This window comes from Heteronotia binoei, chromosome 2 (assembly GCF_032191835.1).
Source record: "Heteronotia binoei isolate CCM8104 ecotype False Entrance Well chromosome 2, APGP_CSIRO_Hbin_v1, whole genome shotgun sequence".
NCBI lineage: Eukaryota > Metazoa > Chordata > Lepidosauria > Squamata > Gekkonidae > Heteronotia > Heteronotia binoei.
This window is the reverse complement of record NC_083224.1, coordinates 23,610,849-23,899,206: the sequence shown is the minus strand read 5'-3', so window position 1 is coordinate 23,899,206 and position 288,358 is coordinate 23,610,849. Positions and strand designations below refer to the sequence as shown.

Sequence of the window (288,358 nt, the reverse complement as noted above, 5' to 3'; positions counted from 1 at the left end):
GAGGAGTGGGGAATCAAACCCAGTTCTCCCAGATAAGAGTCCGCGCACTCAGCCACTACACCAAACTGGCTCTCACTTGATAACTGAAATTTCAAGAATGTAACTGATCAACCAAAAAGGAGACAGCAAATAAAAATCAGAAGGAGACTGAGAATAGGAAAGGCAGCCGTGAAGGAGCTAGAAAAGATTTTTAAGCATCAGGATGTGTTGCTGGCAAATGTGAAGTCAATTCATGCCACAGTATTCCCCGTTACCAGTTTGGTGTAGTGGTTAAGTGTGTGGATTCTTACCTGGGAGAACCGGGTTTGATTCCCCACTCCTCCACTTGCAGCTGCTGGAATGGCCTTGGGTCAGCCATAGCTATCACAGGAGTTGTCCTTGAAAGGGCAGCTGCCGTGAGAGCCCTCTCAGCCCCACCTACCTCACAAGGTGTCTGTTGTTGGGGAGAAGACATAGGAGATTGTAAGTCGCTCTGAGTCTCTGATTTAGGGAGAAGGGCGGGGTATAAATCTGCAATTCTTCTTCTACTGTGTATGGGTTGTGAAAGGTGGACAATGGAAAAAAACTTATGGGAAGAAAGTTAATTCATTTGAAACTGTGGTGTTGGAGGAGAGTTTTACAGATACCATCAGGGCTGGCTCTGCCACTAGGCAAACTAGGTGATTGCCTAGGATGCCAGTCTTCTGGGAGCGCCAGATTGGGCACCCCCAGGTGATGGTGACATTATTGGTATGGGGGGGTCTAGAAGTTGGTGATTTGCCTAGGGTGGCAGGGAAAGAAGTCTAGGGCCAGCCCTGGATACCGTGGGCTGTCAAAAAAAAGGACAAAGAACTGGGTTTTAGAGCAAATCATACCTGAACTCTCTCCTACAATCAAACTGAGGCTGTTGTACTTTGGTCACATTATGAGAAGTCAGAAGTCACTGGAAAAGACGGTCATGCTAGGAAAAACTGAAGACAGCAGGAACAGAGAAAGTGCCAGCATGAGATGGACAGATTCCGTCAAGGAAGCCATGGCCCTTAAGTCTGCCAGCTGTTAACGAGAGGACATTTTGGAGGTTGTTAATTCACAGTTTGTCATAAGTCAGAGGGGACTTGATGTCTCTGCACCAAACCCCTGACTACTCAGACCAGCAGCCACTCTTCAGGGTGTCAGGCAGAAGTCTTTCACATTTTGTACCATAGAGTTTTCCCTCTGAAAATGCTAGAGTATTCATTTAGTAGTATTCATTTGGAATACTGTGTGCAATTCTGGTCACCGCACCTCAAAAAGGATATTATAGCATTGGAAAAAGTGCAGAAAAGGGCAACTAGAATGATTAAAGGTTTGGAACACTTTCCCTATGAAGAAAGGTTAAAACGCTTGGGAATCTTTAGCTTGGAAAAATGTCGACTGCGGGGTGACATGATAGAGGTTTACAAGATTATGCATGGGATGGAGAAAGTAGAGAAAGAAGTCCTTTTCTCCCTTTCTCACAATACAAGAACTCGTGGGCATTCAATGAAAGCTGCCCTGAGTCCACTTGCGAAGAGCGTGGGATAAAAGTCTAATGTAAATAAATAAATAAATAAATAAAATTGCTGAGCAGTCAGGTCAAAACGGATAGAAGGAAGTACTTCTTTACCCAAAGGGTGATTAACATGTGGAATTCACTGCCACGGGAGGTGGCGGCGGCTACAAGCATAGCCAGCTTCAAGAAGGGGTTAGATAACAATATGGAGCAGAGGTCCATCAGTGGATATTAGCCACAGTGTGCGTGTGTGTGTGTGTGTATATATATTTGGCCACTGTGTGACACAGAGTATTGGACTGGGTGGGCCATTGGCCTGATCCAATATGGCTTCTCTTATGTTCTTATGAAAACCATAGAGTTTTCCCAAATAGCCTAGAGTGGCTGGCATGTGATGTCACTCGCAGATGACGTCATTGTGCCGGTGACATCAAGGGTGGTTCCTCCCACTGGCCCAATATGAGACAGTGGGTTGGGAAGCTCCCAGGCGGGAGAACCCCTGCTTGGCTTGGGGGCTTTACAGCCTACAACAGATGCAAGTAGAGGAGTGGGGAATCAAACCTGGTTCTCCCAAATAAGAGTCCACACACTTAACCACTGCACCAAATGGTCTCTCTGAGCCACAGGCCCTACCCGTAGATCAGACTGGCTGAGCTGGCTTTGGCTACCATAGCTGTAGCAACTTCCTGTTAGAGCATCGCCCCCCCCCCTCCCCACAAGGATTATGTTAGCCTGGAAGCACTATTTTCTTCAGGTTGCTTTGAATCTCACATCTCAGAAATAGTAAATTTTTTTGTTTTGCCCTTAAGGTTTTCTACCAATCACCAACTTAGTCATGCACATATTTAAAATGCTCAAACCATCTCCATGAACCTTTAGGGTATTTGTGTATCGGGCAGTCACTCTCTTTGAACGGCACTTCAAAATGCAATCGTGTTGCTTCTGGTGTTTTTTTAAAAAATGGAGGAAAGATGGCTAGGTTTTTTCATTGGTAAGAAAACAGAGATAGGATCTGACCTCCAGCGCTGTCTTGAAGAGTGGCTTTCTCCCAGCTTTGCTTCTCAGGCGCCTCAGGTTGCATCCGATGGTGCAAATATTATTTCTCAGATAGTTTCTATGTTGAATGACAGCAGTCTTCCACCACAGCCCAAACAATACAGTGAAAAGCGACCTCTTGCTTTGAGCCGTGGGTGAAAGATGAACACATTGTATTTTTCTTCCCGAGAAACAGTTTGGCTTCTATCCGAAGGCAAGAATTGTTTTCTTTTGGCTGGCAAAAAAATAAAATACCCCTCAAGTTCAATTGCAGACTTCCATGCATTGAAAAGACCGTATTGTCCTGAATCTCCAATAGACCCAGGCGGTCGAGTCTATGATAGTTTTACGCACCCAGGAAACAGCGGCATCGTGCATTTAAGCTACAAATAATTGGGTACTTAACTTTGAATAAAGCCCCCCCCTCCCCTCAGTTTTCTAAGTGGGCGAGGTATATTATTTGCATGGAACTTCGTAACATATTTCAGTTTTTAAAAAAACCAAAACTTCCATCAGATCTTCTAGAGATTTAATTACTATGAAATCTTAAGGCCTTAACTGCATGATCTCGCTATGTGCCCTGAAATGTATTTTTTTTTTCTTTGTGTGATCTTCCCACAAGTCCCTCCCCACCCTTCCTTTATTCGTTCCTTAGAGCAGAGAATAAAAACAGTGGGTGGTAGAATATATGGCTTCGATGCTTTGTCAGTTTCACTCAAGGAAAGGAGTGAAACTAATAATGCTTTCTCTATCCCCCTCCATTTACATTCACTTAAAGAAGTTTGCTACTTTATAAAACCTGTTAAGACACGGGGGAGATTTGTTTAAAAGATGACTTGCACATTCCTGAATGTATCACAACTGCTTGTGAAGGACACACGTCTGTCTCGCTGCAATGCTTGCAGTTCCTCCCGGTATCTCGTCGCCAGTGTTAAATGCATGAGGAGGCATGTTGCATAGTGATCGAAGTTCTTTATTAGTGATACAGCATGTTACTGGTAAAACTATGACCGATTTCCCATTAGCCTTATGCCGCTCTCACTCTGCTCTTCTCCATGGGGCTTCCATAGGATTTCACACTATATGCTCTAAGGCTGCAACTCGCTCCGCCTCATTCACACAGCAAACAAGATCCTCTAAAGATCCAGTTTTTCTGTTTGCCCTGCGAAAAAGGTGAAGCTAGTTGCAGCCCCAGGGCAGATACTGTGAAATCCGATGGAAGCACCGGAAGCACTGTGGAGAAGAGGAGTGTGACAGAGGCGTAAGGCTAGTGGGGAATCGGTTTGAGTCTAGGTAACTGGGCCAATGGAGCTGACTATATACAGTTCAAGTTCCCACACTTCAACACCATTGGATCGTTTGAACCAGGAGGGGGCTAAGCAATTGGTCTAGGGCAGGGGTGGCCAAACTTCCTTAATTTGAGCCACATAGGCTGATTACAGACCAGCATTTTGTGTTGACTCAGACGCCTCTAAAGTCGACCCAAAAAAATCATCCAGATGGCAACATCTGCCGCCCGCCGCTGTCCCACACTTACCCTGTCCTCAAGGATGCTTCAACCACCTTAAAAAGGCACCACTTGGAAAGTGGTCCCTTTTCGCTGGGGCGACTCTGAGGTGGCGCCCGGTCATCTGGAAGACAGGAAGGCACCTTATGAGTGCCCAGGGAGCCACAAGCGGGACGCGTGAGCGTTCCAGACACTCCCCGGCCACCCAAGGCCCACCCCTTCTTCCAGTACCGTACAGAAGCTCCGGAGCGCTCTACTTCCAGCCGGCTTGCAGCTGTCTGGTTTCAGCCATAGAATCCAACATCAAATGTTTGAGAGCCACAAGACGCAAATATCAGAAGTTTGAGAGCTGCGAGATAAAGGAAGGAAGGAAGGAAGGAAGGAAGGAAGGAAGGAAGGAAGGAAGGAAGGAAGGAAGGAAGGAAGGAAGGAAGGAAGGAAGGAAGGAAGGCAAATAGATGGAGGAGGGCGAGACAGGTGGAAAGAAAGTAACTAACAAATGCATTTTCCAAGCTGCTGGCTGGCTTGGCTTGGAGAAGTGATTTAAAGAGAGAAATGCCTTCTCCAAGCTGGCTGATGGAGTGGTGGGGGCTTCAAGAGCCATACAACATGTGTGAAAGAGCCACATGTGGTTTCCAAGCCACAGCTTGGCCACCCCGGGTCTAGGGAAACAAGGTTTTGGATCCTGCTTCCCATTGTCTCTGTCCCTCCAAGCCCAGTTCTAATAGCTCCAATGAGCTAGGCAGGAACTTCACACAACATGCCCAGGCATGCCTTCACATACCTAACACTCTAGACTCTCTCCTCTTCTCATGTGCAAAATGTGATTGACAACTACATTCAAGCTCCAGTTTGCCATGACATGGAAGAAATGCAGGCACCTGGGGAGATGGGTTTCTTCTCCACGGCCTATGAATCTAAACTGGGGTTCCTGACAACCTGGAAAAAACATGTCCTGTCACTTTAACAGAGACATATTGTGTGGAAATGGACAGCTGAAGGTTTTCATGGCATAGAGGTCAATAACATCATCTGGTAAATAGCATCTCATTCAGCCTTTATTAAAGGGACAGAGCATTTGTTTCTCCAGGCTGTTTGGCAACAGCCTTTAAACTGGGATTAAACTGTGTTTTGGAGTCCCATTTTGGGGGGAAGAACATAAGAGAAGCCATGTTGGATCAGGCCAATGACCCATCCAGTCCAACTCTCTATGTCACACAGTGGCCAAAAAAACAGGTGCCATCAGGAGGTCCACTAGTGGGGCCAGAACAGTAAAAACCATCCCACTGTTTCTCCCCCATCACCAAGAATACAGAGCATCACTGCCCCAGACAAGAGAGTTCCATCAATACAGTGTGGCTAATACATGGCAGCACACACACACACACATACACACAATAAAGAAAAAAAAAGTTTTGAAGGCTTTTCTGTAGCCAGAGGAGCTGAGCGGAGAAGATGGGGGAGATAGTCTTAGCGGTAGTATGTGCGAAAAGGATCTAGGGGTCTTAGTGGACCATACGCTGAATATGAGTCAGCAGTGTGATGTGGTGGCTAAAAAGGCAAATGCAATTTTGGGCTGTATCAACAGAAGTATAGCGTCCAGATCACATGAAGTGATGGTATCGCTTTATTCTGCTCTGATAAGACCTCACCTGGAGTATTGTGTTCAGTGGAACAGGAGGTGGTGAGCTCTCCTTCCTTGGAGGTTTTTAAACAGAGGCTAGATGGCCACCTGACAGCAATGAAGATCCTGTGAATATAGGAGGAGGTATTTGTGAGTTTCCTGCATTGTGCAGGGGGTTGGACTAGATGACCCTGGAGCTCCCTTCCAACTCTCTGTTTCTATGATTCTAGGGTTTCTGTTGTGGGGGGGGGGGAGGTAAAGGAGAATGTGACTGCTTTGAGACTCTGAGATTTAGAGTATAGGGCGGGATATAAATCCAATATCTTCTTCTTCTGTATTCTGGTTTTGTTCTGTACAAGCACAAGAATCAGAGCCGAAAGCCATTTACTGCATCAAATTATCTCTCTTGAATTTCACCTATTGATCCTGAACTGATGAAGTAGCTTGATTTTTTTAAACATGGTATTTATAAGGGTCCTTTTCTGTCTTGGCTAAAGAACACAGTGAGGAAGAGGGCAGCATTTCATGCGGGGGGAAAAGAACGGTTCGGCCTCCCCCTGCTCTGTCCCCTTTTCTCCACTAATCCACCTCCTGACTTGAGAAATTGTTTGGAGATCCGGAAATGAGCACGATGCCTGTCACTAGCGCTGCCTGAGATGCCGTGTGCCACAATTTCATTAGGCTTTGTAGAATTATATTGATGGTGTCTGCTTCAATTTAACTGTCACTGGAAAATTCCACCAGTAAACGCAGAGGACAGGCCTTCGAAGGCGCACAACTGCGTTCGGGCTTGAGTGGCCAGGAATTTTCAGGGGTGAAACCGTTGTACAATTTAGGACTTCATTGTTTAACATCTTTGTTTTTACTTAAAAGTCACCTTGGAGGCCCAAACAGGAACTGAGCAGCTCATAATTAATTGCTTCCCCTGTCTAGGTTTGCTGGCTTCTAGGTAGGGCCTGGAGATCACCTGCTATTACCGCTGACAGTAAGAGATTAATTCCCCTGGAGAAAATGGCTGCTTTGGAGGGGCACTGTACTAGGGTTGCCGAGTCCAATTCAATAAATATCTGGGGACTTTGGGGGTGGAGCCAGGAGACATTAGGGGCGGAGCCAGGACCAAGGGTGTGACAAGCATAAATGAACTCCAAGGGAGTTCTGGCCATCACATTTAAAGGGACGGCACACCTTTTCAATTCCTTCCTTCCATAGGAAATAATGAAGGATAGGGGCACATTCTTTTCGGGCTCATAGAATTGGACCCCCTGGTCCAATCTTTTTGAAACTTGGGGGGTACTTTGGGGAGAGGCACTAGATGCTATACTGAAAATTTGGTGCCTCTATCCCAAAAAACAGCCCCCACAGAGCCCCAGATACCCTCGGATCAATTCTCCATGATTTTCTATGGGAATAAATCTCCATAGGGAATAATAGAGTTCCCAGCAGACATTTCCCTCCCCTCCCTCCACTTTCTGACGACCCTGAAGCAGGGGGAGGGTCTCCACCTGGGGATTGGCAACCCTACGCTGTACCCTTCTGAGGACCAGGCCTCAGATTCAGCAGGAGCTCACAGGAGCACAGTTCCTGAACCTTTCTGATGGCTCCTCCCCTCTTCCTCACCACCTACCTTCTCCATTGAACAATAGGTGCAGCTGCATAACAATCCCTGGATTAGGAGAGCAGGCAGCCAGCCAGCCACCAGGGACTTTGCTACGCCCCCAGCAGCCCTTATTAACCCCTGGAGAAGCCCATGCTACCCTTTCTCCACTTCTCATGTGATTTTGGGTGGCAGGTAGCTTGCTAGCCTTTTGAATGGGAGGGGAGCAGCCCAGGAGAGCGAGGCCTACTTGGACTGGCTGGATCTCTAGCCAGCCCAAGCAGGCCTCGCTCGCCTGGGGCTCCCCTTTCTTGCATCAGGTTGCTTTTAGCTGGGAGGGGGGGTGGCATTTGCTAATGAGTTATGCTAATGAGCCTCACCATCTATTTTGTATAAAACAATCCCAGCTGAGGATCTTTCCCCAAAACCTACCCTCCTCTCAGGCTCCCCCCCTCCCCCCAAAAAAAAAATCTTCAGGGATTTCCCAACCCAGCAAATATAACAAAACAAACCACTTGGCTTTCTGTGAACAGGATAATAATTATTGCTTGTGAATAAGCCCTGTTGAATGAACTGACATCGAACTCTCTTCAATATTTTTTCTAACCCCCTCTCCCCTAATCATACTCACAACAATGTGATGCTTAACAGGGGAAGGAAAATGGGGGAGAGGTGAGAAGTTAATTTCATTTTACAGGGAGATGGAGTTGCCAAGTCCAGTTCAAGAAATATCTGGGGACTCCGGGGGGTGGGGGGCGGTAGAGCCAGGAGATTTTGGGGGTGGAGCCAGGAGACATTGGGGGTGAAGCCAGGAGCAAGGCTGTGACAAGCATAATTGAACTCCAAAGGCAGTTCAGACCATCACATTTAAAGGGACCACACACCTTTTAAATGTCTTCTCTCCATTGGAAATAATGAAGGATAAAGGCAACTTCTGTTGGAGCTCATAGAATTTGACCCCCTGGTCCAATCTTTGAAACTTGGAGGGTATTTTGGGGAGAGGTGCTGGATGAAAGTTTGGGGCCTCTATCTCAAAAAACCAGTCCCTCTAGAGCCCCAGCTACCCATGGATCAATTTTCCATTATACCAATTGGTCTCCATAGGGAATAATAGAGTGCCGAGCAGACATTTCCCTCACACACTTTCTGATGACCCTGAAGTGGGGGGAGGGCCTCCAAACCAGAGGATCCCATGCCCCCACCTGGGGATTAAGAATCCAAACAAAAGAGACAGCTGTGCATACAGATGCAACCAACTCAACCCCAAAAGGCACACAGCCATTGATGCTGCAAATAACTTATGCAAAATGCTTGGTATATTCATAAATACATAGCTTACACATGCTGATTTGCAATCTTAATTGCAAATACATAGATAAATACATAGCTCACACTTGACACATTGCATATAAAGCTCTCATTTCATCTCATGCAAACCCTTAAAGATACTTGAACAATGAGTTCTGGAGATAATTATCACTGGCTTCGTAGCGTTACCAGTGACTGATTCAGAGTCCAATAGTCCTGTTTGGTGGAAGTCTTGCGCGACAGGACACTGGTAAGACTCCATTTCCCAGAATTGCTTCCTCAGGTGCATTCGTGCTCCAAACTACCTGTTCCAAGGGACTGAAATCATAAACATACTTTCAAAATCCATTACAGTACATTAACAATTTTGAGTGGAATTTTATCCCACTCACAATGTTCTTACCTAATATTGCCATTAATTTTAGCACATCGCTTGGTTTGAGCTCAGCACGGATCGCTGGCGAACCTAACGCTCAAGCAGAGCATTCTGATGCTCACAGTCTTATAGCAATTTACAACATGCCAAACCAGGGGAGTCGTATACTTCCTGGTCTGCGAGTGCCCCAAGATTTACATAGGGAGCACCACTAGGCCTTTAAGAACCCAAGTCCAGGAACACAAATCAGGAATTTGTCTATCTGTCCCAGAACCGCCTCTTTTCAATCACTTTTCACAGGTCCATCATGGCCCTGGGGATTTTAAATTTGCAACAATATACAAAATACCCATTTTTTTGGAGGGTCAAGCTGTGAGTCAGAAATTACTCAGAGAGGAATTTTTTTGGACCTTCAAGTTGGGTGCTTAATTCAGGTCTGGAATTTTTGCTTTTTATAGATATCATATTCAGATTTTTCAGTCTTGGAGGGGTCTTTTATTAATAAGATAGGTATGGCTGCAGTTTTTTTTTTAAAGCATTATTTGCGGGCATAAAATCACATCTGATCAAGATTTAAAATGAATTTTAGACAAAGAACATAGTATGAATATTAATTTCATTTTAAAGAGAATTCATTCAATAAAAAAATAAAATTAATTCTATTTCATAGAGAATTCATTCAAGGTTGCATTTTTAAAATAAGCATGTTTGAACAAAGTGGTCTGCATACAGTTCATATAAAAAATAAAAACCGGGTACTTTAAAAATAGGAATTAAGGGCAGAATACAGCTGCAAGTAATTAACACTATAAGATTGTGAGCATCAGAATGCTCTGCCTGAGCGTTAGGTTTGCCAGCGGTCCATGCTGAGCTCAAACCGAGCGATGTGCTAAAATTAATGGCAATATTAGGTAAGAACATTGTGAGTGGGATAAAATTCCACTCAATGGATTTTGAAAGTATGTTTATGATTTCAGTCCCTTGGAACAGGTAGTTTGGAGCACAAATGCACCTGAGGAAGCAATTCTGGGAAATGGGGTCTTACCGGTGTCCTGTCTCACAAGACCTCCACCAAACGGGACTCTGGATCCTTCTTGAACTCTGAATCAATCACTGGTAACTCTACGGAGCCAGTGATAATTATCTCCAGAACTCATTGTTCATGTATCTTTAAGGGTTTGCATGGGATGAAATGAGAGCTTTATATGCAAAGTGTCAAGTGTTTTCAACAAATCAGCACGTGTGAGCTATGTATTTATGAATATACCAAGCATTTTGCATAAGTGTTTGAGTGCATAAGTTATTTGCAGCATCAACAGCTATGTGCCTTTTGGGGTAGTGTTGGTCCCACCTGGGGATTGACAACCCTACAGGGAGAAGACGCAGGCGAGCCAGGTCTTGCATCTACACTAATTCCAAAAAGTGATTCCTTGGATGCTGAAATCCGACTAATTCTAGCCCTCTCATCTGTCCCATCCCACCCCCTCCTCCCTTCCTGCTGTTGCCTTCTTAAAGAGGAGAGAAAACAAGGCAGGAGACCATAGGCAGACTGGGCAACTGAAATGACCCCAGAGATAATTTTCCAGAGTGGCCCAATCCATGCTCCTGGTCAGGCTTAAAGTAGATCAAAAGGTACATAATTGATTAGACCTTTTGGGAGTAATCCTAAACAGGTATCCTTAGAAATAAATCCCATTTTATTCAATGAGACTTATCCCCCGTTTTCTTTTTTCCTTATATATGAGTGTTTTAAAATTTTAGAGCCCCGCGGCGCAGAGTGGTAAAGCTGCAGTACTGCAGTCGGAGCCTTCAGCTCACGACCTGAGTTCGATCCCAGCAGAAGCTGGTGCAGGTAGCCGGCTCCAGGTTGACTCAGCCTTCCATCCTTCCGAGATCAGTAAAATGAGTCCCCAGCTTGCTGGGGGGAAAGTGTAGAGGACTCGGGAAGGCAATGGCAAACCACCCCGTAAAAAGTCTGCTGTGAAAACTTTGTGAAAGAAACGTCACCCCAGAGTCGAAAACAACTGGTGCTTTTTTAAAAAAAAAAAAAATTAACATCATATTAATGATAAGCTATCACAACTGCATAGCATGCATTTTAATAGGAATTACAACTGCTTTTCTTCCTTACTTAACAAACATTTCCCCCACGTGCATAGCAGTACCTGCAGACTGAGAATTTGCTTCACACATCTGGCGAAATAGATTCTAGCCATGAAAGCTGGAACTAAAATACATGTTATTGTTTATGCTGGCACAAGATGCCACAACAGGCTAACATGGCTATCCCCCTAGAATTTGGCTTTCATAATTACTTAGTCTGTGCAAAGATCTTGCCGAAGAGTTTGCTTTCAGCACGGTGTGAGTTTCGGAAGAAAAATTCTTCTGGGCATGCAACATTTTTTTTAAAAAAACAAACAAACCCCAAAACACTGTTGTCTCCTTTCTTCCCACACACTTTAATCATTCAGTTGCATACTTAAAGATGCAGAGAAAACAGTGGGACCACTGAATACTATTTTTAAACCGCTGTAAAAATGAGGATAAGATAACTACATGGATCTGTACCTTTCATAAGAATAAAGTAAGAGGTTTGTTGGATCACATCAGAATTTTCTCTAGTCCAATGTCCTATTTCCCATACTAACTACCCAGCCAGATGCTTCTGGGAATCCCATCAGTAGAAAATAAAGGCAACAGCCACCCCAAAAAGTTGCCCTCCCTAAACTGGCATCCAGGACTATAGTGCCCCAGAACATGAAAGTTCTATTTAGTCATCATCATAGCTAATAGCCGCTTATGGACCTTTCCACCTCCATAAATTTGTTTAATTCCTTTTCAAAGTCCTCTAAAACCACGGATGTCACCTCATAGTAGTTTATTCACTGAATTAATTATGCATTTTAATATAAACTGAAACGATGGCCAACTAAGGAATCCACTATTCCACATTTATAACCCCTAACACTAATATGGAGCAGAGGTCCATCAGTGGCTATTAGCCACAGTATATATATATATATATATATATATATATATATATATATATATATATATATATATATATATATATATATATATATATGTGTGTGTGTGTGTGTGTGTGTGTGTGTGTGTGTGTATACACACACACACACATATTGGCCACTGTGTGACACAGAGTGTTGGACTGGATGGGCCATTGGCCTGATCCAACATGGCTTCTCTTATGTTCTTATGATTAACACAGACCACAATGCTTATAAAGTGTGCGTGGAGGGGGATCATGGTTTGGCTACTTTGATTGATCCTTGGGAAATATTAATTTGACTCAGAGGTTTTCTGTTCTACTACTAAGTATGTTTTAACTCCCCCGCCAAGGTAGGAATGAGAAGGAAAGAGGCTGGAAAAGGAAGGAGAGACAAACACAGAATTAGATGGTGGGCTGAGAGAGAAATGAAGTCATACCAGGTCAGTTGATTAATTTAGGAACAACTCATGATAGGGAAATATTTTCCTCAGCCTCATAGTTTAAATAGTTTGCAGCCATGGAGAGCTTTCTGATATATAAAAAAACTGCTGCTAAAAAAGTGCAGCAAAGCGCTTCTTTCCATTTGCCCAGTTTAGCCTTACCTATGCCCCTAGTGGCGGATGTGCAGAACTGCATTTAAAAAACCACCTCTGGATGGCATAGATTGAATGCAGGTTGATTCCAAGGTCATTGAGCCCTAAAGCTGACTTGGGCCCCGGGAATTTTGGACCCTCACCCTCCAGTGGTTCTGACTAGCTGAAGACAGAGAGGGAGGTAATTTTACCTGATTCTCTCTCATTGCTGCAGCACTCCATCCTATGGTGCATACTGTTTGTGGTGGTCTCCTAGAGAATTCTGGGCAAACAGCAAACTGCTAGGGGAGGTTAGGGAAGGATCCACACACCAACTCCTTAAGCAATGTTTTTGCTGGATCAGACTGTGGCAGCTTCCACCTGAGTGGGATTGGTAGACTGTCTTCAAGCTCAAAAAGGTGTGTCATCCTACTGGATTTCTACCCAAATTCTTTCCCCTTTTTTTTTTGCATTAAAACACTTCTTGATTGTCTTAGACAGCGCTCTGTAACTTACTCAACATGATAATTTATCCAGCCCTTTACTCTTCCCCTTTGCTGACATTATGTGGATTGTACGTCATTGAAATGCCCTCCAAAAGTTCAGCATTCTGGCAGATTTCATTACTGGTTCAAGGACTGCTTGCCAAAAAGATTGCCAAGTGTGCTGCATTCCCTGAGAGAAAAGGAAGACAGAAGGCTAAAAGATCTGTTCTGATTTTTTCCCCTTTCTATCCTGAGGAGAAAACACAAAATTCTGCCACCTGAGGCTTCTCATGTTCTCTCTGGTAAAAATAACAAACAAAAAAAAAAAAACAGGGGAAAGAGGATTTATAATAAATCTTATAGACTAGAGCACAACTCAGGGTAAACAGAAGACTCTACTAGCTAGGGCTTTTTTTGTAGTGGGAACTCCTTTGCAAATTAGGCCACACACTCCTGATGTAGCCAATCCTCCAAGAGCTTACAGGGCTCTTCTTACAGGGCTTACTGTACGCTCCAGGAGGATTGGCTACATCAGGAGTGTGTGGCCTAATATGCAAAGGAGTTTCTGCTACAAAAAAAAAAAACCCTGAGTCTAGGTCCGGACAATCCTCCTAACCCCCTCCCCAAATTAAATTTCAAAAATCCCAGCATTTTTATCTGAACTCTTTCCAGTAGTCTAATTTCATAAAGAAGTCAGGTGATGGGAGGGAGTGAAGAGCACAGAAGGAGGAATAATAAGGATGGCAGAAAGCTACCATCAGCTGAGATCCTCCTGGTCTGACTCCCCCCCCCTCTTCAGGGCTTTTTTTGTAGCTGGAACTCCTTTGCATATTAGGCCACGCACCCCTGATGTAGCCAATCCTCCAAGAGCTTAAAGAGCTCTTAGTACAGGGCCTTCTGTAAATTGTTGTGGGATTAGCTACATCAGGGGTGTGTCACCTAATATGCAAAAGAGTTCCAGCTACAAAAAAAAGCCCTACCCTCCTCTTCCTGCAAGTATTTTAGCTTGGGCTTTTCAGCATGCAAAGCAAATGCTCTGCTCTACTGAGCCCTGGCCTCTCCCAAGAGAGGAAAGAACAGAAAATCTGAACAAAAAGGCGAAGACTTGACTATGGGATGGGGGGGGGGGGAGGAAACTTTAGGAAAAGACGATACCTGGATGTATAAACCCAATCTTGTCAGATCTTGAATGCTAAGCAGGGTTGATACGTGGATGGGAAACCATCAAAGAAGATTCTGTCTTGTAAAGCAATGGCCGGGCACCTCTGCCTTTCCCTTGCCTCGAAAGCCCTTTGCTGAGGTCAGTATACGTTGGCTGTAACTTGATGGCACATACATATGCATTACGGTGGTCTGCCTGGACCCTCATAAAGCCTAATTTGTCCCATGCTTGGTGGAAAGTCGCCTTCTTGGTATTGCCCAGCTAACAAAACATATAGGTTGCTTGACCATGAAGTAGGGATAGTGTGAATTTCACATGAACATGCTTGACTGTTCAATTTATTGTCCTCCAAAATGTCCTACTACCATTCATAGCCTTGCTCAGATTTTGCAGACTGAGGGCCCGGGTTTCCTTGATGGAGTCCACCCATCTCATGTTGGACCTTCTCAAGCCTCATTTTGGGCAGGAGCTCACAGGAGCAGGACTCCATAACCTCTAAATTTTATTGTGCTCTTTCTTTCTTATCCCCCCCCCCCCTCAAATACTTGCTTCTGGGCTCCATAGTTCAAACCCCCTGTGAGAATTTTGCTGAAGTCTAAGATCTGGCAAACTTTCTAATATCCCCCCCCCCTCCACAAAAAAAGGGAAAATAACCAAAACATAGAAAGCAGACAGATGGAAATCTTCATCATGCCACGGTGGCCACACAGGCGAAAGTAATTTAAGAAGTATGATGGGAGTAAGGCTTTATGATGACAATTATTGAAGGTAGATACTGAGCTGATATAATTTAGTCCACCTTCCAGTGATGTCAGTGCTGTGTGGTTTATGCAAATGAGTTGCACTAATGAGCTCTAGAGCCTCTTTTTCTATAAAATGACCCCTGGGCCATCTTCTTTTCCTGCTGCCTTTAACTTTTCCTAGCATTATTGTCTTTCCCAGTGACTCATCATCTCACAATGTAACCAAAGTCTGATAGCCACCGTTTAGTCATTTTACCTCCTAGGGAGAATCCCGACTCTATTAAACAATGATAAACTGAGTTCTGTAAAAGATTTCTCCCTGTCTTTCGTATTTCCAGATATTGTCCCAAACATACGCTTGTGTATACACAGACTTAGAATCCCAAAACAGGGTTGGGAGTTACACATGTAAAAGCCACACATGGACCTCCTCCTTACGTACCCGGTAACTGCTCGCTCAGGCGCTCTCAGCCTAAACTACCTCGCAGGATTGTTGTGAGGACAAACTGCAGAAAGGGAAAGCTATGTGTATAGCCAGTATCAGAGATGTCAAACTCATCTGTTATGAGGGAGGGATCTGACATAAAGGAGTCCTTGTCAGGTTGGGCCATGTGTCACTGTCGTAATTCAGAAGCTGGGACCAAGTGCGCAGGATCCAGCCCACGCACTGGTGATAAGAGAAATATTTACACCAAAAGAAAAACACACACATGCACACAAGGAGGCGCCTGGAAAAAGTTATCTAGTGTTGCGCAAATCAGTCAGAAGCTTCTTCATAACTCAAAAACTCTTTATTATCTTCTTGGTACATTCTTAGTTCCTACAAAAAGCCCTACAAAAGACAAAAGACGCTACAAAAGGACCAAAAGGGACCCCTCCCAATACCGAGGGCTGCCTTTTATATCTTTCATGACTTCATAACATGCCACCTGTACCAGCCAATTAATTACACTGTGTATTCTGCCCAGAGACAGTAGCTCACACATGCGTATATGAAAGAAACAATAAGTTTTCTCTAACAGCAAAATCAAGGTTATATGAAAAAGCACTGTCCACATTCTTTATCTCTCTCTGTTCCTCAAGCCTGCATTCCAACACGTCTTCTCTGTATTAAACTGAATGAATCCCCACATGTCACAAAATGTGATGCCGGCTAACAGGGATATCAACTTTATAAAGGACACAGACAAACATAATTAAAGGGTTTTTTTAAAAACAAAAACAAAACTTAAAACATACTGAAAATTTTAGCACCCCTGCAATATTTTATTTATCTCCAATAATTGACACCTTCTGCTGTGAATTCTTCTGTCAAAATCTGGAGACATGTCTGTTCCTCAGCAATCTTGAGGGTGCTGTTCAGGTGTGTCTCTGGAACTGCAAACCTACTCTTGATTTACTGACATTCATTCCAGAAATCTCATGGTCAATACTTTGAGCCTAAGACCCAGCGGAAAATATGAAATGGCTGGGCATTGTGATCGTACACGCTTCATGTGCTGGTCAGCAAATGGAGAAAATAGAGGCTTTGCTCTAAAGCTTGATTGAGCAAGCCAGGCAAAGCAAGCTGTGATGCAGAAGGAAGCAAGAGAGGGAGAAGGAAGCAGACAACAGCGAGTTATTTGTGGGCCTGATAGGAGCCCTCTGGGGGTCTGATCCATCCCACGGGCCACATATTTGACACCCCTGTCCTAGGAGGAAGAGTGGGATAAAAATTCAATAGATCTGTAGACTTTTTTTTTTTTTTTTAAAGCTTCTTTTTCTACCAAAAATACTAAAGACACAAATTTAAGAAAATATCTTTATTGAGTTTCTTGTGGGTGGAGAGCATGGCAAGGGGAAGCATATACTCAACAGTGGACCAACAGGCATGGCAGTAGATCTCCGCAGTTATTACAGTGCTTTTAAAAGGCATATTTTTGGTAACCCATATGCAATTATTTGTTAGGCTGACCTCATTACCAGTGCCAAACATTGCACGCGTACACGAGACGAGACATGGGCATAATACGGCGGTAGGCATATTTATCTAACCAGCAAAGGTCGCCGGGTTACCTCGATTATAATAATTTGCCTTTCGTTTCGAGCAAACACTCAGCAAACATCGTTATTTTTGTGGCAACAAAACAAAGCCATGGCAGATTTTTTTATTTTGTTGTTGTACAAAGGAGGCAAAGTGTTTGAGAGCGAGAGTGCTCCTCGACACATAGATATGCGCCTACAATTATCCAACGAATGAACTCTTAATTCCTTCTTGCAGGCAGTTAATTGACTGCTGTTCGGATCTGGGAACAGGCAGTCCTCGATATTATTAATCTGTAACAAAAGAGCATTCGAGGTGCAGCTAGCTGTATTTACAAGCATGCCGGAGAAATGACCAAGCACCCCGTCTTCTTCCAAAATGCATCATCCAGGTGTCCTTTTCAACAGGCAGCACCAAATCAAGAATACTTCCGGGTGGGATTTCTCCCAAAGGCTCAAATCCACTTATTCCATCCACCCAAAACCTGCTGGTCACCCATACATGGCTCAGCCCCCCTGCATCACAATATGTGGGCAACTACAGCATCTTCATATTGGTGCATTAAAGCCCAAATATGAAGTATAGGAAGTTTCAGAGTGATCACACCCTAAAATAAATGAACAAACAAGGATTCAGATAACATTTTGATAGCTCAAGATGGGTAGCTGTATTAGCTGGTTTATTTAATCTTTGATATTGTTTATGTATGATGTGATAATGTAGAATCCTTGCTTAATCCCAGCTCATTCATGGGCACCATCCTTGGCGCAATGTGTGCCAGGATACCCACTGGAACTCTCTAGGGGAGGGCAGGGGGAAAAAAATGACCCCAGAATTGTTGAGGTAAATCAGGATTTGAATGATGGTCTATGATAACATCAACCCTGACTGTCCCCTGGAAGGTCAGATGCTGAAGCTCAAATACTTTGGCCACCAAATGAGAAGGGAGCCCTCACTGGAGAAGATCCTGATGCTTGGAAAGAAAGAAGACAAAGGAAGAAGGGGACGGCAAAAGAGGAGATGGCTGGACAGAGTTACTAATATAACTAGCAATTTGAGCAAACTTCGAAGGATGGTGGAAGAGAGGAGGGCCTGGCGTGGCTTGGTCCATGGGGTCTCAAAGAGTCGGACTCAACTGTGCAACTGAACAACAGGAACTATGATAACATTTTGATACATCAAGATGGGTAACTGTGTTTGTCTGTAGTAGTAGAAAAGACTAACACCGATTTCGCACTCACCTTATGCCGCTCCCACATTCGTCTTCTCAGCAGGGCTTCCTTCTGATTTCACACTATCTGCCCCGGGGCTGCAGCAAGCGTCAGCATTTTTAACAGTTTCTGTTTGCTGCACAAAAATGCCAACGCTTGCTGCAGCCCCGGGGCAGATAGTGTGAAATCAGAAGGAAGCCCCGCTGAGAAGACGAATGTGAGAGCGGCGTAAGGTGAGTGCAAAATTGGCATCTAAGTCCAGTAGCAGGTTAAAGACTAACAACATTTGTGGCAGGGTAGGAGCTTTCAAGAGTCACTCAAGAAAGCTCATACTCTGACCCAAATTTGTTAGTCTTTAAGGCGCTACTGGACTCTTGCTCTTTTCGACTAAACATTTTATGTTGCCTCGAAACACAATGAGTTGGCATCTCCTAGTGATGAAAATTAAAGGGACTAAGGGAGAGAGGGCTGCATGGTATAGCTCCATCTTGTCAAATCTCAGAAGCTAGGCCTGGTCAGTACTGGAGACCACCAAGGAAGGCTCTGCAGAGGAAAGCAATGGCCAACCCCCCTCTGCTTCTCGTTTGCCTTGAAAGCCCCTGGCTGGGTCACTGTAAGTCACTGGCAACTTGACAGCCTTTACATATTTATTTTGTTACCTAGAGTGGTCCAAGGAGTGCTGGACTCTGCGGCCGACACTGGTTAGATAAGTAGGGCTGCCAAAATCCCAGGCCGGGTGGGGATTCCCCACCCCAGAGGTTCCCAACCCACTGGCCTGCATTGGGCTGGCGGGGGCGGGATCCTCCCCCAACATCACTGGTGCAATGATGTCACTCACAGTGATGTCATCGCACTAGCGACGTCATGTGCTGGCCGCTCTAGGAAAGGAAACCTCTATTGTTTTTCCGGATGCTCTAGCAATTTGGAGGGAAAGCTATATGATACCTTTTGTACAGACAAGTCATAGTTAAAATAAACCATAATAATAATAACAATAATCTTTAATTTGTATTAAAGATTGTATTTAAACCTTGAGTTCACATGATGTCTGAAACCAAGCCACTGAGTTGTGATGTGTGGGTTACAGGTAGGGGTGCCTGCTCTGGAATTGGAAACACCTGAGGATTTGAGGACTGGAGCCGGGGGAGGCTTAGGATTGGAGAGGGGAAGGATCTCGACAGGGTATAATGCCATAGAGTCCGCCTTCCAAAGCAGCCATTTTTTTCTCCCGGAGAACTGATCTCTGAAATCTAGAGATGATTTGTAATAACAGGAGATTTCCAGGTGCCACCTGGAGGTTGGCAACTCTAGCTGGTGGGTTGTGCCTGCAGTCACGTGACTGCTTTCAGTGGTACAGTGAGGTTATTTTAGAGTTTGGACTCAGTGGTCTTAATGCTCCCCTTTCAAGGGGCAGCTTGAACATTCAACAGTGCCCACGTGACCTGGAAGTGATGTCATTACAACAAGGAAGTTGGGGTGATGCTCTTGTACTTGGGGAAACTCTGTGGTAGAAGCCGAATTTAACTCTCTAAAGGTGCAGGGTAGCTGGTGCAGATGCCGGAGCATCAGCCTGGCAGATAGGATTGCCAGCCTCCTGGTGGGGGGCTGGAGATCTCCCAGAATTACAACTGTTCTTCTTCTTCATCTCCTGGCACTTCTCAGGCTCTACTTCCAAATTTCCAGGAATTTTCCAGCCTGGAGTTGGCAGCCCTCATTAGCAGCGGCCAACTCCCCTCTATTTCTCAAGATCAGATTGTCCTGAACAGCTGAACAGCAACAGGAAATTTTTACCCCCGGAAATTTATAAGCCTCAGTCACCTTCCTTGTTTGATGTTTGCTTCTTTTTTTTACATGTCAAGAACAATTTTTTGTTCACACAAGAAATACATTCTATATCTTTTAAAAAAATCAGTTATGAAAAGTGCTTCTCTTTCTAAAGTGCCTTTCTGTTTTTAAAGCTCTCTGTAATGGAATCCAAAGCCGGCCTCTGTGGCTGATCAAAACAGACTAGCTGATGGGGGCCAAAATTAGAGGTTGAAGAAACCTTTATTAATGTTGACAAACGAGAAATGTTTTGGCATCTCCCCGCCCAGATAGTGAGGCAATGAGTCTGAAATTCTTGCTCTTTTCCCATAAATATATAATAAACCAGCTAGGCAATGAGAATCTTATACTCACATCAAAAAAGTAATAAGTCCCTCCAGTTCTTCTTATCTCTTGATCGCAACACACTTTGCAAAGAAAATTGCTTTCTGAGCTGGTTCTTCAAATAAGTATCGTAATACCCCTGGGTCCCTGGGTTCAAATCTTGCCTCTGCCATAAGGTTGCCAGCCTCCAGGTGATGGCTGGAGATCTCCTGGGATTACAACTGATCTCCAGGTGACCAAGATCAATTCACCTAGAGAAAACGGCTGCTTTGGAAGGTGGATTGTATGACAGCATACTCCATTGAAGTCCTTCCCCTCCCTAAACCACACATTCCTCTGCCCCACCCCCAAAATCTCCAGGTATTCCCCCAACCAGAACTGTCAACCTTACTCTTCCTGAAGATCCTGTGTTACAGGCCCCTTTCCCTCCCTTTGGAAACAGGGATAAGGAGGCTGGCCAGCAGTGCAGTGTCAGACTGGAATACACCTGATATCTTCTTGTCCCCACTGCCCCTGAGAGCCAGTTTGGTGTAGTGGTTAAGTATGCAGACTCTTATCTGGGAGAACCGGGTTTGATTCCCCACTCCTCCTCTTGCACCTGCTGGAATGGCCTTGGGTCAGCCATAGCTCTTATAGGGGTTGTTCTTGAAAGGGCAGCTGCTGTGAGAGCTCTCTCAGCCCCACCCACCTCACAGGGTGTCTGTTGCGGGGGAGGAAGACTGTGATCGTGAACCACTCTGGGATTCTGAGATTCAGAGTGGAGGACAGGATATCAATCCAATAATTTCTTTTTCATTTTTTTCATTATCATCTCTCTCTGCCAGCTTAACACATCTGATGAGTAGAAAAGGAGCCAGAGTCCAGCAGCACATTAAAGGCTAACAAAGTTTCTGGCAGGTGATGAGCTTTTGTGAGTCATTTCTCACTTCTTCAGATATCTGCAACAACTTGAGTGAGAAAGCCTAACTCTTTGTTCAACCCAGAGGGGGGGGGGGTGTTATATGGGATTTTGACCGCAGAGTTTTAAAAAGGATGCATACAGAGGATCCAGTCACTGACCCTGAAGAAGTGGACTCGTCCACAAAACCTTGCTATTTTTTTTTAGTCTCTGTGGTACCACGTGACTCCAATTGATTTTTAAAAATGTCTTTCTGTGATATTCTTACTAAAGGGCACCTTGCATGGGGCTTTTTTTTCTGTAGCAGGAACTCCTTTACATATTAGGTCACACACCCCTGATTAGGGTTGCCAAGTCCAATTCAAGAAATATCTGGGGACTTTGGGGGTGGAGCCAGGAGATTTTTTGGGGGGTGGAGCCAGGAGACATTGTGGGTGGAGCCAGGAGCAAGGTTGTGACAAGCATAATTGAACTCCAAAGGGAGTTCTGGCCATCACATTTAAAGGGACTGCACACTTTTTAAAAATGCCTTCCCACCTTGGAAATAATGAAGGATAGGGGCACTTCTTTGGAAGCTCACAGAATTGGACCCTGCAGTCCAAACTTTTTGAAACTTGGAGGGTGCTTTGAGGAGAGGTATCGGATGCTATGCTGCAAATTTGGTGCCTCTACCTCAAAAAACAGCCTCTACCTCAACAGAGCCCCAGATACGTGCCAGTCAATTCTCCATTATTCCCTATGGGAATCGGTCTCCGTAGGGAATAATGAGTGCCTAGCAGACATTTCCCTCTCCCCCTGCTTTCTGATGACCCTTAAGCAGGGGGAGGGCCTCCAAACCAGGGGATCCCCTGCCCCCACCTGGGGAGTGACAACCCTACCCCTGACGTAGCCAATCCCCCAAGAGCTTACAGGGCTCTTCCTACAAGGCCTACTGTAGGCTCCAGGAGGATTGGCTACATCAAAAGTGTGTGGCCTAATATGCAAAGGAGTGCCTACTACAAAAAAAACCTTGACCGTGCACAATCACTCGGTCACTAGGGTTGCCAAATCCTTCCCAGAAACGGGGGGGAGGGGGGCATGGTAGCTTATCACCAGCAGAGAGAGGCCTATGACAGTGATGCAGCAACCTCGCCTACTGATGCAGTGACATTACTTCTGGGATGTCAGAATATAGTTGGTAACACCAGGTGCTTTGGCTTGGGGGTGAACATTCCAAGTGTGTCTCTCCAGCCTAGACCTCCCCACCACGGTTGGTAAGTCCCTTCCTCTGACCAGCTGATTGGCAGCAGGGGCCGTGGACTGGGGGCAAGGAATTCCATTCCCCTGGTGAGGGGTTGGCAGCCCTATAGGTGGGCATCATGGAAAGTTTTTTAAGAGGAGAAGATATTGGATTTATATCCCACCCTCCACTCTGAATCTCAAAGTCTCAGAGCGGCTCACAATCTCCTTTACCTTCCTCCCCCACAACAGACACCCTGTGAGGTAGGTGGGGCTGAGAGAGCTCTCACAGAAGCTGCCCTTTCAAAGACAACAACTGTGATAGCTATGGCTAACCCAAGGCCATTCCAGCAGCTGCAAGCGGAGGAGTGGGGAATCAAGCTCGGTTCTCCCAGATAAGAGTCCGTGCACTTAACCACTACACCAAACTGGCTCTCTAAAGGAGGAGATTGGATTTATACCCTGCCCTTCACCCAGGAGTCTCACAGCAACTTACTGTCTCCTTCCTTTCCACCTCCCCACAACAGACACTATGTGAGGTAGGTAGAGCTGAGAGAGCTCTTTCCAGAACTGCTCTTGAGAGAGCATCTCTGAGAGAAGGTCACCCAGCTGGCTGCATCTGGAGGAGTGGGGATTCAAACCTGGTTCTCCCAGATTAGAGTCTGTGCACTTAACCACTACACTAAACTGTCTTGTCCATAAATTCCCCCATCTAAAAAAGGAAATCCACAGCAATTTCCCTAACAGGTTCAGTGTTGAATCACGTATGTGTAGGGTTGCCAACTCCGGGTTGGGAAAGACCTGGAGATTTGGGAGGTGGAGCTTGAGTAGGGTGAGGTTTAGAGGGGAGAGGGACTTCAGTGTAGTATAGTGCCATAGAGTCCACCTTCCAAAGCGGCTATATTGTCCAAGTGAAGAGATCTTTGTCTCCTGGAAATCAGGTGTAATCCCAGAAGACCTCCAGACAGTACCTGGAGATTGGCAACCCTGTTATGTGGCACGTAGCATATCCCCAGTTCTATCTGCTTAATGAATCTTGAGGAGCGGGGCTAAGGCTGACCTCTCTGCAACATCTTGGCGAGCGATTCCATCAATAAGAGATTCTCTTCCTTTCATTTGCCCCCCCTGCTAAGCATCAAGACCAGTTGAGCTGCAAATGGCAGAGCACTTTTCATGTGTACAAATGTGGAGATCACAGCTCAAAACAGCATGCCTGCCTGGACCCTTTGATCATCATGCTTGTGTCTGTCCGGCACCAGCCTCCCACTATAAGCACCTGGCCCCCTCTTGAAGCTTCTCTCACGCTCCAGACTTACAAAATGGATCTTTTCAAGTTACTTCCAGCATTTTTGGAAAGAAGTGTGGGGCTGAATCTTTAGTTTCTTAGGGCATAGGAGTTTCACGAAAGCCCTCCGGAAACTGTAGTGACACAGCGGGTACAGGACCGGGTTGATGGCAGAGTTGATCCACAAGAGCCAGAAGGAAGTCTCGTACCAATATTCAGGGATACAATGGCCGTGGCAAGCCGCCCGGATGATCATGAGGAGCGTGTACGGTGCCCAACAGAGGCCAAAAATGCCCACAATAACTGCTAGTGATTTGGCCACCTTCTTGTCGCGGCTGAGCCTGAAACGTTGCGTGATGTTCTGGGAGACCACCTTCATCCTTTTCTCTAAGGAGAGAGTAGAGGCAGAATGCTTATAGCTCCTTTTGGGAGCGGGTTTCAGTTTGTTGCTCGGAGGCCCCGAACTCTCTGTGCTGGACGCCTGGGATTGTTTTATTTCTGCATCCTCATGGCCATTCTCCTTTGGCAGGTCCCATTTGGGCACCTCCAAGGTTTCCGCTGGGTTACTCTGTTCCCACTTACAGCATTTCAGAGAGACCTTTGTTTCCGGGTTCATTTCCATCTCCTCCATGAAGTTCTGGCTCTGGTTTTCGTGGAGCACGTCCAATCGGATTTTGGTGCGTTTGTGAATGTTCAGGTAGATGCTCAGGTTGAAGAACATCACACTGAGGAAAGGGGTGAAGAACTCGATGGTGGAGGCTGTGATGAGGAAATACCAGTTGTAGAAAAACTCCGCATAGCATTCCCCCTCGGGGATGATGCTTCCACCGGAGATGTATTCCCAGCTGATAATGGCAGGTCCGTAGAGGAGGAAGGCCAGGAACCAAACCATCATCATCTTGAACACGGCTTGCTTGGTGTCCCCTTGCTGAGCTCTGTAGGAGACCTGAAATGGAGGAGAAAAGAAATACTTCCATCAGTTATGGGCCTACGGCTGCCATCTCTGGTTTGGGAAATTCCTGGAGACTTGAGGGTGGAACATGGGGAGGGGAGATGGGGGAGGGTTTATAAAATGGCTTTTTTATAGCAGGAACTCCTTTGCATATTAGGCTACACACCCAGATGCAGCCAATCCTCCAAGAGTTTACAGGGCTCTTCTTCCAGGGCTTACTGTAAACTCCAGGAGGATTAGCTACATTGGGGGGTGAGGGTGGCCTAATATGCAAAGGAGTTCCTGCTACAAAAAAGCCCTGGTTTATAGCATTGACAGCCTCCAGGTGGTGGCTGGAGATCTGGGATTACAGCTGATCATCAGGATATCAGTTCACCTGGAGCAAATGATCACTTTGGCTCTGTAGCAGGGGTGGCCAAACTTGCTTAACATAAGAACCGCATAGAATAAATATCAGATTATTGAGAGAAGGAAGGAAGGAAGGAAGGAAGGAAGGAAGGAAGGAAGGAAGGAAGGAAGGAAGGAAGGAAGGAAGGAAGGAAGGAAGGAAGGAAGGAAGGAAGGAAGGAAGGAAGGAAGGAAGGAAGGAAGGAAAATGGGGAGGAGGGAGATGTGGAAAGAAAGCAACTTTAAATGCATTCTCCAAGCTGCTGGCTGGCTCAGCTTGGATAAGTGATTTAAAGAAACAAATGCCTTCTCCAAGATGACTGACAGGATGGTGGGGACTTAAAGAGCCACACAATATGTGGCTCCTGAGCCACAGTTTGGCCACCCCTGTTCTGTAGCATTGAAGTCCCTCCCCTCCCCCAAACCCGCTCTTCTCAGGTTCTACCCCTCCTCCCAAATCTCCAGATATTTCCCAACCTGGAGCTGGAAACACTACACAGAGACCACCCTCCAAAGCAGCCATTTTCTCCACGGGAACTGATCTCTGTAGTCTGGAAATCAGTCATAATTCTGGGAGATCTCCAGGCCCCACTTGGAGGCTGGCAACCCTATTAAGGTTGCTGTTTATTTATTAAAACATTTCTCCCCTTTCCTTTCCTTGTGTTTCCAGGTGGTTTACAATAAGAGATTAAAAAAACATGTCCAGTTCAAACCAGAACGAAATAGCAAACCTCAGATTTCTCCCTCCCTTCTCGCCTTTAAAGACACCTGCCATTCAAAGACATTCAAAAGCCCTGGGACACAGTCAGGCTTCATAGCGCTTCCTGAAGATCTCTGAGGACAAGGCGTCTCCCACCTCTTGAGGAAGCCTGCTCTATAAAGCAGGAGCTGAGATGGGAAAAATCTGAGATCTGGCCAACACCAGATGGACCGCCCTGGGTGATGGGATGGACAACAGACACACAGACAGGGCTTTTTCCGTAGCAGGAACTTCTTTGCATATTAGGCCATACACCCCTGGTGTAGCCAATGCTCCAAGAGCTTACAGGGCTTTTCTTACAGGGCCTACTGTAAGCTCCAGGAGGATTGGTTATCTCAGGGAGGTGTGGCCTAATATGCAAAGCAGTTAACATAAGAGAAGCCATGTTCGATCAGGCCAATGGCCCATCCAGTCCAACACTCTGTGTCACACAGTGGCCAAAAAAAAAAATTATATATATATATATACACACACACACACTGTGGCTAATAGCCACTGATGGGCCTCTGCTCCATATTTTTATCTAACCCCCTCTTGAAGGTGGCTATGCTTGTGGCCGCCACCACCTCCTGTGGCAGTGAATTCCACATGTTAATCACCCTTTGGGTGAAGAAGTACTTCCTTTTATCCGTTTTAACCTGTCTGCTCAGCAATTTTTTGTAGTTCCTGCTACAAAAAAAAGCCCTGCATGTAGAGATACAAAAACCAGTAGATGAAGATGAGATTATTTAGCCAAGTGCCCTCCTCATTGCTGGGCTTCCCTGTGTTAGATGTTCTCTTGCCCCAAACCAGAAAGCTATTTAATTTGTTTATTCTTAATTTCCTTTTCAATTATGGATACAACCAAAACCCAAGCAAATCCATAAACAATAAATACTTAAGATCAGGCCTTGAATTCAACAGGGGCTCATGGCAGCACAGCTCCTGAACTTTTCCGACGGCCCCCCCCCTCCTCCTCACCTATCTTGTCCATTGAGTAGTAGGTGCAGCTGCATAACAATCCCTGGATTAGGAGAGTGGGCAGCCAGCCAGCCACCAGGGGCTTTGCCACACCTCCAGCAGCCCTCATTAACTCCTGGAGAAGCCCACACTACCCTTTCTCCACTACTTCTGTGATTTTGGGCGGTGGGTGGCTTGCTGGCCTTTTGACTGGGGGGGGTGGAGCCAAAAAGAGCCCCAGGTGAGCGAGGCCTGCTTGGGCTGGTTGGATCTCTAGCCAGCCCAAGCAGGTCTCGTTCTCCCAGGGCTCCTTCCTTCTCGCTTCGGGTTGTTTTTGGCTGGTGGTGGGGGGGTGGCATATGCTAATGTGTTATGCTAATGAGCTCCGCCACCTATTTTTCTACAAAACGACCCCTGCTTAAGATCACTTAAAAATGCACACCAGAAATCTAGCAACAGCTTCCACCCAGCCCACATCATTTGAAACCAACAGTTTCAAAATAATATAATTACTAAAAGCACTGAACGTCAGAGTTGACAAGAGATCCCGATTCATCTCGCCTAGCTTCAATAAACAAAGGGCAGCATAACAGCACATGGGAAATGGTCTCTGTTGCTCTGGATGCACAAGAACCTTTTCTTTCAGTCCAGGGAATATCCTTTAAGCCTTCCTGTGTATTCAGCTGTCGGGGGTGAATTGCATCTTGCCAAAAGAATTAAACATCTGAGTTTGGGATTCTCGATAGTAGCCAAATAATTAGCAACTGTAAAGGAAGTTGCAGGGATATCGCCATAATACAAAGGAGAACACTTCCTGTATGCATCAGTGATCTTGCTTGCCACCTTTCTGTGTGCTGCTGAGCTGCTTAGGAAACAATGCTCTGCCCTGACCCTGCCGCCTGGTCCCTTGTTGCTAGTAGTTTTCTTTCTTTGTTTTTATTCAATTTGTTTTTTAATTAATACCTTTCTCCCAAATGGGAACCCAAAGTGGCTTACATCCTCTTCCTTGCCTCCATTTTATCTTCACAGCAACCCTGTGAGGTAGGTTGGGCTGGGAGAGCGTGACTGGTCCAAGCTCTCCCAGCAACCCTCCATGGCACCATTGGGGATTCAAACCCGGGTCTCCCAGAGACTAGGCCAGCAGTCTGGTGTAGTGGTTAAGTTCACGGACTCTTATCATGGAGAACCAGGCTTGATTCCCCACTCCTCCACTTGCAGCTGCTGGAATGGCCTTGGGTCAGCCATAGCTCTTGCAGACCTGTCCTTGAAAGGGCAGCTCCTGGGAGAGCTCTCTCAGCCCCACCTGCCTCACGGGGTGTCTGTTGTGGGGCGAGAAAGTAAAGGCGATTGTAAGCTGCTCTGAGATTCAGAGTGTAAGGCAGGGTATAAATTCAATTTCTTCTTCTTCTGACTGGCTCAGCATCATGGGTGTATGGCCTAATACGCAAATGAGTTCCTGCTGGGCTTTTTCTACAAAAAAGGCCCTGTGTGAAACAATGGTGTGTCAGAGGGTGTGGCCTGATATGCAAACGAGTTCATTATTTGTTTATTTCATTTATACCCTCACTTTTGTCCCCAAACCCAGATGGGTTTACAACATGCTCCTCTACTCCGTTCTAGCCACACAACAACCCTGTGAGGTAGGGTAGGCTGAGAGCGTGTATGACTGGGTCTCCCAGACCCTAGCCTAATACTCTGACCACTTTAACACCCTCACCCTGGCTGTCACGTGACCAACTGTAATACATACTGGGATCTTGAGCCACCAACAGTGGACAGTAGCAACAAAATGAATGCCTTACAAGCTGAGCCGTTTGCATTTTTGCATTGCACGAATGCTGAAAATTCGGGAGCCTGAAAACTACTCTAAGGACGCCTGTGCTCTGTGCTCAGCTTATCCCCACGATGCATTTGCATAAAAGCAATATTAATTCCATCACTGATGTAAAAAAGGCTTTTAGCCTCCTCTGCATCTATCGTGCACCATTTGAGTGGGATTTTTTGTTGCTTTCTCAATTAGTTCATTAGTTCCTGTATTGAAATGGAGGATATTAAATACAAAATATTACAGGAGCCCTAAAAAGCCTGCTTTGATCATGAAAGCGCCATTGTGTAAGAGGCAGTTTCTAGAAGTGCCAACTGGCCTGGAGAAAAAAATGTCGCACTCCTTCGATGTACGTTAGTGGCATCAAGTTGCAACTGACTCCTGGCCATCCCTGCAAGCGGTTCTCAAGGTGAGTGATGAAGCCAAAGTGGTTGGCCATTGCCTTCTTCTGCAGTGTCTCCCTTGGTGGGCTCCCACCCAGTACCAGCACTGCCCCAACAAGATCGATATGAGCCCACCATCCCTCCCACATTCCTCTGTGCAAGCACCAGTCGTTTCCGACTCCGGGGTGACTTCGCATCACGACATTTTCATGGCTGACTTTTTACGGCGTGGTTTGCCATTGTCTTTCCCAATCCTCTAAACTTTCCCCCCAGCATGCTGGATACTCATTTTACCGACCTCGGAAGGACGGAAGGATGAGTCAACCTTGAGCCAGCTACCTGAACCCAGCATCCACCGGGATCAAACTCAGGTCATGAGCAGAGGGCATGGACTGCAGTACTGCAGCTTTACCACTCTGCACCACAGAGGCTAAATAGGATGTTGTGTACTCTCACATCATGGAAAGCTTCAGCTGCTCTTTTCCACACAGTTTGGTGTAGTGGTTAGATGCACGGACTCTTATCTGGGAGAACCAGATTTGATTCCCCACTCCTCCACTTGCACCTTCTGGAATGGCCTTGGGTCAGCCATAGCTCTCGCAGAGCTTGTCCTCTTTCTACTTCTGCTTCTTCTACTTCTTCTGTTTCTTCTTTTACTTCTGCTTCTTTTTCTACTGCTGCTTCCAGCCTACCTCACAGGTCTGAATCTCTGCTCCGTCACAGAAGCTTGCTGAGTGACCTTGGGCAAGTCCTATGCTCTCAGCCAAACCTACCTTCCAATGTTGTTACAAGGATAAAATGGAGGCAAGGAGAATTCTGTAAATCCCTTTGGGACTCCATTGAAAGCCAGTTTGGTGTAGTGGTTAAATGTGCAGACTCTTAACTGGGAGAACAAGGTTTGATTCCCCACTCCTCCGCTTGCACCTGCTGGAATGGCCTTGGGTCAGCCATAGCTCTCACAGAGCTGTTCTTGAAAGGGAAACTTCTGTAAGAGCTCTCTCAACCCCACCCACCTCACAGGGTACCTTTTATGGAGGAGGAAGGTAAAGGATATTGTGAGCTGCTCTGAGACTCTGATTCAGAGAGAAGGGCTGGTCATAAAGCTACATTCTTTTTCTTCCTTTTCTAAAACTCTGTTAAAGGGACAGGGCATTTTTTCTGGGGCAGTTGGCATCCTGAGCAGCTCCTTCTGCTTTCCTCCCTTCCTTCTTGGTTCCTTTATTGGATGTGTTTACATTTTGCAGTACCATGTGGCCCAATATTTTCTAGGCTGTCCCGCTACAGGCTGCAGATGAGTACGGCATATTTGAAGATGGCCAAGCAGGAACTCATTTGCATAGGCCACACCCCCTGATGGCACCATTGTTTCACACAGGGCTTTTTCAGCAGGAATTCATTTACTTATTAGGCCACAGCTAACGCTCTCTCTAAGCTGTGGAGTCTTGCGAGCAAAAATTCTACTTCATGAGCGCTAAAGTTGTGAGTTACTGCATATATCAGTTTGCTCAGGGGCCATTTTTCCTGAGCTAAGACAAAAATGTGTGAGCCAGAGGCTAAAAAACTGTGAGCTAGCTCACACTAACTCCGCTTAGAGGGAATACTGGGCCACACCTCTTGACACTAAGCCAGCTAGAACTGTGCTTTCCTGCTAAAAAAAAAAGCCCTGTTTTTGAATATCTCCCTCCCCCCAAATTAAATTCTCTGCATGCAGAAAGCTATCCTTCCAAGAAGGAGGGTTCAACCTAAGTGTTTTCCTGGCCTTCAAAAACAGGTTGGGGAGGAATGGTGGCTCAGTGGTAGAGCATCTGCTTGGAAAGCAGAAGGCCCCAGGTTCAATCCCCGGCATCTCCAACTAAAAAGGGTCCAGGCAAATTGGTGTGAAAAACCTCAGCTTCTATTTCTCTCTATGCAGGGAGGCAGGCAACCATCCTGTTGCTTGAGTTCCCAGGAGTCCCCTTTGGTGAGAGGAAGGCTTCAAATGTTGCTGGCAAGATACCTGCCCATGTTTTTGTTGTTGTGGGGAAGCAGGGCTTTATTTTGTAGCAGGAACTCCTTTGCATATTAGGCCACACACCCCTGAGGTAGCCAATCCTGGAGTTTACAGTAGGCCCTGTACGAAGAGCCTGGCAAGCTCCAGGAGGATTGGCAAAATCAGAGAAGTGTGGCCTAATATGCAAAGGAGTTCCTGCTACAAAAAAAGCCCTGTGGGGAAGCATTCCAAGAGGCAGCTTACTCACCTGCAGCTCATAATGATGCAGTCGAGGGAAAGCATTGGCCACAGCTGTCTCTTGTGTGTATGAAATAGAAAGATAGCTGGCAATAGAGCCTTCCAGAGGGTCGCCATGCTGGTCTGCAGTAGTGGAGCTGGATTCGAGTCCAGCAACACCTTAGACATGAACAAGATTTGCAGGTGAGGAGTTAAAGCTCCTTTTGATGTGGTGTCTCACGAAGGAAACTTTGACTCTTGAAAGCTCATCTGCCCCAAAAAAGCCTTCCCTCCCTTTTGGTCTCTAAGGCCCTCCTGGATTTCCATTCTGTACGGCTAAATGCTGTGTTGTTTGTCCGATGTGGAGGGTGGAAAGGCAACGCTGGCATCTGATGGCATAAATCACATTAGAGCAGGGGTGGCCAAACTTGCTTAACATAGGAACCACATAGAATAAATGTTAGATGTTTGAGAGCTGCAAGACATGAATGTAGGAAGAAGGAAGGAAGATGGGAGGGAGGGAGAGGTGAAAGGAAGCAACTTTACACGCATTCTTCAAGCTGCCAGCTGGCTTGGCTTGGAGAAGTGATTTAAAGAGACAAATGCCTTCTCTAAGCTGGCCAACAGGGCAGTGGGGTTTTTGAGAGCCACACGATATGTGTGAAAGAGCCACATGTGACTCCCAAGCCACAGTTTGGCCACCACTGTATTAGAGGATGAGCAGGAGTAGGGACCAGAGATGGGATGGCCGATGTTGCTGGGTCCACTGATGGTGTTGCTAGGATCTATATGAGAGCAAAGTTGGCATCTTGGTTTGTTGCAGACCAGTCACTTTGACAAAAAAATTAATGGGCATAAGTCTGGCATCAGAAACCACAACATTCAAAAACCAGTGGGGGACATTTTAACCTTCCAGGACATTCAGTAGCTGACCTAAAAGTAGCAGTTATTTTATGAAAGAATTTCAAAGGGCGATAAGAAAGAGAGACTGCTGAATTGGAACTGATAATGAAGCTCAAGACAATTCAACCCCCTGGACTGAATCAAGACCTAGGTTTCCTGTCATCTTGCCAATATTGATTTCTGCGTGCCTTCTATCTCTCTGCATATCACACCTAATCCAATCGCACCTGCTATTGTCATTTGCCTACTAATTTCATTTGGCATCTGAAATCACTCCACTCTCCAAGATATAAGGGCAGATGGACTCACATCCTAGCAGCGACTGAAGAAGTGAGCAGTGACTCATGAAAGCTCATGCCCTGCTACAAATCTTGTTAGACTTTAAGGTGCTACTGGACTCTTACACTTTTCTACTGTTAATTGCCAGGCATTACACAATGCAATTCTATATCTGATTCTCCTGTAATTATCACATCAAGCAAATTCACCATGAAATAATTTCATTGTTTGACTTTTGCAGTGTGAATATTTCACCTCCAGGCAAGCTAGGCAAGTACAAGCCTTCGCGTAGTTCTCGTTCCCAATATTCACTCATGAGTGGAGTGCTTGCATGGTATATCTCAGATCTTGAAAAAGTGAATTCAAATTTAATAATATCCTTTATCACAAGCTAGGGCATAAAAGCTACCTTCTAGCAATTTTGACATTTCTAAATGCTGTCCGAGCATTGGATCCCAAGGACAATAAAAGAATGAGGAGTCCCAAGAACCTGAAGCGTTGATCCTAAATCAGGGGTGTCAAACATGTGGCCTGGGGGCCAAATCAGGCCCTTGGAGGGCTCCTATCAGGCCCAAGAGCAACTGGCTGTCATCTGCTTCCTTCTCCCTCTCTCTTGCTTCCTTCTGCATTACAGCTTGCTTTGCAAGGCTTGCTCACTTGCACAGGAGCTACAGAGCAAAGCCTCTGTTTTCTCCATTGGCTGAGGCTTCTCCGTTGGCAAGGAAGGGAGAAGGAATAGCTTGCTTTGCCAGGCTCTCTCAATCACACAGCAGAGCTACTGAGCCAAGCCTCTCTTCCTTCTTTTGGCTGAGGCTCCTCCCCCTCCTGGTCCCCGGGGAAGGAAGGAAAGAGCCAGAGCTTCCTTTGCTCAGTTACCTGGATCCCATGGGAGAGATACAAAGAAAACACCTTTAAGACCAAGTGCTAATGTTTTACAGATTTTTAAAGTTTTTTTTTTAAAAAAAAATCCTTCATAAAGTTTATATCTCTGCTACCTAATCTTAAATAGGATATGGCCCAGCCTGACATGACTCAGCCCAACAAGGTCTCATTTATGTCAGATCCGGCCCTCATAACAAATGAGTTCAGCACCCCTGCCCTAAATAATAAAGGGTTAGAGAACATGCTTGTTAATCAAGGCTGGGAACTTCATCTGTGCATTCGCGGGATTAAAACAAGAGGCGTATCCAAGCCTGGCCAAGCCTTTTCGCCTTTCTTGTTAAGTCTATGAGGTTTCCCACAGCTCTTCTCTTCCAGGTTGCAAGATAAATTGGGAAAGTACAGAAGTCCCTGGGAGATTAAATGCAATGGACAGAAATCCTAATCTAGCTCTGGATTAATCCACTTTGTGAATAATTGTCTAAGATTTGTCAATTTCCAAAACATACACAGTAATACATCTGGAGAGTTACCAGCCTTGCAGGACAAATTTATTTTGAGCATACATCCCCCCCTTTAGAAAAGGAACATTATGCATAACCTATTGCAAGAAAAGGAATATGGCTGAGATAGTGAACAAATGGTACAGTTGTGTCTCTCTCTATACGGGGATGTTTAAGATCATGGCTGAAGAATATTGGCTGATGGTTGAGAAGAGAAATTCAGCATAGATACCCCTTAAAATGAACACACCTGAAGCTGCCAGGAGGCAACATCAAGGAAAGGCCTTGGCCTCTGTTCCTGTTGTTGGCTGTCCAAAGGAACTGGTTGACCACTGTGTGAGACAGAATGTGGACTAGATGGTCCACTGGTCTGATCCAGCAGGGCACTTCTTATCTTCTTATGAAGGCCTTGGCCTCTATGCCCTGTTGTTGGCCCTTCAGGGGAACTATTTGGTCCCTGTGTGAGACAGGATGCTGGACTAGATGGACCACTGGTCTGATCCAGCAGGGCTCTTCTTATCTTCTTATGAAGGCCTTGGCCTCTGTGCCCTGTTGTTGACCCTCCAGAGGAACTGGTTGGCCACTACGTGAGACTGAATGCTGGACAAGATGGACCACTGGTCTGATCCAACAGGGCTCTTCTTGTGTTTTTATATTCTTATGCCTTATACCAAATTAGACCCTTGGTCCATCAAAATCAGCATTGTCTACTCAGTCTGGCAGCAGTTCTCCAGTGTTTCAGGCAGAGGTCTCTCACATGACCTACTGGAGGTTTGGGGGACTGAACCACGATCACCAAGGAAGTCCAGGGTTGCTATGCAGAGGCAGGCAATGGCAAACCATCTCTGTTAGTCTCTCGCTGTGAAAATCCTACGGGGTCACTGTCTCTCTCTCTCTCGGCTTGACTTCGCGAACAAAGATTTAAGAAAGGTGCAGTAGTCCACGTCTGCTGCAGGCTCGTTGGTGGCTGACAAGACCAATGCAGGCCTGAACCGCCTACATGCAGGATCGGGACTGCGGCTTCCAGTGGCATCTTCCACCTGCCGTTTCGCCCCTTGCCCATCGCTGCAGGACTTGGTATGTTGTGGGATGTGGATACCCTTCAGGCCTGCGCAGAGGAATTTTTAGGTGAAGCACAGTGTGCGCAGTACTTGCTCCACCCTTTCACCATGGGGTCATCTGCCATGGCCTAGTAAGCCAGGACACCGGCAGCGAGTCCTCCAGGTGGTAGATGTTCTCTCTCGGGGGTCACTGTAAGTCAATGGAAACTTGACAGTCCTTTCCAGGGCTTTTTTTTTGTAGAAAAAGCCCAGCAGGAGCTCATTTGCATATTAGGCCACACCCCATGACTCCAAGCCAGCCGGGACTACGTCCCTGTGCATTCCTGCTCAAAAAAAGCCCTGCTCTTTTCCACCTACAGAGGGAGGTGATAACCTGGACTTCCTTCCCACCATGTGTCCCTTGGAAGGAAAGACTATGTTTGTGTCAGCAACATTTGTGAAATGGCCCTTCCTGTGTGTGATACAGAGACAACTGTCAAATTTAAATATGGATAGATCCAGGTAGGCAGCCATGTTGGTCTGAAGCAGTAGAACAAAGTAGGAGTCAAGTAGCACGTTTAAGACCAACAAAGTTTTATTCAGAATGTAAGTTTTTATGTGCAGGCACACTTCTTCAGACGAGGAATCAGGTACATACAGAGAAGGAATATTTGAAGCTGTGTATGATGCTTTTTGGGTAGGTCAGTTTTCTCACTCTACCTGGTCTCACAAAGTTGTGTTAAGACTCATATTCCTAGAACACTTTGTTACAAAGTCCTTGGGGAAAGGGCAGGGTAAATGAATAAAACCTAGCTTAAACCAAGCATCTGATTAGATAATAGATCTTTCTGCGGTAAATTGCTCCCATTTTTATACGGCTTTAAATATCTCTGCTTATCTCCTGGTGAGATAATTGAGTTTTTAAGACGTACACAATAATCCATTAAAAATAGTGTATTTGCAATTTCAAATCTTTGCTCGTCTTTCTCTGTTACATGACTTTGAACTGCTGTTAAAAGTTTCAAACAAGCCCTTTTCCCATTCTTTTGGGGGGTTGGTTAATCTTGATTTTCACAGACATCATTAACATAACTAGGATTTAGTCGATCCTTCCTTCCTTCCTTCCTTCCTTCCTTCCTTCCTTCCTTCCTTCCTTCCTTCCTTCCTTCCTTCCTTCCTTCCTTCCTTCCCTCCCTCTCTCTCTCTCTCTTTTTCTTTCTTTCTTTCTTTCTTTCTTTCTTTCTTTCTTTCTTTCTTTCTTTCTTTCTTTCTTTCTTTCTTTAGCAAAAGCATGAAAACTGGATTCTGGCACAAAACCAAAGACTTCCTGTTCCATAATGTCAGCTTTTTAAGAGTTTTAGGGTTATTTTCTTGCCATATTATATAGAAAAGTTTTAAACTGAGTGGATAGTCTGCCCAAGGCTCTGAAACTGAAGCCAATGGTGGGGGTGGGGATGTCTGCAATCAGCAATTATCTCCAGAGCCTCAGTCTTTCTCTCTTTTTATTCCAACAATGTTAAAGTCAAAGATTTCAGGTTTTCACGGCTGATAACATCATTAGGGTTTGTAGAATCTTTTGGGCTCAAGTGCCGTGTTCTACTGGCAGTAGTGCAGTGTTCTACTGGCACTTGAGCCCGAAAGATTCTACAAACCCTAATGTTAAAGTCCAGTGGCACCTTTAAGACCAACTAAGTTTTATTCAAGGTATGATTTTGTTGATCTTAAAGGTGCCACTAGACTCTAACGTTGTTCTACAGCTTCAGGCCAACATGGCTGCCCACCTGGATCTTTTTATTCCTGTTAACTTTGAATACTTTTTCACTCTGTCTTTACAAAAAAGATCTGAAACCCCTAGCCCTGAAAAGACCAAATTTTACAATCATGTAGAGTAAAACATACCAATTAAATAGTGTTGCAAGTTTGGCTTTTGATCTTTGTGGATCCACATATCTTACTCATCAAAGGGAAGGATTAAGTCTCTAACAATGCTAAATTTCCCCTAATTAATGTCAAATGTCAGGAGATTGTTTCGTTCAAGTATCCATCAGGGCTTGGAAAAGCTCTGTGTTCTGGGAGATTTGGGAACAGTGCATGGGGAGGGTGGCATTTCACAGAAATGTAACATCACTTTTACGTGACACTCCAGAAATCCCCCAATCTTTATTATCTTTACCATAGAGATTGGGGAAACCCCTAGACCAGCGTGGAAGATATGATATGACTTCTGGGTGGAGGAGAAATGGACATGACATCACTTCTGGATGACACTCTAGGGATCCCCCAATCTTTATGAGCTTTATCACTGAGACTGGGGAAAATTCCTAGAGTATCATCATCAATGCCAACCCCCCCCCCCCCATTTTTTCTTCTGCTCTTTGAATTATCAAGGGCCAGGGACTGAGAACGGGGAGACAGAAGATTGCTCACGGCCACCAGAGAAATGGTAAAGCTAGGAAGAAGTGGACTTCCCACCAAGCTGGAAAGAAGTATATGTATATGTAAACGAAAGTATAAGTTTAGGTAATGGAGAGTTGGAAGAAAACAACTATCAGAGGTCAGAGTTGGCTGAAGTCCCCTGAGGTGCAGGATCCTCTCTACTTGGGGAACTAACATGGGGAGAAGACCAGCTGACTTGTAGGGATGCCTCTTCGCCTTCATCTCTAACCTGACTTATACTTGCAAATAAAGCAAAGCCAAGATAAAAAGATAAAGGTAAACCTGTGTAAGCACCAGTCGTTTCTGACTCTGGCGTGACGTTGCATCACGACGTTTTCACGGCAGATTTTTTATGGGGTGGTTTGCCATTGCCTTCCCCAGTCATCTACACTTTGCCCCCAGCAAGCTGGGTACTCATTTTACCGACCTCAGAAGGCTGGAAGGCTGAGTCAACCTTGAGCCGGCTACTGAACTTAGCTTCTGCTGGGATTGAACTCAAGTTGTGACTGTGAGCAGAGAGTTCAGACTGCAGTACTGCAGCTTTACCACTGTGTCCCACGGGGCTGCTAAAGGCAAGATAGGCTCAAACAAAACAACAACAGAACACTTTCCTTGTAGGTCATGTACAGTTCTCAGCTCAAACCAGTTCAATGCATCATTAATTGCCTACAACCAGTGTTCCCTCTAAGCTGAATTAGTGTGAGATAGCTCACAGATTTTTAGCCACCAGCTCACACATTTTTGTCAACTCAGGAAGGACGACCCCAGAGCACACTAATTTATGCAGTAGCTCACATTTTTAATGCCAGTAGCTCACAAAGTAGAATTTTTGCTCACAAGACTCTGCATCTTAGAGGGAACATTGCCTACAATACCTATACTGGACAATGATATTCCTCTCTCACAGACTTTGGGAAGCAAAGCTTTTCTTGCCTACAGGCAGCTTCCTAACCTTAAACAATTTCTCACCCACAGCAATACCCATCCTAACATGAAGAAGAAGACGAACAACAAGAAGAAGAAATTGGATTTATATCCCGCCCTTCACTCTGAGAATCTCAGAGTGGTCACAATCTCCTTTAACTTCCTGCCCCACAACAGACACCCTGTGAGGTAGGTGGGACTGAGAGAGCTCTCCCAGAAGCTGCCCTTTCAAGGACATCTCTGCAAGAGCCATGGCTGGCCCAAGGCCATTCCAGCAGGTGCAAGTGGAGGAGTAGGGAATCAAACCTGGTTCTCCCAGATAAGAGTCTGCACACTTAACCACTACACCAAACATGGACATGGACTCTGGGACCAGGGTCTGCAACAAACCAAGATGGCAGCTGTGTCCCCATATTCACTCTGACAGCACCCTCATGGGACCTAACAACACCAGCCAGGCCATGTCAGGGTGATTCACTTGTTCATCTTCCAGTGTTATGTATGCCATAAAATTTCAGTTATGCCCTTCCATTCTCTACATGAGACAAAGGGTTTAGTCCCTACGCAAAAGAATAAATTGACATAAATCTGACATTAAAAATTGCAACACTCAAAAATCAGTGGGAGAACATTTTAAGCTTCCAGGTCATTCCATAGTTGACTTAAAAGTAGCAGTTCTCAAACAAGGAAACTTGTCTGTCTGTCTGTCTGTCCATCCACCTAACTATCTATCCATCTATCCATCCACCTATCCACCTATCCATCTATCCATCCATCCATCCATCCACCTACCCATCCATCCATCGACCCATCATCTATCCATCATCCATCCATACATCCATACATCCACCCACCCACCTACCTATCTATCATCCACCCATCCACCTATCCATCTATCATCTATCTTTTGCTATCATCTATCTGCCTTTTTGCATCATCTGTTCAGAGAACAAAATTTCCAACATGTTTATGGATTAAGAATTCTGCCACTATTGAGTACCCAGTATGACATTAAGATCAGTCTTGAATGTGTCGGTTTCTCTATTATCACCTGAAAAACAATCTTTTTGCTTGGATCTAGAAGACCCAGGCTTTTATCTGACAAGTTACCCTCCCAGAAGGGAAAGTCTTGGCCTGGAAAATAAAAAAGTATTTAAATAATCTGTACACTTTATTGTGGGAAGAAGGACTTTATTGTGGGAAGAAAGATCCAGTTGGGCAGCCGTGTTGGTCTGAAGCAATAGAATAACATTTGAGCCCAGTGGCACTTTTAAGACCAACAAAGTTTAATTTTGGACTGGAAAGAAGAAGGAGAAGATGATGATATTGGATTTATATCCTGCCCTCCACTCTGTATCTCAGAATCTCAGAGCGGCTCACAGTCTCCTTTATCTTCCTTCCCCACTACAGATACCCTGTGAGGTGGGTGGGACTGAGAGGGCTCTCCCAGCAGCTGCCCTTTCAAGGACAACTCCTACGAAAACTATGGCTGATCCAAGGCCATTCCAGCAGGTGCAAGTGAAGGAGTGGGGAATCAAACCCGGTTATCCCAGATAAGAGTCCACACACTTAACCACTACACCAAGCAGACTCTCACACTGATGGGGAACAAAATGTAAATAAGCTAAATAAACCAGAAGGAGGTTGAACTGTTCTTAGTTCAGCTCTCCTTGCAAGATCTCTCTTGGTTTCTTTTTATGTTGATCTAGCTGTCAACGTTTGCAAACCAGGTCTAGACATTTGCTTGACCTATAGCTTTGTATCAACAATTGCAGCTTTCCTGGACCTGATTTCCATTCCACACTTCCAGCACGTTGGACAGAGCATCTGGCTCCTGACCTGGTTTCCCCTTGACTCTGCCGTTAAATTGTTTTCTTGTCAGCAACCTTAGCTGCTCCTGACTTCACTTCCTGTTCTTCTCTATAATCGTCAACCTGGCTGAACGGCTTAGCCAGGTCTTGGTAATGGTTTGCAGGTACATTTGCCTTTGTAAGGCCCAAAACATCAACTCTGAAGAACCAAACGAAGCATAAAGGGAGGGGACAGACTTTATAAGTGGTTGTGGGACTGGTCTGGTTTTCATCCCACCAGCAATGCATACCTGAGCTAATTATAAGGCCAATTAACAGCTGGACTGGAGAGGGAGGAGACAGTCTGTCAACAGGTTTTCCCCCTGTGGATAAGAGTAAGCTGGCGAAGGAAGAGGAGGAATGTGCTCGCCTTCTGGGTGGGATACTTTCCTACCTTTGAAGTTGCAATAACTTTTGCCTGATTTTATTTGATCTATTGTGGCTGCCAGGCCCCCAGAAGCTGTTTAATTCTTTTTTACCTGAGCAGTTACTGTTATTGGAGGTTACCTCACCTATCTGTAATAATAAAGAAATTTTTGGCTTACCTGCTGGACTGGAGTGTGCACTGTGGAGCCTAGGATCTCAGATGTGGTTTTAAAGCCTGGAACCCTACAGCCTTTTTTTTTTGCTTCTCATCTTACCTGTCTCTGATCCCTCTACTGCAGGGAGTTGAACTTCACTCTCTGCATGCTTGGCTTTCTCAAGTACTAATGCTGACAATGAGCCTGATTACCCTATGTGCTGTCAAATTGAAACCCACTTATGGTGACCACAGTGTGGGGCTCACAAGGTGTCATGGGTCAGCCAGGGCTCAGTGAAGTCTCCTCAAGAGAAAAGGAGCCATGTGTAGGCAGCTCTGAGTCAGCAGAAGCCAGCAAGCAGGAAGAGGAACTACAGGCTGGTCAGGATTCATAGCCAACAGGTGGTGCAGAGCCACCTACAGTCTCCAGTCCTGAGTCAACAAGTAAAACTAAGTTGATTGTTCCCAGCCCTTTGAATGCCATGAACAGAAGCTATGAGCAGCACTACAGGAGGGACAGCAGAGTGCTTGCCTCCTGGCCCAATGCCAGCTGCTTGAGTAGCGGCAGAATTACTCCTGAGCAGCTTGCTGCAAATTTGACCCTTAGGCACATGATTATAAAAACCAGCCAAGGGACGCTGTTAGGTGTGGAGGCAACAATTCATTCTACCAGTGATTCTGTGACCACAGCCTTGACTCCCATCTTGCTCATGTGACTCTTGGACCAGCTTCTGATTATGGCTTTTGCTCTCCTAGATTTCTGCTTGTGAGTAACCCTTGGACTGCTTGACTACACGTCTTTGGAAAATCTCTTGGTAATGGCTTGCTTGGCTCTGACCTCTTGGACTGGGCTCCTAACTTGGTTTCTTTTGCTTGGACTTTGGCTGCCTCCCAGGAATCCACCCTCGGCTTTTCCTGAACCACAACACAAGGCAAGTGAGAAGCAGAGTTGATTTGCCACTGCCTTCCTCAGCAGAGTCTCCCATGATAGTCCCTCATGCAAGAATCAACCCTACTTAACTACCAAGGTCTGATGAAATTAGACTATACAAAGCTGCCTTCCTCACCCCTCACCCCAGCATAGTAGGAAACATAATTTCCTCATCATTTCATGCAAGATTCAAAGAACATCAGTAAGAGATGATAGCTCAAGTCAGATCTGAGGCCATTGATAGGTGAATGATAACAGACTACCAGATCTAATAGTTTGTTGTTTCTTTGCCACTTGGGACTCACCGCTCTTGTCACGGAGAGGAATCGGTCGTAGCTGATCAGCACAATGTTGAAGACAGATGTGGTGCACAGCAGGTAATCCATCACCAGCCAGAGCTTGCAAAAGCTTCGCCCGAGGGTCCATTTCCCGGTTAGGACATAGGGTACATACAACGGAATACAAAAGGCACCTGAAACCAGAGAAGTCAGTTTAGGTTTTCAAGCATTCTCTGCTACATCCAGCATAGACTGAGCATAGTGCAAGGTATGCACATGAAATTGCCTTATACTAAATCTTGTGTTTTACCAATTTATTGATAGCATATGGTTACAGAACTTAATTTCCCTTCGTTGCTTCAATACTAACCCATATGACTTTTCAATCCCCCTCCCTCCAATATAGACTTCCCCGAGGTTATAGATTCTAATTCAAAACTAAAGATACATCTGACTAATCAAAATTATATATATATTTCCCCCCCCCCCTTCTTGCTTCTTCGTTTTTTTTTCCCCCCAATATTACTAAAAAATTGTCCAATGTCTTCTTACATTCGACTCTTTCTCTATGTATTCTTTAAACTTCCTCCACTCTTTTTTAAATATCTCCAAATCATAGTCTCTTAATGTTCTAGTTAATTTATCCATTTCACTCCACGATAGAACTTGCATAGTCCAATCCCATTTATCCGGTATTTTTTCTTGCTTCCAAAGCTGCGCATACAATGTCCTAGCAGCTGATAGCAGGTACCAAATTAGAGTCCTATCTTCCTTTGGATATTTTTCTAATTGTAATCCAAGCAAAAATGTCTCTGCAATTTTCTTAAAGTCGTAACCCAATATTTTGGAGATTTCTTGTTGTATCATCTTCCAATACTCTTTCGCTTTTTCACATGTCCACCACATATGGAAGAAAGAACCATCATGTTTTTTACACTTCCAACATCTATCCAACATTTTCTTGCTCATCTTAGCCAATTTTTTCGGGGTCATATACCACCTGTACATCATCTTAAAACAATTTTCTTTTATGCTCTGACAAGTTGATATCTTCATTGATTTCATCCAAAGGTATTCCCATGCATCCATTTGTATTTCTCTATTCACATTGATTGCCCATTTGACCATTTGAGATTTTACTACTTCTTCTTCTGTAGACCATTTCAATAATAACTTATATACTTTTGATATCAATTTTTCATTATCACCAAGCAGGACCCTTTCCAATTCTGTTTGTTCTCGTCTAATTCCTTCCGATTTTATATCATTTTCCAACAAGCTTTTAATTTGTTGCATTTGAAACCAATCATATTTATTGTCTAGCTCTTCCAAAGATTTTAATTCAATTTTATCTCCTCGAATCTTGAGCAGTTGGTTAGATGACATTTCTCTTTTATCGTCGGATTCAGCTGTTATTTTTATTACTTCTGCTGGCACTATCCACAGCGGTTTTCTCTCATCCCCATATTTCTTATATTTTATCCAAGTACTAACAAAAGTGTTTCCATTTTATTCTTCCCATAATACATATACGCGTGCCAGCCGAATTTATTTCCGTGAGCTTCTAACCATAAAGGTTTTTTATCTAACAGCATTATCCAATCTTTAATCCATGTCAAACAAACTGCATCATGATACAATCTTAGATCAGGGAGTTGAAAACCTCCTCTCTCTTTAGCATCTGTTAAGATCTTCATCTTTATTCTTGGTTTCTTTCCGGCCCATATAAAGTCGGAGATTTTCCTTTGCCATTTGTTAAATTGTTTTGCATCTTTTACAATCGGGATGGTTTGAAATAAATACATTATTCTTGGCAAAATATTCATTTTGATTGCAGCTATCCTACCCAATAAGGACAAATTAAGCCTATACTAAATCTTGATCTATCAAGGTCAGTATCAGGGCTGGTGTCAGTATACCTTGAGATGGGGTAGCATGCCATCACCTATGCTCCTTGCTGTCAGGCAGTGCCCAAGGTTTGCAGGTAGAGCAGGGCCTTTTTTTTTAAAGAAGACCGTAGATTTATATCCCACCCTTCTCTCTGGATCAGAATCTCAGAGCAGCTTACAGTCTCCTTTTATCTTCTTTCTCCACAACAGACACCCTGTGAGGTGGGTGGGGCTGAGAGAGCTTTCACAGAAGCTGCCCTATCAAGCACAACCTTTGCGAGAGCTATGCCTGACCCAAGGCCATTCCAGCAGCTGCAAGTGGAGGAGTGGGGAATCAAGCCCCGTTCTCCCACTTAACCACTCCACCAAACTGGCTCTCATTTGTAGCAGGAACTCCTTTGCATATTAGGCTACACCTCCCTGTAAGAAGAGCCCTGTAAGCTCTTGGAGGATTGGCCACATCACGGGTGTGTGGCCTAATATGCAAAAGAGTTCCTGCTACAAAAAAAAGCCCTGAGGCAGAACATTGGCAATGAGAATGCTTGTGACCAGACAGAGGAAGGATGCACAAGGTGGTGGGAAGTACACAGGTGAGTCAGAGAGAAGGAAGGCATGAATGCCAGCTGTGGGCAGAGGGGCCTTGGTGGGAACTATCTGACCCAGGGTCCTAAAATCTAGAACCAGCCCTGCTGACTATTGTCCACTCTAACTGGCAACAGCTCTCCAGGATCTCAGATTGAAGTCTTTCACATCACCTACAATCTGATCCTTTTGACTAGAGATGCACAGAACTTGAACCTGGGACCTTCAGAGGAGGAGATTGTTGTTAATTGATGCTTTCAAGTCCCAGCTGACTTATGGCCACCCCCTAGGATTTTCAAGGCAAGAGACATTCAGAGGTGGTTTGCCATTGCTTGCCTCTGTGTCATGATCCTGTAATTCCTTGGAGGTCTCCCACCCAAATACTAACCTGGGCCAACACCTGCTTAGCTTCCAAGATCTGACAAAATTAAGCTAGCCTGGAGTATCCAGGATAGGGCAGGTGCTCTTCCCCTATTCATACCTTAGAGGGTGCTATAAATTGGGTGCCATGAATTGCTGGGATATCACCACCTGGAAATGAGCAATCTAGTTGCTGAAGAACACAAGAACTCATGGACATTCAATGAAATTGCTGAGCAGTCGGGTTAGAATGAATAAAAGGAAGTACTTCTTCACCCAAAGGGTGATTAACATATGGAATTCACTGCCACAGGAGGTGGCAGCGGCTGCAAGCTTGAGAGCTTCAAGAGGGGATTGGATAAACATATGGAACAGAGGTCTATCAGTGGGTATTAGCCACAGCGTATTCTTGGAACTCTATCTAGGGGCATTGATGCTCTGTATTCTTGGTGCTGGGGGGGGGGGCACAGTGGGAGGGCTTCTAGTGTCCTGGCCCCACTGATGGACCTCCTGATGGCACTTGGGTTTTTTGGCCACTGTGTGACACCGAGTGTTGGACTGGATGGACCATTGGCCTGATCCAACATGGCTTCTCTTATGTTCTTATGTTAAGAAGGCAGGGGACAGTCAGGCACTTCTGTTCTACCACGGAGGTGAGGAATTTATCCCGCTAGACCGGATCCCAAGGAGGAGATCATTTCACTATGTTATGCCACTTCCTCTTCATAGAAGTAAGACCCTGTCACCAGGAGCTTGTTCCCCAAGATCATTTTTTCTGTAAATGAAGGGCAGTTTGTAAATAAGAGCCAGTTTGGCATAGTGATTAAATGCGCAGACTCTTATCTCTACTTATCTTCCCCATTCCTCCACTTGCAGCTGCTGGAATGGCCTTGGGTCATAGCTCTCATAGGAGTTGTCCTTGAAACAGCAGCTTCTGGGAGAGCTCTCTCAGCCCCACCTACCTCACTGGGTGTTTGTTGTGGGGGAGGAAGTTAAAGGAGATTGTGAGCCACTCTGAGTTTCAGAGCGGAGGGAGGGATACAAATCCAATATCATCTTCCCTCTCAAAATGCTCCTCTCTCCAAATGCTAGAACTCAAGGGCATCCAGTGAAACGGATGGGCAGTAAATTCAGGACAGGAAACACTCCTTACATAGATAGCGAATCAAATGTGGAGTTTGCTGCCAGAGGATGTTGTGATGGTCACGGGAATAAAAACTTTAAAAGGGGGATTAGATAGATTCCTGGAGGAGGATGTCTCTCGGTGGCTACCAGCCATGGTGTCTGAGGGGAACCTCCACATTCAGAGGCACTAAGCCTCTGAATCCCAGGAGGCAACATCAGGGGAAGGCCTCAGCCTCTATGCCCTGCTATTGGCCTTCCGGAGGAAGTGGTTGACTGATGTGTGAGACAGGATGGTGCATTAGATGGACTACTAGTCTGTCCTAGCAGGGCTCTTCTGATCTTCTTATGAAGGCCTTGACCTCTCTGTTCTGTTGTTGGACCTCTGTTGTCGGCCGCTCTGTTGTTGGCCGCTTTGTGAGGCAGAATGCTGGACTAGATGGACTCTCACTGGTCTGATCCAGCAGGGCTTATATGACCTTATGAAAGTCTCAGCCTCTATGCCTGGTTGTTGGCCCTCCAGTGGAACTGGTTGGCCACTGTGTGAGGCAGGATGCTGGACTAGAGGGATCACTAGTCTGATCCAGCAGGGCTCTTCTGATGTTCTTATAAAGGCCTCAGCCTCTCTGCCCTGTGGTTGGCCCTCCAGAGGAACTGGATGGCCACTGTGTGAGACAGGATGCTGGACTGGATGGACCACTGGTCTGATCTAGCAGGGCTCTTCTGATGTTCTCACGAAGGCCTCAGCCTTTCTGCCCTGCGGTTGGCCCTCCAGAGGAACTGGTTGGCCAGTGTGCGAAGCAGGATGCTGGACTAGATGGACCACTGGTCTAATCCAGCAGGGCTCTTCTGATGTTGTTATGAAGGTCTCAGCCTTTATGCCCTGTTGTTGGTCCTCCAGAGGAACTGGTTGACCACTGTGTGAGGCAGGATGCTGGACTAGAGGGACCACTAGTCTGATCCAGCAGGGCTCTTCTGATGCTCTTCTGAGGGGAAGGCCTCAGCCTTTATGCCCTGTTGTTGGCTCTCCAGAGCAACTGGTTGGCCACTGTGTGTGACAGGATGCTGGACTACAATAGATGGATCATGGGTCTGATGGATGGATCAGGGGGCTCCTCTGGTGTTCTTATGTTCTGAAGAGCAAAAGCCTCACTTCAGCAGCAATGAATCAGGACTTCCTCCTGATTAGACATCCCTAGGATTTTGCTGCGTATCTCCTCCCTTTGATGTCTTTAAAAGCTCTGCTTCAGATAAAGAACCCCGGACTTTCTCTGCCTTCCTGCATCCATCTATTATGCATTTATTTATTACAGTATGCTCTGACCACAGGAGCACATTTTCAAAGTCTAACATAATTCATATTCAGGCAGGCGTTTCCCCACTTTCTCTTTGTATGCTGCAAAGCACTGGGCGTAAGTTTAGACTTTTATGTGCTTGCAAAAGTGACAAACTGACACACCAATTTTGAAACAGGAACAATGAATATATAACTTATACACAAAACCACTGATTACAAAAACACTGTGTCAAGCTAGAAACACGTGAGCAAAGGATCAGTGAAAGAACAGCCCCCTTTTCCTAGATCTAAACTTAGGTACTTTTTAAAGAGAAAGGAGAAATAATAGTCTTTTTGTTCTGGATTTATCTTGGGCACCTCCTCTTGGGGAAAAAGACCGTCCCTTCCACTCCTTCCACTCCAAGTCTCAGGTGATGCTTTTCTGGAATTTTCTGAACCCCAAAAATGCACATGAAAGGCTCACTCCTGGTTTCAAATTCTGGTTTCCTGGTTCCAGAAGATATTGGTGAACTCGCTGTCCACCGTGATCTTTGGTCTTATTTGTTTTTCAGTACACGTACATCAAGATGCCTTATCCATTTAGTCCAGCATCTTGCCTCACACAGTGGCCAACCAATTTTATGTGCTATCCAATAACAACAAAGGCATGACTGTCCAAGAATACTGACAGCCAGCACTGGGTGGCTGTTAGGAGCAGCCCTCACTTTAATTCCATGAACATTTATCAGGCAGTCTAGCCGCAAATGAAATTAGCTAAATCTGTCTCTTTTTTGTCCTGCTGTTCTTCCAAAGCAGAAGACAGCAAACATGGTTCTCTCCAATGTTCCCTCTAAGCTGCAGAGTCTTGTGAGCAAAAATTCTACTTTGTGAGCTACTGGCGTTAAAGTTGTGAGCTACTGCATAAATTAGTGTGCTCTGGGGCTATTTTTTCTGAGCTAAGACAAAAATGTGTAAGCTGGAGGCTAAAATTCTGTGAGCTAGCTCATGCTAACTCAGCTTAGAGGGAACACTGGTTCTCTTCTCCTTTATTTTACCCTCACAACAACCTTGCAAGGTAGTTTAGGCTGAGAGAGAGACAGAGACAAACAGAGAGACAGAGAGAATGTCAGCTCTTGGTCTAAGATCACTCAACAAGCTTCACGGCTGAGTGGAGATTCAAACCCAGGACTTCAGGTCCTAATCTGACCCTGTATCCACCACACCATTGGCTTTTCACATGCCCTCCATCTCTGTTTCTTGTGTCTTCGTCACTCAAGGGTGTAAGACCATCTAACAGAGGAAAAAGAAAAAGACCACAGATTTATACTCCACCCTTCTCTCTGAATCAGAGTCTCAGAGTGGTTTACAATCTCCTTTATCTCCTTCCCCCACAACAGACACCCTTTGAGGCAGGTGGGGCTGAGAGGGCTCTCCCACCAGCTGCCCTTTCAAGGACAACCTCTGCCAGAGTTTTGGCTGACCCAAGGCCTCCAGCAGGTGCAAGTGGAGGAGTGGGGAATCAAACCCAGTTCTCCCAGATAAGAGTCCACACACTTAACCACTACACCAAAATGCTTCCCCCAAGGATGAAGTAAACATAACTCACAAGTTACTGTGTTTTTCACAGTTTGAGAACTAACAAGCCCAAAAGTCACCGGACATCGATTGCATTAATGTCAGAAGTAGGCAGGCTGACGAATATCCATTACAATGTGCTCATTCAGATGCATTCAGTACATAATTCTGTGCATGAAATCAGGCCAGCCCAGGTGCAGCGGCTGCGTAAAAATGTCTCTGTTAAGAGGTATACTAATGAAGAGATCATTATGCATCAATTAATTCAATAATGGATCGGTCCAGCCTGGTGTGACCCTGATGATGCATCAAGAATGGAACCTGTTTTCTGGAAAATTATCCACCTTCCTTTTGTTCAGCAGAGCCAAACAGGGGTGTGTTGAGCTCTTTGTTTTAAATTGAACTTGGATTACATGGCTGATAATTTTGTGGCTGATAATTCTTGTCTCTCTTAGATAAATGTCTCTACCCTTCCATTATTGCTGAATGCTGTTAATATGCTCTTAGTTTCATGGATCCCAGCAGGCATTGAACTGTTATTGCCTGGTGTTAATGAATACTGTAACCTTATGGAACCCCCAGTTCACTTTAAGGTACTCTGACTGTTCTGCTATCCATGGGACTTAACTAGTTCTTTCAAAGCTGTTCTGCTCAAGAGCAGTTTCTGTCAGAGCTCTCTCAGATCCACCTATCTCACAGGGTGTGTGTTGTGGGGAGGGGGAGGGAAAGGAGATTGTAAGCCACTCTGAGACTTCTTTGGGTAGTGAAGGGTGAGGTATAAATTCAATCTCCTCCTCCTCTTCTTCTTCTTCTTCTTCTTCTTCTTCTTCTTCTTCTTCTTCTTCTTCTTCTTCTTCTTCTTCTTCTTCTTCTTCTTCTTCTTCTTCTTCTTCTTCTTCCCTTTGTTGAACTGTGAGCACAATATTAACCAATCTAATAATAGATATGAATAGAAACCAGATGGAAACATGATCACAGAACAAGTAGATTCAAGTCCTGTAGCACATTATAGACCAACAAGATTTGTAGGGGGGGGAGGGGGGGAGGAGGTAATAAAGTCAAGAAAATTGGAGAAATCAAAGGAACGTTTCATGAAAAGATGGCCACGATAAAGGACAAAAACAGTAGGGACCTAACAGAAGCAGAAGAGATTAGTAAGAGGTGGCAAGAATACACAGAAGAATTATACAAGAAGGATCTCAATGTCCTTGGGCCCTCCTGTCTTCCACCATCCTCCGAAGTCTGCTCAAATTCATGTTAGTTACATCAGGAACGCTGTCAAACCATCTCATCTTTTGCCATCCCCTTCTTCTTTTGCCTTCTGTCTTTCCCAGCATCAGGGTCTTCTCCAGGGAGTGCTCCCTTCTCATTTGGTGGCCAAAGATTTGAGCTTCAGCTTCAGCATCTGACCTTCCAGGGAACAGTCTGGGTTGATTTCCCTTAGGACTGACTGATTTGATCTTCCTGCAGTCCAAGGGACTCTCAAGATTCTTCTCCAGCATCACAGCTCAAACAACAACAAAATAAATTTTTAGGAAAAGCTGAAAAGCTTATACCCTCAAAATCTTGTTGGTCTCTAAGGTGCTTGAATCTATTACTACCAGTTTGGTGTAGTGGTTAAGAGCAGATGACTCTAATCTGGGATAACCAGGTTTGATTCCCCACTCTTCCACATGCAGCTTCTTGTGTGACCTTGGGTCAGCCACAGTTCTCCCTATGCTGTTCTCTCAAGAGCAGTACTCTCAGAGCTCTCTCAGCCCCACCTACCTCATGGGTGTCTATTATGGAGAGAGGAAGGGAAGGAGATTGTAAGCCACTTTGAGATTCTTTCAGGTAGTGAAGGCGGGGAATAAATCTAGCTCTTCATCACAGGCCTGAATTCAATACTGGGAAAGTTGGTAGAAAGCATTTTCAAGGACAAAATGAGTAGGCACATTGATGAACACAAGTTATTGAGGAAGACTCAGCATGGGTTCTGTAAGGGAAGATCTTGCCTCACTAACCTGTTACAGTTCTTTGAGGGGGTGAACAAACATGTGGACAAAGGGGACCCAATAGATGTTGTTTACCTTGACTTTCAGAAAGCTTTTGATAAAGTTCCTCATCAAAGGCTCCTTAGTAAGCTTGAGAGTCATAGAGTAAAAGGACAGGTCCTCTTGTGGATCAAAAACTGGCTAATTAATAGGAAGCAGAGAGTGAGTATAAATGGGCAGTCTTCGCAGTGGAAGACAGTAAGCAGTGGGGTGCCGCAGGGCTCAGTACTGGGTCCCATGCTCTTTAACTTGTTCATTAATGATCTGGAGTTGGGAGTAAGCAGTGAAGTGGGCAAGTTTGCAGATGACACTAAATTGTTCAGGGTGGTGAGAACCAGAGAGGATTGTGAGGCACTCCAAAGGGATCTGTTGAGGCTGGGTGAGTGGGTGTCAACGTGGCAGATGAGGTTCAGTGTGGCCAAGTGCAAAGTAATGCACATTGGGGCCAAGAATCCCAGCTACAAATAGAAGCTGATGGATTATGAACTGGCAGAGGCTGACCAAGAGTGAGATCTTGGGGTCGTGGTAGATAACCCACTGAAAATGTCAAGACAGTGTGCGATTGTAATAAAAAAGGCTAACACCATGCTGGGAATGATTAGGAAGGGAATTGAAAACAAATCAGCCAGTATCATAATGCCCCTGTATAAATCAATGGTGCGGTCTCGTTTGGAATACTGTGTACAATTCTGGTCACCACACCTCAAAAAGGATATTCTAACATTGGAAAAAGTCCAGAAAAGGGCCTAGAATGATTAAAGGTTTGGAACACTTTCCCTATGAAGAAAGGTTAAAACGCTTGGGGCTCTTGAGCTTGGAGAAACATCGACTGCGGGGTGACATGATAGAGGTTTACAAGATTATTCATGGGATGGAGAAAGTAGAGAAAGAAGTACTTTTCTCCCTTTCTCACAATACAAGAACTTGTGGGCATTCAATGAAATTGCTGAGCAGTCAGGTTAAAACGGATAAAAGGAAGTACTTCTTCACCCAAAGGGTGATTAATATGTGGAATTCACTGCCACAGGAGGTGGTGGCGGCTACAAGCATAGCCAGCTTTAAGAAGGGATTGGATAAAAATATGGAGCAGAGGTCCATCAGTGGCTATTAGCCACAGTATGTGTGTATATATATATATATATATATATATATATATATATATATATATATATATATATATATATGTGTGTGTGTGTGTGTGTGTGTGTATACACACACACACATATATTGGCCACTGTGTGACACAGAGTGTTGGACTGGATGGGCCAATGGCCTGATCCAACATGGCTTCTCTTATGTTCTTCACTTCTGCAGCCACCATGGCTACCCTCTGAAACTATAATCACAGAAGTTTCTAGCTTTTCTTAGTAGGAATCTTTTCTTTGTCCCCCAGCTCTAGGAAGTGGCATGCACACCAATCCTTTAGTTAACAAGATTGAACTGGCAGCTGTAGGAGTTAATACATTCACTAATCAATATGGTGTCAAGTTAGTGTCTCCAACCGTTATAGTCTTTTTAAGGCAAAGGTAGATAGATTGTGTTGTGGAGCTGTGGTTGAGAGGAATGAATGGTCAAGAACGGTCCTAATTTCTTTCTCAAGAAATTATTGGCTTTTCTTAAGTATGACGTAATTTAGTTTTGCTGTTAGCTAACTTCTTTTTCGAGGAATTATTGGCTGTTCCAAGTGGGATCTTCCTTGAGTTGTGTTGTTTATGTTTTCTTTATAAAAGATTTGTATCTGGCACCTGGTGGGGGGGAGGTTTGGCCACTGTATGACACAGAGTGTTGGACTGGATGGGTCATTGGCCTGATCCAACATGGCTTCTCTTATGTTCTTATGTGACACAGAGTGTTGGACTGGATGGGCCATTGGCCTGATCCAACATGGCTTCTCTTATGTTCTTATGTGACACAGAATGTTGGACTGGATGGGTCATTGGCCTGATCCAACATGGCTTCTCTTATGTTCTTATGTGACACAGAGTGTTGGACTGGATGGGCCATTGGCCTGATCCAACAGGGCTTCTCTTATGTTCTTATGTGACACAGAATGTTGGACTGGATGGGTCATTGGCCTGATCCAACATGGCTTCTCTTATGTTCTTATGTGACACAGAGTGTTGGACTGGATGGGCCATTGGCCTGATCCAACAGGGCTTCTCTTATGTTCTCATCTCATATTATGGCCAGCCTTAATCTGAAGGGCCCAGTTTAGCTTGATTTCATCAGATCTCGGAAGCTAAGCAGAAAATGGAATTGTATATTCTCAGAACTTCCGGTTCCCTTTGTTACCCCTTTCCCCCCTGCTTGTTAGCTTTTCCCTTTATGTCTGTTTTATGGTCTTGAAATCAATAAAAATTCAAATTGTGGAAGCTAAGCAGAGTTGGCCCTGAGTAGTATTTGAATGGAAGACCACCAAAGAAATCCAAGGTTGCCATGCAGAGGCAGTTAACAGCGCCTCTGAACATCTCTTGCCTTGAAAACCCTACAGGGGTCACCATAAGTCACCTGAGACTTTTTTCATATTTTTATTGAATATTAGATATTTATTGGATATTAATAAGTATACAATAGCAAATCAGTAGAAAGAGAAAAATTACACTTGGGAAGATAGACGTGTATATAAACATATGCATATAGGAGTCAGTCAAACAACTCAAACAAATATAACATCTTAATAAATAGTGTTAATAACTTTCAACACATTGCTATATTCTTCTTTAGATGCTAAATATTCTGTAACTGGAGACCAGACTGTCGCAGATTTAGACTCCACCAGGGGTGGAATTCTAGCAGGAGCTCCTTTGGATATTAGGCCACACACCCCTGATGTAGCCAAACCTCCAAGAGCTTACAAGGTTCTTTTTTGTAAGCTCTTGGAGGATTGGCTACATCAGGGGTGTGTGGCCTAATATGCAAAGGAGCTCCTGCTAGAATCCCACCCCTGGAATCAACTATATCTCCTTGTTGGGTAGGAGAATCTGAGATTTTCTCTAAAATACAAAATTCCAGAACCTTTTGAAGCCAGTCCCCAGTTGTGGTTCAAGTCATCTGAGACTTGACGGTTGGGGGGTGGTGGTGGTGGAAAGAACATATTTGTCCATTAGAAACACAGCGACAATTGACAGTGATCAAAGGAAAGCTAACAGAAAAAATAAAATACGGTTTACTTAAGAAAAGCCAATAACCCCATCAGATAACATGGCACTAAGCAGTGAAGAGAAAACAATTTCTGCACACATGACTCAATCCCCACTTCCACCCACCTGCTCCAGTCAATGAAAATGATAGACTTAACAAAAAGCCCAAACGAACACAAGAGTTTCCATCTGACGTCTCCAGCTAGATAGGGTAGGTGCCAGGTGGACAGCTGCGGGGTTCCAAAGTCAACACGGAATGGAAGAAAAACATTTTTCTGGTAGCTTCCCCTCCTCACCTCTGAAGGTGACCATGGGGCTTCTGCAAAAGCTCTTGGCTGCTGGGCAGTTTCTCTAATGAGAACAGATGCTGGCTTGTTTCCATCAGCAAAGAAGAAGGGATTATCCATGAACACTTGAGGACACTGATTTTATTCAAGAGATGTGGCATGGTGGGGGGGGGGAGGGGGGGAGAACAGGGATCTGGGAAAACAAAATTCAGTAGGAGAGCCCTTTCTATAAAAGTAATAGTGGTGACATTTTAATTGCCTGTGAAAATTTTATGCTGTTTTCTTTTTTCTTTTTCCATCTTCAAACTACATATTTTATCAGATATATTATACCAGGGGTGTCAAATGTGCAGTCTGGGGGCTGGATCAGGACCCCAGAGGGTTCCTATCAGGTCCACAAGCAAGTCTACTTCCTTCTCCCTCTCTCTTGCTTCGTTTTGTGTTGCAGCTTGTTTTGCCGGGCTTGCTCAATCGCCCAGGAACTGTTTTCTCCATTGGCTGGGCTCTTCCATTGGAAAAGAAGGGGAGGAGAAAGAGCTTGCTTTGCCAGGCTCTCTCAATCACACAGCAGAGCTACAGAGCCAAGCCTCTTTTCCTTCTACTGACCGAGGCTCTGCCCCTTCCTCATTCCCCGGGGAGGGAGGGAAAAAGCCAGAGCTTCCTTTGCCTGGTTCCCTCAATCACATGGGAGAGATACAAAATTTTTAATTCTTTTGTTTGTGTCCTTTATAAAGTTTATATCTCTGCTACCTGGCATTACATTTTATGACACACATGGCCTGGACTGACAGGGTCTCATTTACGTCAAATCTGGCCCTCATAACAAATGAGTTTGACCCCTGTATTATACTGCCTTTATCTAACTGTGAAATATATGAAGCTGACTTGTACTGAATTAGACCTTTGGTTCATCAAGGTCAATATTGTCTGCTCAGACTGGCAGCAGCTTTCCAGGGTCTCAGGCGGGGGTCTTTCACATCTACTACTACCTGGTCCTTTCGACTGGAGATGCTAGGGATTGAACCTGGGATCTTCTGCATGCCAAGCAGATGCTCTGCCACTGAGCCATGGCCCCTCAGAACTCCAATCTATTGGAGCCTGCAATCTGAGAAATCTAGGTTACTGGAGGTATTATTATTATTTTTTACTTCATTGATTTTGAATTAGATAAGCCAGTTATATGGAATTGCTCCCTGGATATAGCATACGTTCTTTGCTGTATTATTCTTGCATGTATTAACTGCTGTCAAGATGCTTCCAATTTATGGCGTGTAACTTGTATGGGGTTTTCATTTGTAAACATTATATCATCAGCAAAAGCTCTGTATTTGTAAGTAAATCCTTTTATTCTTAATCCTTCTATATCTTTTTCTTCTTGTATCTGCATCAATAATATTTCAAGAGTCATTATAAACAACAATGGTGAAAGTGGACAACCTTGTCTAGTACCTTTGCTGATTTTCATATCTTCTGTAAGATCTGCATTTATACATAACCTTGCGCTTTGTTCAGAATATATTGCTTTTATCATTCTTATAAAGCTTTCTCCAAGCTCCATTTTTTCCATTACTGCAAACATAACGTCCCAGTTTAAATTGTCAAATGCTTTCTCTGCATCGGTAAAGAATAATGCTACTTCTTTTTCTGGATGTCTTTCATAATATTCTACAATATTTACAACAGTTCTAATATTGTCTCTTATTTGCCTTTTGGGAAGAAAACCTGCTTGATCTTCCTTTATAAAATTTATCAAATGCTGTTTAAGCCGTTCTGCCAGGATTCTTGTATAAATTTTATAGTCATTATTTAATAGCGAAATTGGTCTATAATTTTTTACATTCGTGACATCTCTATCTTCCTTAGGTATCTACGAAATAACAGCTTCCTTCCATGTGTTTGGTATTTTCCCTTTCATTCTTATCGTATTCATCAACTTCTGCAACTTTGGTATTAATTCCTCTTTGAAGATTGTAAAAAATTTAGTTGTATATCCATCTGGCCCAGGTGCTTTTCCATTTTTCATTGCGTTGATTGCTGCTTCAATTTCTATTTTTTCAATTGGATCATTCAAAACTTTTTGCATATTTTCAGTTAAGGGCTCTATTTTTACCTTTTGTAAATATTCATCCATCTTCTCCTTCTTTATTTTAACACCTTTAAATAATTTGGCATAATACTTTAAAAATTCTCTTTTTATTCCTTCTTGGATAACCACTTCTCTTCCATCTACCACAATTTTATTAATAATTTTACTTTCCCTCTTTTTTTTCAATTGCCAAGCCAAATACTTTCCCAGTTTATTTGCTCCCTCAAAGGTTTTCTGCTGCAGTCTTTTCAAACTCCATTCCACTTCTTTATTTAACAAATGTCTTATTTGAGTTTGTGATATTGTAATTTCCCTTATAATTTTCTTTTTCCCTGGCCTTTTTCTCAATTCCCCTTCTTTTTTCTTTATCTCATTTTGAATGTCCAACATCTGTTTCTCTTTTACTGTTTTGTCCTTATAATTCAGAGTAATCAACATTCCTCTCATTACTGCTTTATAAGCATCCCAGACCATCTGGAAATCTATGTCCTCTCTGTCATTCATTTGGAAAAAGGCTTTAGTTTCATTTTCTAGGTATGTCACTGTTTCTTTATTCTGTAGCAAATCTTCATTCAATCTCCATCTTCTCAACTTCTTGGACAATTTTGTAATCCACATTATTGGGTTATGATCAGCCCCAATCTTAGGTAAAATCTCTATTTTCCTTGTTATAAGACCTAAATCTTTAGTTCCCCACAACATGTCAATTCTAGAAAAAGTTTTATGTCTTGCTGAAAAAAAAGTATAGTCCCGAACTTCAGGGTTAAATTTCCTCCATATGTCTTCTAGATTTTTTTGTTTAACCAATTCAAAAAAAGACTTTGGCAGTTTTCCTTCTTTACTGTTGTTTTTTTTCCCCTCCAGACCTGCCCAATGAGTTCTTAACTGTTCCATTAAAATCTCCCATTATCAAAACTTGATCATAGGTCAGTTCATCAAGCTGTTGTATAATGTCTTTAAAAAAGCATCCTTTGCACCATTAGGCGCATACAGTCCCAATAGCAACGTTTTCTTTCCATTTAATATTGTTTCTACTGCTACAAATCTCCCATCTTTATCTTTAAACACTAAGTTTGGCTCCAATTCTTGTTTAATATAAAAAATCACTCCCCTTTTCTTCTGTTCAGCCAATGAAAAAAATTCTAGTCCCAATTGTTTATTCCATAAAAATTTGTAATCCTTTTGTTTAATATGCACTTCTTGTAAACAAATTATATTACAGTTTTGTTTCTTAATCCAATGAAATGTTGCCCTTCTTTTTTGTGGTGAATTTAGTCCATTTACATTCCAAGACAATAATTTGTAATCCATCATGATGCAAATTCTTTATTTTCTGTGCATTTGTAATAGTGATTCTTTTTCCCTGAAGTTCAAAGCTCAGACCTTCAGGTATTATCCACCTAAATCTTATTCCATTATCTCTTAATTTTTCTGTCAATTTTTATATTTTCTTCTATCATTTTTCACTTGCCTTGGCAACTCCTTCATAATTCTTACTCTACTGCCTCCCACTATCAATGTCTTTTCAAAGTTTTTATTCATGATCCTTCCCACCATTTCCTTTGTCATAAATCTTATAACAACATCTCTTGGTAAGTTATTTTTCTTGGCATAAAGTGAGTTCACTTTATACATATAGTCATACATATTTTTAGTCTCTTCAGGATCTTCCTCTAAAAATTCTGCAATTATTTTTATTATATATTCTTTTAGATCACCATCTTCCTTTTCGGGTACTCCTCTCAGACCTATCTGAGTCTCCATCAGTTTGCAGTCATGGATTGTCACTTTTTCTTGCATTTTCAACAAGGTGGAATCATATACTTTCATTCTGCCTTCTACCTCCTGAACTTTCTTAGATGTTTCCTCAGTTTCCTTTCTGAGATCCTCCATATCTTTTTTAATCTCTTCAATAATTTCTTTTTTCGATTCAGTTATCATCTCTATCATACCTCTCATCATTCTGGCCTCCATTGCTTCTAATTGGTCCTGCATTTTTTCTAATGAAGTAGCCCTTGTACGGGGTTGCTTGTGTTCTGACAGCAAAATTTAGACCTCACCAAATTCAAATTCAACTATCAGATTCAAAAGAATAGGACTTGCCTTTTATAATAAGCCTGATTTCACCATCCTCCAAGCTCCCAAAATCAAGATATTTATTTTTAAAGTCTTTAAATGTTTCAAAATGGTGGACGCAACTTTTTGGTGCTCCTCACAATTTTTTTCCCTTTTAAAAACTTCTAAAGTCCACACACATAATATGTCCAATAATACTTATCTTCTTGTCCTCTTCAGAGTTAATTCCAACAATTTTTAATGTCCCGAACACTTTAAAAACCTTATCTTATTTTTGACCTCCAAGCAATTGCTGCCGCTATTTCTCAATGGTGTTATATTCCTAGAGTAGGTTTTCCATCCACTACTTCCTGGTTTACTTGCCATGAAGTCTCATTCACACTAGTAAGGGGATCTCACGATACTTGACGTACTTCCTGTTTTGCTTGAATATGCTGCACGTCTGTGATGATGGTGCTCTTTTTTCAAAACCGCAAGTAGATCAAACAATAAATTCCTTTCCACTTTTTAGCACTGTCCTTTATATTTACAAAGTCCAAAATTCACCTCTTTTTCCCTTCTTCTTCCAAGCTTTCTAGATTTTCATTTCCCACCTTTTAAATTTACTCCATTAAATTGTAAATAGTCCCGGAGTGAAATATAGTAATCTGTACCTTCTCTTCCAGTTATCCAAGTTCCCACCGGTCTTGCGTAGCTTTAGATGTTTAGCAATGCCCAAGAAGCTTAGGATTCTGTCGAGCTTATGTCAAATAAATGACTCTGAAAACTTCTGCAGATGATGAAAATGCAACTGTTCCTGGAGACCCCTCAAAGGAGCCCCCCCCCCCGGGACTCCCTTTTAGCCAAGGTAAATCTCCTCAAAGTTTCCTGTGCATATCTTGGACTAATCTCTGACTGAGAAAAGTAGGCAGTAGGCATTAATTACCCTTCCACTACCCCGAACAGACGTTCCAGCCTGCTCCCGTTATGAGAAGCAGCTCAGCTCGACATTTTCTTCCCCCGGAAGTGAATAAAGAAAATAGCACATATTTATAGAATGCAGGCCTTACTCTAATTGTTAACCCAAAACTCAAATGACAATAGAGCTCTCTATTTCCAAAGAAGAAGACTGCAGATTTATACCCTGCCCTTCTCTCTGAATCAGAGACTCAGAGTGGCTTACAATCTTCTATATCTTCTCCCCCCACACACACCCTGGGAAGTGGGTGGGGCTGAGAGGACTCTCACAGCGGCTGTCCTTTCAAGGACAACTCCTGCGATAGCTATGGCTGACCCAAAGTCATTCCAGCAGGTGCAAGTGGAGGAGTGGGGAATCAAACCTGGTTCTCTCAGATAAGAGTCCACACACTTAGCCACTACATCAAACTGGAACCTTCCTTCCTTCCTTCCTTCCTTCCTTCCTTCCTTCCTTCCTTCCTTCCTTCCTTTCTTTCTTTCTTTCTTTCTTTCTTTCTTTCTTTCTTTCTTTCTTTCTTTCTTTCTTTCTTTCTTTCTTTCTTTCTTTCTTTCTTTCTTTCTTTCTTTCTGCCAGATGAAACGTAGGGCCAGTGGAATCTAACTTTTGAGATTGTACAGCAGTGCTTGCAAACTGAGCATATGAACACACAAAACTGCCTTCTATTGAGTCCAACTATTCGTCTATTGAGGTCAAGATTTTCTACTCCAACTGCCAGCAGCTCTCAAGTGGAGGCCTTTTATGTCACCTACTACTGACGTTTCCATGAATAAAACCTGGGACCTTCCACACAAAAAACTGATAGATCTGCTCAGGAACATTTTGCCTTGAAATGTTTTTTTAAAGTTCCATGCATCCTGTATCAAGAACACTTCAAGCAGGAAGAAGAGGACATAGGGATTCATGCAGATGGAGGCGTTCCCTAACGTATACACAAAGCAAACTGACTTACAGTGACCTCAATAAGGGGCTTCAAAACAAGTGAGAAACAGAGGTGGCTGGCCATTACCTTCCTCTGCAGAACTAGATTTGAGTCCAGTAGCACCTTAGAGACCGACAAGATTTTTTTTGGGGGGGGGACTCCTTGAAGTTTATACTTCCAAAATTGCATTGGTCTCTAAGGTGCTACTGGATTCAAATTTAGCTGTCCTGCTGCAGACCAATGCCACCACCCTCTGACACTATGTTCCTCTACAGAGTCTTCCTTGGTGGTTTCCCCGTCCAAGTATTGACCCTGCTTAGCTTCTCAAATCTGATGTGATCCGGCTATATCGTGCCACCTTCCCTCCCACAATGTGTGTGTAGGTAAAGTTCCACCAAGTTGCAGCCAACTTACGGCTACTGCAGCAAGGGGCTTTCAAGGCACATGAGAAGCAGAAGTGGTTTGCCATTACCTTCCTCTGCAGAGTCTTCCTTTGTGGATCCTCAGGCCTTGTGCCAGCCCTGATTGGCTTCCATGACAAGGGCCGGCTCTGCATTAGGCAAACTAGGTGACTGCCTAGGGTGCTGGTCTTCTGGTGTCACAAATTGGTGATGTTATCAGTGCGGGGGGGGGGGCAAAAGTTAGCTTTGCTTAGAGTGCCAGACGTTTTAGGGCTGGCTCTGCCCATGATCTGATGAAATTGGGCCAGATCGTGCCATCTTCCTTCCAGTGTGGTGTAGTGGTTAAGAGCAATGTTCCCTCTAAGCTGCAGAGTCTTGTGAACAAAAATTCAACTTTGTAAGCACTGATATTACAGTTGTGGGCTACTGGCATTAAAGTTGTGAACTACTGCATAAATGACTGTGTTCTGGGGCCATTTTTCCTGAGCTAAGACAAAAATGTGTGAGCTGGAGGCTAAAAATCTATGAACTGGCTCATGTTAACTCAGCTTAGAGGGAACACTGGTTAAGAGTTAAGACTCTAATCTGAATAATCGGGTCTGATTCCCCACTTCTCCTCCATATGACACTAGCTGTGTGACCTTGGGTCAGTAATAGTTCTCTCAGCCCCACCTACTTCACAGGGTGTCTGTTGTGGGGAGAGGAAGGGAAAGCAATTGTAAGCTGCTCTGAGACTCCTTTGGGTAGAGAAAAGTGGGGTATAAAATCAGTTCCTCCTCCTCCTCCTCTTCTTTTTCTTCTTCCCACAGTCCCAAAATACCCCAGCATAAAATCAACAAAAGACCCCCAGAATTCTAACCCAGCTAAACCTACAGCAACAATTTAAATTACACAGTACTTTTAAAAACCAGACAAGACAGGCAAAAATAAAAGCAATCAGTAAGGTGAATAACCACCAAACAAATTCATTAAAAGCAGATGAGATGATTTAAAAGTCCTGAATCGACCTTGATGTTGTTCAGTGATTGGCAGCAGGTAGAGGGAGAGAACATTTTTAAAGCTCAGAGGGGGGGGGGGTTAGCTATGGAGAAAGCCCTATCCTTTGTGACTACTGCACCCTATCTCTGAAAAGGGAGGAACATGGAAAGGACCTGAGATGCTGTATGTAGTTCTGGACCAGGACCAGAAAGTGGTCCTCCAAGTTTCCTGGTCCTTAGTGAAGCAGGCAGCTTGAATCAGGACAGAAATGAACAGATAGCCAATGGAGATCTTGAAGCACAGACATATGTTACCTGTAGACCAACACAGTTATCAACCTTGTCGCTGCCAGGGCCGGATTAACAATTAGGCCAAGTAGGCACGGGCCTATGGGCCTCCATGCCTTTAGGAACACCAGGCCAGCTTCCCTCACACCTGTTTCCCCGCTGCTTGCAGCCCTCCCAGTCTGCTCACACAGCCAGCAACGGAGCCACACTTTGCCCAACTTGCTTGGTACGGCTGCTGCTGGCATTATTGCTAAGTTTGCCTCTCTCCGCCTCTCCCCTGCAGTTTTGTCAAAGGGGCTTTTGAGAGAAGGTACCTGCACGCTGCAGCAGGGGCCACAGGTGGCGAGGTGGGCACTCCGACTCTGAGATAATTTGCAAGGAGCACCCTGGGATTTCGATTGCCTAGGGGCCTCCACTGGGTTTAATCCAGCACTGGTCGCTGCATTCTGTATCTGAAGACATGAACAGTGATTCATGACAGCTCATCCCCTGCCACAAATTTTGTTATTCTTTAAGGTGCTACTGGACTCTTGGCTCTTTTCTACCGCTGCTCATTGAAATGCTGCTCTCATTGGCGCTTTTCTACCGCTGCTCATTGAAATGCTGAATTGAGCATTTCCATAGATCTAAAAACAATAGCGTCAAGAATACAATTTGACAAATTTTACAAAAATCTATATATTGTAAAATTTGTCTAATTGTATTCTTGACACAATTGTTTTTAGATCTCTGTTTATATTGTGTTGCCATTGTTTTTTCTGAACTGCCTTCCATGGCAGTCCCTTGAATTTGTTTTGACTTTGCACAAGACCTTTGGTCAGAGGAATGGAAGAAGAAGGAGGAAGAGGAGATTGGATTTATACCCTGCCCTTCACTACCCAAAGGAGTCTCAGAGTGGTTAAGAACATAAGAGAAGCCATGTTGGATCAGGCCAATGGCCCATCCAGTCCAACACTGTATCACACAGTGGCCAATATATATATATATATATATACACATACACACACACACACACACACACACAAACACTGTGGCTAATAGCCACTAATGGACCTCTGTTCCATATTTTTATCTAACCCCCTCTTGAAGCTGGCTATGCTTGTAGCCGCCACCACCTCCTGTGGCAATAAATTCCACATGTTAATCATGTTACAATCTTCTTCTGTGTATTCTTGCCACTTCTTCCTAAACTCTTCTGCTGGGTCCCTACCGTTTTGTCCTTTATCATAGCCATTTTTGCATGAAACGTTCCCTTGATTTCTCCAATTTTCTTGAATTTATTTAAACTTAATATCCTCCACCACCCCCCAAAAAAATCTTGTTGGTTTATAATGTGCTACAGGACTTGAATCTACTTATTCTGTGATCATGTTTCTGTCTGGTTTCTACTCATATCTACTATTGGATTGGTTAATATTATGGCCACAGTTCAGCAAAGGGAAGAAGAAGGAGGAGGAGGAGGAGGAGATTGGATTTATACCCTACCCAAAGGAGTCTCAGAGTGGCTTACAATCTCCTTTCCCTTCCCCGCCTCACAACAGAGACCCTGTGTGAGGTAGGTGGAGCTGAGAGAGCTCTGACGAAAACTGCTCTTGAGAGGAACAGCTCTGTGAGAACTTGTGACTGACTCAAGGTCACATCAGCAGTGTATGTGGAGGAGTGGGGAGTTAAACCTCGTTCTCCTAGATTAGAATCCACATACTTAACCACTACACCAAACTGGAAAGGGCAGCCCCACAAAGACTGTATTACAGTAATCTAACCCAGGGGAGAGAAGAGCATGGATCCCTGTATGGCCAGATCATACTTGTCAAGGAAGGATCATCATAGCTGGCATACCAGCTACATACGATAGGTGAAATCTAGGTTCAGAGGATAGCCATGTTGGTCTACAACAGAACAAACCTATGGATCAGAGGTCCATCTGTGGCTATTAGCCACAGTGTATTGTTGGAACTCTCTGTCTGGGGCAGTGATGCTTTGTATATTTGGTGTTTGGGGGGCCCCACAGTGGGAGGGCTTCTAGTGTCCTGGCCCAGCCAATGGACCTCCTGATGGCATCTGGTTTTTTTGGCCTCTGTGTGACTGTATTGAACTGGAAGGTCCATTGGCCTGATCCAACATGGCTTCTCTTATATTCAAATGGCTAGATTCAAGGCCAGTAGCACCTTAGAGACCAATATGATTTTGGGGATATTAGCTTCTGAGAATCAAGGCTCCCTTTGTCAGGTGAACTATAGGGATTTGATCATAGATCCAGCACTCCAAGCCTGGGGTCATTTCATAGAAAAAGAGGTGCCAGAACTCATTAGCACAACTCATTTGCATACACCACACACCCCTGACATCATCAGACGGTGGACTGAATCACATCAGCTCAGCATCTACCTTAAATTGCTTCTTGAATTAGAATTGTCATCATAAAACCTTACTCCCGTCATACTTCTTAAATTACTTTCTCCTGTGTGGCCCACACAGATGAAGATTTCCATCTGTCTGCTTTACACGTTTTGGTTATTTTTCCATTGTTTGTGGGGGGGAATATTAGAAAGTTTGTCAAATCTTAGAGTTCAGCAAAATTCTCACAGGGGTTTGAACAATGGAGCCCAGAAGCAAGAGGGAAGGGGGTAAGAAAGAAAGCCCACAATAAAATTTAGAGCAGAGGGTGTCAAACATGCAGCCCATGGCTGGATCAGGCCCTGGAGGGCTGCTATCAGGCCCACGAGCAACTCACTGTCATCTACTTCCTTCTCTCTTTCTTGCTTCCTTCTGTATCACAGCTTGCTTTGCCAGGCTTGTTCAGTCGCACAGGAGCTACAGAGCAAAGTCTCAGTTTTTTTCCATTGGCTGGCCAGCACATTAAACAAATTAGGTACAAAAGCTTGCAATGCCCAGCCATTTCATTTTTCCCCTGGGTCCTTTAGGCTCAAGCATTGACCATGAGATTTCTGTAATGAATGTCAGAAGTAGGTTTGCAACTTACAGATACACACCTGAACAGCATATTCAAGATTGCTACACAGAGACACAGTCTCCAGATTTTTATGCAATAATTCAGAGCAAGAGATGTCCAGTTATCAGAAACTGTTAAAGAAAATATTGCAAAAGTTCTAATCTTTTAAGCATCTTTTAAGTTTTTTTTTTAAAAAATCTTTGATTGTGTTTGTCTGCTTCCTTTATAAAGTTTATAGCTCTGCTGCCTGGCATTGCGTTTTATGATGCACATGGCCCAGACTGGACAAGGTCTCATTTATGTCCCCTCATAACAAATGAGATCCGGCCCTCATAACAAATGAGTTCAACACCCCTGATTTAGAGGTTCCGGAGCTCCACTCCTGTGAGCTTCTGCCCCAAATGAGGCCTGCTCCAAACTATGAAACTGCTCCTCCAGGAGAACAACCCTATCCTAGGTAGAATGTCCACAATCATCACCATGACCAACCTACAGAATCCAAGACTTATCTAGGCTCATCTACAGTTTATCTGCTCCCATTCGACCCATCTCTGCATCCAGACGCTGATTCAAAAATCAGCAGCCTTGCTTGATTCCGATGGAATGGAGAGACAGCAGTGCGCGTCACCTGCGTCTACATGACATTTAACTCCAAAGCTCTCCCTGCAGATTCAAATAGATGTTTAAAAAACCTCCCCTGGAGCAGTGTCTTTTGGAGGGAGGTAGACTCACAGGGTATTTTTAAACCCCCCCCCCCCACACGATGCAATTTGCAGATTGTGTTTTTTTTTAAAAAAAAAAATCCAAATAGAATATAAATAGTCTTCTGGGGTTGTTTTGTTTCCCAGGCACCCTTTTATTTACAGCATGAAACCTGTAGGTGGGAAGTGACAGTAGTTTTGCAGCATAATTTACTAATGTGCAGCTGACAATGCCCTAACCGGACAATGTTGGAGAGACAAAAAAAAAGTGCACTTAGGGTTGAAATTGAACCCCAGCATTGATGGCAAAGTTGTTAGAGGCACAGGATAGAGAAATCAGCCTTGTGAAACTAGGACATGACTTGTAGAATCTTTCGGGCTCAAGTGCCGAGTTCTACTGGAGAAAGTTTTTCTTCCAGACGTTTCATTCTCAGCTGGCGAGAACATCCTCAATGGCGTTGCAGCCGGGGCAGGCGCTCTGACCTTCTTGGCTGCTGTGCATTGAGTGGGCCAGGGCTGCTGGAGAGCTGCTATTTCTAGGCTGGAGGGGGTGCGGTGAAAGGGCAATTGGTTTGTGGATGTGCCATTGTTTGGTGGGGCCCTGGCCCCACTCAATGCACAGCAGCCAAGAAGGTCAGAGAGCCTGCTCCGGCTGCAACGCCACTGAGGATGTTCTCCGCAGCTGAGAATGAAACGTCTGGAAGAAAAACTTTCTCCAGTAGACACGGCACTTCACCCCGAAAGATTCTACAAACCCTAATGATGTTACTAGCCGTGAAAACCTGAAATCTTTGATAGGACATGACTGTTGGGGGGGAGGGAGGGAGGTTGAACAACCTTCTCCAACCAGTCCTACAGTTGGAAACAATTAGAAAAGCAGGAATGAAACTACCAGAAAGCAGGGTTCTGATACCCATCCTGGCTAAAGTTTCCAGAAAGATCCCATGCTTAGTGGTGTTAGACACTGCTGGAACAGTGCGTGAGTCACTGCTGGTGGTGTTAGCCACCGCTGGAATAGCAGCACAAGGAACATGGGTACAAGTCATCCATCAGTACGACCAAAGCAATTTCGGTTTCAAAGCTGGGCCCAAAACCCATCTGAAATTAGTCTAGATCACATGAATACACATGAAGCTGCCTTATAATGGATCAGAACATCGATCCATCAATGAGCCAGTTTGGTGTAGTGGTTAAGTGCATCATGGACTCTTATGTGGGAGAACCAGCTCTGATTTCCCACTTCTCCTCTTGGAATGGCCTTGGGTTAGCCATAGGTCTTGCAGAGTTGTCCTTGAAAGGGCAGCTTCTGGAAGAGCTCTTTTAGCCCCATCCACCTCACAGGGAGTTTGTTGTGGGGAAGGAAGGTAAAGGAGATTGTGAGCTGCTCTGAGACTCTGACATTCAGAGTGTGGAGGAAAGAATATAAATCCAATATCTTCTTCTTCTTCTTCCATCAAGGTCTACCCAGACTGGCAGCAGCTTTCTACAGCCTCAGGTAGAACTCTTACATTGCCTACTACCTGTTTCCTTTTTTAAACTGCTGGTTCTGGGGATTGAACCTGGGGCCTTCTGTATGCCAAGCAGATGCTTTTCCCCTGATATTACAATGGGTGATGCATTTCATCGATGGGTTCATAGCTGATGGGATTCATCCAAATCTTCTCGGAGTTGAGCAGCCATCACGTTGCTACTGAAAACAGCTTCTGAACCGTCTTCAAAGAAACCTCAGCAAAGAGTGTACTGTAGATACATAGGTGCCATCAAGTCACCACTGATCTATGGTAACTCCAGCAAGGGTCTTTCAAGGCAAGTGAGAAGCAGATGTCGTTGGCCATTGCCTTCCTCTGCAGAGCCTTCCTTGGTGGTCTTGCATCCCAGTACCAACCCTGCTTAGCTTCCAAGATCTGATGAGATGGGGCTATACCATACCATTCCACACCCCCACAGTTTAGACTGTGTGCATACAGTATTGTCAGTTCCAGGTTTTGGGAGCCCCTGTGCAGACAGCACCAAGGAGCACCTATCTGCCCACCATCAGGGCACTGATCATGCCTTCCTTCCAGCCCGACACACATATGCCCCCACCTGCCTGACTATTCTTCTGCTAGCAACCCATCCCACTGCCCATGCTTGCGCTACCTGTATGCCCTTTCCTGGACAGCACTGGACAGTGTATGCAGATGGGAGCAAGGCTGCATTGCCACCATAGTGCACCACCCATGAGCTTTCCTTCATGATGCTGGGCAGTTGGGAACACAGGCAGGGGAGATGATGGAGTGGAAGTGGGCCCCACCAGAAGTCCTGGTTGGCCGCTGTGTGAGGCAGGATGTTGAATAAGGTGGACTATTGATCTGTTCCACCCGGGCTCTTCTGATGTTCTTATGAAGACCTTGGCCTCTATGCTCTGTTGTTGGCCATCCAGAGGAACTGATTGGTCATTGTATGAGAGAGAGGAAGGTGAACTAGATGGACTATTGGTATGATTTCGCACAGTGCTTCTTATGTTCTTATGAAGGCCTCAGCCTCTGTGCCTTGCTTGGTGTAGTGGTTAAGTGTGCAGACTCTTACCTGGGAGAACCAGGTTTGATTCCCCACTCCTCCACTTGCAGCTGCTGGAATGGCCTTGGGTCAGCCATAGTTCTCGTAGGAATTGTCCTTGACAGGGCAGCTTCTGGGAGAGCTCTCTCAGCCCCACCTACCTCACAGGGTTTCTGTTGTGGGGGAGGAAGGTAAAGGAGATTGTGAGCCACTCTGAGACTGTGAGATTCAGAGTGAAGGGCAGGATATAAATCCAATATCTTCCTGTTGTTGTTGTTGTTGTTGTTGTCGTTGGCCCTCCAGAGGACCACAGTGTGAGACAAGATGCTGGACTATTGGTCTGATCCTGCAGGGCTCTTCTTATGTCCTTGTGGCAACTATCCCACCTCACAGTACACTGACACCAGCCCTGATTGCTACCTAAGTTCCCAGCAGCAGTGTCCAATCCAGAAGCACTCTTAGGTTGAGAGCTGGTAACTGTGGATAGGGGAAAGCAGAAGTGTGGAAAAGGGAACAGAGACGGCATTCAGCTGAGGCTATGGAATTAGAACAGGTTCTCCAGGCTTCCAACTTTGATCCTTCCAATAAAATAAAATGGGCTTGATATTTTCACTAGGGAGGAGAGGTACACATAGTAGGGATGTTTTAGAAAGCTAGGAGTTCATCTCTGTATAAGAGAAGTAAACACAGGAAAGTACAGCAATCTCTGCCCAGTTATGGTTCTTGAATCCCACCAGATTGGGGGGGGGGGACATCTCGGCCCCCTCTACCCCAGAGTTTCAGAGGACACAATAATTCAGAGCATCTTCCCAGATCATTAGTTCTACTAACTATGCAACTGCATTCCACATAGACAAGTCAAAAGCACAAATACCTTGGTTTGGTTTTGTTTTTTAAAAGAGAGTTGCCTGTTGCTATAGTTATTGTGATGTTGTTTTTTTAAAAAAAAATCATAGGAACTGTTCTTAAAATACATTGCCTTTTGGTATTCAAGAGAAGAGTTCTAAACTCTGGGTAGTGTCTTCCAAGACAATCCTATGAAGAATGACTCCAGTTAAAACCCATTTGAGTCAATGGACTTACATGGAGACAGCTCTGCACAGGATTGTACCATCAGACTCACACCCACCCTACGCCGTGTGGCTGAAACTGGAGACAGTTCCTGTTCAATCCTGTTCAATCCTATGAGTCTGGAGGATTGTTTGTTTATTGATTGGCTTCATTTCTGCTCTGCCTTTCTCCCTAGTGCAGACCCAAAGGTGTTTACAGAGTTCTTCGTGCCTCCATTTTATCCTTGTAACAGCACTGGAAGGTACGTTCAGCTGAGAGCATAGGACTGGCCCAGGGTCACTCAGCAGCTTCTGTGGCAGAGGAAAGATACAGACCTGTGAGGCAGGTCAGAAGCAGCAGCAGCAGAAGGAGGAGAAGGAGAAATAGAAAAAGAAGAGGAGGAGGAGAGGGAGGAGGAGGAGGAAGAAGGAGGAGGGGGGAGGAGGACAAAGAGGAAGGAGGAGGAAGAGGGAGGAGGAAGAAGAAGGAGAAGGAAGAAGAAGAAGAAGATATTGGATTTATATCCCGCCCTCCACTCCAAAGAGTCTCAGAGCGGCTCACAATCGCCTTTACCTTCCTCCCCCACAACAGACGCCCTGTGAGGTGGGTGGGGCTGAGAGGACTCTCACAGCAGCTGCCCTTTCAAGGACAACTTCTGCCAGAGCTATGGCTGACCCAAGGCCATGCTAGCAGGGGCAAGTGGAGGAGTGGGGAATCAAACCCGGTTCTCCCAGATAAGAGTCCGCACACTTAACCACTACACCAGGAAGAAGAGGAAGAAGGAGGAGAGGAGGAAGAAGAAGAGGAAAAAGGAGGAGAGGAGGAAGAAGGAGAGGAGGAGGAAGAAGGAGAGGAGGAGAAAGAAGGAGAGGGAGGAGGAGGAAGAGGAAGAAGGAGGGGGGGGAGGACAAAGAGGAAGGAGGAGGAAGAGGGAGGAAGAAGAAGGAGAAGGAGAAGAGGAGGAAAAGGGAGGAGGAGGAAGAGGAAGGAGAAGGAAGAAGAAGAAGATATTGGATTTATATCCCGCCCTCCACTCCAAAGAGTCTCAGAGCGGCTCACAATCTCCCTTACCTTCCTCCCCCACAACAGACACCCTGTGAGGTGGGTGGGGCTGAGAGGACTCTCACAGCAGCTGCCCTTTCAAGGACAACTTCTGCCAGAGCTATGGCTGACCCAAGGCCATGCTAGCAGGGGCAAGTGGAGGAGTGAGGAATCAAACCCGGTTCTCCCAGATAAGAGTCCGCACACTTAACCACTACACCAGGAAGAAGAGGAAGAAGGAGGAGAGGAGGAAGAAGAAGAGGAAAAAGGAGGAGAGGAGGAAGAAGGAGAGGAGGAGGAAGAAGGAGAGGAGGAGAAAGAAGGAGAGGGAGGAGGAGGAGGAAGAAGGAGGGGAGGAGGAGGACAAAGAGGAAGGAGGAGGAAGAGGGAGGAAGAAGAAGGAGAAGGAGAAGAGGAGGAAAAGGGAGGAGGAGGAAGAGGAAGGAGAAGGAGAGGAGGAGGAAGGAAAGGAGGAGGAGGAGAGGAGGAAGGAGAAGAGGAAAAGGAGGAGGAAGAAGAAGAAGAAGAAGAAGAAGAAGAAGAAGAAGAAGAAGAAGAGGGAGGAGGAGGAGGAGGTGGAAGAATTGATTTTATACCCTGCCCTTCACTACCTGAAGGAGTCTCGGAGTGGCTTACAATCACCTTCCCTTCCTCTCCCCGCAACAGACACGCTGTGACACAAGTGGGACTAACAGAGCTTTGAGAGAACTGAGACGGCCCAAGGACACCCAGCAGGCTTCATGTGGAGGACTGGGGCATCAAACTGGACCTCCAGATTAGAGTCCACCACCCAACCACTTCACCAAACTGCCTCTCTTAGGCCGAGGTGAGATTCGGTTAGGCTGAGAGCATATAATCCAGCAAGGTCACCCAGCTAGCTTCCATAGCCGAGTGGAGATTCGAACCTGGATCTCTGAGATCCTATCCTGACACTCTAACCACAGCACTACCCTGGCTCTCTGTGTAGCCTGCTTGTGCCACAGGGACTGCAGCAACAAAGACCCATGGCTTGTTTTTAAATCAGTCTCTAAGTACTGCATTACGTGCTACGTGTTTGCAGAAGCAAGAAGTGCCGTGTGGGAAATAAAAGGATGTGATTGAGTGATACCTATCTCCGGCTCTCAGAAAGACCTATGGAATGTGAAATGCTTTGGAGTTCTGAAGTATGTAGGCCTCTCAGGGAGTAATGCTGTTCGTAGGACAGGGAACCCACTATAACAGCCCCCTGTTGGGAGGCCGGGGGTTGAGTTTTCCCCTGGGGAATAAGGAAGGGGGAGTCCCCTCCCATGTTCCCTCTAAGCGGCAGAGTCTTGTGAGCAAGAATTTGTGAGCTACTGTTATTAAAATTGTGAGCTACTGGCATTAAAGTGGTGAGCTACTGCATATGATGAGCTCTGGGGTTGTCCTGCCTGAGCTAAGACAAAAATGTGTGAGCTGGAGGCTAAAAATCTGTGAGCTAGCTCATACTAACTCAGCTTACAGGGAACACTGAGAGGACCACCAAAGAAGGTTATGTTGGGGATCATGGGACCTACCCAGACGAAAGCTGTGTGGGATGGCGGGGGAATGAACAGAGGAGAGGGATGGAGTGAGATGGAGTGGAAAAAACATCTGGATCCAACCCCTCCAGTAGCCCAACCCAAACACCCTTCAACACCTATTCAAAGGCTGGTACTCTGTTTAAGAATGCATGGCAAACAGTGTTGCTAATCTGCACAAAATGTAATTTGGCTTTCTGTTCTTGCATTCTCCCCCTTTGCTGATAACATTCTTCAATGTGATTTAAAAAAAAAAAAAAAAACGCCCGATTCTTTCCTTAAGGTTATTATTCATGGGGGATCATCTCAGGGTTTTTATTAAGCTCCTAAACGACTTGGCAAGGAGCTAGTCCACCTTCTTCCCCTTTCCCATTAGCCTTTAATCCGCCTTGGCATGTCATCCATCTGGTTTGGCATCGGTGGGGAAATCTGCACTGACAACCACTTTGTGTGATCCCCGTTCCCCTCGGCTGCGTGGCACGACCATCAATCTGGGTGTCTGAGGCTTTGTGTTCAGGGACTGACTTTTTGCCATGTGGAACTTTGCCTTATGGCATAGGAAGGCTCCCTTTTTGGATTTCGCTATCCTAAGGTGAAATGCTGGCTTCCAAAAAAGCTACTGGTCAATCTGGAGGAGGACGGGGGGTGGTCTCAGGAATCAGTAGAAGGAGATTTAACTCCTTGCCAGCAAAAGCAAAGGAGGAGAGATGGTCTGTGCTCTGTCCAGACAGTAATACCGGAAGCCACCCCAAGAGCGAGTCATGATGATAGGACTGTGGTTGTGAATTTCTGCACACGTCCATCACTGGTTATTAGCCTTGTTTCCAGAATGTTCACTTTCATCAGGTTCCCATATGACGGGGGTAGCCAAACTTGCTTAATGTAAGAGCCACATAGAATAAATGTCAGATGTTTGAGAGCCGCAAGACATGAATGTCAAATGTTTAAGGGAGGAAGGCAAATAGAGGGGGAAAGAAAGCAACTTAAACTTGAAATGTATTCTCCAAGCTGCCGGCCTGCTTGGCTTGGAGAAGTGGTTTAAAGAGAGAAATGCCTTCTCCAAGCTGGTCAATGAAGTGGTGGGGGCTTCAAGAGCCACACGATATGTGTGAAAGAGCCACATGTGGCTCCCAAGCCTCAGTTTGGCCACCCCTGCCATATGATGACTTCTCCCCCCTGGCATCTACCCTCCCCCAAAGTCGGCACCCCGCTTTCCCCAAACAAAAATCTCTGCCAAGATTTTCTTCTTTCACAACACCATTTCAGAACCAGCGTATCTCTGACACGGGTCCACTTTTAGGAGAATGCTGGCAACAATGAATCAACCACCATTAAGTAAATGGTCGCTCGTACTCTTGGGAAAGCCTAGCATTACTTTGTACATCAGTTCCCATATAGGAATACCCTATCCTAAATAGGGAAAGAAGAGGGTAGAGTTCTTTTTTTTTTTATGGGAGAGACATCTTACAGAAAAATAGCAGGGGTGCTCCTGTTCATACATCCACCCCCCCTCCCTCCCACCCATCCACAAACACACACGCACACCACTTGGAGCCAAGCATGCAGATGTATCCTACCCCGATGCCTCCGTTAGAATTAAGAAGCACACAGAAGCGCATAAAAGCTAATTCTCATGCTTGGAGTTCAACAGGCTTAATGGAAACAAGCCACCTAGGAATGCAAAAGGGACCAGGTTTCGGAAGATGCACTTCCTTTGATGTGCATCTCTCCAGTCCAGTTTCTGCCCCCCTCCCCCCATATCTTTCCATAGTGTGGGGAATTATTCTTCATGACAGAAATGAAGTCAAAATGAGGGAAGCCCTGCAAACTCAGTCTACATCTCTGATTCATTTAGAGGCAGTTTAACCCCCTTCCGGAGGAGATATTATTGCCTTGAGTATCTTGATGGGAGAAAGATTTGTATGTAAGGAGGGGGAAATCCTATATTGGGGGTAATTACTTATCAAGTTTAAAAGAGGACTAAGGCAGCAACCCATCTGTACCTATCTGTAGGTATTTTTAATGGTCCAGAGTGTAGCTGCTTTGATCTCCAATGGAGCAACTAGATTTGAGTCAGTAGCATCATAAAGACCACAACATTGGGGGGGGGGGGGGGGTTATGAACTTCTACGAGTCTAAAACGCTCTCTTTCTGACAAAGGGAACTTTGCTTCTCAAAAACGTATGCTCCTGAAGATCTTGTTGGAATCTAAGGTGTTACTAGATTCAGATCTATGGTGTATGTTGTGTTTGTATACACAAGCCAGTGCATGCACACATTCTGGTGACAGGAAGGCTGGCTTGCAACGGTTCATCAAAACTTCCTGGATAACAGCCAGTTTAGGCTATATTCCTTGTCTGAAATGGAGCCTTTTTGATATCAATGGGGGATTATTCCTAAGTTACTTTTCAGGCTTTTGTTCTGAAACCAAGGTAGCCATTAAATGTAAGCAGTAAAGCTGAAACCCGGTGGTGAAACGGACCACAAATGGGTTTTACCCGCCATGCCATGGTTACAGGGTGCAAAGAGAATGCCCAGTTATATAAGCCAAGTTTTATAGCCATAGCAGATAGAAATACCACCCAGCCAACCCTCTTTGTGACAACCTTCTCCTCTTGCTTAAAGTCCATTCCCCACCACCACCATGCTGAAAGCCACCAGCAGAAGTGCCGACTTTCCTAAACACAATGGGGGGGGGAATCATTTTGGATGTATCCTAGGGTGGTGGTGGGGAGACGGGGCAACCCTCTAATTCCTTCTAATTCCTCTTCAGAAGTCATCAACAGAACAATGCTGAATTGCCTTCTGCTGAACTTGCCTCGCTGTGTTTGGGACTCACATTCTAGCCCACGGGTGGCCAAACGAAGCCCCCACTGCCCTGTTAACTGGCTTGGAAAAGGCATTTTGCTCTTGAAATCACTTCTCCAAGCCAGCCAGTGGCTTGGAGAATAAAGTTAAAGTTGCTTTCTTTCTACCTCTCCCTCCATCATCAGTCTTCCTGCCTTCCTTGCAGCTCCCAAACATCTAACGTTCATGTCTTGCAGCTCTCACGCACCTGACGTTTATCCTGCGTGGCTCTTACATTGAGCAAGTTTGGCCACCCCTGTTCTAGCTGCTACCTGAAGAAGCAAGCAGTGACTCACGAAAGCTCATCCCCTGCCACAATTCTGTTGGTCTTTAAGGTGCTACTGGACTCTTTTATACCACTACAGGCAGACTAACACAGCTTCCCATCTTGATCTAACTGAGGGTGTGTGTGCGTATTTGGCTCTGACCAGTGATCCCTCTAAGCTGAGGTGGCGTGAGCTAGGTCACAAATTTTTTACCCTCCAGCTCACACATTTTTGTCATAGCTCAGGAAAGACGACCCCCGGAGCACCCTCGTTTATGCAGCAGCTCATAACTTTAATGCCGGGAGCTCCCCCAGTCGAATTTTTGCTCACAAGGCATTGCAGCTTAGAGGGAACATTGGCTCCGACCCGCATGAAGGTCTAGGAGTGGAAGAAGAGAGGCGAAGCCGAGGCTTGGGGTACTTTACCTACTAGGAAATCGGAGATGGCCAGGTTGAGCAGGAAGTAGTTGTTCTGGGTCCGCAGGCTGGAGTCCACCACGAACGCCAGCATGACCAGCGCGTTGCCCACCACCGTGGCCACGATCAGCAGCGCCATCAGCACGGCCAAGGCGACGGTCCAGAGGGTGGAGAAGCGGCCGGCCAGCTGCTCCCCGGCGCCCGCCGCCTTCTCCTGGCTGCCGGAGCCGTTCAGCGGCCAGGCGCCCGAGGAGCTGTCCATTTCAGCACCACGGCGCGTCTCAGCGGCTCCAGCGGGCGGCCCCCGAGCGCACCATGGCCAGCAGCAGCCTCAGCAGTGCCTCGCCGGGGCTCGAGTCCTGGCGGGCAGTCAGAGGAGCGACCCCTTCTGCATCGCCGTCGCAAGTCTCCCCAAAAGTCGTCCTCCGGGCAAGCGGCGGCCAGGCGGTGCCTTCCTTCTCACTTGGCGAGAGAGCCCTTCATCTGAGCACAGGAAGCTGCCTTATGCTGGATCACACCCTCCTCGGTCCATCCGAGTCAGTGCTGTCGACTCAGACTGGCAGCGGCTCTCCAGCTGAGGTTTCCCACGCCTCCTTGCCTGGATCCCGTTTGAGTTGGAGATGCCAGGTCTTGAACCTGGGACCTTCTGCTCTACCACGGAGCCACCGTCCCTCCCTCTCTTGGCTTGAGCCTCTCCTTGTCTCCGCGTCTTTCTGCCTCTGCGGAGCCCGCCTCTGGCTTGTCCCCCTCCTCTCAGCTTTTCCCTTGTTTGTTTTCTTTTTTTAAAAAAAGAGGGGAGGACGAAGAGGAAGAAGGAAGGAAGAGCCGTGGGCGGGGGGGGGGGGACAACTCTGCTCAGGTGAGACCGTCGATCCTCCTGCAGCTTTGCAAGTGAGCGAGCAGCCCACAGGCAAAACACACACACACACACAACCACTCCCAAACCCCAAGTCTGCTTCCAAAAGGTGGAGCCAGGCTTCTTCTCACCCAAAGAGAGCTCTCCGCGCCGCTGAGCTGCGAGGAGAGAGCGCGTCAGAGCCGGACAAGCGCTTGAGGGCAGCTCCGAGCTGAGCTCCCGGTTCTTCTCCCCCACCACCACCACCACCCCACCCCCGTTTCAACCAACCCGCATCTGATCTTTTTTCTTTCAACCCTGCCTTTCAGATGCTGCCCGGTCAACTTCACTCGGGGTGCAAACGCTGCGCGATCGGGGTTTGGGGACAATTACAACTGATTGCATGAATAATCAGTGAGGCTAAGCTGGGAGGAAAATTGCTAGGAAATAAGGGATCCCTACCTCTGTGTGTGTGTGTGTGTGTGTGTGTGTGTGTGTGTGAGAGAGAGAGAGAGAGAGAGAGAGAGAGAGAGAGAGAGAGAGAGAGAGAGACTCTCATGTGGAAACAATATGACTTTTCCTCCAACTCCAGGAAATAGTGCCTAATGATTCAGGTATGTGTCGTCTTTCTGATTAATATTTGCACTGCATTTTTTTTTTAAAATCAGTGAGGTTCATTGCAGTCTCTATTGCGTCTCTTGTCTTTATCAATCCCTGTGACCGGTGTTCCCTCTAAGCTGAGTTAGCGTGAGCTAGCTCGCAGATTTTGAGCCTCCAGCTCACCCCTTTTTGTCTTTGCCCAGGGAAAATGACTCTAGAGCACACTAATTGATGCAGTAGCTCACAGCTTTAAGGCCAGTTGCTCACAAGGCAGAATTTTTCCTCACAAGACTCTGCAGCTTAGAGAGAACATTGCCCGTGATGTGTGTGCTTTTGTTTGGTGTTAATTGTTTTCATGATGATATGTACGGATTTTGTGGTATTTTACTTGTGAATAAAATATATCGCTATAATAATAATTATTAATATCATCATCATCGTTAAGATGGAGAGTCATCTGAAAACTAGGGGCTTGCTGCTCAGCCACAGCAGAACTGGAATCTGAATCCCATCTCTTTCACGTTTTTTAGAATTTCACTTTTACCCCATCCTTCTTTCAGGACATAACTCCCATGACTTTCATGTTTGTTTATTCGTTCGTTCGTTTTATCCCATCCACACTCCAAAGCAGGGGTCTCCAACCCCCAGGCTGTGGACCAGTACCGGTCTGTGACCTGTTAGCAACCAGGCTGTGAGTTGTATAATTATTTCATTAAATATTACAATGTAATAGTAATAATAATAAAACAACAACATTGGATTTATATCCTGCCCTCCGCTCTGAATCTCAGAGGGGCTCACAATCTCCTTTACCTTCCTCCCCCACAACAGACACCCCATGAGGTGGGTGGGGCTGGGAAGGCTCTCACAGCAGCTGCCCTTTCAAGGACAACTCCTGCGATAACTATGGCTGACCCAAGGCCATTCCAGCAGCTGCAAGTGGAGGAGTGGGGAATCAAACCCAGTTCTCCCAGATAAGAGTCCACACACTTAACCACCACACCAAAATAAAGTGCACAATTGTATCATCCCAAAACCATCACACACCACCACCCCCCCCCCGGCCAGTCCGTGGAAAAATTGTCTTCCACAAAACCGGTCCCTGGTGTCAAAAAGGTTGGGGACCACTGCTCCAAAGAACTCAGGGAAGCTTACAGGGTTCTCTGCTCCTCTATTGTATCCCCACAACCACCCTGTGAGGTAGGTGAAGGCTGAAGGAGAGAATGACGGGCTCAAGGTCAGTCGGAATAACCTTCCCAGCCGTCCAGATCCAGCGCCGGATCACACCCTGTGGAGGCCCCTAGGCAGCTGAAATCTCGGGGCCCTCTTGCAAATTATCCCCACTGCCTGTGTTCCCCACTGCAACCTGCAGGCACCTTTGCAAAAGCCCCTTTGACAAAGCTGCAGGGGAGAGGCAGAGAGAGGCAAACTTGGCGATGATGCCAGCAGCAGCTGCACCAGGCAAGTTGGGCGAAGAGTAGCTCAGTTGCTGGCTGTGTGTGCAGACTGGGAAGGCTGCAAACAGGGGGGGAAACAAGGGGGGAATCTGACCCAGGGCCCCTAAAGGTGTGGGGCCCCATAGGCCAGTGCCTACATGGCCTAATTGTTAATCCAGCCCTGTCCATATCTTCACCCAACTCTCTGATCTCTACACCACGCTGACATTGGATACAGGTATGATTGCCTGGACATCAGTTTGGACCAATGTTCCCTCTAAGCTGCAGAGTCTTGTGAGCAAAAATTCTACTTTGTGAATTACTGGTCTTGTGAGCTATTGAGCTTGTGAGCTATTAAAAAGTTGTGAGCTATTGGCATTAAAATTGCATAAATTAGATTGCTCTGGGGTCATCCTTCCTAAACTAAGACAAAAATGTGTGAGCTGGAAGCTAAAAATGTGTGAGCTAGCTCACGCTAACTCAGTTTAGAGGGAACACTGGTTTGGACATCAATAAACATAAGAGATTTATTGAGATTCCTGCTTGAGACCTATTTCAAGCAGGAATCTCAATAAATCTCTTATGTTTACCACCATCCTCCCAGTAGTGCTTTATTAGATTAACAGTGGATGAATGTAATTTCCTGGAAGCACAGAATTCTTCTCCAGGTGGGAAAGGAGAAAATCTGTTCCATCTAGGACTGATGTCTACAGGGCTATAGAAATCTTCAAGTGGCTGGGGAAAAGAGAATGTCTCACAAGCAGGAATAATAGTCTAGACATGCACCAGAATACTAGTCAAGCACCAAGATGGTAGAATGGACTGCAGCACTTAAAACGGCAGAGGAGGAATTACGTACATAATTTTGAAGTTCCCATGCAAGTGGAAAGATAACACAGCATGCAAAGAACTAAGCCAGAAGTTCTCAATTCAGGTGCTAATTTTTCACATACAGGAATTTTACATTTGGGTAGAACAGTAACATTGTGACTCTTCCCACATAGTGTCCAAAGTGGTACAACCCCATTTTACCACCTTTCTTGCCACATGTGAAGGCTCAAGAACAATATTTCCTTCCTTCCTTCCTTCCTTCCTTCCTTCCTTCCTTCCTTCCTTCCTTCCTTCCTTCCTTCCTTCCTTCCTTCCTTGCTTCCTTCCTTGCTTCCTTGCTTCCTTCCTTCCTCCCTCCCTCCCTCCCCTCCTCCCCATACCACTTTCCCCCCTAGAGGTCTTGAAGTAGCTTACAGTATTCCCCCACTCCTCTGTTTTTTCCTCACAACAACCCTGGGAGGTGGCCCAAGGTCACTCAGTGAGCTTCTGTGGCACAATGAAGATTCAAACCCGGGTCTCCCAGATCCTCATCCAGTACTCTAAGCACTACATCACACTGGTACTCTCAATGAATCAATGGATGCCAAGGTCGTGAGGTGGACCCCCAAAAAGGAAAGGCCATAACTGAAACATCTGGACACCAAAGAGACAGAGTTGACAAAAAGCTGCAGTGACTCAGGGATATTATGTAGCTTTCCGAAGTGCTGGGATCAAGGCAATAAGTCATTCAATGGATAATCCAGGCTTAGACAAGAAGGAGATGGAAGAAGACGCTGATGAATGTGTCACTGAAGAAGAGGATGTCTAACCCAGCTTTGCCTAACTTCACATATCACTCTGAGGAAGGAAGAAGAAGAGAACAGCTCAGAGAGAACTTGTGGCTGAGTCTGTGCTCTTAACCACTACACCAAACCAGTGCTCAGTGACTGATAGGCAGGCAGAGAGAGAGAGAGAGAGAGAGAGAGAGGCAAGCAGGTAGGTAAGTAGAGGGAGGGAGGGACTAGCAGACAGGGAAATTGATTGAGGGAGGGAGAGATGAGCAGCCAGGCAGACAGGTGGGTGGACAAACAGACAGAGATTGGAATGAACAGACATGCAGGTAGGTAGGTAGGTGGGTGGGTGGGTGGGTAGGATGGAAGATACTGTTTCCTTTTGATCATGTCAGCCAATGCTGTCTCAGTCCCACACTGTGCTTTGCGGTCTTGGTTTGCATGCAACCCTTTCGAGATCTGGAAGATTGAATCTCCAAGAAATTGGTGCTTGTGATGTTGAAGTTCTGAGATATATTGGCATTGGGGGCTCTTCTCAAACCCCCTTTGAAAAAGACCATTTTGAAACAGGGTTATTAAGGCTGGCATCTCTGTTGGAGGACGCTTTGAGAAGTTCCTCACCCTTTATGGACACATGAGCACTAAAAGCACTTTCTGGCTTTCAAGTTTGGAGATGTAAATATCATAAGCATCTTTTTCCATGAGCACCTTGGAATTGTCAAGGTTGGACCATTGTTGTGGACTTTAATGAAAAGCTCATGGGCTTTGGCAATGAACTGAGAAATTTCTTGTTGCACCTTTGTATAAGTTTACTTATGAGACATTATAAGAGCTTTGTTTAATGACATCTGTGGCATTTGTTGATCAGTCATGATGTTATATTGTTGCTCCGTGGTCATTTTATGGAATCTTTTCAAAAACTTTTTTCTCCCCTTCAGAGACTAACATAAGAACACAGGGGAGGGACAGTGGCTCAGTGGTAGAGCATCTGTTTGGTAAGCAGAAGGTCCCAGGTTCAATCCTTGGCATCTCCAACTAAAAAGAGTCCAGGCAAGTAGGCATGAAAAACCTCAGCTTGAGACCCTGGAGAGCTGCTGTCAGTCTGAGTAGACAATACTGACTTTGATGGACCCAGGTCTGATTCAGTATAAGGCAACTTCCTATGTTCACATGTTCACAGGAGAAGCCCTGTTGGATCAGGCCAGTGGCCCATCCAGTCCAACCATCTGTCACACGGGGGTTAAAAAAAACAAACAGTTGCCATCAGGAGGTCCACCAGTGGGGCCATGACACTAGAAGCCCTCCCACTGTTGCCCCTCCCCATCCCCCAATTAACAAGAATACAGAGCATCACTTGCCCCAGACAGAGAGTTCCATCTGTACCTTGCGGCTAACAGCCACTGATGGACCTCTGTTCCAGATGTTTATCCAATCCCCTCTCGAAGCCATCTATGCTTGTAGCTGCTTGTATGGCCTCTCCCATAGCCTGAGAACTGGGCATTTCCCAGTGAAACAGTCATATTAGTCTAGTTAAGTAGATCCCATTTCCCACCATTCCTAAGGGTCAGTAAGCTAACATCTAGAAGAAAATGGGAGTGAACAAGAGAGAGAACAATGATCAGCTAATATGCTGGTATTTTTAATTTTCCTCTTAGAGAACTGGTGCTTAGGACATGGAGGTGTCTTCATGATTAGGTTTTTTTAAAAAGAAAAAGGAGACATACAGAAGGAAAAAAAGGGAAATGGAAAAGTATAAATTCATCAGTAATTTTACAGTTTTATGAGTAGTTGCCTACAACAAGTAAAATCTGGTTAACTATTTAATAAAAATGCATAATTCCAGGGCTTTTTTGTAGCAGGAACTCCTTTGCATATTAGGACACACTCCCTTGATGTAGCCAATCCTCCAAGAGCTTACAGGGCCTACTGTAAGCTCTTGGAGGTCTGGCTACATCAGGGGTGTGTGGCCTAATATGCAAAGGAGTTCTTGCTACAAAAAAAGCCCTGCATAATTCACATGTGAGAGCAAATAATGAAACATCCTTATTTCAGTATTTTGAAGTGAGTGCTCTTTTTAAGAGATATCTTATACCAAATCGGATCCTTGGACCATCAAAGTCAGTATTGCCTACTTAGATTGGCAGCAGCTCTCCAGGGTCTCAGGCAGAGTCCTTGAACAACACCGATTACTTGATTCTTTCAACTGGAGACACCAGGGACTGAACCTGTGACCTTATGCATGCCAAGCAGAGGCTCTACTCCTGAGCTACAGCCCCTACCTTTTGGCCTCTAATTCACATAGGAAGGTTTGGAGCAAACTCCTGAGACAACTGAAGTCAGCTGTCAAAGTGACTGCTACTGAGCTAGATGGCCCAATGACCTGACTTAGTATAAGGCAGCATGCGTGTGACTGTCAAGACCCCAGCAGTTCAAAGATCACAGACAGTCCATTCCAAGCATAGCTATTTATTGATACATGACAGGTCAGAGCAAGATGGTCCTTGTGGAAAGTGGCTTTGGCGGGCTTTTGCCCTTCTCTTACAGCTCTGGTCCAAACTGTTACAGATTCAAAGGAAAGCGGGAAGCAAGCAGTTCCTCCCCCCAAGATTCTTCCCAGGCCCCTCACAGGTGTGTACATAATCAGGCATGAGCGATCTTGGTAACTCTTGAGACTAGGCAGAAAGGAATGTTTCAACTGTTACACAGAGATAGCAGCAAAGCAAAGCAGAGATAGTGGAAAGCGAATGTGTCTTGATATAATAATGGCAAGAGTCTTCTTGACAGTGACTTTGGACACCTTCCTTATTCTGCTCAGCAGCCTGAATAGCCTAGCTGTGCCCAAGCTCATTGGAGCCTGGGAGCTAAGCAGAGTTGGCCATGGTCAGTCCCTGGGTGGAAGACCACCAAGGAAGATGGGGGCTGCTACACAGAAGAATGCAATGACAAATCACCTCTACTCGTCTCCAGTGTTCCCTCTAAGCTGAGTTAGCATGAGCTAGCTCACAGATTTTTAGCGTCCAGCTCACACATTTTTGTGTTAGCTCAGGAAGGATGACCCCAGAGCACACTCATTTATCCAGTAGCTCAGTATTTTAATGCCAGTAGCTCACAAAGTAGAATTTTTGCTCACAAGGCTCTGCAGCTTAGAGGGAGCATTGTTCATCTCTTGTCTGGAACATCCACAGGTGGGGTCATCATGAGTCACTTTTGCAACTCAGCAGCATATTCTTCTTATTTTATATAGCTATCAGTTTTGCTATGAACGTCTCAAAGCAATGTACAGGTTGCCTGGAGTGCCAACGTTGGCGGGGGGGGAGGGATCTGTCTAAACTGTCCACTCAACAGCTGAATCCACGAGTCTGAACCAAAGGGCCGGGGTGAATATTCTAAGGCCGTTGCCTGCTGTAACACTATTAAATTTAAGCATTACTTTTTTTCTGATGTTAATACGTTAATTTTGATGTTAGCACCTTCTTAAAATTAAAAATCCTCTCAAAGCAGAAACAGATTTGTCCTTTGCTTATACATGGCATGGAATACATAGCTAATACTGATTTTAATGTACAAATTTACCATTTTATATGGCAGGGATATATCATACATGGCAATGGTGCATCACAGATGTAAAATGAGCTATGAAAGCAATAAAGTTATTCAAAAGCTGCACAAACGCGAGAATTCTGCTGAAGGTTTTCCTTATTAGAAACATCATTTGGAGGAGGAGGAGGAGGAGGAGAAGAAGACTGTAAATTTATACCCCACCCTTTTCTCTGAATCAGAGTCTCAGAGTGGCTCACAATCTCCTTTATCTTCCTCCCCCACAACAGACACCTGTGAGGCGGGTGGGGCCGAGAGAGCTCTCCCAGAAGCTGCCCTTTCAAGGACAGCTCCTACATGAACTATGGCTAACCCAAGGCCATTCCAGCAGCTGCAAGTGGAGGAGTAGGGAATCAAACCCAGTTCTCCCAGATAAGAGTCTGCACCCTTAACCACTGCACCAAACTGGTAATGCCCACCCTGTGGCATTATCAGTGATGCAATACTCCAGGCGTAACTCTTTGCTTTAAATAAAAATCAGAATCTTGCCTACTTGGGATCCCACCGAATGTGTCATTCTAAAGTTTTGGAGAAAAGTATTGCTAAGAGCAACACCGATTGATCCCCCTGGAGCTGTGATCCCCCTGTTTCCCCCTCCCACAAAAGGAGACAGACAGTGATGAATTTTTCAACTCTATTTTGTCCCCTGCACTCGAGCCTGCATTCTCAGGAGTGACAGAGATGGATTCTTGGTTGTCTGTTTTCCTCCCACAACAAACTGACGGCTGTAATTCCAATTGGAGGCAAAAAGTGGAGAACAGAGGGGAAGAAGAGAGAGTGAGAGGATCGGAGAAGGGGAGACGGAGGAGGCGGAAACAGAGGAAGATAATGAAGGCTGTGTGTGATAGACATTCTGCCTGCAAAACGTTGGGCACCGCTATAAGAAGAGAGTGATGAAGAAACTGGCAAAGGAGGAGATGGAAGAAGAGGATTCAGAAGTACCTGGTGACCCCTTTTCTCTCTGTGCGGATCATCAGTCTTCTCAGCAAACTGAGGATTTAAGACTTTATCTTTCCTTTTATTTCTGTTTCGGCTCACATTACCACTCGGGGAGGGATGGTAGCTCCATGGTAGAGGATCTGCTTGGTAAGCAGGTCTCAGGTTCAAACCCTAGCATCTCCAACTAAAAAGGGTCCAGGCAAATAGGCGTGAAAAACCTCAGCTTGAGACCCTGGAGAGCCGCTGCCAGTCTGAGTAGACAATACTGACTTTGATGGGCCGAGGGTCTGATTGTATAAGGCAGCTTCATATGTTCATATGTTCCAGCAAAGGATCCTTGGCTTTCTCTCAGTAATATTTCTGAAATCCATCCAACTAAAACTCTTATTCAGGCTCACATTCCATCCAGCGCATGTTGACTAGTGTACTCTTTTGTGTATCAATCTTTCTGCCTCTCAGCTCAGTCCTATTATCTCTGTTCTCAGGTTCCCTCCAATGCTTAATTTTTCCTTTCTCTTTATTTCCATGTCACATCTCCATCGCATTCTCTTCTGTGGCTTCCTCTATTGTTTCATCGTCAGTTGAAACCTCTTCATCTGATGTTCAAGAGTCTTCATGGGCTTGTCCCGTCTCAATTATCTTTGTTGCTGTCTTTCGCCTCTTCTCCGCAGCCCCTTCATTCATCAAACGCTAATCTCTTTACTAATCCTCTGTTCTTTGGAGCTGCTTTTCTGCGGCAACTCCTGATGCATGCAACTCTCTCCCTTTAGATAGTTGGCTGGGAGCCGTCTTCTTTTATCCCACATGCAGTAAAGATGAATGGCTACTTCTTCCACTTTTTTCCTCCTTTTGGGGGGTGTTTTTTGTATTTATATGTGGATGTGTGTGTGTGTGTACATGTGTGAGTGTGTGTGTGTGTGTGCATGCATCTCAGAGCTTTTTTTTTTGTAGCAGGAACTCTTTTGCATATTAGGTCACACACCCCTGATGTAGCTAATCCTCCAAGAGCTTACTGGGCTCTTCTTACAGTGCCTACTGTAAGCTCTTGGAGGACTGGCTACATCAGGGGTGTGTGGCCTAATATACAAAGGAGTTCCTGCTACAAAAAAAGCCCTGGATATATTGATATTGTGGATGGGTGGCCTGAGGACCAGGGCTCACATGAGTTCATAGTGGGAGTGAGAATGGCCTTCCTGACTCATAGCCTGATCTCTAAGCCACTTTGCTGTATCAACTGCCATCTCCTCTGCTTAGTGGCTTGTATGTGTGAATGAGCACTTCAGACTCCACTGGGGGGAAAAATAAAATCTAAATCATCTTTATTCTAGTGTTTTGCAAAGGAGTCATTTCATCCAGCTGCCGGTCTCAAGAAGAGAGCAATAAAATGAAGAGGAACGAGATGTGTGTGAACGTGTGTAGCTCCCCACACCAGCCCGTGTTTTGGAAGCCCCCTGGAAAGTCAGTAAACAAAACAGCCTCAGCATTCACAAGGGTAGAACATTCTGTTCCAGTGCCTGCATCTTTCTGGGGCTTTTGGTAGCAAAAGGAAGCTTTTTTCTACTAATGTGTTGTTGAAAAGCCAAGAAGCTCCGAGGGCTGAAACGGAAGAGCAACCAACAGCTGGCTGAAGCTTCAGAAGGAATGACACTATCAATTCCTGGGGCCAAGCTCCCAGCCCTTTCTCCTGTCCCAATTTGCAACATTTCTCAAACAGGTAAGCCATCTGACAGACATCTGCCAATCACTTCGGTAGATTCTGTTTGGAAGGAAGAAGCAAACTAATTAATTATCATATGGCATTGTGACTAGGGTTGCCAAGTCCCTGTGTTCTCCGGCGGAGGGACCTATTGTACCATAGAGTTTTCCCTCCCAAATGGCCTAGAGCATCCGGGAAGACCATAGAGTTTTCCCCAGAAATGCCTAGAGTGGTTGTCACGCACTGGGGTGATGACGTCACTTCCAGGTGATGTCATCATGCCGATGACATTGGGGGAGATTCCCACCACCGGCCCAATGTGGGCTGGTGGGTTGGGAACCTCCCATGCAGGGGAACCCCTGCCTGGACCGGGGGCTTGGCAGCCCTAATTGTGACCAATTTCCCACTAGCCTTACCTCACTCTCCCTCTCCTCTTCTCAGTAGGGCTTTGGTGGGATTTCACACTATCTGCCCCGATGCTGCAACTAGCTCCACCTCTTTTGCGCAGCAAACAAGATCCTCTAAAAACCAGTTTCTGTTTGCCATGCGGGAAAGGCAAAAGGCAAAGCCGGCTGCAGCCCCGGGGCAGATAGTGTGAAATCCAAAGGAAGCCCCGCAGAGGTGAGTGAGAGCGAGGTGAGGCTAGTGGGAAATCGGTGTGTGTGTATAGAATAACCAGGGGATCCTAAGATCGTCTGACAGCCAGAAGTTCTAGTTCAGGGGTATCGAACTCATTTGTTATAAGGGACGGATCTGACATAATTGAGACCTTGGAGGGACATAAGAACATAAGAGAAGCCATGTTGGATCAGGCCAACGGCCCATCAAGTCCAACACTCTGTGTCACACAGTGGCAAAAAATGTTATATACACACATACACTGTGGCTAATGTGGCTAATGAAATCCAAAGGAAGCCCCGCAGAGGTGAGTGAGAGCGAGGTGAGGCTAGTGGGAAATCGGTGTTTGTATAGAATAACCAGGGGATCCTAAGATCGTCTGAAAGCCAGAAGTTCTAGTTCAGGGGTATCGAACTCATTTGTTATAAGGGACGGATCTGACATAATTGAGACCTTGGAGGGACGGGATGGGCCGTGTTGGGACGGGCCATGTGCGTACCTATTTAAGGTTCAGTAGCAGAGATATAAACTTTTAAAAAGACACAGACAAACATGACTAAAGATTTTTTTTTTTTTTTAAACACCCTTAAAATAAACATGCTTAAAACATTAGCACTTGTTAGTCTTAAAGGTGCTTTCTTTGTATTTCTCTCATGGGATCCAGGGAACCGGGTAAAGGAAGTTTTGGCTCTTTCCCTCCCTCCCCAGGGGACCAGGAAGGGGAGGAGCTTCTGCCAATGGAGAAAATCAAGATTTTGCTCTGTAGCTCCTGTGCGATTGAGCGAGCCTCGCAAAACAAGCTGAGATGCAGAAGGAAGCAAGAGAGAGGGAGAAGGAAGCAGACAAGAGGCAGTTGCTTGGGGGCCTGATAGGAGCCCTCCGGGGGCCTGATTTGGCCCTGGGACTTATATCTGATACCCCTGTTCTAGCTCTTTTAGTGCTATGTACCACTAGGTGATAAGCTAGATTTCTAAGGCAAGAGCTGTTTCAGAGATGGTTTGCCAATGCCTGTCTCTGTGTCCCAACCCTGGTATTCCTTGGTCACCCATCTAAATACTAGCCGAGGCCAACCTTGCTTAGCTGAAGAGATCTGACGAGGTCAGGCTAGCCTGGGCTATCCATTGTGGTGGTGGTGAGGGGCCAGTAGGTCAGTGGTAAAGCATCTGCGTGGCATGCAAAAGGTCCCAGGTTCAATCCCTGGCATCTCTGATTAAAAAGACCAGGCAGGAGGTGGTCTGAAAGGCCTCTGCCAGAAAACCCTGGAGAGCCACTGCCAGATTGAGTAGATGAGACTGACCTTGATGGGCCAAGGTTCTTTTTTATTTCATTAAAAACACACATATCATCAGGGGGTGGAGAACGGGTGAAAGAAAGAAAGGACAAAACTTACATAGCAAAGGGAACTGGGCAAAGGAAGCTCTGTCGTTCCTGTGCGATTGAGCAAGCCTTGCAAAGCAAGCTGTGATGCAGAAGGAAGCAAGAGAGGGAGAAGGAAGCAGATGACAGCCAGTTGCTCAGGGGCCTGATAGCCCTCTGGGGGCCTGATTCAGTCCCTGGGCCACATACCCCTGCTTTAGATTATCAGCGATTTTCCCCGTCACGTATTGTGTCCATAGTTTATCAAACCATAATTCTAAAGTTGGTGTTGGGTCAGTGTTCTGATTCAGCATAGGCAGCTCCATGTAGCCATGTGACGCTTTGGAGAGGGTTTTTTTTTTTTTAATCTCCTACATTTTGGCTACAATCCAATGTAGAGCTTAAATAGGGCCGGCCCTAAACTGACACCCTAGGCAAGGCTAACTTCTGGCACCGCCCCCTCCCACCACACACACTGATAACATCACTGAGTCACACGGGGAGGCACCCAATGTTGTGCCCCCAGAAGGCTGGTGCCCTAGACAATTGCCCAGTTTGCCTAGTGGCAGGGACGACCCTGAGCTTAAAGCACCATTGACTTCAGTGGAGAACGACCACGTCTCAACAGCAGAGCACTTACTTTGCAAGCAGAAAAGCCCCAGCTTAACTCCCCCCTGGTGTCTCCACATGAACATATCAAGCAGGAGGGAATGCGAAAGGCCTCTCTGCAGGAGACCCTGGAGAGCAGCGGTCGGTCTGAGTAGACAATACTGACTTGGATAGACCAGTGCTCTGACTCAGTAGAAGGCAGATTCACATCTTCGGTATGCAAAGATGTGCTTAACCTTCAGTTGGCTCGCAGTAGAAGAAGACTGCAGATTTATACCCTGCCCTTCTCTCTGCATCAGAGTCTCAGAGCAGGCTTACAATCTCCTGTATCTCCTTCCTCCACGACAGACACCCTGTGAGGTGGGTGGGGCTGAGAGGGCTCTCACAGCAGCTGCCCTTTCAAGGACAACTCTTGTGATAGCTATAGCTAACCCAAGGCCATTCCAGCAGCTGTAAGTGGAGGAGTGGGGAATCAAACCCAGTTCTCCCAGATAAGAGTCCGCACACTTACCCACCACACCAAACTGGCTCTCGTTGTTGTCGGGGTGGGGAACGGGGTTTCTTGAAACACAGAGGAAGGGGCAGAGGCAGCCAGTTTAGTGCCAGAGTGATCCCTGAACCAACAGCATGGCTCAGGGCTCACAGGGGAAAAGTTCCAAGTTCCAGCCTTCCATGGTCATGTTACAGCTTGGACAGTGGGTATCAATGTCTGTTATGGAACCACAACTGCTTAAGGCGATAAGCTAATTAAAACAAGACGGAGACTGTAAATAAATGGAAATAAGTTTGTGCAGGCCTTGAATTCAGCAGGAGCTTACAGGACAGCAGGTCCTGAACTTTTCTGATGCCCCCCTCCTCCCCCACAGCTACCTACCTTGTCCATTAAATAGCAGCTGCATAACAAGCAGACAGACAGCCAGCCACCAGGGGCTTTACCACACACCCAGCAGATCTCAGTAACCCCTGGAGAAGCCCACGCCACCCTTTCTCCACTTATGTGATTTTGGATGGTGGGTGGCTTGCTGGCCTTTTGACTGTGGGGGCAGTGGCCAAGGAGAGCCCCAGGTGAGTTAGGCCTGCTTGGGCTGGCTGGATCTCTAGTCAGCCCAAGCAAGCCTTGCTTGCCTGGGGCTCTCTTTTCTTGCATCGGGTTGCTTTTGGCTGGGGGGGGGGGGGCGGCAGTCAAGGAGAGCTCCAGGTGAGCAAGGCCTGCTTGGGATGACTGGATCTCTAGCCAGCCCGAGCAGGCCTCACTCTCCTGTAGGCTTCCCAATCCCCAGGTCCCAGCGGGGGATCCCCTGGTTTTACAGGCTTCCCCCCTCCCCCAGCCAGCTGGCCGGTGGGGGAAGCCCCACCCCCACAGCTTTTATGTACCTCCATGAACAATTCCCATAGGGAATGATGGGGAATTGATCTGCGGGTATCAGGGGCTCTGGGGGAGCTGTTTTTGGAGGTAGAGGCACCAAATTTTCAGTATAGCATCAAGTGCCTCTCCCCAAAATACCCCCCAAGTTTCAAAAGGATTGGACCAGGGGGTCCAATTCTATGAGCCCCAAAAGAAGGTGCCCCTATCTTTCATTATTTTCTATGGAAGGAAGGCATTGCAAAAGGTGTGCTGTCCCTTTAAATGTGATGGCCAGAACTCCGTTGAAGTTCAATTTTGCTTATCACACCCTTGCTCCTGGCTCTGCCACCAATGTCTCCTGGCTCCATCCCCAAAGTCTCCTGGCTCCACCCCCAAAGTCCCCAGATATTTCTTGAATTGGACTTGGCAACCCTACTCTCCTGGGGCTCTCCTTTCTTGTGTTGGGTTGCTTTTGGCTGGTGGGGGAGAGGTGGCACATGCTAATGAGTTAAGCTAATGAGCTCCGCCACCTATTTTTCTACAAAACGACCCCTGAGTGTGTGATACAAACCATTTAGTAAGTCAGCCCACTGCTGATGGCCCATCTGTTTTCCTTTTGCCCCTTCTTGCCTCCTTTCTTCCATATCCCATCCATTCTACCCAGGGTTTTCTGAATCACAACTGAAAGAACTTCCAAATTGCCAAGCAGAGTTAGCACAAATTTTTTATGTTAGAGTTCTGCTGAGTTTCCGCTGCCTTCCTTGCAGCTCCTCATTCTTACAGGAGCCAATTTTAGGGTTTTATTTGTCCAGATAATACTTTTCTAAGCACAACTTGCTTTTAATGGTCCCTTCTGTGACTCATACACACACATATTTATCTGCCGGGCCCTGCAAGCTCACCGAAGCTTCTCACCACTTAATAAGATTTCTGTTTACAAAACAGAAGTTTGGCTGAAGGCTCATATCTCCGTCTCCCCAAGGCCTGTCCTGGCAAGATGGAAGTGGCTCATCCTTCTAGGTAGAAGATACTTCTCTATATTTTTTGCTTACCTTTCTTTGAGAGAGAGTAAGATGCAAATTTATTTACTCCCCCCTCCCCCCTCCATTTACTTTATCGCCTCTTTTTCCTTCAGAGACAAATAGCTCATTGCAGAGTCTGATGGTAGGAAGTGTCATTGCCTCCCTTTTCTGGTAAGAAATTAACTCTTACCTTAATTTCATATTTATTGTCTACTGCTAGACAGGGCGTAGCCACAAAATGAAGAGACAAAGAACCTCCAACAATGGCAACATAAACTCTGGGAATCTTTTGTGCATGGTAAGATCTCAAATAACGTCTTAAGGCCAGATCTAGCAACTTATCAGCAGAAATTTCAAGCTCTTTGGTACCCCGTGGTGTACCTGACAAATCATAATGTCATTCCAAAAAATGCTTACTATCGAGATTTAAGAGCCCCGTGGCGCAGAGTGCAGCAGTCCTAAATTCTGCTCACAACCTGAGTGGAAGCTGGGTTCAGGTAGCCATCTCGAGGTTGACTCAGCCTTCGCACACACACCCCAGGTCGGTAAAATGAGTACCCAGCTTGCTGGGAGGAAAGTGTAGATGACTGGGGAAGGCAATGGCAAACCACCCCATAAAAAGTCTGCTGTGAAAACATTGTGAAAGCAACGTCACCCCAGAGTCAGAAACAACTGGTGCTTGCACAGGGGACCACCTTTACCTTTTTATCGAGATTTGCTTTATTTCTAATGTTTTGGCAAGCGCCTTTGTATTTATGTTAGCATACCAGATATTTCCGTTCATTTTTATGTATTACTGTAATGAAGATATTCTGATGTATATGGTTGTTTATTTTTCTTATTGATATGACTTCTCCATTTGGATACCCCTTTTGCTGTAACCCCTATTTATCTCAATAAAGTTTGATTTGGTTTTTTTTTAAATTAACAGCTGATTTAAGGCGACCCCTGTGGGGTTTTCAAGGCAAGAGACGTTCAGAGGTGGCTTTGCCATTGCCTGCCTCTGCATAGCAACCCTGAGCTTACTCGGTGGTCTCCTATTAAAATACTAACCAGGGCTGACTCTACTTAGCTCCCAAAGTCAGACGAGACTCTCTCAGCCCCACCTTCCTCACAAGGTGCCTATTGTGGGGAGAGGAAGGGAAAGTATCATAGAATCATAGAGTTGGAAGGGACCTCCAGGGTCATCTAGTCCAACCCCCTGCACAATGCAGGAAACTCACAAACACCTCCCCCTAAATTCACAGGATCTTCATTGCTGTCAGATGGCCATCTAGCCTCTGTTTTAAAACCTCCAAAGAAGGAGAGCCCACCACCTCCCAAGGAAGCCTGTTCCACTGAGGAATCACTCTGACAGTCAGGAAGTTCTTCTTAATGTTGAGCCAGAAACTCTCTTGATTTAATTTCAACCCGTTGGTTCTGGTCCTACCTTCTGGGGCCACAGAAAACAATTCCACACCAACCTCTATATGACAGCCCTTCAAGTACTTGAAGATGGTGATCTTATCACCTCTCAGCCGCCTCCTCTCCAGGCTAAACATCCCCAGCTCCTTCAACCTTTCCTCATAGGACTTGGTCTCCAGACCCCTCACCATCTTTGTCGCCCTCCTCTGGACCCGTTCCAGCTTGTCTATATTCTTCTTCAAATGTGGTGCCCAAAACTGAACACAATACTCCAGGTGAGGTCTTACCAGAGCAGAGTAAAGCAATACCATCACATTGCGTGATCTGGACACTATACTTCTGTTGATACAGCCCAAAACTGCATTTGCCTTTTTAGCCACCGCATCACATTGTTGACTCATAGTCAGCGTATTATCCGCTAAGACCCCTAGATCCTTTTTGCACATACTACTGCTAAGACAAGTCTCCCCCATCCTATAATCATGCATTGGATTTTTCCTACCTAAATGCAGAACTTTACATTTATCCCTGTTAAAATTCATTTTATTGATTTTGAATTTTAATAATTCAAATTATTATTATTATTATTATTATTATTATTATTATTATTGATGATGACGCTGATGATGATAATAATAATAGAGAGATCTTTCACATCACCTACTGTCCAGTCCTTTTCATTGGAGATGCTGGGGATTGAACCTGGGACCTTCTGCATGCCAAGCAGATGCTTTGCCAGTGAACCACAGTCCTTCCCCCTTTAAAAATGTGAATCCAGCCCTGCTCACAGGGCTGTTGTAAAAACAAAATGATGTAAACAATGAAAGCTGCCATAGGCCCCATGGGGAAGAAAGGCAGGGCACATATAAAGTCAATAAAGATATAAATAATCTCTTTTCTTCTTGTGAGGTCTGTGATATGATGGATGGGCACATTTTCTATCGCAGGGGTGTCAAACTCATTTTGTTATGAGAAGAAGAAGAAGAATTGCAGATTTATATCCCGCCCTTCTCCCTGAATCAGAGACTCAGAGCGGCTTACAATCTCCTATGTCTTCTCCCCTCACAACAGACACCCTGTGAGGTGGGTGGGGCTGGAGAGGGCTCTCACAGCAGCTGCTCTTTCAAGGACAACCTCTGCCAGAGCTATGGCTGACCCAAGGCCATGCCAGCAGCTGCAAGTGGAGGAGTGGGGAATCAAACCTGGTTCTCCCAGATAAGAGTCCGCACACTTAACCACTACAACAAACTGGCTCTGAGGGCTGAATCTGACATAAATGAGACTTTGTCAGGCCGGGCCTTGTGTGTACCTATTTAAGATTAGGTAACAGAGATATAAATTTTATAAAGGACACAAACAAATACAATTAAAGGTTTTTTTTAAAAATAAAAATAAAACATGCTTAAAATATTAGCATATGTTGGTCTTAAATGTATTTCTTTGTATTTCTCCCATGGGATCCAGGGAACTGGGCAAAGGAAGCTCTGACTCTTTCCTCCCTTTCCCAGGGGACTAGGAGGGGGCAGGGCCGGATCTAGGAGGGCGCAGAGGGGGGTACTTGTACCGAGAGCTGATGGAGGGGGTGCGCCAAATTGGGTATGGAGTCCATTATATTCTATGGGCCCATAAAATAGAATGACCCATAACGGGGCATCATTTTTTAATCCCCCCCCCTCAGAAAACATGTCGATTTGGTCCTGGGAGGGGGAGGAGCCTCAGCCAATAGAAGGAACAGAGGCTTGGCTCAGTACCTCTGCTGTGCGATTGAGAGAGCCTGGCAAAGCAAACTCTGTCTCCCCCCTCACTTCCTCCCCGAGGGAGGAGCCTCAGTCAACAGAGAAAATAGAGGTTAGCTCCTGTGCAATTGAGCAAGCCTTGCAAAGCAAGCTGTAATGCAAAAGGAAGCAAGAGAGAAGGAGACGGAAGCAGTTGACAGCCAGTCACTTGGGGGCCTGATAGGAGCCCTCCATAAACTCCTTTCTATGTATATCTTCCAGGTTCTGTGGAAATTTTTTTCTCATCCACCTAGGGGCTTCTGGGTTGATGCCTCTCGCAGAACTTCATCGTTTCAGCTAAATGCTGATGGCTTTCTTTCATCTTTATTGTGTTGTACTGTTTTCACTGGAACTTAACAGCTGTTTTATGATGTTACTGTTGCCATCCTATTGAATTCTCCTCAGCACATTTCTAAATCAATAAATAATTGTTGGGGAGAAGGAAAACAACTATTACACCACAACAAACAACTATTACACCACAATTACAACCTCGAGCAAGTTTTGACACTGGTTTCATCACAAGTTTTAGAAAATGGGATTCTGAAACCAAAAAGGTTAAATTCCTCAAGTTTATTGTGAACTGTGAATGACCTGATAATACTGACAGATCTTCAAACATATTGTATGGCAATTGAATCCCCCACCACCCTATCGGCTGGCTTGGAGAACGCATTTGTCTCTTTAAGTTACTTCTTCAAACAAAGCCAGCTGCTGGCTTAGAGAATAAATAGTTAAAGTTGCTTTCTTTCTACCTCTCCCCCATATATTTTCCTTCCCTCCCTCCCTCCCTTAAGCAGCTGAGGTTCATGTCTTGCAGCTCTCAAACATCTGATGTTTATTCTATGTGGCTCTTATGTTTAGCAAGTTTGACCACCCCTGTTTTACAGAATGAACTTCAGCTATGACCTGATTACAAGTCAAAGGCCCATCTGAGAGAAGAGTGCCCATATAGCTCAGTTGGTAGAACATCCACAATAGGCACGTTGTGAGAGTTCTGACAGTACTGTAACATGCCCAAGGTCACCCAGCAGGCTTCCTGTGGAGGAGGTGTGGTGATTCAAACCCCATTCTCCAGATGACAGTCCACCGCTTTTAACGACTACACTACACTGGCTCCAGAAATATATATGCATTGGATGTTACCAACACTCCCCTGAAAAAATCTTCCATTTCCCTCCTTCTTGGAAGCAAATTGTATTGATTTTTACTGTCATCTAAAGTCAGAGCGAGGTGGCAGAAACATGTTCCACATAGCAGCCCTTCATCCTTCACCAGACACTGAGCCGTTGCCCAGTGCCTCTCCCCATGAATCTCATCCCACCAGTTTGGTCCGGTTTAGATCTTAAAGCTGCTTTGACCGATCTGCTCTTTCTGCACAGCTGTACACCAGCAGAGTCCGTTTTGGCACACCATTCTCTGAGGCCGTCAGAAAAAAGTCCTCTGCTAATGAGTGGCAGAGCAGCTGTGTGACTGGAATCGGTCCAGCCACTTTGCAAACGGCGGGAAAACAAAAAGAGTGGAAAGGAGGCTGACGCAAGCTCTGGTGGTTATTACTGAGCTGAAGAAAAGGAGGCTTGGGCTCTGAAGTAAGATTAGTTAGGGCTGTCAGTCCCCAGTTGGGGGCGGGGGATCCCTCAGTTTGGAGGCCCTCCCCCCGTTTCAGGTCATCAGAAAGTGGGGGGAGGGAAATGTCTGCTGGGTGCTCCATTATACCCTATGGAGACCAATTCCCATAGGGTATAATGGAGACTTGATCTGTGGGTATCTGGGGCTCTGGGGGGGACTGTTTTTTGAGATAGAGGCATCAAGTTTCCAGCATAGCATCCAAAGCTTTTCCTCAAAACACCCTCCAGGTTTCAAAAGGATTGGACCAGGGGGTCCAATTCTATGAGCCCCAAAAGAAGGTGCCCCTATCCTTCATTATTTCCAATGGAGGGAAGGCATTGAAAAGGTGTGCCATCTCTTTAAATGTGATGGCCAGAACTCCCTTTGGAGTTCAATGATGCTTGTCACAACCTTGCTCCTGGCTCCACCCACAAAGTCCCCAGATATTTCTTGAATTGGGCTTGGCAACCTGAAGATTAGTACATTACCTAGTGAAAGGCCCAATTGAGTGGGAGGAACAGGAGTCATTTGGTAAAGATAAAACCACAGAGATGGAAAAATCATATTACATATTACATACTTTCCTGCTATTGACACTTCTAGCACTCACATTTGCAACAACCATAGCCCAAACTTTGTTTCTGCCTGGGAATTAAGATAACAGGGAGGGTTCCTCATGACTGTCCCCTCATTCAAAGAAATTTGTTTGGTGGCTCCATGAGACAGGGCCTTTTCAGTGGCAGCCCCATGGTTATGGAGCAGCCTTCGTGGGAAGGTGCACCTGGCCCGCTCACTTTTGATCTTTAGGAGGCAGCTGATGACGGTTTTATTCAGGACTGCATTTGGTCAAGTTTATTAGCAGTTCCTAGTTTGTCATTTTTAATTTTTGTTTTTTAAAGATTTTAATATGCCTTTATTAAATATGTTTTAATAATATAATAAAAGATATTATAGCCTTGGGAAAAGTCCAGAAAAGGGCAAATAAAATGATTAAAGGGTTGGAACACTTTCTCTATGAAGAAAGGTTAAAACGCTTGGGGCTCTTTAGTTTGGAGAAACATCGACTGCGGGGTGACATGATAGAGGTTTACAAGATTATGCATGGGATGGAGAAAGTAGAGAAAGAAGTACCTACTTTTCTCCCTTTCTCACAATACAAGAACTTGTGGGCATTCGATGAAATTGCTGAGCAGTCGGGTTAAAACGGATAAAAGGAAGTACTTCTTCACCCAAAGGGTGATTAACATGTGGAATTCACTGCCACAGGAGGTGGTGGTGGCTACAAGTATAGCCAGCTTCAAGAGGGGGTTAGATAAAAATATGGAGCAGAGGTCCATCATATACAGTGCGTGTATATATGTGTGTGTGTGTATATGTATATATATAATTTTTTTGGCCTCTGTGTGACACAGAGTGTTGGACTTGATGGGCCATTGGCCTGATCCAACATGGCTTCTCTTATGTTCGTAATATGTTTTAATAAAGACATATTACCCTGCCCTGATCTTGCATGCAGGGGAGCGGGGGGGGGGGGGACAAAAATTTGCACAAATAAATAAATAATACGCATGCACGTGTGGAACATGGCCAGTTGCATTTCCATGAACTGTCCTGTTTAAATACACAAAAAAGTATCCTGACAAAGAGGCTCAAAATACATATTTTGTGTTTCATCTGTGAGGTAAGTCACCTTGAGCTCTGTCAGGATAAAAAAAGGCAGTTAATGAACATTTTACTTTTAAAGCATCTTATAACATTGTTCTCGCCTCACATTTTATCCACCCCCCCCCCTTTAATGCTCATAGTGCAAATGATTCACACTTGTGAGAGAAAGCATTTTTTATTTACTACAGGGTCAATAAACTAACTCAAGAATAACAACAAAGATTCCCACACATGCCGTTCTCAGCAACGGGTCAGCCCTGTGCATCTGGATGCCACTCCTACGTCTTTCTTCTTTCTTTCCTCCCCTCTTTACAAACACAAAACTCATTTATTGAAACTAACTCATTAAACAATTAAGTCCAACTGGCACCGGTTTATGCTGGGAAACCTAGAAGCATATCCATCACTGGCTGAAGCAAACATAACTCTAGACTCAGGCAGAGCCAGTTTGGTGTAGTAGTTAAGCGAACGGACTGAAATCTGGGAGAACCAGGTTTGATTCCCCACTCCTCCACTTGCACCTGCTGGAATGGCCTTGGGTCAGCTATAGCTCTTGAAGAAGTTGTCCTTGAATGGGAAGCTGCTGCAACAGCTCTCTCAGCCCCATCTACCTCATAGGGTGTCTGTTGTGTGTGTGTGTGGGGGGAAGGTAAAGGAAATAGTGACCACTCTTGAGAGTCTGAGATTCAGAGTGTAGAGCAGGCTACAAATTCAATCTCTTCTTAACTCTTTACAGTTTGGTGCTGGCATATGGAAACACACACAGGTCAGAATGAGTGAATCACCATTTCTATCTCCTCGCTATACAGAGGTCTTCTGCATTTCCCCAGTTTTCATTTATTCAGGGCTTTTTTGTAGCAGGAACACCTTTGCATATTAAGCCACACCCCCTAATGTAGCCAATCCTCCAAGAGCTGACAGGGCTATTATTACAGGGTCTACTGTAAGCTCCAGGAGGACTGGCTACATCAGGGGTGTGTGGCCTAACATGCAAAGGAGTTCCTGCTACAATCCCCCCCCCCGCATTTGTTTATTTAATTTCAAACATTTATGAGGTGCCCTTTTTCCCTTGCAGAATTTTCTCCCATGTGGAAGATTTTATCGTCATTCTGTCTTCCTATCAACAACCTTGTGAACTGGAGTAGACTGAGAGAGAGTGAATTGACTCAGGTCATTTGGCAGACTTCAACAGCAGCATGAGGATTTGACACCGGCTTCCCCAAATCGTAGCCTGACACATTAACCCCAACACCATGCTGACTGCCTATTTGTATAGGGCTAGGCCACAAGAGAGGGCATTTACAGTTGAGTGAGAATTTGAATGCAGATCACCCTGGTTGTTGGCTGATAACTCTAACCACAACACCACACTGGCTGGCCCTCAAATCTCAAAGTCCGTTGATTGGCAGATATGGAGAACCCAATGATTCTGTTTTAGCTCTGAACTTTGAGTTTGTGTAAGAAATTATTGAAATCAGGATCCATTTTAACAGCCTGATTAACTGAAGAAGACCAGTATTGAAACGTCTTGAAATCTAGAGGAGACATCTTATGAAGGCTGCAAGGATTTCCTGGCCCCTCTGCTTGAAAGAATTTCACAAGAAGTTATGGACTGCATTATGAACTTTGTTTACTGGAGGGAGGATTTGGAAAGTATTGGAACGAATTGTTGTTTGTTAATAATTTGTAAAAAAAAAATTCCGGAGGGAAGCAATTAGAAATTGGTGCTGACGTTTGTATACACTGGTTTAAAGTTGCATATAGGATAAATCATATATAAGGATTGAAGAATACTCATTGTTTTTCAGTGGCATTCTATCTGCTTTGCCAACACGTGATGGAACCAATTGCCAGAGGAGGTGCGGGCCTTGAGGAGCCTTGCCCAGCTAGCCTTTACTCAAGAAGGGATCTACTGCAGAAGGAATACTGTTGCCACGGAAAAACTGTAAGATGCGTAACATCAAGATTTTAGCACCAAATTAACTTAGATTTTTAATGTATGATTTATAATATACGATTTATAATGTATAATTTACAATATGTATGTATGGTTTATAATATGCATTGTTTTAATTGTTGAAGTTTTTGTGTTGTGAGCTGCCCTGAGCCTGCTTCAGCGGGGAGGGCGGGATATAAATTAAATAGTAGTAGTAGTAGTAGTATAGCTGTGATCACACACACTAAATTACACTTTTGATCCGCTTTCAATGCACTTTCCAACTGGATTTTGCCAGTTCACACAGTAAAATCGAGTTGGAAAGTGCGTTGTTTAGTGTGCGTGATTTGAAAGAAAGCCCGGTTGCCTCTATCAGAGATGCAAGTTTGCTTGAGCAGAGGCAAGGAATGCCGATTTTGATAGACAGAGAATGAAAAAGATGAAAATGAAGTGATTATGTCACTTAATCTGTCCAGTTCTGCTGTTCAATCATTGGTGGAGACCAAGAGGCATCTGCTATTGGATTACAATGCGGAAACTTAATGCGTGTACCCATATTGCCTTCCACGCTTCACTGCAAGAAACATCTCCTCTGCACCAGGCCTGGTTCAACTTGAGCTTGTTGGTCATTAAGATGATAAAAGAGCTGTGTTTGGACTCAGACATAAACACAGATGAGAACTCATATTATTTCTATTTGCAATGTAAGTGAGGCGCCTTCTTTTCCATTTCCACCAAACCTGTGACATGCGAGATGCTTTTTCATAAAATAATAATTTTGGAAGATGTTACTGAAGGAGATGGAAGATCAGCCAGGGCTCAAGTGTGGTGGTCGAAAGCAGCATCAAGTCACGGCCAGCTTATGATGACCCCATAGGATTTTTGAGGTGAAAGATGCTCAGAGATGGTAGGCCATTGCCTGCCTCTGCATAGCAACCCTAGACTTCCTTGGTGGTTTACCATCCAAATACTAACTGGGATCAACCCTGCTGAGCTTCCGAGATCTGGAGAGATCAGGGTAGCCTGGGCCATCCAGGTCAGGGTAAGGGATAAATACCCCAGCTAGAATCAAGGGAGTGAAAACTATCATGGTCCCAACTGAACTGACTCTGGACTCCACATCAGAAGAGGAGACTGAGGAGCCAGAAACATGGCCTACGGGAGAGCAGGGAACTCTGGGAGATCCTGGCAGAGAAGATGTCCCTGGCCTATCTGTTCAAGAGGCTGCCCCTGAGGAACCTAGAGTTGTAGCTCCTCCACCAGTATGTCCCTCTATCCTCCCAGGCTCTGGGGCCGCTAAGCACCAGCCTGGCCCATGAACCCACCATGACCTGCCTCTATCCAGCAGAAGCGGCAAAGGCATTGAGCTCATACAGAGATAATCCAGTGGAAACACAGGACCAGGCTGGCAACCCAGGCTCCACCGCATGGGCCAGACTATGTTTCCAGTGCATACAAAACTTTACAGAATTCTGGCCCCAGTTAAGTCTTGATGACTCCCAGGTGTGCTTCTGGACCATAACAGCATAAGAGAAGCCATATTGGATCAGGCCAATGGCCCATCCTGTCCAACACTTTGTAACGTCATGGCCAAAACCCATATGGATCTGTTTCTCTATCAGGTTGTTGAAGATTTGCATTAGCATAGCAAGAATCAAAAGGCCAGCAAAGAGCAACCTACACAGAGCTTGGTGTAGTGGTTAGAGTGCTGGACTAGACACTGAGTGACTTAGATTCAAATTCTCACTTTGCCATGGTAGCTTAACATAAGAGAAGCCATGTTGGATCAGGCCAACGGCCCATCAAGTCCAACACTCTGTGTCACACAGTGGCAAAAAATGTTATATACACACATACACTGTGGCTAATAGCCACTGATGGACCTGTGCTCCATATTTTTATCTAAACCCCTCTTGAAGGGTGGGTTTTTTATCTAAACCCCTCTTGAAGGGTGGCTTGCTGGGTGACATTGGGCCAGCCTCGTTCTTGTAGCCTAATCTACCTTACAGAGTTGTTGTGAAGGTAAAATGGACAAATGTGTGTGTGTATGTATGTATAACAAAGTAGGAGTCAAGTTTCACCTTTAAGACCAATGAGGTTTCGTGTGTGCATCACACTTCTTCAGACAAGGAATCAGGTACAGTGAGCAGAGCTACATATAACTGGTAAGCAGTGGTTTAGATTACAAAATGGTACAAATTTAAAATCCAATGACGGAATAGTAAAATTAAAAAATTGAGCAAACCTTTGATCTGGATACCATTTTGCATTCTAAACCACTGCCTACCAGCTATATGTAGCTCTGCTCACTGTACCTGATTCCTCGTCTGAAGAAGTGTGCATGAACACACAAACACCTGTTGTTGTTCAGTCGCACAGTCGAGTCTGACTCCTTGCGACCCCACGGACAAAGTCACGCCAGGCCCTCCTGTCTTCCACCATCCTCCGAAGTCTGCTCAAATTCGTGTTTGTTACATCAGTAACACCATCCAGCCATCTCATCTTTTGCTGTCTCCTTCTTCTTTTGCCATCTGTCTTTCCTAGCATCAGGATCTTCTCCAGGGAGTGCTCTCTTCTCATTTGGTGGCCAAAGTATTTGAGCTTCAGCATCTGACCTTTCAGGGGACAGTCTGAGTTGATTTCCCTTAGGACTGACTGATTTGATCTTCTTGCAGTCCAAGGGACTCTCAAGATTACATTCTGAATAAAGCTTACATTCTGAATAAAACTTCATTGGTCTTAAAGGTGCACCTTGACTCCTACTTTGTTCTACTGCTTCAGATCAACACGGCTGCCCACTTTGATCTGTGTGTATGTATGTATGTCACAGAAGAAGCATGTAGTTTCCTCCCAGTGATGCCACAAAGCAAGTTTTCAAACAAAGACTCTGTCTCTTTAAATCTCAAGTAGCGCTCAGCTAAAGAATAGTGATTGGTCTCTCAACCCAGGCTTGCTTCCCTATTAAGGTGGTTCAGTTGAGCTCCAACCCTTGTCAAGGTAACTTCTGACTTGTCTGGGAGCTCTCCCAGGTACTGAAGAGACTTCTCCATTTAGCTCCATTTTCTAAGTTGTGGAAGCTATCCCCCTCTTGCCTGCTTGGCAAACAGCACATCTCTTTGCTATTCGTACCAAAGTTTCTACTCAAGAGACCATTTTCTCTTCTTTTGGATACAGATCTGCCCTCCATATTTGGGATGGAAAGAAGATTTGGGACATAAATTGTCATCCCTGACCTGCATGGCCCAGGATAGCCTGATCTTATCAGGTTTCCAAAGCTAAGTAGGATTGGCCCTGGATAGAAATTGGGTGGGAGACCACCAAGGGTCTCTGGGCAGAGGCAGGCAATGGTAAACCACCTCTGTTCATCTCTTGCCTTGAAAACCCTACAGCCGCAGTGACCAAACTGCATCTCGGGAGCCAAATGTGGCTTTTTCACACATATTAGTGTGGCTGTCGAAGCCCCACTGCCCCATTGGCTGGCTTGGAGAAGGTATTTGTCTCTTTAATTCACTTCTCTAAGCCAAGCCAGCTGGCGGCTTGGAGAATGCATTTAAAGTTGAAGTTGCGTTTTTCCACCTCTCCTTCCTTCCTTCCTTCCTTCCTTCCTTCCTTCCTTCCTTCCTTCCTTCCTTCCTTCCTTCCTTCCTTCCTTCCTTCCTTCCTTCCTTCCTTCCTTCCTTCCTCCCTCCCTCCCTCCCTTCTTTCCTTTCCTTCCTTCCTTCCTTCCTTCCTTCCTTCCTCCTTCCTTCCTTCCTTCCTTCCTTCCTTCCTTCCTTCCTCCCTCCCTCCCTCCCTCCCTCCCTCCCTCCTTTCCTTCCGTCTTGCAACTCTCAAACATCTGACATTCATGTCTTGTGGCTCTCATGTGTATGATGTTTATTCTATGTGGCTCTTACATTAAACAAGTTTGGCCACCCCTGCCCTACAGGGTCGACATAAGTCGACTGCAACTTGATGGCACTTGATGGCACTTAACACATGCAATATCTCCTGAGTGCAGCTGGACAACTCCAGCTAAGCACCATTTAAGCTCCCAGTAAGCTCTCAGGTCATCCAGAGCAGCACAGTTTGTGAGCCCTTCAGGGATGTCTGCCCAGCCACAGTTGGAGGCAGAGTCCTGGACTGAATGGATCATTGGTTGGATCTAGTCAGGTAGTTCTTTTTTGTTCTCCTGGACCCAGGGGTAGAATTCCAGCAAGAGCTCCTTTGCATATTAGGTCACACAGCCCTGATGTAGCCAATCCTCCAAGAGCTTTCCAAAAAGAGCCTTGTAAGCTCTTGGAACATTGGCTACATCAGGAGTGTGTGGCCACAAACTGGTCGCCAAGTATCCCTGAGCTGAGAAGCCTACTCTATTTCCAGGGTAACAACCTTCCTCAGCGAACAGTGGAGCTCTGCTCTTTAATAACCAAACAGCAAATGAAAATGTTAGATGCATTATTTTAAATTCTCTTGATTTGAAAGTAGTCTTGATATTCAAATGCGTATGGATTTGGTTCCTGAAAAGCAGAATTTAAGTGGCCGTTGATTTGTCAGGATCAAGAGGGCAGGAAGAAGAGGGAGGGGTGTAGATCAAGATTGCCAGAGACTTCGGTTACATGCAGATGCACATTTTCTTGTACATTTGAGCATTTATGTGAGTGGCATATGTACATGCATATGAACGGGTTTTTCTGAACAGGTAGTCCCCTGTGCAACCACCAGTCATTTCCGGCTCTGGGGTGACATCGCATCACTACGTTTTCATGGCAGACTTTATACGGGGTGGTTTGCCATTGCTTTCCCCAGTCATCTACACTTTCCCCCCAGCAAGCTCAGTACTTATTTTACCAACCTTGGAAGGATGGAAGGCTGAGTCAACCTTGAGCTGGCTACTTGAACCCAGCTTCCACCAGAATCAAACTCAGGTCGTGAGCAGAACTTAGGACCACAGTACTGCAGCTTTACTACTCTGCATCACGGGGCTGCTCTTGAAAGCTTGTTGTTGTTCAGTCACACAGTCGAGTCCGACTCTTTGAGACCCCATGAACAAAGTCATGCCAGGCCCTACTGTCTTCCACCATCCTCCGAAGTCAGGGTTGATTTCCCTTAGGACTGACTGATTGGATCTTCTTGCAGTCCAAGGGACTCTCAAGGTTCTCCAGCACCACAGCTCAAAAGCATCTATTCTTCTGTGCTCGGCCTTCTTTACAGTCCAACTCTAACAGCCATACATTACTACTGGGAATACCATTGCTTTGACTATACGGACTTTTGTTGGCAGGGTGATGTCTCTACTTTTTATTATACTGCCCAGGTTCGCCATAGCTGTCCTCCCAAAGAGCAAACATCTTTTAATTTCATGGCTACATGAAAGCTTACATCCTCCAAAATCTTGTCGGTTTCTAAGGCGCCGCTGGACTTAATTCTAGCTATCTTTTCGTCATCAATTTAAAACTTTACACAAAAATCCGTAAAAGCCGTCTTCTTGTGGTGGTCGCTGACAAGTTACCTGATGTACCCCACAGATAATAAGGAGCAGAAAGAACCCATGGGAGTCCTACTGTAAAGGTCATCCCCCCAACCTCCTCCAGGTTTACATTACCCCAGGAATCCCAGGAAAACGTCACTGGCGTCTTTATAAAATATTTAAAAGACTTCCTGAACTAATTAAGCAAATGATTTTTTTTCTATAGCATCTCATCTATATCGTCTGCATATCAAAATTTAATTGTAAGTCGTTTACGGCTGTCACTCAGAACCGTGGGCCAAGTTCACAGTACCGCCATCCAAGTCCCATGAAATTAAATTTGATGTGTATCAGAGAAGATTTTTTTTTTCCCTGGAATAAATGAGAAAATAATCTAATTTGAGGATTAACACTTTGCCCTCTGATAAATTAAAATAAATATAATTAAGTCGCCCAGCTGGAACATTGTTACCAGTGTTTAATAATCATAAGCAATAACTCCATTAGTGAGGGAAGAATAACAGCCAATCCAACCCACTCACCTGCCTCCAAAGGAGTTCTCTGCAAGCCAATTAACCTGAGCTTTGGAAGCTAATTAGTCCCCAGTTTTAGTCCCCAGTTTTGCAGCGCAGTTCAGCTTTCAGATCTGCTCTCCGAGAGATGGAGTGTGGGATGATCTGCTTTCCTTAAACGAGCAAGCTCAGCCCTTCGACAGTTTTATTTGTTGTAGCGTCTACATTGCTCAGATCTAAAACCCTGCCTGAAAAAGTAGTACAAAGTGGTACAAAACAAAAAGAGGAACCAAGACTTACATTTTCTAGATGGTAATGGAATCAAGACCTTAAAGTTAAGAATATAAGAGAACATAAGAACATAAGAAAAGCCATGTTGGATCAGGACGATGGCCCATCCAGTCCAACACTCTGTGTCACACAGTGGCCAAAAACCCAGCCTGCCATCAAGAGGTCCATCAGTGGGGCCAGGACACTAGAAGCCCTCCCACTGCTGCCCACCCCCAAGCACCAAGAATACAGAGCATCACTGCCCCAGACAGAGAGTTCCATCAATATGCTGTGGCTAATAGCTACTGATGGACCTCTGCTCCATATGCGTATCCATCCCCCTCTTGAAGCTGGCTATGCTTGTAGCTGCCACCACCTCCTGTGGCAATGAATTCCATGTGTTAATCACCCTTTGGGTGAAGAAGTACTTTTTTTTATCCATTTTAACCCAACTGCTCAGTCATTTCATTGAGTGCCCACAAGTTCAATAAGGGGAGGGGAAGGGAAGGGGATTGTAAGCTGCTCTGAGACCCTGAGTGAAGGGCATGGTATAAATCCAATCTCTTCTCTCCTTCTTTTGTGAGTCTGCTGATCCCCAGGGAACAAATGCTTGGACCCACTTACTACATTTTGCACATATTTCACTCTGACTGCAGCACTGCTAAGTGCCAACTCCAGCTTGGAAAATTCCTGGAGATTTGGGGGCAGCGCCTGGAGAAGGATGAGTCTGGGCAAGGGCAGCAGAGTTGTGATGCCCTCCAAAGCTGCCATTTCACCATTTCCTCCAGGGCAGGGGTGGAATTCTAGCAGGAGCTCCTTTGCATATTAGGCCACACACCCCTGATGTAGCCAATCATTCAAGAACTTTACAGTAGGCCCTGTCAGGAAGAGCCCTATAATATCTTGGAGGATTGGCTGCATCAGGGGTGTGTGGCCTAATATGCAAAGGAGCTCCTGCTAGAATTCCACCCCTACTCTCTCGGGAGATTGGTGTTAATTCCCAGATAACTCCAGGCCCCCACCTGGGGGTTTAGCAACAAAAGTGAGAATCACAGAGAAGGATCAAGGAGGGAAAAAGGCATAGCTCCCATTATAAGTAGTCCTATAGCTCATAGTTAAAGATTCAATCACACTGCAAACATATGAAACACCGAATTTCTAGTGTTCATTCCTATAGAGACATTCAGATAAATTTATGACAATAATCCACAGAACAACCACAAGGAGGAACAGGTAATATATCAGAAAGTCCTTAATAACAGTTCATAAATGAACCCAAAGTTGCTTTTCTCTATCTTCAGAAAGACACGTTCCTGTTCCAGCACTGAAGAAGAGGATTCCGCTCTGGAAAAAATTCACAGTCCAGTTTCTGAATCTGCTTGGAACTTTGAAGAGTGAAGCGGTATTGGATCAGTGAGAAGTTTCTCTTTAAAGAGCAAGTCTCCTTTTGGGCAGGAGCTCACAGGAGCAGAGCTCCAGAACCTCTAAATTTTATTATGCTTTCTTTCTTTCTTACTCCCCCCACCCCTCAGAAAAAACACCCCTTGCTTCTGTGCTCCATTGTCCAAACCCCCTGTGAGAATTTGCTGAACTCTAAGATTTGACAAACTTTCTAATATCTCCCCCCCCACACACAAAAAAAAGTGGGAAAATAACCAAAACATATAAAGCAAGCAGATAAAATCTTCATCATGCCACTGTGGCCACATAGGAGAAAGTAATTTTAAAAGTATGATGGAAGTAAGGTTTTATTATGGCAATTATAATTTTAAGGTAGATCCTGAGCTGATATAATTTAGTACACCTTCTAGGTATGTCAGGGGTGTGTGGCATATGAAAATGAGTTGTGCCAATGAGCTCCAGCACCTCTTTTTTCTACAAAATGACCCCTGTTAAAGAGTATAGCTTGGATAAAACCTTTTGCAAAAACAGGATCCTAGATATTCTGGAAATACTTGTTAAGCAGTATGGCCGTATGCCTGGAGTATAAATTTTGTCTGGAATGGAATCATTGTAAATCACTTCTGTCCCATCTGATAGCAGTAGAAGAAGATAGTTATACCTCTCTCTCCCATCCTATGGCTGAGATCCAAATTGCATCTCCCGCACAGAAATTAAAGACCTGAACCAGTTTGGTGTGGTTAAGTGCACGGACTCTTATCTGGGAGAACCGGGTTTGATTCCCCACTCCTCCACTTGCATCTGCTGGAATGGCCTTGGGGTCAGCCATAACTCTTGCAGAGTTGTCCTTGAAAGGGCAGCTTCTGGGAGAGCTCTCTCAGCCCCACCTACCTCACAAGGTGTCTGTTGTGGAAGAGGAAGGTAAAGGAGATTGTAAGCCACTCTGAGACTCTGAGATTCAGAGTGTAGGGCAGGGTATAAATCCAGTATCATTGTCTTCATCATCATCTCTGTCTCCTTGAATTAATATTAATGGTGGACTGTCTATTATCCCTCTCTGATGAAGACATCGAGGGTGTATTAGGATGTCTTACCATATTTTGGATATTATGGACTCATCATAGAGCATCATAGAGATTTTTTGCACAAGCACTTCATTGTTAGGGTTTGTAGAATCTTTCGGGATCATTGTTGTTGTGAGAGCCATTTGTGAGCTTATAGCCACTTGTAAATTCTATTTCTTGCTTACATAACCTGGTCATTTTTCATATGCTTATATATTTACATAAAGACTTCTATAAATTGTTTGAAACTAGTATCTAATTTGTGTTTGCTTGTTTTTTGCAGATGTTTCCTTGTTCTACCTGGAAGTTGGCAGCCCTAATTCTACTCCTTGGATGCAGCCTCAAGGCCAGTGAGATGCCTAATATCATTCTGCCTGCCCTACTGCTCCCACTATGCTTCTCTGAGCAAATGTCTATCTAGCATTTCCCCTACTGTAACTGGGTGTTGGGGGGGGGGGGGAGGTATTTGTGAATTTCCCGCATTGTGCAGAGGGTTGGACTAGATGCCCCTGGAGGTTCCTTCCAACTCTATGATTCTATGATAACCCAAGACCTGTGGAAGAAGGAAACACAAGCCCTGAATATTCAAACACTTCCCAATTCCATTGAGCCTCTCATCCCCCTTTACCAAAAAGGAAATCAGATTCTGAACCTTTTGGACTCAGCTGCAATGAGAGCCAGTTTGGCGTAGTGGTTAAGTGCGTGGACTCTTTTCTGGGAGAACTGGGTTTGATTCCCTACTCCTCCACTTGTACCTGCTGGAATGGCCTTGGGTCAGCCATAGCTCTCGCAGGAGGTGTCCTCGAAAGGGCAGCTGCTGTGAGAGTCCTCTCAGCCCCACCCACCTCACAGGGTATCTGTGGTGGGGGGAGAAGATATAGGAGATTGTAAGCCGCTCTGAGTCTCTGATTCAGAGAGAAGGATGGGGTATAAATCTGCAGTCGTCTTCTTCTTCGTGTAGCTGCAAGCACTGGGAAAGAGGAGGAAATGTAGATCTGAACCTTAACCTTCATTAAAATGTTTATGTGGAGATCACAGCTCATTCCTCACCTTCCACACTGTGCAGACGTAAGCCAGCGACGCTCTTCACTGGTCATCTGTGTCTCTCTAGCACAAAACAAAGGCTGCTCCTCTCATAGGGCTTTTCCTGTCTCCTGATTTGCCTAATGAAGTCCCTTTGAACGTGGCTTTCTCTGCCAGCTAATGACAACATCAACCTTGGCCTTAGATCCCTCTCTTTAATTAAAAGAAGGGGAAATAATTTTTTTTTTTTTTTTTGCCCTGAGCCCTCGATGCTTTGGATAATGCCAGGTCGGGTTTTTTTCCCCTCCCCAACCCCTATTAGCTCTAGCTTCAGGTTGTGATCTCGGATTCCTCATGTATGCAGATTCCTCTTTGATGTCTGGTACATACTGGGTGAAGGCGGAAAAAGAAGAGAGAGAAAGAGGGCAGAGAGCAGACTGTGTGGCTAGCCACGGAAATGAGCCAACGAGGAAAGGGAGTAACTCTAACAACGGAAGATCTCAAGCCGAATCCAGAATACATTTATTAAGAGGTGGTTTTGATTGTTCTTCCTCTGCAGTTCCTAGATAGTTTCCTTCGACAAGCAAAGAGCCATTAAAGCTCTATTTTTGGTTAGGCTGGACACAGCAAAAGAGAAGTTGCCTTTTATTCCTCTGTCTGCCGGTATGGGGCGCTCTTGTCAAGAACAGCCAGATGATGCCGTCGCAATAGCCTCTTCCCAGACTGTCATAAGGGCATACCGCGAAGGCACAGCTCCCAAGAAGCGCATCTGAGAGTAAAGCAGAGGCGTGTCCGCATGATGAAGTTTATTTTTAGCGCTTCCTTCTGAGTTGCTCTTGCCTGTCAACTCTCCGGTTTAAAAAAAAGAAAAAATCCATCAGTTTGTTGGGAAGTCTGTGGAAAACCGCCTACAATGTACTTAAAAAAAAAATTATTTCTCTGCTAACAGATTCTGCATTTATATCTCCAAACAAAACCCAAGAGGGGTTTAAAATGTAGCTTGATGGTTCTGGGGTGTGTGAGCCTACGTTGTGCATTTTCTGTTTGGCACTGCGGTTTGTGCGTGTCTGTTTTGTTATTGCACTACCTGGCTGTAGAAGAAGAAGAAGAAAAAGAAGACGAAGAAGAAGAATTGCAGATTTATGCCTCGCCCTTCTCCCTGAATCAGAGACTCAGAGCGGCTTACAATCTCCCATATCTTCTCCCCCCACAACAGACACCCTGTGACGTGGGTCGGGCTGAGAGGGCTCTCACAGCAGCTGCCCTTTCAAGGACAACCTCTGCCAGAGCTGTGGCTAACCCAAGGCCTCCCCCACAACAGACACCCTGTGAGGTGGGTGGGGCTGGAGAGGGCTCTCACAGCAGCTGCCCTTTCAAGGACAACTCCTGTGAGAGCTATGGCTGACCCAAGGCCATTCCAGTAGGTGCAAGTGGAGGAGTGAGGAATCAAACCCAGTTCTTCCAGATAAGAGTCCACGCACTTAACCACTACACCAAACTGGAAGGGCTGTAGCTCAGTGCTAGAAACCGGTTTGCATCCGGTTTAAGTCTCAGGAGGAACCTTTACCAGCCAGAGTCAATAGTCGTAGAAGAAGAAGACTGCAGATTTATACCCTACCCTTGTCTCTGAATCAGAGACTCAGAATGGCTTGCAAACTCCTATATCTTCTCTCCCCACAACAGACACCCTGTGAGGTGGGTGGGGCTGAGAGGGCTCTCATGGCAGCTGCCCTTTCAAGGACAACCTCTGCCAGAGCTGTGGCTAACCCAAGGCCATTTCAGCAGCTGCAAGTGGAGCAGTGGGGAATCAAACTCAGTTCTCCCAGATAAGAGTCCGCACACTTAACCATTACACCAAACTGGAAGGGCTGCAGCTCAGTGGTAGAAACCAGTTTGCATCCGGTTTAAGTCTCTAGTTAAAAGATCTCAGGAGGAACCTTTACCAGCCAGAGTCAATAGTCGTAGAAGAAGAAGACTGCAGATTTATACCCCGCCCTTGTCTCTGAATCAGAGACTCAGTGCGGCTTACAATCTCCTGTATCTTCTCCCCCCACAACAGACACCCTGTGAGGTGGGTGGGGCTGAGAGGGTTCTCACAGCAGCTGCCCTTTCAAGGACAACCTCTGCCAGAGCTATGGCTGACCCAAGGCCATTCCAGCAGGTACAAGTGGAGGAGTGGGGAATCAAACCTGGTTCTCCCAGATAAGAGTCCTCACGCTTAACCACTACACCAAACTGGGTCTCAAATGGGATTGGATTGCTTCTCAGCAATTTGTGGTTTGGGCACGGGCAGGGTTCATTTTGTAGACAATGAGGTGCCGGAGCTCATTGGCACAACTCATTTGCATTTGCCACACACCCTTGACATCACTGGAAGGTGCACTCAATTATATCAGCTCAGCATCTACCTTAAAATGCTTCTTGAATTAGAATAGTCATCGTAAAACCTTACACCCATCATACTTTTCCAATTACTTTTTCCTATGTGGCCGCAGTGGCATGATGAACATTCCCATCTGTTTACTTTATGCGTTTTGGTTATTTCCCCATTTTTTGTGGGGGGGGGAACATTAAGAGTTCAACAAAATTCTCACAGGAGGTTTGAACAATGGAGCCCAGAAGCAAGTATTTGGCCGGGTGGGGGTGGGGGAGGAGAAAGAAAGAGCACAATAAAATGTAGAGGTTCTGGAGCTCCCATCCTGTGAGCTCCTGCCCAAAATGAGGCCTGAGTCACACAGGTGCCTGCTGCATTGTGTTGTGTGAGAGATATAAAGTGTGTGTGTGTAGGCAGAAAGGGCAGAGTGTGCCTGAGTGGAGTTTTGCAGTATGCTGAGACACACACACTCTTCAGTTAGAATGTCCATAAACATTCCATGACCGCCACCAAATTCAGCAGCGTATTACAGTGTACATTTCTTGGAATTGGTCAACATGAAAGGAAGATTACCGAGATTGTTATCCATACCAGCCCTGGTTGGCAGAGAAATGCAATACCTTAAACCACCGTCCTCTGCAGGGCATAACAGGAGATAGTGGGCTGGACTGCCTAATTCAAACTCCACTTATTTTGTCATTTCCCTTATGTCTCACTTCAATCAGCACTACAGAACATTGCCTATTAGATGTGAATGGTGCTGCCGGATATAATCCTCTTCTTGTCTCTTTTGTTCTCCTTTCTTTTTCTTACCCAGGACATATGAGACGGGGAATGCTTGGAATTAATATGAGAAGGATACAAAAAAAACTCCAGTACACAATTTTTGGGGACTGCATGAACAAATGAAAAACAGACAGGTATCGCAGAAGAGATGCTTAGTAATTCACTTGAGGCAATGGAACAAAATAACTAGCATTTTCTAACCTTGAAATGAATAAGTGGAATAACTGAATGAAGACCTGGCTTCTTGATTTAATTCCCCCATTCTAAGAGTGGAGCATCATATTCCCAGGTCAAAAACCAAACATTTGCTGGAGGCAGTTAAGGGAAAGACATTTTTTTCTCCCCCCTTAGGACCCAGTAAAAGTCTTGAGGCAGGAGCTAGGGCATTTCTAAGGAAGATGGGAAGCTAATGTACCCTGCAGGTAGTTTTGAAGTGAATGTGGGCTAATACACTGAAGCACCCCCTGAAATTGTCATTCCATCCCATCCCATAGCTGTCACAGAGCTGTCCTTGAAAGGGCAACTTCTGTGAGAGCATTCTCAGCCCCACCCACCTCACAGGGTGTTTGTTGTGAGGGAGGAAGGCAAAGGAGATTGTAAGCCACTCTGAGACTTTGAGATTCAGCGTGAAGGGTGGGATATAAATCCAATGTTTTCTTTTTCTTCTTCTTCTAACATAAGAACATAAGAGAAGCCATGTCGGATCAGGCCAATGGCCCATCCAGTCCAACACTTTGTGTCACACAGTGGCCAAAAAAACCAAGTGCCATCAGGAGGTCCACCAGGAGGTCCATACAGGTTGCCAACAGACCAGGAGCAAAGTGTCCTCTCCCTTTAATAGAGGTTTAACGAGTGGAAGCCAACAGCTGAAGCTTTTAATGCAACAGAGTTAAATAACATCACGTGGTGATTGCTTGCAAGTCCAAGTGATTATTAAAGGGGCTGCTAGAAAGACCAGTTAACTGTTGGCACCTCAGTGGGAAACTGAGCTACTGGGCAAGTGATGTTTTGCAAAATGGAACACTGGTGTTGAAAGGTTTTGTAAAATTTCCCCTGCTGCTGGATTGGGCTTTTGATTATTATTTTATTCATTTGTATCCTACCTTTCTTTCCATTGGAGACCCCAAGCGGCTTGCATCGTTCTCTTCTCCTCTGTTTTATCCTTACAACAACCTTGTGAGGTAGGTTAGGCTGAGAGATTGGGACTGGCCCAAAGTCACCCGGTGAGCTTCCAGGGCACATGTGGGGATTCAAACCTGAGTCTCCCAGATACTAGACTGACACTCTTAACCAATGCTCCCTCTGTGGAGTCTTGTGAGCAGCGGTCGTTTTGTAGAAAAATAGATAGTGGAGCTCACCCAGGGATTGTTATGCAGCTGCACCTACTATTCAATGGACAAGGAGCTGGAACTCTCAGAAGGAGAAGGTGGAACTCTCAGAAAGGTTCAGGAGCTGTGCTCCTGTGAGCTTCCACTGAATCTGAGGCTTGCTTGTGAGCAAAAATTCTACTTTGTGAGCTACTGCCATTAAAGTTGTGAGCTGCTGTATTAAGTTTGCTCTGGGGCCATTTTTCCTGAGCCAAGGCAAAAAACTGGGTGAGCTAAAGGCTAAAAAACTGTGTACTAGCTCACACTAACTCAGCTTAGAGGGAACACTGCTCTTAACTACTATGCCACACTGGACCCATTTTGTTCAGTGTTTTAGTCTCCAGCAGCGGACCACCGTTTCTCCCAGAAAGCACACAAGCAAGGTAAGAGAGAATTAATTTCCCCCTTTCCGTAAGAGCCCCGTGGTGGCACAGAGTGTTAAAGCTGCAGTACTGCAGTCCTAAACTCTGCTCACGACTTGAGTTCGATCCCCGGTGGAAGCTGGGTTTTCAAGTAGCCAGCTCGAGGTTAACTCAGCCTTCTATCCTTCCGAGGTCGGTCAAATTAGTACCCAGCTTGCTGGGGGGGGGGGAATGTAGATGACTGGGGAAGGCAATGGCAAACCACCCCATAAAAAGTCTGCCGTGAAAACATTGTGAAAGCAACGTCACCCCATAGTCGGAAACGACTGGTGCTTGCACAGGGGACCTTTCCTTCATTTGGCCACAGTTATCTGGTATACTGTCTCTGAAGACAGAGGTTTCATTTGGGGTTGTGTTCTATACTTTGCTGATATTATTTTTCTACATTTCTTCCATTTCATTTTCCTTTTAGTCCATTCACATGTAGAAGCTGAGCCTCGCGGGCAAAAGGGTTAACAAAACTCTTGGTGAATGAGTAACTGGTGTTAGTTTATTGACTGGTTTTTCTAATCCTTTGTCCCAAGAAGAGGAAGTCAACGGCAACCTTTGCTTATGCTTCTTCATTTGCTTCCTGCCATAAAGTTCCATCTTATCGTATGCTGCACTTTCTCTGATCTTCTCTCCAGATAGAAAGGTCTGATGATAAAAATTTATTGCCAGGATTTGAAGAGTTCTGTGTGCAAAGGGGTTTTGTTGATTTTTCCTTCAGATGGTACCTCCTTGTACCTGCAGTGGAAGGTACCCTCACTTTTTCTTATGGTTTCTGCATAGTGGAGCCAGAACAGCCTCGGGATTCTGGCCTAACCCGAATTATTTAAGAGGGCTTTTCTGCACAGGAAACAGGCTAGCACTGTACAAAAGGTTTCACAAAGTTACTTCTGTTATAGCTTGGTGTTGTATGTTGGATCCTATTTTAGATCCTGTGGGCACTTTTTGGAATTCTGACCCAGGGCAGTTAACACAATAACAAAATGGCTGCCGCAGGAGTCGGGGCTAACCACAAAATGTTAGGGAGCGAGGTTACACTCACAATTGGAATGTTAGAATTTATTTCATTAATTTTTGTTTTATTACATTTATATTTTATTTTATTACATTTATACCATGAATTGAAGGGTACAATTTGTTTAAAAGGAACAGACAAAAAATGAAGGGGGAGGAGTTGCATTATATGTCAAGGATATTTATAATGAGGAATTCTGAGCGAGGAAGGTCAGTTGAGAGTCTCTGGGTAAAAAGAGACTCTTTTTTGTAGCAGGAACTCCTTTGCATATTAGGCCACACACCCCTGATGTAACCAATCCTCCAAGAGCTTACAGGGCTCTTCTTACAGACCTACTATATGCTCTTGGAGGACTGGCTACATCAGGGGTGTGTGGCCTAATATGCAAAGGAGTTCCTGCTACAAAGAAAAGCCCTGGTAATAACAGTGATATTGCAGTGAGAGTTTGGTGTAGACTGCCATGATGGGCAGAGGACTTATATGAAGAAGAAGAGAGTGGAGGAGGAGAAGAGATTGGATTTATACCCTGCCCTTCACTTGGAATCTAAGAGGGCGTTACAATTTCCTTCCTTTCCACTCCCCACAACAGATATCCTGTGAGCTAGATGGGGCTGAAAGAGCTGTATGATCCAAGGTCACACATCTGGCTTCATGTGGAAGTGTGAGGAATCAAACCCAGTTCTCCAGATTCAAGTCCACTGCTCTTAACCACTACACCAAACTGGCACTCCTTGGCCAGATTACAAAGTTTTCAAGGAGACAGGACATAGTAGTCATGGGATATTTCAATTACCTGGATATCTGCTGGAAGTCAAACTTAACTAAAAATAAAAGGTCTAATAAATTCCTGACATGTCTTGCTGATTACTTCATTTTCCAGAAGATGGCGAAGGAAACAAGGTGATCTGCTATCTTGGACTTGATCCTCACCAATAGGGAAGAACTGATTGATTAGGAGAAAGCAGTAGGCACCCTGGGTAATAGTGGCCATGTACTTTCGGAATTTAAGATTTTGGGGAAGAGAAAAGCTGTACGTAATCAGACATACAGGTTGGCCTTCAGAAAAGCTAATATAGAAAACTTAATGTTATGCTGGGTGAATCCCATAGTTGGAAATACTTAAGGTGAAGGGAGTTCAAAGGGTAGGAGTTTCTTAAAAGTGGGATATTGAAGGCACAATCACAAATTATTCCAATGAGAAGTAAAAATGGGAGGAAACTAAAGAAGCCAGGGTGGCTCCATAAACAACTCTCTAAAGATCTGAGAATTTAAAAAGACTCATTTAGGAACTAGAAGGACCGCATAAGCAAGGACAAATATAAACTAACAGCCAGCACTTATAGGGAGAATGTTAGAAAAGCTAAAGCTCAGTATGAGCTTAGGCTAGCAAGAGATGCAAAACCAAGTTACTGGCATTAAAGTTGTGAGCTACTGCATAAATTAGTGTGCTCTGGGGTCATCCTTCCTAAACTAAGACAAAAATGTGCGAGCTGGAGGCTAAAAATCTGTGAGCTAGCTCACACTGACTCAGTTTAGAGGGAACCCCGACACCAAATTACATTTGGGATCCATTTGTTAGACTGGGGGGGGGGGGTCATTTTGCTGCCCTTCATTCAAGTTTGCCACTCTCCTTCTCAAGAACCTTGCCAATTTATTGCAAGGTTCTCAACTTTTTAGACCTGAAACCTTCCAGATCTGGCGAAAAACCTTGCAAAATTCCCAATCTCATTTGTAAACATAACAATATACCTCTCTGGTCTCCCCTCTGCCTTGGAACCATTTCGCTCAATAATGCATTTCCTGTGTATTACACCGTGGTGCCGTAAAGGGGCAAAGAGGAGGAGATGCGCAGCATTGAAACCAATAAATTACTGCTGGGTTCCAGTGCAAGCTGCCTTGTCAAATTGAAATTGCAAAGCTGTTACTTTGCAAACTGCCTGCTGTACTGTGTTCATTTCATCCCTGTACCTATGACTCCATCTATGGAGAATGAATTATGCAAGGGGCTATGTCACACTAGCAAGGCAGGAGACCGGGAATTCTAGCCTTCTAGGCTTCACCTGGCATACAGGCACATAAATGGAGAACACAGCCAACTGATAGCAATCTCACAAGCAATCTGGGAGTTCTGATGTATTCCAAACCGTTCTTTTGCAGTCCTTTGAAAAGTTATTATTTATTGATTTAGCTTTGAACTGTTATCACAGCCTAGATTCTGAGAACTGGGTCTAGTTAGGCTACAAAGCAGAATCCTGGCCTAAACACTGTGTAGAACATATGAAGAACATCCGAAGCTGCCTTATACTGAATCAGACCCTCAGTCCGCCAAAGTCAGTATTGTCTACTCAAACTGGCAGCAGCTCTCCAGGGTCTCAAGCTGAGGTTTTTCATGCCTATTTGCCTGGACCCTTTTTAGTTGGAGATGCCGGGGACCTGGGACCTTCTGCTTATCAAGCAGATGCTCTACCACTGAGCCACCATCCCTCCTCAAAAAGAACATATGAAGCTGCCTTATACTGAATCAGACCCTCAGTCCGTCAAAGTCAGTATTGTCTACTCAGATGGGCAGCAGCTCTCCAGGGTCTCAAGCTGAGGTTTTTCATGCCTATTTGCCTAGACCCTTTTTAGTTGGAGATGGTAGAGATTGAACCTGGGACCTTCTACTTACCAATCAGAGCCACCGTCCCTCCCCGAGTCCCCTCAAATAATCGAAGGGCTTATTTACAGAGCCAGCTCGGTCTAGTGGTTAAGAGCAGAGGGGTCTAATTGGAGAAAAGTGGGTTTCATTCCCCACTGCAGCTGCTGGTGCGATCTTGGGTCAGTCATCTCTCTCAGAGCTGTCCTCTCAAGAGCAGTTCTTGGAAGAGCTCTCTCAGCCCCACCTACCTCACAGGGTGTCTGTTGTGGGGAGGGGAAGGGAAAGGAGATTTTAAGTTGCTCCAAGACTCCAAGTGAAAAGTGGGTATACAAACCAGCTCTCCTTCTCCTCCTCTTCCTTTAGAGACCTCTTTGGCCCAATCTTGCCAGATCTTAGAACCTAATCAGTGTCAAGGTGTCCAAGGAATGCCAGGGTCATGACATGGAGGCAGGCAATGGCAAACTACCTCTGAATGTCTCTTGCCTTGAAAACCCTATGAGGTCATCATAAGTCAAGTGTGAGGTCTTGCCCAAGTTCAATCACAAGGCTCCTTAGGTTAGTTCAAAAGAAGCTTTTAATGATGAGGCTTGAAGTACACACTCATGACGTGAGTTGCAAGATCAGGTCTTGCCAGACTGAATTGAACTGGGTGACCCTTGGCACTTACAGGTTACAGTATAAAGCCCCCCCCCCCCCTTTCTCCACATTCACTAGAAGTCTTTTGACTTATGTGGAAGTTCTTTTCCCAGGCCTCAGTGTTGCCCCCAGTCAAGGTCATATCCCACACACCCCAGTTCAGTTGGTTCCTATCAGCGTTACCCAGGGAGACTAGATTAACGGTGTCTTCCACCTGCTGGCCTGGTACATCCTGCAGGACTCAAAGTACCGAATGGCTACAAAAATCAATGGGGTTAATATTCGTGGATACATTTTCAGCATGCAGTTAATACATCATATAGATGCGATGGTAATACATCATATAAATAGCATCATAATAATGGAAAGCGATAATACATCATATGAATAACATCATAATAATGGAATCCTAACAAGCAAAGGAAATAATACCAATAGAAGCAACACGGGACTCATTCCTGACATTTGACAGGGGAAAAAAACTGTAGAGACAGGATGTGGAACAGCATAGCCCCATCACACCAGATCTCTGAAGCTAAGGATGGGGGACCATCAAGGAATGCTCTGCAGAAGAAGGCACTGACAAACCACTTCTCAGTTTGGTGTGGAGAGCCAGTTTGGTGTAGTGGTTAAGTGTGCAGACTCTTATCTGGGAGAACAGGATTTGATTCCCCACTCCTCCACTTGCACCTGCTGGAATGGCCTTGGGTCAGCCATAGCTCTGGCAGAGGTTGTCCTTGAAAGGGCAGCTGCTGTGAGAGCCCTCTCCAGCCCCACCCACCTCACAGGGTGTCTGTTGTGGGGGAGGAAGGGAAAGGAGATTGTGAGCCGCTCTGAGACTCTTCGGAGTGGAGGGCGGGATATAAATCCAATATCTTCTTCTTCTTCACTTGCCTTGAAAGCCCCTGGCTGGGGTCTACACAAGCCAGTTGCGACTTGATAGCACAAATGTACACAGACTTCACACTGGCTCTCAGCTGGTGCCCTTGCTGACTCTCTTTGGTCATCTGTAAGCAATTGTCCACTCACCAGCAGGACTGGTCCTAATTTTTCTGTCTTACCCATTTTAATACCACCCTGTCTCCAAGCAGCTCAGGCGGGGGTTACATGGTTCTCTCACTCATCTGCTTTATCCTCAAATCAAGAACTGTATGCGGTATCACAAAACAATAACATGTCAGGATGTGAGAATGTCTGTTCATTATTCTATTGCTGATAAGGCTGGGTCAAAATGAGGGCATTTCTTTCCCAGAAGTTTATCCTGTCCAACTAATTTACCTTTTAACATGTAACATAAATATATACATCTAACGCAACCCAGATCAAAGATTTTCTGAATTTGTTAATTTTACTATTCTGCTGTTGGATTTTAACTTTTGTATCACTTTGCATTCTAAACCCCACCAGCTATATTTAGCTCTGCTTACATTCCTCGTCGTGTGCATGCACATGAAAGCTTACATTTTGAATAAAACTTTGTTGGCCTTAAAGGTGCTACTTGAATTCTGCTTTGTTCTACTGCTTCAGACCAACATGGTTGCCCAGCTGGATCTATCTGTATGTAGTTTCATTTCAGAGAGTAACTGATTAAGTGAATTTTAACTCTTGAAAGGTTATATCCTAAACATCTCGTTGGTCTCTTAGGGGCTCCTGGGCTCAGATCTAGCACTTCTTATATGCAGTGTGTTAGGCTGAGAGATAGTAAGCAAGTAATCCAAGTGTGCGTCATGGCACAGGTGGAATTGGAACCCAGATCCCCCAGATCCTAACCAATACTCCCTCTAAGTTGTTTAGTCTTGTGAACAAAATTATTGATTTGCAGTCAGCCGCATGCATGCCCCTGATGTAGCCAAGCTTCCAAGAGCTTACAGGGCTCTTCGTACAGGACCTACTGTAAACTCCAGGAGGATTGGCTGCATCAGGGGTGTGTGGCCTAATATGCAAAAGATTTCCTGCTACCAAAAAAAAGCTCTGAAAATAGGTAAGCTATAGGTAAGAAGAATACACTGGATTTATATCCTGCCCTCCACTCTGAATTTCAGAGTCTCAGAGCGGCTCACAATCTCCTTTATCTTCCTCCTCCATAACAGACACCCTGTGAGGTGGGTGGGGCTGAGAGAGCTCTGACAGAAGCTGCCCTTTCAAGGACAACTCTTGCAAGAGCTATGGCTGACCTAAGGCCATTCCAGCAGCTGCACGTGGAGGAGTGGGAAATCAAACCCATTTCTCCCAGATAAGACACTTAACCACCACACCAAACTAATAGAAATAAAGTGCATAATGGTATCATCTCGAAACCATCACCCACCCACCCCCTGGTCTGTGGAAAAATTGTCTTCCACAAAACTGGTCCCTGGTGCCCAAAAGGTTGGGGACCGCTACATTACACCAAGCTGGCTCTCAAGTGAAAGCCCCAGCACCGCTGTCTAAACAAATCTGGGGCTATTATCTTGCATAAATGGACTTTGTTAGAGTGTTTGGATCAGCTGATCCTGCACACATTTATTTAAGTTGGCTTGTCCTTGGTTAGTGTCAGGGAAGAAGAGACCAGGTCTCCAGCCCTTTGAATCATAGCTTTTAAAATGCCCCTAGCTAGTACCTTTGCTCACCTGCTGAGAAGCCAATCTTTGCTGCGCCAGTTTTTATTTTGTTGCCTGTATTAGCTGGAAAAGCAATATCAACTCTGTAGATTTGGCATGTCATCCCAAACCATCACAGCTATCGCCAGCCTGTGATGCCACCTGGTTCCCCCAGCACCCCACTTTGCCAGACAGTATGCATTTGCGTTCCCTGACAGCATTTCTGGAAGCCTGCCATCTGCAAAGGCAAGATCAGCCGAGATATTTCAAGGATCTCGGTATGCCAGAGTCCTTGACACACAGAGTCCTTGACTTCACTGGGACAAGGTTTTGCCTTGGGGGAAAAAAGACATGGCAAAATATAAAGTGGCACCCACAAGACCCATGTGCCAGGTTAGACCAGACATCCCCATTGCTCAGCCACACCTATAGCGTTGGCCTTTTTTATTGCAATCGCACACTGTCTTGACATTTTCAGTGAGTTATCTACCATGACCCCAAGATCTCTCTCTTGGACAGTCTCTGTCAATTCACAACCCATCAACTTGTATTTGTAGCCGGGATTCTTGGCCCCAATGTGCATTACTTTGCACTTGGCCACATTGAACCTCTTCTTCTCCTGACTGAACATTCCCAAGTCCCTCAGCCTTTCCTCCTAGGGCTTGGTCTCCAGGCCCCTTATCATCCTCATTGCTCTCATACACCTGCTCCATTCTGTCCACATCCTTCTTGAAGTGAGGCCTCCAGAACTGTGCACAATACTTGGAATACTACAAAATCAACCTTCTGCCATGGGCTGACCTTTAGCCAGTCACACACTCTCAGCCTAATCTACTTCATAGGGTTATTGTGAGGATAGAATGCAGGAGAGGAGAACGATGTAAGCACTTTGGGGTACCATTGGTCAGACAGGCGAAGTATAAATGAACTCAGTGACTAAATAATCAGGGCTTTTTTGTAGCAGGAACTCCTTTGTGTATTAGGCCACACACCCCAATGTAGCCAATCTTCCTGGAGCTTACAGTAGGTCCTGTACTAAGAGCCCTGTAAGCTCTTGGAGGATTGGCTACATCAGGGGGTGTGGCCTAATATGCAAAGGAGTTCCTGGTACAAAAAAGCCCTGTAAATAATTACATGTCACCCTACAGGAATCTGGGGTTTCCCTTCCATATGGATACCCTAAAGCAGGGGTTTCTGGTGCCTCTGAAGTGAGGGATTGGTCTCTCTACTCAAAAGTTGCAGGCAACTTCTTCCAAGTAACACAGACACCCCATCCCAAGAGGAAGCCTTTCCAATCGGAGACTGGAGCCTCCAGAGGTGGAAAGTCACATGGTGGCTTTGGGAGCGGGGCTTCCCCATGCCGGCCAGCTGACTGCGGACGGGAAGGAACCTGGGAAAGCAGAAGAACCCCCGCTGGGACCTGGGGATTGGCAAGCCTAGATACAACAGAGCTTTTCTTATGCTTTTAAGTGTCACACAATGCATATATGAAGTAGGGCTGCTTAGACTCCAAGTAGGGCTTGGAAACCTCTTGGAATTACAACTGATCTCTTGACTACAAAGATCGGTTCCCCTAGAGAAAACGGCTGCTGTGGAGGGTGGTCTCTATGGCATAATACTGCTCTCAGGTCCCTTCTCTTCCCAAGCCCCGCTCTTCCCAGGCTCCGCCCCCAAATCTCCAGTTGTTTTCCAAGCCAGACTTACCAACTGCACATAATGCTATTTTTAAGAAAGTAATATGGTTACATGCTTGCAGAGTCATGCCACAAAACTGCTGTATGGTTAGGAAACAGATGCAGAATGAAATGAAGCCTGGATCAGCCCCATCTTGGGCCCGTTATATCGGCCATGTGAAATTCTCCTCGGTTGCATACGAAAAATAACAATACATCCCAATTTTCTTTCTCAAGGCTGTGTCGATGCAAAACACCTTTGTCTTTGGGAATCACACAAAAACATAAAGGACTGTCAACAAACTCAGTTGCTTCCCTCAGGGCCAAAATACATTGTCTGGATACCAAGTGATTCTGGTGTCACAGGCCAGCGTTGAATTCCCAAGGTGCGTGCAAGTGCTCGCAATCGCTCTGAAAGCGACCAAATCTTGATGCCAGAAAATCCCCAAAGATTGGGCCTTTCCCGCTCCTGTCGAACAGACAAAAACATTTCTGCATCTGTAATTTGAAGCGTGGCATCAGGTTGAAAGCGAGACGGCCAGAACGCGACAAAGGGAGAATAATGGAAGGAATCCTTGGATACCTCTCAAAACCAGACAGATCTTGGTGGCTTGTGAGCGCCCGCACCATCCTGTTCAGATAACGGACAATGGAAATGATTATTGGAATGTACCTCACCATTGTACGGACACTCTTCAGCTTTGCAAATGAAAACCATTCAATGTGTGTCTGGAATTATTATGAAGCGAGAAATGACAAGACAACTTAGCTGTGTGTTTTCATCCAGTTTCCAGAATCGGATCGCATGGTAGGAGAGGCCCAGGAATATAAGCAATTGATTATGTTTTAAAAGCATTTTTTTTAAAAAAATAAGTGCCTTAGATGCAAGATCAATAGCGTGCCTTGAAAGGTTGTTTGAAAAGGCCTTAGATCTATATATGTAGCGAGTCCGGCTAATATTCTATGCTCCAGTTGTTATAGTGGAAGCTGTACTAAAACACAAGGAAATTTCATTACAGAATTACTCCTCCACTCTATTTAAAAAAAAAAAAATGAATCACTATCCCTAAGTCTGCCTTACCTTTTCCTTTGATCTTCTTGAGCTGCGATCTTTGATGTTGCCTACGGAAGAAAATCAGGGCCCTCTTTTCCTTGTTTTGTTTTTGTTTTTAATTTGCATTTTCATTTTCTTTAATTTTCCTGCCCACCCCACCACCACCCAACATCAGAGGAAGAGCTTGGGAACATCAAGGAAGGGACGTTGCACTTGCCATTAGAGCAGTGGGAAAATTCAGCCCATGGTACCAGCAGAGTATCTTTACTAAGGTTGTCTACTTTAGGTTGGGTATAGGGTTGCCAAGTCCAATTCAAGAACTATCTGGAGACTTTGAGGGTAGAGCCAGGAGCAAGGGTATGACAAGCATTATTGAACTCCAAAGGGAGTTCTGGCCATCACATTTAAAGGGACTGCACACCTTTTAAATGCCTTCCCTCCATTGGAAATGGATAGGGACACCTTCTTTTGGGGCTCATAGAATTGGACCCCCTGGTCCAATCTTTTTGAAACTTGGCGGGTGTTTTGGGGAGAGGCACCAGATGCTATGCTGAAAATATGGTGCCTCTATCTCAAACAACAGCCTCCCCAGAGCCTCTGATATACACAGATTAATTCTCCATTATACCCTCTGCTATGGGAGTCGGTCTCCATAGGGAATAATGGAGTGCCCAGCAGACATTTCCCTCCCCTGCTTTCTGATGACCTTGAAGCAGGGGGAGGGCCTCCAAACCGGGGGATCCCTTGCCCCCACCTGGGGATTGGCAACCCTAGTTGAAAACTTCCTGGAGATTTGGGGGTGGAGTCTGTGGAGAGTAGAGTTTGGGGCTGGAGGGATCTCACCAAGATAAAACAGCATAGATTGAGCTCACTCTTCAAAGCTGTCATTTTCTCCAGAGGACCTGATCCCTGGAGACCGGTTGTAATTCCAGGCCTGACTTGGAGATTGGCAATCATGGCAGCTATAGTCTGTTCTAGGGTTGCCAATCCCCAGCTGGGTAAATTAAAAAACCCGCTAAGAGACACCATAAATTTTAAACAACAAAACAGTGTAATGTAGAGGTCAGTGGTGTTCTGACAAAGCTTGCACGTAGAGCTTCAAATAGACAAGTGCATGTAGCAAAAAGACATTCACAGGAGACAGTTCAAAAACAGTCTTTCCAAGGAGTAACAATATTCCAGTATTTAATTTGTGAAACTAACTGTCTTTCTTCAGTTTGGAGGCTTATTTATCACTGGAACCCAATCTTTACAATACATTCACAGGAAACCAACAAGGTTCGGAACATGTCTGCTAGATTTCCAGGTTCTAACAGAAATGTTCTGAACCTTGTTGGTCTCCTGTGAATGTATTGTAAAGATTGGGTTTCAGTGATAAATAAGCCTCCAAACTGAAGAAAGACGGATGAAACGTCTTGATATCTAAAACAGATGACTTTGGAAGGGCTTCTTTTAGTTCCACAAACTAAATACTGGAATATTTTTACTCCTTGGAAAGACTGTTTTTGAACTGTCTTCTGTGAATGTCCTTTTGCTACATGCTCTTCTCTATTTGAAGTTCTACATGCAAGCTTTGTCAGAACATCACTGACCTCTACATTACACTGTTTTGTTGTTTAAAATTTATGGTGTATCTTAGAGGGTTTTTTTATTTACATAATGTATGCTAAGATCCTATAGTTTCACTAATCCCCAGGTGGGGGCAGGGAATCCCCCAGTTTGCAGGCCCTCCCCCTGTTTTAGGGTCATCAGAAAGCAGGGGGGGGGAGAGAGAAATGTCTCCTGGGCATTCCATTATTCCCTAAGGAAACCAATTCCCATAGGGTATAATGGAGAATTGATCTGCAGGTATCTGGGGCTCTTGGGAGCTATTTTTTGAGCTAGAGGCACCACATTTTCAGCATAGCATCCAGTGCCTCTCCCCAAAATACCATCCAGGTTTCAAAAGGATTGAACTAGGGAGTCCAATTCTATGAGCCCCCCCAAAAAGGTGCCCCTACTCTTCATTATTTCCATTGGAGTCCAGCATTCTGTCTTATATAGTGGTCAACCAGTTCCTCTGGACAGCCAACAACCAGGCATAAGGGCTGAGGGCCTTCCCCAATGTTGCCTTCTGGCTCTAGTATGCAGAGATTTACCGCCTCTAAATGTGGAGATTCCCTTCAGGTACCATGGCTAGTCCTTCTAAACACCCCTCAGTGACCTTGGTCAACCCCATTCCATCAGAAGACCTACAAGTGGTGAGACCAAAGCCTTCCCTATGGGCCAAAGAACACCCCCATGAGACTAGGGTTGCCAGGTCTGACTCAGGAAATATCTGGGGACTTTGGAGGTGGAGCCCAGGAGCACGGCCAGTGCACCCATTAGGAAGTCTTGCATATGAAGTCTTGCACATCTTAAGCCACATTAAGGGTGCGGCCACATCTCACATTAAAAGCGTGTGTGTAGCGCTCAGATTTGAACAGCTGAATATTGATTCGATGCAGGGCCATTCAGACGAGCATCCAAGAATGCGACTCATTCTGTTGTTGAGCGTTCAGACATCCAATACTATCACGCTCTTTTCTTGGAGCATGCGTGATCAGGTGGTGATTTCTGGGAGGGGTGGGGTCCATTGAACATGCGCCCAACTGTTTGGAGGTGGGAAATCAAACGTTACTTCAGGGGGGGGGAAGTTTCCAGAAATCCTCCACATTGAAAAAAAGAGATTTTTTTCCCTGTTCTAAATAGTGGGATAACGCTCCCCCCCCCTCCGATCCTGTGTTGATTGGAGAAGCAGAAGCTTCACCTCAGATTCCCGGATGATCTGGCAATGCGCATGTCTGCTGGGGCTTTTTTTTTTTTTAAAGGTGAGAGGCAGTATCGCGTGTGAGCTGTCCAAACAGGAAAAAGCCGATCTTGTGTAACTTTTTTGAAAAAGGACCAGACTTTGTGCTGTCAAATTAATGCGCCATTGAGGCGTAGCAAGCCGGGATGACCCTGGATGACGCTCAATTGCCAGATGTGGATGTCTGAACGAACACATTTAATCCGTCAGCGAGACGGAGCTGTATCGCCACTAATGGTACGTCTGGCTGCACCCTAATAGGAGCAAACATTCAAAACAAGCACAAAAGTATCCTAGTGATATGTGCAAGACTTCCACGACTCTTCTTTGAGAAAGAATTGAAACAGCGTGTCAAATGAACACTGGCAGTTGGCTATAAGAAGTCTACTTCGAATGAACTCTTCCAAGTACTTTTGAATGAACTTTTTCAAGCACTTTTGGTGACCAAGCACACTTATTTGATTGTTGATCGTTATTCCTTGTGAAAACATGGAAATGGTGCAATTTATATTAAGGTAATGTATGAGTGTTTGTATTGCATGAGAGCTTGTGTGGAGGATTTATGGTTGGGGTATCACGCCTGTTTGCTTGATTGTGTATATGATATTGTAATAGTTTAAAAAACATATAAAATTATTTTTGCAAGAAAAGATTTTATTGAGATATCACAAATATTATTCATTAAAGTATTCGTGCTTTAACCAACTGGGGATGGGCAACCCTACTGAGACTATACTAGCTCTTGTTTACACCCTCATTTTACCCTCATTTAACAGCACTGTATGGTGGGCACAGCCACAAAATGGAGGTAGAGCCAGCTACAAAATGGCTGCCACAGCTAACCTTCAGATAAAGAGCAACAATTCTTGTGTTGTGCTGGCAGCTGTAGCCGAAGCAGTGTTTTACAAATCTGAACCCTCAACTCTCCAGGAATTTCCATACCTAGTGCTGGCAACCCTAGCCTGGCTCATGAACTAAGAAATGTACATGTTTTTGAAATTATATCTCTGATTTCTTTTTACTACTGGTTTTTCACTTTTAAATCAAGATCAATTAATGCTTTTGTTGTTCTTGTGTATTTTGTCTTTAATATGAAAGCTGACTCAAGAGCAATGCTGGGGAGGTAGGAAATAAATATTTAAAATAACCATTTAGGTAAAACAAATGCTTCCGTCTCTCCTGCCGAAGACAGTATTGGGGCTCCCCTAAATTAAGGTTGCCATCTCCAGGTGGGGAAATACTTGGAGGTTTTAGGGGTGGAGCCAGAAGGGGGTGGGGTTTGGGGAAGTGCTTCAATACAGTAGAATGCCATAGAATCCACCCTCCAAAGCAGCCATTTTCTCTAGGTGAACTGAGCTCTGCCACCTGGAAATCAGGGGTGGAATTCTAGCAGGAGCTCCTTTGCATATTAGGCCACACACCCCTGATGTAGCCAATCCTCCAAGAGTTTACAAGGTTCCTTTTTGTAAGCTATTGAAGGATTGGCTACATCAGGGGAGTATAGCCTAATATGCAAAGGAGCTCCTGCTAGAATTCCACCCCTGGCTGTAATAGCAGGAGATCTCCAGCTATCAACTAGAGCAGGGGTGTCAAACTCATGAGGGCCAGATCTGACACAAATGAGACCTTGCTGGGCCGGGCCATGTGTGTCATAAAACAATGCCAGGTAGCAGAGATATAAACTTTACAAAGAACACAAGCACAAAGATGTTTTAAAACAAATTAAAATAAAACATGCTTAAAACATTAGCATTTGTTGGCCTTCAAGGTGCTTTCTTTGTATCTCTCCAGTGCAATCCAGGCTTTCTCAATCACACAGCAGAGCAACTGAGCCAAGCCTCTCTTCCTTCTGTTGGTTGAGACTCCTCCCCATCCTGGTCCCCTGGGGGAAGGAAGGAAGAAGAAGAAGAAGATATTGGATTTATATCCCGCCCTCCACTCTGAAGAGTCTCAGAGCGGCTCACAATCTCCTTTACCTTCCTCCCCCACAACAAACACCCTGTGAGGTGGGTGGGGCTGGAGAGGGCTCTCACAGCAGCTGCCCTTTCAAGGACAACCTCTGCCAGAGCTATGGCTGACCCAAGGCCATGCTAGCAGGTGCAAGTGGAGGAGTGGGGAATCAAACCCGGTTCTCCCAGATAAGAGTCCGCACACTTTAACCACTATACCAAACTGGCTCTCCCTTTGAAGCAAGCTCTCCCTCCCCCTTTCCTCCCCAAGGGAGGAGTCTCAGCCAATGGAGTAAATAGAGGCTTCGCTCTGGGGCTCCTGTGCAATTGAGCAAGCTTGACAAAGCAAGCTGTGATGCAGAAGGAAGCAAGAGAGAGGGAGAAGGAGGAGGATGACAACCCCAGTTGCTTGGGGGCCTGATTTGGTCCCCAGGGCACATTTTTGACACCCCTGACCTAGAGGCTGGCAAATTTACCGTAGGGTAAATTGCGCAGAAATCTGTCCCCCCCCCCCAAAAAAAAGCTTGAATCAGCTCCGAGTCATTCAGAATTCAATCACACTGAGCTACTTAAAATTATTGGCATTGTTTTTTTAAAAAAGAATCTGTGTGGAGAAAGCCAAAGCTTTTAGCATCCCAAAGAGAAGGAAACAAAGGAATGTGACATGTTTTGAGACAGAAATCTTCCTCAGGTTCACTGGACCAGTTCCAAGACTGAACTGAACAGCTCAGAGATCTGTTAAGAGACGAAGAGATTGCATATCGCATAGCCAATGACTCCCCTCACAGCCCCAAGATCTACTTCAAGAAGTAAAGCGGAGATGCGGCCAACTTTCTTGAGGCTGGGATGAAAGGATAGGAAAGATATGATGCATGATCATGAGAGAGAAAACACAGGACCAAAGCTGAAGTGCCACAAGGAGAAAAAAAAAGCCCCACAAATCCCCATTAACAGAAAAGCTCTTACAATCCTAAAAGAAACAGAATAATTCCAGTTGGTTTTGAGATGAAACTCTTCTTCAGGGGTCAGTAAGAAATTCTCTGAACAACTTCCTGAAGCTGTTTCATCCAGCATCGGAACGTGTTCAAAGGATTTCCACTTGAGGAAGAACTCTGTCTCAAAACATATCGTATATTCCCTCATATCCTGCCTTCTGGGGTAATACAAGTTTTTTTGTTTTTTTTTCACGTAGCTACAGGGGTTTTTATTAGTTTACATTCTGCAGCTTCCTCAGTTATAGGACAGCTCAGAATTGGCTTTTCAAGAGTCCATTTCCTCCCAGGGTGGCCAAATTGGCTTAATGGAAGAAGAAAGAGGAGGAGGGAGAGGAGGAAGAGGTGGAGGTAGTGGTATTTGATTCATACCCCACCCAATAGTCTGTAATGTGCTGAGTGACGAGACGTGTTGAAGGCAACATGCTTTATTAGCGAGTACATCACAAGGCAAGGCAATGCGGGCCGGGTCCCGATTATATACATACTCCAGAACAACCCTCAGTCTGGCCAGGTCCAATCCTGGCCAGTTAAACTTCCCGCCACAGATCTTGACTGGAGGAGCGTATTTGCAGAGCTACATCCGGGGACCAGTAGACTTCCACTGGTCACCTCCGTAGCATCCACTGTGTTGTAATTTCGGGACTGAAATGCAAGACACAACATAGTCTGAATCTCAGAGTCTCACAGCGGTTTACAATCTCTTTTACCTTCACCCCACCCCCCACCCCAAACACACGACAGACACCCTGTGATGTGGTGGGACTGAGAGAACTCTCTCAGAAGCTGCCCTTTCAAGGACATCTCCTGCGATAGCTATGGCTGACCCAAGGCCATTCCAGCAGCTGCAAGTGGAGGAGGGTGAATAAAACCCAGTTCTCCCAGATAAGACTACACCAAACTGGCTCTCTGTAAAAGCCACATGGAATAAATATCAGATGTTTGAGAGAAGGAAGGAAAATATTGTTAACATGTTTATAGATGACAGAAACTAACAGATGTTAGTAATGGCTCTTAAAAATCTGGGTTAATAATTTAGTCAATACTGACAATTATGTGATAATTAATGACATTATGAGGAATTAGCATCACAGGCAACTCTTGATCATTATTCATTTATACCTCATTTTTCTTCCCTATTTGGCTTACAACATTCTCTCCTTTATCCTCACAACACCCTGTGAGGCAGGTTAGGCTGGGAGTGTGTGACTGGCTCAAAGTGACCCCACAAGCTTCCATGGCAGAGCAGGATTTTGAACCTGAATCGCCCAGAGCCCAGTCCAACTTTCTAACCAGGGGTGGAATTCTAGAGGAGCTCCTTTGCATATTAGGCCACCCCCCCCCCGATGAAGTCAACCCTCCAAGAGCTTACAAGGCTCTTTTTTGTAAGCTCATGGAGGATTGGCTACATCAGGGGTGTGTGGCCCAATAAGCAAAGGAGCTCCTGCTAGAATTCCACCCTTGATTCTAACCATTACAACCATGCTTGGAGAGCCAGTGGTTAAGTGTGCGGACTCTTATCTGGGAGAACCGGGTTTGAGCCCACACTCCTCCACTTGCACCTGCTGGAATGGCCTTGGGTTAGCCATAGCTCTTGCAGGAGTTGTCCTTGAAAGGGCAGCTGCTGTGAGAGCCCTCTCAGCCCCACTTACCTTACGGGTTGTCTGTTGCGGGGGGAGAAGATATAGGAGATTGTAAGCTGCTCTGAGTCTCTGATTCAGAGAGAAGGGCGGGGCATAAATCTGCAATTCTTCTTCTTCTGTCTCTCTCTAATGTGCAGATAGCATCCACACAGAGAAATCCATGATACCCAGGATATCCCTCCAATGTTCCATGGGATCCAAAACTCTAAATACTTTCAAAAAGCTGTTTTTTCCCCTACTTGCAGTTCCATTTTTGAGCTAGAAATGTACCCTCCAGTGAACACATTACTTTCGCCAATTGTTGTGAATGAGATGGTGTCAAAATCTGTTAAATGTTGTCTTCCAATATAGCATGCCTTTGAAAATTCGGGGCAAATGCAGAGAAAATGTTCTCCCACTGAGAGATCTTGGCTTTGCAGCTTATTTTGTATGCTTATACACTGACAAGTCAAATGCTGTTACCGGCTTCTGTCATGCTTCAGAGAAGTTTGCCCACCAATGAGAAAACAAATTAAGCAGCATCTATGTGTATGTTTATTTCCATATTCGTCTTTCCTTTCACTTGCTCTTTTTAGAGAATACAAATATTTTAAAGATAATTGGAAAACTGCTCCTGGGATGGGAGTGCTGGTGATGTTACGGCTGCTGGCCAATCTGTACTTAACACTGAGCTAACACTGCAGTCCTGCAGAATTGGCTTTTCAGAGATGACCTTGTGAGAAGAAAATGCATGTTTGTGTTGAACGTAGCTAAGGTTTTCCAAATTAATCCCACAGCTCAAAACATGTTTAACTCTCTGATAAGTCATTCTAAATGCATTATCCAGTGTGGTGGCTGAAATTAGCTGAATATAAATTGAGGATGTGTGTGTGTAAGAGGTACGATAAAAACACCTTGAACACACTAACTCAAAATGCTGGATATATTCAATTATGGTAATATATACAAAAGAAATCAACACTGTCAATTATTGCTATTTGAACAGTGCCTTAAAAAGCACAAGGCACATAAAAGTGTTACCAAAGAGCCATGATTCTCAGCAACCCCCACACTTAGGGTTGCCAAGTCTAACTCAGATAATATCTGGGGACTTTGGGGGTGGGGGTGGGAGACTTTGGGAGTGGAGCCAGGAGACTTTCCCTAAAATAAATAAATAAAAACACAGCTGTGCAATTCCCCTGAATGCAGTCTTCATTTCCTCACCCAAGCTGCTGCAAATCATCTCTCTCTCACACACACAAACACACACACAGAGACAGAGAGAGAGAAGCAAAAGTAAAACAGTTTGCAATCCCACACTCGTGTGGTCTCACTGGGGCAATTTACTCACGAGTTGCTGAACTTCCAATAACACAGGGAAACCAAAGGTTCAAGTTTACCCTTTACTATGCAAACGACTTCTGAAAAGCTTGTACAACAAACGGAGGGCCTGGGCTGCTTTCACAGCTACAGGGAGTAGCCACGTTGTTCTGCCTGTTCACCCCACCCCCATTCAGTCTTAAAGACGCAGACACACCATCCAAAAAGGAAGTCTTTGCAAGCTTTGTCCTAGCATTCTTCAGGGGAAAGGCACATGGTAGCTGTGAAGGCAGAGCTTCCCCCCACCGGCCAGCTGACTGGGAGTGGGAAGGAGCCTGAGAAAGCAGGAGAATCCCCTGGGACCTGGGGATTGGCAAGCCTACCCACACTTGACTTTGGGTTCTAATGGACTCTACATGGGTTGGCACCTATGCCAGACCAGTTTCTGTGCACTTGGCCCTCCTGGACTGTCCTGGTGGTGAGCCAAACAAGGCATAGGGCACTCCTCATGGACTGTTGCACTGTGGACAGAGTTGCCCACAGAAACATAAGGACCTCGGACCGGGCTTCACACTCAGCTGCCCAGCCATTCTGTTGCAGACGACTGTCTTCACAGAGACAAGACCAGCAGCAGACTTGAGTGAAGCCATGTTCCTGAAGATTTCAAAACGACACACTATTTTCCTCTAGCAGCCACAAAGAGGCTGCGTCTTCACCACATATTACATTCCAGAGCCCTTTCATCAAGCTTTGGATATGCAGATGTTGGCTGCCCAGCTAGAGACAAAGAAACTGATATGAGGCAATCATAGTGATGACCTGTGGACAAAGGAGTCTTCCTGCCACCCATTCAAACAGTACCTCTAACAATAGACCACTTTGCCTTCTGACAATTGGCCTGATCTTACTACTCATCTCCTCCCTTCCCGATCTCTTTTGTTCCCCATTATTCTCCAGGAGGTGTCACTATAGCAAACCATCAGACCCTAAATCAGGGGTGTTGAATTCATTTGTTATGAGGGCCCAATCCAACATAAATTAGACCTTGTTGGGCCAGGCTATGTTGGGTTGGGCAGAACTATGTCAGGCTGGGCCATGTGTGTACCTGTATAATATTAGGTAGCAGAGATATAAATTTTATAAAGAACACAAACACAAATATATATTATTTAAAAACTTAAAACATGCTTAAAATGTTAGCGCTCATTGGTCTTTAAGATGCTTTCTCCCATAGGATCCAGGGAACTGGGCAAAGGAAGCTCTGGCTCTTTCCTTCCTTCCCCAGGGGTTGGGGGAAGCCTCGACCAATAAAAGGAAGAGGCTTGGCTCAGTAGCCCTGCTGTGCAATTGAGAGAGACTGGCAAAGCAAGCTATTCCTTCCCCCTTCCTCCCCAAGGCAGCCTCAGCCAATGGAGTAAATACAGGCTTTGCTCTGTAGCTCCTGTGCAATCAAGCAAGTGTGGCAAAGCAAGCTGTGATGCAGAAGGAAGCAAGAGAGAGGGAGAAGGAAGAGGATGACAGCCAGTTGCTTGGGGGCCTGATGGGAGCCCTTTGAGGGCTTGATTCGGCCCCTGAACTGCATGTTTGACAGCCCTGCTCTAAATTGTCCATTCTGGTTTTTCTTTATTTAGTGTATGTTTCTACTCAGAAAAACATTAATTGCTCTCTGAGTTCTACTATCAAATTTCCTGGGAACCACTGATAGGCCAGGATATCCCACCACAGGAATCTGCCTCAGGTCACAAATTTGGCTACTTAAGGCAGATTCTTCTGCCATTCAGGTGTGACTCTTTCCTTACCGCTACCTTGCTGGAAGAGCCACCCCCGCTCCTGATCCATTTGGGTCCTTGTCCGTGTGACGCTGGTCATCTTCTTCTTGTTGTTGTTATTTACATTAAATTTATATCCCACCCTCTCCGCAAATGGACTCAGGGTGGCTAATAATCAGTTATATAAAACAATTTAAAAGCAATAAAATACATTTAATACATTTTATGGTACTATACATTTTAATATGGCGGGATCTTTCTTTTTCTGTTGATGATATTTGTGGCTCCTCCCAGCGGCGAGAGGTGGTGGTTCTATCCCGGATTCAGATGTTGAAGGCCTGTAGAAACAGCTCAGTTTTACAGGCCCTGTGGAATTGTGAAAGATCCCACAGGGCCCTTATGGCCTCCTGGATGGCATTCCACATTTCTGGTGCCGCCACCAAAAAAGCCCTAGCCCGAGTGGCGCATAGCCTCGCTTCCTTTGCTCTGGGGATGGACAATAGATTTTGTGTCCCTGAATGCAGCACTCTCTGGGGAACATGCTGAGAAAGGCGGTCCTGTAGACAGGCAGGTCCCCGACCGACCACAAAGGGCCTTAAAGATCATAACCAACACCTTGAAATGGACTCGGCACACAATAGGCAGTCAGTGCAGCTCTTTCAGCGCTGGCTGAATGTGCTCCCATCTAGGGAGCCCCATCAACAGCTGCTCTGCAGTGTTCTGCACTAGCTGTAGTCTCCGGGTTAGGGTCAAGGGTAGCCCCATGTAGAGAGCATTACAGTGATCTATTCTCGAGGTGACAGTAGCATGGATCACAATAACTAAGTTGTTATACTCCAGAAAAGGGGCCAGCTGCAGTACCAGCCGGAGATGAAAAAAGGCGGATTTGGTAGTGGCTGCTACCTGGGCCTCCATTGTCAGAGAGGACTCCAGGAGCACTCCCAAGCTCTTGACCTTGGGGGCCGGTATTAGTGGCACCCCATCAAGAGCCGGCAAGGGGATCACCTTTCCCAGGCCACCTCGACTTAGATAGAAGACCTCCATCTTCATCTTGTGGGTTTCCCCATCCCCTTTCTTCGCTGCCGAATCTCTGCTTTTCATCTAGACAGGTAACATATTACCCAGGGGTGGAATTCTAGCAGGAGCTCCTTTGCATATGAGGCCATACACTCCTGATATAACTAATCTTCTAAGAGCTTACAGGGCTCTTTTTTGTAAGCTCCTGGAGGATTGGCTACATTGGGGTGTGTGGCCTAATATGCAAAGGAGCTCCTGTTAGAATTCCACCTTGGTATTACCCACCAACGATACTTGCTAATGCAAATATCCCTATCTTTTCCAACTATTTTTCTTATTTCTGAACTGTGTGTTGAATGTATGCTTTTCCACTTGTATGCTTGAGTTTCCTTCTCAAAATATAATTTTCTTATACCCAATATCTCATAATTGACTTAAGGGCATTTCCATCTGTCTGCTTGATATGTTTTGGTTATTTCCCTAATTTTTTTGTGGAGAAGAATATCTGAAAGTTTCTCAGATCTTAGAGTTCAGCAAAATTCTCCCAGGGGGTTTGAACAATTGAGCCCAAAAGCAAGTATTTGGGGTGGGGTGGGGGGTTTAAGAATGAAAGAGCACAATAAAATTTAGAGGTTCCAGAGCTCCGCTCCTGTGAGCTCCTGTCCAAAATGAGGCCTGCCCTTAATCAATTGAGTTGCCTATTCTTGCACCTTTTCCAATGCTACAATATCTTTTTTTTATATGCAAGGATCAGAACTGTAAACGATATTCCAAATGAGGCTGCACCATAGATTTCTGCAGGGGATTGCAATACTAGCTGATTTGTTTTCAATTCCCTTCCTAATAATCCCCAGCATAACATTTGTCTTTTTATTGACTCGCACAATGAGTTGACATTTTCAGTGAGTTATCTACCGTGACTCCAAGATCTCTCTCCTGGTCAGTTACTGCCCATTTGGACTTCATCGATGGGTATTTATAGATGGGATTTTTTGCTCCAGTGTGCATTACTTTGCACTTGCCCACATCGAACCTCATTTGCCACACAGATGCTCACTCGCCAGGCTTCAACAGATCCCTTCTGCAGGGCCTCACAGTCCTCCCTGGTTTTCACTGCCCTGAGCAATTCAGTGTCATCTGCAAACTTAGCCATTTCACTGCTTACTCCCAACCAGTGTTCCCTCTAAACTGAGTTAGCATGAGCTAGCTCACAGATTTTTAGCCTTCAGCTCTCACATTTTTGTCGTAGCTCAGGAAGGATGACCCAAGAGCACACTAATTTATACAGTAGCTCACAACTTTAATGCCAGTAGCTCACAATGTTAATGCCAGTAGCTCACAAAGTAGAATTTTTGCTCACAAGATTCTGCAGCTTAGAAGGAATCAGGGCCGGATTAACAATGAGGCCAAATAGGCACTGGCCTATGGGCTCCCATGTCTTTAGGGGCCCCAGGCTGGCTTTCCCTCCAGTTTCCCCCCTGCTTGCAGCCCTCCCAGCCTGCACACGCAGCCAGCAACTGAGCTGCTCTTTGCCTGAATTGCAGCTGCTGCTGGCATCCTCTCCAAGTTTGCCTCTCTCTGCCCTCCCCCCCACAGCTTTGTCAAGGGGGCTTTGGAGAAGGGGCCTGCAGGCTGCAGCAGGGGCTGTGGGTGGCAGGGTGGGGGCTCCAATTCTGAGATAATTTGCAAGGGGGCCCCTGAGATTTCGACTACCTAGGGGCCTCCACAAGGTTTAATCAGGCTCTGGAGGGAACACTGCTCCCAACTCCAAAAAGTAGGATTGGGGTTGGTTTTCTTTTTCACCTGTGTAACTAGATATCGTTTAAATTTTTCAAGGAAAGCAGAATGCAGTTTTCTTTACTCTCTTTCCGAGGTGGCTCCTTGTCAAAAATGTGATTAGCACTGTCCAAAACAAAGCAGAAGGAAGACTCAATGAGAAATGGAAAACAAATATGCTTTTTTACTCTTTTATCTTTTAAACGAAAAGCGGCGTAACAGCTGAAGCCACTTCCAAGTAGATGACGTTTTTCTTTTCTAGTTATGCAAATAAGAACAGCAGCAAAAAAAAAAAATCACAGAGAAAGTCTTTCCAGTTTAGCAGGCTGACCTTCCTCTCCTGTATCCAACGTTATTTACATATTCTAGCGCATATTTCCTGCTCTCAAGCTCATATGTATTCCTACCGAGGCAGACTTTATAACAATTTGTCATTTTTTCCATATGCATTTTGAGAATCCCGAAGACGACACACCACAGAACGTATTTGCAAGGACGACCTTTTCATTTCGAAGGGTCTTCAAATGTCAGCTCAGAAGCAGAGGTCTTGAAAGCCAGGTGTTATACCTGTGATTCACGTGTGCCAAAGGGAGATGTGGACTCGTGCTTCTTGAAAAGCGGCTTCATAATGTCACGTGGCAGATCTCTTTTGAAATGAACACAATTTAAAATTCTACCGTGCACCTCCAAGACCTCAAGCATACCAAAGTAGGGTTGGATCCAGCCAGGTTTTCCAGATGGTGAAAAAAAGGAGGAAGGGGTGCCCCTTGGATTACACAACAGGGTTTCCCGCTGCACAGCTGGGCCCAGTCCAGCGCTACACGATTGGGCCGTAGTTTTTGCTGGTAGCAGACCTCATTTTGGGCAGGAGCTCACAGGAGCGGAGCTCCGGAACCTCTAAATCAGGGGTCCCCAACCTCTGGTCCGTCGACCAGTACCAGTCAGTGGCTTGTTAGCAACTGGGTCGTGAGTTGTATAATTATTTCATTATATATTACAATGTAATAGTAATAATAATAATGACATTGGATTTATTTCTACCCTCCACTCCGAATTTGAGTCTCAGAGCGGCTTACAATCTCCTTTACCTCCCTCCCTCCACAACATACACCCTGTGAGGTGGGTGGGGCTGAGAGAGCTCTCCCAGAAGCTGCCCTTTCAAGGACAGCTCCGAGATAGCTATGGCTGACCCAAGGCCATTCCAGCAGGTGCAAGTGGAGGAGTGGGAAATCAAACCTGGTTCTCCCAGATAGGAGTCCACACACTTAACCATCACACCAAACTAATAGAAATAAAGTGCACAATTGTATAGGATTGCTTGGCAGCCCAACAATTGTATCATCCTGAAACCATCACCCTCTCCCCTGGTCCATGGAAGAATTTTCTTCCACAAAACCAGTCCCTGGTGCCAAAAAGGTTGGGGACCACTGCTCTAAATTTTATTGTGCTCTTTCGTTCTTAACCACCCCCGCCCCAAATACTTGCTTCTGGACTCCACTGTTCAAACCTCTTGGGAGAATTTTGCTGAACTCTTAAGATTTGACAAACTTTCTAATATTCTTCCCCACAAAAAAATAGGGAAATAACCAAAACATATAAATCAGACAGATGGAAATCTTCCTCATGGTACTATGGCCACATAGGAGAAAGTCATTGAAAAAGTATTATGGGAGTAAGATTTTAGGATGACAATTAAAATCCAAAGAGCATTTTAAAGTAGATGCTGAACTGATATAATTTAGTGCACCTTCCAATGATGTCAGGGGTGTGTGGCATATGCAAATACGTTGTGCTAATGAGCTCCAGCACCTCTTTTTCTACAAAATGACCCCTGGCTGGTAGAGGCTGCCAGGAGCGAGAAAGGGAAAATTGAAGGCTGTTCTGTATTATGTGTTTTGCTTGAGAACTTGTAAATAGTTGAAAGTACGGAAGCATGCTTCTACCCTCCAGGATCCTGATGCCTACATTCCAATTGGCTATTCATCTGAACCGACCAATCAGGGCACAAGGCATGTATTAATGCACATGCAAATGAAGGCTCCTAGAGAGACCAATAGGGCAGATTCCCACTGACTAAAGGGGGCGTTCTCAACTCTGACATAGCGTATATATTGCGTACCTTACCTGCCTGTTCTAGTTCAGTTCTGCTGCATTCAATAAACCAGGGGTGGGGAATGTCTGGCCCAAGGGCCGTTTATGGCCCTCGAGATCACTTGGTCTGGCCCTCAGGGATTGCTGGCCCCTTTCTTCCCCCCATTTCTTTATTTCCACTTATTTCCCTTTCTTCCCCCCATTTCCATTTTCCTTTATTATCCTTCCTTCCTTTTCATTTCCCTTTCTTCCCCCCATTCCTTTCTTTCCCTTTGTTCCCCTTTCTCCCTTCTTTCCTTCCTCCCTCTCCCCCTCTCTGACTTTTTCTACAAAAAAAGCCCTAGACGTAGGCCATGTGTGTGTGTGTGTGCCAAATTAGGTTCTCCCCACATGACTTCAAATAGAAAAACAATTATTCGCATTAATTTTGCCAGCCTGAATCGTTCTCTCTTGGCGGAGCATTGTTTTTTAAGTTGATAATTGTGTATGGCCCACAAATGATGTTATAAATAGCCAAATGGCCCTTGGCAGAAAAAAGGTTCCCCACCCCTGCAATAAATGGTTGTTACCTGATAACTGGCTGAACGCACACTTTAATCAAGAAACAGATGGGCAGATAAAGGTAGGGTGGCTGGTGGGTAGGAAGTACACAAGGAAACAGGAAAAGGGGAAAAGCTATGAGAACTTTCAGAAAATAGAAAGAAAATAGGGAGGGAAAATGAGAACACCCCCGTTGCAAGTTCTTGCAGCTTTCCCACTTGCATCATATAAGGCCTATTGGCTTTCAGAACTTTCCGATAATGGGTAAGTAAGGCTGTGTTTTCTTGCTAATTCACACTATATGCAGCTGTGTATGGAATATATACTTAACACTGGAATAAATGTATTGTTTTCCTTGGGCAGGAAGCTGGTTTTCTTTCTTGTGTAACGGAATCTTTGCTAGTCTATATTTTGCTTTGAAGGCTCTACAAATCCCAGTCTTTGAGAGCCAGAGATATATAAATAGAAAGACGTGTAATTTGCACCTTTGTCTAAATATATTTTTTTAGATTATCAGGTAACGTAGATAGTTAGATTCAAAGATTCTGCAGAGGTGCCGTTCTAGCTGTTGGGTTCATGGAAGTGGCTACCACATCCCATTTATAGCTTGACCCATCGTGATAAGATGTTTTCTCACTTGATATAAAAAAGGGTATCTCAGCTTGTCAATTTTCTTGTGAATCATCCGTACACGGACCTGAGAATTATTTGAAAAGCGATAACTGAAAATAAGACTGTGTTGGAGATAAAGCTTTTGGTCTGCTGACGGTGGAAACTTTCACTGATGCAAGGAAACTTCTGGAAGAAGAAGAAGAAGTTTTTAGACCCTGCTTTTCACTACTCAAAGGAGTCTCAGAGTGGCTCACAATCTTCCTTTCCCCCATAATAGACACCCTGTGAGGTAGGTGGGGTTGAGAGACCTCTGACAGAACTGTGACTGACCCAAGGTCACCCAGCTGGCTTCATGTGGAGAAGTGGGGAATCAAACCCAGTTCTCCAGATCAGAGTCCACTGCTCCTAACACACTACACCACAGCTGGCTCTTGATGATACTTCACATACACATACACACAATCTGCCTTGAGGGATGTAGATGGTATGGCATAGTCCCACCTCTTCAGATCCCAGAAGCTAAGCAGGGCTGGTACTTGGATGGGGGGCCACCAAGGATGACTCTCCAGAGGAAGGCAATGGCCAATCATCCCTTCTCACTTGCCTTAAAAGCTCCTAGAGAGCCAGTTTGGTGTAGTGGTTAAGTGTGCAGACTCTTATCTGGGAGAATTGGGTTTGATTCCCCACTCCTCCACTTGCAACTGCTGGAACGGCCTTGGGTCAGCTATAGCTATCACAGGAGCTGTTCTTGAAAGGGCAACTGCTGTATGAGCTCTCTCAGTCCCACCCACCTCACAGGGTGTCTGTTGTGGGGAAGGAAGGTAAAGGAGACTGTAAGCCACTCCGAGACTCTGATTCAGAGAGAAGAGTGAGGTATAAATCTGCAGTCTTCCTCCTCGCAAGGGTCATAGAATCATAGAGTTGGAAGGGACCTCCAGGGTCATCTAGTACAACCCCCTGCACAATGCAGGAAACTCACAAACACCTCCCCCTAAATTCACAGGATCTTCATTGCTGTCAGATGGGTATCTAGCCTCTGTTTAAAAACCTCCACATCAGTTGTGATTTGTTGGCACATATGTACATAGGTGCTGTGAAGGGGCAAAGAATATCTTGGTCAAGGTGTACATGGTAGTTCTCAGTACAGTCCTTTGCCTCTCCGACTCCCCCTGTACACAGAGAGACTTTTCTGAATCGTCACCCATGACCCTTATATGGCATTTCGATTAGCTCAGGAAGAAATTACATTCAGTTTTTCCCCCACATTCCCAAACCATTGTATTGTAAAGTGAGTTCAGCCAGCTCTGAATCAACCAAGAACACTTTACTGCACTTCACTCATTATATACACTCTGGCTATGGTTAACCACTCCCCTCTAGCAGGCAACAGTTACTCCTATGGGCTCGCTCCAGAATCCTTCATTTGCATCTCTTTGTTACAAGTCGTTACATGCCTAGCATCCTGATTGGCCAGTTCTTCCAGTCTTCAGGATCCTGGTTTGCAAGGAGTGCCTGTCTCAAGCTCAGGCAACAAGACCCCAGTACAACACAATATATAACACATCGGGCTTGATCTGAAACTGACTGACGTGAAATCCTTGGACGAGTTATTCCAGTCTAGGCACATTGATTTCAATCAGTGGCACTATGAGACTAGCCAGGAAAGGAGAACATGTCCCAGAATTAGGAAAACAGCCAATCAGGGCCAAAGGAAAAGCTGTAGCCACAGAAAGCAGTTAAGACAGTGAAAACAGTGAGAGAAGCAACAGCTTCCAGATTTCCCAGTTGCTGAATGGTGGTGGAGGGGACATGAAGATTTATAGACCTTTAAACAACTTCAGAGATTAATGACATCGATGCACACAGAAACAATCTCCCTATAGTTGTATAGATCATATGAATTCCAGAGAAAACTGTTTTTAATGAATATTGGGAAAGAGGCATCTAGAGCCAGATTAACAATTAGGTCAAGTAGGCCCTGGCCTATTGGCCCCATACCTCTAGGGGCCCCAGGCTGGCTTTTCCTCTGGTTTCCCCCTGCTTGCAGCCCTCCCAGCCTGCATGCACAGTCAGCAACTGAGCTGCTCTTTGCCCGACTTGCCTGGTGCAGCTGCTGCTGACGTCATCGCCAAGTTTGCCTCTCTCCACCTCTCCTCTGCAGCTTAGTCAAAGGGGCTTTTAAGAAGGTGCTTGCAGGCTGCAACCAGGGCCATGAGAAGTGGGGCGGGCGCTCAGACTCTGAGATAATTTGAAAGGAAAGGTAAGGAAAGATCCCCTGTGCAAGCACCAGTCGTTTCCGACTCTGGGGTGACGTTGCTTTCACAACGTTTTCACGGCAGACTTTTTACGGGGTGGTTTGCCATTGCCTTCCTCAGTCATCTATGCTTTCCTCCCCCCCCCCCCCGCAAGCTGGGTACTCATTTTACCGACCTCGGAAGGCTGAGTCAACCTCGAGCTGGCTTCCTGAAAACCCAGCTTCCACCGTGGCTAGAACTCAGGTTGGGAGCAGAGCTTAGTTAGGACTGCAGTACTGCAGCTTTAACACTCTGCGCCATGGAGCAAGGGGCCCCCCAAAATTTCAATTGCCTAGGGGCCTCAACAGGGTTTAATCCGGCACTGGAGGCATCCCTTGATTTAAATTTTAAGTGAATTCCAGTCCAGTAGATCATGCATAGAGAAAGGGGGTGGGGGGGACAGAGTTTACAACTCTGAGCCACTCTGCATCCTGGTTTAGTTCCAGCGCTTTCCAATAATCAGGGTTGGATCTAGGGGGGGCAGAGGGGTTGCTTGCCCCGGGTGCCGATGGAGGGGGGTGCCAAATTGGACACGGAGTCCATTGTATTCTATGGGACCATAGGACAAAATGGCCCAAAAGGGGGCATCATTTTTTAATTTTGCCCCCCCCCCCTCAAAAAACATGTAGATCCGGTCCTGCCAATAATGGAAGTAAGTTACCCAATTTCCCTTTTCCACGAAAAGCTGGCTGTGTTCCCTTCACGTTCGGATCACCAGATACACACACGGCAGCAAAACTGGCTTCGGTTGGCTTCATTAATCCCCGCCCCCCCCCTCCCCGTGTCCCTCTGCTTCCTCGAATCCTTTCTTTGCTCCTGACAACCATTCTGCTGTCTAACAACTTGTTTCCTTGCAGGTTCTAAAACTTGCCCGCACAGACAAAAATAACGTTGAACTTGTGAGACAGCACTGTGAATAATAATGAAAGCTGCCCCCCCCCCCATCCTCCACCGCCAGAACCTTACCCCGTTCCTTTCTGCTCCAAATTTCTTCTTTGCCCAACAAAGTAAAGAAAGTCAAACAAAGCAAAAGAAAGGTTGGAGATGGGGGGGGGGAGTGGGGGTTGCCAGACGGTGAAAGAGAGGAAAAGCCCAAGTTTTGGATAAGTGTCCAAATGGCTCCAAAATGGGAAAGCAAAATTGTAAGGGACGACATTCCTTCCCTGGATTTTAAAATCAGCATGAGGCCTAGCATGGACCAGGAGTCCAATTAATGGGCCCTAAAAAACAGGTGCCCTCATCCTCCATCATTTCCAGTGAAAGGAAGACATTTAAAAAGAAGAACTGTCCCTTTAAATGTGATGGCCAGAATTCCCTTTGGAATTCAACCGTGCTTGTCACAACCCTGTTCCTGGCTCCATTCTCAAAGTCTCCCGGCTCCCCCCCCCCCCCCCCCAAAGTCCACAGATATTTCTTGAGTCAGACCTGGCAACTTTAAAACGTAGAGAGTTTTGCGACACAGGGCTATCGCTCCAGTTAGAGTCAGAGGCAGCACTGTGGGATTCTGTTTGCATAAATCTCTACCCCTTGCCTTCCAAGAATTTTGTTTATGTGCTCATGCATCATTCACAGCCAACAGCATGCATGTATTTTTCTGCCATCTGAGTTTCAGTATTTTTTGCAGCTCTCTGTTAAAAGTGACCCTTCACAATCAATCCTTCATTTCATCCGTTTTTGCCTGTTACTTTATTAGCACTCTCCTCAATAAACACCACAGTGTATTCTCATTGTCCATTTCCAGAGTTTGCACATATTATTTATTAGGATATATTTCTAAGCATGACAACCTGTTATCTAGCCTAAACAGTGTGGCTTTAATAGCCACTAATGGCAAATTCTCTGTGATTTTATGTCCAGAGATCTCTATGCCTCCTCTCCAGAGAATCTGCTCAGGGCGTATTACAACCCCACCCACCCACCCCAAAATATAATAATTTATAAATCCACAATTAAAATCTCAGCACTAGAAACCTAATCAGAGGTTAAAAAAAAAAACGCAAAACCTTGAGCAGCTTAAAATGAATCTCAGAACAATTCTCATGCAAGATTATAAAACAACAGTAAAAGATTAGCCCTAATAAATAATATGTACAGATAGGTGGAAATGAAAGATAAGAACAGATTGTGATGTTCATTGCTGGTGTGTGGAATAATGTATGGGAAATAACAGATGATGTATAAAAATGATATATGTTGTGTAAAGTAGCATAGAAACAATTTTTCCTGATTATTAGTGCATGATAGCCCTACCGATCACATGGGAGTCTTTAGGATTTTGGGGGGTGGGGGTCAGATTTCTCTGCTTTTCAGCTGTTTGCAGGCTTTTCCTTTTTCAAAAAATCTGACTGTGAATCTGTGTGTTTGTTTGTTTTTTTAATAACGAATGGGACATTGTGGCTATGAAAGGAAAGATGCATTCTGGAAGTCCAATGGACCCAAATTAGGGGAAATAAATTCACTTGCATCCAAAATAGGGTTGCCAACTGCCAGGTGCCACCTGGAGATCTCCCACTAATTACAATTGATCTCTAGATAACCAAGATCAGTCCCCAGGAGAAATGACTGCTTTGGAGAGTAGACTCTATGGAATTGTATTCTGCTGAGGCCCCTCCCCTTTACAGACCCCGCCCTCCCCAGGGTCTACCCCCCAAGATTCCAGGCAAGGGTGGAATTCTAGCAGGAGCTCCTTTGCATACTAGGCCACACACCCCTGATGCAGCCAATCCTCCAAGAGTTTACAAGGCACTTTTTTGTAAGCTCTTGGAGGATTGGCCACAACAGGGGGTGTGGCCTAATATGCAAAGAAGTTCCTGCTAGAATTCCACCCCTGACTCCACGTATTTCCCAACCCAGAGCTGGTAACCCAAATCTGAAATGAGTTCATAATCTCATTCAATCAATGCTTTCTTTCCTAGAAATTGCAGAGATTAATCTTCTTTAGGGAAAATACAATAGATGCAAGTATTTTTTTATTTCCCAACAGCATTTTGTCACTTAAATGCTTGCTAAAAGACTAACATCAAAGAGTCCTGCGAGAGCCCCGTTCTTCTTCTTGTGTAGTCTGTTCTCTCAAAATTCTTGAGTGTCTGCAAGCGATTCCCTAGCAAGCATGGAAGGAATTTTTGGGGAAAAAATACACTCAGCACTGCTTAATGTGCTTACTTAATGCAGAGTATTTGAGGGCTTCAGGTGTTTTGACATTTAATCCCTTTTCGTGTAGGATTAATCACATTCTTTCCAGGATCTCTGCAACCAAAAGGATTCAAGGCCTTGATGGGAGCTCATGGGATAAACATTAACAAATCTGACCAAAGATAGAGATGCCAGCCTTGAGAATGAGTTCAATTCGTTTGTGAAATGCGAGTGGCACACCTCTTGATTCTTGGATCCCAAAGCTCCTTGTGGGGTCCGGCCACACCTCACATTAAAAGCGGGTGTGTAGTGCTCCAATTTAAACCGCTGAATATTGATTCGATGCAGGGCTGTTCAGACGAGCATCCAAGAATGTGACTCATCCTGTTGTTGAGCAATCACACATCCAAAACTATCATGCTCTTTCCTTGGAGCATGCGTGATCAGATGTTGATTTCTGGGAGGGGGGGTCCATTGAACATGCGCCCAACTGTTTGGAGGTGGGAAATCAAACAATGCTTCAGAGGCAGGGGGGAAGGGGGAAAATTTCCGGAATTAACATTGCGGTTTCAAACCGGGGAACTGCCAGGAATTAATTTCCTAGAAATTGGCAGTGACAATGATATCTGGAAATCCTCCACATTGAAAAAAAAAGATTTTTTTTTCCTGTTCTGAAGAGTGGGATAACGTTTCCCCCCCCCCCCCTCCAATCCTGTGTTGATTGGAGAAGCAGAAGCGTCACCTCAAATTCCCGGATGATCTGGCAATGCGCATGTCTGCTGCGGCTTTTTTTTTTTTTAAAGGTAGGAGGGGCGGTAAACATTCCAAGGGGCAGTATCGCATGTGAGCTGTCCAAACAGGAAAAATCCGATTTTGTGCCGCTGTTTTGAAAAAGGGCCAGACTTTCTGTGCTGTCAAATTAATGCGGCACTGATCCGCAGCAAGTCGGAATGACCCTGGATGATGCTCGATTGCCAGGTGCGATGTCTGAACGAACACATTTAATCCGTCAGCGAGACGGAGCTGTGTCGCCACTAATGGTACATCTGGCTGCACCCTATGGTTTCCAGTTTCAATGTTGTATCAGCAGAAGCAGCTACAAATATTCTGTGGCTTAATTTAAACTTTTCAGCCCCAAACAAGAGCTTTCAGAGTGAGTTTCGGTAAAAGATTTCTACTCATTTTACAGGTGAATTGCAACTGATAATAAAGCTCAAGAGAATGAATCCACCTGGGCTGAATCAAGCCCTGGGCTTCCTGACATTACCAATGCTGATATTTGCACACCTACTATCCCTCTGTATATCACACCTAATCCAATCAAGCCTGCTATTTTCATTCACCCGCTATTGTCATTTGGCATCTGAAATCACTCCACTTTCCAGCATATAGGACAGATGGACTCACATTCTAGCTGCAGGCCTTGAATTCAGCAGGAGCTTTCTGAGGGTTCCTGCTACTCCTCTGCACCTACCTTGTCCATTGACTAGTAGATGCAGCTGCATAACAGTCCCTGGATTAGGAGAGCAGGCAGCCAACCAAGAGCTTTGCCACACCACCCTTTCTCTGCTTCTTATGTGATTTTGGGTGGCTTGCTAGTCTTTTGACTGGGGGGTGGAGGCCAAGAAGAGCCTCAGGTGAGCGAGGCCTGTTTGGGCTGGCTGGATCTCTAGCCAGCCCAAGCAGGCCTCGCTCACCTGAGGCTCTCCCTTCTTGTGTTGGGTTGCTTTTGGCTGGTGGGGGGGGCAGCATACGCTAATGAGTTATGCTAATGAGCTCCACCACCTATTTTTCTACAAAACGACCCCCGTCTAGCTGCATCCGAAGAAGTGTGCAGTGACTTACTTCTTTAAGGTCTAATGTCCTACTGGACTCTTCCTCTTTTCTACTGCTACGGACAGACCAACACAGCCACCCATCTTGATCTATTTTATGGGTTGCAGCAATCACCTTTGGCACTTCTGCTGGGCATTATTTCCTTTTCTGTTTCTCCTCTGTTCTTGAACCAAAAATGCCAGAGCGAAAGCCATAAATCAGCTGCTATCAGACAGCACTTTGACTACCAAAATGTGTTTTGGAATGCTCTGCTTTTAATTGCTCCTTGCCTTGGTGGCCCTGATTGGGCAGAAAGGTGAGTTATAAATGTAAAAAATAAAATATAACCACCTACAGAGGGCTTTTAAAAAAAGAAAAAGTCCAGTAGAAACTCATTTGCATATTAGGCCCCACCCCGACACCACCATTGTTTCACACAGGGCTTTTTTTGTAGAAAATCCCAGCAGGAACTCATTTTCATATTAGGCCACAAATCCCTGACACCAAACCAGCCAGAACTGCGTTCCTGTGTGTTCCTGCTCAAAAAAGGCCCTGCCCCTAGTTTTTAACACATGCAGGCTTGGGAACACATATATAATCAGGGGTCAATTTGTAGAAAAATAGGTGGTGGAGCTCATTAACATAACTCATTAGCATCTGCCACCCCCCCCCCACCAGCCAAAAGCAACCCAATGCAAGAAAAGGGAGCCCCGAACAAGCAAGGCCTGCTTGGGCTGGCTAGAGATCCAGCCAACCCAAGCAGGCCTCGCTCACCTGGGGCTCTCCTTGGCTGCCACCCCCCAGTCAAAAGGCCAGCAAGCCCCTGCCCAAAATCACATAAAAAGTAGAAGAAGGGTGGTGTGGGCTTCTCCAGGGGTTTATGAGGGCTGCTGGGGGTGTGGCAAAGCCCCTGGTGGCTGGCTGGCTGCCCGCTCTCCTAATCCAGGGATTGTTATGCAGCTGCACCTCCTATTCAATGGACACGGTAGGTGGGGAGAAAGAGTGGGAACCTCCTGCTGAATTCAAGGCCTGGATATAATAGCTGTTTGCATTCTAGCTTGCGCTGTACGTTTCCTTTGATTCCCTCCACCACCCAGTATTGCAGCATGGCTGGGTGGTTAACTATGCTGAGGGTTTCAGTACATTTATACCACTTGCCTTTGATTTGCTCCTGAGAGTCCAGAGGTAACTTGCTGGCACTGTCGGCATTCAGGAGCTGAAGTCCAGGGATTCTAATTGGCTGCCGATCAGAAGCACTGTCTTCCAGATTTGGCAAGTGAAAATCTAATAGGATATGAAGCCTCCCCGATGCCTGGCATATAAATTGTGACATGCCATGATGCTGGCTCTCTTGCCAGCAAATTGGAAATTAAAGATGCTCCGTTCTAGCAACCTGGGCAATCAGAAAGGGAGTTTCTGTCTTGATTATCAGTGTCTAAATCTATTCTCAACGGTTCAGCGAAAGAGAGGGAAAATGCAGTTTTGACACATTCATAACACAGGGAGAAGCTATCTCAGAGAGGAATCACAAAAGGGCTCGCTGAAACGTTCTACAGACTGAACCCACAAATAGAATAATAGAGCTGGAAGGGATCTTCAGGGTCATCTAGTCCAACCCCCTGTACAATGCAGGAAACTCACAAATACCTCCCCCTAAATTCACAGGATCTTCATTGCTGTCAGATGGCCATCTAGCCTCTATTTAAAAATCTCCAAGGAAGGAGAGCCAACCATCTCCCGAGGAAGCCTGTTCCACTGAGGAACCGCTCTGTCAGGAAGTTCTTCCTAATGTTGAGCCAGAAATTCTTTTTACTTCATTTCAACCCACTGGTTCTGGTCCTACCTTCTGGGGCCACAGAAAACAATTCCACACCATCCTCTATATGACAGCCCTTCAAGTGCTTGAAGATGGTGATCATATCACCTCTCAGTTGCCTCCTCTCCAGATTAGACATGCCCAACTCCTTCAACCTTTCTTCGTAGGACTTGGTCTCCAGACCCAAATAGCAAGCAAGAATTTCTGTAGTGTAACAGAGAAGTATCAAAAATTATGGTCTGTTGTTTTGTGGGTGTGAAAACGCTGCCATGTGCTGGGGGCAGGGGGGGTAGGGTTGCCACTCTCCAGATGGCATCTGTAGATTTTCCACTATTGCAATTGATCTCCAGATGGCAGAGATCAGTTCCCCTGGACAAAATGGCTGCTTGGGAGGGTGGACTCCATGACATTATACCCTGCTGAGGTCACTCCCCAAACCTTGCCCTCCTCAGACTCCACCTGCAAAATTTTCAGGTATTTCCTAACCACAGCTGGTATCCCTGGGGGCATGGGGGGGTGGATTTTGCTGCATGTTGCCTCCAGCGGCAGACTCCCACATCACATGCAACACTGTTTTTGTGCATCTTCTCAATCCCAAGGGCAGCATTCTGGGAAATGTGGTTGGAGGGGTGTTGTGTATTGGTTACTGTGTTTTAATGTGGGTTGCTAGTTCCTAGGGCTGCCAAGCCCCCAGTCTGGGCGGGGAATTCCTCATCCGGGAGGCTCCCAACTCGCCAGCCCAATGTGGGCCAACAGGGGAAACCTTCCCCTACATCGCTAGTGTGATGACGTCACCTGGAAGTGATGTCATCAAAATGGTGGCGCCTGTGCAGGGCTGCTCTAGGCGTTTCCAGGGAAACTCTATGGTTTTCCCAGACGCTCTAGCCATTTTGGGGGGGGGAACCATAGAAAGTCCCCCGCTCCAGGAAGCTGGGGACTTGGCAACCCTACTAGTTCCTGCCTGGCTCACTGGAGCCTTTTAGGACTGAGCTTGGGGACACTGAAACAACAGGAAGCAGGATCCACATCTCTGCTTCCCCAGACCAATAGCTGGTCCCCTGCTGGTTCAAATGATCCAATGACGTTCAAACGTGGGAACTTTGAGTGTATATAGTTGACCCCGTTGGCCCAGACTTCCGTTGTAGTTTAACTGTTGCCATGCTGTTAACTGTTAGAATTTGCAGTGTTCCAGAACTTGGCTCTTTGCCAGTAGAAAGAAAGCGCGGGAAAGACTGTTTGTTTATCTGTGTTAATTGGTCAGTTAGTCAGGTGACTTCCTTTGTCCAGGTAGGTCAAGAAGAAAGGGGAAGTACCCTCCATTAAGCGTGTGTCTCTCAATCTGTTAGGATGTAGGTCTTAGGTGTTATTGTTTTCTATCCCAGTTCCCCCTCCCTGTAATAAACGTATGATTTTGTCTTTCATGCAAAAGGCTCTTGCAATCTTATTTGATCCAAAGATCCATCGAACTGTTTGAGTCATATAAACTGAATTTCAAACAGAAATAGTTCTAACTGTAACCACAAATAAAGATCAACTCTACCTGAGTCTCCTCATGCATCGGACCCAGTACTTTTCAAGGGGAAAGAAGGAACAGTTTTTCCTTCCCATTAGTGGAATGTTGCTCTTGGATTATTAGAACTCACCTATATACACTGGGATCAAGGCTTTTTTTTGTAGCAGGAACTCCTTTGCATATTAGGCCACACACCCCTGATGTAGTCAGTCCTCCGGGAACTTACAGAAGGCTTCTCTCTATGAAGGAGAGTCCCTGAATAATTAATGAATACCCCCAACAATAATAATAATTGCTATATTGAATAAGAGCATGCTTTGCCCTCAAACTAAGGTGTCTGTTGCAATACTGCCGTTAGAAACTGACCACTGCCCAGCGGCTTTGAGCTCCAGCCGGAAGATTAGATAAGGGAGCAGCCTTGTACAGGCGACTTGCTGTAAATAGTAGGCTTCCCAACCCCCCCCCCCGCCCTGTCGGGGGACCCCTGATTAGCAGCCTCCTCCCCCGCTCTCCAAAAATCTGGAAGCGGGGGGTGGGGAAACGGCGCCGTGCCTCTTTCCCTGCCTGCCTCCCTCCCTCGCAGGCTTCAGGCTTCTCCCTTCCTCCGGGTCACAAAGACCCTGCTATTCGCTCCAGTCCGGCCTCCCTTCGCGAGGTGCATGCTGGGACTCGTAGTCCTTGCATCCTCTCCAGCTGCCACATGCGTCTCCTCAGGGAGTCTGGCCAGCGGAGGGGGGGGGAGCTCCACCCCCAGAGGACCATGTGCGTTTCTATCTCCGGAGGCTTCAGTCGCTGATTGAAAGGCTTCCTCTTGGGATGGGGTGTCTGTGTTACTTTGAAGAAGTTGGCAGCAACTTGTGAGTAGAGAGGCCAATCCCCCTTCAGTGTTGCCAGAAATGGGGGTGGGGGGGGAGTCTGCTGAGCACTTCATTATTCTCTATGTGGAGATCGATTCTCATAGGGTATAATTGGGAATTGATCTGGAGGTTTCGGGGGCTCTGGGGGGCGCTGTTTTTTGAGGTAGAGGCACCACATTTTCAGTATAGTATCTAGTGACTCTCCCCAAAGTATCCCCCAAGTTTCAAAACTTTGAGCCCCAAAAGAAGGTGCCCCTATCCTTCATTATTTCCTATGGAAGGAAGACATTTAAAAAGGTGTGCGGTCCCTTTAAATGTGATGGCCAGAACTCCCTTGGAGTTCAATTATGCTTGTCACACCCTTGTTCCTGGCTCCGCCCCGATGTCTCCTGGCTCCACCCCCAAAGTTCCCAGATATTTCTTGAATTGGACTTGGCAACCCTAGTAAATAGAGTGAAGGAATCAAGTCATGGAAATTTACTGGGGAGAGTTCCGTGGAGGCGGGATCTTTGACAATCAGATAAGTTTGCGCCAGCCTACTTGCTTGCTTGCTAGAAAACTATATGCACTCAGGGAAATGCATCTCAGTCATTTTGGGGGCCTATGCCTGACTGAGTTCTCCTTTTGGTACCAAAAAGTAAACCTCGCTTCATACCAGTAAGTCTGTGCGGACCTCGTTATTTCTCTGCTTCATCTACACAAGATTACTTCTATATGCTGCTGAAATTACTCTTGCTGAAATCATTTTCTTGAAGCGATCAATTTTTGGGGTAGGGACAGTGACTCAGTGGTAGAGCATCTGCTTGGTAAGCAGAAGGCCCCAGGTTCAATCCCCGGCATCTCCAACTAAAAAGGGTCCAGGGAAATAGGTGTGAAAAACCTCAGTTTGAGACCCTGGAGAGCCACTGCCAGTCTGAGTAGACAATACTGACTTTGATGGACTGAGGGTCTGATTCAGCATAAGGCAGCTTCGTATGTTCATATGTTCAGGGGTGTGTGCCCTAACATGCAAAGGAGTTCCTGCTACAAAAAAAGCCCTGTGGATCAGAAAAAGCCCAGCAGAAACTCATTTGCATATTAGGCCACACCCCTGACACCAAGCCAGCTGGAAATGCGTTCCTTTGCTTTTCTGCTAAAAAAACCCCAACCCTGCCAGAGGCCAAAATTTTAGAGGGTACAGTGAACTCCCTGGAAGTATGATGATATTTTGATACACCTGGTTGCTTTTGTATCTATATTGAGAAAGAAAGGTTCTATCCTGGCAGCTATAAGATCATATCTGGAACAATTCTATTTGTTTGGAACACAATACCTCATTATTAGAATGTAAAATGGAAATAATAGGATTAAAGGTAGCTTTAATGCTCCGAGCTGCCTCCCCATTTACCTTGATGCCAAGTTTATGACATTCTCTGGCAGTGAGAGAGCGTTACCCGCACAGATTCCAAATTAGATTGAATCCCTAGATTAAATCTTCAGAGTTTCCCTGGCTCTCATTGAAGTGTTATTTGAAACTGCATTTCACAGCCTGCTATCTTAATGCACCTTTTGTTTTATTCCTGAATTTAAAACGGTGTACTTACTAAACTTGAACTCGGTAAGACTTTTTTTTTTTTATCAAGTGCGCAAGCAAGTCTGCCTTTGCCTTCTTTGGCAGGTTACTTGGGATGCATTTCTAAATGTATGACTGCAGAGAATTTTTAGCAAGACGGAGTTGGAAACATCACCTCATTTGACCACTGCAGATATTTATATAGAGCTGTGGGCTATACATGTTTCAAATAAAACTAAATATTGTGCACTTGCTATGAATATGTGCATGATGGTAGAGAAGCCCGGGGGGAGGGGTGGGCTCCCTCTTGGGTATCCTGCCCCCCCAGGGAAAGTGTATGCGCAATACATAGCCTCTCCTCTCCCGGTGTAGTGAACGCCGCGTGGTCACTGTCCGGCTATGCCTGGCAGATGGTCACTGCAATGGCCTCTCCTGCATTACTGCATCTGTGGCAACACCTTCCCGTTGGTCCCCCTCGTTTCTCACAGAGTTTGCCACGTCATGGTGCGACCGAATGTCCAGCGGTATAACCGAATGGGCAGGCTGGGCTCACCAACCTCGCCAGCCAAGAGAAGGAAAACTGTAACATCAAACCCGGGCAGATAGAGCTCGTTAATGTAACACCTACCACCTGGAGGACTCGCTGCCGGCGTCCCGGCTTACTGGGCCATGGCAGATGACCCCCAGGTGAAAGGGTGGAGCCAGTACCGCGCACACTGTGCTTCACCTAAAAATTCCTCTGCGCAGGCCTGAAGGGCATATCCACATCCACATCCACAACACACAACACACCACAACACACCAAGTCCTGCAGCGATGGGCAAGGGGCGAAACGGCAGGTGGAAGATGCCACTGGAAGCCGCAGTCCCGATCCTGCATGTAGGCGGTTCAGAGTATTAGTCGCCTGATGCTGACCCGGAGACGAAAGCATTTTTCGTCAGCACCCTGAATGACCAAGCAGACCAACCCCAAATCAGACTTTTCCCTGCAGCCACTGTGGCCGGATCTGCCTGTCCCGCATTGGTCTTGTCAGCCACCAGCGAGCCTGCAGCAGACGTGGACTATTGCACCCTTCTTAAATCTTCGTTCGCGAAGTCAAGCCGAGAGGGTAGAGAAGCCCCATGATAATGTAGCCTTAAAAGCAACCATATGTTGATTGGTCCCCCACCCCCAGCAAAGAAGAAGAAGAGTTGGATTTATACTCTGCCTAGAGTTGCCAAGCTCCCTTTGGGGATGAGGGATCTCCCGGTCTGGAGGCCCCAACCCGCCAGGGGGATCTCTGCCCCTAAAGAGCCCCATCGCCATACTATGTGTCCTGTGTAATGATGTCACCTGGAAGTGTTGTCATTGCGCCGGGATCACTGTGCTGGGGACACTCTAGGAATTGCAGTAAAACTCTATGATACATACACCCAGGACGCTCTAGGATTCACTATAAAACTCTATGATACATGAGTTTTATAGTGAATCCTAGAGCGTCCTGGGTGTGATGCTCTAGGAATTGCTGTAAAACTCTATGGTCACAAATTAGGGTGTTTTTTTTTTAAAGGACTTTGTTTACTTTCTACCTCTGAATGTATTGATGTTGATTTGTGTAAGTAACGAGTTTGTATAAAAATTTTGTGGAAATTTGCTTTTTCAGTTATGATCCTGTTATGTATCTAAATAACTAATAAAACTAAATATTACCGGGAGGGGGAGAAGGAAAGTAGAACAGGGGACAAGTTAACCCCGCTCTTCCCCAGCATCAATACCCCTAACAGCTGCTTTTAAAAAACATTTATGCCTAGAGTGGCCATTTGGGAAAGATGGATTGGAGGCAGAACATCTCCTTTGCATGCAGAAAGTCCTAGGTTTCAATTCCTAGCAGCATCAGTTAAGAGGATCAGGCAGTAGGTGATATTCTCTGAGAACATGGAGGGCCACTGTCTGTCAGAAAAGATAATACGGGCTTTCAGAGGCCAATGGTCTGATTCAGTTTAAGGAAGCTTCATGTACTCAACTGATGCAGCTCAAGAGTATGGGCCACTCTCCCTGCCCCACCCTCTTCACAAGTGACATCATCACATTGTAGACACTCTAGGAACCCCCTGAAACTGCCCTGAGTCAGCATTAGGGAGGAAGATGGTGTATCAATGAAATAAACAAATATACTGTAGGCCAGTGGTGTCACACTTATGGCCTGCAGGACAGAACCAGCATGCCCAGATCTTTGATCAGGCCCACAGCTCTTTTCTCCCCTCCCCCTCCTGTCCACACCTTTTGAAGCTCCAAGGCTGTTGAAGTTCCCAGCTCCTTCTGCCTTGTCATTGGCTGCTTCAGCAGGAAGTTCTTCTTGGCTTGCAAAGCTGCAAAGAAAATGCAGAATGGATTTTCCATTAAGATCTCTGGGCCCAGATAGGCTATTCTGGAAGTAGTTTATCTGGGCCTAGAGACCTTAATGGAAAATGCATTCCATGTTTTCCTTGCAACATTGCAATGTATTTCAATGGAGTTTCACTTTCCAACGTTTGTATGGCCAGCTGAAGGTGGATTTAAATGCATCCTCTCGTCCCTGGTGTAAACTTGCCCTACCTTGTGAATGACTGCCTGGGGTCCCACAGGCAGGAGCCCACAGACTGGCAACCTCTCTCCCTGAGCGCCAGCCGAGAACTGCCCTTTTCCCGCCTAACTCAAATAAAAAAAACAAAAGAACTTCCTGCCCCTTTAGGAGGCTTTCCCCCTAGAGTTGCTGGTTTAACTCCAGAAGGGAGGAGGGAATGAGGGGAAGGCTAAAAAACTTCCTGCCCCTCTAGGAGGCTTTCCCCCTAGAGTGGATGGTTTAACTCCGGAAGGGAGGGGGGAGTGAAGGGAAGGCTAGGCCACAAAGCCTGCCTAGTAGTTTCATGTTCCCCTCCAACTAAGCACCAACATTAACCAAGATGGCGTTTCTCCACACCCAGCCATTTCATGTTAAGAATGCAAGAACATAGGAGAAGCCATGTTGGATCAGGCCAATGGCCCATCCAGTCCAACACTCTGTGTCACACAGTAGCCCAAAAAAACCCAGGTGCCATAAGGAGCTTCATCAGTGGGGCCAGGGCACTAAAAGCCCTCCCACTGTGCCCCCCCCCCCCCAAGTACCTAGGCTCAGAGCATTTTATATTTTTCGTTTATATTTTTCGTTTTTGCTGTAATCCTTGTGCTTTTTCTTGTTGTTTTATTTTATAAATTGCTTTGCCAAATCCCACTATTCCCCCACTTTTCCAGTTTAAACATGATATCACAAGAGTTTTAAGTTAAAAAAAATATTATTTGTGTTTGTCTGTATTCTTTATAAAGTTTATATCTACACTACCTGGCATTACATTTTATGGCATGTGTTGCCCGGCCCTACAAAGTCCCATTTATGACAGAACCAGTCCTCATAACAAATGAGTTCAACACCTCTGCATGTAGGCTAAACTTGCTGAAATCAGGTGCATTAGATAGGAGTGGCCCAAGCTAGACTGGATAACCCAGGCCAGCTTGATCTTGGAGGCAAAGCAAGTTGTCCCTAATTAGTACTTGGATGAGAGACCGCCCAAGGAAGTCCAGGGTTGTTACAAAGAGGAAGGAAATAGCAAACCGCCCTGCAAACCCTGCAGTTGCAACTTGACAGCACTTTCCACAGCCAGACGGGAGTAAATCTGCATAGGATTGCATTGTTAATTTATTAATCTTTCCAAATTAATCAACTAAATCCTGCAGTCTTGTGAATGTTACAGGACAATGACAGGAAGATGTTAAGATTAGAGACTGGGCTGTTTCCACCAGAACAATATGCATGCGTTTGTAGCCTTAGTTCTCATCACTGACTGAAACAAAAGTGCCATTTAGGGTTGCCAATCTCCAGGTGGGGGCGGGGGATCCCTTGGTTTAGGGGCCCTCCCCCCACTTCAGGGTCATCAGGAAGTGGGGGAGGGGAGGAAATGTATGCTGCGAACTCTATTATTCCCTATGCCCTATGGAGACTTATTCCCATAGAAAATAATGGAGAATTGATCTGCAGGTGTCTGGGGTTGGGGGGGGCTGTTTTTTGAGGTAGACGCACCATATTTTCATCATAGCATCCAGTGCCTATCCCCAAAATACCCCCCAAACTTAAAAAAGATTGGACCAGGGGGTCCAATTCTATGAGCCCCAAAAGAAGGTGCCCCTATCCTTCATTATTTCCTGTGGAAGAAAGGTATTTAAAAGGAGTGCAGTCCCTTTGAATGTGATAGCCAGAACTCCCTTTGGAGTTCCATTATGCTTGTCACACCCTTGCTCCTGGCTCCACCCCCAAAGTCCCCAGATATTTCTTGAATTGGATTTGCCAACCCTAGTGCCATTCCAGATGGGCAGCTGTGTTCGACTGTGGCAGCAGAATAAAGCATGAGTCCAGTGGTACTTAAAGATTAACAGGATCAGCTTTGGTGCGTCAGAACTCACTTCCTCAGATGCGTGAGGAATATATCAATTAAGTCGATTCATACACACACACACCAGAATAGGGGTGGGGATGTTCCAAAGAAAGGCCAGTTCAAAACATCAGTGCAATCAGCATGGTGTCAAGAGTCACTCCATTTTGTTCCTCTTGTCATATGTATCCAATTATACAATGCTATGCTTGTGTTAGTTATGCTGCTTTGATGTAGGCTGTTGGTTGCTGCTTATCTAAAGGGAGGATGGTATGTCTGGGAGCTGGTTAGTTGCTACGTAACCAAGGCCGAGGACTGGAGGAGATGCGACCCAGGAACTGATAACGACACCTGTGGGAATGAGAGCTTATTAGAAACCCTGCCCCAAACCCCCAATTTAGATTGGTGCACTTTGGCTTGAATTATAACAGTCAGGGCAAAGGTTTATAAGTTGGAGGGACTGGCGGGAAGGTTAGTTCCGACAACACATGTGTATGCCCATGAAGCTGGAATAAAGATCTTGAACTCTTCTTGTCTTTTCCTTGGCTCTGGGTCTGACACATGGGTGTGAAATGTTCTCAGATGTCATTAGCTAGGCAAGAAATAAAACCTAGCACAGGATGGAATGTGTGTGTGTGTGTTAAGTGCCATCAAAATTGCTTCTGACTTATGGTGACCCTATGAAATAACAAGCTCCAAAGCATCCTCTCATTAACAGCCTTCCTCAATCTTGCAAACTGAAGGCCATAGCTTCCTTGATTGCATCATAGAATCATAGAGTTGGAAGGGATCTTCAGGGTCATCTAGTCCAACCCACTGCACAACACAGGGAACTCACAAATACCTTCCCCTAAATTCACAGGATCTTCATTGCTGTCAGGTGGCCATCCAGACTCTGTTTAAAAACCTCCAAGGAAGGAGAGCCTACCACCTCCCGAGGAAGCCTGTTCCACTAAGGAACCGCTCTAGCAGTCAGGAAGTTCTTCCTAATGTTGAGCCAGAAACTCTTTTGATTTACCGTAATTTCAACCCATTGGTTCTGGTCCTACCTTCTGGGGCCACAGAAAACAATTCCACTCCATCAATCCATTCCATGTTGGATCTTCCCTTTTTTCCTACCGCCTTCAACGAAGCTTAGCATTATGGTTCTTTCCGCTCTCTCTTATCTTCTCATAATTATGTGACCAAAGTACGGCAGCCCCAGTTGATCATTTTGGCTTCTAGGGAGAGTTCAGGGTTGATTTAATCTAGAGCCCACTGATTTGTATTTCTGGAGGTCAATGGTATTCATAAAACTCTCCTCCAACACTGCATTTCAAATGAATCAACATTCTTCCTGTCAGCTTTCTTCACTGTCCAACTTTCGCACCCATATATAGTAATGGGGACTGCTGTGGTGTGAATTCTCTTGGTCTTGGTTGTGGTCGACATATCTTAAGAATCTTTTCTAACTCCTTCATGGCTGCCCTTCCCGGTCTCATTTCTTGATTATCTTGGTTGCAGTCTCCCTTTTGGTTGATGTTGGAGCTAAAGAACAGAACATTTTGAACGATTTCAGTTTCTTCATCATCAACCCTTTTTTTGTAGCAGGAATTCCTTTGCATATTAGGCCATGCACCCCTGATGCAGCCAATCCTCCTGGAGCTTACAGTAGGCTCTGTACTAAGAGCCCTGTAAGCTGTTGGAGCATTGGCTACATTGGGGGGTGCAGCCTAATATGCAAAGGAGTTCCTGCTACAAAAAAAGCCCTAAGAATGAGATATTGTTTATCTGCTTGCTGATCTCATTTCATCTTACAGTAGGTCCTGTACAAACAACTCTAGAACACTTGTATAAACAAGCCACAGGTCAAATTCATGAATGAATCCTCTCCACTTTTGAGATATTATCTTGCTGTCCAGCCTGGCTCCTTAGTCAGTATATCTTGTTGTTGAAGTTGGGGAGATGATCTCACTGTCTTGTGGTTGGTGCAATGATATTGTGCGAAGCTCTACAGTAGACAGAGGGTTGTCAGACCCTACATGGCTGCTGATGGGAGTATAGGGTTGCCAGATCCAAGTTGGGAAACTCCCAGAAATTTGGGGATGGAACCTATAGAGACCTCCGTGTGGTAAAATTCCATAGAGTCTACCATCCAAAGCATCCATCTTTTCCAGGGAAACTGATCTCTGTACTCTGGGGATGAGCTGTAATTCCAGGGGATTCCCAGGTCCCACTGGAGGCTGGCATCCCTAAGTACAGATTCCTTATCTTCATCTCAGGCCATTCCACACAGGGTATTTTCCCCAATACAGCGTTAATCTTCAATGTTGTAGAAAGCATGTGAAATCTCTTGTGTAAAATACATGGTACACGAGTATATCTCACAGGAAAAGAGGAGGGAAAAAAGTTTCAGTCAGTTTGCAGCAATGCTGTATGGACATAGGACATTTGTTTGATGGAGTCTTGATTTTTTTTTTTTTTGCAAAAACACCTATGGCAGGGGTGTCGAACATGTGGCCCGGGGGCTGAATCAGCCCCCCCGCTCCAGAGAGCTCCTATCAGGTCCCTGAACAACTGGCTGTCATCTGCTTCCTTCTCCCTCTCTCTTGCTTCCTTCTGCATCACAGCTTGCTTTGCCTGGCTTGCTCAGCAGCACAGGAGCTACAGAGCAAAACCTCTATTTTCTCCTTTGGCTGAGGCTCCTCTCTTGGGGAGGAAGCAGGGGAGGCAGAGCTTGCTTTGCCAGGCTCTCTCAATCGCATAGCAGAGCTACTGAGCCAAGCCTCTTTTCCTTCTATTGGCTGAAGCTCCTCCCCTTCCTAGGCCCTTGGGGAAGGAAGAAAAGAGCCAGAGCTTCCTTTGCTCAGTTCCCTGGATTGCATGGGAGAGATACGAAGAAAGCACCTTTAAGACCAAAAAGTGCTAATATTTTAAGTATGTTTTAAGTAGTTTTTTTAAACAAATCTTTGTGTTTGTCTGTGTCCTTTATAAAGTTTATATCTCTGCTTGTTGTTGTTCAGTTGCACAGTCAAGTCCGAATCTTTATGACCCCATGGACATAGTCACGCCGGCCATCCTGTCTTCCACCATCCTCTAAAGTCTGCTCAAATTTGTGTTAGTTACATCAGTAACACTGTCCAGCCATCTCATCTTTTGCCGTCCCCTTCTTCTTTTGCTTTCTGTCTTTCCCAGCATCAGGATCTTCTCCAGTGAGTCCTCCCTTCTCATTTGATGACCAAAGTATTTGAGATTCAGCTTCAGCATCTGACCTTCCATGGAACAGTCTGCATTGATTTCCCTTAGGATTGACTGATTTGATCTTGCAGTCCAAGGGACTCTCAAGATTCTTCTCCAGCACCTCAGCTCGAAAGCATCTATTCTTCTGCGCTCGGCCCTCTTTATGGTCCAACTCCCACAGCCATACATTACTACTGGGAATACCAAAGCTTTTACTATCTCTGCTACCTAATCTTCAATAGGTACACACATGGCCCAGCCCGACAAGGTCTCATTTATGTCAGATCCGGCCCTCATAACAAATGAGTTTGACACCCCTGACCTAAGGTGTGGGGGTAGGGCCTTCTTTATAGTGACTCCTTTCATATGGAACTCAATATGGTTGTCTGCCTCCCTGCCTGAAGAGAGACTGTTTCCATCAAAGACAGAGATGTTACCACCTGTCCATAAAAGAAAACTGAAATGCAATGTCCATTACCTAGGAGTAAACACCTTGAACAAAGTGGGATTTATTGAAGTTCCATGGGCGACCTTGGGCCAGTCTCAACCTAACCTACCTCACAGGGTTGCTGTGAGAATAAATTGCAGGAAAGAAGAATGTAAGCCACTTTGAGCCCCCATTGGGGAGAAAGGCAGGCCACAAATGAAATAATGTAGTAGTAGTAACTGTGACACTCTAAGAAACCGTCTGCATTTCCTTGCAAGTGAAATACTTTACTTTCAAGTAAGCGACAGCAGCATAAATCTCATTAACTTCATTGCCATTTACGTTTCGAATAAACAAGAATACACCTTGACCAGCACCCTGAAGCGTATACCAATAATATAAATAGCAAAAAAGAGAGCGATTTATTTGTTTGTATTTTAATGTTGCGCCACAAAATCAAAGAAGGCAAATCAATGTGTAACCCTTGCTAAATGCATGAGAAATTTTGCAACCGGAGAGAAATATACGGACCGTGTTATTTCCTGCACACTGAACTGCAACATAATCAGACCTCAAACTTCCACCTAGCGCGTGTCGCCGCCAGACCCACAATTACGCAAAAGGTCGCTGGACGGAATTCCTTTATTTGCATAAACACGCCCCTTTAAAGAAACGCGAGAACCTCATTGGCTAAGCCGCCTTCACCAGCGCGGCACCTTAGTGGCGCGCGGGAAGGAGGAGGACGCGCACGCACGCGCGCCCGAACCGCTATATTCTCCGGCAGGTCTTTGAGCACGATGCCACGCCCCTTTGTTGGCACTTGATTGGTCCGCTTGTGGGAGGAGCCAGAAGGCGAGGAAGGTGGGGGAAAGGACGGAGCCTGGTGGGTGCCTGTTTGGTCGTTTTGGTCTCTGCGGATTGGTTGGTTCCGGCTTGTCTGTCAGAAACAGCGAAGGAGGCGGGACTAGAAGAAGGAGGGAGAGGAAAAAAAAGAGGGTCTCACTTCCGCCTTGGTGTCAGCGGGTCTCGTTTGGGGAGGGGGGGCGGCATTTGCAAGTGCGCGTGCGCTGCGGGAGGCAGCCCGAGGAAGAGCGCGCCGGGTGCCAGGTAACCAGCCAACCGACAACGGCCTTCAAACAGTCCCCCCCCCCCGCCTCCCCTTAGCCAGGGACTGAAGGGAGGGAAGCCGCTGGAGCCCCGGTTTTTTGAGGGGGTGAAGGGCACCCCTTGGCCTAGGGAGAGGGTGGGTGTGTGCCACTAGGCAATCGCCTAGGGCGCCGGTCCTCTGGGGGCACCATATGGGGCCCCCCATGTGACTTAGTGAGGTTATAAGTGCGGGGTCGGGGGAGGGCAGACGTTAGCCTTGCCAGGAGTGCCAGACAGCCTAGGGCCGGCCCTGAGTGTGAGAAGCAGGAGGGAGGGGGGCAAAGAGCAGGCCCCCCTACTCCCTGGAGGAGAAGAGGGTTTCTCCACCCCCCCCCCCCCCGCTGTTATTGGTACTCTTCCTAATTTGGTGGAGAAGAGCAACAGTTTTCCCCATAGAGCCTTTCTGGTCAGGCTTTTCAAGAAGGAGAGGGGGGAGGCAGACTGGAACACCTCCTTTTTCACTTCACTTCTCCACCCCAGTACCAGACAAATCTCTTTTTGGAGGATTAAATCCCCCCCCCCACACACACACACACCATTGCACATCACTTTCATCTTGTCACGGGCAGGTGATCCAGGTGCTCTCCGATTTCTGCACCGGCAGAACTGCTGTTGAAGAGGGCACGGTTGTTTGCGGGGCTTATTTTGTAGAAAAATAGGTGGTGGAGCTCATCTAGGGATTGTTATGCAGCTGTACCTGCCGTTCAGTGGACAAGGTAGGTAGGTGGGGAGGAAAGGTTCAGGAGCTGTGCTCCTGTGAGCTCCTGCTGAATTCAAGGCCTGGTTGTTTGTGTGGTTTAGGGGGTCAGCCTGGACTGTGGGTGAGGGGAGTGAGCTCAGGAAGGCAGGACTTGTTTCTCTTCAGCTGCCCCCACCGGCCTCTGTGGTTGCTGATCTTTGGCCTAGAAGGAGCCGTCGCCCCTTTCCTGTTAGTCTCTCAGATTTCCACTCTGCTATGTGTGAGGGCAGCCGGAGGTTGCAATTTTTTGGTAAGGTATGGAGTGTTCAGGCCTTGAATGCTCCCAGCTGACTGGTGTCATGAAACCTTTATGTGACCGTGAGGCCTTATGTAGGTGTTATGGTTGTACCTACCAGGCTGAGGTAGGACTCCCTGAAGCAGAAGGGATTCTTCCCCCAGTTCTTGAACTGGACAGAACAAAATTATCTTTCACACCTTGTTTGCCTAAAACCTTGTTGGTATAGGACTGGTAACAGAGGAGGAAAAAAGCAGCTCCTTGTGTGTTAGCCAGAACCTTATTTTTATTGCGGACGTAGACTCCATTGGTAACATTATTTTACCTGACGGGTAGGTGTGGCCCTGTTCTGAAGCATGTTGCTCTGCTTTCCACTGTATCCCTCTAGATCTATAATATGATTTGAGATCCTAGTGAGACCACAGTTTTTCCTCTGTCCTGTAAACAGTAGAGAGAGTTGTATCGAGAGCTTTTGGCCTTGTAAGTGCTGAGGAATAACCTAGCCCTCCAGGGATTAACAAGGTGTATGATTTCTTGTGTAACACTGTCTTTACTGGCTCTTGGACTCATTCTTCTTCGGGTGGAGATATCCAGTAAGCTAGTTGCTTCAGCCTTAGGCAGTTCCTCTGTCAGTTGTAGCTCAGAGACTGCCAGTGCCTTCAGTCAAGATGTCCCGCAGAAGGCTAGCTGAAATATGGGCCAGTATTTTCTGTACCTCAGTGCAATTGAGGATATGAAACCAGCCTCTCAGAGGCATGGAAAAGTGAGATAAATGTTTTCTGTTCTCTACCTCTGTTCTGGGTTTATTTATTTATTCCTTGGATGTATAAACCGCCCTCCCCTCTGAAGCAGGCTCAGGGCTGCTCACAACAGGGTTGTACCTAGAGGCCTGCAGACAAAGTGATAGTTTGCTTCTCAGAACAGGATGGGGTGCAGTGTTGAAGAGCAAGGAGGAGACAGTTAACTGATTCATCTCAGCTTGTCTTTGTTCCTTGTGTACAACAAATATTATATCCCTGCCTTAGTCATTGGATTGGCAACTCATGGTGTTATGGAAAGTACTATAGAGTTGTAGGGTTTTCAAGGCAAGAGATGAACAGGCAGTTTGGTATTGCCTGCCTCTCCAGAGAAACATTGGAATTTCTTGATGGTCTCCCATCCAAGTGCTAACCAGGGTCGGTTCTGCTTAGCTTCCAGGGTCTGACCAGATGGGGCTAGCCCGGGCCCTCCAGGTCAGGGCTGGCAATTTATAATACAAATCTTCTTTTCTCTCAAAATGTGGAGGACGTATCCCTCTTGATAAAGCGAGACTGCTCTCTTGAAATATGGAAGTAGAAACTTCGGTATGAATGTTGAAGAGATCTGCTCTTTGCCAAGAAGACGAGAAAAGGATAGCTTCCAGAACTTTGGAAACGGTCGGTAAAGGAGTTCTAATGTAATCAAACTGGAGCTCCCTATATGGTACCGCTACCTCTGGGGAGTAGACTGACAAATGGTTGTGGTTTTGTGATTCTTACAAGGAGCACCAACAGATCATGTGCAAAAGTGCTTCTGTTGCCATGTGTGATAAGAAGCAGCTATGCAGAGGCGTTATGGATGACTACAAGTAGTATAGAGTGTGGGAGTGGTTTATTATATGCTCTTATCTCTGTTGGTTTTTTGCTACGCATAAGCATCCAGAACTACACCAGTGAGACGAGGCTTTCTTTTTATCTCATACAGCATGAACCACATGTGGTGCAAGGCAGCTCTGAGAATGTAATTTGTCAGACCTACATTTGAAGCTAGGTCAGCCATCATCTTGCTTGAGTGGCCAAGTGTGGGCCGTGTTCCCGATACATCTGCGTTACGTATGTTGTAATGGTACTTTTGCAGGGTTCTCATGATAAGAGACCATAAGACGTTCTGCACAGTTGATTAGATGGATAAACTACTGCGTAGTACTCTGTGTAGTTCAATACACTGAAACTTGATCATGCAGCACAATATCAATTGCAAAATTCTGTTAAGTTTTAGGCAGGAATTAGACACTCTGAGCTGTGTTAGAAGTGAATCTGGCCAAACCTCCTGAGTGACTTCTACTTCTGTAAATGGGATTTCTGTGGTGTTAATGAGAATTCTCTAGAGGTCCTGAGTCATATGGAATTCTTATTCAGGAACTTGTGGACTTCACTTATGCCACTTCATCTCCTGAGTGAGAATGCTATTGTCATTGCCAAATTATCATTCCCAAAGTATTCTGCTTAGTTGTGTCATTGTCAACCAAAACTAGTTAAACTCAGTCCTCCTGTGATACTCCTTCTTGACAGGTGTATTGGTCAGTGATACAAGAATCTGATACACCTCTGAAAAGAGAGCAGAGTGGTTCAGACCTTGTGTAATATTTATGCTGTTAAGTGTCTACACTGTTTTAAAAATCACCCCTGTTGCAGGAGAAGTACAAACAACAAGTAATGAAGAGAAACCCCCCTAGGTGTGTAGTAAATATAGCTATGTTAATATAAGATGATGAAAACAGGAGTCTGAGAGTTGGCTTTTCCGTGTCTTTTAGAAAGATTGCATGACAAAGCATTTGAACTCTGATTTCAAAGTTTTACATCAGATCAAGGCACCTCCCCTTCAGGATTAAGTCTCAGGATTAGCTAATCCTGAGACTTAATCCTGGGTTATTCGTCAGTTGTATCTCTTATTGAGGCTAATTATATTTAGCTACCTCAAGGGCTGATGGGAGGATTGTGATTTTAACAGAGGGTATTTGAAAAGGAAATGGAAGCCCACTTCTCTGTCTTTTTCATTTTTCTGCTTAGGCTTGATCTGAGGGAAAATCTGTACTGTGTACATAGCACAGAAGCCAGCTGTGCACGGTGTTGGCTAGGAGCTTCTGATGTCACCTGTCCCCAAGGAGCAGTTTAACAATTTAAGAATTAATTGCAAAAAATTAATACAGCCATACTGATCTCCTATACTCTTTAAAAACTCAAGGTTTCCCATTCCTTAAAGTCTATGCTGCTGCAAGTGACTAATGCCAGTTTGGTGTAGTGGTTAAGTGTGCGGACTCTTATCTGGGAGAACTGGGTTTGATTCCCCACCACTTACAGCTGCTGGAATGGCCTTGGGTTACCCATCTCTATCACAGGAGTTGTCCTTGAAAGGGCAGCTGCTGTGAGAGTCCTCTCAGCCTCAGCCACCTCACAGGGTGTCTGTTGTGGGGGTTGAAGATATAGGAGATTGTGAGTCGCCCTGAGTCTCTGATTTAGAGAGAAGGGTGGGGTATAAATCCGTAGTCGTCTTCTTCTTCTAATGTGATGGAAAGAGCTGTTAAGTTGCAGCCAATTTATAATGACCCCATAGGATCATAGGCACGAGATGTTCAGAGGTGGTTTGCCATTGCCTGCCTCTGCATAGTGACCCTGGACTTCCTTAGTGGTCTTCCATCCCAGTACCAACCAGGTGTGGAAGGGTTAGTATGTGTTTTGAGCCTTCATATAATACTCTGAAGCATAGCTAATCCTTATTTGTGAGTGGATCCATCTGTTAGAACAAGAGTAGTGATCACCTCTCTCTTCTGGTACCCTCTAGTTTCTTGTAGCTCATCAATGAATGTAGGTGAACCCATAGGATTTTCAACACACTAAAATTGTATTTCAGTGCGTCACATTTGCGTTCTTGGTCCCTTTACAGCTCTCTGTCTTCAGTCTGCTTGTACTTGGAAATACTGGCCATTTTTTCAGGGCTGTTGCTCATGTGCAGCAGTGGTAATTTGTCTTTCTTATCTTTGCAAGGACATCAGCACATCTGCACTGTAAGGCTGTTCTCAAGGGCTTGTTTTGTGACATTCCATACTAATGCCAGCTAGCTGGGATTAATGCTGGTTGAGAATCTTATGGTTCTAGTGATTTCCGAATAAGATGCTGCGTTTTGAATGGAAAGTAGACCTGGCCAGTGACTCCCTCTGTGTGTGTGAAGGCTCTCAAGTTGCTTCCGTGGCAGCTTTATGAATTAATGACCCCAACAGCCTTGCTCAGGTCTTGCAAACCGAAGGCTGTGGCTTCCTTGACTGAGTCGATCCGTCTCATGTTGGGTCTTCCTCTTTTTCCTGCTGCCTTCAACTTTTTCTAGTATTATTGTCTTTCCCAGTGACTCTTGTCCCCATAATGTGACCAAAGTGACTAGCAGGGGTCGTTCTGTAGAAAAATAAGTGGTGGAGCTCATCCAGGATTGTTACACAGTTGCACCTACTATTCAGTGGACAAGGTGGGAAGGAGGAGGTGGAACTCTCAGAAAGGTTCAGGAGCTGTGTTCCTGTGAGCTCCCGCTGAATCCGAGGCCTGGTGTCTAGGATTGGAAAAATCACGGATACCTGGTTGCTGGAGATCTGGAGCACCTGATTGTAGCTTGTCCAATTAAAGTAAAATCAGAATGACCATCTCCGGCTTCATGTTACTGGAGCACACATGACAACTGTGGTTGATGCATCTAATATAGGTTTTTTTTACTGTCAAAACTTGCATAGACAAATTCTAGATTCCTCTGAGAAAATTTCTGGGAAGCTTTGTCTTTGATACAGTAACTTTAGGGGCCCTCAGATGATGAAAAAGAGCTACTGTAGCATCTGCCATCCTTATTATGGCAGAAGCTACATGAGGCTGGAGAGAAACTTGGTGGTGGCAATTATTCCTGTGTTTACATAACTTCTGTGATCTGTTCACAAAGCCATGTTTAACATCAGAGAAAAGAAAATACTGTATGTTGCTACTGCCAGCTGGAGGGTGGACTATGGTAGAAGGGGAAAAAATTTTGCATGTCTTATTGCTAATGTAGTTCCACAGGTGTTCTCTTAATGTGCGGCTCATGATCTTGCTAGAAATGTTACAGGGGGAGAGCGGAATCTCTGAATGATGTGGGCCCAGTTACATCATGTGTGCTGAAGCTGGAAGTGATTGGATGGGTGGAGAAGAAAAGAAAGAGAGGATAGGAGCATCAGGGCAATGTGTCCCCGTTGTTCTTGGGACAGAAGGTGTAGAACAGGAGTGGCCAAACTTGCTTATCATAAGAGCCACATAGAATAAATGTCAGATAATTGAGAGAGGGAGGGAGGGAGGTCGAGGAGGAAAGAAAGCAATCTTAACTTACGTTGTGCTCCGCCCTGAGCCCCTATGGGGGGGAGGGAATGGGCGGAATATAAATTAATAATAATAATAATAACTTTAAATGCATTCTCCAAGCTGGCTTGACTTGGAGAAGCGACTTAAAGAGAGAAATGCCTTCTCCAAGATGTCTGATGGGGCGGTGGGGGGTTTTGAGAGCCTCACAATATGTGTGAAAGAGCCACAAGTGGCTCCCAAGCCACAGTTTGGCCACACCTGGTATAGAAGAAATAATGTTGTTGTTATTGTTGTTATATTCTGCCCATTCCCTCGTGAGGGCTCAAAGTGGAGTACATCAAATTAAAATGACAAGGATGCTTAAATTTTGAGCAGTGGTGGCATTCACTAATATTGGGTGGTGGTGGTGGGGGGGAGATTACCCTGACCTGGATGGCCCAGGCCAGCCCTATCTTGTCAGATCTCGGAAGCTAAACAGGGTCAGCCCTGGTTAGTATGTGGATGGGAGACCTCCAAGGAAGCCCAGGGTCGCTACACAGAGGCAGGCAATGGCAAACCACCTCTGCTTGTCTCTTGCCTTGAGAACCCTGTGGGGTCACCATAAGTCGGCTGCAACTTGATGGCCCTTTCTGCCACCATAACCTTTTGTTTAATTCTGGCTTGTAGGGAGGGAACAAACTCCAGTTTGTTCAGTCACTTGGATATGGGCATCATAACAGATCAGAGTGTAATGAAGTCCTGTTCCATGTGCAAGGGAAAGTGGGAGGGTATGTACAAGCTTGAAAATGAGTGACATGCGTCTGTCACAGGCAAGCAGAGGTTTGCTGAGAAGTATGCATATGGCCATTGCAGTGTAGTGGAATAGTGCTGGTCTTGAACCAGGGATGTTGGTCTGAAATTATCCCATGGTTATGAAGCTTGTGGGATGGTCTTTGGCAAGTGGGTTACCTGGATATTTTTTTGTAGCAGGAACTCCTTTGCATATTAAGCCACACACCCCTGATGTAGCTAATCCTCCTGGAGCTTACAGTAGGTCCAGTACTAAGAGCTCTGTAAGCTCTTGGAGGATTGGCTACATCAGGGGTGTGTGGCCTAATATGCAAAGGAGTTCCTGCTACAAAAAAAGTTTTGTGGGTTGCAATGCAATCCTATGCAGAGGCATTCCAGTCTAAGTGAAATCAACAAAGTTAACTTGCAGATTTATAGAACCTATATTTACAGCACAGCAAAGAAATGTATTTGAGGATTTCCTGTTTGTTTGACGTTTGAGATTTTAAGACATTGGGACTATTTTAGTAGTAAGGATTTTCAGATTGCGTTTGTGAGCGGGAACACAGAGAACTAGTAAATCTGTGGTATTTGTGGAGAGAGTTCACTGAAAGGTTTGGGTATATAATGAGGGTGTGGAGTGTGTAAATGTCTAGAATACAAACAAACAACCCCTGCCATATAAATCTGATCATAAATGTTATTTGGAGGGTTACATACTGGGACATCATCTGTAAATTCTAACCTTAACAGGAATGCATCTTTCCTACTCCATCCACCCCCTCATTTAAAACCAATGTCACCAAGGCTAGTAAGATCCTTGGGCAGAACTCTCCCCTCTTTGGTAACTGCAAGTTTTATCACCGTTGACACGGAGCATGAGCCATGTGACCTAGTTTTGCATTTTTTAAAAGCTAAATCATAACCACATTAAAATACTAGAGCTAATTGTGTTTTCTGGCAAGTTTATGTGCAAAAAACCCATTTTCTCAGTTACCTGCATAGAGCCTTGGGTTATGCATAGGGTCTTGTTTTGTTCAGGAGAAGGGTAGGTGTATAAATATAAATAAATAAATGTTTTCATAACTTTGGAGCTTGCTTTGTATTATAAAAAACATGAGTTAGAGTACAAAACAAGTGGGTTAGAAAAGTTTGCTCGGCTGAACTTCTGCCGGTCAAGAAAACTTATTTGTGGAGGTTCCTTTTGCAAGTATGTCCATTCCAGAGCTAGGCAGATCTAAGGAAATTATGTGTTGAGGGTGTGATTGAGACTGTGCAAGCATTCACTGGATTTATTCCAGGCTAAGAAATTGAAGCATCTGTGAGACGTATGCATCCATAAGGCTGAGTGATTGTCAGCTTTTTTGTGATTGAAATACATTGAAGGGATCTTTTGTAGATATAGTTTTCTGGCTCAGTTTTAAAAATTTACATGTTGCCATTGCCGCTTCAAGAGCGATCCAATGTCTTATTAGGAGAAAATTCAGTTTGTCAACATTTTTTTATAAAGGGCTGTCTCCAAAATCAATTTCAAACTGTACTTTTTTTTCTTTTCTTTTTAGGAACGAAGTTCAGGCTGATCAAATGCTGTGAATCAGCACTGTGGATTCTCTGCAGATACAGTGTGTAATCAGTGTTGCCGTTAAAATTCAATTGGACAGGTAAGATCGCTAGAAAATGTGGCCTTTTTATTGGCTAGCCTGTTGATTTTTTTTTTTTTTACCAGCATGGTCTGTGTGTGAGAACTTCCACAGAACTGCCCGGCCTTCGGGGTCCTGTTATCACCTTGGTCAAGTTTCTTTTTCGTACAGGTATGGTGGTGAAGTGCTTTAGTGGGATAATATTTGGGCATCTTTGTAATTCTTATTAAATGGCAGCTTTTTTGTTACTACCTATGTTTGCTTCAGAGTGCACGAGACTGTTTATAGCAGAGGTGTTGAACTCATTTGTCCTGAGGGCTGGATCTGACATAACTGAGCTGTTGTCAGACCAGGCCATGTGTGTCATAAAATGTTATGCCAGGTAGTAGAGATATGGACTATAAAGGACACAGACAACATGATTAAAGATTTTTTCTTAAAATAGAACATGCTTAAAACATTAGCACTCTGGTCTTAATTGTGCTTTCCTTGTATCTCTCCCATGCAATCCAGGGAACTGGGCAAAGGAAGCTCTGGCTCTTTCCTTCCTTCTCTAGGGGAACAGGAGGGGTAGGATCCTCATCCAATAGAAGGAAGAGAGGCTTGACTCTGCTGTGCAATTGAGAGAACCTGGCAAAGCGAGCCATGATGCAGAAAGAAGTAAGAGAGGGAGAAGGAAGCAGATGACAGCCAGTTGCTCAGGGGCCTGATAGGAGCCCTCTGGGGGCCTCATTCAACCCCCAGGCTGCATGTTTGACACCCCTGGTTTATAGGCGCAAAACATTCTCTCTAGTTTTTTCAAAAGAGGTGAAAACAGTAATTTCTAGCAGTGTGCACACACTCAAGAAATTATTAATTACCAAGGGACTTTGATTGTGGATCTGGGGTTCTGGTGAGATTGAGAGGAGAGGCTTTCCATGCTAATGCTGTGTTGGCCTCTGTTTAACTTATTGTTTCAGCTGCTGAAGATGATTGCCTTCTTGATGGAAGTGGCATTACAAAGTAATAAGTGTCTTTAACATTTTACGATTGCTGATTTGATCACTGGCCCCAGACATGTATGCCTCTCATAAAAGGAGGAGATAATGTTTTGGGGGGGCTTGCATGGTGTTGAAAATCTTCCTCTTTTCTAAATGTCAGTGCTTGAAAAGTAATATGAACTGTAACAGCTTGGGATTAATTTTAATTAATCATAGTTTTAAAATTAATCATGATGTGGAAATGTTGAAATGTCAGACATCTGAAACTTAGAACGGCATCTCTCTGGGGACATATTCTGTGCTGTAACTAAAACAAAGCAAATCCCTGATGCAGGTACAGTGAAATAAACCAAGTATACAGCAGTTAGATGGACTCATAGCAAGTTCCTTTGAAGTAGGAACACTGTAAAGATTGGTCTTGTTCGATGGTCCAGAAATTAACGCAGGAGGGGTATATTTTCACTGTATTTGGCTTGTCTTAGAAGGTGTCAAATTCTTTTGCTTCTCAGAGCAAGGGGAACTTCTGTGATCCTTTTTTCATGGTCAGAAGTATGCGTTGTCATGCCATTGAGACAACTGGGCTGGCCAGACTAATTTAAATGATCAATTACCTAGTAAATAATTCAAGTTGTGTTTTGTAATGCGAGAGGTATAAAAGAACAGCCTTGTTTGAAGAATGCATTCACTTTCCCTCTGGTGTTTCTGTCAGAAGTCTTCAAAGATAAATGAAAATGTTTTGTACTTGAAGGATACAGGATTAGTTCGAACTGACAATAAGATTCTAGCAGGAGGTCCAATGAAACAAAATAATGTGGTCTGCACATTATTTGATCTGTTAAAAACTGCCTTGCGTTTTAAAAAGTGCAACCAGGAGGTTGCCTGCTTAAAAATAACTAAGCACTAGTACCGATCTCAGTTCTTGGAAGCTAAGCGGTTAGGCCCTGGTTAGTACTTAGATGGGAGGACTATCAAGGAAGTCCAGGGTCACTGCAGAGGAAGGCAATGGCAAACCACTTTTTTCCATCTCTTGCCTTGAAAATCCTACAGGGTCACCATTAGAAACATAGAGCTGGAAGGGACCCGAGGCTTATCTAGTCACCCCTGCCCTGCACATTGCAGGAAATTCACAGCTACCTCTCCCCCTCGCCCATTCCCCCATTGATCCCTGCTCTAAGTCGGCTACAACTTGAAGGCCCTTTCCACCACTGAGCAGTATGAGCCACCTCAGGAAAGGCATCCACCCTTTCCTCCCATAACCGGATGAAGTGCTTCCTACTAAGATAGAGCCTGATCTAATGTTTGGCCAGTTTCATAAGGACAAAGTAAGTAGGGTGTCTTGCTTTAGAATATTGCTGATTTAGTTATTCGTTAGCAGTTATAAATAATAAATTCATTAGAGTAGGCTGGCTCAGCATATTCCGTCTTTCCCAGCTTCCGGCATCCTGTTCTTCACATATGGGTAAGTGTTTGAGAACAGAGACAAGTACACAAAGCTGCCACATATTGAATCAGTCCATCAGTCCCATCAAAGTCAGTATTGCCTATTCTGAGTGGCAGTGGCTGTCCAGGGTCTCAGGCGGAGGTTTTTCACATCGCTTGCTATCTGGTCCTTTTAACTGGAGAACCCAGGGACAGAACCTGGGACCTTCGGCAAACCAAGCAGAGACTCTTTCACTGAGCTAGCGCTGCCTCCCACCCAAGTACCAAAAATGAGTGTGAACGATAGACTAACATCCCCCCTTCTTTCCTCTATATGCAGTAAAAGAAATAGTAGTTCCTACAATTAACATTATGGCTGACACCGGCAGCCTATTTAAGGAGTCCTGATTTTGTACATGTGTCATTTTTTTACTTTTTCCAAATAGTAATTTATCCAGAAAGATATAATAATGTTCTTTGGAACTGATATTCCTGACCAGTTTGTTCTTGTGAACTGATAATTCCCTATTCAAAAGATAAAGTTATGAACTAATATGAAACTCATGGAAAGGTGTTGCAAAAACAGATGCCTTGACCCAGGGGTGTCAAACATGCGTCCAAAGGCTGGATCAGGCCCCCAGGGGGCTCCTATCAGGCCACAAGCAACTCACTGTCATCTGCTTCCCTCTCTCGCTTCTTTCTGTATCACAGCTTGCTTTGCCATATTTGCTCAATCGTACAGGAGCTACAGAGCAAAGCCTCTGTTCTCTCCATTGACTGACCGGCATATGAAGCAACTTATGTACAAAATCTCACAATGCCCAGCCATTTCATATTTTTCTCTGGGTCTTAGGTTCAAAGCATTGACTATGAGATTTCTGTAATGAATGTCAGTAAATCAAAAGTAGGTTTGCAACTTACAGATACATACCTGAACAACAGCTGAACAGCCTACTCAAGATTGCTACAGGACAGGCATTGTCTACAGATTTTGATGCAAAAAACCTTTGTGTTTGCCTGTGTTCTTTATCAAGTTTACATATCCACAACCTGGCATTACTTTTTATGACACACATATGGCCTGACAAGGTTTCATTTATATCAGATCCAGCCCTCATAACAAATGAGTTCGACACCCCTGCCTTAACCAGTGTTGTTCTTCTCAAGCATCAAATCGTTTCCTAGTAGATGTTTGTAGCTAAATAAACAAAGTCATAATTTAAAGTCAGCGCTCAGTGACTTTGAACAGACATCTTTAGGATAAAAGTATAAGTGTTCCAACTTAATGGGATCTCATATTACCTTTGGCCACCAGTTTCCTCAGTGTATTGGTGGGGTGAGTGTACTCAAAGAAGTGCCTTATATGGAAATACTTCAGGCCTTCTTATAGAAAGAAGACTTCTCATTTAGAACTCTGGATTAAGAACATAGGAATATAAAAAAGAGCCCTTCTGGATCAGCCCAGTGGTCCATCTAGTCCAGCATCCTGTCTCACACAGTGGCTAACCAGTTCCTCTGGATAGCCAACAACTGGAGGCCTAGATTCAATTCGGTCTTTTCAATTCAGGCAAGACACACCATATACTTACAGTTCATTCTTCCTATATTACTAACATTCTTTGGACCTTGTACAACATGCAACAAGACTGGCATATTCCACCCAAACTATAGCTTGCAAAGCGGGCACTATTACATTTCTTATTAGTGATCTCTCTTCCCTAGCTTTCCCGCTACAGCCATCTTTGCCCATATCAACCAATCAATACAATGCAAAAATGTCCAATGTGAAATTACAGTTATTTCTGTTAATAGGTCAACCAAAAAGACTTCTAGGGTTAGCTGAGTTGTATCGTTGCTCTTAACTTCCTAGAAAGACCACATTAGAAAGGTCACACAACACCTTTTTCATTCCTAAAAGACCTCAAAACTGTACCATGGGCAGGTTCATGGGAAACTGGGGCTCACTTATCTATGCTTGACAACTTGTAGAGTTTTGACAACTTCTGCTTGCAATTGTTGATCTGCAAATGCCCAAGATAGTTTTAAAGTTGAACAAAGTTAAGAGTTCAGTGGCACCTTTAAGACCAACAGAGTTTTATTCAAGGTATGAGCTTTCATGTGCTTGAAAGCTCCAGCCTTGAACAAAACTTTGTTGGTCTTAAAGATGCCACTGGACTCTAACTTTGTTTTATTGCTTCAGACCAACACAGCTGCCCACTTGGATCTTGTATCACAGTTGTTTTTGTATTCTTGGCACCAGGCGACCCTCCAATAAGAAGTTTGATCCAAAGTAGACTTCTTATTGGTGGGTTGCTTGGTCCAAAGAGCCTCTCTGCAAAAAGACACAGCAAGAAAGCAGAAATTGCCTTGACCTGGATAGCCCAGGCTGGTCTGATCTTATCAGCTCTTGGAAGTTAATTAGGGGGTTGGCCTTGACTAGTACTTGGATGGGAGACCACTAAGGAATACCAGGGTCATGATGCAGAGGCAGGGAAAGGCAAACCATCTCTGGACGTCTCTTGCCCTGAATACCCTATGGAGTCACCATCAGTCAGGCGAGACTTCACGGCATGTTCCGCCACTATGCCCAGGTCAACACTGATTTACTTGTCTTCTGCCTTTTAAGGCGGATCAGGTTTCAATCTTGCTTGTTCTTCTTGATGCCCAGCATGGAATGGAGGACCATATTTCAAAATGTTATCCTGCCGAGTTGTACCGTTGCAGTTCATGTGCTCTGCAGAGGGCTTGTGTGGGAGGCAGGGTTTTTCCTTTGGCATCTGTTGAAACTTCCTTCTCTCGAGCTTTCACAATTTCAGGAGGTGAAATGGAAGCTTTCCTGCTTAGTATGCAACTGGAGAAGCAACACAGAATCCTTCAGCAAGGACATGAATTTGAAGGTGCTAGCTGGCAGGGTAAAGACTTCTAAATAAATTGAAATAAAGCTTGGGTCAGGGTCAGGGCCTTATCGCTCATAATGTGCCATGCTTTAAGTTCCTAGCACTGTTTTTTTTTTTCATTTTTGGATGCCTGGTACAAAGTGGGGAAAGCCTCATGCTTGGTTCTGACATTTTCCAAGAGCATACCTTGGTGAGAGATTGCTCTCTCTCTTTCTCTCTCTCTGCATGACGGAGGATTTGGAGGAGAGGCAGGTTCTCAGACAACCAAAAATAATTGCCATCTGGTGAGCACAGCCACAACCTTTGTAACTGTATAAAATACAGATTTTTGTTAGGAGCCTAAACAGCTTCACTCTGTTGCTGTCAAATGTGGATGAATTCTGTCTAGACTACTGTTCAGTCACATGAGCAATAGCTGAGAGAATGCTGTGGCAGCTGTGAGTGTTTCATCAAAGCATAGCTGCAACTCCTGGGGTAGTGTAAGTAGCCAGGAAAATGCATATTTAACAAGTTAAAGCACTGTTCTGAAATCAGGAAGAACGCCCCCAAAGGAAGCCTTGTCTTTCAAGGTGTTCAAATGGCAGGTGAGACGTATTGGTGTTGGTGTTCGGTATGGAAGGGCTGTTAAATGCAAGTGCATTGATAGTTGCTTGTGTAGGTTAAAATGCAGGCTTTATGCTGTAGCCCGAAGTTACGCCAGGTTGCCTCATTTAACCTTTGCCTCTTTGTGGAGCTTGCCAAATTGTCTGATAATGAATTTGGTGACTCTGTTATAGAATCTGACTAAGTGTTTCTGAGACATTTTTGAGAGATGGTCGTAGTTGGACTCCTGACCAAAGAACTGGCTCTTAAATTTGGCCACGTTGAGTTTGTTCAGCTCTGTAGACTAACTTAATGTTATTCCAGCATAAGCTGTACTGAGTCACACTTCATGGGTGCATCTGATATGTGATGCATCGAGTGCTACTTAGTTTCTGTTTTACTTTGCTATGACGGACCAACATGGCTTCCCTTTTGATTCAGCTCCATAGAATTTTTTTCTCAGATCTTTAGCGAGTTCAGGGTTACTGTGCAGAGGCAGGCAATGGCAAGTCACGTCTGTTCTCTGATATCTGTTTTGCTTGCTATGACTGATTAATTTGGCTATCCTGTTGAACTCAAGCTCCATCGGGTTTTGCTTTCTCAGATCTTTAGTGGTTAAGATGGTGAACAGTGATATGGAAAGTGTTTGTCTGTTATTTTGCACAGCAGTGTAGGAACTAATAGCTCCAGCTTAGGTTCCCTTGAAAACCTTCCTTGGGTTGCCACGAGTTTGCTTGAGCTTGATGGCACTTTTCACCACCAGAGCTGGTTCAGTGGGGTCCATGCTATAATCCATAGTGGATTTTCATGAGATGGGTAGAATCATAGAGTTGGAAAGGACCTCCAGGGTAATCTAGTCCAAACTACTGCACAATGCAAGAAACTCACAAATACCTTCCTCTAAATTCACAGAATCTTCATTGCTGTTAGATGGCCATCTAGCCTCTTTTTAAAAACCTCCAAGGAAGGAGAGCCCACCACCTCCTTAGGAAGCCTGTTCCATCAAGGAACCCCGCTGTAATGGTCAGGAAGTTCTTCCTGATGCTGAGCCGGAAACTCTTTTGATTTAATTTCAACCCATTGGTTCTGGTCCTACCTTCTGGGGCCACAGAAAACAATTCCACACCATCCTCTATGACAGCCCTTCAAGTACTTGAAGATGGTATCTGAAGGAAGGGGTATTTAGACGATAGTTAACAGATGGGAGAACTTGTGTCGGGGAAGATATTCCCTGAGATATGCAGGGCTCTACTACATAGGGTTCGTTTGGTTGTAAAGCAGTACCTTTGGTTACGCTTGCAAGTTAACAGGTAGTCCAGTCGACAGGCTTGGCTCAGGCCCTTTAATTTCTGCTGTCCACTAGGAATGACCAACACTGTAAATATGCTGTTAGCATTTGTTCTTGTGGAATTTAGTGAATAAGAAGTCAAACAGTCGGTCGATAGGCTGGTGTTTGTTTTGAAAGGTGTGTAGAGAAGTCTGCATCTATCGAATACATGCAGAAGCATGCGTGGGCTGAATTAGCATATAGAAGAAAGATATCATGAGGCATATGCATGGTCGCTGCTTAGTGGGAAACACTGTGACCCAAATGTTGAGACCTTTCTTATCTGAACAAATGTTAAAGCATTGTTACAGAGAAATGCAAACAGTTTGCCAACCCAAATTCTGCCACCTGTACTTACTGGTATGCCATGCAGAGAATGGATTGGTAGATCCGGCAATCTGGTTTCCCAGAAGCCATTTGTACTTTTTAGCCCTGAAGCTCTGGGGTCATTCAGAGTGAAAGTCTCTAGGATGATCTGATTGGGCAATCATGTCGAAAGTTAACAAATGAAGGATATCGACACCTTCAAGAACCCATTGTTTTGCCTTTTCCAGTGTACAAAAATGATGTTTTCTACAGTCACAACTTGTCAGTAGTTTGCTTATAACTTTGCCCTTTCAGTAATGCAAACACATGTTGTGAAGTGAGTTCAGAACCTGAATTTTGTTTTATTCGAATCAGAAGATGTGCTAAATTCAGTCTTTAGTACCTTGCAATTTTGGAATACATTTGCTATTCTGAGTCATTGTAAGTGGCAAAAAAACCCCCAAGTTTCAATTATGCATACTTATATTGGCCCTTTCATTACCAGGTTCACAGTTTTGGGGGACACAATAGGCTATGAGGGGAATTGCCTTTATATACTAAAATTTAGTTTTTATTACTTTAGGATCCATACGTTTGTTAGCGCACAGAATTTGACATATTTATGAAATTTAAAAGGATGAATGTGTTTTTCAAACAAAGAATGTTTTGTTCAAGGATAATTGCTAATATATACCCAGTATTAGAGAACAGTGGAAAACTACAATGTGGTTTTGTCATCTCAGAATTAGGAGAAAATGAACATTTTCTAGTAAACAAAAATGGTTTTATTATGTGGACTTAAAACCATTTTTTATGTAGTCATGGTATTAAGGATCATCAGTAGATTTGGATATTGAATTATTTTTAACAGCATTGAATACGTTGACTTTTTCAACAATGTATTGTTGATGTGTTCTCTCTCGGCTTGACTTCGCGAACGAAGATTTAAGAAAGGTGCAGTAGTCCACGTCTGCTGCAGGCTCGCTGGTGGCTGACAAGACCAATGCGGGACAGGCAGGTCCGGCCACAGTGGCTGCAGGGAAAAGTCTGATTTGGGATTGGTGCTGTAGCAGTACGATTTTTCCTCAATCTCCTTTTATCCTCAAGACCAGCTATGCGTGCGTTCTCAAAGAAAGAGACAGCCTGGTGGATGGTGTGCCTCCATGCTTTGCGATCTGAGGCTAGGTCAGACCACTGGTGATGGTTAATGCAACAGGTACCAAGGGATTTCTTCAAGGAGTCCTTGTACCTCTTCTTTGGTGCCCCTCTATTTCGATGGCTGGTGGAAAGTTCGCCATACAGGGCAATTTTGGGAAGGCGGTGGTTTTCCATCTTGGAGATATGCCCTGCCCAGCGCAGCTGCATCTTCAACAACAATGCCTCGATGCTTGTAACCTCCGCCCGCTTGAGGACTTCAGTGTTGGTCACAAAGTCGCTCCAGTGGATGTTGAGGATGGTGCGAAGGCAGTGCTGATGAAAGCGCTCAAGGAGTCGCAGGTGATGACGGTATAAAACCCACGATTCGGAGCCGTAGATGAGGGTTGTCATCACAACCGCTTTGTAAACATTGATCTTTGTGCCTTTTTTCAGATGCTTGTTGCTCCACACTCTTTTATGCAGTCAGCCAAATGCACAGTTTGCCTTTGCCACTCTATTGTCAATCTCCTTGTCGATCTTGGCGTCTGAGGAGATGATGCACCCCATGTAGCTGAACTGCTGGACTGTCTTCAAAACTGATTCACCCACAGTGATGCAAGGAGGGTGATAATCTTCCTGGGGTGCAGGCTGGTGGAGAACTTCTGTCTTCTTCAGACTAACTTCTAGGCCGAATAGCTTGGCAGCCTCTGCAAAGCAAGACGTCATATACTGCAGAGCTGATACCGAGTGGGAGACGAGTGCAGCATCATCAACAAACAGTAGCTCTCGGATAAGTTTTTCCATTGTCTTGGAGTGGGCCTTTAGTCGCCTCAGGTTGAACAGGCTGCCATCGGTGCGATAGCGGATGTAGTTGATGTGTTAGTTGTGGACAAATTATTTACATTTAAATTAACAGCTTATCCTTGAAAGAGTATGTATCTCAAGTATGTGCAGGAGTTATTCTATAATGCAGTAGTGGATTGTTAAATATATTCCATATTGTAGAGTGCTTGTACAACCTTGTCTTTAAAAACATTTTATTCATTCCAAAGGAGAAGATATTTTGTTGGGCTGTTTTTCCCCTCCAAGGATCCACAAAATTTCCATTTTTACCAACAGACAAATTGAAAATATTCTTCCAGGTACTGGTGACAGAAAAAAATAGTATTTTTCTGATTTCTCTTTCCCCTCTGACCTTCAAGGCTTCACATATCTCTTAAATCCATGGTGCTCTGAACATCAGTTTGGATCTCTTCTTTTATGACCCTTTTGCCCTAGGTCTGGCTGTTAGTTTACTTTTGGAGTATGGTGGAATTCCCCCCTTCTCCTTATGCAATGTTTGAAAACCAGGTGGGATAATATGGATAATAATATGGTGTTGGATCCAGACTAAGTTTTCCATTAATGGAATTGAACTTTCTTGTCTCTTCCACTTCAGCTCACTGATGGCTGCAAAACGGTGCTATTGGGTGTGTGTAGGGGACTCTAAAGAATGACATTGGATGGTCTGCAGTGGGAAGATAGAAACTGCCAGTTTAAGATCCAGCTTTCTAATACGTTTGCCAGTCTCCCATTCGGGGTGGGGGAATCCTCTAGCTGCAGGTTCTGTTGCTTACTACTTTGTGGATTGGTGGTGGGGGAAGGTTAAAAAAAAAGTGACATCAGCTTTGTACCTGTGTCAATTCCAGATAAAAACCTGGAAGTGACAGAGTGTAGTTCCTGGAATTGCTGGGAACTCTGTAGTAAAACAATACAGTTTCTAATTATTCCTAGAGCTACCCTATGTCACTTCCAGGTTTCTCCTGGAAGTGTTGTAGGGATGCAACTGACATTGTGCAGGACTCCTACCATTGTCCCCACCCTCAATCTTCCTGCTGGTTGTCAGGCTTGGCCTACCAACCCTACTTTCTAACTAGCATCCCACTTCATTAGGAATTGCTGCTGATGGTCATCTGCCCATCTTACATAGTGTCTTTCAGGCAGTACCATGATGGTGAAAGACCTGTCCAGGTGGAAGCCGCAACCATTCTGTGGAGTTAACTTGAGGATTGGTCCTATGTAAAGTTGGTTCCATAGGTCTGCTTACTAAGTTAACTCTGCTCTATGAACCTAATAGCTAATGCAGTTCTGTTAGATCAGTTGACTAAGAGGTGGTGACATGGCACAGTAAAGTAACTATGAAAGGTTGTCCAGATCTCCTGCTTCTAGCAGGAGGTTGATTTCATTCTGTTGTAGGTGGAGGCTCTTGAGGGCTTCTGAAGACTGTCCTTTTTTGGTCTGTTCTCGGTCTTTAAGTTATCTCAGTTATCTTTAGTCTTAGAAAAGAGCAAGTGTCTGGTAACACCTTAAAGACTAAAAGAATTTGTGGTGGGGTATGACGTTTCTGAAGAAGTGATCAGTGACTTTTTTCTACTGCTACAGACAAACTAACTCGGCTACTCACCTTGATCTAGCTATAGTCATGTAACATTTGGCTTGTCATTTTATGTTTTCTGATTAGCCCTGTGGGATGATTTTCCTTCCTTGCCAGTTTCTAGACCAGGCCTTTAAGAGTTGTTCTTTGTTCAAGGACAAAGAGCCACCCACTTCCAACAGAACAAATCCAAATATTTCATTATCTTGTTGCAACTAGCTTTAGAATTTTTATTTCAAGATGAGTATTTGCACTGCTAAATAGCTCTGGGGCATCTTGGTATTTATAATATCTTGGTCGACCAGTTTGGGTTTTTATCATGCTCCTAAAACTTCAGGAGTCTTCAAATAGTACAGGAAAGGTTGGTAAACAAAGCAATAACAAAGTCATTAGGGTTTGTAGAATCTTTCGGGCTCAAGTGCCGTGTTCTACTGGAGAAAGTTTTTCTTCCAGACGTTTCGTTCTCGGCTGCAGAGAACATCCTCAGTGGCGTTGCAGCCGGAGCAGGCGCTCTGACCTTTTTGGCTGCTGTGCATTGAGTGAGGCCAGGGCTGCTGGAGAGCTGCTATTTCTAGGCTGGAGGGGTTGTGGTGAAAGGGCAGTAGGTTTGTGGATGTGCCCATTGTTTGGTGGGGCTTCCTGGAAGGGTAGTGATAAGGAAACTGGCTGTTGAATGTGACCATTGTTCTGTGTTAATTGCTGGGAGGGTTGGAAGGGGTGTGAAGATAAGGAAGATGGTTGTTGACTGTGCTGATTGTTCTGTGGAATGTACTGGTTGTTCTGTGAATTTCTGCAATTTATAGTCTGTAGGGTGTTTTGCAGAGCTGGGTACCAGTAGAACACGGCACTTGAGCCTGAAAGATTCTACAAACCCTAATGATGTTACTAGCCGTGAAAACCTGAAATCTTTGATAATAATAAAGTCATTATTTTTCCTCTCGTATGTGAAAACTGTAAGTTGTTAATGAAGTTTAAATTGTGAAAGGCAATTCCAAGTAATGGGGCAGATACTTACTGTGTTTTTCACTGGTAGGTGGTGGTGGAGTTGCATTGGTGTGGATAGATAATGGGTTTAAACTCTTACTCCTGTGCCATTTCACTGATTTGAGATTTTTTTTTCTGGAGCTGATGTTTGCTACTGGAAGGGAGACATGTGACGTAGACTACAATTGCTTAGCAGCTTCATGTTCCACTTAGTTTGCAGATGATTTCTGTCCCTGTTCTGATGAACTAAAGTAAACAAGTTACTCCTTTTAGGTTATGTGAGCAGCTGTTGTTTGAGAGATAATTTCAAATGCTTTGGTAGCTAATTTTCTGCTCCGGTGTTTGCATAGGAGGCATGGCTTTCAGAGGTCACACGGGGAGGCTGCATTGAGCCTACATCAATGGAGCACATTAATAGGCGGCTCTGAAAATCTTGCCTGCTTATCTGTTAATGCTTACAGAATTATCATTGCAAAGCAAATCTGGCTTTTAAGTTGTACAAATGTTGGATTAAGCCAGTGTTCTTCTTGGGAAGCTGATAGAAGGAGAAGAGTTATTTCTTATACCCCACTTTTCTCTACCTTAAGAAGTCTCAGAGTGGCTTCCAGTCGCCTTTGGCTTCCTCTTCCCACTACATGCATCATGTGAAGTAGGTGCAGCTGAGAGAGTTCTGAGAGAAGCATGACTGGCCTAAGGCCACCTAGCAGACTTCATAGGGAGGAGAAATGGGGAATCAAACCCTGTTCTCCGGATCAGAGTCCACCATTCTTAACCACTGCACCACAGTGGCTCCTGCATCCTGAATGATACTGTACCAGATTTTGCATAGAAATAATGTTAATTAAATCAGCAGCTTTCAGTCCAATCTGTCATTTCTTACTGAAAGATTTGAGGCCTTGAGTTCCCTGCATCAGCCTATCTGTGGACGTTGCTTACATGTGAAGGGCACACCCATACCTCCTACACACTATATGTGTGCCCTGTAGAATCATCTGTAAAATAAAAGGTTGAGGGCCTGAGAGGAATATTGGTGTGTGTGTGTGTGGAAACAATTTGGATATCCAGTTCTACCTTTCAGAATCTGTTCCTAAAGCATTTGTTGTATCAGAAATTTGGGAGGATAGGTTCTCCCTTCTTCTTTTTTCTTTAATTGCACCTCAGCTGCTCTCAACATTCTGTGGTTTGGATCCAATGCAGATTTTCTGTAGATGGAGGGGGGATAATTTTGCTGATTTTCTCCCTTCTGCTGCAGCCCCAAACTGCACCCCATGCTGTTCCTGGGCTTCTGCTGTCCCCGAAAAACAACATTTCAGAGGGTTTTTAGGACTGCAAGGAAGTCACACTCTGTTGACTTGGAAGAACTCTGCTGGAAAGGATCAGTGGTCCATGTAGTCCAGCATCCTGTCTCACATAGTGGCCAACCAGTTACTCTGGACAGCCAACAAGCAGGGCATAGAGGCCAAGATCTTCCCCTACTGTTATCTCCCAGCAGTGGTATTCAGAAGTTTACTGATTCTGAATATGGATTCTAGACTTCAGGCTAAAATCCCAACTCAAATTCTATTGAGTCGGAATATGGATTTTTTTCTTTTACTTAACATGGCTAATAGACACTGATGGATCTCTCCTTCATTTAACCTGTTCTACCCTCTTTTAAAATCCTCTGTGGTGATGGTAATCATTACCTCCACTGGCAGTTTAATACTCACTGAGTTAAGAAGAATTTCCTTTTGTTTGCCCTATAACTTTTGCCCGTCACCTTCACTGAGTGCCCCCAAGTTCTGTTATGGGTGAATCTAAACGTCATTTTCCTGCATGCCTGAGAGTTCCAGAAGTATGCATTGACTTCCATTTTGTCTCTGGGTGGCCTGGGTTTCATTGCTTTCATGGCTCTTCACAAGGGCCAACCTCTTTACTATTAGATGCAGTGATGTCTGACCACTTTGACTGTTAAATGCCCACACTGTATGTGTTTGCATGTGCCATCAGGTTGCAACTGACTTATGTTGACCTCAGCAAGGGCCATATTGTATTTTGTCCTCAAAATTAAGGACTGTAAGTGTGTGCTGATTTAGTGGTGGAGGAAAGTACCCTCAGGTTGCAGCTTTCATGTGAGTTCAGGGAAGATGAGTTGGATTTTACCAGTTGTAAAGTAAGAACTATAGCGCTAAGGTACTCATTTTCTTGTGACCATTCAGGACAATTGTAATACGGGGTTAGCTGAGCTTCAGGGCTAGCTGCACACCTAGCTTCTGGACACACATCAGTGCCGGGGCTTTTTTTGTAGCAGGAACTCCTTTGCATATTAGGCCACACACCCCTGATGTAGCCAGTCCTCCAAGAGCTTGTTGTTGTTCAGTCGCACAGTCGAGTCCGACTCTTTGCAACCCCATGGACTAAGTTACACCAGGCCCTCCTGTCTTCTACAATGCTCCGAAGTCCACTCAAATTCATGTTGGCTATATCAGTAACGGTGTCTAGCCATCGCATCTTTTGCCGTCCCCTTCTTTTACCTTCTGTCTTTCTCAGCATCAGGGTTCTCTCCAGTAAGTGCTCCCTTCCCATTTGGTGGCCAAACTATTTGAGCTTCAGCTTCAGCATCTGACCTTCCAGGGAGCAATCTGTAAGCTCTTGGAGGACTGGCTACATCAGGGGTGCGTGGCTTAATATGCAAAGGAGTTCCTGCTACGAAAAAAGCCCTGAGTGTTACACTTGTTTGTTCTCTTCCTTACTCACGATTCCTTGCAGCTCCCATCTTGGTCCTTCTAATGATAGCATTCATAGGTGCCTATCAGTAATGCAGTTAATCAGGACCACCTATAGATATGGTATGGGCTCCTGCAAATCTGGGAAAGTGCGTGAAAGTATTACGTCATAAGAGCACACCGTGGAATTTTGTGGATAGTCAAGTGCTGATTAAAGGAGAAACAAAAGTGGGGTGGGGGAATTGGCCTGCCTGTGGCCTTAATGGTTTTTAATGTCCTGGGAAGATCAGAGTTGAGGAATCTGTACTGTGAGGCATGTATTATCTGATCCTTATTTATTTAGTAAGTACACTTTAACCCCACCTTCCTTCCAAGGAGCTCAGAGCACTGTACATGGTTCTCTCCCTTCGTCTATTTCGGGGGTGGCCAAGCTTGCTTAACATAAGAGCCACACAGAATAAACATCAGATGTTTGAGAGCCATAAGTCATGAACGTAAGATGTTTGAGAGCCACAGGGAAGAGGGAGAGGGGGAAAGAAAGCAACTTGTAACTAAATGCTTCCTCCAAGGCAGCCGATGTGGTGGTGGGAGCTTTGAGAGCCACACAATATGTGTGAAAGAGCCACATGAAGCTCCCAAGCCACAGTTTGGCCACCCCTGGTCTATTTTATCTTCTCAACAACCATGAATGGTAGGCAGGTTACGCTGAGAAAGTATGGCTAACTCAGGGTCACCCAGGAAAACAATTAGTTCTCTTCCTCTAGTCTTAATGAGTAGCATTCTTCCTCTTCCCGTCTCCCAGAGCCGCTTTAAACTGTGAATGGAATGGAAGCTTTAACTTGGCAAAACTGCATGCCAAAACTGCTTTCTAAATCCTTCTGAAAAGGACAGCTTAAAGGGAATTTGCCATTTTTTAAGCATATGTGCCATTCTTGCCTGAATACCCTGAGCAGCGCCTCCTATCCCAGTCTGCTTTTTAAAATGCCGGGAGTTGGTGTTTAAAGGCAGCTGCAGAAGCGACTGCTGGGAGGAAAGTATCAAAACAATTCTTGTGCAGGGTTGTGTGTGCAAGAGTGGCCGGTGTGCTTTGAGCTGTTGGTTTGCTTTGGTTTGCTTGTTAGTGCTGGCAACCACTTCCAGGTTTATCAAGCAACCCCCCCCCCTCTCTCTTTTCCAGTTCATCTCTATTTTTACTGGCTTACATAACCCTGCTCTGTCCTGACCTTAATTTGCCCCTCCATACTGAAGCATGTAACGGTGAGCAGCCTGTTTCTATTTTACTTTGGGCCTAGGTGGCGTGTCCATCTGTGGGGGAGAGAAACACAAAACAAGTTTGGGGCTGCAGGTTATGTCTTTCCCAGAGACGGCTCCAGGCTGGGTGGAGAGGCGTGAAGTAGCACACTTCCTAGCTGGGCTCCAATCCAATCCAGATCAAGACTGTGGCATACAGAGAGAAGGGTTTGGACTTCCACCCCCATTGCTATTTTTCTGGCCTGGCCTGGCCCAGGGGTGGAGGTGCTGTTTGCCCTTTTGGTGGCTGCATGTGAACCGATGAGCTATATGTTGTATTTCCACAGTTAAGAAAGGGGTGACGCCCCCTCCCAGCTGTTCTAGATCAGGAAAATGGGGTAAAAAAGCACACACAAATATTAAGCTGCTGTATACTTTATCAGACCTTTGATCACTCAAAGTCATTACTATCTATGGAGACTGGCAGTGGCTTTTCAGGATCTCAAGCAGAAATCTTTCACGTCACCAGCTGTCTGGTTCTTTTAACTGGAGATGCCATGGACTGAACTTAGGACCTTCTGTATCCCAAACAGCAGCTCTTCCACTGAGCCACAGCCCTTCTGCAGGATGGGGGAGGCCTAAGCCCCCTCTCTTCAAGTCTGCACTTCATAGTCCTGGTGTGAGGCAGGGTGGTATAAAAATGGGCAAGATAGAAAAAAATTGGATCAGAGCTGCCGGTGAGTGGGCAGTTATAGATGAAGCAGGAGAGAAGGTTTTTATACCCTGCTTTTCTCTGCCTTAAGAAGTCTCAGAGCGTATTACAATTATATTCCTTTCCTCTCCCCACAGCAGGCACCTTGTGAGGTATGTGGGGCTGAGAGAGTTCAGACAGAACTGTGAGTGGCCCAAGGTCACCCATCAGGCTTCATGCAGAGAAGGAGTGGGGAATTATACCCGGTTCTCCAGGTTATAGTCTGCTGTTGTTTGCTACTACATCATGCTGGCTCTCTGGGAAGTGCTGAACATGCCTATCCATCCAACATGGGGATATCCCGAAATGTCACCTCTAGTTAGGTGCTTAAGATGATATTGGTCGAGGAAGCTTGCATGAAGGCTTAACATCAGCATTGAAGCTCTTTTGCAAGTGATGCTGATAATTAAAATTGGATTAAAAATAAGTTGGAAATTTGCAGATAATGCACGCACCCTTTTACCAGTTATAAAGTAAGAACTATAGCGCGGAATGTGTTTCATAATTTGGGATAGTTGCTGAAAAGCCTTTATAAAAACATGGGAGCGGCAGCTAAAGGAACATAACACGCAAAGGGAAGTTCAAAGAAATTCCTCTGCTTTGACAGGCCAGTAGTCTGCTCAAGTTGCCTGATTCCTCCTTTTGGAAGATACCGTATGAAATGCAGATGGACTTGGCATGTCCCGGATGAATATTGGCTTCCTTTCAGGATGACAGACAAGAGGGTGTGTGAAACTCCTGGCATCGGTTCAAGAAACCGCATTATGTTAAGGGTATGGATTTAGTCAGTCGTAGCTTTTTTAAGACCTGCTGAACGATGTTGCATTCTGAGAGCCTGCAGAGTACTCTAGGAAGAGATTTTGAAGGATGGGATTGGGATTTCCAAACTGCTTTCCTCCCCCCAACAACAGTCCATTAAACATCAGCCCTCTGTGGATTATATTCAAGCTCCTCTCTGGAGCCACCAGTGCAACCAATTTCATTGTGTATGTTTGTAAACTTTTGTCTTATTGTGATTCTCATATTATCTGCAAGCACAAAGTATCTTAAAACTGAAAGAGCAGTCACAGTGCATCTCTAAAACGGTTTAGTATGCGATTTATTTCCTCCTCTTTTTGATGATGTGAAATGTCATTGTATGCCTAGTATTCGTTTGTGAGGAACACAGAATGTGGGTCTTTAAATTAGTGCCCCAGGCATATAAATGAGAAACATTTTTTTCTCTCTCCAAACAGATCACTTGGGGAAAATATTTTTATGAAAAAGGACTACCACATCAAGAGCAGCTATGCATTAGAGGAAAGTAACCTGCTTGGGCAGAGAAACAAACTACTACTTAAAGGATGAATAGTGAAGAGGAATTCTATGATGCCGTTACAGGTGAGTAAGGAAATGTGTAAAAGCAGACTTTGTGGAAAACCCAGAAGGATGCATTTCTGCCATAGCCAGTAAGCTGTGATATTTTATGTATGTGAAAATGTTTTTGCACGTGGGAATGCCTTCTGTTTTTGAGCAGACTAGGAGGTGGTATCAGGATCAGAGTTTCTTCAGTGCTTTGTGGCCCTTGTGAAGTTTGTTTGTCTCAGTTTGAACACAATTCATTTCACACAACTCATTTCCTGCTCAAAAAGCACTTCTGCATATGGCAAAGTGCGTCGTGACATTTGTATGCATGCCTATTTTACCGTATGGAAGTAGGAGGCTCTGAGATTGGGAGCGGCTTCCTAACGTGCATGCTCCCTTCATGTATGCGGAGACATAGATGCATGTGCATTTGCTGTGGAGAATAGACCATGTTCCATTGGTGTGTAAAATAAATAGGTTGTATTGCTTCTTATTCCCGTTACGTAGAATTTCATAATCCAAACAACAGGACAAAGAAATTTGCGCAAGCGAAATCCCACATTAAGCTCTTTTTACGATGTGCTTTATGTGTTTGCTTAAAAATTAAAAGGCTGATACTCTCACTTTTTTCTGCTAGCTTGTTCCAAAACATCTGGGCCACCAGAGAGCAGTCTTTGCTGCTGTTGTATCAGCCATTGATCTCGCTAGTCTGTTAGCCAAAGGGCCCTTACCCTTTGAATGGGGTTCAGATTCTTGAATAATACTGCGCTCTTAATAATGAGTCTCTACCAAGTAACTATAATAAGGCATGCCATTCTGCCTTAGTCTGGCAGTACCCCTACCAAAACGCTCCTTAGCATTGTGACATATGGCATTTAGTTGTGAGATTATGCAAAGACTACTGGTGGTAGCCCTCTTACACTGTTTCTGAAGATGAACAGAAATTCCCTGCAGGCATAAATTACAACAAAAAATGCTCAAATTATTTGACACTCCCCCCCCCCCCCGGGCCAGTTTTTCTTTCTTTCTATGAAAGCAGAACTGGATCATATTGGCGGCTGCATAACTGAGTCGGGTGGGGACTCATAGAAGTAACTCTCATGTTAATGTAAGAGGGTTTAAGGTATTATGATAAAGGTAAAGGGAAGGGAAGAACTGGAAAAACAGGTAGCTGTGATTTCCAGAACTAAGTGGAAATGCCGGCAAGGTATGGAATTGAGCAATTAGGAACTTGCTGTCGAATAATCCTTATTTGTTTATTCTCGTCAGGAGGAATGACCTTGGATTGCATGCTTACCACTAGAGAAAGTCTAAGGCGGTTGGTTTGGTGGATTAGAAACAGATTGGTTGCTGCTACCAGAAAATTGCTTTTGTAAATAAAAGTATATGTGTAAAAAGTTCCTATATACTATGCCTATACTGTAATCTATTTAAGATAGTTCCAGAGAATAGCTGTGTTAGTCTACAATAGGTGAGCAAGATTTGAGTAGTGCTTTAGAGATCAACAAGGTTTTTGAACTTTCAAGAGTCGAAGTTCACTTTGTCAATAACATACCTGATGAAGGGAGCTTTGATTCTTGAATACTCAGAACCCCTCCCCCCACCCAAAAAAACCCCCTTCCTGGTCTGAGGGCTTTTTTTGTAGCAGGAACTCCTTTGCCTATTGCCAGTTTGGTGTAGTGGTTAAGTGAGTGGACTCTTACCTGGGAGAACTGGGTTTGATTCCCCACTCCTCCACTCCTACCTGCTGGAATGGTCTTGGGTCAGCCATAGCTCTGGCAGAGGTTGTCCTTGAAAGGGCAGCTGCTGTGAGAGCCCTCTCAGCCCCACCCACCTCACAGGGTGTCTGTTGTGGGGGAGGAAGGTCAAGGAGATTGTGAGCCACTCTGAGACTCTTCGGAGTGGGGGGTGGGATATAAATCCAATGTCTTCATCTACCTCACAGGGTGTCTGTTGTGGGGGGGGGGAGGTAAAGGAGATTGTAGGCTGTTCTGAGACTCTGTCGTTGAAAGGGCAGCTGCTGTGAGAGCCCTCTCCAGCCCCACCCACCTCACAGGGTGTCTGTTGTTGGGGAGGAAGGGAAAGGATATTGTAGGCCGCTCTCTGTCCTTGAAAGGGCAGCTGCTGTGAGAGCCCTCTCAGCCCCACTCACCTCACAGGGTTTCTGTTGTGGGGGAGGAAGATAAAGGGGCCACACACCCCTGATGTAGCCTTCATTCTAGAGCTTACAGTAGGCCCTGTAAGCTCCAGGAGGATTGGCTACATCATGGGTGTGTGGCCTAATAGGCAAAGGAGTTCCTGTTACAAAAACAGCCCTGCTGGTCTGTAAGGTGCTGCTGGATTTAAATCTAGCTGCACCTTTGTTTACGTATCATGACTGTTTCTGGAAACATCAGCATCTGAATTAGGGTTGCCAAGTTCCCCGTGGCCTCTGGTGGGGGACTTTTTCATGTGTGCTATGATGATGATATTGGATTTATATCCCGCCCTCCACTCCGAATCTCAGAGTCTCAGAGCAGCTCACAATCTCCTTTATCTTCCTCCCCCACAACAGACACCTTGTGAGGTGGATGGGGCTGAGTGAGCTCTTATAGCAGCTGCCCTTTCAAGGACAACCTCTGCCAAAGCTATGGCTGATCCAAGGCCATTCCAGCAAGTTCAAGTGGAGGAGTGGGGAATCAAACCCGGTTCTCCCAGATAAGAGTCCACACACTGAACCACTTCACCAAACTGGCCTGGGGCGCGATGATGTCACTCGTAAGTGACATCGTCGTGCCGGTGACGTTGTGTGCCGGCTGCTCTAGAACCATAGAGTTTTCCCGGAAGCTCCTAGAGAGGCCGGTGTGTGATGTTGCCGGCATGATGACGTCACTTATGAGTGACGTCATCAAGCTGGCAATGTCAGGAGGGGATCCTTCTGCCAGCCCACTGTGGGCTGGTGGGTTGGGGACCTCCAAAGCAGAAGAAATCCCACCCCTCCCGGAAGCTTGGCAGCCCTAGTCTGACTATATATGCCAGTTATTTCACCGGGAGGAAATGACCAGGTCTGTGGTTGGAGGTTGGCACCAGAATGTGGACTAAGAATGGTCTTCTAGTTGTAGGATCCAAACAGTTATCAGACATTCAAAACTCACCAGGAGAGCTATGGATTGGCTTTGCAGTAGGTAGTCACAGACATTCAGCGCCTCTTGAACCTTGAAGGGGCACTGTCATGAATCCAAGCCTGGGTCCCCCGGGTCACCACTCCTGCAAGCAAGCAGCACCCTGGGCAGTGGGTCCTTGAGGTTGAATGCACACAAGCAAACAGACCTTTGTAAAAACGTTTAAAGGTTTATTGAATGGACTTTAAAACCCCCAAGGTATCACTATGCAACGTAGTCTCTGCCGTTTAGTAGCAAGAAAACAACAAAGCTAACTTTCTGTCTAATAAAGTAGGAGTCCAGTAGCACCTTTAAGACCAACAAAGTTTTATTTAGAATGTAAGCTTTCGTGTGCAGGCACGCTTCTTTAGACGAGGAATCGGGTACAGTGAGCAGAGCTATATATAGCTCGTAGGCAGTGGTTTAGAATGCAAAATGGCACAAATTTAAAATCCAGTGACAGAATAGCAATATTAACAAATTGAGCAAACCTTTGATCTGGGTGGCATGAGCGTGAGAAACTAATAAAACAGTAACGTCAAAACGTGAGAATGTCTGCTAATCCCTCTATTGTTTATAAGCTTGGGCCAAAATACTGGTATTAGGCAGCACACCTTGGAATACTAGAATACAAGCAGGAGGCTTTAGCGTTCTCTGCGCCCCTGTCCATCGTAACGTAGCATAACATAGTCAGAGCAACAGCTGGGGCAAATCTGAAAGTTAGCATGACTTCTCTCTTGCCTTCGGCCGTCTAGCATTGGTTGGTCTCCCAAATCCAATCAGAGAGCTCTCTTGATGGAACCCTCCAGAGAGTCCAGAAGATGATGACATCCACTCCTGCTTCCCCCCTCCCATCCAGTTACACAACTGAACACAGGTTCTTATGATTAGCCAATTACCACATTCTTGAGTCTGGCCTTGAGAAAGAAAAGGATAGTGTCAGCAGGAAGGCCCACTTATGTAAGGCAGAGCAGGTGTGCTAATATTCACGTTGTCCTTTGAAGGGAATTGGCTCTCCCAGGAGGTTTGTATGGTCTATGTTTGTGGGGCTTGCAAAAGCCATTTATAGGGAACACATTCCCTATAAATTGCAAAGGCCATTTAAAGGGAACACATTCCTTTTAAGTGGCTTTGTCAGCCATGTCGCGTCATGGATCAAACGAAAATTAAACATGGAGGTTTGTGGTCTGGGTGTTCGTAAACCCCATGAACCTTGACCCTCCATGGACCGCCATTTTTCTGGACCTTCTCCATCCCTACTGGTCATTGTTGTTCTCAATTTATAAGACTGGTACTTGGCAGATTGTCCAAGATTGCACAATGGCGAGAGTGGGACTTTAACCCACGCCCAGTTGCAGCTCCACTTTCACAAGATCATGCTGTTCCGTAGCCCGCTTCGGTGGGGTAGGGCGGGATATAAATCGAAATAAATAAATAAATAAATAAATAAATAATGTAAGAGCCCTGCTGGATCAGATCATCTAGTCCCAGTTAGTCCATCTAGTTCACCATCCTGTCTCACCCAACAGTACTGTGCAGAGGCTAGGGCTTTCCCCTGATGTTGCCTCCTAGGTTTACTGCCTCTGAATATGAAAGTTCCCTTTAGTTATCATGGGTAGTAGCCACTGATGAACCTCTCCTCCATGAATGTGTCCATTGCCTTTTAAAATACAACTGTGCTTGTAGCCATCACTGCATCCAGGAGCAGCAAATTCCACATTTATTTGCTTGTTTGATAAAATATTCCCTTTTGTGGGTCCTAACTCTACTGCTCGTTAACTTCACTGGGTACCTGAGTTCTAGAATTATAGGAGAGGTCTATCCAATTTCTCTGCCCATGCATAATTTTATAAAAATCTGTGATGTCCCCCCACCCATTGTCTTTTTTTTCTAAAATGAAAAATCCATAATCCCTTCTCTCTTAGTGCTTTTTTTATTCTTGAAGATGCCATTTATCCAACAAAATTCAATGACCTAGAGGCTCAGCTTCAAATAAACTCCGATGGTTAAATAATTATTGTGCAAGCAGTTGGTTATAGAGACTTCCAAGCACACCTGCAAATTTCTTTAGAACAAATCCTCTTAAAGGATTGTCAGATGTGTCATTATATATCTAGGTGCACGTTGCAGCAACAGATAAAATTACCTGTAGAATGTTACAAGAGAACTAGGTCGTAAGGGATTTGGAAAGTGCCATTTTGCTGGCTTGGGAGCTGCCAACATTCCTTATGGCTGCTTTTGTGAAGTCATCTTGAAATGGGATTATGCACAGAAATACGTTACATAAGCAGAAAATTTATGAAAGCTGAAAAACCTGTTTAAAAAAAAAATCTCGTCAATGTCTTTGGATTGTGAGGGTTAAAATCCAGAATTCTGTATTCACGCATTCTCAAATGCTCAATCTAAAAATAGGGAGAGAGGGAGCAAGAACATGCATTCTGCCTGCATGTTTTGTTTTTTTTTAAAAATGGGGCTGTCACAGTTTAAATTTCATTAATTTTGTTGCTGTTTATTAGGTGGCTTCTTTGTCCAAGATTATAGTGCCTGCACAGCCCTTAGTCTTCAGGAGGAGGTTTGGGATCTTTTTTTTTCCCTTTAGGAGGTGGCAGACAGCATTGATACCCCAAGTCTTTGTGTGTGTTAATGTATTCTAAAAAGTCACGGTGTGGTTAGAGTTTGAGTCAGGGCTGGGTTAACAAATAGGCCAAGTAGGCACTGACCTATGGGCCCCCAAGCCTTTAGGGGCCCCAGGCCGGTTTGCCTCTCTCTGCCTCTCCCCCACAGCTTTGTCAGAGGGGCTTTTGAGAAGGTGCCTGCCGGAGATCTTAGGAGATAATTTGCGGGGGGGGGGGGGGGGGCTGAGGTTTTAATTGCCTAGGGGCCTCTGCAGGGTTTAATCCAGCACTGGTTTGAGTATTCAGCATATCCCTCTGATGTCCCATGTATACTTGCTTCTGGTAATTTTTTAGACTGAACATGTTTTATTTATTTTATTTCATTTACATTAGACTTTTATCCCGCCCTCTCCGCAAGCGGACTCAGGGCGGCTTACAACAGTCGTTTACACGATTTAAAACAAGTCAATAAAATCTATAAAACATTAATACAATTAAAATTTAAAAACTATTCCACGGTGCTGTACCATTACTATGTTGGCGGTTCTGCTTTTCAGACGGTTGGTCACCAGGAACTCTAGCTTATGTCAGGTGGCAGCTCTCTCTCAGTTTAAGCATCAAAGGCCTGTCGAAACAATTCGGCCTTACAGGCCCTGCGGAATGTAGGAAGGTCCCGCAGGGCCCTTATGGCCTCCGGGAGAGCATTCCATAACTCTGGTACTGCCACCGAGAAGGCCCTGGCTCGTGTCAAACGCAACCTGGCCTCCTTTGGTCCAGGGGTGGACAGCAGATTTTTTGTCCCTGAATGCAGTGCTCTCTGGGGGATATATGGGGAAAGGCAGGCCCGCAGATAAACAGGTCCCTGTACTGTAGTAACCATGAGTTAAGAGTGGTTTAGCTTGGAGGAACGTTGACTGAGGGGTGACATGATAGAGGTTCACAAGATTATGCACGGGGTAGAGAAGGAAGAGAAAGAAATACTTTTCTCCCTTTCTCACAATACGAGAATTCATGGACATTCAATGAAATTGCTGAGCAGTCGAGTTAGAACTGTTAAAAGGAATTCTCACAATACGAGAATTCATGGACATTCAATGAAATTGCTGAGCAGTCGAGTTAGAACTGTTCTTCACTCAAAGAGTGATTAACACATGAAATTCACTGCCACAGGAGGTGGCGGCGGCTACAAGTATAGACAGCTTCAAGAGGGGAATGGATGAGCATATGGAGCAGAGGTCCATCAGTGGCTATTAGCTATAGCATATTGTGGGAACTCTCTGTATGGGCCACTGATGCTCTGTATTCTTGGTGCTTGGGGGGTACAGTGGGAGGGCTTCTGGCCCCACTGGTGGACCTCTTGATGGCACTTGGTTTTTTTGACCACTGTGTGACACAGTGTTGGACTGGATGGGCTATTGGCCTGATGCAACATGGCTTCTCTTATGTTCTTATGTTGCTGTCATAACTTCAGGCACATATGTTTAGATATGTGCTATGTCTGGATACGTATTTGAGAGATACTTGGGGAATCAGCTGAATTAGGGCTGTGTTGAATGTTCATGTGCAATAATTTGCAATGTAAAAAGGTGCTATCATGAATTCAAAATGTTTCATACCTTTGTTTTTGTTTCTCTGTTTGCTGTTCTTCCTGGTATTAGGTTTAGTTGCACTTAAAAAAAAAAAAAGACGGTCCTAAACCTCCTCCTGACTACATGATCCTAGTTAATTGGGGATCACCTGACCAGGATGATGAAATTGCCGTTCAGTTCTAGTTATGTGTGGGGCTATATCACTGTGGGATGGCATTGACTTGAATAGAGGCACAAGGAAAAAGCTTGACTGCCTCATGCCAGGGCAACTGGGCAAACTCTCCCACACCAGTGCAAGATGTCAAGACTGGTATTGGAACTGTCAGTCTTGTGCAGGAAGACAAATGGACTGACTAAGAAGGTTAGCATACAGAAGGAAGGAATAAATGATGAATTTATCATTTATTCCATTTCCAGGTGCAGGTGCTTAAGTACCTTTGCTGCTTTGTTTTCAGTAGCATGCACATCTCCACTTGCATTTTGAGAATGAATATTTGGATGCGCATCCCATGGAAGCACTGCAGTAACTCCACAGCTAGAAAGCATCTGCGCTCAGTCCACCTCTGATCTGATTTAAGCTGTTACTACTCTAGGGATCTACTGTCTGGTGACAAATGGAGTGTTGCAGCATATGAATTGGAGTTATATTATGCCCACCTACCAAGATAGAGTTTGAAATTGTGTTCTGAACATGCCTGAACTTGCATTCCAGTGGATAGATAGCACACTGTGGTGGTTTTCCTCTTTCCTATCTATCCCCCTATGGAAATATAATTTGAATTGGTATTTTAGCCCGAAGTGTAGAATTGTACCGTGGATGCTTATTCCTGTTTTCACTTCAGGATCCTAATTTTCAGTGGATTTATTGCATTGTATACAGAATGGTAGATTTGCAGATAACATACCAATCAGGTCAAGTAGTTAGCCAAAGCCTCATTTTCCTTAACCAGTAAAAAGGAATTTGCAACTGCCATGAGCGGACGCACACACATGCACAAACACACATATACTTGTTTATTTGTTGATGCATACCTATTTGTAAGATGATTGCATTTTTGGTTAGTGTTATAACCTACTTGTCATATATGTTAAAGTAGTTTTCACAGTGTCCTAATAGTGGATAATGACTGAGGGGTGGTCTATATTTTTGGAATATACTTCAGCTGACTTCGCCTATGTGTTAAAATGAGTTTAATGCAGCAGCAAGGGTCTGAAAGTTGGCTTGAAGAATCGCCATCTGCGGAGTCACTGTCTTTTGAGATGGTAACTGATAAGCTTTCAGGGTGCTGATGTTATTTTAGCTGTGGAACTACCAATGTGTATCCTTGAAGTGGTGACCCTGTAAAGACTTCCCTGATCTGCCAACTCTGTGGGTGAAGTGTATTTTGAACCTGTAGCATTGCTGTGGTTCTTATCTTTATAAAATTGTTTGATGATGAGCTGGCTCCATTCTTATGTCCTTAGTTGTTAATACAGAGTAGGCAAAATGCAGATCCCCTAGAAGTTGACGGTCTTGTTTCAGCGATGGGGAGGGGTGCATCATGGAGCGAGAGGCAGTCCAAAGGAGGAAGATCCAGAGATAATGTGAATGAATGTAAATAGCTGCAGCCACAGTCGCTTAAGTTTCACTTCAGTTGTGGCTGAGGTGGCTGCAACTTTTCAAGTTGTCCGCTCTTGTGCTTAAATTTTGTTAAACACACACACACACAGAGAAATGACCAAAGGGAAAGTGCCAAGGGCTTCCGGGATTGGAACATGGTGAGCTGACCTGTCTCTCACAGAGGGGCAGTACGAGTTCTTTGTTTTGGACATAAAAGGCATTTTAATGCCTGCTGTCTACCTGTTTCCAGTAAAGGAACTTGTCTAGGACATGCTTGTTATCTCGAGGGGAGAGACTTTGGCTGACGAGAGACCCCAGGAGGGGATTTTTTTTGGATTTGAAGAACCCCCGATGAGAGATTGCATCCCATCGTCTACAAAGAATCTCTGGAGTCATTGAATTGACTTAAACTCATCAAGGTTCCAGCCTTCTATAGACTATAATAATTTCTGAAGGAAAACTGGACGGTATGAGCAAGATTAGACAGCGCTAAGGTAAAAGATTCTTATCTATCACTCCGGGAGCAAATTAAGACTGTTTAAAGAAAAGTGCTAAGATCTAGAACTATTTGTCAAAGTAAGAAATTAAGGAGAAGTGGAAGGGGGTAAAGGTGGAATTTTGGAGCTAAGAGAAAGCAGTAAAGTGCAGAAAAATACTTGCTGCTTGGAATTTTTGTGGCTTTGAAAAAAAACCCCAGCCATAACAAAGCTGCAGACTCTCATGACGAAGCAGGAAGTGACGACTCCTTCACGTATCGTGAGATTTACAGTCATAGAGAACAGGACTTCATTGCCAGAGAGTCAGGAAGCAAGTGGCAAAAGAAGAGGAACCTCCAAACATCCGGGTATATTCCAGAACCAGGACCCATAGAGAATCATCGGGGGCCATTATAGAAAGGCCAAAGTTTTATTAAAAATAAACTGGATTTGGACTATAAAAACGTTTAAAACCAACACAAATCATCCTCAAATGGCGAAACAGTTTGGACTATATATTTGGAAATAAAGACTAAGCCCTAGGGGGGAAAGGAAAACTTTTAAAAACAGAGGCTTGAAAACATCGCGGCCGCCATTTGGGGGGATTTAAGAACTTTAAAAATTAATATCTGTAGCTAGGAGGCTCCTAGAACGGGGATTTTGGCCTTGCTGGAAAGGGCAGGCTCCAATCTATTGAATGCAACCATTGGATTGTGGATTGCTGAGACCAACTAAGATCCCATTATAAGCAATGGGCAGACAGTAATGTCTGATCAGAAGCTGGGATCTGGAGTTACACGTTTAAGAGCAGCCTCAGTGGGAAAAGGGAAAATGTCTAAACAAGTCCAAGAACAATTGGATGCTATGGAAACAAGATTATTATGAAGGAATTAATAACGGGCAGTGAAAAGAAATTAACTAAAGAAATAACCAAAGAAATCAACTCTAGTGCTGAAGAAGTAAAGAAAGAATTTAAGAAGGAGATTGAGGAACTTAAAAAAGAGTCTCAAGCAACAGCAAAAAAACCCTGAAGAGATTGAAGTTAAAATAAAAGACCAAGATGCTACTATCAAGAAATTGCAGGATAAAGCAATATTGCAAGACTGTAAATTGATGGAGAATATGATTCGTCTAAGGGGAGTGCCAGAGGCTGACCCAGAGGATTGAAGAAGAATATGGCTACAATTTTGGCTGAATTTCTGGAAGAAGACCCAGTTGAGGTGGGGAACGTATGTGTGACTATATATATAGGGTCAACTCAGAATTTGCCAAAAAGCGCAAGCTACCCAGGGACGTGGTAGTGAAATTTACTACAAGGGATGTGGTGGGAAGGATCTTAACCAAGCAGTTTAGTAGTCCAATGGTTGTGGAGGAAAGCAGAGTGAGAATCATGAAGGAATTGCTGAGAAAGGTCATCAGTGACAGAAAGCAATTCAAGAAACTGACTGACAAGCTAAGAGAGAAGGGCATAAGATATAGATGGATTTTACCTGAAGGTCTCAGCTTTGAGTATAATAGACTGAGAAAACAATAGTGGACACTCAAGGCATGAATGAATTTTTGGTGGACAATAAAGATTTTGAGGGTACAGAATAATTGTAAAAACCATTATGGATTACAAATTAATCTCTTGGAATGTAAATGGATTTAACTCACCTCAAAAAAGAAAGGCAATTTTTTATTGGATTAAAAAGCAGAAATGTAATATAATTTGTCTACAAGAAGTACATATTAAGCAATTGGATTACAAATTTTTATGGAACAAAGCTTTGGGAGAAGAATTTTTCTCGCTAGCAAAAGATAAAAAAAAAGGAGTGGTTTTTTTATATTAAAAAAGAACTGGAGCCGAAATTGGTTTTTAAAGACAATGAAGGTAGATATATTGCGGTGGAGGTGTTTATTAATGAGAAAAACACATTGTTGCTGGGACTATATGCCCCTAATGGGGCTAAAGATGCTTTTTTCAAAGACATTTTGCAGCAACTTGACCAAATGACTTATGAGCATGTAATGTTAATGGGAGACTTTAATGGAACTATTAAGAACTCTTTGGACAGATCTGGAAATAAAAAGAATAAAGATGGCAAGTTGCCAAAGTCTTTTTTTTTTAATTAGTAAAACAAGAAAGTTTGGAAGATATTTGGAGAGAGTTCAGTCCTAAGGTATGAGATTATACTTTTTTCTCAGCAAGGCATGACACTTTCTCGAGAATTGATATGATATGGTCTACGAAGGACCTGGGACTTATTACTAATAAAATAGAGATTCTTCCGAAAATAGGTGCAGATCACAATCCATTACAAATAGAAAGCTTCCCGAAGCAAGATAGGACATTGTTGTGGTATTTGCTTTCAGCTGCAAGAACATTGTATGCACAAATGTGGAAGCAAGACAAAATACCTGATAAGTGGGACTGGGTCTTAAAGGTTCTTAACTGGAGTGAAATGGACAAACTTACTAGAATCTTAAAAGAATATAATTTGGAGAATTTTAAAGAAGATTAGAATAAATTTCAAAACTATGTGGAGATGCAATGGAAGGTGAAGAGACATTTAGTAGTTTTTGATAATATTAACTGAACTCTAAAAGAGAAAAAGGACTGATTACGGAGTACTGTTTTAGCAGCGAAATATAAGTAGCTGAATTTATATAGTAAGTTTGTGAGTTAAGATAAGATTAAGATTTGAATAATTTTTAGTGATGATTTAAGGACTATGAAATATATGTTTAATGTTTAACAAGTAATAATTGAATTTTTAAAAGTGCAAAGAAGAATAGATTATGGTTATCCGATTAAATCTGTAATATTGAGGATTAAGAAGTAAGTAATGAGTAAAAGAATAAGAACAGTAGTTATATTGGGGTTAAGATAAAGTTAAGTGAATAATAACTTTTAGTTAAGATTCTATATATGTGAATTTTTACTTTAAAAAGGGTTTTAATTTGTTTTGTATACCGGCGGAGGTCACAATTTGGAGGGTGGGAGAGGTAAGAAATTGTGTAATGTATTGATGAACTATATTTAGATTTTGATAGTAGAATACTTTTCAATATATTGCAAAAAAAATTGTTCACAAAAAAAAGGAAAGTGCCAAGTGGAAAAGTAATAATTGCTTATCAATACTCAGTGGAAGAGCTTCTGTTTTGCACGCAGAAGGTCCCAGGTTCAGTCCCTGTCATCTGCAGGTGAAAGGACCAGTCAGTAGGTGATAAGAAAGACCTCTGCCTGGAGACCCTGAAGTACACCATACAAAAGTGGCAACACAGTCTATAGCAGAAAACAACTGTGTACAAAACACCGTAAAAATATATGCAAAGTAATTATTATCATCTGTGTTTGTTTCCAATCATACCAAATACACAGTATATCAAAATGTTTCACAAAAGGAAAGGATCCACAGTATTTCAGGATCCAGAGAATGTCCAGTCCTTCTCCCTTCTTGTTCAATCCTGTGTGGTTTCCAAATTCCTTACAAATCCTGGCTCCAAAGGTGATGTTCCCTTACGTGTCCGGTAACTTGGATCACGTTTCGCATACAATGCTTCCTCAAAGAGCCAATCTACTCAATTTTTCTTTTTGACGTCAACTAAGACCACTTGATCAAATTTTCAATAGGCACTAGTGTAGTGAATGTGGATGTAGAGGCTGCCTTCAGTTAGACTGGCTAGTAGCACCTGATAGGTCAGGGGTGGGGAACGTCAGGCCCGAGGGCAATTTGTGGCCCTCAAGATCACTTGGTCTGGCCCTCAGGGATTGCTGGGCCAAGTTGAGCCACATGGTGGCCTCCCTGGGGCCTGGCTGGCTGGTGAGGATCGTGGGGCCCAGCCGCACTGTGCAGCAGCCTTTGTGGGACCCGGCTGGCCAGTAGGGATTTCAGGGCCCAGCCATGCTGCATGGCAGCCTCCCTGGGGCCTAGCTGGCCAGCCAGGATCACTGTGGGGCCTGGAAAGGTCTCTGTCACAGTTCAAGTAAGTTTCCCCTTCATTTCTTTATTTCCCTTTCATTCTATTTCTTCCCCACATTCCTTTCCCCCTTTATTTTCCTTTATTACCCTTTCTTTCCCCATTTTATTTCACTTTATTTCCATTTCTTCTCCCTATTTTCCCCTTTCTTCCCCCACATTTATTTTCCTTGATTCCCCCCATTTCTTTATTTCCCTTTGTCTCCCTTTCTTCCTCATTTCATTTCCTTTTCTTCCCCTTTCTTCCTCCATTTCTTTATTCTCTTTTCTTCCTATTTCTTTATTTCTTTCTCTTTCTTCCGCCCATTATTTTTCTTTATTACCCTTTCTTCCCTCCATTTCATTTCCCTTTCTTTCCCCCATTTCTTTATTTCCGTTCCTTCCTTCCTCTCTCTTGCTCTCTGTGGAGCATGAGTGGTAGACATTTGGAAGGACTGCTGCTGGGGTATATGGGTGCTTTTAAAGGTCACAGGGAGCAGCTGCAGTTTCCACATGAAGGGAGGGGTGGGAGCCAGCTAGCACTAGTTCAATTTGCACTTGATTATCCCAGATTGTGTGGCCTAATATGCTAATGAGTGTGTGACCTAATATGCTAATATTAGGGGATGTGGTCTAATATGCTAATGAGTTCCTGCTGGACTTTTTCTACAAAAAAGCGCCCTGGACCTAGGCATTTGCCTAGGGTGGCAGGCCGGGGGGGGGGGGGGTGAGCCAAATTAGGCTCTCCCCACATGGCGTCAAATAGAAAAACAATTATTTGCATTAATTTTGCTGACCTGAATCATTCTCTGTTGGTGGAGCACTGTTTATTAAGTTGATAGTTTTGTATGGCCCGCAAATGATGTTATAAATATCCAAATCGCCCTTAGTAGAAAAAAGGTTCCCCACTCCTGTGATAGGTCTATCTTCCATGAATCTGTCCAATCCCCTTTTAGAATTGTCTACACCTGTGGCCATCACTGCATTCTCTCAGTGAATTCCACATTTCAATCACTCACTGTGTAAAGAAGCAGAATTTAAGACTAACAAAATTCTGTTCAGGGTATAAACTTTCATGCATGGACACGCTTCTTCAGATATGGTATTTCCTTTTTTTCCATCTTATATCGAATGCCCATGAGTTTCGTTGGATTGCCCCCAAGTTCTGGCATTTTGGAAGAGGGAGAAAAACGTCTCCTTGTCAACTCTCTCCACCCCATGCATAATTTTATAAACCTCTATCATGTTTCCCCTGAGTCATCTCTTTTCCAGCTGATAAGTCCCAGACTCTTCAACCTTTCCTCATAGAGAGACGGTGCTCCAGCAGCTTAATCATCTTGGTTGCAGCTTTGTGTGCATTCTCGTTCTGTTTAATGTCATTTGATCTGAGCCCTGTGCAGAGGCCTGTCCTCTCTTTGACTCAGCCTGTGGGAGGGAGCATGGGCATGTGCATGCTACTCCCTCCCCACTCTGTGCAATTGTCAAGTTTCCTGGATGGTGTGAAACGCAAGAGGATGTGCTCACCTGCGTGGCCTGTCCTCAGGATCAGCACAGGGATGGAGGCATACCCGTGGACGTTTCTTCTGCACAGTTGCTGGCAGTGGTGTGAGCCTGCTGGTGCCTGCCCTCCTCTCTGCAAAGTGAGTCAGTGTATTGAAATTTCATCTGCACTGGGCTGTGATGTCTCCCAGATCTGATTGCCAGTCTGCACTGGCTCAGTTGCTTCCTCTAAAGCAGGGGTGTGAAATGTTGGGCCCGTAGGACAGAACTGGCCTTCCCAGGCTTTAATCAGGCCCAGGGCTCTTTTCTCCCTCCTCTTTCCCCTCCTGTTCTCATCCTTCGAAGCTCCAAGGCTGTTGAAGTTCCCAACACCTTCTGCCTTGTCTTTGCTGGCTGCCACAGGAAGCTCTTCTGGGCTTGCAAAGCTGCAAAGAAAATGCAGAATGGATTTTCCATTAAGGTCTCCATGCCCAGATAGATAATCTATCTGAGTCCAGAGACCTTAATGGAAAATTCATTCCACATTTTCCTTGCAACTTCGTGCTGCAATGTGTTTCAATGGAGTGGAGCTCAGTTTCACTTTCCAGCGTTCCTATGGCCAGCTGAAGCTGTTACTTCCTGGAGTTGTGTCCTTGCAGATAAAGGATTTATGCTTTAAGCTAGCTTGTCTCTGCTGAATCAACCTAAGTACTTGTGCCTAGTGAGTATTCTAACCTGGCAACCCAGGTTAGTACTTTTCTCCCTTTCTCACAATACAAGAATGTGTGGGCATTCAATAAAATTCCTGAGCAGTCGGGTTAGAACTGATAAAAGGAAGTACTTCTTCACCCAAAGGGTGATTAACATGTGGAATTCATTGCCACAGGAGATGGTGGCGGCTACAAGCATAGGCAGCTTCAAGAGGGGAATGGATAAGCCATTCTCTGTCTGGGGCAGTGATGCTCTGTATTCTTGGTTCTTGGGGGGGCACAGTGGAAGAGCTTCTAGCCCCACTGGTGGACTCTTGATGGCACTTGGGTTTTTTGGCCACTGTGTGGCACAGAGTGTTGGACTGGATGGGCTATTGGCCTGATCCAGCATTGCTTCTCATGTTCTTATGTTCTAACCCACAGCCAAAGGGATCACTGGTGAGGCGTTGCCAATCTGAATAGACCCGGGGAGGGGGAAAAGCTTGCAATGCCCAGCCATTTCATGTTTTCCTAGATTCAGAGTATTTTATATTTTTCGTTTCTGCTGCGATCCTTGTGCTTTTTCTTCCCTGCAGTCTATCTGTGGCCAACATACTCAACAGTACTTCTCACCTTTCAGTGGCTCTGCTAAATACATGCTTCTTTCTCTTGCCTTGTCCACTCATTTTTTTCATTCCCAAAAGCCAGTGAGTGGTAGATTAGCATGCTTAAAGAGAACAAAATCATAATCTGTATGAAAACTGATTTATTTCCTCCCCCTCCCCTATCTGTGGACACTACTAATAAGTCACCAGTGGTCTGACCTAGCCTCAGATCGCAAAGCATGGAGGCACACCATCCACCAGGCTGTCTCTTCCTTTGAGAATGCATGCCTAGCTGGTCTTGAGGACAAAAGGAGATTGAGGAAGAATCGCACTGCTACAGCATCAACCCCAAATCAGACTTTTCCCTGCAGCCACTGTGGCTGGACCTGCCTGTCCTGCATTGGTCTTGTCAGCCACCAGTGAGCCTGCAGCAGATGTGGATTACTGCACCTTTCTTAAATCTTTGTTCGCGAAGTCAAGCCGAAGAAGACTAATAAGTCACTAAACCGAATGTTACCAGGTTTCAGATTGCAAGGACAATTGCACTCTGTTCCTAACACTCAGCATTCCTAGAACTCTTCATGATATTCAAGATGCTTGGTTCTTGCTATTCAGCCCTATAAGACAGATCAGTATTATCTACACATTCCAGATAGAGGGTTCAAAGGGAGTGGCTTATCTAAAGCCACCTAGTGAGTTTCTGACAGAGACCATGTTCGAGTTTAAATTACTGCTGTTGTATTAAAACTTTTATAAATAAAAGAGGAGTGTGTGTGTGTAAATCCATGCCTGCCATAGATATGTAACCAAGGTCAATAATAAGGTTTCAGTGGAAGAGACCTGAATTGGGTTGGGTCTGTGACCCTGGGTGGGGAAGTGGCTAATCCCTCACGTCACTCCTTCCCACCATGTAAATCTCTTCCCCCTAACAGAATAAGGAAATGATTGCTGTGTATTTTTAGCAAAGAACTCATCCCTCCTACAACAGCAGCCCTCATCTCCTGGCTTTTGGGTAATGTAGGGCACAGATAGTCCCAAGTCCCATGACAGTTGCATAGGCATGCTTTGAATTTTGCCGCAAACACATGCAACATACCATATTTGAAGGTGGTGATCAGAGTTGATTCAATCCCTTGACCTGTTTGAACTTTATTGCACCTATGCTGGCTACCGGTTTGTTTCCAAGACCAAATCAAAGTGCTGGCATTGACCACTGAAGCCCTATATGGCTTGGGACAAGATTATTTTAAGGGCAGCCTTCTCCCATATGAATCTCAATGTTTGCTCTTTTGAGGCTCTGCTTTGGGTGCCCCGCTTGAAGGAGAGGGGCAACCTGAGAAAGGGCCTTCTCGGTTGCAGCACCAAAACTTTGGAACTCCCTCCGTAGGGCCATTAGTCCACCTGTATTATTGACATGCCAGTGGCTGAAGACTTCTGTTTAGCATACCCCCAATAACTGTTACTGGTCTCCTTCCTGGTTTTTGACATTATGTGTGTTTATATGTTTTTACTGACATACTTTATATATACTTTATTTTAAATGTTTTTCACGTTCACCATCTTGAATGGAAAGACAGCATAGAAATGTTTTAAATAATTAAAAAAAATGGTGAGCAAACTGTGAATCCCAATTTTGGTTTAGAGGACGAGTACAAAAAGGATAACGTGGAGCAAGTGAGGGAGATGGAGAAAGAGAGCAGTGCAAAGGTGCTCGTGGAATACCAAAGCACAGTTTGGAATTATGCACGACCTGAGCTTTTTCACTGACATTTCCTTCATCTGCATAAAAGTGTCAGGTACTCTTCTTTTCAGCCTCAGCTTTGTTGTTCAAGTACGCCAGGCTTCTCAGCATTTAAGGTGGCTTTTTGATTTATCCTCAGATGTACCCAAACCTTGGCTGTGTGCTCCATTGCCTGCATTCTGTCAGTGGAGGGAGGTCTCATTGCTCTGTTCGCATGAGAACACCTCTTGTGCATACTTGATCCTTGTGGAGGGTCATCATCTTTGCAGGGTGACAAGGCTTCCTGGAAGCAGCTGCAGGAGAATGGCATGCTGCTTTTTCTGGCATACCTAGGAAGCATCCTTTCTTGGTCAGTTATCTCCCTATTAACCAACAGATTAGAGCAGGGAGGCACGCAGAGTTGGTTGCTTATGAAATACATGTTGTGGTTGAGTTTCTAGGCGGAGGCAAGTTTCTTCCTTTTGAAGTCATTGACCTGAGAGGGTTGAAGCACCTTTGTGACTTGTTTGGAGCTGTTGCTCGGAACTGAAGGGAGTTCTTTTCTGATGGTTGATTTTCTTGCATGCATTTCCCAACAAGTCTTTCTTTTTTTAGTGGTTGTGACATGGGGCAGATGTGTTGCATGGTGTAGTCATGTTCAGTTTTCAGCTCAGGCTTAAATAGTATAGTTTCTTGCCCTAGGGCGGCTCATGATAGTCCTTGGACATGAAAGTCAAAGTCATAATTAGGATTTTTATGAATGTACCAGAGATGGGAAGAGTATTCTCCAGGTACAATGGAAGATGTGTGTGAATACAGAGCGCTCTCTCTCTCTCAAATCTAGTGTACAGTTTTTGAACTAGAGATGGGGCATACAGAGCAAAGGCAGATCATGGGCAGGAAGGGTTGTATTAATGCTTTGTTCTTGTGGATCTTTCTTACATAGCCAGGGAGATGCTATTCTCCACTTTGAGGTCAGACTCAGGGAACAATTCTTCTCCAGGCCAGTTTGGCCAGGGATCCTGGAGGGTTCCTCCCACCCCATCTTCTGGGTGGTGGAGCAGATGTCACTGGGTGTGTGGGGAGGAGGTATTTGTGAGTTTCCTGCATTGTTCAAGGGGTCAGACCAGATGACCCGGGAGGTCCCTTCCAACTCTGTGAGTCTATGACATTGTTACCCTTGTGCTTCACTCAGCTTTTCCACTCAGTTTCCCATGCTGCAGCACTTGCTTTCCCTGCCTCAGAGGGTGAAGCTTGTTGAGAACAGCCAGTTAAAATCGCTAGAAAGTGGGGCCTGTTGAGCTATTTGAGACTGTAGTGACAGTGAAAATCCAAGTCCCTGTTTAAGCCAGGATGACACATGACATTTAACCTTTTGGTGAGTTCTAATTCAGCACTTTCATGTTGGGTATTCCGTTTAAGTTTTGGTGTGTGTGGGTGGTTTTTTTTTTTGGTAGAACAATGACTTTTCAGGTCTATAATAGTGGGGTGGATCCAACCAGCTTTTCCACTCAGTCTTAGAGCTAGTTTGGTGTAGTGGTTAAGTGTGTGGACTCTTATCTGGATTCCCCACTCCTCCACTTGCACCTACTGGAATGGTCTTGGGGTCAGCCATAGCTCTTGCAGGGGTTGTTCATGAAAGGGCAGCTGCTGTGAGAGCCCTCTCAGCCCCACCCACCTCACAGGGTGTCTGTTGTGGGGGGAGGAAGATATAGGAGATTGTAAGCCGCTCTGAGTCTCTGATTCAGAGAGAAGGGCGGGGTATAAATCTGCAATTCTTCTCAACCAGTTCCCTTCCTTATGACAGCTCCTGCCTCTCTCTCTTTTTTTTGCCTGTGCAGCTCTGATAATTCCCCAGCATAATGTTTTTGTCTGGTCAAAGGAGATCCTTCCTCCCTTTTTAAATCAACAGCAGGTTGGATCTACTGCTGTTTCCAGGTGATTAAAATGTCCCCATCCCCCTCTGGTTTCTGAACGGTGTGGTTCCTTATGCCCAATTTGGGTTCATGGATTTCTATAGAGACTGACACGTTTGCCCAACGTGGTCAGTGAAGGGGCATTGTTGGAACATGATGACCATGTCCAAGTCATGTTCCTTCCATTTATCTTCCCTTGTATTGATTTTAGGTTTCCCTATTTGCTTTTTAAAATCTTTATACATGCTTCTGATCAGACCTTCTCTTCAACTGTCTGCCCTCCTAGCTGTGGCGGCCTGTGCTTCAAAACCTCTGTTGTAAGCTGAGTAGTAACTCTGGTTTTTTTCCTAAGGTATCCATGTGTCTTAGATTAACCTATTGACTTGAAACTGGAACTCCTCTTGTCACCTTGCAGTATAATGTTTCCCAGACTCCTGCTTTGACAAGTGCTGTCCTAAGGTGCAAAGTTCTGCTATTTGGCCTCAGCTTCTCATTTGGCCTCGCGGCACAGAGTACTAAAGCAGCAGTACTGTGATCTGAACTCTCTGCTCACGACCTGAGTTCGATTCTGGCGGAAGCTGGATTCAGGTAGCCGGCCCAAGGTTATACAATGTATGTATTGAATTCTTGCTGTTAGCCGCCCTGAGCCTGCTTCGGCGGGGAGGGCGGGATACAAATAAAATGTGATGATGATGATGATGATGACTCAGCCTTCCATCCGAGGCCAGTAAAATGAGTACCCAGCTTGCTGGAAGGAAAGTGTAAAAGACTGGGGAAGGCAATGGCAAACCACCCCGTAAAAAAAGTCTGCCTTGAAAACGTTGTGAAAGCAATGTCACCCTAGAGTCGGAAACGACTGGTGCTTGCACAGGGGACCTTTCCTCTCCTCTCATTTGGGAATAAAATGGAATCAAAGGAAGGCAAAGGACTTTATAAGGCAGAAGCTTATAAGTTATACTAATGTGCTCCGCCACCTATTTTTCTGCAAAACGACCCCTGGGTTTCAGACATGGTTTGGAGACTCAGATGGTCAGTGTCACCCTGGTGGACAGCTCTGTCAGGGGGAAGGACCCCCAAAAGTGTCTGTTCAATCATGGCTTCCCTTTGAGGACACCTTGTAGGACTGGGCCGAGAGGGCTTTTCCACCGGTCCTGGCCCTACTTGGAATGTAGATTTTTAAAAATACACTCTACTTGTGGCCTGACGTGCTGCAATCCCTTCTGCCATCTCAGCACCGATAATTTATTGCCACGTAATTCTGCTGCACACAAGTGGCTGGAGCTAGCTGAGAGTTGCTTCTGAACCAGCCATTCTTCTGTGTGGATTGCAGACGCGAGTAGAAGTGCTCTTTTCAGCTTTAATAATAATAATAATAATGATGATGATGATGATGATGATGATGATAATGATGATGATGATGATGATTTTTGTAGAACTTTATACTTGTAGAACTGACATTAGCCAGATCTAGTTGCTGTCATCCATGTTTTGCTTATTAGCAGAGTAAATTCTTGTAATGTGGGCAGTCTCGTGTGCTGTCCTTGAAGATTGTCCACAAGCTTCAGTTGGTCCAAAATCCCATAGCCTGTCTTGATAGAAATGGATAGGAGGGGAAAACATTTTACTTGTACTCTTACGTCATTCGTTACCAGTAGGTTTTAAAGTACTGGTTTTAATTTCTAAAGACCCTAAATGGTCTGAGACTCAGCGAGGAGGGGTTTATTTCTTCACATAAAATTTTGCCATTTCTAAACATTCATTGTTTAAATTCTATTCATTTTAAGAATTGGTAACAGTTTCAAAGTGGTACTTAATGGGTTTTTTTAAAAAAAATGTGAAAATAACAGCACAGATTATTTGCAAACATACATTAAGTGAAAAATCAGGTTATGAATTCATATGGCTGTGCAGGTCAGATCAATACCAAAGCTAGAATTCTTATTTATATCTGTCCTCTCACATGTCAGAAGGGATGCTGTGCTCACCAGTCTGACATGAAACTAATAAGTAATGCAGGTCACAGTGAAACTGAGACACCTCCGTGACCTCCATGAAAGAGAGTTCTGCTTAAATAGATGGGCAACTGTATCTGTAGCATTAACATACAGAGTGTGCTCGAATTCAACCCTTCCTAGTGCCTTTGTTTGTTTAATTTAAACCATATAAGGGAAATAAATATTAAGGTAAAGGTAGTCCCCTGTGCAAGCAACTCTGGGGTGACGTTGCATCACAATGTTTTCACGGCAGATTTTTTACGGGGTGGTTTGCCATTGCCTTCCCCAGTCATCTACACTTTCCCCCCAGCAAGCTGGGTACTCATTTCACCAACCTCGGAAGGATGGAAGGCTGAGTCAACCTTGAGCCAGCTACCTGAACCCAGCTTCTGCTGGGATCGAACTCAGGTCATGAGCAGAGAGTTTGGATTGCAGTACTGCAGCTTTACCACTCTGCACCACGGGGCTCTTAAATAAATATTAGCCAGATAAAAATAAAAGGATGCCATGGCCCTCAGTTTGCAAGACCTGAGCAAGGCTGTTAACAGTAGTACATTTTGGAAAACATTCAGTTCTTAGGATTGCCATAAATCAGGAGCAACTTGTTGGCAGTTAACACACACAATTCCTACATAAAACTTTGAATTTGAGTAAACCACATTTGAATTATTTTTTCCCTCTAAGCAAATATTTCAGCACAATAATTTATTGCTACTGGGACATAAAACACTGGATACTCTTGGAAATTGGTTAGCTGAATGTCAAAGTCAAAATAAATATGCTAGATCAGACTGTTGTTAGTTTAGGATGCTTGAAAATTTTCTGTTTCATATTTTCCCAGAAACCTCACATGCCACAGTGTGGTGTAGTGGTGAGAGTTTCAGAGCAGGATCTGGCATACCTGGGTTCAAATCCCCACTCTGGCATGGAAGCTTGTTGAGCCCAGTCACACACGCTCAGCTTAACCTGCCTTGCAGGGTTGTCGTGATGGCAAAGTGAAGGAGAGAGGAATGACATAAGCTGCTTTGGGTCCTCATTGGGGAGAAAGGCAAAGTGTAAATAAAGAAATTGCTGCTTTAGACCTGATACACCTGAGGAAACATCTGTTCCCGGGCAGACCACACCAGATCTGCACCAGGCCAGGTTGGTATACACTGACTAGACAAAAGCATTTTTGGCAATTGAGCTGATGTTGTGGAACTTCTTACCTTTGAAGGCTTAGATTGCTACCATTCTTCTTTCTTAAGAAATGCTCCCTCAGGGTTTTACTGGTGTCTTTGGTTTATGATATCTTAATCTGCTTTTAAAAAACCCGTATCTGGGGAAAGTGTGCAGGCACACAAAAGCTTTTACCCAGAATTAAACTTTGTTGATCTTAAGAGGTACCACTGGACTCAAACTTTGTTCTGCTGTTTCAGACCAACACAGCTACCACCACCTGAATCTAAAAAAAACAAACCAACCCTATTGCTTTTTTAGTCCAGTGGCTCTTGACCACTGGTTTTGCGTGACAGATGAAATTCTACTTTGTGTAAAATAGCTGGATATATGCTAATCATTGTGTGTCTGCGTGTGTGTATTCTGATTTCACACTGTATCTGATAGGGTTGGGTGGTCCCATCATACGGATGACATGAAAAAATGGAGGGGGCGGAATTTGTGTCCTAATTTTGCTTGCACTCAAGGCAGATCACAGCATAAATGATACATTTCAATCAAAATCTGACAACTAAACATCAGTATATACAAAACCCATTACAACATTAACTCAGAAATGCCTGCAAAAAGATTGCAGCATGGACTGTGTAAAAAAGTGTAGAATACCTTGTGTCAGGACAGTGGAGTGCGTTCAGATACTGTGTGTGTGTATCAGCTCTGTTAGCATAGATGTAGTGGTGATCTTGGCTAGATGATCTCAGAGAGAGTGTTTTTCTGTGCAGGTAATAGGGCTGAAAGAGCCCATGGCGCAGAGTGGTAAAGCTGCAGTACTGCAGTCAGAGCCCTCTGCTCCTGACCTGAGTTCGATCCCAGTGGAAGCTGATTCAGGTAGCCGGCTCCAGGTTGTCTCAGCCTTCCATCCTTCCAAGCTTGGTAAAATGAGTACCCAGCTTGCTGGGGGGAAAGTGTAGATGACTGGGGAAGGCAATGGCAAACCACCCCGTAAAAAGTCTGCCGAGAAAACGTTGTGAAAGCAACGTCACCCCAGAATTGAAAATGACTGGTGCTTGCACAGGGGACTACCTTTTAAAAAAAAAAATAGGGCTGAAATGCCTAAAATGGTTTTATAAACTTGCTTGGGTAAATGATTAGGGACTGTAGGTCTGTACAGCTGTGGGTAGCTTATTGTAAGTAGGATCCTAGTTATGTAATTTCTGCACCACTTAATGTGTCATGTGAACACTTATGCTCTCCTTCAGTTCTTTCTGGTGGTTCCAGAGTTCTAAAATCTTAATGCATTAGTTATTGAATGCCCCTTTTTGTGATTGTACTCACTACATGTAATCTGACCTGAGTCTCATGTGAGAAAATTGGTCTGTAATTACTGCAAATAAATAAATACCACCCCCCACCCTGTATGTGTTTGGTTGACATAATGGTTCCTATGTAGTTGTGAACCTGTGTAGTAGTTGTGAACAGATAAAAGGAAGTACTTCTTCACCCAAAGGGTGATTAACACATGGAACTCACTGCCACAGGAGGTGGCGGCTGCTGCAAACATAGACAGCTTCAAGAGGGGATTGGATAAACATATGGAGCAGAGGTCCCTCAGTGGCTATTAGCCACAGTGTATTGTTGGAGCTCTCTGTCTGGGGCAGTGATGCTCTGTATACTTGGTGCTTGGGGGGAGGGGCCACAGTGGGAGAGCTTCTGGTGTTCTGGCCCTACTGATGGACCTCCTGATGGCACCTGTTTTGTTTTTTTTGGGGGGGGGCCTCTGTGTGACACAGAGTGTTGGACTGGATGGGCCATTGGCCTGATCCAACATGGCTACTCTTATGTTCTCATGTTCTTTCAGAATCTCATCCAGTTAGTTTCCCTGTTTAGATACCAGGTGACCTGGGGGGGGGGGGGGCTATCCCTGTTTTCAACCAATAGGCAGCATTTTCCAACTGGTTTGCTGGACTGCATTTCTTCTTTACACAGGGAAGGCGGAAGTCTCTATCACTGACTTATTCATTTGCCTTGCATTCCAGGTATAGCGCATTGTAATTAGCAGGCTCTGCCTTTTCATTACGGAGCTTTTAAAAGTTGGTTGGCAAAAAAAATATTTGCCTCCAGTGGAGCATGACTGGAGACAAACATAACCTACGAAAGGAGTTTTCTCTCCCTGTGAGCTTCTGTATAGCTTCCTCCTCACTTGCTCTGTCGAGCTCCGGAGATTCCTGACAGCAAATCGAACGTTCATCAAAACCTCCTTTTGTGATGGCTATTACCTGGCGTTCGAGTTAATGACTACATAGAAAAGAGGGCGGACTCATTCCTTCAGTCCTCAGGCTCAGGAAGGACTTGCCCTCCTAGAATCTGAGCAGGTGGAGGCCAGTCAGTATAGAATGGCTTTACTTGGCAGGTTCGGGAAGAAGAAGACTTCTAAAAACAAATTTGCTAGTAAGTCACTTTTCCTTTCATTTTTTTTTAAATGATGAAATATACAAGAAGCAGCATAAATCCTTTCTTAATTTATATACCTTCCTGCAAGACAGAAAGTTCTGTTTGAGAAGTTTAGATATATCCTCCCTGTCAGGAGTACATCTCTTTATGACGTACGTGTGTGTGTGTCTTCAGCTGTGTGTGTCTTCAGCTGTTTCTCTTAACAGTACATGTTGCTGTTTCCTTCATAGGCCCATGTTATTCAATGAGAATTGTGGTAGTTCTTCAGCTTTTCTTGGATTTGAATGTTTAAAATGGCAAAGGAAACCCTTTATCAAACGCAGTGTCAGAATAATGCTGTTTATTTCAGCCATGTATCCTTGGCCTAAGATCTTCCTGATTTTCTCATTCTCTTGGGGTTTTCCCGCCCTCTTATCAAACAATTCCACGCAGTTCAGTATAGGATAGGAATTATGAATCAAGTGGGAAACTTTCTGGAACAATTTGTAGTATATGGATGTAGCTGAATATGCTGGGATTTTGGTATGAAAAAAATTCTATCCTTTGTGGAGCAGGCAGTCATGTTCTGTATAAACTAAGTGAAAATGAGTTGTTACTACTAGTTTACTTGATTGTTCTTGGGATCTGGGATAGAAGTTTGATATGAAACAGTTTAATGCTCTCTTTCAGTTTGGAACTGTTGTATTTGTTTTGTGACATGATGGTTAAAAGGGAATGCTCCTTTTCTTTGTATCCAAAATGTGTTGATGTCCTCAAACATCAGGCCTTGTTTTCTGTTGTGCTTTGAATCTTCTTGTGTGCATTTTACTGGAAGGGTAGATGGTGACACTGTGAAATCTTAGATTTTCCAGTTCCTGTGAAATGACTGCTTGCTTGCTTGTTTATGTGGTTAGCTAGGTAGGTTGGTCAAGGTGACTCCAAATCTAGCGAGGTGACTAGCATTTCCACTATAGACCAGTCACTTTGATGTCTGTATACTTCCACAGGCATACGTTTTTCTTCTTAGATTTGTGTATGACTTGTTCAAACTGACCAGTGAAAGACTTGCCACCATTTAATAGTATTACTTAACTGCAGCATTTTCGGGTATCCCTCATGCATCTGACACATGTGCTCTAAGTAGGTCTTCAGCTTAATCACTTGAGCTCCTCATGCATGCATCAATTATTGTTCCCAAATTAGGTATGGTGACACCATGGGACCTGATTATCATTGGGTAATGATACTTGTGGGAGCAGTCAGATGCAGCAGCTCTGAATAAGCAGTGACATCACCCTTTGGGCCTGCCTTTTGCAGGGAAAAAAAAACAAACCCCAGATTACATTACCTTCTGTTACCTCTTCTGAAACCGGCACTTGGGATGCTTTCTGCTTTGCCAGTCACGAGGCATCTTTTTGCTTTCAAGGAAAAGGGTTTTTTTTTTAATTAAAATGAAATAGGAACGCTCCATTGGCGATGTTCTGCAGCTGATGTGACATGTGGAATCAAGACAGACTTCTGATTTTGATAGGAGCTTGATGGATCGGTTGGTATATGCTCGGTCGGGCCATCTAGCTCCGTACTGGATAGGAGTCACAATTCTGCTTGTCAGATTAGTAGCCAGAAGATGATGTGGGGGAAAGCAGTTTAGGCCTTGGCATTTCCGCTTTGAGAGGTACAGCAAGGTTTAGCCTCATCTCACATGCTCTTGTCATCTGTATGACACCGGCCTGTGGCCTAGATCCTTGCTATTGCACAAATGGAAGTACTAGCTCAAGAGGAAGCGTGCTCCTTGACAGGAGTTACCTGTCAGGCACAGAACTTGTTGTTGGGATGTAAGTCGCTGATGGGAGTTGCCTGCAAACTCTGAATACGGTGCTTTTCATCTTAGTCAGGCAAGCTAGTGGAAACTCTGGAGGCCACGATGGACTGGTTGAAACAGTCCAGGCAAGATTGAGGTGTTGCTGGTTAGTAATACAGGGAGATGATTGTGCCAGCAATCCCAACTGTAGCGGGTGGCCACAGTAGCCATTGTCACTCATCTGCCTGCTTACCTTTCCTGAGAGTCTGGAAGACTGCTTGGAGGCTTAAATTAGCACAGATGGGGTTGGTTCCAGGGACTGAACGGTCCTTGGTAAGATGTTCTGCCAATGGGTCCCCTCCACTGAATGAGTGCTTGGGCCCCTTGTACCATCTCGAGGGCGGGAGCAAGGTGTGGGCAGGAGACTTGGGCCAGCAGCAGTATGGCTGCTCTTCACAGTTGTGGTGCTGAACCATTGCCACAGTGGCTATTGCCATCCACTTTCTCATTATTTCCAAGGCAGTTGTGAGCAGCATTGCCAGCACCACTGGCTTTGTTCCTCTTCTCCAATCTACAGAGCAGGATCTGTGTGCTGGTTTGTGTGTGTGTGTGTGTGTGTATACACACATTTCTGGTAGTAGGCAATTTCTCAGAAGCTGGAAGGATGTAAACCAGCAACTGTTGCTGGAGCTAAGCAGTGATGGTCTGTCCAACCACCACCTGTAGCAAAGCTGAGTGGGCAAGAGAAGCCACTACGCACTATTGGTGTTTGTTCCAGCATCAGCGCAAGTGCTTCTTACCGCTCAGTTGCCTGAGGGAAGGGTGTTATCTTCCTACGGGGGGGGGGGCGGCACCAGAAAGGGGTGGACTCATCTGAAGTATTGAAGCCATGGCCAGTACTGGAAGTGCCCACCCCTGGTGCGCAGGGACTGAGTACAAAATATCACAGTGAGATGTTTGGCTGGCCTGGGTTACAGGGAGCCAATCTTGCCAGTATTAAAGTAATTCACTGATTTCTTGTTTGCTTTTGAGCATAACTCAAATGCTGGTTATAAATTCCTATATAGTCTTGGACCAGATTACTTGAAGGATTTCCTGTTCTCAGATGTAGCTTCATGACCAGTAAGATCTTCTGGAGAAGCCAGTCTTTGTGTATCTCCACCTGCTGAGTTGACTGGCTGTCAGGAATAGGGCCTTCTCTGTCGTGGTACCTCAGCTTTGGAACTCTGCCCACAGAGATTTGCCTGGTAATACCCAAATTGGTCCTCATGTCAGGCCCGTCATGTGTAAATGGCTTACAGGATCCAGAGATCAAGACCTTCCCCCTGATGTTACCTCCTTGCTCTGGGATTCAGAGGTAGACTGCCTCTGAAAATGGATGTACCCCTCCATCATTATGGCTAGTAGCCAGTGTTAGACCTATACTCCATGGATCTAACTCAGAGGTGTCAATCTCATTTGGCATGAGGGCCAGATCTGACATAACTGTCAATTGGTTGGCTCGAGCCATGTGTGCCATAAAACGTAACATGAGGTACTAAAGATATAAACTTTAAAAAGATTATTTCAGATGTGGAATGGCAATAACAGGCATGATTGGATTAGATGTGATATTCAAAAGGGTAGCAGGTGTTGAGATATCAACATTGGCAATGAGACAAGAAACCTAGATCTCAATTTGGTCCAGGAGGATTCAGTCCAGGAGGATGCAAAGAGTAAATGGAAATAAACCTGAACAAGTGAGCAGTGACTCACGGAAGCACATATCCTACCACAAAGTTTGCTAGTTTTTAAGGTACTATTGGACTCTTACTGTTTCTACTGCTGTTAGAAACCATAACATTCAAAAAGCACCGGGGGGACATTTTAACCTTTGAGGAGATTGCAGTTGCTGACCTAAGAGTAGCAGTTCTCTTACAAAGGGATTTCAAAGGGAGATAAGAGAAAATGCTAAATTACAACAGATAATGAAGCTCAAGATAATGGATCCTCCGGGACTGAACTGAGACTGAAGTTTCTTCTCTCATTAAGAAGAATGCAGATTTGTAACCCGCCTTTTTCTCTGAATCAGAGTCTCAGAGCAGTTTACAATCTCCTATATCTTCTTTCCCTACAACAGATACCCTGGGTGGGGCTGAGAGGGCTCTCACAGCAGCTGCCCTTTCAAGGACAACTCCTACGAGAGCTATGGCTGACCCAAGGTCATTCCAGCAGCTGCAAGTGGAGGAGTGGGAACCAAACCTGGTTCTCCCAGATAAGAGTCCGTGCACACACTTAACCACTACACCAAACTGGCCCTGATACCAATACCTGTTACTGCCATTTGGCATCTGAAATTACTTCACTCTCCAAATTATAAAGACAGATGGACTCACATTCTAGCTGTATCTGAAGTGAGCAGAGACTCATTAAAGCTCATGTCCTGCCGCAAATTTTGTTAGTCGTTAGGGGGCTGCTGGACTCTTGCTTCCTTCTGCTAATAAAGAACGCAAGCTGTGCTCTTAGGTTTCTTTCCCCCCTCCCATCTGTTAGAATTGCAAAGCGGGATCTCTTCAAGTGCCATGGGACCCCTTCTCCCTCTCTCCCCCTTCCAGCTTTCTTTCGCTCCTTCCCGCCCCCCCCCCCCTTAGGCACACAAAAGCTTATACCTGGAATAAAATGTTGTTGATCTTCTTGAAAGTGCTATGGGTCTCTTTCTCTCCTGGAGGGGGAGGAGCTCTCAGCCAACCAAGAGAAGGGAGGCTCAGCTTTCTTTCTGTCCTCTGAAGCAGGAAATAGGAGAGATTTGACTTGATATAGAATTATAGTGTTGGAAGGGACCTCCAGGGTCATCTAGTCCAACCCCCTGCATAATGCAGGAAACTCACAAATGCCTCCCCCTAAATTCACAGGATCTTCATTGCTGTCAGAAGGCCATATAGCCTCTGTTTAAAAATCTCCAAGGAAAGAGAGCCTGGAAACAGGAAGGAGGAACAGGAAGTAGGAAGCAGCAGACCTGATTGGAGGTCTGCTTGCGGGCCTGATTGGAGCCCTGCAGAAGGCAGATCCAGTCCGTGGGCGATATGTTTGACACCCTTGATAAGTAATCCTCTTTTAAAGCTGTCTTCCCATTGCCATTACTACATCCTCCAGCAGCGAATTTCACATTTTAATTAAGGATGTATTTCCTTTTTTCTGTCCTGAATTTACCGCCCATCAGCTTCATTGGATGCCCTTGAGTTCTAGTATTTTGGGAAAGGGAGAAAAATTGCCCTTTGTCAACACCCCATCCATAATTTTATAAACCTTTGTCATGCCCTTCCTTAGTAATCTCTTTTCTAAACTGAAAAGTCCCAGACTCTTCAGCCTTTCCTCCTAGGAAAGGTGCTTTGTTGTTGTTGTTCAGTCACAGTCGAGTCCCACTCTTTGCAACCCCATGGACAAAGTCACGCCAGGCCCTCCTGTCTTCCACCATCCTCCGAAGTCTGCTCAAATTCGTGTTTGTTACATTAGTCACACTGGCCAGCCATCTAATCTTTTGCAGTCCCCTTCTTCTTTTGCCTTCTGTGTGCGGACTCTTATCTGGGAGATCCGGGTTTGATTCCCCACTCCTCCACTTGCAGCTGCTGGAATGGCCTTGGGTCAGCCATAGCTCTGGCAGAGGTTGTCCTTGAAAGGGCAGCTGCTGTGGGAGCCCTCTCCAGCCCCACCCACCTCACAGGGTGTCTGTTGTGGGGGAGGAAGGTAAAGGAGATTGTGAGCCGCTCTGAGACTCTTTGGAGTGGAGGGCGGGATATAAATCCAATATCTTCTTCTTCTTCTTCTTCTTTTCCTAGCATCAGGATCTTTTCCAGGGAGTGCTCCCTTCTCATTTGGTGGCCAAAGTATTTGAGCTTCAGCATCTGACTTTCCAGGGAACGGTCTGGGTTGATTTCCCTTAGGACTGACTGATTGTATCGTCTTGTAGTCCAAGAGTCTTCTCCAGCACCACATCTCAAAGCATCTATTCTTCTGCGCTCGGCCTTCCTTATGGTCTAGCTCTCACAGCCATACATTACTACTGGGAATACCATCACTTTGACTATACGGACTTTTGTTGTCAGGGTGATGCCTCTACTTTTTATTATTATACTGCCCAGGTTCGCTGTCCTCACAAGGAGCAAATGTCTTTTAATTTCATGGCTACAGTCACCATCTGCAGTGATCTTGGATCCCAGAAATGTGAAGTCTGTCACTACTTCCATGTCTTCCCCTTTTATTTGCCAACGTGTGATGGGGCCAGATGCCATGATCTTAGTTTTTTTGATGTTGAGTTTCAAGCCTACTTTTGTGCTCTCCTCTTTCTCCCTCAACAAGAGGTTCTTTAGGTCCTCCTCACTTTCTGCCGTTAGAGTAGTGTCATTTGCATATCTGAGGTTGTTGATGTTTTTCCTGGCAATCTTTATTCCGGCTTGTGCTTCATCCAGGCCAGCATCCCACATGATGTACTCTGCATATAAATTAAATAAGCAGGGTGACAATATACATCCTTGTGGAACTCCTTTTCCTATTCTAAACCAATCAGTTGTTCCATATCCCGTTCTGACAGTACCTTCTTGACCCTAATACAGGTTTCTCAGGAGACATGTGAGGTGGTCTGGTACTCCCATCTCTTTAAGGACTTGCTACAGTTTGTTGTGATCCACACAATCAAAGGCTTTAACATAGTCAATGAAGCAGAAATAGACGTTTTTCTGATACTCCCGTGCTTTCTCCTTAATCCATCGAATGTTGGCAATTTGATCTCTAGTTCCTCTACCTCTCCGAAACCCAGCTTGAACTTCTGGTAGTTCCTGATCTACATACTGCTGAAGCCTAGCTTGTAGGATCTTTAACATGACCTTGCTGGCATGTGAAATGAGTGCAATGGTGCGATAGTTTGAACATTCCTTTGCATTACCCTTCTTTGAGATTGGAATATAAACTGATCTTTTCCAATCCTGTGGCCACTGTTGTATTTTCCAAATTTGTTGACATAATGTGTGCATCACTTTAACAGCATCATCTTTTAGGACTTTGAATAGCTCAACTGGGATACCATTATCTCCGCTTGCTTTGTTGTTATTATTTCTGAAGCCCATTTGACTTCACACTCCAGGATGTCTGACTCAAGGACATAAATTTCACTGTCGTTGAGATCCTTCTTGTGTAATTCTTCTGTGTATTCTTGCCACCTCTTCCTGATCTCTTCTGCTTCTGTTAGGTCCCTACCGTTTTGTCCTTTTATCATTGCCATCTTTGCATGAAACGTTCCCTTGATTTCTTCAATTTTCTTAAATAGATCTCTTGTCCTTCCCATTCTGTTATTTTCTTCTATTGCTTTGCAATGTTCCTTCAGGAAGGCCTCCTTATCTCTCCTTGCTGTTCTCTTGAAATCTGTATTCAGTTGGGTGAATCTTTCCTTTTCACCTTTGCCTTTTGCTTTCCTTCTTTCCTCAGCTATTTGTAAAGCCTCATCAGACAGCCACTTTGCTTTCTTGCATTTCTTTTTCTTTGGGATGGTGCTGATTGCTGCCTTCTGTACAGTGTCACGAACCTCCATCCATAGTTCTTCAGGCACTCTGTTTATCAATTCTAGTTACTTAAACCTATTCTTCACCTCCACTGTATATTCATAAGGGATGTGATCAAGGTCAAACCTGAATGCCTAATGGCTTCCCCAGTTTTCTTCAGTTTAAGCCTGAATTTTGCGATGAGTAGCTCATGATCTGAGCTGCAATCAGCTCCAGGTCTTGTTTTTGCTGACTGTAAAGACCTCCATCTTTGACAGCAGAGTATATAATCATTCTGATTTCTGTGTTGCCCATCAGGTGATGTGCCGAACTCGGCGGCTGCAGCTGGTGCAGAACGCAGCGGCTAGGCTGTTGTTGGGGCTCCCAAGATGGGAGCACATACAGCCGGGGCTGCGTGGACTGCACTGGCTGCCGGTGGTGTACCGAGTTCCTTACAAGGTGCTGGTTATTACCTTTAAAGCCCTATATGGCCGAAGACCTGTCTACTTGAGGGACCGTCTTTCCCCGTATGAACCCCAGAGAGCGCTGAGGTCAGCTGGAAAGAACCAGCTGAATATCCCTGGGCCAAGGGAGGCCAGATTGAAGTCCACCCGGGATCGGGCCTTCTCCATAGCGGCTCCCCTGCTGTGGAACCAACTTCCGGAGGAGGTACGGGCCCTGCAATGTTTAGATCAATTTCGCAGGGCCTGTAAGACCCACTTCTTTAAAATAGCCTTCACTTAATACTGAGCCAAGAAAGTCCTGCTGGATATATTTTATGTTTTAGTCACTGGATTTTATGGAAGATCTTAACTATAGCACCATAATCTTAATCTTAATGTAATTTTAATGATTTTAAGGATGATTTTATAACTGAAATTGTAATTATTGTATATGGTTTTATTGTACACTGCATTTACGTGTTGTGAGCCGCCCTGAGCCTGCTTGCGGGGAGGGCGGGATACAAATAAAAAGTATTATTATTATTATTATGTCCACGTGTAGAGTCGCCTTTTAGGTTGTTGGAAGAGGGTGTGCGCTATGACCAGCTTGTTCTCTTGACAAAACTCTATTAGCCTTTGCCCAGCTTCATTTTGTTCTCCAAGGCCAAACTTGTCAGTTGTTCTGGTCACCTTTTGACTTCCTACTTTGGCATTCCAGTCCCCTATGATGAGGAGGACAACTTTTTTTGGTGTTAATTCTAGAAGGTGTTGTAGATCTTCATAGAACTTGTCCACTTCAGCCTCTTCTGCATCAGTGGTTGGGGCATAGACTTGGATTACTGTGATATTGAATGGTTTGCCTTGGATACGGACCGAGATCATTCTGTCATTTTTGAGATTGTATCCCATTACTGCCTTCCTCACTCTCTTGTTAACTATAAAGGTCACACCATTTATTCTATGGGACTCTTGGCCACAATAATAGATGTAGTGATCCTCTGAGTTAAATTCACCCATTCCTGTCCATTTTAGTTCACTGATTCCCAAGATATCGATGTTCAGTCTTGCCATCTCTTTTTTTGACCACATCTAGCTTACCTTGATTCATAGATCTTACATTCCACATTCCGATGCAGTATTGTTCTTTGCGGCATCGGACTGTTCTTTCACCATCAGACACATCCACAGCTGAGCATCCTTTCGACTTTGGCCCAGCCGCTTCACTCTTTCTGTGGTTACTTGAACGCTCTTCCCCAGTAGCATATTGGGCACCTTCTGACCTGAGGGGCTTATCTTCCAGCGCCATATCGTTTATCCTTTTGTTTCTGTTCATGGGGTTTTCTTAGCAAGGATACTGGAGTGGTTTGCCATTTCCTTCCTAATCATCCTTGCGGCCTTCTTTTGTCCTTTTTCCAGCTCTGCGATGTCCTTTTTGATATACAGTGACCAGAACTGCCCTGGATTGTTGCCTAATTGGGGTCAATAGAGAATCTAACATGGAGCCTCAGGCTCTTTCAACCTGGGCTTCATTCCCCAGGGTGTCCTCTTTGACCTTCCCATTGTGCTACTCTCTTAGGCCTCCTTACCATGCCTTCTCTTAGATCTCAGTCCCCAAAGCCACTTGTGCCTGCTTGCCTTGCCTTCTCTGGGTGGACTGTGTCACCTTTGGTGTCTAGTGCAGTCTTCTCTTGCCTTTCCTAAGGCTTTTCCTGTTGTAGCTCTCTCCGGTCCCACAGCCTGCAGCTGCGTCACTGATCCCAGCTGTTTCTCTGCTCTCCCAGCCACAGGCAGCCTCCTCAGCATCTGCTGCTATCATCTCTGCCCTCCCCTCCATCTGCTCACTGCCTCCTTCTAAATGTGCACCCCCCCCCACCAGCATCTCTTTACCCTTGACAGTAGAGCTTCCTCTGCCAGCCATAGGGATGTAAAAGGAAAAGCATTGACTTACCCTGGAGTTGAGGTCTGTGTGCAAGGGAAAGAAAAGCTGGTCCAGCAGGAAGGGAAGATCTGAACAAATGCCAGCTTTGAAGCTGAGGATCCAAATTCAGGGAGGGCAAAATTCTCGAAGTAAGCCAGGGGTGGGCAAACTGCGGCTTGGGAGTCACACTTGGCTCTTTCACACATATTGTGTGACTCTCAAAGCCCCCACTGCCCCATCAACTGGCTTGAAGAAGGCATTTACCTTTTTAAATCACTTCTCCAAGCTAAGCCAGGCAGAGACTTGGAGAATGCATTTAAAGCTGCTTTCTTTCCATTTCTACCTCCCTCCCCAACTTCCTCCCTCCTCCTTTCCCATCTCCCTCCCTCCCTCCCTCCCTCCCTCCCTCCCTTCCTTCCTTCCTTCCTTCCTTCCTTCCTTCCTTCCTTCCTTCCTTCCTTCCTTCCTTCCTTCCTTCCTTCCTTCCTTCCTTCCTTCCTTCCTTCCTTCCTTCCTTCCTTCCTTCCTTGTTGCAGCTCTCAAATATTTGTCATTCATGTCTTGAGGCTCTCAAACATCTGATGCTTATTCTGTGTGGCTCTTATGTTAAGCAAGTTTGGCCATCCCTGAAGTAAGCCAGCCTCAAAATTGGGGAAAGGAGGCTTGGGTGCAGAATCTACAAAATTGGAGGGAGGGGGCAGGAATCCTGTGTCTTAGTGGAAGAGGGTCTGGAAGCTGAACCAACAAGAAAGCTGGAGGGCCTTAAGGTGTTATAGTCTTGGGAGGATGAGGCACGGGAGGGTGGACATCTTAAGTGGAAGTCCAGATAAGGGCATGTTGGGCCAGAAAATGGGCACAGCAGAACACTAAGGTGGAGTGATTGTGTTACCAGAATGGTAGAATGGCTTGGCCAGGTCCAGCAATCGCTTAGTAGTGGTATGACAATATTTCCCCTTGGCTTGGGATTCAATTACCATGGTAGGCTATAGAGTGAAGAGGGTTTTGTAGCCTTGGGCTATTATCCAGCAAACTGACGTCAGTTACTCCTGGGTTTATGGGAGAGACAGAAGGGCAAAAGAGATCTTTCATCAGTTTGCTCTTTGGACCATTCCAGCAAGCAGGCTTTTCTTATATGGGAGTGTTGTATGGGAGTACCCAGGGAAACTCCCACTAATCCAGGGGCCCTGATTTTGACATGAAATGGCATTATTTTATCCATGCTTTTGGAGGGGTCGGAGCGCTGAGTTGGATGGTCTTTTGTGGGGTGCAAACACAGGGGGCACTGTGGAGTGACCTCATTTGCAACACTGAAGAAGATGATGATATTGGATTTATATCCTGCCCTATGCTTTGAATCTCAGAGCGGTCACAATCTCCTTTTACCTTCTCTCCCGCCCCACCCCACAACAGACACCCTGTGAGGTAGGTGGGGCTGAGAGAGCTCTCACAGCAGCTGCCCTTTCAAGGATAGCTCGGTGAGAGCCATGGCTGACCCAAGGCCATTTCAGCAGCTGCAAGTGGAGGAGTGGGGAATCAAACCCAGTTCTCCCAGCTAAGTGTCCGTGCACTTAACCACTACACCAAACTGGCTCTTACTATTGTAGAATCTGTTCAGTTTGTTTTCCACCCAGGTTTTTGTTGATTTTTAAAATTACTATTCAGTTTGATTCCACTGGTTTTACATCATTTGCTGTTTTTAATTTTTTGTAGTTTGATTTTTAATGTTGGTGTCCTTTGACACTGCTTCATTGCATGTAGTCTTCTTATGTGATTTTACAGCTACCTTTGGAAGCTGCCTCAAGAGCTTACTGGGATGAGAGTTGCAGGGTGTGATTTTTTAAAAAATACATAGCAACCTTTCTCCATCGTCTCAGGCACAGAGATATCTACAGAGATAAACAGATCATTTCTCCAGCACATTATGTCTGAGATATTTTTAAGTGAAGATGGAAGGGATTAGAAGCGGAACCTTCTGCATGTAAAATATGTGCTTTGCTATTGAGACACTCCCTGTAGATTACCATGTTAATTCCTACTTGTGTTTAATTTTTTTTTTTTTGAAAAATGTCCTAATCTTCCTCCAAAGAGTTCAGGATTCTTGCAACAACCCTGTGAGGTGTGCCAGGCTGATAGAGTGTTCCTGGTGGAAGATCATCCACTGGCTTTGTTTTAGTGAGGTTTTGGACCCAGGTTTCTAGCACTCTGTTGCCCCAGAACCCTTTACAGGCTCAGGATCTTACAAGGCTGAAAGGGAAAAGTAGGAGTCCCGTAGCAGCACCTTTTTAAGACCAACAAAGTTTTATTCAAAATGTAGACTTTTGTATGTATACATACTTCTTCGGACAATTGAATGAGGAACAGTGAGCAGAGCTACATATAGCTGGTGGGCAGTGGTTAAGAGTGCAAAGTAGTACAAAGTTAGACTCCAATGGCAAAATAGTGAAATTAACGAATTGAAAGAGCATTTGGTCTGGATAGCATTTGCATAGGAAACCAATAGGAGGTAATAAAAGCTGCCTGTTAATTGCTCTATTGCTTACAAGTCTGGGTTAAACAAGGACAAATGTTTTTCCTAGTGGAGATCCTGTCCACCTAATTTACTTTTGACATGTAACATACATTATAAACATCATTCTAGTTTGCCATTAGAAAAAAAAGGAATACATTAAAATATAGTGAAAATGGGTTTAGTATATGTATATGGAGACTCCATTTTAACAGGGCCAAATGATCTTTCATTGAGCCCTGGAGGCAACAAAATTAAATGCCATCAGGTTCTCCCAAGAAACTGAGACCACCTTCGTAGGGCTTGTCTTGGGACTCCAGGGGATCACCCTAAAACTGGAGTGTGTGAGCGTGAGCAGAACTTGTGGGGCAAGAAGCAAGCGTTCCTGCATACTTATAATATTTTCAAAACAATACCTAACCATCAGGTTGGACAATCAAAGCCATCTTCCAGAGGAGCAAAGATAGAGCTGTTCCTGGTGAAGTAATTTATGGACCTCCACATGTCACAGGGTACCAAATCTAAAAGTTAAATAAACCAGCTCTTGGACTAGCAATGGGAACCAATTTCTGGCTCCAAGAATCCTCCTTCTTAGTCTGTGCATGCTGTCTCTCCCACTTCTTCCCTGTTCTTTGCCTTTTTCCCAGCAAGGAATTTCTGGCCTCCAACCGCCCTCCAGGTTTTTTCCTTTCCTTTCCTTTCCTTTCCTTTCCTTTCCTTTCCTTTCCTTTCCTTTCCTTTCCTTTCCTTTCCTTTCCTTTCCTTTCCTTTCCTTTCCTCTCCTCTCCTCTCCTCTCCTCTCCTCTCCTCTCCTCTCCTCTCCTCTCCTCTCCTCTCCTCTCCTCTCCTCTCCTCTCCTCTCCTCTCCTCTCCTCTCCTCTCCTCTCCTCTCCTCTCCTCTCCTCTCCTCTCCTCTCCTCTCCTCTCCTCTCCTCTCCTCTCCTCTCCTCTCCTCTCCTCTCCTCTCCTCTCCTCTCCTCTCCTCTCCTCTCCTCTCCTCTCCTCTCCTCTCCTCTCCTCTCCTCTTATTACTTCTCTTCTCCCAAAGGACTCCTCTCCAACATGTCTGCCTTAGCCTCGAATGTGGCAAAGGTGCTGTTGCACCTCCCCATTCATGTTGACACCCCCTGAAAACACACCCCAATGATTCCAGTCCATTTTCCCTTCCCCTATATCCCTTAGAGCCCTGTGGCACAGAGTGGTAAAGCCGCAGTACTGCAGTCAAACTCTCTGCTCACGACTGATCCCAGTGGAAACTGGGTTCAGGTAGCAGGTTCAAGGCTGACTCAGCCTTCCATCCTTTCGAGGTCGGTAAAATGAGTACCTAGCTTGTTGGGGGGAAAGTGTAGATGACTGGGGAAGGCAATTGCAAACCACCCCATAAAAAGTCTGCCATGAAAATGTTATGATGTGATGTCACCCCAGAGTCAGAAACGACTGGTGCTTGCATCTTTACCTCTTATATCCCTTAAAACCCATCTACTTCTCCACACTGGGAACCACACACGCAGGGCGGGCTTAATAAATGCCCCAAGTGACTTCAAAGTATTCATTTGGACTGAATGATCTTGCTGTTCTTACCATGAATGTATTATTATGTGTTATCGTTGTTGTTATTATTTTGCCAGAATCCTTCCTGGATGTCTCTTTTTCAACCTTTTTATTTAACTTCTATAGTCAGTCACTCAAATGGATTAGAATTGCTTCCTTAATTTCATTTGCTATAACTTCTTAACACTATCACTTCATGTATACAAAGACTTCAAAGATTTTGAGGTATGAGTCCAAAAGAGCACATAAGAAGGAGACGTGTATTCATCATTGCACCCATGTAACAATGTGGTTCACTGCTCTCCAGTTTTTTATCTTATCTTTTATGAATGCTTAGGTAGGGTTACCGTATTGAAAAGGAAAGGGGGAAAAGGACATATTTTTTGACTGACTACTTCAAAGTGATCACTATGACAAATTTCATTTTTAATACCCCAACTATTTAAGCTGTGATAATTGCTACTAACTAGGAATATTCCTAACCTTCCAACCCTAAAAGAGGACATTATCATCCATTTTTCACAAAGAGCCCAAAAGAGGATGGACACTGAAAAAAGAGAACATGTCCTCTAAAAAGAGAACATCTGGTAACCCTCGCTATGGGGAATGAAGAAGTTACTTCACTCTGGACAAATTTTATACCTTTGTTTCCTGTGGGGTTCAGTTTGAATTCCTACTCTGCAGTGGAAGCTTGCTGGGTGACCTTGGACCAGTCACTCACTTTCGCCTTAACTTACCTTACAGGGTGGCTGGGAGGATAAAATGAAGGAGAGGAGAATTATATAAGCCACTTTGAGTCCCCGTTGGGGAGAACGGCAGGGTGTAAGTGAAGTAAATTATAACAATGTTCTTTGTCTTATACTTGGTATCAGTGCAAATTTAAGGCATATTTAACATGCATTTCACTTTGGTTGTCTGTGGTGAATACTTTTTTGTTACTGTGTTGGAAAATAAGTGCAGTTGGCAAGGGGGGCAAATGATTTTGGAATGGATTAAAAAAGTAGAAACTTATGCAGTACGTATCAACCCTAAACTGTCTGGACTGCATAGTTTTCTGCCAGCAAAGTTACAGATGTGCCTAATATTAGAATATGTTCATGTACCACAAACTGGCATCCTGCGATACTGTACAGCGTATATCTTAGTTTTGACCATCTGAGAGTTTTGCTGTAAACAGAGGAGTATATTATTTGGACAGCAAAAGTGTTTTATAAGCACAGAGCAACTAGCAGCATATTTGCACAACAAACTTTATAGCAATTAACTCTGAACTCTGTAGAGTATATGTAAATATTATGCATGCTAAAAAAATATACACAGACTAAAATATATCCTTGAAAATACTGTGTGCATCTGCAGCATGCACAGAAATTGTTGCTGTCCCTCCCCCCCTCGTACTGCTCATACGGCTGTCACCTTATGCAGGAATTGTTGTTGTCCATTAACATCTTCAAGTTATACGCTTCAAAGGATTAAACATTTTGTTACATTTTCCTTAAAGCCAGTTTGGTATGGACTCAGCCACACCCACCTCACAGGGTGTCTGTTGTGGGGAAAGGAAGGTGATTGTAAGCCACTCTGAGACTCCTTTGGGTAGTGAAGAGTGGGGTTTAAAGCCAACTCTTTTCCTTCTCTTCTTAATAAAAAAAAGAGAAAATATTTATTTGGAGTTTTTTTCAGTGCTCCCCCAAAAGCCGTGGGTGGGAAGAAGACCGGAAAATGCTCTTGTCCCATCCCCCTCCCCCGTCTTAATATCTCTAGGTAGAGTTAGTAATGTCCTTGTTTAAATATACACAGGATAAGTTTAGCAGGTGTCCCCCATCCGCATTTTCTATGACTGGTCAGCTCTCAACCTGTTAAACATGCAGCCAGCCAGCTCACCTGTCAATCCTGTGTAAAGGTAATAGATTTTCATATGTGTTGAGTATGTTGTGCAAATCTTGTGTGTATGAGCTACCGAGAAATGGGCCAGAGACAGAAGTGTGCTGGAAAATGATATCAGAGGCACATTGTGATGTTGGCGCTTTAATCTCACGCTGTTGTAAATGTCAGCCAAGTTTGGGTTCTGGAACAGTGAGGCTATAGAAATAATTTTTTAAAACTCCACTGTTACTTGACATTTGCCCCATTTTTAGTCTTGAGATTGTCAGTAGCGGGCTCCCGGTTCTTAATTGCTGGGTAATATTTGTCAATAGGTGGTTTCTAATCTCAGAGAGAGGCAGGGTCCGGTTTTCCCATTTGCAATAATGGTCTGGATCATTTCTCCCCAGCAGGATAATGGCTCCCATTCAGCATTTCTTTTTCAGATAAACATCTGACCTTACCTGGAGTCGCATTATGTTTTACTGTTGTGCGATAACGAGCCGCGTTATAAGTACTGATGCACTTATTTGCCCTTTAAAAGCTAGTGCGGTGTGGGTAGAGTGCTGGCTAGACCCTGGGAAGGCCTAGTCTCATATTCCTACTCACCTTGAAACTCTGTGGATAACCTTGGTCCTGAGTTATTGGGAGAATAAAATGATGGAAGGAAGAACCATCTATATTGCTCAAAGCTCCTAAATGAAAGGATGGGATTAAATTGTTGTTTTTTAAAGACAAATTGGTGTCTTGTTAGAAAACTACTTGCGCAGATTACCAAAAAAACAAACTGCTCTTTGGAAACTTACATTTCCTTTGGAAATGTTCCTTTTCCTTCCGAGACCCAGCATGGTGTAGTGGTTAAGAGCGGTGGACTCTAATCTGGAGAACTGGGTTTGATTCCTTACTCTTCCACTTAAAAGCCAACTGGGTGACCTTGAGTCAGACACAGTACTTTCAAAACTCTCTCAGCCCCACCATCAAAGTTAGGGTTTAAGTCTACCTAGTCACACATTGTGATTCGGAGGGAACTATGCAAACGCTCCCAATGAGTACCACTCATTAGGTTCTAGAGAACTTTGAGCAAGTCTGGAACTCCAGAGCTGTGTGGGGGCAGGGAGAAGAGTGTGTGATCCATGAGCCCTGTTGGCTGCCTCCTCTTCAACATGTGTGCAGTTAGTTTGCGGAGAGCCAGATGGGTGCTTTGAAAACCACCCATTTGATGAGACTTTGTAGAATGAAATCTCGCCCCCCAGTGTAAACTAAAAAGATCAAGAAAACTACTACTTGCTAGTTTGGTGTAGTGGTTAAGAGCGTGGACTGTTATCTGGGAGAACCAGGTTTGATTCCCCACTCCTCCACTTGCAGCTGCTAGAATAGACTTGGGTCAGCCATCGCTCTCATAGGAGTTGTCCTTGAAAGGGCAGCTTCTGTCAGAGGTCTCTCAGCCCCACCTTCCTCACAGGGTATCTGTTTTGCGGGACAAAGGTAAAGGAGATTGTGACCGTTCTGAGATTCAAAGTATAGGGTGGAATATAAATCCAATATCATCATCTTCTTCCCTTCTGGAGAATGCAATCTATGTTTATACAAATAAATCATTACAATCTAGCAACTGTTGGAGTTTTTGTTTCTGCATTGGAGGCATCGCACAATAATTTTATTTATTTATTTATTTATTTATTTATGTAAGATTTATATCCCGCCCTTCCCACAAGTGGCTCAGGGCGGCTTCCAATAGTAGATCCATCAAAATTACACATATAAAGGGATCCATATTTACACATATAAAGGGATCCATATTTAAAACAGATAAAACAGATAAAACAGATAAAACCCTAGTTATTAATACACATAAAATTCATGATCCATTGGCTAAACGAATTACCCATGACTGTTAATGACCAATAGCGCCCTGCCATCTTTTGTACGGGATCCTACTTAAGTGGCCCGGAAAGTCTGGCTACTGGCTGTTTCAAGTTAGAGATCCTTTTGCAGAGCAGTCCCTAAACATATGCTGAAAACACTGATCCCATGAAGCTCTCTTTTGTTGAATCAGACCAGTGGTCCATTAAAGTCAGTATTGTCTACGCAGACTGCCAGCAGCTCTCCAGGGTTTCAGGTCACGGTCTTTCACACCACCTGGTTACCTGATCCTTTTAACTGGGACATTCTACATGTCAAGCATACACTCTACGATTGAGCCACAGTCTCTCCCCCTTGTAATTAGGTGGCTCCTGTTCTTGGCCGGTGAACCCAGTTATAGTAAAAGTTCAGATCATTTATTTACGGCAGCATAATGGCCCCCAATCGCTGTTTGTTTCTCCTTCAAATAAACCTCTGCCCCTTCCTGCATTTAGGGGGAAAAGATTTGATTTGGTTTGACATTCTCTCCCCACAACACATACGCAAGTAATTGGAGAGTAAATGGAACTCCCTGCTGACTTTCAGGGTTGATTATTTTCAGTAGTTGAGGTTTTATTTTTAGAGTAATTGCATACACTCAAGTGTTTTGTGAAAAGGCAGGGCATTTGCCTACACATCTGTGTAAGGTGACATTGTCGGGCTGTTGATTCACTTTTTTGAAAGATGTCTGCGTGTGTGAAGGGGAAAAAAAAGACAGGCTGGTAGTTTTCAGTGTACTGTAATGCACAGCTATTGACTTCTGATCCGAACCATTGCTTTTTACAGCAGTTTGATCAAGGCTAGTGCCGGCTTTCCCGCGACATACGCGGGTAACCTCCGCATTTGCGCCTGTTGGTCTGTCTATCTGCAGTGCAATCGTAATACCTTCCAAGCCAGTGCTGAGCGCCGTTGCATTGAGAAGCAGTTAATTATTTACATTTCCCTCAAGTTTATAGTTAACCTTCTCTGGGGATCCAGCAAAAAGACATTTGTGGGAGTGGTTTTTAAAACTTAGGCTGCTTCTAATATTACAATATGTCTAAATGTATAAGGGTGAGCATGAAGGGGATGCTTGTGAACACATAACTCTCATCAGACAGCTAGGTTTGGCTTTGTCCGTGGTACACTTGGGGGCAGGTGTGGGTTTTGTAAAGTGTGTTGTGTGGAATGGCCTTTAACTGAGATTGAGACCTGTCAAGATCAGCACTGTCAGCTATTACTAGTGACAGCAACTTTCCAGAGTTTTAAATAGAGGACTTCTGCATCATCTGCTTTTTAAAAAATCCTTTGAGCTGGCCATGTCAGGGATTGCAGTCAAGGCCTTCTGTAGTCAAAAGAGGTGTTTTTTTCACTGAGCCACAGCCCTTCCCTAAATTCAGCTGTAATGAGAGTTAAGTGGGATCTTCTCTAGGATGAGTAATGTTTACTTGGATTGCAAACATCTAGCCTTGATGGAGGCATGAGCAGTGAGTGAGAAAATCTTAAATAATCTCAGTAGTCAGACACCTTTCCTTCTCTGGTATTTTATCAGGGTTTTTAGAGTTTTCTGCAAAAATTCGTTTTTGCCCGTTACATCTTCCTCCCAGCACAGTTGAGCTGCTAGTAACCCACTTGACATGATCCTTGTAACTTTTTATGTTCCTTTGTTTTAAAGAATGCCCGGAGTTTTGGATTAACACATACAGTTGTTACAAGGAGAAGGAAATAGGTATTTCAGCTCATGTCCAAAATGAGGAGGGATGGTGGCTCAGTGGTAGAGCATCTGCTTGGGAAGCAGAAGGTCCCAGGTTCAACCCCCGGCATCTCCAAAAAAGGATCCAGGCAAATAGGTGTGAAAAGCCTCAGCTTGAGACCCTGGAGAGCTGCTGCCAGTCTGAGAAGACAATACTGACTTTGATGGACCAAGGGTCTGATTCAGTATAAGGCAGCTTCATATGTTCATATGATACTCATAATTTTTGATGTTCAGACATCTTACAATAAAGTATTATAAACTGGTAGCATGCACTACGTTGGTGGCATAAACTATGCCGCTTTAGTTAAGAACATAAGAACATAAGAGAAGCCATGTTAGATCAGGCCAATGGCCCATGAGGTCCAACACTCTGTGTCACACAGTGGCAAAAAAAAAATTATACACACACACACACTGTGGCTAATACCCACAGATAGACCTCTGCTCCATGTTTTTATCTAAACCTCTCTTGAAGGTGGCTATGCTTGTGGCCTCCACCATCTCCTGTGGCAGTGAATTCCACATGTTAATCACCCTTTGGGTGAAGAAGTACTTCCTTTTATCCGTTTTAACCTGTCTGCTCAGCAATTTCATCGAATCCCCACGAGTTCTTGTATTGTGAGAAAGGGAGAAAAGTACTTCTTTCTCTACTTTCTCCATCCCATGCATTATCTTGTCACCCCGCAGTCGACGTTTCTCCAAGCTAAAGAGTCCCAAGCGTTTCAACCTTTCTTCATAGGGAAAGTGTTCCAGCCCTTTAATCATTCTAGTTGCCCTTTTCTGGACTTTCTCCAATGCTATAATATCCTTTTTGAGGTGCGGCGACCAGAACTGCACACAGTACTCCACAGTACGCACCATCGATTTATACAGGGGCATTATGATACTGGCTGATTTGTTTTCAATTCCCTTCCTAATAATTCCCAGCATGGTGTTGGCCTTTTTTATTGCAAAAGCACACTGTCTTGACATTTTCAGTGAGTTATCTACCACGACCCCAAGATCTCTCTCTTGGTCAGCTTCTTCCAGTTCACACCCCATCAACTTGTATTTGTAGCTGGGATTCTTGGCCCCAATGTGCATTACTTTGCACTTGGCCACATTGAACCGCATCTGCCACGTTGACGCCCACTCACCCAGCCTCAACAGATCCCTTTGGTGTTCCTCACAATCCTCTCTGGTTCTCACCACCCTGAACAATTTAGTGTCATCCGCAAACTTGGCCACTTCACTGCTCACTCCCAACTCTAAATCATTTATGAACAAGTTAAAGAGCATGGGACCCAGTACCGAGCCCTGCGGCACCCCACTGCTTACTGTCCTCCACTGCGAAGACTGCCCATTTATACTCACTCTCTGCTTCCTATTACTCAGCCAGTTTTTGATCCACAAGAGGACCTGTCCTTTTACTCCATGACTCTCAAGCTTTCTAAGGAGCCTTTGATGAGGAGCCTTTGATGAGTTAATTGGGTAAGGTGTGCTTCAGGAGCACTACAGTATTATTCTGCCAGATTTCTGTGGCTGCCTGTCCGATCTCTTCAACTGCGTATTTGTATATATGCATAATTTAGTCATTCAGATTCCTCCCTTTGACAACCTGCTGAATAGAAGTGCTTTGTACCATTTGCTTGGTGATAGGGGTGTGTGTGTGTGGGGGGAGGGGGCCTCAGACCAGGCAGCACATATGTGAAGGTTTGCTTTCCTGAGCTGGAAATTTGCATCTTTGTGCTGCTTGGCTTCCTTTGAGTGGCATGCAACACATTATCGAGGAGCCTTGCCATGTGGCATTTGTTCTGCCTGGATTTCAGGCTCTGCCAGGTACATACCCCCTCCCGCATCAGTTGGCATAAGCTGGCATTTTTCCGTGGACTGCCAGCCCATACAGCCTGCCAGTGAAGTGACACCGTTGGCCAACTGTGGCTCCTTAACCAGGTGGATGGCAGTAAATTTAGACCTGCAGAACGACTTGGACCTGTCTTTACAGAGGGGACACTTGTGTAAGCTGTCAGGTTCTCTCCAAGTAAATTGCTAAAATGTCAAATACCATCTCTGCATGGCATTTGCAAAGGACTAGGCCCTATAAGGCTTTCACAAGAGTGGGGGGGACTTAATTGGTTCTTCAGTCTAGCATTATTGCTGTCGTTGGTGGAGGGTTGTCTGGGCTCGTTAATGAGTGCTTCCATTTTGGAATGATGTAGTTTATATCTCTCAAATAATGCTTCAGGTAAGGAGAGTGATTCTTTCTTTAGAGAGTACTAAGAAATTCAGCACGGTCTCTATGTGCGTCAAGTCAAGAAAGGCCCTTTGAGAAGGAAAATGCACCTCATTTTTAAGATTGTAGGCAATTGTGCCTTTTTCCTATTATCCATAGTATTATTTCCAAAGAATAATAAATGTGGGCATGAATTATGCATGCCATTATGGCTAATTTATAGCTTTGTTATGTCTGGCCGATGGAAGAAAATAAAATGCAGTATTTAAATTTGGGGGAAGGGGAGTTTGACAAGAGCTCTTGGTTTGTGTTTGGCAGTTCGGTGTGCTCTGCTTCGATTCTCCCCCCCCCCCTTTAAGTCTAGGGTTGCCAATACCCCTGGAGCAAAATGACCCTTTAACAGAAGCCTCAGTGCCATTGCTTCCAGGTGTTATATCGGCTGCATTGGTTGCAGCTTTGTACAGGGCTCAGTTAAAGGTGCTGATGTTGTCCTTAAGACCCACATCAGCTTGGGTGCCTTCATCCGTGTCACCCTGCCTGATAGGTAGTGCCTTCCTGCAGGGAGTTTTGGGTGGGTAGCCATGTTGATCTGCGGTAGAAGAGCAAGTCGAATCACATCTCAAAAGCCAACAAGGTTTCCTGTATTCTGAATGATTTCCCCTCCACCCTTTGGACACAATTATAAAACTTTCTGCTGTAGATGTTGCCACAATCAATTGCCTGAGGTGGTGGGGAGGGGGACAATGGAATAGTGAAGCACAAAGTAGGAGTCAAGTCGCACTTTTAAGACCAACGAAGTTTTATTCAGAACGTAAGCTTTCGTGTGCTCAAAGCGTGCTCTAAAGCTTACTTTCTGAATAAAACTTTGTTGGTCTTAAAGGTGCAACTTGACTCCTACTTTGTTCTGCTGCTTCAGACCAACACGGCTGCCCACCTGGATCTATCTACAAAGTAGCTGAGTTGTAGATATCTGAAATGGATGCGCCTTCATATTGCGGTACCATGAATAATTGATAGTGGTTGCTTTCAGGCCCACACGCCTAATTGTGCTAGCGACTGATCTCCCTAACTCACATCAATTGGGTGATGTGACACTTCCTACTAAAATAACATTGGGCTTCTGAAGAATGGTGCGTGGTTCATATAAACTACTTGTTAAAACTCCAAACTGATGGTGCACTATAATCCCTGCCTTTCCAAGTCATCACACTGTTTTTGTGCCAAAACGACAGTCCTAAGGCAGCATGAAGGCTAACCGTGCACGTCTGTTTACGCAGGCTTCGATTCCGACAATTCATCAGGGGAATTTTCAGAAGCAACTCATAAAGGTGATGCGGATCTCCATCAGACGAATAGGACTGGAAGACACAATGGAGATGGGCAGGTGCAAGAGAACGGCATCAAGAAACACAGGTATTCCAGAGTGCAGGCTGAACAGTGGTCTCTGTGCAGATTTAATATGGTGTCTCCATTTGTTAAGATTTCTCCTAAGAATTTTTTTTCTCCACTAAAAGAAGATGTTGGTGGATTCCAATGTCCAGGAAATTGTCTGGGATGCTCACTAATGTTCAGTGGGCTGGATTGAGACTGGCAAGAGAGATTTCACAGAGAGAGACAATCAAGACACTGACTTTACCTCAGAAACTATTTATTAAGTTTTGAAAACCACAATGCAGAAACTTCCGTCATGCAGAAACTTTCAAACATGTGACATTCTAGTATGCAGCATGCAAAATTAATCAAATGGCTGAAATAGAGTGCAGTATAATTCTATAGAGGATATATCCTGGTTGTCTGTCAAGACCCATAAAGAGGATGGTTGGCACACAACGCTGACCAAAAGAAAAGCTAAGCATTAAATATTTTTTGTTAACTGTAGAAGCCGTTGTAGCTGTCAGCTAGACGTGTGACGAACATCTGACACACTTGACTAAATCCAGCCCCTCATATACAGCAAGCATGAACTTTGCCTGTTATTAATGTCATATCTTTGAAGGCAGGAAGCCCCAGACTGTGGCACTCTGTATATTAGCAGTGGATCAGTGGGGTTCTGTAGTATGCCAAGGATATCTCTGGAGCCAGGTAATCTATGTAATCTTAGAGAGCTATTATTCCAGGATTTGGGAAAAATATAAACTGTTTTCTAGGACAGAGTTCATCAGCGAATTCATGGTTGCTTGAAAACCTTAGGGGTAGGGAGGACCTAATAGAAAGGTATAACTTAAATCAAACTACTAGTCAGAAATGGCTACCCTACAGAAATGGCCCAGTCTTATTTTGAATTCTGCCACCGAAGAGTACTGGCTTGATACCCAGGCAGTGAAGTTACTGCACTTGATTCCCATTTCCTGAGAAGAAAGAGGTGATCGCTGCTACAGTGAGATTTTAGAATACTAATAGGGAATGAAGGTTGATGTTGATGTGTTTCCAAGTTGACCTGTACCTAGAAACCATTGTTTTTAGCATATATCAATTCCCTGTCTAAAGTCATTCAGAAAACAATGTATAAAACATCTTTAAAAATAGAAACAAAACTCATTAACCTTCCACCCCAGCAGCTGAAGAGCTTAAAGTCCATCTTTCCCAACTGTACTTGGGGACTGTGTGTCATTGTGAAGTAGCCTGAACTCAGCTACAGTTAGTCATGTACAAGCGGGGTACCCACAACGACTTGCAGTGGGCATCTGATTTTCCCCTCCCCCACAATTTCCTGTTTTCTTTCCCTGCACACCCCTGTAATCTCTTTTGTTTTCCTGCTTCCTTCTTTCAGATGTTTTTGTTTTAGATTTCAGATTTTTCAGCAAACCCTGGGTTTGTAGAAACATCTGTCTTGTCTGTCCGTTGCTAATTTGGTCCCCTTAAGCAGGAGACCTCTCCGATGGGTTTCTGTCACCTCAGTGGGTGCATGACTGTTAGTAGGAAGGTACAGCTTCCATAATTTCACTGATACAAATTAACAGAACAAAGTTTGAGTTCAGTGGCGCCTTTAAGACCTACAGAGTTCAATTCTGGTCATAAGCTTTCGTGTGCACACACACTTCTTCAGACAGCGTACACAAAAATTTATACCCAGAATTAAACATTGTTGGTCTTATAGGCGCCAGTGGATTCAAACTTTGTTTTTGTTTTTTTTGCTTCAGGCTAACATGGCTATCCATCTGATAGAAGTTAAACAGTTTACTGGAAGGCATTTTACTGAAGAATGCACCACAAAAGCAAATTGCAAACTGAATCAGATCCATGATCCATGAATACATATGAAAAGGGCATGGATGCAAAACTATTAGATGCAGATGGTTACAGAAAATAATATAAACAGATAAACAGGAAGTGCTGAAACATGAGTAAATAAAGTACAATTTTAAAATCAGTTCTAAAAGAGGTGAAGCACTAGATAGTGGAAGTATGAACCACAAACCACTAAACTTTGTAAATGCGTTTGAAATACGAAGTTGCAAATATGAGACCAAATTTAATGCATATCTACCATTAACTGCCCCACAATCACCCTTCTGGCCTTCTGGTTATGGATCAGTTTCCTAAGAAGCATGCGAATGCAGTTCCATAGCAGGATCTGAGCATCCATGAAAGCTGAAGAGGCAGAACTTCCACAGGCTTGTGAGGCTCTCAGCCCCCAAATTCCTGAGAAGTAAGAGGAGGACAGGGAGGATAGGCCTCTGAGGGCCAGTTTGCTGTAGTGATTAAGAGTGGTGGACTCCAATCTGGAGAATTAGATTTGATTCCCCACCTCCTCCTCCACATGAAGCCAGCTGTGTGACCTTGGGCCAGTCACAGTTCTCTCAGAACTCTCTCAGCCTCACCTGCCTCACAGGGTGTCTGTTGTGGGGAGAGGAAGGGAAGGTGATCGTAAGCCACTCCAAGACTTCTTCGGGTAGTGAGGGGTGAGGTATAAAACCCACTCTTCTTCTTTGGAGGCCTCTGGTGCCTCAAAGCATGAGGACCCTAAAGCAGAAAAACTGCTTCTGCCCTGAGAAGAAAAACTGCCCCCAAAGTAAATCTGTTTTTGAACCTCCAGGCCTTTGCTAGGTTTTCCTCCAGGCCTTTGCTAGGTTTTCCTTGGACAGGGGCGAGATTACATGACTATGCTGGAATAAAATGCTCCCAAGCTTGTCAAATGCTTTCTCCTACAACCAGACCAAATCACTTCTTGTGCCTGATGTGCCTCCATCTGAACATCTGAAGCTGCCTTCTACTGAATCAGACCCTCCTGGGTCCATCAAAGTCAGTATTGTCTTCTCAGACTGGCAGCGGCTCTCCAGGGTCTCAAGCTGAGGTTTTTCACACCTATTTGCCTGGACCCTTTTTTGGAGATGCCAGGGATTGAACCTGGGACCTTCTGCTTCCGAAGCAGATGCTCTACCACTGACCCACCGTCCCTCCAACACAGTCCAGCTTTCAAGGTTGAGCTGTTTTATCTCCTCAGAGATAATTCCCGTCACAAAACTTGCTCCCGTGTTCTGCACTCTTAAGGGAAAGTTTGTGTCCCTTACAACAATAGAATCGCTGGCAGTTTTCAAGCCTCAGCTGGATGAACACTTGTCAGGGATGCTCTAGGTTCTCATGGCATCTCAGCAGATGCTTAGCTTAGTTGGCAAAGTTAATATTCCACTTGACACCCCAGTTTCCGGGCTTCTTGAGCTGAATTGATAGATTTTCCCAAAGCTTTTAGATCCATCACACACAGTATGATTTTAAAAAATCCAGCAATCCATCCTTTCCCTCATCCCATAGTATTGTGTCGGGTCAAACATCACTGACGTTATCTGGTAAAAGGGTCTTCTGTTGTGAAAATCCATTTGGACAAGCTTTAGGCAAGTTTTGGACAACTTGCTGCCCACCCCCCCAAACAAACATGTTCTGTCAATACTTAGAGGTATTTTCCTAGTGTTTAGGTTAGATGTTCCCCATGGAATGTACATAGTGACTGTGCTGCTTTGTTGCAGTCTCAGCAAAAGTCAGTTTTGGATGGCAAACTATACACAGTTAGGGTCTGGAATCCATTTTGTTCCAAAATAGAGGGAGGGCCAAAAACTTAACTGGTTTAACATCCATGGCCACAGTCTCTGGATTTAAGTATCGACAGGTAAGGCCATGTTGAAAATTAGATACACTTTTTTTTTAAAAGTTATTTAATTTCTCAAGGCCATTTGAACTCCTTTGCAGTAGCCATAGTTCTGGTTCAAAAAAAGGTGTCACAACTGTTATGCAGAGTTGTTGTTTAGCATGATGAGCCAAGGAATTGTAGCTCACATTATGTTGTTTGGGGTTCAGACAGGCTAAAAAGATTGGGGAAGGAACAGTGGGCCATAATGGAGAACTAAGACACATATACGATATTAACATTGTACCCTTGGAAGTTTCAAGCACCCTGATTGTAAGCAGGGATCGTTTTGTAGAAAAATAGGTGGTGGTGCTCATTAGCATATGCCACCCCCTCTCCCACACCAGCTAAAAGCAACCCAGCGCAAGAAAGGAGGGCCACCTGGGGGACTCCTTGCCCCCCGCCCCAGTCAAAAGGCCAGCAAGCCGCTCACCACCCAAAATCACATAAGAAGTGGAGAAAGGGTGGTGTGGGCTTCTCCAAGGGTTAATGAGGGCTGCTGGGGGTGTGGCAAAGCTCCTGGTGGCTGGCTGGCTGCCCTCTCTCCTGATCCAGGGATTGTTATGCAGCTGCACCTGCTATTCAATGGACAAGGTAGGTGGGGAGGAAGAGGGGGAACCATCAGAAAGGTTCAGGAGCTGTGCTCCTGTGAGCTCCTGCTGAATTCAAAGCCTGACTGTAAGCAGTAAAGACAGCAGAACATGAAAGTAGATTTTGCAATGGGAATTTGTGGATATAAAATAGCTCGCTGCTGGAAACTGTACCGTGTTACAGTCACATCAGGCAAGAGAAGTGATTTGTAGAAGAAAGCATTTGACAAGCTGGGAGCATATTATTCCAGCTTAGTCATATAAGCTTGCCCAGCTTTGTTCTGTGTGATTAATACTAGTACTGCCATCTTACATACTACTTGGAAGTCAGTTTTGGTGCTTTGAGTGGACCTTAATTGTAAGTGTAGGTGTGTGTACAGAAAAAAGTGCATGTATATGAAAAGAGTCCAGTCTTCCCCGCAAGTTTAAAAATGCATGTAGGAAACTGGATGGAAAACTGTCAAAACTTCATGATGATGCAGAAATCTTACGCAGGTACGAGCCACACTGTTGGAATCCCAGAAAAGGCCTTGGGAATTTTGTAATAGTTTGTCTTGCATTCGTTTCTGACCTTGTGAAGACATGAAGCCTCTTGCCTGCATGAGTGAAGAAGATAATAAATGACTGTTACAGACAAATGCTTTTAAAGAAGAATGAGCCGTGGCATTAACCTGTTGATTTGTTCTCTCTATAGAACAGCATTACCTGCACCGATGTTTACTAGGAGTGATTTCAGCGTCTGGAGTATCTTAAAAAAGTGCATTGGACTGGTAAGCTGATGCCCCATTCTGATCAGGCTTGCCTGATGCTTTTTGGTGACATATTGTGTCTTAGTGTAAGGTACAAGCCCAGTACCAAGATTTCCAGGCATTAAGCATTTGTGTGTCAAAGCTTTTTTTATCAGGTTCCTAATGAAAGGAGCTTTGTCTCTTGAAAGCTTGTATACTGCAAGTCTTGGTCTCTAAGGCACTGCTGGACTTGAGTATAGCTCTTGCAGACCGACATAACTGTCCACCTGAAATGTATGTCTTAGTGTGTTTGAACAAAGTTAGAGTCCAGTGGCACCTTTAAGACCAACAAATGTTTGTTCAGAGTAAGTTTTCTTGTGCATCCACACTTCATCAGACAGTGAAATGGAGTACAGTGAACAGTGCTACATATAGGCATTGGACAGTAAGGTAGCATGCAAAATAGTGATTTTTTTTTTAACATATGAAAAGAATAGCAAGTTCAGTCCCTGGTTATCATCTGCATGGGTTCACGGGGAGGGGGAGCAGCAAAGACAATAAACATGTCAAAGCTGGAGAACGATGGTGAAAATCTGTGTCACAAGTGTTCGAGTGTGAGATGGGGTCAGTTTGAGAGCCGACATAATATGGTAGCTAGAATAGGTCAGGAAAGACCTGTGTTTGAATTTCCACTGGGGTCATGAAAGCTTTTCGGAGTTACTTTCTGGTTTAACATTTTTTTAATGGTTTTATTGTTGCAGAGCTCATATTTAGCTGAAATTTTAGAAAATGTGGGATTATGCCAGCATCACAACAGTGGCTTTTATATCATTTTCCACTGCACTTCTGTCTGCTACCAGTTTCTCAGTAGCTAGTGTCTGTCTGTCTGTCTCTCTAAGCTACTTAACCTTAAAGTGTTTGTGAGGATAATAGTGGTGGGAGAACCAAAAGGAAAAAAAATGTACACCATTTTGAATGCTATGATGGAAAGGCCAGATAAAAATGTAATCGCAGTTTGCAACATTTTCAGCCTGCATGCGCAAACGCTCACGTAGAGCACCACACAGATGAAAAATGACAGGGAAATGGGCTTCTTTGTCCAGATTCGAAGCAGTTATGAAAAAGCCCAATAAAATACTTCACTTTTTTTGTTTTGGCATCCAAGGGCAGTGACAGATTTTTGTAATTTAAATGACATGACTTTGAATCAACTTGTGCTGCTTCAGTAAGCAGAGCTACTGAGAAGTAAGCTTAACTTCTTCTGAATAACTCAATATTTGACACGTTGTTGGGACAGTTCATTTTGACATAGCTGTTCATCCTGATTCCAGATTTAGTCCAGCTCGAACAAAATGCATGCAGAGTCTCTTCCCGCTGAATTGGAGCACAGTGAAATCTTTATCAAGCAATACATTTGTGCTGTAGAACTTATATCAGAGGTTTGCTTTTGTAGGCTAGTCTAGTGGGAATCTATATTCACATATAGACAGTTTGGAAACATTTCCCCCTTTAAAATGACCAAGGAGTAGACTTTGTCTCACTGGGTGAGAACATGTCTTCTCACTACGATATTTTCCCTTGGTCTTCCTGTCCCCCTTTAAAAAGCTCCTGTAGACATTAATAGAGGAGCCCCGTGGCTCAGAGTGGTAAGCTGCAGTGTTGCATTCCAAGATCTGTTCACAAACTGAGTTCGATCCTGGCAGAAGCTGGGTTCAGGAAGCTGGTTTAAGGCTGACTCAGCCTTCCAGCCTTCTGATGAGTACCCAGCTTGCTGGGGGTAAAGTGTAGATAACTGGGGAAGGCAATGGCAAACCACCCTGTAAAAAGTCTGCCATCGTGATGCAACTTCACCCCAGAGTCAGAAACGACTGATGCTTGCACAGGGGACTACCTTTATCTTTTTTAGCCATTAATAAAGTGAGAGAGAACATGAACAGGAGCCCTTCTGGTGTGTGTATTAGACATCTGCTGCTATTATTTCTCTCCCCCCCCCCATTTGTATTTTTTAAAGTGTGGGGACTTCAACTTCAGATTTTTTCCTTTAAATCATGCATATTGTGGGAGGCTGATTGAGCCAATTTGGTAGGTTCATGTCATAGAGACTTTCTAAAAAAACATTTTTAAAAAAAATTAAGTCCAGATTTGTAAACTGGGAAACCTTTGAGAGTGGCATTATATACAGCAAGAGTGGAAACTGGTAGAAATTTCCCTCTTGTATGAACAGTTGTACCCCCTTGGACCCAAATTTAGTAAATAGTGAAATTAGCAAGTTAGAAATTAGCACTAGTTATGGATACATCTAATTCTCAATATGGCCAAGTCTGGAGACTGGAACCATGAACAAGACAGATCTTTCTACAAACTGGAAAAAGTGACCCAGGTCTGCCAAAAGATCTGAAATCTAAATTGTGTGTTTGTGTGTGCGCACAAATAATAGGGGTGTTAACCTCCAATCACCTGTAGCTTTTAGCAATGAAATAGCACCTATAACTTTAACAAACAAATGCTCTCAGTAGCAGTTGCTAGGCAACCAGAACATTTTCACCAGCTTTTAAGCTTTGGTTTAAGTCAGTTAAAGGCAGGGGGGAAGTGGCAGGGCCTTTTCGAGGTTGTTTTGGCTTTTGAGGGAGGACTTATTAGGTCTGGGCCTTGCAGAAGCCACTGGATAACTTTCTACCTTGTGAGTCACATGGCTTACCCAGAACGGGTTGCTTGCTGCTGTTTAGTAGCAGCTTCCCCTCGAAAACCAGCGTTTCTGTAGTGGTTGGAGTTTCAGATTTGGATGTGGGACATACAGCTTCAAATCCCCACTCTGCTGTGGAAGCTCACAGCATGACCTTGGGCTGGAAAGAGAGAAGGAAGTAGGAAAGTTGACAGGAGGTGGGAAAGAGGAAATAATGGGAAGGGGGATACAGGGAAAAGTGAGGACCCCCTGGCAGGGTGGATTTGATTTAAATCACTAGTCAGTAAGACTTGATTTAAATCATAGTTTTCTACATAAAGACTCATTTTTGCTGGTATAACCTAAATATTCATAATTAGATGAAGATTTCATTTTTAGAATTACTGTTCATATTAGTTTTACAGTTATATAAAAATGTTGATTTTTAATACTATTAGAAACACATAATAGATAGGTAATTATGAAATTATTGTGAGGTGAATTATCTCCATTTTAATAGATGAATCATTCATATTTGGACAACTTTTCTGCTGTACTTTCTGTTTCTGTTGTCATCTTCATCCTAGCACTTCTCGTGATGTTGCCTCATTTGGGCCACCAGGCCTTGCATTTCTTTGCTGCAGTGTTTGCATTTTGCACGCATGCCTGCCTTACCAATAGGTAGAGGAACTTCATTAAAACATTCCCAAACTGGGTCTCTTTTTATGGCCTGCTGCCATTATAGGTTTTCTCCTCCAGGAAAAGAATAATGTGATAAACCTCGGGTTATACACACAAAAGATCCAAAGTGTTGTGGAGTATTCTGCTCAAAAAGTTTCACTTTCATTTTTATTGCTTTCCCCTCCCTCCTCACACTTAAGTTTCTTCTTGTGCAGATCTATTCCACTTCAAGCAATCTTTTTCTATTCATTGAACTTTCTGAAACTTAGCCCTTAAGGGGTTGATTCTGTGTACATAGGTTTGTAGAACAATGAGATTAAGGTCTTTTTCTCAACTCTGTTCATTTTATAACATTTTTGCTGCGTAGAAGAGGCATGTGATCTCTGCAGGCACAAATTACAGTTTTGAGAGAGAGAAACTGCCCAGTAATCTTACAGAAACCTATGGAAAACCTATTATGAATGGATTAATAGAATTTATTACCAAAAAATTTAAACATTGCATGAATATACAGCCTTATGCTTCAGAATTAAAAACTAATCCTTATTTCATGATGGAATAACCTTTGGATGATGATATATTTTCCTCAGAAAGCATTTTATTTAAAAATCAATTTTAAATCAAAATAATCCAATTTAAATAAAAAAAATCTGATTTTATTTTTTTTAAATCATTGATTTTTAAACACCCTGCCCACCCCCCCTCCCGGCAAGTCTGTGTGGATTCCATTACTCCGCAGCTGGGCCCAGCCTGATGCCTGCCTCTACACACCTGGGCTATAGTTTTCACAGGTAGAGGCTGCCAGGGTGAGGGAAAGCTGAAGACAGGAGACAGATAAATTAGGTTGGCTGGGAGGTGGAAAGGAGAAAAAGAAGCAGGAAGAGAAGAGGAAGTATAGGTCAGGGGTGGCCACACTTGCTTAATGTAAGAGCCACATGGAATAAATGTCAAACGTTTGAGAGTAGGGTTGCTAAGTCTTCTTCATCCCCCAGCGGGGGAGAGTCATGTGCGCATTACGCACCACATGAGAAATGATGTCCCCCTGAAGTGATGTCATCAAAATGGTGGCACCCGTGCATTCTAGGCTGTTCTAGGCGTTTTCCCGGACGCTCTAGCCATTTGGGAGGTTAAAACTCTATGGCACCTATTGCACCATAGAGTTTTACCTCCCAAATGGCTAGAGCGTCCAGGAAAACCATAGAGTTTCCTGGAAACGCCTAGAGCAGCCCCGCACGGGCACCGCCATTTTGATGTCACTTCCGGGTGACGTCATCGCGCCAGGGACACGGAGAGAGGTTCCCCCCACTGGCCCAATGTGGGCCAGCGGGTTGAGGACCTACCAGGCGGGAGATTCCCCACTCAAATTGTGGGGTTGGCAGCCCTATTTGAGAGCCACAAAACAAGAACGTCAGATGTTTGAAAATTGGAAGGAAGGAAGGAAAATAGATCAGGAGAGGGATGACGGAAGGAGAGATTGAAAGAAAGCAACTTTAACTTTAAATGCATTCTCCAAGCCGCTGGCTGACTTGGATTGGCAAAGTGACTTAAAGATACAAATTCCTTCTCCAAGCCAGTTGATGGGGTAGTCGGGGCTTTGAGAGGCACACCAAAATGTGTGAAAGAGCCACATGTGGCTCCCAAGCCACAGTTTGGCCACCCCGGTATAGGTCCTTTCAAGGCAAGAAAAGAGATAGTGGAACAGGGAAACATGAAACACCCCAGCTTTTTATAGGAGTCTCAGAAATATGAGCCCAACTTTTGGGGTAGATCAAGATGGGTAGCCATGTTAGTCTGTCTAGAGCAGTACAAAAGAGCCCAGTAGTGCATTAAAGACCAGCAAAAGTTGTGGTAGGGTATCTTACTCTTTTCAACTTTTGGGGCATGAGGCTTTTCTGTGATGTGCAAATGTAGTTGTTCATTTTGTTTTAACTAACTCAGTTCCCTATTTGTCCACTGCTTAGGTGGCAGTGGCTATGTATTAATGTTTCATGTTGCGTTATCTGTCAGGCCTCATTTTATTCATAACTGGATAAGTCTTTCTTTGGAACTCATGCTCTTTATATTTTTATGCTGTTTTGTCTCTGGTGTAGGAGCTGTCTAAAATTACAATGCCCATTGCCTTCAATGAGCCTCTGAGCTTTCTCCAGCGGATAACAGAATATATGGAACACACATACCTCATTAATAAAGCATGTAGTCACGCAAACCCTCTAGAAAGAATGCAGGTAAGTGTTTGCCATAATTACCAAGTATCCTTCCCCCTCAACATGTTCGTGTTAAAATGAACACCTAGATAAACAGCTGTGTAATTTCAGGAAATGTATGCAAATGTCATAACAGGTATAATTCCCAGTTCCTTATGTGCGACTAATCAAATCTAATTTTCACCATATGTGGATCCTTAAACCCACAGATTAGGGCTGTGAACAGACAGGACACAGGGGTTTGCAGAAAACTCTGAAATTCTAAACAAGCGAAAATTATGGAGGGATTAAACCCCACCAGAATAATAGAAGCAACACCTGTAGCTTTAAGAAATAAATGCCCTCTGAAAAATCAGTGGTCCTTTGGGGTTTCTAGGCAATCACAATATTGCCATCCTTTCTGTCAGTAGAAGCCAGGGGGAGGGGACCTTTCCAAGGCTGATATCCCGGTCCACCCCTTCTCCCCTCCCCCTGTCCTTGGGGCAGGACTCATTGGGATCAGCCCCAGCAGCAGCAGCTACCACAGGACTTGCATGTCATATGGCCTTGATGTCATGCAACTCATTTGTACCTAGTGGTAGTCACTGCACCAGTTGTGTGACTTGGCTGGGCTTACTGTGGCCATGGCATCAGGGCTTTTTTGTAGAAAAGGCCCAGCAGGAGCTAATTTGCATATTAGGCCACCCCCCCTGTGTAGATGACTGGGGAAGGCAAACCACCCTGTAAAAAGTCTGCCATGAAAACGTTGTGAAAGCAACGTCACCCTAGAGTCGGTAGCGACTGGTGCTTGCACAGCACCTGAATAATTTGCACAGCTTGCGCAGCACCTGAATAATTTGCTTCTGTACAACTTTTGCAACTTGAGAGGACTTTGCTGAGGAGTGGATGTTTCCCAAGGAGAGGCTGCTGGGGGAGGCAAGGAGGGAAAGTGAAAAGCTGGTGTGGTGTAAGTGGTTAGGTGTGCTAGGCTTGGATCTGGGGGACAACAGGTTATTCTCCCCATTCTTTCAACAGCAGATTGCTTATGTATCAGAATCTGATTATGTATTGTTAAATGTGGGGTACTTTAAAACAGACATTTCTGTCTGTCCCGTCCAGTTTTGTCCTGCCCTTCCTTCTAGGAGCTTAGGACAGCACATAGGTTCACCCTCTTCTTCTTCCATCCCACGCTATAGATGGGGAAATGAAATAGGAATTGGCTCTAACTATGAGTAAACCATCAAGTAGCAATTCCAAAGAATAGTGTTAATGGTTTTTTGAAAGTTATGCAATGCCAAAAAACATCTGTGGGCATGTTGCTATGAAGATATAATATAAACGGAAGGTGAAAAGTTGAGTCCCACAGATTCAGTATCTGCATGCAGCCATTAAATCATGGCAATCGCATGGTCTTTTGAGGCTCAACTGTACATATTGCTATCGCCAAAAGAATCAACTTTTTTGGTGATACTTAAATATTTGGGACATCTTTTTTGGTTTGTCAAAATCTTTCATAATGAGCCCTCATATGGCAATGTAGAAAGGCTCTGTATAAGTCAGAAAAATCAAAGCCACACAGGGAGAGGGGCCACACAGAAGTGTCAGTCCTTGTCATTTCCCAGTTAAAGGCTCAGGGAATAGATGACCTCTATCTGAGACTCTGGAGAGCTGCCACCAGTCAGAGTAGAAAACACTGAGCTTGATAGGCTGGTGATTTGACTTTGTGTACAGCAGCTTAGTGTCATTCAGGTCAACTGATTTGCACTTTCCAAGGGAGAAGTGTTGAGATTATAGTGGATCCTAGAAGCGACCACGTGGGGGAAGGAAGGGGCTGTGACTCAGTGGTAGAGCATCTGCTTGGCATGCAGGAAGTCTCAGGTTCGATCTCTGGCATCTCTAGTATAAAAAGGACTAGGTAGTAGGTAATGTGAATGACCTCTCTCTACCTGGGACCCTGGAAATCTGCTGCTAGTCTGAATAGATAATACTGATTTATCCAGTGGCCAAACTGGATTAATGGAAGAGCCACATAAAATAAATGTCAGATGTTTGAGGACCGGGAGGAAGGAAGAAAGAAAGAAAGAAAGAAAGAAAGAAAGGGAGGGAGGGAGTGGTGGAAAGAAAGTAACTTTAAATACATTCTCCAAGCCACTAGCTGGCTTGGCTTGAAGAAGTGATTTAAAGAGACAAATGTCTTCTCCAAGCCAGGTGCTGGGGGCTTCACGAGCCTCACAGTTTGGCCACCCCTGTGATAGCCCAAAGGTCTGATTCAATATAAGGCAGCTTCATATGTTCAACTCCCTTGGAAAATATCACCTTTGACAGTGCATTTTGATCAACATAACAAAAGGGAACATGCAAAATGAAACTTTCATGCCTTCACCCTGTAGTGTAGTAGAGATTTGGGAGATGATCGTGTGTCGTGCGGCATGGTAGGGCTGGAGCAGAAGGAGAAATCCACTGAAATGGCCGCACTTGCCCTTGCAGATGTATTCACTGTATTCATTTGATCCATTGGTATAAGAGGTTGTCTGTGAGATTTTGCATGTGACCTTCCTGATACAGCCTCCGCTGACTCCCAGCAGTGATTTTGCAGAGGGGCAGAGGACTGACAGGAGGTGGGGGAAATCTGCTTCTACAACTCAGGAGTCTGAATACAATGTAGGTGGTTCAGAAGGCTTGGGGAATGGCTGCCTGCACACGAACAAGTGGTCATGTCTGTATAGGGAGGCCTTCCTTGTTTATCGAGAATCAAGAGTTTAGAACCAAACTAGAGATGCTAATCTCTAGATGGGACCTTGAGATCTCCCAGGATTACAATGGATCTCCAGACTACAGAGATCAGTTCTCCTGGAGAAAATGGCTGCTTTGGAGGGCAGATTCTAGGAATTCCCATACCCAGATTTTGGCAACCCTAATCCAGGCTAAATTTTCCCAGTGGCAGAATGAAACTTCCTTGTCTGTGCCCTCCACCATCCACTGCAGCCCCCCCCCCCCGCCCCCGAGCTGCAGAAAATGGTGCTTCTGGGTGATTGGGGTCCATGGGAAATGACGTCAGGGGAGTCTGCAGCCAGAAAGAGAAATCAATGAATAAGATGATGAAGATATTGGATTTATATCCCGCCCTCCACTCTGAATCTCAGAGCGGCTCACAATCTCCTTTATCTTCCTCCCCCACAACAGACACCCTGTGAGGTGAGTGGGGCTGAGAGGGCTCTCACAGCAGCTGCTCTTTCAAGGACAACCTCTGCCAGAGCTATGACTGACCCAAGGCCATTCCAGCAGGTGCAAGTGGAGGAGTGGGGAAGCAAACCCGGTTGGAAATTGCCCATTTAGTTTAGATCCAACCCAGGGTCTAAAGGGAAACTTTGTTGCATTCTGTGAACTCTGATCTTGAACTAATTGCCAGTTCTGTATTGTCCTCTACTTGGTATGTCTTGCAGGCCGTCGCTGCTTTTGCTGTTTCTGCTGTAGCTTCTCAGTGGGAGAGAACTGGCAAACCGTTTAACCCTCTCCTTGGAGAAACATATGAATTAGTCAGGTGAGAATATTTATGGAAGGTAGCATCTTGGCTTTGGAATGCACCCAAACAAAGGGCAGCAGGAGACACTGCCTGAGCGGAGGAGGAAATCATATGCACCCATGCAGAAAAGCTGCTGCTAACATCAGTAACATAATGCTGACTGTTGATAGAGGTGGTGAGGATAGTGGTACTTCACAATTTTCCAAATTCAGCAGATTTGCTTTGCAGTTGGTTTCTTACAGATGGAAGAATTCCACAGATGGAATTTCCACAGATGGAAGAATTCTGCAAAATGCAACTTTCTTACAACTTTCCCCCACTGCTGCCCCAAATGCTCCCCATGCTGTTTTGGGTGGTGTTGGTGGGTCCCCTGTACCCCAGGAGTAGCATTTGGTGGAAGAATAACTTACCGTCTGCAGTAACTCACTCCGCAGTAACAGTTTGGATGGATAAAATAGGAGTCAAATTGCACCTTTAAGACCAACTTAATTTTATTCAGAACGTAAGCTTTCATGTGCTCTCTAAGCACACTTCATCAGACGAGGAATATGGTACAGTGAGCAAAGCCACACATAGCTGGTAGTAAGTATCTCAGAATACAAACTGGTACAAATTTATGATCCAATGACAGAATAGTAAAATTAACAAATTGAGCAAAGTTTTGATCTGAGTAGCATGAGCATGCAAAAGCAATAAAACAGTAATATGTCAGAATGTGAGAATGTCTGTTAATGACTATATTGTATTAAGCCTGGGTCAAAAGGAAAGTATTTTGCATGTTCTGAATAAAATTAAGTTGGCCTTAAAAGGTGCAACTTGACTCCTGTTTTGTTCTAATACTTCAGACTAACATGGCTGACTACTTGGATCTATCAGTTTGGATGGATGTAGGCCATGATATTGTGATGCTGGGCAATTGTGCATATTTTCAGGAGTGTCCAGTTGTTGAAGTACAAAGAATGGTTGTGTGTGTCTATATGGCTTTCCATTATTCTGATCCTCTTTTATTGTTTCTTTCTAGGGAGGATTTAGGTTTTAGATTTATTTCTGAACAGGTCAGTCATCACCCACCTATCAGCGCATTTTATTCTGAAGGCTTAAACCAGGATTTTGTTTTTCATGGATCAATTTACCCGAAGCTGAAGTTCTGGGGGAAAAGCGTGGAAGCAGAACCCCGGGGAACAATAACGCTGGAGCTTTTAAAGTACGTTCGATTTTTCCATAGTTACCTTAAAACAATCCGACCTAAATAAGAAATGCATACAAGATATTTTCTTAGTTTGTGTGCTTGTGAAATAGATAAACGCTTATATGGTTTGAGCTTTTGAGGTATCGAGCGCCTAATCCCAAATTCATTGGGTATTTTTGAAAAGATACCGTGATAATCTCTCTCCCCCCCCCCCCCCCGTTACTGTTTACTGAAACAAAAAGTAAATTCTTCCCACCTGTCCAGTTGCACTTTTAAAAACTCTGAAATGTTTTAGGTGATTTTCTTGCCCATGTATTGTTGGCGTAGCAGCCCGAATAGCCCAGATCTGATCGCATCAGAGTTTGGAACCTGGAAGCTAAGCAGGATCAGCCCTGGTTAGTATTTGAATGGGAGACCAACAAGGAAGATGAGAGCTTGCTGTTCAGAACACAACAGCAAACCACCTCCACTCATCTCTTTTATTGAAAACCTCAGTGAAGGGGTGGGCATAAGTATATTGCAGTTTGATGGCATGTAAAAACAGCAGTAATAATAATAGTTTTCATTGTCAGATAATAATAGATATCGTTTACTTAAGAACTTGGTAGTCCACCATTTGGAAAAAGTAATAAAAAATATAATCGGCAAATGGATAACTGACTTATTCTTATCAGCATACAAAAGAATGTGTTGGATCCAGCATTTTAGTTCTGCTAATGGAAGAACTTTCCTGCAATGGAAAGTGTGTTCTCCTAGTATGGAGATTCCTTGCATTAGCAGGACTTGCCTCTTTCTGAGTTGGAATGTGCCTTGAGTTAGGCAAAGCCTTCACCGTTAGTTGACTGCAAGTGTTGGCTCCAACCCATAACAGACAGCTGAAATTATCTGATGAATGTACAAATCACACCTTAAAACGTTTTGTATAACAATATAACATTCTACATTGCTCAAAAACTAAGCAGCAAAGAAGTATCCATAGAGATAAATGTGTCACTCAGTAACAAGTTTCTAAATACTTCTACTTTAATTCTCTAAACAATTGTCTGCCCAACAGTGAAACTAATACCCCACCAGAATTCACTAGCTTTCCGCTGTCTTTGATGTGATGTGATGTTAGCATGGTGGAGATCTTATGAGAGGAGTGCCTAATAGGCATTTCATTTTCTGAATCCTGCAAAGGTTGGGCATGGTCTGTTCATTCTGTAATTTCCCATAAGTCTGTTCTGGCGGAAAGATCCTCAACGTTATTTCAGGTGTTTTGTGACTTAAGACTATGCAACCGCAGCTGGGTCCCTTCAGCTGACTAGAATGGGTTTGGTGCTGAATATAATAATTCAGTTATTCAGATAGATCCTCAAAGTTATTTCAGGTGTTTTGTGACTTAAGATCATGCAATTGCAGCTGGGTCCCTCCAGCTGACCAGAATGGGTTTGGCACTGAATATTTCCAGACCTTCCGCCTCTCCATCCTTGCATGTGTGAAACTGAACAGAAGAACACCTTATGGGGTTACAAAGTATAGACGCCTCTGAAGAAAAGGCATGTGGGGCTTTTTTTATTTGAAAGGAGGCAACTAAGGTAAGAGGACATATATGATAGGAATTCATCAAGTTATGGAACAGATGGAGAAACTGGATAGAGAGACTGTGTGTATTAATGTTAAAAGCTGGGGTAGCAATGAAATTCACTGGCAATAGATTTAGGATATAAAATATTGCTTGTTGCATGGTTAACATGGAATTCTCTGTCGTAAGATGTATTCCTGGATGTAGATATACAGGCCTCTGATACAGCAGGAGCTCACAGGAGCACAGCTCCTGAATCTTTCTGAAGGTTCCCCCTCTTCCTCCCCACCTTGAATTGTAGGTGCAGCTGCGTAACAATCCCTGGTTTTGCTCCACCACCTATTTTTCTACAAATAGATATAGATTAATGTAAGAGAGGTTTGACAGTGGCCCTCAGTTTCCTTCATAAGCAAAGGCATTATACCAGATTTTAGTGGCTGTCACCTCCCATGATATGCAAAGACATTATACTGAATATCAGCTTTTGGGAGAGATTGAATACTGCTGTTGCCTTCTCCCTTGTCTGTGGCTCACCTGCACCCATTCCAGCTGCTCTCTGCTGGGGACAGGATGCTTCCCTAGATAGATCCTTGGTCTGTTCCAGCAAGGGTTTTTTATTTTTTGTGTTCTGACTTCCAGGGGTAGCTGAATGGCATTGCCCACATCATTGTAATCCCACATTCTGCATTGTTCACACTCTTCTGGGCTGGGCAGTTTGCTGTTGACTTTGCCATTTAATTTTGGATTCCTAGCTCCACTGCATTATTTGTTTGTTTGCATGGGTTTTTTTCCTATATCTTATACTGTGTGATCACACTGATGCTCGTGTTACTGAGTTTTGTACTCCTAGTCCTATTGCATTGTTCATTTGATGATCCATACTGTACAAGTACGTCCCCCTCCCCGTACTCAGTAATCCATCTTGAGTCTCAGCAAGAAAGGTGCACTATAGATTAGCTAAATAAATATTTAAAAAAATAGGAGCCAATGGGATGACTTGGCTTTCACAAAGGAACTACACAAACACATTTTAGATTGAGCACATGCATTGGATTGGCTGTTGTGGGGCAATTGATTGGAGTTCTGCTCAAGAACAGCATCTTCTAAGACTTGTTTCATCAGGAAGAGGAAGACTCACACATCACAAGGCTTTATTCCACCCCCACCCCCAGTGGGACAGATTCTGTATCGTACAATCTCCGCCAGTCATTTCTCTTATATAAGGCCCCACTTGACATGAATGGTGCTTTTATCTGTCCAAAACATTTATTTCTGACTCTTCCATCCGGGGGGGGGGGGGGGGTGGTGGATGAGGGAGGAAGCTTTTTGCCCAGATTCTGGAATTCCACTGGGGCTCGAACAGGAAGATTTTCTTAGAGATGGTCCGGTTCATTTAAACAAACTAAAACTGAACAAGTGACCTAACAGTTAGTTAGAAATGAACTGTGATTAAACGATCTGCTCTCTGCATGTATGTATGTGCATGCATTAACGAAAAATAATAGTATTAATTTGGACTAGCCTTCACGTTGCAGTAGCAAAACAGATCTGTAACACGTGAGACGCTCCCTCAGGAGCTGTCTTGGGGCTTTGGTGAAAGGTGGGGAATAAATGCTTTTTAATGCAATAACCATTCTGATTCCAGTTTGCTGAACGGCATTGCATTGCGTGTGCAGAGGCCTACGTCGCAGAGAAAGATTACTTGAAGGGATGTTGCAATGCTAAGTCGAGACAATATTTGCCGTTTAAAGATAAGACTGCTAATTTACAGATGACTCAGTCTTCAAAATATGTTTTGACTTTGCCAGTAAAAACAGGATGGCTGTTGTTAAGAGACTAGCAGTCTGACCATTTTAAGAAGCATCTTCGCAATTAAGGCCCACACGGCACATTTCCGTGTCAATGCTCTGCTGTCCATTTTGATGAGGGATGTCTACTTTCACCGAGTTTGGGGAGGGGAGTATTTTAACCCTTTCCTCACCTGCTATTTACACATGCAAATCTCCCTCGCTCCAGCAGGGTCCTAAATGCTTGTATACAAGCACAGATCACAAATTCCAGGATTGCATTTCTTGAATAATTGTGCTGTCTCACTTCAGTGGTGGAAGGTGCCACAGAGTTAAAAGCCAACTTACGGTGACCCCATAGAGCAGGGATGGCCAAATTGCTTAACGTAAGAGCCACATAGAGTAAACATTAGATGTTTGAGAGCAAGGGGACATGAACATCAGATGTTTGAGAGCTGCAAGACAGGAGGGAAGGAGAGGTGAAAAGAAAGCGAATAGATGGGGGAGGGAGGGGTAGAAAGAAAGCAACTTTAAGTTTAAATGTATTCATTATCCAGTCCACTGGTTGGCTTGGTTTGGCGAAGTAATTTAAAGAGACAAATGCCCTCTCCAAGCTGGCCAATGGGGCAGTGTGGGCTTCAAGAGCCACACAATGTGTGTGGAAGAGCCACATGTGGCTCACGAGCCACAGTTTGGCCACCCCTGCCATAGAGGTTTCAGGGCAAGAGACAAAGATGTTTTACCATTGTCTGCTTCTGTGTAGCAACCTTGGACTTCCTTGGTGGTCTCCTATCCAGAACTGACCATAGCCGATCCTGCTTAGCTTCTGAGATCTGATTGGATCAGTGCAGCCTGGGCCTTCTGAGCCAGGGCCAGTCTCACTTTACAAAGAACTATAAGGGCTTGAGTGCTGAAATGGATACCTGATTGTGGAGGATAGACACGAGGGCACATACCTGTGCTCTGGTTTAACTCGATCTTTGGTTTATGCAGACATCAGCCACATTTTCAGCATTTTTTTGTTACAATCCAGAGAGCTCGGGGAGGTTCTGAGTCCTGTACCGGGTTTGGGGGAGGGGGAGTGCCTTGGCTTCATGTGACCTGGCACCGTAAGCCCCATGTCACTCAAATCCACAATATATTCTAATGCGATGTATTTAGCTTAGTCCTGACTCAGCTGGAATATCTGTGGATGTTCTGAGGCAGCCTGAGCAAAATGCACAGCAGTACTCACAATTTTCCAAAGCGCAATTAAAACAGGCTTGAATAGAGTGCGTGTTTAACATTATAGCGAACCTCAAAAACTGGTTACTGAACACCTGCCACACCGCAATGCAGGAAGCTGGGAGACCACGCATGCGTCTAGAGAGGCTGTGAGATTTGCTGAGTCTGATCTAGATGTGATTTTTTTGCATAACTGGATTCCAAATAAAGTGGGCCCTACCTAGCCGCCTTAATTATAGTGGTAGTAATAATGGTAATAATTGCACTTTTAAAAATTTGCACACATGTCTTTGCATACTTCTGTCTCCGTGATCCCTTACAACAGTTATGCAAGCCAGACCGGTATTACCACCCGCCCAATAAAAAGGGGAGTCTGAGGCGTAGGTGTGGTGTCTGAGACTACCTGAAGAGGTTCATGTCGAAAATGAGATTTGATCCAGAAAGCGCTATTTCATGTTCACAATGACACCAACTGCGTATCGTTATTTTATCCAGCCTCATTGCAAGCAGCTCTGCCTAATCGCATGCCGTCGCATTCCAATCCACTCTGCATAATCCTCGAACCCAGAGAGAGAGCAAATTGGGCCAGGCTTTGAGCTATAATTTGCCATCCTTGGCACAAGTACCACCTAATAACAGAATCTGAGCTCAGCGTATTGTGCCTGGACACCACTCCTATTAAGTGAAGATGTTTGGCTCCAGATGCTTCTTTTGCATAAGCGTGAGGCCTGCTAGCTTCTTCCAAAAGCAAGTGTTAATCTTTCCCTGGGAAGCCGCTTGACTATCAGTGCAGGATTATTCAATAATTTCAGATGCAGAGCTTTCTTTTGTAGCAGGAACTCATTTGCTTATCACGCCACACACCGTTGATGTAGCCAGTCCTCCTGGAACTTATAGTAGGCCCCCTGTACTAAGAGCCCTGCAAGCTCTTGAAGGATTGGCTACATCAGGGGCATGTGGCCTAATATGCAAAGGAGTTCCTGCTACAAAAAAAGCCCTTTCAGATGTATAGGAAAACTATCACCTCCTTCCATTTAATTGCTTATTAACCTCTCACCAGTGCAGAACATATTGTATAATTCAAAAGGCAAAAGGGGTGAACGCATCAGAGAGATTTCCACAAGCAGGAACTCTTCATTAGAAGAGGATTTGGGACAGTTAGAATTTAATTTGGTTAATTCTTTGTGTTTCCTTGGCATCTGATCAGACCAGCTTTTCCCCTCCTTTTTTTCTTTTTTTCCCCCTACAGACACAATGAAGCTTACACATGGACTAACCCTACTTGCTGTGTACATAATGTAATTATTGGCAAGCTCTGGATAGAACAATATGGAACAGTAGAAATTGTAAATCACAGGTAATTTTAATCTACAATGCATTGTGTCTCTTCATAGAACTGGGAAAGTGAGAGCTTGCTTTCTGTGTATACCAGAACTATATTTTCCAGCCCACTAGATGATATAATCACCTTTAGTTTCTAGTTCATTGCTGATCACTTGGGAAATTCTCGCTTCGTGTTTATTTTGACTCGGTAGTACGTGGCTCTGCAGATTGCTGAGCTGTGAACGATCCTCGTCTGACGATTTGAAAACCTGTTGCCAGTTGGAGTAGACGGCACTGAGCTAGATGGGCCAACTCCTGGATTCAGTACAGTTTGGTGTAGTGGTTAAGAGCATGGACTCTAGTCTGGGAAAACCAGGTTTGATTCCCCACTCTTCCATATGCAGCTGCTGGTGTGACCTTGGGTCAGCCACAAGTTCTCAGTAGAGCTGTTTTCTCAAGAGCAGTTCTTTCAGAGCTCTCTCAGCCCCACCTACAACACAGGGGGTGTCTGTTGTGGAGAGAGGAAGGGAAAGAGATTCTAAGCCGTTCTGAGACTCAGAATGAAGGGGTGGGGTATAAATCCAATTTCTTCTCTTCTTCAGAGATGTGGGCAGTGCCATATGTAGAGCAGGGCAGGTGTCCCAGACACAATTTGAAAGGGAGTGCTTTGGTTACCTCTCAGTCCCCCGAGGAAAGTCAAGCAAATTAACCAGGAGCCCTGGCTGGCTCCTATCTCCTCTTCTGTCCCGGGAAGTGACCTTCCATTTGTAGATCCCGTCTGTGCAGGGTTTGACAGGAGCTGCTGTGAAACTCTCAGGGAATTCTCATTCCAGTAAGTCCTCTACTTCTCTGGGCAAGTCCTGGAGACCATCTGTGCCATTCAAGCAGGAGGTGGGTGCCTGAAACTTGGTCTCCCCCTCTGCATAGGAGGAAAGCTGTGGCTACAGGACAGCCATTGGAGTGGGAGGAAGGAACCTCTGGGCTTTCCCTCACATGCCATAGTGCAAAGGTAGAAGGTGACATCCCAAAGCAAAGGTGCCCTCTGACTAGGAGAGTGTCCAGTGGTGGCCTGCAGTAGAAGAGCCAGATTTGAGCCAGCATCTTATAGACCAACAAGATTTCCAAGGAACAAGCTTTTGAGAGTCAGATTTCCCTTCATCAGATATCTGACAAATAGAAGAAGAATTCCAGATTTATACCCCGCCCTTCTCCCTGAATCAAAGACTCAGAGTGGCTTACAATCTCCTATATCTTCTCCCCCCCACAACAGACACCTTGTGAGGTGGGTGGGGCTGAGAGGGCTCTCAGAGCCGCTGCCCTTTCAAGGACAACCTCTGCCAGAGCTATGGCTAACCCAAGGCCATGCTAGCAGGTGCAAGTGGAGGAGTGGGGAATCAAACCCGGTTCTCCCAGGTAAGAGTTCACACACTTAACCACTACACCAAACTGGCTCTCCACAAATAAAGGTAAAGGTAGTCCCCTGTGCAAGCACTGAGCTGTTACTGACCCATGGGGTGATGTCACATCACGACATCTTCTTGGAAGACTTTTTTAATGGAGGGGGGGTGGTGTTTTGCCATTGCCTTCCCCAGTCATCTACACTTTCCCCCCAGCAAGCTGGGTACTCATTTTACAGACCTTGGAAGGATGGAAGGCTGAGTCAACCTTGAGCTGGCTGCCTGAACCCTGCTCCCGCCGGGATCAAACTTAGGTCGTGAGCAGAGCTTAGACTGCAGTGCTGCAGCTGACCACTCTGTGCCACGGGACTCTATATATCTGACAAAGATATAATTCTCAAAAAAATGTGTACCCTGAAGACCTTGTTAGTCTCTAATTGCTCCTGGACTCAAATCTTGCTCTGACTTGGAGCACGGAGTGACTCTCGACAGCTCTTCGCTCTGTCATGCAGAAGCCTCGGAACCTGTTGTGCTGCCACTGACTCAAAGTGTAGTTTGTGAAACTCGCTTTGGGTAAAAGAACATCTCCTTTTCCACCACTACTTGTGGGAGAGGTATGTCACATTTCTGGATCTTGATCCAGGCTTCGCGTGCACGCGTGTCCCTGTGGAAGTGCTTTCGGTGGCTTTGTCCTTGGCCGTTAACTAAGGCAGCCTTTTAAGATTATTATTAGTTTGAAAGTTTGGGACAAGAACTTCAAAAGTGAACTGCTCCCGGTGCATGATCGCACGGCATTTGTTTCTCCATCCAGATTCCCCCTTGCTCTGCTGCCACATCGTCAAGCTGTTTCTTAAATCCGTAGGTGCTAAAATAATATGATTGAGGGAAAACCTGTGTTATAGCAACTACAAACAGGAAGAATGTTTTGAGCATCATTATGGTCTTATGGCGTAGTGACCCCTCATGTAATTTTTTGTGCATGTATTCCCCTTGCCCCTATTCTGGAGAGCAGCCTTTCTGTCATGAGTCTAAAGGTGATTTTGAAACTCCCTCTGAGTGATTAGAGGTTACAGATCAGTGGAGCTTTTTCGGGAGCATTCTGAGAATTCAGCACCGTTGAATTTTAGCATTTTAACACATTAACTTCTATTTGTTTCTCTCATAGTACTGGCGATAAATGTATCCTTAACTTCAAACCATGTGGATTGTTCGGCAAAGAGCTTCACAGAATAGAGGGCTATATTCAAGACAAGAAGTAAGTGGAATGTTTGTCCATTCCCTGTCAGTGAGTTTTAGCCGGACTAAATTGAGTTGTAGCTGACTGTGTGCCCGATTCCATATTCAGAGGTAGTAAACCTCTGAATGCCAGTGCCATGAGGCACCAGTGCCTGTTACTGCCCCTCTGGAGTAGCTGGTTGACTCCTGTGAAACAGGGTGCTGGACTTGATGGACCAGTGATCTTATCCAACAGGGCTTATGACTCTTAACTTTATGTTGATTCTCTCCCCCACTCATGTCTCTTTTCTATGTCAACAGTATGTTAATAGGTCTAAGGATTATTCCTGTCACCACTAGCTTATGCTTAAAGTTTGTTCTTGGTGATTGTTAGCAACAGTAGTCTGGGTGTAAACAAACATAAAACAACCTACTAGGGGTGTGCAAGAAAAAAAAAATCTCTCCCCTCCCATTTGGGTATTTTGAATTTTTAAAAAATGGTATTTCTCAATATTCCTGAATCCCAATACCTGTGTGGTATTTGGATTCTATAAATATTCAGGAATCCCAGCTTTTTGGGGTCCACTGTACACGTGTTTGTGATTTTAAAAAATGCTGGCCAATAGCTGAACAGTGGTATCTTTAGGAATAAATTATCTGCTTTTTTTCTGTGTGTATTTAAACTTTGGCAATTTTTTAAAAAATGCCGTACTACTGCTATTATGTAAGGAACTTGTGGCCTAAAAATGGATCTGAATGTTGCAGTCTTCCCAATTACTCATCCCCTGGCTAACCTCTACATCTCCAGGATAACATGCAGGATCACTTAACCTGCGTCCTCATGTCATGCATTTGCCTACCCCATTTCAGCACCACTGGATAGTGGAGATGGAGAAAAACAAAACAATGATGTGAGGACAGAGTGGGTGATCCTCCATGTTACTTGTGTGTGTGTGTGTGTGTGTAGGGGGGTTGTTCACCATCAGGATGCAGCTTTGAGCAGCAGCCTCATGTTAAAAGTAATTGGCAGTCCCACACCATACTTTGGTGAAGCTTAGGAATGTTGCAGACCCTGAAGGTTATTTTCCCCCCCACAATAAACAGTAAGAAGAAAGTCTCCGTGATCTATGGCAAATGGACAGAATGCTTGTGGTGTATCGATCCTTCAACCTACGAAAGCTCCAAAAAGAATGAACGGCGAGGTGGGGGTGACCAGAAGAAACCCAAACCGGTAATGTTTTTTGATAACTATCTACCACTAAGTCCTTAGCGAGCCAGTTGGGTATAGCCGTTAACTGCGCAGACTCTTATCTGGGAGAACCGGGTTTGATTCCCCACTCCTCCGCTCGCAGCTGCTGGAATGGCCTTGGGTCAGCCATAGCTCTGGCAGGAGTTGTCCTTGAAAGGGCAGCTGCTGGGAGAGCCCTCTCAGCCCCACCCACCTCACAGGGTGTCTGTTGTGGGGGAGGAAGATATAGGAGATTGTAAGCCTCTCTGATTCAGAGAGAAGGGTGGGGTATAAATCTGCAATCTTCTTCTTTTGGAAAGATCAGCTGATTTGGGTATTGGAGCACGGCTTTCTGGTGATTCCGTTTCTTTCCGGATGGTTGGTTCAAGAAAGCAGGTGCTGAGTGAATAGCTGTTTAATTCCATGGCTTTTGTGCTGGGTGGTCCCTCAGGATGCCATCTTGTTCCCTGAGCTGTTTACCATCTACTTGGAACAGCTGAGAGAGAGAGACTGGAGATCTGGCAGGAGATGTCATCAGTATACTGATGGCACCCAACTCTAGTCAACTGTTTATCTCAGTCGGGTGAGGCAGTAGATGTTCTGAACCAGCACTGAGAGACAGTTATGGCTTGAAGATAGTCTATCCGGGTGAGACTGGGAGTTTATTGGTTGATGGAAAAGCCAGTCAGGAACTGTAGATGTCCTACAATGTCACCATAAGTGAGCTGCAACTTGGCGGCACTCTCCTCCACCACCACTACTGTCGTTATTATTAACATATACTGACTTGTGTCATGGAAGTCCACAACACTTGGATCAAGATGAGATGCTTCCATAGATGCAAGCAATTTTGCCTGCAGAGTGTGATTTTCCTAACTCCTCTTCCCTCCCCCATCAGGCTGAAGGCCACCTCCCACCTTTGATCTGTTCCTTGGTGTCCCCTTTCCTCCAAGAACAGGATTTGAGGGGTGAGGGTATTTTGGGCTCCTGCAGGAGGGGAGGGGTGAGGAATCATGTTCCATGAACAGGAATGCTTGTTCCACTAAATGTGTGAATCCGGATCTAACTTATTGTAAGCAGTCTCAGAAGAATTTTTATTTAGAGCATAGGGTAGGAATATCTGAAAATAAATTAAAGAAATTGTACTAGGGGAAGAGAAGAGCTGTGTCTTACCTTAAGGAAGGCGTTTTCAAAAGAATAAAAAAACACTGGGAGAAATCAAGTCCCTGCAATATGAGGTGGGCATAGATACTGTTGGCATCATTGATTACCTTTATGACAGTGGTCCAAAGCCTTCAAATGCCATGTTCCGTAAACCCCACCGGTTTCAATGGGAGGCAAAGACACTCTTATCTTTCTGGAATGAGTGCTGAGAGACATCTCTGTTCATATTTAGTAACTGCTGCTGCAGAGATTGATTCACATCTTAGTGCCTTGAGATGCACCTGATGGGATTGGTACCTATGCATGCTGGGACTTTCCTATTTTAAATTGGAAAGCTATAAATAGAGATACTGCTGTATGATACCTTTCCTGCTCAGACTTTTAGCAGACCCTCTAATGGATTCTCTCTCTGAGCCCTCAAAAAGTTGTTTCCCACTTGTTTCGAATGCTGCTGATCTCCTCTCTGAACGCCTAGCTTTTTTTTTTTTAATGGAGCAAAAATGAAATCTCCCTTCTTGATGAGTCTGTGAGCGATTTCACATTAGGGCTTGTTCCAGCGCTTCTCTCGTTTTTCGTACGAGCTGCCCCGGAGCTGCGAGTTGGCCTACTGCTTTTCCATGGCAAGCAGAAATGGCTTGTAAGAGGATCTCGCTTGCTGTGGAAAAGCGCTGGGAGCAAAAGGGCTCTCCATCCAGAACAAGCCTAGTGCGAAATCGGTCTGTGTTTGGGTAAGTTCCAGTTGTAAATCTGATGTTTATCAAGAAAGTATTTTTTCTTGTGACTTCAACAAAAATTGTGAATTTTGTCCTGTAATCAACCTCCTTTGTGTTGGAGCACTGAAGGAGAAAAATAATTTAGATAGCAGTTACTTAGCATTGAATAATTCATATATATTTAAAAGGCTCAAAGCATAGGAAAGTATGCTGTACTGGCCTGGCAGGCAACAGGAGAGTTGAGGGACGGGGTCATAGAGGAGGGCATGTGACATCATTGTGGTTATTGTGTAATTTCTAGGTACTTCCCAGAAGTGAGAAGGAGTAGCTCTAGGAATTCCCTGAAACTCTGTGGTGAAACCATATTGTTCCGATGATCCACAGATCTACATTACTACTTCTGGGTTTTGCCTAGAAGTGATGTGCTGGTAGGAGTTACTTTTTTTCCTCCTGCCACTCGGAGGTACAGCAGGTGATGGCATCAGTGGGAGGCATCCTGTTATGGCGGGAGGCAACCTGAACTGTGTGCGAAATACAGCCTGTGGATTATGCTGCCCTAGGGGTTTTTGATGCCTCCCCTGTACTGTTGATTCAGCCCCCTTCTGCCTATTGCCTGGAAATGCATTTCCTGAGAGCAGAATTTTCTAGTCACTGGTGTTGCTGCAATAGCAGTGAAGAGAATGTGAGGCAGGAGGGAATAAAGGAGCCCCCTCAGGTAAACGGCAAAGAAGCCATGGTGAAGGGGTGCTCTTCACCACGTCAAGATTCTTGACTTCCAGCTTCCACGTGACTCCCTGTGGAAAATGAGTTTGCTGATTCTAGTGGAAAGGGTGAGACCTGGAATGGAAAGAGATGAATATGAGAGAAATAGCAAATTGCGTTGCCATTGCAGAACTGATAGGTTCCTGAAAGAGAGGCCAAGAATTCTGAATCTGAGGTCTTTCGATGATATAATTGTCCAACTGTGAACGATCATGTCTTTATGTCAGAGTGAGGATGCTGAAAATGATGAAGCTGATGATATGCCTGAGGTCCAAGAGACTGTGCAAGTCATACCTGGCAGTAAACTGCTTTGGAGGATAAGTTCAAGACCACCCAATTCGTCTCAGGTAAGCGTCTCAGTACTTGATGTAGTGGGTGGGTGGTGGGTTATAAAGGAAACAAACACATTTTTAGAAAAACCATAAAATAAAACATGCATAAAGTATTAGCACTCTTGCGATATTGTGGTCAGCATCAAAGCAAGGTCTCTCCTCCCCCCCCACTTCCTCCCCAAGAGAGGAGCCTCAGCCAATGGAGAAAATAGAGGCTTAGCTTCTGTGCAATTGAGAAATCCTGGCAAAGCAAGCTGTGACACAGAAAGAAGCAAGAGAGGGAGAAGGAAGCAGACTTGCTTGTGGGCCTGATAGGAGCCCTCTAGGGGCCTGATCTAGCCCCTGGGCCACATGTTTGACACCTTTGATCTAGATAGATGTGCAGGTTGTTTGCTCATTGCCGCCATGGTTCCTTGGTTTCAGTAGTTTGGGGGTGGGGCCCTGCCTGCCTTGCTGTGACTCCTTTGGTCACTTGCTGGGTTGAAGTTGGTCAGTGGGTTTGATCAAGTTAGCATTAACCCTGTTTGTACATATTAGGAGAGGGTGTTGGTTCCCAGGTGGGTCTGTGGCTTAGTACATGTGACGCTGCCTTATACTGAATCAGACCCTTGGTCCATCAAAGTCAGTATTGTCTACTCAGACTGGCAGCGGCTGTCCAGGGTCTCAAGCTGAGGTTTTTCACACCTATTTGCCTGGACCCTTTTTTGGAGATGCCAGGGATTGAACCTGGGACCTTCTGCTTACCAAGCAGATGCTCTACCACTGAGCCACTGTCCCTCCCCAAAACACCAAAGTAGAAGAGCCTCTGCTTTGTATGCAGAAGGTCCCAAGTTCAATCCCTGGCATCTCCGGTTAAAACGACCAGGTAGAAGGCGATGAGAAAGACCTACCTGAGACATTGGAGAACTGCTGCCAGTCTGAGTGGATAATACTGACCAAGGGTCTGATTCAGTATAAGACAGCTTCATCATCTGTGTTCCTGCCACTTGAGCTTCCTTGCTATTCCTTGAGTTGTCGCATGCACACAGAGCCATTCCGGGGGGACTCCCATAGTATTCATGTAGTGAATAGTTAATAAGAGAGAGTCCTTCATAAGCACATATCTTCGTTATCAGAGGAAATAAAATTTCTCCAGTGGCCAGGAGGAGATACCTGATAGAAAACTGGTTTGTTGACAACTTTGGTTATAAAAATAGGGGCAAACACAATATATAACTATTAGTATTAAAAAGAGAATATCCATTCATTGTGTGGGAATCTCTAAACCTTTCCCTTTTTAAAAATCTCACTAGCTTGGAATGGAAGAAACTCTGTCATTAACCCCCAGTTATGTGTTACTAGTGATAAGAAATAATACAATAGATCAGACTTATTATCCCTGCTATAGAAGGTTTAAAAAATTGCATCAGGATGATGATGATGATATTGGATTTATATCCTGCCCTCCACTCCAAATCTCAGAGTCTCAGAGTGGCTCACAATCTCTTATCTTCCTCCCCCGCAACAGACACTCTGTGAGGTGGGTGGGGCTGAGAGGGCTCTCACAGCAGCTTCCCTTTCAAGGACAACTCCTGCCAGAGCTATGGCTGACCCAAGGCCATTCCAGCAGCTGCAAGAGGAGGAGTGGGGAATAAAACCCAGCTCTCCCAGATAAGAGTCCGCACACTTAACTGGCTCTATGGTAACCGTATTCTTGTGCTAAATGAATAATGGTGCAAAAGGAAACACCCAGCTTGGTACAGCTAACTGATCGTCTTCCTTGTCTGACCCACCTTTTTTAGTTTCTTGTAAATGGTGGTCAGACAACACAGCAATAGTGTAAGTAGCTACAATTTGAGCTGCTTGACTGTGCAATCCTGTGCAGAGTTACTGCAGTCTAAGCCCACTGATTTAACTGGATTTAGACTAGAATAACTCTGCCTAGGATTATAAATTGACCAAATAAGTTTAATATCACTACCATCGCTGGCTGCCTTGTCATTGAGAAAGGACAGTCACTGGATGCAAACCAAGATGTTGATTTCTTTTGTGTTCTCTACATGAAATCTTAAGAGCACATGGTCTGGATGTGCTTCATTCTTCCCTTGTATAGCAGCTGGGGCCTTCTTGTCTTTTTACCACCATCCATTCAAGGGAATTTTAGTCAAGTGGTCTGTAATGAATAAGAATTAAATTAATAAATAAAATGTTGTGTTATCTAAGTCAGTGTTCCCCAACCTGATGCCCACGGGCATGATGGCACCCGCTAGCATTTCCCTTGGCACTCACTGTGCTTATCCTAAAGCCGTCAGGGCCATTGTAAGGCAGGGCTTGTGATTGGTTGCCCCCATTTGAATGAAAGTACTTGCCACTGTAGGATCAGGAAAGCTGGCTAAGTGCCTGGACTTTCCTTAGTGTGGCGGTCCATTCCCTCCTTAAGTTGCCCTTCCCAGGAGGAGGTATTCCATTTGGAGGAAGGAGGGAGGGAGGTATTCCATTCTCCCGTGGCAGCCATTTTGGGGTGGTGCTTGTTGGAAGTGAAGGTGCCATCCCCTGTCTCAGCCTCTAGACATCGTGGCAACTGGCTAGATAGCTACACTGACTCTTCCATCCTACATGTCTCCTCTCCTGCCTGTATCCCTCTGAAGTGTAGATTGTATTCTAAGGGAACTTCCTTCCTTCCGCCCTCTCTCACACAGTGTCAGTGCCCTTCTCCCTGCACACGCCAGGAGGAAGAAGAAGATGTTGAATTTATATCCCACCCTTTACTCTGAATCTCAGTCTCAGAGCAATCACAATCTCCCCCCCACCATAACAGACACCCTGTGAAGTAGGTGGGACTGAGAGAGCTCTGACAGAAGCTGCCCTTTCAAGGCCATTCCAGCAGCTGGAAGTGGAGGAGTGGGGAATCAAACCCAGTTCTCTCAGATAAGAGTCTGCGCACTTAACCACTACACCAGACTGACAACATGCTGTTCGTTTTGGCACCATGAGGCAGATGGCCCTCTTGCCATCTGCTTCCATCCTTAGCTAGTAAATTAATAACCTGTCCTGTCTCTACTCTTTCCTATCCAAAGTAATAAAGTGAGGAGTATTTTCTTTTTTTAAACTTGCACTGTGGCTCTGTGTAGCTCTGTAAACTGAGTAACCTGGTTAAGTGATGCTCCTGCATTTGTAGCTTTATTTAAGCATTTCAACGAGTGGGAACCTGCCTAACTATACCAGTTAATCCCAAGAGGGCTCACAACCTCTTCTCAGAACTCTAAGGAGCCCTCAGGTGGGCACCTCTGATCTAAGTCTTTGCTGGCTTTCTTTGCTGGGATATTGTTTAGACATTTGCTATTGCTGTTCTTTCATAATTGATACTGAGTGTTTTGACTTGTTACCTTGTTGGATCTCGGTTGTTGGGAAAAAGGCAGGCCTTTCATGTATTTTACATACATTTAATGAAATAAATTCCCCTACATGAATTGCACTAGCTGTTGAAACGCTCAGAGCTGCTTTCAGTTTTGCAATGAAGTAGTTCCTTAAGAGTGAGGTTCTTCTGTAGGTTCAGAATGGATGTTGGGATTTATCTTCCCATTGGCTGTTCAGTTTTTTTATTACGTACGCTTGTAATTCTGTCTTACTAGGGTTTTTTTTGCCGTTTACATGATTCTCTTTGCTGCCTTTCCGTCTGTGTGAAGATTATGAATATTAGTAACAATATATCAGCAAATAAGAGGGGTCTGAAATAAATTTAAGTGGATTATTGCTCACCAGCTTTTCTGGAATATCCAAAGAGATAAACCAGTTATTCGATTGTGCAAGCAGGCCCTGCGGCAGATAAGCCAGAGTCTCGTTATGTGTAGCAGAATAACTCTTGACAATCAAGAAGCAGGAGCCCCCTGAACACACAAGTTGTTAGCCTTATCCGAAATCAGTGACACAAGAATGCGACGGTTAAGGGTTCTTTTGCTGCATTGATTTATTTCTTCTGCAGTAATCACAGAATAAGGCTTTATAGTGGCTTCTTCCCTGTGCTGTAGCACAAGGAAGCAGGTCAGCTACCCCTCCCTAGCCCCCCCCCCCCCCCCGTTTCCTTTGTATCCAAGATGGAACTGTTGGGCTGAGTCACCGAAACCCCCAGGGTGCTGCCGGAAGGCAGAAAAGGTCAATGGGGAGGTGCTTATCCTCGCATCCAGGGAAGACAGATCTGCCCCAAAGCCTGACATTTCCCATTGTACACAATCAGCAGGCTCACTTAGCGGAACAGCTTGTAAAGGGTTTCCTGTCACTCTTCCGGATTGGTTCTTGCATACCAACTTGACCAGGTGAGGGGAATTGCGTCCCTGTCCTGTTTGCCGGCTGAAACTCAATCAGTGAGGTAGCCGAGCACCAGGTCTTCAAAGAAGCCGTGAAAAGAAACTCCCTCCACCTGGCTGCTGTTCTTTGTCTTGTCCTGTTTGGGCGAATTCTGTTCAGCCTTACTTATTTCTGTGATGTTCTGACCTATCCATTCGTGTGCATTGGGGAGACTTAGCGCCTGAGGCTGACATGAGTGCAAGGTATTTTAGGTTGCTAGGGAATATATCCAGTTAGCTGATACGGTTCTGCTTTTACTTAGAATCAGTTGCTCTTGTGGATTTTGTCTGAGACCAGTTTGATTTCCTATTAGATCTGTGCGTACTCCAAATCTCCCCCTGCACACGTCTGTGCACAAACACACTCTCTCTTCTGCTTTCTGCATGCAAACTGCTTTGCTTTTACTTTGAATAAATTGCTGTTTTCTTACTTAACTCTCTGCATATGCACCGCATTCCACTCCGTGTTGCTGCTTCAGGCAAGCAAGGAAAGTGTTAACTTCCCATCCAGATTTTTTATTTTTTTGTTTTAAATCTTTCCTCTTTTTCATCAAACTGGCTGCTGTCCTAAAGCCTAAATGAGTTAGAAGAGGTGGAGAACTGCAAGTACATTTGGAACCAAAACATCCCATGTCTGGTAACTGAAAATATTTTTCTTTCCCCTTGATATTGGGGGTCATAGAATCATAGAGTTGGAAGGGACCTCCGGGGTCATCTAGTCCAACCCCCTGCACAATGCAGGAAATTCACAATACCTCCCCCTAAATTCACAGGATCTGCATTGCTGTCAGATGGCCATCTAGCCTCTGTTTAAAAACCTCCAAGGAAGGAGAGCCCACCAGCTCCTGAGGAAGCCTGTTCCTCAGAGGAACCACTCTGACTGTCAGGAAGTTCTTCCTAAGGTTGAGCCAGAAACTCTTCTGATTTAATTTCAAACCATTGGTTCTGGTCCTACCTTCTGGGGCCACAGAAAGCAGTTCCACACCAATGTCTATATGACAGCCCTTTAAGGACTTGAAGATGGTGATCATATCCCCTCTCAGCCGCTTCCTCTCCAGGCTAAACTTGCCCAGCTCCTTCAGCCTTTCTCATAAGACTTCAACCTTTCTTCATAGGGTCCTCAGCACCTTTGTTGTTAGACCCTCAAAAGACATTCATATTACCACAGGGCACTCTATGGCCTGTTTGTCATATGCATGATATAGACTTAGGCCACCATATCCTTGATGGAGGAAATCTAAGATGTCCTTCTCATTGTTCGTAGCATAGTTGACCATATTCAGCAATTTCATTCTTTGCTTATGTTGCTCAGGCAGCCCTTGCATTCTTTGAGTATGTTGCTTAATCAGCCCTATCACACTGCAAGATTTCTTGAAGTTCTTTATCATTTCAGGTAGCCGTTCAGAGCTAATTAAGCCCGTTGCTGGATGCTGCTTCATGGTTTTCCTTGTGAGCTTCCTCCTGTTGGCAGGCATCTTCCTAAATTATAGGGTGTGCTGAGAAATGCTCTACAAAACCAGTGATTCCTTTTGCATTCAGCATATTTGCAAAGAATGGACCTAGAGAAAAATTGCCCTTTTGTTCCATGGTCTTTCATTTTTTTCTGTGAGATTTGTAATAGAGAGCTAGTGTGGTGTAGCGGTTAGGACGCAGTACTCCCTCTGAGCTATGGAGTCTTGTGAGCAAAAATTCTACTTTGTGAACTACTGGCATTAAAGTTGTGAGCTACTGCATCAAGTAGTTTGCTCTGGGGCCATTTTTCCTGAGCTAAGACAAAAAATGTGTGAGCCGGAAGCTAAAAAAACCCTGTGAGCTAGCTCACACTAACTTAGCTTAGAGGGAACGTTAAGAGTGTAGGACAAGAATCTGGGAGTCCCACGTTCGAATCCCCACTTGTGCCGCAGAAGTTTGCTTGGGTGACTTTGGGCCGGACAAGGCATTGCTCACTCACTACAGGAGTTTAACACGGCTTCTGGGTATAGTTGTAAAGCATATGATGCAGCAGTCTTCCAGGAGCTAAGCAAATCTGGGTCCGATCAGGGCCTGAATCAGACCTTTTGAGAATCTTGTGCAAGCTGCCCTGGGTTCCATGATAGAACAAAGGCATGCAATAAAGTGGAACTGGATTTGGTCCAGCCAGCTTTTCCACTCTGTCTCTGCCAGTTCTCATTCTTATTACAGCCCCCATTCCATGTGGCTTTTGTCCACACAGGTCCCATGATCCTAAATGTAGTCCTTTTTGTCATTGGCGGGGCATTAGACTTGCACAATTGCCTTTTTACTATTTGCTTCATCAGCCTACGCAATCGCAATTTCACAATTCCTGCACAGCTGTCATAAACACATGTAGTACTTTTACTATTCCCAGAAATGTATAAACTGTAGCCAGTAATTTACATAGATGTGTCTGCTGTTTCCATTCTCTTATTCTCATATAACGGGATGATTTGGGCTTCACAGCTCGATCAGTTTGCGTTCTTGTCCCTTTATGTTCAGAACAAACAAGGAGCACCAAATGGCCTGCGGTTGTAATTATTATACCAATGAAAGAAAAACTTCGACAAAAGATCGTTGTGTATTTTTTGTGTAATATCAGAATGACTCTTATGTGAACTATTCACAATTTGACATAATAATGAACATCTTGACTCGAAACAAACCCCTACATGGAAGGGTTGAACATTTCATGTAGACCACTTAGACATTCAAATAGAGACCAATCAGATATTCAGAAAAAAAAGTCTCTTAGTAAGTGTCCAAGAATACAAGTGAATTTTTGGACACTTATGAAGAGACTTTTTTTAAAAAAAATGTTTGATTGGTCTCTGTTTGAATGTTTAAGTAGTCTGCGTGTGATGTTCAACCCCTCCTTGTAGGGGTTTGTTTCGGGTCAAGATGGTCATTATTACGTCAGATTGTGAGTAGTTCATACGAAAATCATTTTGATATTTCACAAAAAATACACAACAATCTTTTGTCAAAACTCTTTTTTTCATTTGTGTAATCGTTATGCCCGTGGGCCATTTGCCGTTCCTTCTTGTTTCTTTTGCAGTCTTCTCGTGGAGTTGGTTGCCTTTATATTCAGAAGACATGTTGTTCTCCAGTGATGAATTCTAGTTCTTTACTCGTAGCGATTGCCATTCTTTAAGACAGAGTTGTACTCTCCTCTCAACAATGTTCTTATTTTCTCAGTCACAGCAATAAAGAAGCATCTCGATGATAGCTTTGTGGCAAGGGTTGCCGAGCGGGGCAGGGATGCCAGCTGGCAACTGGCAAGATATGAGAGAGGCAAGGACTTCAGGTAGGGAGGCCCAGTTGGCATCCTCAGTGATATGACGGGTCACCCCAGAAGTGATGCCGTCTTGCTGGGGTATGCCAATTGCACATCTGCCATTTTGCCTGCCATATTTTTGTTCCCCTGCTGTGGGGAGTGGAAGGTCCCCTGCTGCCAGCAGACAGCTGGCAACCATACAATCAAGACTCAGACATGTATCATTCATTTCAGTCCAAAGTCGAGTTTATGAAGCTCCAGTTGCCTCTTCTGTATCAGATTTATAGCATAATATATAACATATCAGCTGCTGCTTAGTCCTAATGCTCATAGATATATAACCAGTTTTAACCTCCTCCCCCCCACCAAGTCTTTTCCTCACCTTTTTTCCCTTCTGTTTGCTGAACATATTTGGTGTGATTCCCAAGGCACATTTCTGTTTACATTCAATGCAAGCTGGATAATTTTGAAAGCCATAGGTTTCTAGTGCAGGAATCTCTTGTCCTTTTCCTTATTCTGTTTGAGATTTGTGGGCTTTAAAGTGCAGTTCTGACACAGTGTCAAGGCCAGCTTTGAATGGGAGATGCATTTTCAGATACCTCTAAGGAACAGGAATTACTGAGCAAAAAGAGCCAAATTTCAGTGCATGATAGTGCCACCTGTTTGTGAGCCCATATATCTTCACAAAGTCCCCGGTTTGTAGCTGAGGATTCAGCCCCTGGTCTCTGGATAATCCAGGCTGGCCCAATCTCATCAGATGTCAGAAGCTAAGCAGAGTTGACCCTGGTTAGTACTTGGATGGGAGACCACCAGGGAAGTCCAGGGTTGCAGTGCAGAGGCAGGCAATGGCAAGTCACCTCTAAACGTCTCTTGCCTTGAAAAACCCATGAAGTCACCCTGAGTTGGCTATGGTCTGAGGGCCAAAATAATATAAAATACTGAGGCTGGTGAATTCATGGCAGATCTAGAATCATCAGGAGAGCCAGCTTGGTGTAGTGGTTAAGTGCACGGACTCTTATCTGGGAGAACCGGGTTTGATTCCCCACTCCTCCACTTGCACCTCCTGGAATGGCCTTGGGTCAGCCATAGCTTTCACAGTTGTCCTTGAAAGGGCAGCTGCTGTAAAAGCTCTTTCAGCCCCGCCTACCTCACAGGGTGTCTGTTGTGTGTGTGTAGGGGCGGGGAAGGTAGAGGAGATTGTGACCGCTCTCAGACTCTGAGATTCAGAATATAGGGCGGGATATAAATCCAAATCCAATGTCGTCTTCATATTTAGGTCCATTGAGGATATTTTTTAAAAGCATGCAGTTTTCTGTCCTCTGTGTGTGTGTGTGTGTGTGTGTGTTTGTTGCTGGTATAGTCAGAAGTCCATATGGCGTCTTAACCAAGCCCTGGTTACCCTGCTTATTTTGTGTGGTGGCACACAAATGTGAAATAATATGATGTGAAAGACCTCTAGAGGACAGCCACTGCCAGTCTGAGTAGACAGTACTGGGTACTGTACTGGATTCAGTATAAGGCAGCTTCATGTGTGTTCATGTTAGAATGCAAGAGAGTTTCATAGGCAAGGCTGATGACATATTCATTCTCCCCCCCTCCTCTTTTTTTATTTCAGATGTACAACTTTACCAGTTTTGCCGTCACTCTCAACGAGCAAGAAAAAGGCATGGAAGAAATATTGGCTCCCACAGACTGTCGGCTGCGGCCGGATATCAGGCATATGGAGAATGGCGAGATAGGTACGTGCAAGGAGATGATGAGTGGGAGAGTGCGCAGGCACCTCTACTAGAAACAGGGAACACTTATTTCCTGTCGTCTTGTGCGCTGCTTCTGGGAGCTCGCTGAGAGAGAACAGAATGGGTCCTTTAGCCCAGAGGATTCCCCAACCATTTTGAGCCTGTGGGCACATTTGGAATTCCGGCAGAGTATGGTGGGTGCCAGTGTTCCCTCTAAGCTGAGTTAGCGTGAGCTAGCTCACACATTTTTAGCCTCCAGCTCACACATTTTTGTCTCCACTCAGGAAACATGGCCCCAGAGCAAACTAATTTGTGCAGTAGCTCACAACTTCAATGCCAGTAGCTCACAAAGTGGAATTTTTGCTCACAGGACTCTGCAGCTTAGAGCGAACATTGATGGGTGCACCAAGAAAATGGCTGCTATACAATGGCTGCTGCAGTAGAAGAGCTAGCCACTAAATGAATCCTTAGCGGTTTAATTTCAATAACGCAGTGTAGATTGGGGTGACCAAATTTGATTAACATAGGAACCACACAGAATAATCGTCAGATGTTTGAGAGCTGCAAGACAGGCAGGCAGATAGATTTTTTTTTGGGGGGGGGAGGTGGAAAGAAAGCAACTTTAACTTTAAATTCATTTTTCCAAGCCACCAGCTGGCTTGGCTTGGAGAAGTGATTTAAAGAGACAAATGCCTTCTCCAAGCTGGCCAACGGGGCAGTGGGGGCTTTGAGAGCCACACAATATGTGTGAAAGAGCCGCGTGTGGCTCCTGAGCCGCAGTTTGGCCACCCCTGGTGTAGATCTCTGTGCAAAAGCAACATTTAAAAAAAAATCTGCACAGCCAATAAAATCTCCAGTAGGCAACAACAAGAAGCCTTGCCAGACAAAAGTCCTACCTGGCTCCACCCACTTCCTAAAAACACTTGACAGGTACCAAGAAAGGTGTCAGAGGGTGCTGTGGTGGTCACAGGCATCACGTTGGTGATGCCTGTTTTAGCCTGCCATATAGCAAGCAAGTTGGTAGCATAAATCCAAGTTCCAGAATAGAGGAATGCTAAAAAAAAAAAAAGGTAAAAGTAATCCCCTGTGCAAGCACCAGTCGTTTCCGACTCTGGGGTGACGTCGCATCACGACGTTTTCACGGCAGACTTTTTTATGGGGTGGTTTACTATTGCCTTCCCCAGTCCTCTACACTTTCCCCCCAGCAAGCCCGGTACTCCTTTTACCAACCTCGGAAGGATGGAAGGCTGAGTCAACCTTGAGCTGGCTTCTTGAACCCAGCTTCTGCCGGGATTGGACTCAGGTCATGAGCAGAGAACTCATACTGCAGTACTGCAGCTTTACCACTCTGCACCATGGGGCTGCCTACAGAGGAATGTTGCAAAATATTAAAATCCTGTAGGCTAGAGTAACACTCTCTTGACTTAACCTCAGCCCACTCCAGGCAGCTTTGTCTAGTGAGGAAACTGCAGTGTTCTGGTACCCGTCGTTTCTGCCTCCTGATGGAAGCATGTAGGGCAATTGTAGAATCACAGAGTTGGAAGAGACCTTCAGGGTCATCTAGTCAGATCCCCCTGCACAATGCAGGAAATGCACAGATGCCCCCACCTGCACCCAGTGACCCTGCTTCATGCCCAGAAGATGGCAAAAACAAAACCCTCTAGGATCCCTGGTCCAACTGGCCTGGAGAAAAATCACTGCCTGAAACCAAAGTGTTAATCAGCATTTCCTTGGACATGTAAAAAAAGGTCCACGAGAACTAATGCAAACCTTCCTGCCCTCCTTCCCATGATCTAAGTTCACAGAATCAGCATTGCTGTCAGATGGCCATCTAGCCTGTGTTTAAAGACCTCCAAAGAATTATGAAATGCTTTCCTCTAAAATTGGCTGAGTTCTAGCCCGAGTCCCTTTCCATGCCAAGATCCGAGGCGGTGTTGTAGGAGGGCAGCGAAGCAATAGGACATTTTGGACTTTTAATCCGGCTGCAGTGGCATTTGACTTTGCTTTTACCCGTCTGATTCATAACAACCTTTGCACCGGAGCAAGTACAAAGCCAAACCAATAATTTGCTCTGTGTCATGAGCACGTGCTTAAACCTTGTTCTTAAAGCCTGTCTGGATTTTTGTTTTCTCCACCTTCCTTTCCTTTGTACCTTTCTTTTTATTTTATAAAGTAATCAATCCTATTGAAATGTCTGTTAGATCTGGCTAGTAAAGAAAAGGAGAGGCTGGAGGAGAAGCAGCGAGCCGCTCGTAAGGAACGTGCAAAAGATGAGATCGAATGGAGGACAAGGTAACTGAAGGGCGGATGGATTGGGGTGGGGGTTGCTGTCTTCAGCCTCACGCAGACTGCTGTGTGTTAGACCGGGACTTTTTTGACCCTCCCTTACCTGTGTTCTAAAAGTTACTGTGTTATGTTCATGACCAAGTTATCCCCAGCTTGAGTCTCATCCTCTACTGAGTTCTTTGGGTGCCAGTTCAGTTTATTATTACAGTCATTAACCAGAACGTTTTAGTCATCTAGAACAGGGGTGGGGAACCTTTTTTCTGCCAAGGGCCATTTGGATATTTATAACATCATTCGCAGGCCATACAAAATTATCAAAAAGCAGTGCTGCACCAAGAGAGAACGATTCAGGCTGGCAAAATTAATGCAAATAATTGTTTTTCTATTTGAAGTCATGTGGGGAGAGCCTAATCTGTCACACACACAAACACCCGGCCTGCCGCCCTAGGCAAATGCATAGGTCCAGGGCTTTTTTGTAGAAAAAGCCCAGCAGGAACTCAGTAGCATATTAGACCACATCCCCTAATATTAGCATGTTAGGTCACACACTCATTAGCATATTAGGCCACACCATCTGGGATAATCAATAAATAAAGAAATGGGAATAAAGAGGATCAAAGAAATGGGAAGAAAGGGAAATACCTGAACTGTGACAGTAACTTTTCCAGGCCCTGCAGCAATTCTGGCCGGCCAGCCAGGCCCCTGGCAGGCTTCTTCACAATACATCTGGGCCCTGTGATCCCTGCCTGGCCCTGGGGAGGCTGTTGCACAGCGTAGCTGCGCCCCACGATCCTCGCTGGCCAGCCAGGCCCCAGGGAGGCTGCCACATGGCTCGGTTTGGCTCAGCAATCCCTGTGGGTCACACCAAATGACCCCAAGGGCCGCATATGGCCCTCGGGACGGAGGTTCCCCACCCCTGCTCTAGAACAACCTTAAAAGTACCTTATAAAAAGTCCCACAAAGAGTCTGCATGTTAAAATTTGATGACTTGAGGATTATAACAGTAAAAAAAAAATTTAAAAGATTATTAGGGTTTGTAGAATCTTTCGGGCTCAAGTGCCGTGTTCTACAGTAGAACACGGCACTTGAGCCCGAAAGATTCTACAAACCCTAATGATGTTACCAGCCGTGAAAACCTGAAATCTTTGATAAAAGATTATTTAACCCTTTAAACCATTTTAAAAAGTCACTTTAAAATTTGTGAAAAGATTTACAGTTTGGCCAATTTGTCTTGCTTTTTGCATTCTTTATAAACCTGGGAAGAGAACCTAGCCACCTGTTCTTTGAGTGCCATTCTGAAGTTCAAGGATTGGCCTTAATTTGAAGTCAGCTGGTAGTCAAATAAGCAACCGAGAAACACTTCTTACTTTTTCAGACTTGAAAGCGGTCGGTGCAGCAGCACCTAGCTCTCCCTGAATAGAATACTAAAGTGGCTATCAAAATGGGGAAACTGTGACTCGTAGACAAAAAAGAACAATTGCTTTTTGCTTCAGCGGGGGATTCTTTGCATCGTTCCTTGTTTGTTAACCCATACAAAAGAAACCCCCTGAAACACTCAAAGCATTGTATGTGTTTTGGGATTGTGTGTCTTTTAAAATTGTTGGCCTGGCTTCTGGCAGATATTTTGGAAAACAGTTACAATAATAACAGCGCCTCTGTTTCTGTGGAGAAATCTCACCAAGGAAAAAAAATGCAAAATAGGCCCTGATATTAACTTCAGTAAGCAGCAGTAGCATCCCATTGAAAGCCACCATTGATGCGCTGAAAAAACAAAACCATTATCTTTTCAATGGCAGGAGAGCCAATTTGTCCTACTGTTGTACTGAACTAAGTTCACCTAATAAATATTTATGATGGGATGTTCTTATTTTGGTGCCTTGCCCAGAAAAGAAATTATTTTCTGAAATATCAATAACGGGGAGAAATAGATAATCATGTTGTGCAAAGGAGCACTGCAACCAAAATTAGGGGCCTGTACTGCAGGTATCTTCTCTTCTCCCCACCCCAGTCATGTTGGACTCACTGTAAAAGTGGTTGTAGTTCAAAAACATGGTTGTAGAAAACTTTTCCTGCTACTACAGCATGTTCTAGTGAACATTAAATAGTAACGGAGTTGGCAACCGCTTGTCAGTTGCAAAGCACTTCCGGGGAAGACCCTCAGGTGGAAGCAGTTGCAGTGGCGTTGAAGCAAACCTGCTGTAGACAAACCCAGAACTCAGGAAGGTAATCACGCAGTCAGAGGTCATGGGTTAGATCTGATTTAGATTTTCCACTCAAAAAAGGATATCTGTGCACAGAAACACCACTTTCCACCTTCCCCTCCCTCTGTGGCTTAGAAAGCCTTGACCTACTGCTCCTGGGGTCAGGAGACCCCCTAACAGCAGTACAGGGCTGTTGGAGGGCTGCTGCAGGAGGAGGGAAGATTGCCAAAATCACACCCCCTTTTTGCATGGAACTTTTTTAAAATTATTTTTTTACCAAAATAACAATCCACATAGAGTCCATTGGAAATATACAGACACATCCAGAATATTAAATGTGTAGAGAACATATTTCTATGGACTTTAAATTCAAAATATACAGGCGTTAGCATATTCTAGGCCAGGGGTGGCCAAACTGTGGCTCAGGAGCCGCATGTGGCTCTTTCACACACATTATGTGGCTCTCAAAGCCCCCAGTGCCCCATCAGCTGGCTTGGAGAAGGCATTTCTCTCTTTAAATCATTACTCCAAGCTAGGCCAGCTGGAGACTTGGATAATGTATTTAAAGTTGCTTTCTTTCTACCTCTCCCTCTATCCATTTGCCTTCCTTGCTTCCTGCCTGCCTTGTAGCTCTTAAACATTCATGTCTTGTGGCTCTCAAACATCTGATGTTTATTCTATTTGGTTCTTACCTTAAGCAAGTTTGGCCACCCCTGTTCTAGGCCAAGCAAACCATAAACGACCTAACATCAATCTCTCTAAAAATGGTCAGCCTATCGATCATAATATTAATTTTCTCAGGAAAAATAATTGTAATCTCGAGCAATCCTACTCTCCAGAAAACAAATTGAATAGATGTAGAATCTTATACATAAAATCAGTCTCAATCAAAGAGCAACTCTTAGTAGAATTGGTCAGTCCTATCCCATCCTTGGATAATGTTAATGGATCGTTTGAAGGGGATCCAACCCAAAGTCCCCCAGAGAGCGCCTGAATACAAATAGCATATCAGGCTCAAATTCCAATTAGCTGTGCTTCATTAAAAGAAAAAGAAAATGGACTAGTTAGCATTATTGTGGTCATCTTATCACTAATTATCCTATTATCGTAACGAGCATAGGAAACTTGACTCAAGTCTGTTTTTCCCCTTTAATTGTGCATACATCAGGGTTAAAATAATCTCAAGAGGTATACTTGTGGGGAGGGGGGAATTTTCCTAATTTAATTGCTGCCTCACCAGTATATCCTACACCACCATCTCCTTTTTATTTTTCCTACAGATGGTTTTATCAAGGTACTAATCCATATACTGGGACTGCTGACTGGTTATACTCAGGCGGATACTTCGACAGAAACTTCTTTGACTGTCCCGATATATACTGAATCTTGAGCACCGTTGTCCCTTCACCCAGAGTCAGCTGATGCCAGTGTCTCTCTGGATTGGTCAAGAGCAGAACCCACCCTTTTCTAAAGTAAATTTTAATGAAACGATCAGTCACGGATCAAGGATTTGTCATTTAATTTTGACTGCCCAAATAAGCGGTCATTTCTCTCCGTAAAGCGACAGCCTGAATTGATTGCGTTTCAGAGGAAAGTGGTTTGCACGGGTTTTTTTTTTGTTTGTTTGTTTGCTTTCCCCATTAGTCGGTTTCTATTTTATTATCTGTTCCTGGGCCAGAGTGAAAATGCTGCAGCCAGTGGCGCTTGCAGCACCTTATTAAACTTTTAACTTATTCAGTACAGATGACCGCAACATAACTTCTCATATTTCAGCAGTAAAGGACACCTGGAAGTATTCACAGCTTGGAGCAACGGTGGCAGATTGGTACTATCGAGAAACAATGTGGTTGTTGGAAAGGGTTATTTAATGAGAATTGGAGTGACTGGGCTTCTTGGGAGTCTTCTAAAAGGAGTCTTTATCATTTTAACAACCTTAGCAGAGAGCATTAGGCTTAACTCACAGGCTCGGAAACATTTAACTCGTTTTTCGCCTCCATCTTTGGGCACCGTGATTATCAATTAAGTGAAACACCTGTGATTCTGGGGTTCTTTAATTATTATTTTAAAGAAGCAACAACAGCAAACTACTAAATTGAACTTCGGGACGTGGTCTATAGGTGTTCGTGACAAACACCTCCTTGTCTGAAGTTTCAGAATGTATGGATTTAAAAAAAAAACAAACCACAAAGGCTTTGGAGACGTTCATAGGAATTTGGGTGTTTTGCGTGTGCGTGCTTGTGTGTCATGTAAGAAACCACTTTTTTTTTTGCTTTAATTACGAGAAGTCTGCAGCGCTGCTTCTGGCAGGCTGGCGCTATTCAGGACTTATCCGTGAACATGCACTTCTTTGTCCATCTTTGGATTAACGCTTAATCTTATCTGCAAAAAGCAGTCACGTTTGGTTTTGGATATTTCATCGCGTGTTCAGAAGCTTTTACTGGGTCATGATGGATAGTGCTTTCCTGAAAAGCAATTTCCCCTCCACTACCCTCTAACTAAAACTGAGTGACCTGGCTGAGGCTTTCATTGAATTTACAAAGAGGTATTTCCTTGAGCGTGAGCTTATTTTTGTGGACTTAAAAAACATATCAAAGCCATATGATCCCTGAGCTGTCACGAATTGTGAAAAAGAAGTGTTCTTTTTAAAAAACTCATTACCCATACATTTTCTAGAAGGCAGATGAACTTCAAGGGCGATACATGAAGGCCTGAAAATAGAGGTTTAGACTGGTATTTCAGGCAGATTTTCATGAGCTTCAAAGATAAGAATTCACTGATCGTTTTCTTGGCTGTAGTCCCATCAGATTGTGTGGGGTTATACTAGTGTGGTGGTTTAAGAATTTGTCGCTTGTGTATTTAGAAGCATCTACATCAGCTGATGAGTTTGATTTCCACATGTTTTGAAGTTTCAAGCTTGCAAACTTCAACCAAAGAGTAAAGATGCTGGAACTGCATCTAAAGGAGAGAAGCTTCAGAGACCTCTATGGGGACGTTAGGTGTTGGTATTTTTATACTCACGCCTATGGAACAGAAAAATTTGACTGCAACATTTTGGTTGCATTTCATTAAATTTTCCAGCAAAGAAACTTATGCTGAGAACATTCAAGGCAATAAAAAAGACACTACAGACTGAGAGAACAATTTTTGGCTAGCATGCGTTTTCATTGCTCTTAACTTGATATTGTCCTTGGATATTGTCTTCCAAGCATTGTGTTTCTGAAAAAAAGGTTTTAAGTCCCCTATTCATTTCAGCAGGGCTAAGAAGTGTTTGATGAACACCATCCCTACATAAGAAGAGCCCTGCTGAATCAGACCAGTGGTCCATCTAGTCCAGCTTCCTGTCTCATAGAGTGCCTGACTAGTTAACCTGGAGGGCCAACCAACAGGGCAGTAGAGACCAAGACCTTCCCCAATGTTTCCTCCTGGCACGGGGATCGAGAGGTTTACTACCTCTGAACGTGTAAGTTCCAAATGCCACTTCAAGTCACTAACACCACTCAGTCAGTCTCCACTGTGTTTCTATGTTTTCCCCGTCCAGTCCTGCAATAAATGAATGTCATAAATCCACACATTAATAGATGTCAACAGTGAAAGTTTCCATCCCACAACGAATAAATGTTGAAAATTCATACATAGCAATATATGTAAATAAGCTTCTCACCAGAGATAAAAACAAGCTACTGCAGGCCTTTGTTGTAAGCATATAATTTACCAACAGATGCCTCGATCCAGAGAGGAGCAGATTTCGTTCTCTCTCTTGTTCCCGTGCCAGATAAGACGCTTGGCCAGAGGAGGGATTGAGAAGACCGTGCTTTAATGGCTCTCTTCCTTCTCAGGGAAAGTGGAACGGTGGCAGGGTTGGGAGAGCTGTCATCCGCCGATCTTCAAGGTTGGCTAACAGCTATTCTCTCAAGCCTGATTGTTGCTTGCAGGGTGCTTTGAGGTCCAACTGCAGCGATTTGTTGAAGTTATGGGTTCCAAAGCCCTGATCCGGATAGGCCAGGCTAGCCTGATCTCATCAGATCTCGGAAGCTAAGCGAGAGTCGGCCCTGCCTGGTACTTGGTTGGGAGACCTCCAAGGAATACCAGAGATGGGCAGCGGCAAACCACTTCTGATGGTCACTTGCCTTGAAAGCCCAGTGGGTGGCTGCTGTTTATTTAGTATTTTATTTAGTAGGCTTATATTCCGCCCTTTCCCATGACAGGCTCAGGGCAGATCACAACATGAACTGAACAACAATTCAAAAACCCCTACAATTTAAATTTAAAACAATACGATAGAATTAGCAAACCAAAAACAATAGAACGAAATAATGAGCATCACAGGCGAGAAGGGCGCAATCACAAAAATACAGCAGTTTTTGGCCCAAGAAGAAGTGACGGTGTTAGTAAGATACAGCACCCCAACAAGGCTGTAAAGCATGATGTCACAACAAGGGAGGCCAACTGATGGGATAGTTGCTGAAGTAGGATGCCCACTGCCATAAGTCAGCTGTGACTTGATGGCCAAAAAGGGGGGGGGGGTTGAGAAAAGTGTCGAAACTCAGTTCCGCACATGGATCGACCCTCACTGGATTGAGGCTGCGGTATGCCCTTATCTATGGAAGTTAAGCCAGAAATCTAAATTAAAAATACCAGTACCTACTTCAGCCTTTTACAGAAAGGTGAGCGGAAGCACACTATACTTTTTAATTAGAAAGAATATTTCAAATTTTGAATTGTGGGATAAACATAGCTGACCTATTCCTTTTTTAAAAAATAAAATAAAAAGCTTAGAAAAGGATATTCTTTCCATATTGCACCGCTATAGGAAAATGTCATCCAATCATATCTGACTTTTTTTTTTAAAGTAAGACCGTCTTATTGCTAATGGTAGGTAGTATGTTGTGCCCAGTTTGATTTTTTTTTAAAAAAAAAAAGATTTAATTTTATCCATTGCTTAACTTCTTGCTTAATCAACCTGCATTTGAAGTTAAATCACGTCCACATGTTCCGAATCTCCTCCTCCTGCGCCAGGCATGGGCTGTGTTCACACCTGATACCTAAAGGGCTCTTGCGCAGATCCATTGAAAACAGTGCATAAAGAAATGGGGGGAAAGTAGTGGGTCTGTTGGGGAAGCCTGAAACAGACACTTGTCTCGGAGACAGGGAGCGATTTGGCATGAACAGTTCCTTTTTTTTAGCATTCCCATCACTTCTAATAATGAGTTGCACTTAAATATATCTTGGGAAAATAGCAAACGTGTTCTCTCCCGTGTTTGCCTTTAACTTCTAGCTTGCCTCTTCTACAGGGAAGCTGGTGATCCAAAAATAACACACCACAATAGCATCAGACAGAAATGCATGCTGGAATCCATGACCCTCAGAAGCTTCACCCACAAAATTTAAACCCTGGTTTGTTTTAAAGAAGAGAACTTTCCTGGTTTGTTAACGTTTTACCTGCACTTACCAGTACTACCTTCATCATTTTAGCACTGCCTTACAAAATTGACCAATTGACACTCCACAGGGGAATCAAAAAAGCACTTTTGGAAATAACCATGTTAAAATATTAAGCTTTAGGCATTAAGATGAAATGTTAACTGAAGTATTTTTCATGACTTTTTCCCCTCAGCTGCTGACTTTTAGTTGTATCTGCCTCGATACTTTGATTTAAAGTTTTAAGGCTCGTGTGTGCATTAGCCCTGACCCACGAGCGCTGAAAGTTTTGATACACGTATGGTACTCTCTGCAAACAAGGGCTTCCCTCCTACACTCTAGCGTCAGGGAGAATTCCCTATACCAATCGTAGTACCTGCGGTGCATGTAGTGATGCTATAGTATAAGGAAAAGGCTGTGCTTAGCTGAAACGCTGTGTCAATATAAAACTCCTTCTGAAACTTAAGCTGGGGGGGCGGGGCATTGCTTTGTCCCCTGCATGCTATGCCAGTAGGTAGCTGCTATGTCTGCTTCCAGGCAGGTACAAGATCACCTCTACGTAACAGCTAAATGTACTTTGCTAGAGGTAAGCAAGAAAGGTTGACACTAGACTACCTTTGGCATGGCATGGTGAAGACAGGCAATTAACTGGGATACAGCTGTCTTTTCCAGGGATAAGTATGTCAGAAATGCATCCACAAACCTTTCAGTCTTCACCCATCACAATAAGCAGTTGAGTTGGCTGCCTTTATCCTTACCTGGGTTTTGATAGGCTGCCTTTATACTTACATGGCTCTTGATAGGCTGCCTTTATCCTTACCTGGGTTTTGATAGGCTGCTTTTATCCTTATCTGGCTTTTGATAGGATGCCAGACTTTAAATAACACTACAAATCTCTCGATTCCTGCAGCAGGACAACTTTAATTGGAGAGTGTCTATTTAAAAAAAAAAAATTATGTAAAAAAGATTTGCGATCCAGCTGAGCAATTGCACATTTTACCTGACAGCTCTTCTAAAACTAAAAGGGAATGAACAGCGTGTGGAACTGCGTGTTCCTGATAGGGGGAGTTTGATGAAACTTTTGATTTCTGCCATAATTTACAAGTCTAATTTGGTGGTTGGCCATTGCACCTTTGACTCCTGTTTGGGATGGATCATTCTACGTAAAGTGACAACTTCCATGTTTGCATGCTTGCCCATTCTTTGCTCACAGTGTGAGAAACAAACAAACCTGATTGTGGTCTCCACTTAATTACTAACCTTTTATTATGTTTTTCCCCCCTGCCTTTCGAATCTGGTGATCAGTAAACTAACCAAAATAATATGTGAAATGCAAGCTGATTCGTCCTTAGTAAACCGAAATCTTTTTTTCCCCCATAGCCCAAAGTTCCTTCCCAGAGCAGGAAAGCTCACAAGGAACTTTGGAACCCCTAGCTGTAGCACTCAGGCTAACTTGTGATTCTGAAGAAAATTTAAAAAAAAAAAATGTGTGTTGTGAATCGTCCAAACGATTCAGGGTACTGGCGTGGTCTTTAATCTCTTTCCTGTTCACTATACTCCGTGTATTTTACTGTTGCAAATAAGACATAGATGTTCCTGTTTATGTAGTGCTTTAAATTCACGTACTCATTTGACAACGTACCGTAATGTTGCCTCTTGAAATACACGCATTAATTTGGGGTTACTTGTAAAAATAAAAGCAATAGTTACCAATTCATGTAAAGCTAACGGTTCTAACACAGAAAACTGATTTTTTTTTTTAGTATGCTTTTTATAGCATGGAAGAATTCAACATATTACCCACCCCCTGCCCCTTCATTTCTCGGTCCACTCTACAGCTGCTGCTGCTACTTATTGCTGTTCTTTTTTGCCTTACTTACTGTATCACTGTTTAATGACGATTTACATAGATGGGTCAATCCGCCAGGAAATTCCTTTCATCCAAACCCCTATTTGAAAGGGGGTTTGCACAAGAGTAGTCATGCAGGCTGCGCACTTGCGCACACCCTCCACACACTTTACTCGAGTGGGGCTTGCATCAGAGACAATTTCCTGGGAGAGCATACCCATTGTGGGTGGCTGTTGTTTGTTTTTTTCTTTTGCCTTATCCACGTTGCATGAAAATGTCGGAGGATAATAATAATAATAAAGGCTATAGTGAAATGGATTTATTTTTATAATATTTAATAACTGTCAATACCCAGCTATATTAACGAGACAAAAATCATATTTACCTTTTTAGAGAAGTCTGTACAGGTTTGTGGACATAAATGTTAAAAAAAACTGTAAATCTGAAATAAAGGTTGTTTTGGAGAAGAACACGTCGGTTCTGGGCCTTTGTATCATCAGCTTTTGTTGGTTCTTCCCTCCCACCCCAACTGAGTCTGATTCATTGGGCAGATATTCCCCTCCCCAGAGAGTTATCTAGGAATGCCAGCCTCCGGGTGGGTCCTGAGGATCTCCCAAAATTACAGCTCTTCTCCGGGCTACAAGCTCTTGAAACCCCCACTACCCAGTCTGCCAGCTTGGAGAAGGCATTTCTTTTTAAATCACTTCGCCAAGCCAGCCAGTGGCTTGGAAAGTGCCTTTAAAGTTCAAGTTGCTTTCTTTCCACCTCTCCTCCCTCCCCTATCTGCCTGCCTCCCTCCTTCCTTCCCTCAAACATCTGATGTTCATGTCTTGCAGCTCTCAAACTTCTGATGTTTATTCTATGTGGCACTTACATTAAGCAAGTTTGGCCACCCTTGCTTTGGAGGGTAGGCTGTCTGGCATTTACCCCACTGAGGTCTCTGTCCTCCCCAGGCACCGCCCTCAAATTTCCAGCAGTTATCCAATCTGGATCTAGTAATCCAACCCGCCTCCCCCATACACACACCTTGCCCATGCCAGACCCTTTCAGACCAACATAAGAAACTAATGGGGTTCTGGGGTGGTAAATCTCGGCACCCTTATATGGGAGTTAAGTTTACCTGCAGGGGTTACTTCCAAATAAATATGCACAGGATCAGCTTCCATGAGGAATTGTAGCTTTTTTTTGCGGGGGGTGCAAAGGATCTCAACCTTTTCTGGACTTGGCCCTTAGACTTTTTGTTGTTAAGGGTTTACACAGAACATCATGCCATAAATACATGCAAAGCTGCAGCGTGCTTAACTTCCCACATCTTATGCTGCCTTGTGTATGTCAAGGAGCAAGCTGCTTTCACATGTTTCTGAATGTTGACTTCCCACTGTGTATAAAATGCAGCCTTAGAAACCTCAAATCTGGGGGTTTTAAGGGTGCCAGGCAAATCTTGCTCACATATAAACATTTCTCGTTCTCAGAATTTAGTGAAGGTGGCCATTCTACAAAGATACTGCAGCAATGGAGCTGTTCTCGAAGTCTAATAACCACAGCGGGACAATGTGCTCAAGCAGGGGTGGAATTCTAGAAGGAGCTCCTTTGCATATTAGGCCACACACCCCTGATGTAGCCAATCCTCCTGGAGCTTACAGTTGGCCCCGTACTAAGAGCCCTGTAAGCTCCTGGAGGATTGGCTACATCAGAGATGCGTGGCCTAATATGTAAAGGAGCTCCTGCTAAAATTCCACCTCTGTGCTCTAGTATTAAATTCAGTACATGAGAAAATATTGTGTGTGTGTGCATGTGCATTTGTATGCACATACCTGGAACCTCAGAATGACTGGGGATCCCCTCAATTCTTGCTTGTGGAAAAAGAGACTCCTCGGTAACACATTAGAAATCAGGAGGCTTCAGCCTCTTTGCCCTGCATTAATAGGAATAGCTGCTGGCCTGGATTTGTTGGCCATTTTGGTCTGACCCAACTGGGCTCCTCTTTGGTTGTTTTGCAATGCAAACAAGGCTGATTTCAAGCATATTCCTATTAAACTTAGACAGTGGAGGGCCCTTTCTGATGAGCTACCTTCTGGGATGAACAGGCTGCAGCAAATAACATAAGAGAAGCCATGTTGGATCAGGTCATCCAGTCCAACACTGTCACACAGTGGCCAAAAACCAAGTGCCATCAGAAGGTCCACCAGTGGGGCCAGGACACTAGAAGCCCTCCCACTGTTGCCCTCTCAGAGCAACAAGCATCACTTGCCCCAGACAGAGAGTTCCATCTATACCTTGTGGCTAATAGCCACTGATGGACCTCTGCTCCATATGTTCATCCGATCCCCTCTATGCTTGTAGCTGCATCATCTCCTGTGGCAGTGAATTCCATGTGTTAATCACCCTTTGGGTGAAGGACTTCCTTCACCATTCGTGCAAGCTGCAAAGTAACATTGTACTGCAATGTGTGAGCAATTGCCTTTAGCACTGGTTCCAACGCTAAAAGAAGGCAGCCAGTGGAAGGTGAACGA

General features: G+C 44.7%; 2 protein-coding genes and 1 non-coding gene across 5 annotated transcripts; 1 reads left to right on the top strand and 2 right to left on the bottom strand.

Annotated features, from left to right (window-relative positions):
* Window positions 1-23,747: 23,747 nt before the first annotated feature.
* On the bottom strand, window positions 23,748-75,304 carry HRH3 (histamine receptor H3). Its single transcript, XM_060230705.1, has 3 exons — window positions 75,033-75,304; window positions 41,732-41,898; window positions 23,748-24,655 (listed from the first exon to the last, which is right to left on the bottom strand). Exons 1-3 carry the CDS (start codon window positions 75,283-75,285, stop codon window positions 23,759-23,761), a joined length of 1,317 nt encoding a protein of 438 aa, XP_060086688.1. The 5' UTR covers window positions 75,286-75,304; the 3' UTR covers window positions 23,748-23,758.
* Window positions 75,305-161,673: 86,369 nt separating this feature from the next.
* OSBPL2 (oxysterol binding protein like 2) lies at window positions 161,674-286,315 on the top strand. Of its 3 annotated transcripts, none has more exons than XM_060230685.1 (15): window positions 161,674-161,760; window positions 170,433-170,531; window positions 188,477-188,621; window positions 236,653-236,788; window positions 241,782-241,857; window positions 247,249-247,383; window positions 250,785-250,882; window positions 251,886-252,068; window positions 257,878-257,985; window positions 260,514-260,603; window positions 261,668-261,794; window positions 264,658-264,777; window positions 273,971-274,094; window positions 276,293-276,383; window positions 279,859-286,315. In XM_060230685.1, the coding sequence occupies exons 3-15, from the start codon at window positions 188,585-188,587 to the stop codon at window positions 279,959-279,961; spliced, it is 1,428 nt and encodes a 475-aa protein (XP_060086668.1). In that variant the 5' UTR covers window positions 161,674-161,760; window positions 170,433-170,531; window positions 188,477-188,584; the 3' UTR covers window positions 279,962-286,315. The 3 variants fall into 3 exon arrangements, with proteins under 3 accessions (XP_060086668.1, XP_060086667.1, XP_060086666.1); XM_060230684.1 differs by lacking the exon at window positions 161,674-161,760 and adding an exon at window positions 161,851-161,984; XM_060230683.1 differs by lacking the exons at window positions 161,674-161,760; window positions 170,433-170,531; window positions 188,477-188,621 and adding an exon at window positions 213,840-213,955.
* On the bottom strand, window positions 239,702-239,768 carry TRNAP-CGG (transfer RNA proline (anticodon CGG)). Its single transcript has one exon. It is a non-coding gene; the product is annotated as a tRNA-Pro (tRNA).
* Window positions 286,316-288,358: the final 2,043 nt, after the last annotated feature.

Excerpts from the sequence above, each read along its gene's own strand:
- HRH3 (XM_060230705.1), bottom strand. The coding sequence starts at position 75,285 with ATGGACAGCTCCTCGGGCGCCTGGCCGCTGAACGGCTCCGGCAGCCAG. Across the intron at positions 41,899-75,032 it reads CATCTCCGATTTCCTAGTAG|GTGCCTTTTGTATTCCGTTG; the intron begins GTAAAGTACCCC and ends CTCTGGTTTCAG. Across the intron at positions 24,656-41,731 it reads TCCTCTCCGTGACAAGAGCG|GTCTCCTACAGAGCTCAGCA; the intron begins GTGAGTCCCAAG and ends CCTCCATTTCAG.
- OSBPL2 (XM_060230683.1), top strand. The coding sequence starts at position 213,901 with ATGGCTTTACTTGGCAGGTTCGGGAAGAAGAAGACTTCTAAAAACAAA. Across the intron at positions 241,858-247,248 it reads TAAAAAAGTGCATTGGACTG|GAGCTGTCTAAAATTACAAT; the intron begins GTAAGCTGATGC and ends TCTCTGGTGTAG. Across the intron at positions 274,095-276,292 it reads TATGGAGAATGGCGAGATAG|ATCTGGCTAGTAAAGAAAAG; the intron begins GTACGTGCAAGG and ends AATGTCTGTTAG.